This window comes from Eulemur rufifrons, chromosome 29 (assembly GCF_041146395.1).
Source record: "Eulemur rufifrons isolate Redbay chromosome 29, OSU_ERuf_1, whole genome shotgun sequence".
In the NCBI taxonomy this organism is placed as follows: Eukaryota; Metazoa; Chordata; class Mammalia; order Primates; family Lemuridae; genus Eulemur; species Eulemur rufifrons.
In genome coordinates, this window is record NC_091011.1 from 10267166 (window position 1) to 10555523 (window position 288358).

Sequence of the window (288358 nt, forward strand, 5' to 3'; positions counted from 1 at the left end):
AAGCAGATGTCAAGAAAAGGAATATGACTAAAAATAAATGAAAGTATTTCTCTTTTTAAAAAAAATCAATTTATCAAGAAGACAATGTTAAATATATAGGTGTTTAATAACAGAGTTTAAATACATGAAACAAAAACTGATGGAACTAAAGGATGAAATAGACAAATCTACAGTTGTAATTGGAAATTATAATATTCTTTTTTCAATAACTAACTGGTTGATATTTCTTCCTTTAAGATATGGAGCCTAATTCCCCTCCATTAGAGTGTGGACTGGACTTAGCAACTTGCTTTTCATGAATAGACTAGTGGAAGTGACAATTTGTGACTTCAGTCACTATGGTGTCTACCTTGATTGCTCTCTATCTCAAATGACTTGACCTGGGGAAGCCACATGTGTATCATGAGCAGCTTAATGGAGTGGCCGACATGGTGGAAAACCGAGCCCTCTTGCCAACAGCCGTGTCACTAAGCCATCTTGGAAGCAGGTCCTCCGGACCCGACCAAGCCTTAAGCTCACTGCAGCCCCACTAGATTGCAGCTGGACTTCAACCTCACGAATACCTGAGCCATAACCACACACATGGGCTGCTTCTGGATTCTTAACCCTCCTAAACTATGTGAAATGATAAATATTTGCCCTTTTAAGTTGCAGAGTTTTGGGGGTAATTTGTTATGTAGAAGTAGATAACTCAGATATTATCAATCAACATAACCAGTTGACATGTTTAGAACACCACGCTCAACAGCTGTTGAATACACATTTCTTTCAAATGCATGTGGAACATTCACTAAGATAGACCATTTCCTGGGCCCCAAAACAAGTCTCTATAAATTACAAAGTAATAAAATCAATAAAATATGTTCTCTTATCAAATGACATTAAACTAGAAGTCAATAGTATAATGACAATGAGAAAGTTCGTGAATGCTTGGAAATTAGGCAGTACAGTTCTAAATAGTCTTTGGCTCAATGACAAAAATCACAATGGAAATAGTAAAATATTTAGAACTGAACTATAATGAAAGCACACTGTATCAAAATTGGTAGAATACAGTTAAAGCAGTGCTTAGAGTGAAATTTATAGCTTGAAATGTTTAAATGAGAAAGGAAAAATGTTTAAATTGGTGGTATAAGTTTACACCTTAAAAAGTTTGAGAAAAAGCAAGTTAAACCTAAAGTTAGTAAGAGAAGAAAAATAACAAAAAATAGAAATTAACGAAATAGAAAACAAATAGTGGAAAAAATCAAGAGAAACAACTTTTTATCTGGATAAGATGGAATAGACCTGTTTCTCCCTGCTCCTCCCTGTGAAATACAACCATAAACCCTGGAAGTGATGCAAGAGGCAGCCACTGGATAACTCTGAAAAGTATCGACAGTAAAAGAAAGGAGAACTGGTACTCAGCCCCAGGACTGAAAGAACAACACAATGACAGGGCATCTTACGACCCCCAGCAAGAGAAGGCAACACCTACCTGGCATTTCCCAACCCCTAACATATCTTAAAAGAGCAGCTGAGGTAGGTTTCTTCCTCCTCTGGATTTAACAGGAGTCTCCCCAGCAATTCAAGGGAGTCAGGCACCATCCGGAAAACAGACTGTTTGGGAGCCCTCTAACAGAGAGGGGCAAGGAGGTTTGGACAGCTTCTCTGCCTGGCCTGCACTACCCTCTCCATAAACAGACACTGAGACAGCATTAATAAAGCACCTCCTTGCCCACAAGCCTAGGACTCCCCTGCCCCACTGAGAGACACTGGGGTACGTGACCACTGGCAATTGGTACACCACTGCAACTAGCAACTGGACAAAAATGAAAATTGCCAATAATATAAATAAAAGAGGACCTATCACTATGGATCTTGCAGTTAGAATAATAAGCAACTCAGTCCAGAATGCCTCCTTGCAGTTTGCGGTGGGGACAGCAAATCAGGATCTTCTCTGTTCCCCTCCAGCACGCAGCCTTGGGTGAAATTAGCCTTCATCTACCGTCTCTCTCTCTCTCTCTCTCTCTCATTCTCTCGCGCTCTCCTTTTTCTCTCCATATGTATACACATATAAGATACAGCCAAAGTAATTGTCAGAGGGAAATTTATAGCATTGAATGTTTATATAATAAAAAAAATTCTAAACTCTGTAGTCTAAACTTCTACATCAAGAAACTAAAATATAAAAACCAAATAAATGCAAAGCAAAGAGAGATAAGAATACAATGACAATGCAAGCATAAATCACTAAAGTTAAAAACAACAATAAAAAAATGAAAACAAAATTTCTTTGATATAAAGAGCAGTAAGATATTTTTACAACCTAAAAAAATGTCTAAAAAGACTAACAAAAGATAGAGAAGATACAACTCTACAGACATAACTTCAACAACTTAAAGGAACTAGATCAGTACCTTGAAATCACGAAATACTAAAACTCGCCCAATATTAAATAGAAAACCCAAATTTACTATCATTATTTTAGAAATGGAATTAATAGTTTAAAACCTTCCAAAATATAAATCTCCAGGTTAAGTTTCACTAGTGAATTCTAATGAACAGAGAAGAAATTAAACACATTTTCTTTTAGGAAAAAAAGACAATATATCCCATTTTATTCTGTGAGGCCAGGCTAGTCTATATAACAAACCAGAAAATTACACAATGCATATATGTATTAAAATATCACGCCATACTTCATAAATGTATATAATTATTATGTGCCAATTAAAAACAAAACAAAACTAAAAAAAGGGAAACAATAGACCCATATCCCTCATGAGTATATATACAAAAATTCTAAATAAATTCTTATTTAATCAAAAGAGCAATATGTAGTTTTAAAAATCCACCAGGACCAAGGAGGTTAATCCTAGAAATGGAAGGTTAACTCAATATTCAAAAACAAACCAATGTTATTTACTATATTAAGACCTGAAAGAAAAAACATATATATGATCATATTAAGTGATGCAGGAAAAAAGTATTTGACAAAATTCAACATCTAATCATGATAAAAAATTTTCAGCAAACTAGAAAGAGTAGGGAACTTTCTCAACCTAATAAAAGGCATCAATAAAAATTCCACAGCTAGCATCATACTTAACAGTATAAGACTGAATGCTTTATCACTAAGATGAAGAACAAAGCAAGGCTGTCCTTTCTCATAGTTCTTATTAAACACTGTACTAGAAGTCCTAGCTAGTGCAATAATGCAAGAAAAAGAAATGAGTCAGAATGATTAGAAAGGAATATACAAAATTGTTCATATTTGCAGATAATATGATTGTCTACATAGGATATTCCAAAGAATCTACCAAAAAAAAACAATATGTAGAATAAATACATGATTGTAGCAAGGGCACAAGATACAATGTCAATGCAAAAAAAAAAAAAAAAAAGAATGTAATCATATTTCCTTGAATCAGCAGTGAAAAATTGAATTTTTTTAACTTTAAAAATAAGTCATTCAGAATAGCTCCAAAATATGAAATACTTAGGTATACATGAAATATATACAAGCTCTTCATGTTTAACAACTACAAAACTTGATGAAATAAATTTAAAAATGCCTAAATAAATGGAAATACCATGTTCATAGATTGGAAGACTCAATACAGTAAAGATGTTTTTTTTTTTTTTTTTGAGACAGAGTCTCACTCTGTTGCCCGGGCTAGAGTGAGTGCCGTGGCGTCAGCCTAGCTCACAGCAACCTCAAACTCCTGGGCTTAAGCGATCCTACTGCCTCAGCCTCCCGAGTAGCTGGGACTACAGGCATGCGCCACCATGCCCGGCTAATTTTTTGTATATATATATTTTAGTTGTCCATATAATTTCTTTCTATTTTTAGTAGAGACGGGGTCTCGCTCTTGCTCAGGCTGGTCTCGAACTCCTGACCTCCAGCGATCCACCCGTCTCGGCCTCCCAGAGTGCTGGGATTACAGGCGTGAGCCACCGCGCCCGGCCAGTAAAGATGTTAATTCTCCCCCAAATCTATCCATAGACTTTACCCAATTTCAATTAAAATCTCAACAGAAAATTTGTGGGTATAAATGTATTCTAAAATTTATATGGAAAGGCAAAAATACTAAAATAATTTTTAAAAGGAAGAATAAACTTAGAGGAATCACACTAGCCAATTTTATTTTATTTTTTTTATTTCTGCATATTATGGGAGTACAAATGTTTAGGTTATGTATATTGTCCTTGTCCCCCCAGTCAGAGCTTGAAGCATGTCCATCCCCCAGACAGTGCACATCGCACTCATTATGTATGTATACACCCATCACCTCCTCCCCCCTCCCATCTTCCCAACACCTGATTAATGTTATTCCTATATGTACACTTAAGTGTTGATCACTGAAACTAATCTGATGGTGAGTACATGTGGTGCTTATTTTTCCATACTTGGGATACTTCACTTAGTAGTATGGGTTTCAGCTCTATCCAGGAAAATATAAGAGGTGCTATATCACCATTGTTTCTTATAGCTGAGTAGTACTCCATGGTATACATATACCACATTTTATTAATCCACAACCCAATCAAAAAGTGGGCAAAGGACATGAACCGAAACTTTTCAAAAGAAGACAGAACAATGGCCACAAACATGAAAAAATGCTTAACATCTGTAATCATCAGGGAAATGCAAATTAAAACCACAGTGAGATATCACATAACTCCAGTGAGAATGGCCTTTATCAAAAAGCCCCAAAACAATAAATGTTGGCATGGATGCGGAGAGATACGAACGCTCATACACTGCTGGTGGGACTGCAAACTAGTGCAACCTCTGTGGAAAGCAATATGGAGATACCTTAAAGAGATACAAGTGGACCTACCATTCGATCCAGCAATCCCATTACTGGGCATCTACCCAAAAGAACAAAAGACATTCTATAAAAAAGACATCTGCACTCACATGTTTACAGCAGCACAATTCACAATTTCAAAGATGTGGAAACAACTCAAGTGCCCATGAATACATGAGTGGATTAATAAAATGTGGTATATGTATACCATGGAGTACTACTCAGCTATAAGAAACAATGGTGATATGACACCTCTTGTATTTTCCTGGATAGAGCTGGAACCCATTCTACTAAGTGAAGTATCCCAAGAATGGAAAAATAAGCATCACATGTATTCACCATCAAATTGGTTTCACTGATCAACACCTAAGTGCACATATAGGAATGACATTAATCAGGTGTTGGGCAGATGGGAGGGGGGAGGAGGTGATGGGTGTATACATACATAATGAGTGTGATATGCACCATCTGGGGGATGAACACGCTTCAAGCTCTGACTCGGGGATGGGGGGCAAGGACAATATACGTAACCTAAACTTTTGTACTCCCATAATATGCTGAAATAAAAAAAAAGAAACTAACAAAAAAAATGGATTGGTGGTTTCTTATATAGTTAAACATACACTCACCATACAACCCAGCAATCACATTCCTAGATACTTACCTTAGAAAACAGAAACTTGCCTTCACACAAAATCCTACCCTCAAATGTTTATAGCAGTTTTTTTTTCCCATAATTGCCAAACACTAGAACCAACCCAAATGTTCTTCAGTGGGTGAACGGATCAACCAACTATGGTATATTTACAAAACAGAACACTACTCAGCAACAAAAGGGAATGAATTACTGATATACGTATCAACTTGATGAATCTCAAAGGCATTATGCTGAGGAAAAAAAAAAAGCCAGTCTCCAAAGTTACCACATGATTCCATTTGTACGACAGTCTTAGAAGTCAAAGCTATAGTGAGAGAACAGATCAGTAGATGACAGGATTTGGGAAAGGGGTAAGGATGTGATTTAAAAGGGTTACCATAAGAGAGGTTTTGGGGGGTGATGGACCATTTTGTACCTTGATTGTGGTGATAATTACCACATGCACTAATTTCATAGGGCTGCTATAACCAATTACCACACACTTGGTGGCTTGAAACAACAGAAATTGATTCTCTCACAGTTCTGGAGGATGTGAGTCTGAAATCCAGGTGTTGGTGAGGCTGTGCTTCTTTTGAAAGTTCTAGGGAAAGATCCATCCTTACTCTTTCCTGGCTCTCAGGGACCGTTGGCAATCTAGGGCATTCCTCGCTTATAGCTGCAATGCCCCAACTTATGCTTTCATCTTCACATGGACTTCTTCCTGCTGTGCGTCTGTGTGTCTCCAAAACTCTCTCTCCTGGATTTAGGGCCTACCATAATCTAGTATCACTTCATCTTAACTAATTAGATCTGCAAAGACCCCAGTCAAAATAAGGCCACATTCACAGGTACTGGGGGTTAGGACTTCAAGGTGTCTTGTTGGGGGCACCATTTAATCCACTACAGTCCACCCTCAGACCCCCCACCAAAACTGACATGTGTCCTATATGTAAAATACATTCATCTCATTCCAACATCCCCAGATCCTGTGATAGCATCAACTCTACGTCTAAAGTCTCATCTAAAGACCACCACCTCAAAAGTCCCAAATCTTATCATATTATTGTCTAAATAGCCCATATGCATGACATTCTGAGTATGATCCCTCCTGGGGCAAAATCCCTCTCCATCTGTGGGCCTCTTAAACTATAAAACATGTTATCTCCTTCTCCAAAATACAATAGTGGGACAGGCATAGCATAGACATTCCCATTCCAAAAGGGAGAAATTGGAAGGAATAAAGTATTCATATGTTCTGAGAAAATTCAACGCCTAGCAGGAAAAATTCTATTAGGTTTCAAGGCCTAAGAATAATACTCTGTTGCTCAATGCTCCACCCTCTGGGCCTGCAGAAGCAAAATCAAAACAAAACAAAAGCAAAAACAGAAAAACAAAACTTCCTACAAAGAAAACTTCAGTCCCAGATGGCTTCACTGGTGAATTGCACCAAGCACATAAAGAAGAAATAACAATTCTACACATCTGTTCAAGAAAAACACATTACAAGGAAACTACAGATCAATATTGCTCATGAACACAGATGCAAAAATTCTTTTAAAAATTTTTTAGAATTTTTCCTAAGAAAATTCTTAAAAACTAAGTTCAGCAACATGTAAAAAGAATAATACAATAATACATCCTGATCAAGGTGTATGGGGGTCAGTGTATCTCAGAAATGTAAGGTAGGTTTAACACTTGAAAAATCGATCTATGTAATTCACCTAATTAATAACCTAAGAAAACAAAACTATATGATCATTTTAATCTGTTCAGTAAAAGCATTTGACACAGCCCAATATCCATTTCTGATAAAAAGCTCTCTCTGCAAAACAGAAAGAGAAAAGAACTTTCTTATTCTGCAAAATGTTATCTATGGAAAATCTACAGCTAACATCATGCTTTATGGTGAAAGACTGAATGTTTTCCTCCAAGATCCAAAACAAAACAAAGATGTCTACCATTCCTATCAAGCATTGTACTAGAAGTCCTAGCGAGTGTACCAAGGTGTCCAGATTGGAAAAAAAGAAGTAAAACTGTCTTTATTCCCAGGTGACATAATCCACAATAAAACCATAAGAACTAATGAGTTTTGCATGTTTTCAAGCTACAAAATCAATACCCCACAATCAATTGTGCTCTTATATACGAGCAATGCAAACTTAGAAATTTAAATCTTCAAAAACACCATTCAAAATGGCACTCAAAACTATGAAATACTTAAGAACATGTCGACAAAAACATTGCTGAGAGAAATTAAAGCAGCCCTGAATACATAGGCATGTCATGCTCATGAGTTTGAACACTCAATACTGTTAAGAGGTCAAGTCTCTCCAGATTGATTTCTAGAATCAGTGTGATCTCAATCAAAATTCCAGTAACATATTCTGTAGAAGTTGAAAAATTAATTCTAAAACTCATATGGAAATTTGCGGACTTAAAAGAGCTAAAAAACCACCTTGAAAAATATGAACAAATTTGGAGAAATAGCACTACCTGATTTTAAGAAAAGCTACAGTAATGAAAACTAAGATATTGCTGTAAACATAGATAAATACGGATGATACAATAAATAGATAAGAACAGGGTAAAACAGAATAGACTAGAATAGAATCCCAAAAGCATGATTCATAAAAGAAAAAAATGATAAATTGCACTTCACCAAAATTAAAATATTTGCTCTTCAAAAGACCCTGTAAAGAATTGAAATGACTAGCCACAGACTGGAAAAAAAACATTTGCAATTCACATATCTAATAAAGAAGGACTTGTGTCCAAGATGTATAAAGAATGCTCAAAATTCAGTGAGAAAACAAATGGCTCAGTTTTTAAAATGGACAAAAATTTTAACAGATACTTCACCAAAAATGATATACAGATGAAAAATTGAAACATGACAGCTGCTCAACATCCTTTGTCATTAGGCCAATGACAAATTAAAACCAAGATGAGATACCCCTACTCACTTAGCAGAATGCACAAAATTAAGAAGGACTGTCCATACCAAGTACTGGCAAGAGTGTGGAAGAACTGGAACTTTCATATACTGCTGGTGGGAATATAAAATGGTACAATACACTTTGGCCATTTTTTAAAACATCAAGCATATATATCAAATAAATCATATATGTATGTATGTGTGTGTGTACATATGTATATAAATGTGTGTGCATGTTCCAGACATTCCACCAGTAATACCAAGAGAACTGAAAGCACACATCCATACAAAGACTTCTACACAAATGTTCATAACAGCTTTAATTTTTAAACAGCATTTAATAGCCAAAAGAAAAACTAGAAATAATGCAAATGTCCATTAACAGATGAAAGGATAAACAACCCATGATATATTCTTATAATAGAATTCAACTCAGCGAAAAAGAGTGAGCTATTTATGCATGCCACAGCAGGGATGAGTCTCAAAATAATTATGCTGAGTAAAAGAAATCAGGTGAAAAAGAGTACATGCCATATGATCCCATTTATATAAAATTCTAGAAAATACAAACTAATCTAGAGCAACAGAAAAGAGATCAGCGCTGCCAGGGGATAAGAATGGAAGGAAGGAGGGTTGAGGATTACAAAGGGTCAAAAAGTTTTTGAGAATGATGGAAATGTTCATTATATGGTAGTGATTTCAAGAGTGTATACATATGTCAAACCAATCAAATTGCACACTTCAAATCTATATAGTCTATTGTATGTTAATCATACCTCAATAAAAAAGAAAACTCTATCTATCCAGTCATCAAATGGGGCAGGCACCACACAATCTGTGGATTATGGTGTAGGAAATCCAGCACAGGGTTAAGGAGGGATTGCCTGCATCTCCAGTGAACTAACAACACCCCCAGGACCCTTCTAGCCATGAGAGGAGAGCTAGTGTGTATCTCCCCCTTCCCACCCGGCCTTGCAAAGCTGTACAAAGAGCTGGAAGTAACACCATAGCTTCCCCTAGGGGAGGGCACAAGTTTGATATTGATGCCAGGGACAAAAAAGTTAAACAAAAAGTAGTCCCCAAAATTTTTCTAGCTCCCTTGTAAGACCCCATTAGTCATAGAAAGACCCTATTATACTCATGGCCAGTTTGAAGACTATATTGTATACCTATAGGTAGAATCAATTGTAAGAATGTTGACATTTGAACTCAAAAGACAAGGCATCTGGGAGGTGCGTAGGCTGTGTGCTAGGACCCATTTGAGAATAAAACTTCTAATTTAAGATTTGTTCAGGTGGCTACGTGAATAAAAGAATGAACTTTGACTTCCCATACACCGGACAGCACTGTGTCTAAGAGTCCATCTTTCATCAGTGCTGTGGGACAGGTACTAGTGCCTCCACTTGGAACTAGAATTGAGGTGCACAACCTGCTTACTGTCAGAGAACTGAGCAAGCAGGTAAGAATAAACTCATGGCTATTGTGATCAAAGTCCCCAGTCTCTCTTATTGTTTCGGAATTTCCAACCTTGAAGAAAAGTTCAATGTGTGACAGAGGCAGGAATTGCCTGTGTGAACAACCAGGAGACAGAGAAGTAGCTCTTGTGTAAATTACTGACTACCTCGGCAAGGGTGTTGGAGCCCACTTGGCAGGCAGCACTATCATGAGAAAAACTGCCATGGACAGAGACCTCATTGTGCAGAAAATAAACCTCCCTTCCACAGGGTGGGGTCCCAGGATGTCCTATCTTCTGATCGGAACATGTCCAAGCTCTTTCTCCAGAAGCCATGAAAATCCATCTTCAACTTGTCCAACAAGAGAGCACTAACTCTGAGTATGCCCAGCTCTGGGCTATGGATTCCCAATGCTGGGAGGTACCACCTTCCCAGTTCACTTCATCAACTTACCTTCTCATCTGTTGCAAACCTCAGAATTCTGCCCCCAAAGCATGCATGCAATGCCAACACTGTCCCTTCTCAGCTCCCCGAATCCCTCCAGGCACACAGAGTGACTCTCCTTGGATGCACACAGTTCCCCCTGCCTGCCTCCCTCGTCTGGACTCTCCTACATCATTTAAGACTCAAAAATGCCACCACCTCTCTGAAGCTTTTTCTGATCACATGGGCAGGTGTGCCATCCCTCCGCTGGTTTACCCCTCTGTTTTCACCACAGTCACACTGCCCACCACTATTTGGTTTCTGGTGTGTCTCTCCAGCTAGCATACAAAGATGCTCAGTGACCATTTGTGGACTAAGTGAACAGAGGAGCTCTTAGCAGTGTTATCTGTGGGTGACAGTCATTTTCAGCATTGTTAGCCACAGGAAAGTTGGCAGCTGATGGTCTCCAATGCATCCCCAAGCCCAGTATACATAACTCTGGGAGGCTCACCCAGCAGGCAATCTGGTGGAGGGAAAATTAGGTTTCCTGTCTCCACCCATACCTGGCCCAGGGGAAAACACTGAAGGTTGAGGCTGAGTGTCACAGAGTCCTGGAAACTGGATTGCGACCATCACTTGCCTCTAGGAGTTTGGCCCTTTCTGCTCTGAGTCCAGTGGTGGTCAGGAAGCCTGACAGTCACACCCCTGGACAGTGGGGACTTGGGGAGACAGTGCTTGCTCTCAGCAGTGCCTAAGGAGACCCTAGGTGGTTTGACCAGCCAGGGCCTGAGCAGAAGAGAAGCGATGAGGCCGGCAGCAGGCAGTGGCAAGGTGCCCCTCAGCAACAAGAGTGGCCCAAAGAAAGGAGTGGTTTAAGTCACCTGGTTAAGATAAGCAGGAATCACTAATTATAATCAGGTTACCTGGACTTTGTTAGTGAAAAAAGATATATTCACTCTCCTGGTCGTTATTCTGATGATTATGTCCTACTTTACAATTATTAGCAATATGTATGCCAAGTATCTGGGGGGGCATCTTTGTCACTACGTAGTAGTTTATGTTAATAACAAACACCAGATTAATTGAAAGTTTGACAAAACTAACTAGCATGCCACTAAATTAAGTTCTGTTCAATCCAAATCCTTCCTGCAATAATTACATGGGGGGGGTGGTTTCCCGTAGTTTTGTCAAAAACGGCTAAATAATAAACTACAATTCTCCCCACGTTACTGTCTCAGATTTACTCCGCTGTTTAAAGATTTCATGATAAAGGTGATGACAGTCTATATAAAACATTGTCACTGGAATAACCTTTGAAAGTTGCAGTGTAACTCTTAGTTTTTGCATGTGTACCGGTTCCATAAGGTCGGGGCTGGACGCCTGGCGCTTTGGCGCCCCCTAGTCATTCCGCACTAACAAGCCTCCGTTTCTCAAACTGCAACGCAAGGAAAGGTAATGAATGTCATGTAATGCAAAGTCAAGTTAATTTAAGAAGAGAATCAAGAGCAAAGATTTAAAAGAAAAAAAAATCCTTTCCAAAAAGACATTCTTTCTGAGCTTCCCCTGCCCACGAGCCAGATGATAAAACTGGGTAAAAAGTGCTCCACCAGTCATCAGTCCCAGCTCCAAGTGTAACATTGTACTAAACAGAACTGCAGACCGGCGGCCTTAAAAATAATTTTTGATACAGAACCCCATTCTAATTTCAGAGTCAAGGTCTCTGTGGTTATTTAAGGAACAAATGTAACCCTGAGGGATTCGTTTTGTTTCCTCTAATCTTCCAGTGAAATCAGAGACCCTGTTCTTGGGTGTCAAACCAGCTACAGCACTGCTACAAGGAAGTGATACGGGAGAAAGGAAACAGCAAGCAATAATTAATGGCACAGCTTATTGCAAACAGGCCCGAGCACTGTGGGGGAGGAGCTAATAAGAAAATGAAGGCATTGGACCTTTGCCCCAGGGCCCTCCATTCTTCTTGTCTTTGGTCTTTTTTCCTTGGTAGAGGCCAGACTTTATTTATTTGTTTACTTACTTATATGTGTATACATATGGAGAGAAAAAGGAGAGCACGAGAGAATGAGAGAGAGCCGGTAGATGAAGGCTAATTTCACCCAAGGCTGCGTGCTGGAGGGGAACGGAGAAGATACTGATTTGCTGTCCCCACCGCAAACTGCAAAGGGCTCCTCCAAACACCTGTCCACTTCCTAAAGCAAGTATTCAAATTCAACAGCGTCCAGGAAAGTCTCCTCCGGCGGTCACTTCAGCCGTCCCCACTGCTTCCCCACAGGCTCTTTGTAAAAGAGTCTTGAAAAGTTTAATTCTCAGTCCAATCCTGGACCACTAGCGTCCTCTGTTGGTCACTGGAGGGAAGGGGCGCGCAGACAAAATTGAAGAGACTCGAGTACCCGAGAAGGCCGACAGCGACCTCAAGGGCGCAATTGCACCACTGGACTTTAACTCCACTACAAAGTGTGTCGACTGAGCACATTAGCCAGAATCTCAGTCTCCGCGTCAGCGCATCAGAGAGAATTTAGTACAGGGATCCAAAGTCGCCTTCAAAACATGATAGTGAAAATTACCAATTTTAAGTACTATTTGGTTATTACTATGCTTCAGCAGTGCCCATTTTATTGTCTTTATTATTCTTTTGTCGTGGATGTAAACTCTATTTGAAAAGATATCAAGGACAATACCTAAAACAAGAAGAACCGTTATGGTTTAAAGTATTTGAAAAGCCCGTTCTTAAGGGCGCGTTCGCTGCTGGCCCACCCTTAACTGGGGACCCGCGGAGCTGCAAATGTGAGTCTCCGCCGCTTTGAGAAGCAAACGTGAAAAGGGGTGACGGTCCCGTGAGCGTCTGCAGATGCCTATTTGTGGGTCCCTGGGGGTGCGAACAGCGCAGCGGGTGTAAATTAAACCTTGCCGCTTCCTGAGACCCCAGTGCGAATCAGATATTCTCACTCAGAAAGGTCCCAGGACTTCCTCTACCCGAGGAATTACATTTTAGAAAGTTTTGCAAAGTACCTAAGAATGAGGAGCCATGCCAGTTTCCCTGACACCAGCTTGCCACAGGGCGACCTCACCCGGGGCATGGAGGTGGGAGGGCGGAGGTGTCAAGGAGGTTTACGGCGCCAAGTTGGCCTGGAGGGACTGGGATGGCCTGGGGCGCTGAGGCGGCCCGGGGCGCCACAATGGCCAGACGGGCTGTTGTTCCCAGGGGCCGCCTGGTGGCCCAGGCGCCGAGCGTGCGCACCGGGAGCAGGTGCCCCGCGGGCAGCTAGCTGCAGAGCGCAAGGCGCGGGCCCCCGCAGCCGTGCCTGCGCCGACCCACTACCCTCCCCCCTCCTGGGCGCGCCGTTCCGGGGCGTGTCCTGGGCCACCCGGGCTTCTATATAGCGGCCGGCGCGCCCGGGCCGCCCAGATGCAAGCGCGGCAGCTAAGCGCTAAGGAGCCGCCACTGCCTGCCTGGATCCCGCAACCTCGCGCCGACTACTGTCGCCCCATCCCTGCACGCCCCAGCCGACCCAGCAGCGGGCCCCCGTGGCGGGCGCCATGCAGCGGGCGCGCTCCGCGCTCTGGGCCGCGGCGTTGACCGTGCTGGTGCTGCTCCGCGAGCCGCCCGTGGCGCAGGCTGGCGCGGGTGCAGCGGGCACTGGCCCCGTGGTGCGCTGTGAGCCGTGCGACGCGCGTGCGCTGGCCCAGTGCGTGCCTCCGCCCGCCGCGCCCGCGTGCGCCGAGCTGGTGCGCGAGCCGGGCTGCGGCTGCTGCTTGACGTGCGCGCTGCGCGAGGGCCAGCCGTGCGGCGTCTACACCGAGCGCTGCGGCGCCGGCCTCCGCTGCCAGCCGCCTCCTGGCGATCCGCGCCCACTGCAGGCGCTGCTGGACGGCCGCGGGCTCTGCGCCAACGCCAGTGCCATGGGCCGCCTGCGCGCTTACCTGCTGCCAGCGCCGCCCGCGCCAGGTGAGCCGCATACAGCACCCGGCACTGACGCGAGGGGCAGGGGGCAGGGGGGAGGGGGCGAGAGGGTGGGGGGCTGCTGCGGGAGCCTACTATGTTTTTGTTGCCCCGACGGTTGTACATGGGGAACTTGGGGCCCCAAAAGGTGAAGACTCTCGCCAGAGGAACCCTGCACAGCCGGGCTTCTACTTGCTCGGTTCTCTGAGTGTGTGTAAATTGCAAAGCGCTTTCCGTGAAAACTGGTTAAAGGTTTCGGGGACGGGCGGGGAAGCGGTATCGAGGTTAGCTGTCAATGGAAAGATCCTGGACACGGGAGATTCTCGCAGCCCGGCGCGGGTGCGCGGATGTGGACTGTGTAGTCCAACTTTGGAACGTGGCTTCCGATTCCACAAACTAAGAGAGAGCGCAACAATCCCGGGGTTGCTTGGCGCGGCAATCCCAGGGATGCAGAGAGGTGACCAGGGGCAGATTTGGACCTGGGAAGCTGGGCAGGCACGCTGTAGGAAATGGTACCTGTCTTTAGAAATACTAACATTTGCACAGCCTTTGATTTACAAAGCAATGTCATGTCCTGGTGTGTCCAAAAACAAAGTGGATTCAGTATTTGGTATTTTTTGTGCTTGGAAAACCTGAAGCTCAGAAAGAAGTAATTTCTCAAGGTCACCTAGAGGCAGAAATAGAGTGTAGATTTAAACCCTGTGTGCCACTTTCAGTACCATCCCATTTGTACCCCCCACGCCACCCCGCACCTCTTCGGACTTCAAACAAATGCCCAGGCGTGTAGGGGTTCAGGGAGTGTGGACCGAGTCAGTTTCAAAGAGAGGGAAGGGAGTTGGAATCAGTCCTAGGACTGTTTAGCTTCTTAATCTGAAATGGGAGGAATGAGGAGCAGTAAAAGAGAACCCCAGAAGAAGAAAAATGCAAACATTTGGCAGAGTTACCCCTTCTGGCTCAGCCACTATCAGGCAGGTGCAACTCTGGTAAGGGCATCACATTGCTCCCTTAAAAAAGAAGTTTAAATGGATTTGGCAGCTGTTCCTCTTTCAAGCGTGCTTAGCCAGCCTCGCTGAGTGATATGAGAAAAGTTCCTGCCCTGCACAGCTGAAGGCTGGGAGAATTTTCCCCACTCTGGTCCCCACCCCCACAACCATCAGTTTGGACAGATGTCACTGAGCAAGCCGCCGTCCAGGGCTAGCAGGATGGACAGTCCCTTTATAATTTATGTAGCTGCAGAGTTCCACACCCGGGTAAAACAATTTCCTCACTAGGCAAGGCTGACTTTATTCTGAGAAACATCAGATTAGTGGAAAGGCAAGATTCCAATTGCCTGAAACATACAGTGGCTCTAGTTGGCTGTTACAGTTGCTAGAGGCATTTGTCTCTCCAGGCAAAGTTATGTTGTTTGCTAAGTGTGTATGTTACTGTGCTAGTACATTTTAGGGTATTCAAAAGGTAATATTGGAAAATACTTATAAACATTATCATTCTTAGGCTTTAATAATCATTATGATTACCACTGTAGTAGCTCTATAGTATAGATTGATGTGAGTTATTATAAGATTATGAAAAGACTTAAGTGACTTCTAAAATCCATTTGGGAAAAAATAGGTAAATTTATATAACAGTCAAAAGTCACAATTATCTGTTGCTTAAAAAGAACTGTTTTCTCTTCATGCCCTAGTCTGCAATCCAGTCATTAAAAAGAAACTAAGGAAGTTTAAGAAATTACTCAGGGTTCTCGGAAAAGAAATGTAAATATGTTTATTTACATATTCTTCCCATCTCCCTTGTCTCATACTTCCTTGAAAAAGAAATAAAGCCAGATTAAAGGAAACTGAAACCAAATCCTATCAATTAGGGACCTATTTTGTCAGGCCCTGGGATAGACCCTGGGAATTTGTGCTCCCCAAGGCACAAAACCCCCATAGGGAACTTTATGGCTGGACCCCGTGGGCATTTGACAGGTGAGGAAACTGAGCCAGAGAGGAGAGGGATTTCCAAGGCCCCCTGAGCAAGCCTTCTGCTGAGTGCCTCCAGGACAGAGAAGAGCATCTACAGCCAAATCACTTCAACCCTCTGGTAGCTTTCTAGAATAGACTCAGAACCAGATGGGTGACCTGAACCCCCTGCTAGGGGTTGACATGAAGACCGTGCTTGTTGCAGTGAAGGAATTCCATGACGGTCACTTTCAGACGTAAGCCGAAGCCCTTGGGAGGTCTGAGTTGGGCAGTGCAAAGGCCCTGGGAGCATCTTCTCTAAATGTGGCCTTTGATTCCCACAGAGGTCCTACCATCATCCTGGAAAAGGAATGGAGTGAGAATCCTGGCTACACGTCAAGCCACAAATTTAGTCATGTACTTAAAATCCCAACTAAGCTGTAAACATTCCAGCATCCATTTCAAGTATCAGGCTCTCTTCAGGTGGCACTTTTGATCTTAAAAGGGGGATCTGCTGGAGGGGCTTTCTTCTCCCCCCACCCAGGGAATGAAAAAGCTTTGGCACTTAGAAGCCTGAGCCCTGAGTGGAACTTGGGTGCTCCTGTGCTGACTGGGGGTGAGGAGGACTCACCCAGGATGGTGCCCCCAGAAAGCACAGGGTCTTTGTGGACCCTGAGTTTTAGAGATGTAACGAGAGACCCAGAAGACAAGCCACCAACACACCAACTTGATTCTGGGTCCCTGAGGCAAAACGCTTTGCAGATTGGAATTCAGTTTCCACATCTGAGCCTGAACCCACCTCACATAGAGCCTGTTTACCTGGTAGCATTGAGGATCATCTTGTGCTGGCCAATCTTGAGCAGATGGCAGAATTCCCAGCAGGGCTTGTTAAAACCGAGACTGCCGCTGCCACTGCAGCCTTGCTGGGGTGGAGGATGTGCATTTCTTTCAATTTCCCAGGGCTGCCGCTGCTCCCACGGGTGGGAGGACCACACTTGGAGTCTCCTGCAAGATTTCTGAGCCAGCACCTCCCGTGGCTCAGGTCTGCCCCCTGCCAGTGGAAGATGAACCATCTAGGGAGCAGAACTTGATGAGCACTTTCCTGCTTTCTTTAGTTGCAACTACGTAGGAAAAACATGTGTCAGATTGACTTTTAAGCAGATGATTTCTTGAGGTAAAGCACCTGCCACATAGCAAGCGGCATCACGACTATCACTTCGTCAAAGTTTAAAAAAAAAACGTATTTGGATTCGTTGACTAACAGTGCTGTTTAGATGTGACCTGGTTGCAATATTAAGATTTTGAAAAGGCTTTTGTTAGGTGTTGATAACTTTCATGTCTTTGTCTCCCTGGCGCTTGTCAAGGAAACACCAGTGAGTCGGAGGAGGACCGCAGCGCCGGCAGCACGGAGACCCAGGCCGGCCCCGGCACGCACCGGGTGTCTGATTCCAAGTTCCACCCGCTCCACGCCAAGATGGACGTCATCAAGAAAGGGCATGCCAAGGACAGCCAGCGCTACAAAGTCGACTACGAGTCTCAGAGCACAGACACCCAGAACTTCTCCTCCGAGACCAAGCGGGAGACGGAATACGTGAGAGCTTTTCGTCTTATCAAAGCAGGAGGGTGGGACCCGCCAGCTGGGCACTCAGAGCCTCTCAAGGACAATCTTTACACAACGGGGTCCCAGTAGTTCTGGCTGACTGTCCCCTCTGTGCCTCACCTCTTTCCCTTCCCCTCCTTTTGTTTTCTATCTCAGAGAATCTTAGGGGGACCAAGCTGAGTACCATTTGCGAAAGCATGTGGGGTGTCCAAAAGACCTCTGTAGATAAAGTAAAATGTCCTCATGGAGATGGTTGCATTCTATTCACTTGTTCTTCTAAGTTTATTGCCCTACTGTTGGCCCTGTACCAGCTCCTGTGCCTTACTCTGGGGAGAGCCAAAGACAGACAGGGAGCAGTGGTTAGCATCCTCGTGGGATTTTCTTCCTAAATCAGGAAAAAGACACTCGAGGCGCATATTACAGGTCCCACTGCAGTAGCCGTGTGGCAGCATGGGGTGTTTGAAAGCATGCATTCCAGAGCAATGGCCGTGACTCTGCTGTTCCCAAACTTCCTGCTCCCCAGGGTCCCTGCCGCAGAGAAATGGAGGACACGCTGAATCACCTGAAGTTCCTCAACGTGCTGAGTCCCAGGGGTGTCCACATTCCCAACTGCGACAAGAAGGGATTTTATAAGAAAAAGCAGGTGAGTGTGGTCCCTGGTGCATCTTCTTTCTCTCCCACTCTCCACGGACACAAAGGAGAAACCAACCTTGCTGCCCCCCCAGGGCCCTTCTGGCCGTAGCTCTGACTCTGAGCCCACGCGGCACCGGTGCCTGGGACTTGGCACCAGTCTCAGGAGATGGGACCAAGGGCTGCTTGGACGTGTTGCTCCAAGTGATGCTAGATGGGTCCAGATTCCCAACCCTAGTGCCTTTCTCCCTCCCGTTCCCACTCCCGCCCTCGCAGTGTCTCACCCACAGCACAGATGACATGCTGCTGCCCATGGAGCTCTCTATAAACTGCAAGGGACACATGGCTACTTTGTTAGTACTGCATCATGGAACGACATTTCAAATAACTATGGTAGCAAATTTCTGAGAAGTGTGATAAAGGGTCATATGACAAAACGCTTACCCCGAGATCCTACATTGATCCCCTTCCACACTGAGGCCTTCCTGACAGTGACAAGCAGGAAAGGAACAAACAAGTGTGAGACACAGTTACGTTAAGCCATCATCCGCATGCTCTTTGGATTATGCATTGTGTGACAGCAGTGTTTCAGTGGGCTTTCTAATTGCGCGATTCATACCATGGTGTCTATAGAATTAGCCTGAGAAGGAAGACCTAAGTAAGCAGTGCTGGCCCCAGGGTGGCCCCATTCCAGGGTTTGTAGTGGTGGTCACAGTCGGAGAGGCCGAGTCTTCCTCCACAGCTGTTGTTCTCTTGGCCACTTAGTCACACCATCATTCTCCATCAGTCATTCATTCAGCAAATTTGTGCTGAGAAGGTGCCACGTGTCCCAGGGCAGATGGAACATTCTCATTTTCTCATTTGGCAGGTAAGGCTGCAGGCTCAACAGGGCCTGCAGAGTCTGGTAGCCACCTTAGACTTTTATGGGGATACAAAATTGCCCCCACTCCGGCTTTCTTGGCAAAGTTACCCCTGCACACACATACACACAGATGCACACGCTGCCACCTAGGCGTATGTGGCTCTTAAGCAGTCTTGGCTGAAGTTTCCGTTGTGCTTTCTCAGCATATCAGAGCCGTGCCGAGAAAACCATCTTACCATCGTGGGCCCTGGTGACCGAACTGACACTGGGCTGGGGGATGCTCGTTCACTTCTCGGTCTTCTGTTTCCATCCCACAGTGCCGCCCTTCCAAAGGCAGAAAGCGGGGCTTCTGCTGGTGCGTGGATAAGTACGGCCAGCCCCTCCCGGGCTTCGACGCCAAGGGGAAGGAGGATGTGCACTGCTACAGCATGCAGAGCAAGTAGACGCCTGCCATGTGATGTAAGCCCTCGGGAGGGGACTGTGTCGGGTTCCAGGGGCCTCAGTGTCACTGGCCCCGGGGGCTCATGGACTGAGGATTGCTCAGAGCTGGGCGTGGCCACTGGCCCTTCCCCAGCCCTGCTGACCAGGAGCTGCAGCCCAGGCCCAGAGAGAGAAAAGCAAACAGGACAGACCCTTCAGAAGGGTGTAGGGAGGGGGAGGCCCCACCAACCCAACCAAACAGGCGCAGGGAAAGAGGCTGGGCCAGCATGGTCTCAGAGACACTCTGCTTTAGCTCAAAGAACTTACAAGACCTGAGCTTTCATACACACACCAAGTGAAGATTTTCACAGTTGAGCTTTTCCCATGTAACTCTGGTCGTTCACTTATTTGCACAGGAAACTGTTTCAATCCACAAGAGCTTCTTAAAGACACGTGTTTCTTAAAGATGTGGATATGAGACAGCTGAAACAGCTCAGCTGGGAGAGCATTAGTCAGAATATGTGGCTATTTTTGTTTTCTGTAAAAGATATTATGAATATTCTGTTAGTCTGTGGCTAATATTATGTTAATAAAGTTTATTTAAATCTAATACAAAAATGAAATTTTAAACCATCATTTTGAAGATTGTTATCACATTCAGTATTCTTTTTTCCTTTAATAAATGAAGGAATTACTGGGGGAAAAGGGATGAATATATTTCGTCTTCTCAAGACAAATTTAGTAAGCAGAAGAAATTTTCATTTTTAACTATAAGAGTTTTTTTTCCCCTTGCAGAAAAAAATAATTCTAATTTTAGGGTAACTCTTTCTGACAGCGAACACTGTGGGCATCTTATGGTGTTCTTTCCTTTGTTAAGAAATGGGGGGTCGAGATGCCAGCCCACCAGCTACAGGCCCAAGACCATTTATTTACCTGGGGACTGTGCCTGAGTATCTCAGGGAAAGATTTGAGCCTTTTTGATTTTGGGGAGATAATTTCAATCTATTTTTCTTTCTGTTTTAGTTAATGTGGAGCTCAAATGCACCTTATTTTGCACAAAAGACTGCCAAGGACATGATCAGCAGCTGGCTACAGCCTCGATTTATATTTCTTTCTGTGGTGAACTGATTGTTTTAAAACCAAAGTTTAGAAAGAGGTTTTTGAAATGCCTATGGTTCCTTTAAATGGTAAACTTGAGCATCTTTCTTCCCACTTTCCTGTAGTCAGTGAAAAGCAGTTTGAATTCTCTTGTTGCTTCCTGTAAAAATACTCGTAAACTCGAGCACAACACCCAGATGTCCTCCCCTCCTGGAGTTCTCACTGTTCACCAGAGTGGCTGACCCTCTGACTTCACGACTTAGGCAGCTGTGTTGCCTGTGTAGAGTACACGCTTCACCCCCACTCTCTGTGAAGTGAGCACAGGTCTTCTCAACAGTAGGAAAACCCTCAAACTCCAGTCATCTGGGTATCCCTCCTAGAGCTCACAGCCGTCTGTGGTGCCCTCTTTGAGGCAAGAGCCTGGGTCCCTCGACCAAGAAGATCATTCATATCATCAAGTGACCTGTACTGCTTGGGGACTGTTGGAGAGACTAAGATGGAGTCTTACTTGTAAAAAGAAAAAAAAAAAAAAAGACCAAGAATGTTCTAGGCACTCTGGGAACCTATAAAGGCAGGTATTTCTGCCCCTCCTTTGTCAGGCAGCTTCCTGAAGACGTGGCCTAGGGGAAGGCCCAGGGTGGCTTTGCTGTGGCCCCACAGGGAGGAGGGATGGGGACAGTGAGAGTCAACCTCCATGTTCAGAGGCATTGCAAAAAATGGCACTATCCTTTAGATGACTGCGGAAAATAGTGTTTTGTAGTTCAACGCTCATGACAAAGTTCATTTTTGAGGATAAGCTTTTTAAAGGAAGAGGTTTATTTTCATCTCTCACCTTTTGTCCTCCTTGGCTTAATGTAAAAAAGAATAATAATATCTAAACAGGAAAGTTGAATGGCTTACTGGGGAGCCCATTGAGAACATGGGAAACACATAAAGAATCACCTGCGTTTGTTGAACCTGGAGTCATTCTCATACTTTTCTTTATAATTCACACATATATGCAGAGAAGATACATTCTTAATTCATTGTTAACATTGTATACAACATAGCCCAATATAATAGGATCTATGCTAGATATTCCTAGATGAAATGTTAGACATGCTAGATGTTGTAACTACGGCCACATCCGAGGAAAGGAGCTGGTGCCCAGGGGCCGGGCTGCTCTCCCAGAGGCCAAACCCAAGGAGGTCTGGAGAAGTTGGGCGTGAGAGGACCCTGCCCTGTCCCGCTGCGGCCCTCGATGGGTGTGGACACGTGCTTCACAGACCTCTCGTTGTGAACACAAAGGGGTCTCAAGACATTCTGCCTACCTATTAGCTTTTCTTTATTTTTTTAATTAAGTTTTTGAAAAAAAAAGTATTTTTGAAAAGTTTGTCTTGCAGTGTATTTATAAATAGTAAATAAAGTTTTTACCATTAAAAAAAAAATCTCTTTCCCCTTATTATTGACAGCCTCTGGGTTTGTGTCACTAATGAAATAACCCTGAAAGGGCAAAATATTTCAGCTGTAGTGGAAAACTCCATGAACACCATCTCTAGCAAAAGAACCCAAGCGAGATAGTTTCCGTGGCCTTCGGAGGCATCGTGGAGCCATTGCGTCACATCTGTGAGATGGTCCAGCCCTAGGAGGCTGCACTGTTGGCTCCATCCCTATGATGGGTGATGGTGTGTGGGCAGGTTTGGGCAAGTCAGCAAATGCATCTCCGTGACCATCTTGTTCCTTGTCTTTTTTGGGTTGTGTCCCACATTGTCCCATCCAACGCTGCTCAGAGGAGCCTTCCCCAGCGAGCAGGGCAAGGGTCAGAACAGACAGCCCTTCTGCCCCATGCCCTCCTGCCGCTCTCTGCTAGGAGAAGGGAAGGGGACCCCAGGAGATGCTCTCTGCAGCCTTGGAACAATGGTCACTTGTCAGAGCCACTCCAGGTAAAATACTGAGCCTGTGGTTTCAGGGCATCAAAGGATAAGCTGCATGTAAGGAATTCCCTCCTGTTTAAAGCCATATCTGATCCATTGCTGAAATGTCTAAAATGGTACCCTTATCACAGTATTGCGTGTGATGAGCAGTAAGGCTGATCATGTGAGAAACCAGGAAAAATGAGAAGGCAGACCCCCGTGGGGTGCTGTGCCTACAAGCCTTGAGGATGGAGGGAGACAATGGGCAGACTGAGCTCCCTGGGAGGAGCAGGTGCAAATGGGCCATGGAGCGTGCTGGGGCAGGATCCGGGAGTGCCTAGGAAGCCAGGCTGTGTGTCTGGAAATCCAGGACTGGAGCTTGAAGGCCTGTGGGAGCTGCTGAAGGGCTGTGAGCTACACAATGATGCTTGCTTTATAAACCCACTGGGTTTGTCTTCCTGCAAGCCACCAACTCATGTACCCTTCCTGGTCCTCATCCCTTAGCCTCTAACTTCTGCCACTTGCCACACCTTTTGATGATTAATTCTATGTGTCAACTTGACTGGGGCATGGGGTGCTCAGATTAAACATTGTTCCTGAGTGTGTCAATGAGGATGTGTCCAGATGAGATCAGCATTTGAATCAGTAGACTCAATAAAGTAGATTGCTCTCCTGGATGGGACGTGGTTGGACATCATCTAATCCGTTGAGGGTCTGAATAGAACAAAAGGCAGAGGAAGAAGGAATCCATGCTTTTTTTTCCATCTCATCCTCTCTGGCCCTCAAATTGGGACTTACACCATCAGCTCCCCAATTCTGAGGTCTTTGGACTCAGAACCAGCTTCCTTGGTTCTCTAGCTTACAAATTGCAGATGGTGGATCTTCTCAGCCTCCATAATTATATGAGCCAACTTTTCATAATAAATCTTTTTTGATAGGTAATTACATAGATGATAGATAGATAGGCTGACTATAAATGGGTAGATATAAGCTAATGGTTCTCTTTCTCTGGAGAACCCTGACTAATACAATACCTTTGATCACCTCTTCCTTCTAAACGCTCTCCTGCTACCTTCAGTACATGCCTTAAGGTTGCATCCCCTGGTTTTCTCGCCTCTCCACTTTGTCTACCTCGCTCCCTTGGCCTCCCAGCTAGACTCTTTGGGCTCCTTCTTATCCTCTGCCTTCTCTCTCAGCCAACTTCTGCCCTCTCAGGCTTTCCTCCACCATCCCCTAAAGTCACGTGTGCCCAAACAACCCACCTGCCCCCTGCCACACACACACACACACACACACACACACACACACAGAAAGAAATGAACAAGCAAGGGTGCTCGACTCTCTGGGAGTCAACGCAATGCAGATGTATGACAATGGCTTCCTGAGATTCAGCTGTTAAACTGACACACTTTAGGAAAAATAACAATCACCAGTGTTGATGAGAGTGTTGTAATGAGATTCCAGGTTTTCTGCTGTGGGAAAGGCAGCCTGTCCAAAGGGATGTTTCTGATGTAAACAAACTCCTGAACCAGCCATCCCACTGCAGAAGCAAATCCTAAAGGAATCGTCTGACATGTGCACAGAGAGTTAACTACAAGTTAAACTGAAACTCATTCTTACAAAGAATTCTTACGCCACCACTGACATGTTTTTGAAAAAGAGTTAATTAATATGGAAAAATGTTTCTGGTGGGCTAAAAGAAAAGCAGATGTAATTATATTGTGTACACACACAATTACACATAAAACTAAAAGGAAATACACCAAAATATTAACCCTGGTTATTTGATTATAGATAATGTTTTTAATTTACTTCTACTCCATTACAATCTCAACAATTTCTATAGTGAATATAATTTTCTTTCTTTTCATTCAGAAATATATGCTGCATTTTTGATGTCCCTGCCTCCAGCTCCTGTCTGAGCAATGAGTCTACATTTCCATTACCCACTGAGCATCCTCTCCAAGGCATGGGGCATCTCCTACAGCCCTGACATCCCAGTCCAGCTACCTCCCCAAACTTTGGAAATGGTCTTGACTCCCATCCTTGTCCCACATTCAACCAGTATCATTTATCTACTTTTTATGTTCTAGAAGGGCACACAGCAGTGAACAAAATACAAAAAATATCACTGCCCTTGTAGAGAAAGAGAAGAAATAAGATTAGTGTGGCATTTGAGTGTTAGATAGTAAGTGCCATGGAGAAAAAAATAAAGAGAAAAATGAAGTGTTAAAGTGTTATTGCTGCTTTCTTTTCTTTCTTTCTTTTTCTTTCTTCTTATTAGAGAAGCTAGCTAACCAAGGCCTCATTGAGAAGGTGGCATTTTTCTTTGTTTTCAATTGACACACATTGTACACATTGATGGGGTAGAGTGTGATGTTTTGATACATTTATACATTGTGTGATGATCAAATCAGGGTAATTAACATATCCATCACTTCAAACATTTATCGTTTCTTTGTAATGAGAGCATGTAAAATCCTCTTTTCCAGTTATTTTGAAATATACATTATTGAGGAGCCTTCATGACCTAATCATCCCTTAAGTGCCCCACCTCTTAATATCATCATCACATTGGCCATTAATTTTCATCACCTGAATTTTGTAGGGGACAATTCAAACCATAGCAGTATGAAATATCTAATAGTTGAAATAAAGAGCAAAATAGATGGACTAAATAACAAAATAGATAATGGCTACAGCTAAAGGACAATTTAATAAAAGGGGGAAAACAAGTTGAAGAACTCTCTTAGAAGGAAACAGAAAGAATAAAGATTAGAAAATATGAAAGAACAGTTGAGAGAAATGAAGGACAGAAGCATATATTCCACATTCAGATAAATGAAGTCCTAGGAAATATTTAAATACATAAGAGTAAATTTTTTCAGAATTAAAAAGGACATTATATTGAAAAGCCCCATAGAATGTAAAAAGGAATATAGTTTCAAAGACATTGCCAGGTGAATTATGGTGAAATCTTAAAATATCAAAGCATCAAGAGAGAAAGAACAAATCACAGGTAAAAAAAAAAAAAAAAAAAAAACACAAGTATCCAGTTGACACCACATTTTTAAAGAGCAAATCTGGAAGCAGGAAGATGAGTGAATAACTTAGAGACTAGAGTTTTAAACCCAGCTAAACTGCCTTTAAAAGTGAGGAAATCATAAAATATTCTCAGGCATTGAATATTCATGAGGTTTGCCACACAAGAAAAGCACATTAAAAACATTTCAAAGGAAGAGATTCTATAAGAAAGGTAAAAAATCTTGGAAATGTGAAAGACATATAAAGTGAAAAGGAATAAGTACCATGGAGCATTAAACTCCTAGAGGGTATAATAAAGAGCTTATCTAGTAAAAAGGAAGTAATGAAAAATATAGAAATATAGAAAAACTAGGATAAATGGATACTGCTAAACATCCTATAATGCACAGGACAACCCCCCACCCAAAGAATTATCCATCCAAATTGTCAATAGTGCCAAAATGGAGAAACCTTGATGTAAGTAGATGTTAAAAATTGCCAACTAAAAGATAGATTCAATTCCTAAAAATCAGTATGTATTTTATAACAACAGACATATTAAACAAAAACTATATAAAACAAAGCTAGTAACTGTTAATATCAGGCAAAATTATATTTTAAGACAAACAACATTTTCTTAGAGATAGAAAAAAATCACTACAAAATAATAGGAAGGTAAATTAACCAGGAGTATTTAGCAATTCTAAACATGTGTGCACCCGATAAAATATCTTCAAACTGTTTTAAATGGAAATTAAGATAATTATAGGAAGAAGTTTAAATTTTTACACTCTTTTCATTATTGATAGTAAAACAGACAAAAAAAATCAGTAGGGATTTAGAAGATTGGAACCTCAAAACCAACAAGCTTAACCCAATGAATACATGTAGAGCAGTTAAAGAACATATCTCCCTCTCAAGAATGTGTGGAGCATTTTAAAAATCAATCCTGTGTTAAATTATAAAGGAAACCTCCAAAATTGAAAGAACAGATGCCATACAAACAATATTTTATGATCACAATATGAATAAATTTAAAATTAATTAAAGTAATAATTTTTAAAAATTCCCACATTTGTGGAAATTTGAAAATCACACAGAAATATATTTCAAAGTTAAAGAGGAAATCAACACTGAAATTAAAAACTATCCAGAAATTTAAAACTACCTTGAAATCAAAACTCTCTAGATAACACTAACTGATGTCATGAAAGCAAACAAGAGCTGAAGTTCAAAGAAAACACATGCCTAAAACACCTACATCAGCTAAGAGAACATGTCTACAACAGCTAAGTGATCACCTAAAGAAGTTAGAGTCAATAGAAAGAATATAATGAGAAGAGGTGATAAAAATAAGAGTAAAAAGCAATGACAGAGGAAAAGCAAAAGATGCAATAGAGAAAATCAATACAGCCAAAAGTTGTTTGTTTGAAAAAATCTAACAAAATAGACAAACATCTGGAAAAACTGTCAAGAGCAAAAGAAAGGTTACAATTAATACCATTGCCAGTGGGGGGAGGGGCATAACAGATGGAGTAGAAGAAAGTAAAAGACTACAAGAAAATGTTAGCAAAACCATATAATGACAAATACGAAAATGTAAGATGTAAAATTTCTTAGAAAATATAATTTTCAAAAAAAATTAAAAACCTGAATATTTCTGTAACTGTGACATATTTAAAAGAATAATTTAAAATATTCTCACAAAGAAAGCCCCAAATTATTTGACAAGTCCTACCAGATGCTGGAGAAACAGATCATCCCATTTAATAAAAACTTTTAAGAAGCTATAAAAAGAAAGAAAATTCCTTGAGTCATTCTACAAAACCAGTATAACCTCAAAGCCAAAATCAATCAAAGGCAAAAAGGCAAATACGTGCCTATTTTTCTCATCAATGTAAAAATCCCAAGGAAATTGTTAATAAAGCAAACCCTACAGTCCCTATAAAAGGTGTTATACCATTACCAACTTAATTTACTCAAGACATGCGAAATAATTTTATATTAGAAAATCTATTAATATAATTAATCACATCAATAAAGAGAGAAATTATATTTAATGGAAACAGTAAAAACAGTTTACAAAATACAACACAATAAAAATTGTTAATAAATTAAAAATGTAAGAGAATGCTCATTGTCTGGTAATGTATATGTATTAAAAAATAGAACCCAGCAAGTACATAATTCTAAATGGGGAAACATTAGAAGCAGTTTCTTTAAAATCATAAACCAGTCAAGGATAGTCACTCTTACCCTTTCTATTCAGCATGATATGAGAGAACTGAGTTTGTACATTAAGACAAAAAAAAAGAGAGACTCAGCAATTGGAAATCACTGTCATCTACAGATCATATGATCATTTAAGTTTAATTTGATTGTGGTCTGAGAGTAGATAGTGTATGATTTCTATTCTTTTAAATTTGTGAAGGTGTGTTTTATGGCTCAGAACATGTTCTATCTTGGTGGATGTTCCCTGTGAGCTTGAGAAGAATGTGTATTCTGCTGTTGGATGAAGTAGTGTAAAGATGTCCATTAGATCCACTTGATTGACAGTGCTGTTGAGTTCAGCCATGTCTTTACAGATATTCTGCCTGCTCCATCTGTCCATTTCTGATAGAGGGTGTTGAAGTCTCCAATCATGATAGGAGATTCACCTACTTCTTGCAGTTCTATTTTAGCCTGATGTACTTCAGTGTTCTGTTGTTAGACACATGCACATTAAGGACTGTTGTGTCTCTTTGGATAATTGACCCCTGTTTCATTATGTAATTCCCCCTGTTATTGCTGATAATTTTCTTTGTTCTAAAATTTGCTTTGTCTGTAATTAATATAGTTAGTTAATCTTGCTTTTTTGATTAGTATTAACATGGTATATATATATATATATATGTGTGTGTATATATATATATATATATCTCTCTTTACTTTTAACCTGAGTCTTTAGATTTAAGGTAGGATTCTTGCAAACAACATATAGTTTGGTCTTGGTTTTCTTCTTTTTTTTTTTTTTTTTTTTTTTTTTTTTTGTTGAGACAGAGTCTCACTTTGTTGCCCAGGCTAGAGTGAGTGCCGTGGCGTCAGCTTAGCTCACAGCAACCTCAAACTCCTGGGCTTAAGCGATCCTACTGCCTCAGCCTCCCGAGTAGCTGGGACTACAGGCATGCGCCACTATGCCCGGCTAATTTTTTCTATATAGATTTTTAGGTGTCCATATAATGTCTTTCTATTTTTAGTAGAGACGGGGTCTCGCTCAGGCTGGTCTCGAACTCCTGACCTTGAGCAATCCACCCGCCTCGGCCTCCCAGAGTGCTAGGATTACAGGCGTGAGCCACCGGTCTTGGTTTTCTTTTTAGCACTCTGCTAACCTCTGTCTTTCAGTTGGTGCATTAGAACATTTACATGTAAAGTGATAACTGATATATTTTGTTAAAATCAGCCATGTTGATAAATGTTTTCCATTCATTGTATTATTTTTTGTTTTTCTCCCCTTTTTCTGCCTTCCCTGGTTTCAACTGAGTATTTTATATAACTTAATTTCCTGTCCTCTCTTACATATCAATTATACTTATTTTGTAAATTTTTAACTGATGGTCATGATTAATTTTATTTGTCAATTTGACTGCACCCACAGTGACAAATGTGTGGTCAAACATTATTTCGGATGTTTCTGTTAGGGTGTTTTTAGATAAAGTTAACATTTAAATTTGTGGCCTTTGAGCAAGACAGATGGTCCTCCATCCCATGGGTGGGCATGATCCAGTCACTTGAATGTTGGATAGAACAGAAGACTGACCTCCTTTAAGCAAGAAGGAATTCTTTCTACCAGCAAACTGCCTTCATACTTGAACTACAGCACTGGCTCCCTCCTGGCTCTCCTGCTTACTAACCTGCCCTGAATGTTTAGACTTCTCAGACTCCATAATTGCTTAAAATAAATCTCTATATACACATCCCATTGGTTCTGTTTATCTGGAGAATCCCGACTGATACAGATTTTGGTACCAGGCATGGTTCTAGAGGAACTGAATCATAAAGATGTGTTTTCCTAATTGGTTCTGTGGTTTCTGGAATTGGCTATCTAATTTGATTAGATTTAAAGACACTAATAGCTCCATTTCCAGTAATAAAGAGAACACCGATTGTCCCTGGCAGGATGTGGCAATAGAGGTGCATAAAATATCACCCCTGGAGGCTCCTAATCAAGCACTTGTAAGAAGCAAGGATCTGGGTGACCATGTACATGATACCTTCAAACTAAAGAGCATAAAGACATTGGCTGGTTGCTGATAACTAAGCAGGATACAATGGGGAAAGAAAAGGATGAGCTCATGGATCCAAATTCCCGGCTCCAGCACCACATAAATAGCCTGAAAGCTTCCATGTATACCCTGAAGGAGTTCCTTGTCTCCTGTAGCTGCAGGACCAAGACTGCTACAAACCAAACTCAGAGTCTCTTCTGTGGGTGCCTAACTCACAATGCAAATTGACTTCCCAGCCTCCACTTTAGCAGTGTTTGTTGTTGAAGTGAGTCAGGCCCATCTATTGCAAAAAGGAAAGAATTGGGAGAGAACAGGAACCTGAAAGTTGGAGTGGGGATGTGCCAGAAGACTCTCCTGAAGCCAGAGATGTTGGGGTCCTAAGTTCTGCTGAGTTTTCTTTGCCAGTAGAGGCTGTGGCTCCACCCATCTGAGGGATTAACGCTGTGTTGCCAGAGAAAACGGCAACGGCCACCCCTGAGGCGGCTGCCATGCAAGACGATGATGCTGCTTCTCCTCAGGACTCCCCACCTCTCTTTGCTTCTAGACCTAGAACTAGACCCAAGTCCCGGAAGCACCTGAAGGTGAGGCAAAGCGTGTAATCCAAGGGAGGAGGGCTGTGCTACAAAAGAACTACTTGAGTTCTGACTTACACAGACAGAAATTCAGGGAATATGTGTGGGAATAGATATTAGGTGTGTGGAATAATGGTGAAAGGAATATAAAGTTGGATTAGGCCAAATTTTTTTATATGGGCTCACTCACCAGAGATTCTGCATTTGATGTTGCAGCTCTGGGAGTCAGAAAGAGCTCCAAGTTTGGTTGGGTGACAGAAATATGGACCAAAAGGTGGCCCATAGTAAATGAACTTGAACTGCAAGATCTGCCTTGATTTACTGCAGAGAAAGGAATTCAAAGGCTTAGGGAGACTGAAATGTTAGAGGGGATTTATCATTGAAGACCTACTCTCCCACTGTGGGTGGGTCCAAATGACATACGTTTTCCCCACGACATGAGAAATAAACTTGTGAGCGGGAGCCCTGGCATCCCTCAGGAGGTTGTGCATGCTCCTCTCTGCAGGCCAGACCTCACAGTGGGAATTGCAACCACAGAATTGAGAAACCTAAATGCATTTGGAGTAACTGGATCCCAGGGTGGCAGGGGACAAGTGGCACTCAACCGCCAGAGGTGAGATGGGCATGGTTACCATAGGGGACAGCAGAGGCAAAACAGCAATGTCAATAGTCTGACTCCTGTGTACCTGTGGCATTGGCTAGTTAATCATGGTGTTCCCATTCCTAGAAGTGAAATAGATAGGAAATCTACTAAATTCTTACTTGATCTGTAGAAGCAAAAAGTTCTAGGTCAAGTGAACAAGTCTAACCTGAATCATAAAAACAGAGTCATGGCCTTTCAATCAATTGTTCAGACTTGAGCCAGGTTACAGACCTAGAACCACTTGAATGAAGGGGAGGCCAAGTGCTTGAAGAAGGACCCTAATACACTACCAAATATTTATACTGTTAAATGTTTCTGCTAGTTTTCTCCAAAGAGACCAGAGCCTTTCACCAGGGCAGCTGTGCACTGGGGAAAAGAAATAATCAGACACTTCTGGAGCTACCTGGCTCTGGTTTTGACCTGACATTGATTTTAGGAAACCTGAAACATCTCTGTAGTTCGCTAGTCAGAGTAGGGGCTTATGGAGGTCAGGCAATCAGTGGAGTATTAGCTCATGTCCATCTCACAGTGGGCCCAGTATCCCCAGACCCATCCTGGGTTCCTTTCCCCAGGTCCAGCATGCGTGATTGGAGTAGACATGCTGAGCCACTGGCGCAATCCCCACATTGGTTCCCTGACCTCTGGAGTGAAGATTACTGTGCTGGGAAAGGGCAAGTGGAAGCCACTAGAACTGCCTCTACCTAGGAAAATAGTAAATCACAAGCAATATTGCATTCCCAGAGGGATTGCCGAGATTAGTGCCACCATAAAGGGCTTGAAAGGTGGTGATTCCCACCACATCCCCCCTCGACTCTGCCATTTGTCTGGTACAGAAGACAGCTGGATCCTAGGGAATGACAGTAGATTGATCATAAGCTTAACCAGGTGGTGACTCCAGTTGCAGCTCCTGTACCAGATGTGGTTTCCTTGCTTGAGCAAATTCACACATCTCCTGGTACCTGGTCTGCAGCTATGGATCTGTCCTTGTCCCAGATCAATCTGGCTGCTGCACTTGAAATGACGACTCTGAACATTGAGTTCACAGATCAGTCCTGGAGGCCTGGCAGATGGCAGCCTGGCAGCTCTGCGGGTGGGGGGTTAAGGGGGTGACTCAAGATGGGGATCCTAAGCCTCCAGGGAAAAGCCAGACTGGCGGGGGAGACCACCACCCAGCTACGCTGGGGTTCGTGCTATGAGAGGGGCAGCCACAAACACCGGGTCTCCTGGGAGGCTGCAGGGAGGTGGGTGGTGAGCAGAGTCTCAGGCTTTCCCCAGGGCAGAGCAGGGGGCATCGGGGAGACCATGGGGCTGGAGGCAGCTAAGAGGCCCAGGCAGGATCCCTGGGGGTGGATGAGGTGTGTGGGCAGGGGAGAGTCATGGGGTGGAGAGAAGGAGCAGTCAGAGGGTGGACGAGTGTCAGGAGGGCCAGGGACGGGCAAGCCACATGGGTCGCAGTTTTAAGGAAGAAGAACTCCGAGGAGCAGAGAACACAGCTGTGATCAGGGCTCAGTCCTGGAAAGAGAAGTGACAGAGGACGCTGGGAGCCCTACAGAGGATGAGGCTGAGAGGAACGGAGGGTGAGAGAGGAAAGGTTAGGCTGCAAAACCAAGGAAGCGTTTTCTGTCTTGCATTTAGAAGGGAAGAAACCCTGGGCCTACTTAGGAGCTGAAAGGAAGGGGCAAACCAAGCTGGGAGGAAGAGGCAGAGGACCCTGGGGAGGAAGGGACTAAGTGAGAGGTGGGATGGGGACGCCCAGCCTGGCCTCGGCAAAGGAGGAGGTCCGGATGCCGCTGGGAAGTGGGAACCCTGGGGCAGTCTGGGAAAGGGCTCTGCGGACCTAAAACACCATTGGGTACCGCAGAAGCACAAAGCTGCGTGAGGAGGGTGAGGGTGAAGGACAGAGGGATTTCAGAAACCGAGAGGAGGTATTTCAATAAATGTCCACAGCAGGAACAATATTTCCATGTGGAATATTTATTCCAAATACGTTTACATCACGGACACGTGGTTAGCAATACATCCAGCGCACGCTGTCACACGCAGCGGCATCACCACAGGCAGCTTCCGTTACATAAGCAACACTTTCACTTTCCCTGCAAATTTACACCAAATGTGGATCGTGGAATATACGAGTTAACTGTTCTCCTTTAAACTGCTTGAAAACTCACTGCCTAATATTTGATTTTGCATTTTCTAAGCAGTATTTTTCCAAGCTCTTTAAAAACAGAAGCATGAGCTTTGGAAAAGCTGGAAGACGCATATATACACACAATGTGATAAGAAGTATTTCATGATATACAAATTAACAGTACAAGTTACTGTGTAGAAAAAAAATAAACTTACAGTGAATAAATAAACTAACAACTTTATATATCAAGTAATATGTGGAGTATAAAAAGTAGTTTCTATATATACATATACATATATAAAAACGTGTGTATGTTCTAGAGTATAAATTACACAATATACTTAAATATTTCCTGTGAAGGAACATCACTGCATCTGCTTTCAGTTTTGTAAATTAAAATACTGGTAGCAGTTGGGGTCCCCTCTGACCTCCAGGGACCCTGGGATCTTCTTCCCGCTCCAAGGGTAGACGCACCAGCAGAGTCCTGCCTCTCCGTCCATGGACGTCTCGCACTGCAAAGATAGGACCACGGTCAAGAGCAGCAGGTGAGGAGCTGATGGGGAAAGCGGAGCTATGGCTGGCTTGTCCCAGTGCAGCCGAGGGCTGCAAAGTCAAGCCAAGGGGACAGGCCGTGCCAGCAGCTACCCATGGTGCAGGCAAATCCAACACCCTCCTGGTTCTCATTGTAAAACGGAGACAGCGGCCAAGTGGCACACGTGATAATGACTTCACCTACATACTAAATGGTACAGTGTGTGCACAGCTGTCTGCTTCATGCCCCTGATGGCCGAGGAGCCCAGGCCCAGAGAGAACATGTCCCATGTGTGACCCACTATTCCTTGTCTGTTATAAAGCACGGCCTAATGCTCAGTTTCCCCCAGTGAAATCCACAGAACTTATACTTCACTGAGTCCTAAAGTGCTCCTCAAAATCAAGTCTTGGTTTGTTTGATCTCATCTATTATTTGGCAAGCCACAAAAATGCTATTGTGTTTTATTACAGAGCTCTTTTTTCTTTATGGGGGGCAAAAAGTAAGAGATGTCCAAACAGATACTTGCTTTCTTAAGTTTGTTCCCTTCCCCTCTTGTTAATACGTGAGGAAACAAAGATCCTAAGTGTTGGGAGGCCCCTGAATGTCCTCCCCCTCTGTGGCTTGCTGAGTGACGGAGCTGACACTTAGCCTCAGGGTTCCTGCTCCACTGTGGTTTTCCTGCTCTGGCTGTGAAATATTGCCTTGTTCACTAGGCTATCTTGGGCTACCTGTTCCTGGTTCCCAGAGGGTGGATCTTGCTTAATATGACTAGTTTTGATGTATATTTGGGACTGGACATTCTTTGCCATGAAAGACCACAGCTTTGCAGGGATGGAGGGCAGAGTCACTATCCCCATGAGGATGCACGCTGGCGAGGCCACCTACCTGTCTGCTGTGATAAAATCCATTCTTGTTGCAGTTTGGCAGATAAAATTTGTAGATTTCTTCTGCTTTCTGTTGTGCCTTGGCTAACCTCTCCAGCACTTTGTAGAGTTCTCTCTTGCAGGGCTCCTAAGAGAATGATTGGACATTAAAACAAATGACAAGAGAAAGGGAATTATCAGCCTAGATTACCATGGATTGAAGGCGTGTTTTCTGGGCTGAGGACAGGAGGAAGAGTGGCCCCAGAACCTGGCCATGGGTCCAGGAATCATGTATTATGTGATGTGCCTTCTCGGGGCCTCATTTTCCCACCTGTGGTTAGTCTCTGTCTTGAGTTGCTAAGATAAAGGATGGGAACAGCATTCTCTCCCTCACTTAACATTCTCCACACACCTCCACAGAGACATCCCCTCGCAAGAGCCTGGCTGACACAGCAAACTCTTCCCAACTCCTCCTGCCACCTGCCAAATATTTTTGAAAGCAGCCTTCAGGTTGAAAGGAGAGTGGGCAAAGCTCTCTGAATGGAGAATTTAGCAGAAGAGCTTTCTAGATTTTGAACAACTTTCCTTTACAATCTGTAAGGTTATTTTACATAAAGCAAATCGAGTGAGGATCAAGGCATTCGTCTGGATAATTTGAAATAAGAATTAACTTCACTCCATTTGTCATCATTTCCAGATGAAATTTTGAAGTGTGAAGAAAATAGTTTCATCCTCCGCTTTTCTGGGTGTGCGTATTTTTTTCTTTTTTTCCCTCAAATGAACACAAATCATTCCAACTTTGATTCTCTGTCGCCATCAAGTGGTAGAATTAAAAACAGACGTGAATTAAGATACGATGGGGAGTTCATGTTCATTGGGTTCAGAGCTTCCGTTTGGGAAGAGGAAAAAGTCCCAGAGATGGATATTGGTGATGGTTTCAGAATACTGTGACTGTATTTTATGCCACATAAACCTATGCTTTAAAATGGTTAAACCAGTAAATTTTATGTTATGTATATTTTACCACAGTTTTTAAAAGGAGGCAAATGATACAGCAGGCGGTGGAGGGAGTAGCTGGGACCTTGTGCTAAGCTCCGGAATAACATAACTCAGCGCTCTGGCACCCTTATTTTACAGATGAGCTAGAGACAGGAGGTGACCTGTCTAAAGGCACACAGCAGGACTTGCATTGTCTTTGCATCCAGTGGGCTTGTCTCCTGAAAGTCCTTGTGTCAACAGCTTGACAAAGCTAAGCTGAGAAATGACTATTAGGTTTTAGGAAAAAAGGTGTTTTTTCCTAGGGTGTAAGGACCAAGAAGGAGTGGACCAGGCCCACGTGTCATAGCCAATTCGAGTTAGAGCCTCCAACAGCAGAGTTCCCACTGCCCACTCTGGGGCCTCACCTTCCATTTCTGGATGTCGGCAACGTCGCGAGCCCTCATGCTCTCATAGGTACTAATGGCGTTCCAGAGGATGGGCCGGTCCTCGCTGGAAGGGGCCATCAGATGGAAATTCTCCAGGAGCTGCTCTTCTGTCATCTCTGTGCTCTCAGGGGACACATTCTCTGGGGCTGCAGGGCTCTTTGCCTCTGGAAAGGAAATGCCACAGACCCATGAGCCCTCCCAAAGCAACGCACTTGGACCCCATGCGGTCACTTCCTTCCCTCCAAACCAAGCTGGGACGTAAGGATGGCCACGATCATCAGCCCAATTTCTGTTGACTTTCTGTTTAAAGGACCTTCTCATGGTTTCTGGGAAGAGTGATGACCCAACAGCAATATCAATTGTGTTCTGGACAATAGTGATTTTCAGGGTCGGGCAAGGGTGCTGTGTGTCTTCGCTTCTAAAGTAGCAAGAGAGGGGTGTAAGGTAGACATTCCCCGAGGCTGGAAAAACCCTAAAGTAGCCAAGGATTAAGGTTCAGTGCCTAACCCCCACCAGTGGGGCACCTTGGAACTTCGGCTTCTCCATCTTTAAAGTGGGAATTTTCCTAATACCCCGTGAACAAGTGGCAGGGTTCATCCAGAAGAGGGGTCTAGAGTGCAGCTTTCCTGACCCAAGGCAGCAGCCTCTCCTCTGCTGGGGGCCCTGCCTTCCTACATACTAAGTGACTTCCCTGCAATCCCCTCCCCGCCAAGAGCAGGAGGGGGTCCCCACACATCTTGCAGGTAGAGTGCAAAGGTGCATGGACAGACTCGTACAGAAGTGGCTCCAAGGGACCCCCTGGGGAAATCCGTCTCCTCTGAGGGTCAGTGAGACAGCTCCATCCCATTTACTCTGAGGGGCAGAGAACGCGCAGGAAAACCGTTCCCTCCTTGGAAGGGTCACTCGCTCCCACACAGATTCCTGTCAGGCTGTGGAAGCCCTGAGTCCTCTAAGAATCACAAAGGACGTGCAACTAGCCCAGATGAGGAGACAGGGGGCTGGAGTAGAGAAAGAGGCATTTCCTCCGCTTCCCACTACAAACAAATGGCAGCTTAAATTCAGGAAAGAACCTGATTGTCAAGTTCTTAGGGGCAACATACACATCAAACATTGTTTTTCTATGGCAATGAATGGAAGTGAAGCTTTTAGCCTAAACTTTCACATTATGTTCTGTAAACATCTGGGAAGCACATACCGTATCCACAGGATGTATATTACAAAGGACGTTCCAGACACCTGCTGGGGAGGCCAGCGGGAGAGATTCCCATCTTAGGCCTTCCTGGATACTCCAGCCATTGGGGCAGGGAGGAGGGCAGGGCCTGCAGGGTGGCACCCCCACAGCTGGGGCAGCCCCACCACATCTCTGCACTCTTACTGTCGGGATCCCTAGAGATCGCTGGGCTATGGGCCATGGGAGCTCTCTCCCCAACTCTCCGCTAATCCGCATGTGCCCTTGGGCCTCTCCCTTCCTCTCCTAGGGTACCTCCTGCCAAGACCATGCAATGACATCAGCTCCTTTCCCCACTGCAGGCTCTGCTTGCAAGCTTGGACAAGCCCCCGCAGGGCCTCAGACCCATTCATCTGTCCCAGGGCGGGGCAACATGGGGGTGGGGGACAGTAGTACCTGTGGTCTCGGTGCTGGGCGCGGAGGCATCGGGCTCTGGCACGCAAGCGCCCTGGCCGCGGGTGAGGGCGTGCAGGGGACGCGATTCCCCAGGCAGCGCACGGCAGCTGAGTCCCCGGGCGCAGCGCGCAGTGGCCACGCCGCACGCAGCGCCCAGCTGCAGGGCGCACGTCGGGCAGCAGCCGCAGCCAGCCGGCCGGGCAACCTCAGGGCATGAGGCAGGCACTGGCGGGCAGAGCGCGAGCTTCTCGGCGGAGCAGGGCGCGCAGCGCCACGGCTGGGGAGCGCCAGCCGCCACGCCAACCTGGACGGCCAGCAGGAGCAGAAGCCGCCAGGCGCCCGCAGCAGGAACCACGAGCATCTCCGTGAGAGGCTGGGAGGCAGGACCTGATGCTCTCCGGGCAGGTGGCGGCAGACAGTGGCTGATACTTTCTGGGCAAGTAGCGGTGGCCGATGCTCCCTGGGCCGGTGGCGGTAGCGCAGTGGCTGATGCTTGCTGGGTAGGTGGCAGTGGCTGATGTTCTCTGGGCACAGCGCGCCCCTTATGAAGGGCGCGGGCCGCGCCACTTGGACCAGGAGGTTAATGATTGGCAGCTCGGCGTGCTGGGAGCTTGGTGTTCAAAATAAGTTTGTTTTGCTCCTACGCCCAAGGCCGTGCGCAAAAGGTAGGTGGAAGGAAGGTAAACGATTCAGCTTTGACTGTTTGTTTTGTTGTTACGGGGGTTCGGGCTCAGAGCTAAAGTCCAGTTCTAACAAGTGCACAACCTGGTGGGGAATGGCCTTTGTTTTGGTTCAAGGGGCATCACGGGCCTGGCCAGCCAGTGCTTTTCAACATACCCAGGAAACCCCTGAGAGGTCAACTGGGCAACACCTGCCCAGCCACCAGCTCTCAAATGGGGAAACCAAGGCCCAGGGTGAGGGAGGGTGGGACCAGGTTGGAATCCAGATCTCTGCAACCTCTGGTGGGTTCTGGGTGACAAAGTTCAGAACTGCTTCTCCTTCTGCAGGAAGAAGGCCCCCAACCCACAAGGAAATCCACAGTTCATCCCAGTGCTCTGCCAAGCTCCCCAGTCTAGCTCCAGCTCCAACAGAAGGATCTCCAAGGAGGAGAAGGGCTCAGAGCCTTAAGTAATAGAGCCAAGGCTGCAGCAGTAGAGCCAGGACCCCAAGGTGCTGCTGACTTTCTGGCTTAGGCCAGGTATTTATCAGCAGTCAAATACAAAGATTTTCTCTTTAGTCAAAATTCCTATTTTTTGGATATTCTCTTGGTCATAGGAAGAAAGTCAGTATGAATGAAAGAAAATAAAAAATGGGCCCATCTCTAGGAGCTGCAGGCTCTCCTCGGCACCCCCTGCAGCTGTGATCAGGGACCGTGCCACGTGCCAGGCCTGTCCCTTGGCCTCTCCTGTGTCCCTCATTTCCTCGCCGGCCTGCTGCCATCTTTGCCTCCTGCTCCAGGTACAGGTTCAGAGCTCCCCCCACGTCCCAGCCTGAGCCTCCTGTTTGCCCCGCAGGTCCTGTAGGAGCAGTGTTTCTCAGACCCGGGGACTTGGAGACGGCGTGTCCAGCCCCTCGCTTTACAGAGGAGGATACTGAGGCTGGAGAAGGAAGGACATTGCCAGGTCGAAGTCGCAGAGGCTGTGATGGCACATCCTGGACAGGAGCTCACACTCCTGACGCCTGTCACCTAGTCCTGCTCACCAGAAGTGAGCCCTGAGCAAATGCCTTTCTCTGTAATTTGGCTAAAACGCTTTGAACAACACAGGCGTTGCAGAAACTCCACCTGAGTCTATTCCTACATTCACGGAAATGGTCACTGGTGCTCCCTCCAGGGTAGCTGTAAGGGCAGGTGAAAACAGTGACAGCCCTAGGATTCTGAAGCTGGGACAGGGGAGTCTGTGCTAACAACGCCCCCCTCGGCTATTTGTCTTACAGATAATAGATGGATGTGAGAGATCATTTTACACTTGTGTGAAAAGATACATGTGCCAATCTCTATTCTGAAGCCATATTGCAAGCACCCGAAATGTCCATTGCTAGGTGCCAGGCACATAAATCCTGGGCCATCCTTTCACTGGAAAACAGGCTGCTGTTAACAACTCTGATTTTCTGGTAGGAAAATATTTCCAAGATGAATAAAGTTGTTCAAATTAAATAAAATCTTCAAGTACAAATAAGAAGATAAAGGATATGCTATTGTTAGTATACAATAGAAGTAATATGAATATATATATATAACTGCTTCTAAATTTACTGAATGTCTTGAGAATACATAGGAAACTGATAGCAATGTCTGCTTGTGGGTACTGGTGAAATTATGCAACTGAGGGACAGCTGGTTTAACCCTCTGGATCAGTAGCATGCACTGACAATATGTGTTACACTATCTAAAGAATAACCAAATTATAATTAATTTACTACTTCCTTTTCTTGCCACTGTCCTGGTTCTGTGGCCTTGGAGAAGTGACTTGGATTTGCCAGGCTGGCTTTGGTCAACCCGTAACGTCTCTAAATAGTAATGGCTCCAGCATCTCCTCTGCGACCATCACAGTCAGGTCCATGAAAGTAATCGTAGTTGGAAGTTACGATTGTGTTTGTCATTATTTTTTACAAAGTTTAGTGTCCGATTAAGGAACCGACCAATGATTCTGAATTTTTTAACATTATTCTTGGCGTAGGTCCCTAAACAATTTCATTTCCATAAGAAGAATGTGTGTTCTGAATTTCCTCTCTGACTTCCTTGATTCGCAGTGTGTCCACACTAGAAATGTTTTCTTAACAAAACACACGAAAGAGGCAGTCCTTCGGTAAACACTTGGGGCCCACCTGCTATGTGCCAGGCAGTGTGCCTGGCCCTGGACAGTTCACCCAGTTGTGCACTTGCCCAGCACCCATGCCGCCTTCCCTCCCCGAAGTCTCACTTGCTCTGCACGTAGTGGAAATTCTTTCCCTCAGGGATCGATTTCCCAAATGTTTCCACTGCTTGCCTCATAGCAACAGCAAACGAAACAGCCTCCAAACCGAGACAGAACTCTCCTATTCCTGACCTTCTGTCAACACAAATGGAGCCAGGCCCCTTCCTCCAGCCCCGTCTGTCCTGTGTGGGGGTGGGCGGCCCTGCCCCGTCAGGTCAGAGTCACAGCCCAAGTGGCTGCTTGTACACGTGGCCATTTCTGGGTGCATCCAGGAATCCCCAGGCCCCACTGCCCCTGCCCCGAGTCACAGCCTGGCCTGGTTTCTGTGCTCCCAGTGGCCCGACTCCCAGGGCTGGCTGGGACTAGGGGGAGGCGGTGGGGGGAGCATCCCCCAGGGCCAGGAAGTGCAGACTGAGCCCTCAGAGAGGCTCCTGGACTCTGCATTTCAGCGCCTGAGCTCACCTAGCCTTAATCCTGGCCCTGTGACTCCTGACTCCTACTCATCTTCCAGCTTTAATGTCCCCCTTCCCCAATGAGTTAAAAAAAAGAAAGCAGCTCCCCTTCCACACCCCCAAGATGTCGATCTTGCTGTTGGTGGTGCCTGGACTTCTGTCGCCCTGTTATCCTCATCTATCAAGTCCATGGCCTCTTCCGTCCATCCCAGAAGCTCTTTCTCCCAGGACTCTATTCCGCGATATGTGCCACCCTCGTTCGGCTGCCCCTAGGAATGAATTGCTCTTCCTTCCAGCTTCCCCTCATGGTGCATCTGTCTTCCTGTCCACACTCTCCCTCACCCAACGGTGACCACTTGGAGCAGAGGGGAGCTACGCTGACCCCCCTCCGCCCCCGATCTTGCAGGAGGATGGTCTGGCAAGGGCTCACCCTCGGGATAAGTGCAGTGGGATGACAGCGTCTCTCTAGCCATGTACGGGCACTTCTGAGAGAATGTGCTGGCCAGGGCAGATCTTGGAGGGTAAGTGGGACTCCCCTAAGCTGCAAGGGATGGGGACGCAGTGTGAGTGAACAGAGAGAGCAGCGGGGGGTGGGCAGAGAGCCAGGAAGAGTGTGGTGTGCCAGGGAACAGCCAGCAGCTCTTCCTGCTGGGGGCTGGAATAGCCGGCCGGGAGCGGCAGGGAGCAGCTACAAAGTGGCCTGGGCGTTCTGGGAAGGGGTCTGGACCCTTGGTAAGGCAGCAGGCTGCCACCATGGGGCGTGAGCAGGCTGAGAAAGCAGACATCCTCACACCACGGAGGGAGCAGGCCTGGGGACCCCTCATTCCCACATCCCTTCCTAGCGCCGCCCAGACTCCCAGACAGAAACTGCCAATCAGCCATGGAGGAGAAGGAGCCCCACCCTCAAAGGTGGAGGGGGAACAATAGGCAAATACGTTAACAACTCACTGCTGCCTGTGATAAACGCAGGAAGGAAAGAAAAGGGCTCCGGAAGGGGATGTGGAGGGATGCTTCAGATGGGCTGGCCCCCGTGGTGCAGAGCACCACATGGCTGCAGCGGGGACAGGTGAGGGAGCCCAGGGGGCTTAGGGGAGGCCCACGCATTGGCCCGAGGGCCCACAGACTCGCTGGGGTTAACTGCACGATCCTGTGTTTCCATGTGGTCTTTGGGACGTCATCAGCATCTCTAAGGGGCCTTTGACCACCACAGATTGAGGGCCATTCTGGGGCGAGGCTGTATCTTACTGTGTTGTTCCTCCCTCCCTTCAACCCTGTCTCCACCCCTTGGGACCACAGGAGATGTCCTCTCCTCTGCCCGATCCCAGGTAGACTCCGGTGGCCCTGTGCATTCCCAGAGCGTGGTAACATACTAGTTATAGTCATGCTGAAGAGCCAAGCTACTTGCGAGTCTGCCTGTGCGTGTGTGTGTGTGTGTGTGTGTGTATGTGTGTGTGTGTGTGTGCGTGTGGTGTCCCACCAGGCTGCATGCACAGGGGACCAGCACACACGGCCCCATCTGATGAGCGACTGTGAATCCCAGAGCCAGGGCACCTGGACCCAGGGCAGGAGAGCAGGAGTGGGCGGGAGGGTGGCCAGGGTCTCGTAACATTTACCGCACTGTAGGCACCTGGTGCCGAACCAGGCACACCTGTAGGTCTCAGCCTCACCTGGGGGCGAAGCCCTCACTGTACCTGAGTCAAAGCCTGTACCCTTCCTTCCAGACCACACAGGCATTTGGTGTAGGGTAGGGCCAAAAATGTGTGTTTAGGGGCCATGGAGGGTGTATTTGGGGGGGGCAGGGTTGAACAGTGGTTTTGGGGGTACATATGAGAAGCTTTCAGTGCCAGATATGGAACTTGTATTAAGTCAACTGGGCAAAAAGAGCATTAAGCGAGGGACCAGGAGACATTCACCAGCTACCCCATTGTAAATTCTCTGTGCTGCACAGGAGAGGAAACCACTGTCAGGGGCTCCGAAAAGGGGAGGGCACACAGCGTGGCGATCCCACTGTGTAACTCCAGGGGGCGCCTGTGAACAGGGCGCACCCAGCCTCTGCCAATAATTTGGTGGCACTTTATAACCCAGCTGCCTTTTAGTGTGGGCACTGCAGTGAAAAATGTTGGCTGTTGCACTGGAAGAACTCAACTCTGAGAGTTTGTTTTAGCCCGTGACAGGGAGGTCATGGAAGCTGGGACACAGCAGGAGCACGGTGGCTCTGAAGCAAGACTCCCTGTGTTCGCACCTTGGATTTCCACTATGATGCATAATCCTTCTGGGCCTTGGTTTCCTCACCTGTAAGATGGGGTGATGGAGTGCCTGGCACAAGAAAGCACTCGAACAAACAGGAGCTGTTGTCATCCTGAGCCACACCATGGGCTTGTTCTGCTGCCAGGGGCAGCTGGGGGCCCCGGGATGATGCAACCCCACGAAACCTTCCGTCACCCACTGTTTCCAATTCTGCCTTCATGCAGGTGCTACCTGCCCACCAGCAGCCAGAAAATTGGGCAATCCATGCTCTGAAAAATAATGCAAGAGTCAAGGGCAAAGTCGGAGTTTCAAAGGGAAGAAACGCTGCAACCCAGGGAGGCCCCAGAAGGGAAGTTGTTTTTAACCTGGGGGGAAAAACAAAAAGATGTTCTGCCTCTGTTCCATGATCAACACAGGGATGATGTAAATCCATGCAAAGGCCCGGCCTGCTGCCCTTATGTCCTGAGCAGATGAAGGGCGCCGCTCAGCAAACTGAAGACAAGGCTGGAAAAAATAGCTCCCACCTACACTTCCCGATAATCAAAGTGGAAAAGTCACCCAGCTCTTGTCACGTCAACAGAGCCCAGATTCTAAACACAGGGGGAGCACAATTGTGCCCGGGCCAGAGCCCAAGGGGCCCTGTTAGAAGACCAGGGTTTTAATCTCAGTATTGGCCTTTAAAGCCAGGCCACCTCGATGCATTCACCTTCAGGGGTGCATTGGGGGTTGGATTAAAGGAGGTAGGTAGTAAGTGTCAGACACAGGCGAGGTGCTCAAACATATTCCATTGTCGTTTCTCTGAGGGCTGCTTGGGCCATGGACCCCTCCCAACTGCTCACGTCTGTGTACAGTGTGGTGGTGTAGACACCTGTGTACAGGTGGTGTAGACAGTGTCAAGTCAGCTGGGAACTGGGTAGAAATGCCAGTCCTCAGGCTGTGCCCCAGCCCCAGACTCTGGCATCTAGGGGTGCACCTGGCACCCTGTAATTTAACAAGCCTCCCTGGGGAGTCTGATGCAGGCTCAAACTGAGGCCAGGAGCTCACGAAGCCTGCCTGGGCCCACACTTGTCCCAGAGCACCCCCATAAGATGTGAGGAATGCAGCGTTCAGGGGTCGGGGGTAACAGGTACATTTGAAGGTAGAAATGAAGAGGCAGAGCGAGTGTTGCTGCAGCCCGGTGGCGAGGGGGCCTGGGTGGCGGAGGAGCCACCCGGAGACCGGAGCTCCCTGCTGCTCTCCCCCAGGAGGACGTGCGCATCTCATCCCCACGGGAGCCTTCACTGCCCTTACATAACCTGAGGCGACCCGATAGAAGACAGTGCCTACCTGGGCCCCTGCTCAGGCTTCGGGAAAGCCAGGAGGACTCGACCACAGCAGGCACGGTGCTGTTTGCTTAAGTCTGAATGCACTAGATGGGGGAAAGTGTCCATGACTTTGGTGAGGTGAAAACTGCTATACCAGCTTGGCCCCGTGAACTCACCCCATGACTTCCAGCCTCGCCAGCTCTCACACTTGCACTTGGGGTTACTCTCAGCAAGAGACCTCGATGTACCTGTGAGGCCATCAGTCCAACGCAAACACCAGGGCTGCCCCCCCCACCCCCGTCTAGAACAGGCTGCGGCAGAGGACCAGCAAGATCTCTCTCACCCCAGGAGGGGGCCGACAATTTACTCTCCGTGGGCCCCGGGCCCTTGCTGCACTCCCTGCACACGCTGACTTAGAACAAGGGCTGGAAATCACAGCGTGGCTGGAGGCACCGCAGGCGAGCTCTGCAGGATGACGTGGCCAGGCAGCAGTGACCGTGAGACAAGAAGAGGGGGAGTCTCATTCCCTGAGGCACAGTGTGCATGTCACACAAGGTGCCTTCAACTCCACAGGGTGTGCACGTCACACTGGGGGGCCAGCGTCACAGTTTGCACACCGTCTGTTTATCGGGAGCATACTATGTTACTGTGGGGGGACTTGCATTGTGGTTTTGTTTCCAACTTTTCTCCATTACAAATATTGTTGCAGTCAATTTCATTTTCTCTTCCTTTGTGATACTTCCTCAGGATAAAATTTCAAGGACTCAGGTTGACACTTTCTAAGGCTCTAGATTTGCAGGATAACCTCCTTTCCATACCAATTTGCATTGCCAACTACAATGTATGAGAGTACAAGTTTCACCCAAACGTCACCAGTATTGTATGTTGACATTTTCGTGTTTGCAAATGCAGTAATTTTAAAGCAAGATTGTGTTAGGGTATTTTGCACTTATTTGATTATTAATGAAGTTTATAGGGTTTTTTCTCCCCTCTTTACAAAGAGTACCAGCCACTGGCCATTTATTTATATCCTGGGGTCAAAAGCAACCTGGAGCACATTGGTTGTATAGAAAACATGTCATTCGTTGTGATGGAGTTGGAAGACACTCGAGCATTTGATGGACACGGGGGCAGAGAGGAGACAGGGTGGAGAGTCACGATTGTGACAGTGGGTAGAAGCTGCAGGGGTAGAAGGTGCTGTCCATTGTCAGTTTACCATGCGCTATCCTGAGGATTTTCTGCACATTATCACAAGACCTTGTGAGGGGCTCTTGTTGTCCAGGGCTGTGTGTCTCCTCCAAGGCCCGTGCCAGGAAAACGACAAGAGCCGGACTCCGCGCCCAGTCCTGCTGCCACTGCCCTGAGCACTATTCGCAACTGTACCGTGGTTTGACGTGGCTGACTGGCAGACACGCACAAGCAGGCAACTTGCACTTGGATCCCACGTGCATTCAGAGTCTGTGTGTCCTGAACAGGGAGGCTTTGGGATTCTGTGCTGCAGAGCTTCTCTGGGGTCCGCTGAGGGGAATGTGCCAGGCTCTAGGCTGGGACCCAGGAGGCTGAGGGTACATTCGTGCAACCCAAGCCACAAGCCGGGCCTGGAGCCCCCCAGGGCCCCTGCGCACCGTGTGGGCCACCCTGCCCTGCCCCCCACGCTTCTCCCTGGGCTGCTGCCCAGCGATAGTACTGAGGGCACCTGACCGGCGATGCCGCGTGCCAGGCTAACATGACTCAGGAAAAACACTTCGGTTTCCCAATTACGTTGTTCACAAACACAAACAAAAGAGCCTTACGCTGCGCCCAAACCAGTGTGCCTAAGTGCCCAGAGGTTGGAGGATCTCAGGGACCTAAAGGTCAGGGCAATTCTGTGAGTCTGGAGGTCTGGGGAACCCAGAGGTTTAGGAGGTCAGTGGAATTCTGGGTAACAATAAGGTTAGGGGGACCCTAAGGGTCAGGAGATTGGAGAAACCCGGGGATCGGGAGGTCAGGGCACCCTGGAGGTGGCCTGGTGTATTGAGAAACATCGTGCTGGATGTTGGGGTCCAGGATGGGTCCTTGGCAGCAGTGTGACCTTGGGCAAGTTACCTGACATCTCTGTGCCTCAGTTTCCTCACTGGCAAATCGAGTAGTACCTGCCACATTAGATTTTTCTATATCAGTCCTTGTGGTAGAAAATAAACCATGAGAGGTTGGGGTTCCTCACCTGGGAAACAGGGAAGGTCGTGGTAGTTATCTGAGTTGCCGTTTTCTTCCCTGGACTTGGCCCTGTGCCCAGGAGGGCCTTCAGGGAAAGTCTTTGCAGTTTCTTTGTCCCTACGAGACTGCGCAGCCCCACCCCGTGGCTCTCCGAGCTTATCTGTTTCCCTCTCCTGCCCTCGGGCCCCCTCTAGCCACAGCAAACTGCTGTCCTCAGACTCCCCACCACACTCCCCGATTTTAAAGTCTGACCCTTAATTCCATCTACAAAGTCCCTTTGCCCATGCAACAGAGCAGAGTGACAGGTTCAGGGGACTAGGGCATGGTCATCTCTGCCAGCTACTATTCAGGGGCCAAGTGGTTCATCTGACAAACACTTGCCATGTGTGTCTGTCTCATCCTTGCCTTGGACTGTTTAGGCCTTATGACCGGGGCTAAGGCTCATGCTGTCGAAAGTAACTCAGGAGGACTCCAGTCTAAGAACGGATCACACTCTGTTTTCAGTTGTACCCTGGTGACAAGGCTGGGGAAAGAGACACCTGAGCAGGAACCAGGAACCAGGGACCAGCAGCCGCCACCGCCTGACTCATGCCAGGACCTTGGACAAGCTCCACCCTCTGCTGCCCTCAGTTTCCTCCTCTGGAAAATGAACGTGCTCAGGGAGCTCTACTTTTAAAATTTATTACTTACTCATCTCATGTTCTTTTTAGAAAAATGTGAAACAATTAAGTGATGTTAAAATTTACCCATCATCCTGCCACCTAGATATCATCAACGTTCCCATTTCCATGTGTCTCTTTTTGGATATTTGTATGCGTGTGTGCATGTATAATTTTTAAAATGGGATCACACTATACTGTCTATTCTATAGCCTTTTCTCATTCAATGTACTACAAACATCTTGTCTATAGTGCATTTATGCATGTGTGCCTACATATGTATGCATATGTAAACATGCACATACATGTCTTTACACACATATTATTGGCTGCAAAGTGTTCCTTTCCTTAGGTTTACCCTAATTGATTTCATCAGTGTCCTTTTCCTGGCTGTGCACACTGCATCTATTTGGGCTCTTAAAGATAACACTCCATGGATACCAGTTATAGACAATAAGGACTCAAGTCTGATTGTCTCCTGACGTGTTTGTGTAGGTGGGGTGGCTGGCTCAAGGTCATCCATACTTTTAAGTTTGGGGAAATTAATACTGCCTTGCACTCCAGAAAGGCTGTGCTCCGAGAGCCCCGGCAGAGGGTAGGAGATGCCTCCTTCCCAGCCCCCTTTCAGCACTTAAACCTAGGTGGATCACCCAACTTTGTGCTGCTCTGTGCCACCCGGGACAGGCCAGAGTGAGCCCCCTGGAGGCTGCCTGCTCTCTGACAACCCCGCTTCAGCGCTCTCTGAAGCCTCAGGAAGATCCCAGGGTTCAGGGAACTCAACCTCTGTTGCCACCGATTGTGTACTCAGGTGAGCGCCCGGGGTGGGCCCGGGCTCTGCACCCCACACACAGGCTGGGGCGAGCGCCCCTGATCTCTGCAGCCGCACTTCCCTCATTAGGGTCCCATGTGTGCAGATGTTTCAGAGCTGGAAAACCCGCACAAAGCGCCTCGTTTTACAGGGAAAGGAGAGAGCCAGTGACAAAATTCATTCGCCAAAATCACCTTGAAACTTAGCGGCAAAGTTCATAAAAATAATAAAAAGAGTAGCAAGGGTAAAGAGCACTTATTTTGGAGTCAGACTGTCCTGGGTTCTTGTTTCGGTTCTGCTAACTGCCATTAAGTGAACTGGAGCAATTTGCCCCACCTCTCTGGGCTAGGTCTTCCCCCCATTGAAATGGGCGTGCTAAACGCTTTGCTTGCGGGCTGTTAGGAAGGGGAGGTTATGTCTGACCCTGTCACAGACTTTTCTGGTTGTTCTAGCCTCCTTATTGCTTTCTTTTTAGTTCCACCCACAGGAACAGCCTAGGGCGCGGCTGGAGATTACTATGAGCGTAGGGGAGCAGTATGAGTGCGGATCAGCACAGGTTACGTTCCCTTGCTCCGTGGTGCCTGTTCCCCTTCCTTAATGCCGGGGTTGCCACGTAGACCAGCAGCAACGCAGCTCCGGGCGTTGTTAGCAACCCCGGTCTTGCTCCTCACCCAGACCCGCTCAGTCAGGACGGGGCTGCCCGGTGCTCTGGGCTCTAACAAGCCCCCCAAGGGGTTCTGAGAAGCTTGGGTTTGAGAACTATTGAATGAAGGACCCGCCAGGAGTCTTCAGAAACAGAACAAACTCCAGAGCTTAACAGCTCTGGGCCCTCTCAGCTTTCAGGACATGAAAATGTGCTTGGTCTCAGCTGCCTCGGGCACTGCGGGCTGCCTTGCGGTGATAATCTCCATTCCTTTAGGATGTCGTGATAACACACGTACAGTATTTGGTAAATAATGAGTACACCACCGGGGGCTCGTTCTTGGGGAGCCCACAAGGGCCCCAGCCAGCCTTGCCTCCCGCAGGCTCAGGTGCAAGCAAGAGAAACCAGCCAGCTGGAGGCTTGGAGTGCGAGGGGAACCCGCCCCCACGCAGCCACGTGGTCATCAAGCGGACTCCAGCACAGGTGGGCTCCTGCAGGCCTGCCTGGGCCCACGTGGGGGCCCACAGGTATTTCTTGGCGCTGAGGCCAGCGGGTGGGCGCTGCAACTGCCTGTGCGGAGGAGGCTGGTCTCAGGCCGAAAGCAGGATGGAGCTGGGGGCGCAGGTAGGACGGGAGGGTACAGCCGGGGAGTGGGATGGATCCAGAGGGATCAAGCAGGAAAGAGGAGGGGGGCAGGCGGTGGCGCAGGTGGGAAGGGGAAGGACTCTCAAGGCGGCCTGAGCAGGAGTGAGCTGCTACAAAGCTGTGGCTAGGCCCTGGCTGCACCCTGGGGACCTCAGCGTCCTCACCCGGAGCTCCCACTTGACACCCCCATTGTTGGGTGCAGGAGCCCCTCTGCCCAGAGCTTCCTTTCCCCTCTTCCGGGCCACACCCTGAGCCCCGCATCTCCCCAGCCTGTGCCTGAAGGCCCCAGGCGTGGTGCCCCAGGCTCTCAGCCTGTGTCAAGCAGGGCCTAATGTCTTGTGGTGAGACACGGGGCATCCTCCTCCTCCCCTGGCCTGTCCAACGAGGCTTCTGGAATCTTGATAAGAGCCACAGCCCTTAGGGAAGCCAGGAGGCCTGGGGACCAGCAGCCACAGGATGCAGTGATGCGAAATGAAATGCAGTCCTGCAGATTGAGGTGATCCACGTGAAGTTAAAACCTATCATTAGTACCCTGTTTGCGCACAGCTAAGGAGCACCTGCTGGGGGCCCTTAATTACTTCCCGCAACCAGACAGCCTGGGGCTTCCCCAGAGTCTCCACGTGCCTGGGCTGCTTCCTCAGGGAAGTAGGGGTTCTGGTTCTCTTTTTATTTTTCATTTACAAATAGATAACACATTCCTATGTTTCAAAAGCGACAAGACATAGAAAGATACCCAGTGACCCTGCCATCCTCCACCCAGCCCTTCCCCCACCATAAGTGAAAGTTATTTTTAGCTGCTTCTAGAACTTATCTAGATTCTTACCTTTCCTTGCTTTGTACAAAAACACTCTACCCGAAATATAGTGATCTTTCCTTACCAGTATATAAAAAAGCGCTTGCATTCTTTTTACAGATATATAGGATTCTTTTGAACATGAATCAAAAATCCAGAAGTATGAAAACTTTAGATAAGGCAGTGAGGAAATTGGAACATCCTCTGTGGAGGGCAGTTTGTTAGCACCCAAATGTGTGTGTCCCATTGGACCAGCAACTCCCCTTCCAGAGAGTTACTCTATAGAAGGATACACTCGCAGAAAGACGTGTGTACAAGGTTGTTCACGGCACTTTGTAGCAGAAGATTGAAAACAACCCAAATCATTATCATTGAGGACCAATTAAACAAATTATACATTTAAGAGATTCCTATACATCTGTAAAAAGAATGCAAGTGCTTTTTTATATACTGGCAAGAAAAGATCACAATTTTTTGGGTAGAATGCTTTTGTACAAATTAATTGATAAAACCTGATGGTACTTTAGTTCCATTATAATCTGCATGTTTATTACTAAATGAGGTTGAGCACGTGTATGGTGAAGGGCCAGTTTCTATGAACTGTTAAAGAACTTTTTGGATTTAGCTATTAGTTTGTTGGTGATTTTTCCTATATAATAGGAAGATTAGCCCCTTATTTATCTTTTATAGAAATTGTGGTTTGTCTTTTTTCATTAGTGTATCATTTTTTATTGCAAAAGTTTTTAAAAGTTTAAATTCAGTCTAATTTTTTTCTCTTATGGTTTCTATGTTGCGAGTTACAGAAAAGCTTTACTTATGACAAGTTTACAGAATAATCCACCCATATTTCTTTCCAACACTGTTATGGTTTGCTTTTTATATGTAAGTCTTTAAACCATTTGGAATTCATCTTGGTGAACAATGTAATACAAGAACCCAACTTTGTTTCAGATTTTTAAGTTTTTTCTGTGTTTTTCCTGCTAATTTGTGGACTTATAAAGAGTTTAATCTTAGATCTCTTATAATTTATTTTAGTGCAAGGCATGAGGTATAGGGACTTGGCTTTACTAATGTTATTTTTTTTCCAAATGGCCAATCAACCAGAAGAACATGCAATGAAAGAGAAAAAGAAAACACTCTCTTCCCTAGTTATTTGAAATGCATCTTTTGTCACATAATATTCTCACACACATGTCTGGATCATCTGTTCTGAGTATATATTTTTATAAAACAATACTAAATTGTTTTATCTGTAAACTTTCAATGTATTACAATAGTATTTTACCAGAAAACATATCAAATTATCAATATATAATTACTGATTCTTAGTTTGCATCTATAAATAGTTAAACGTGGTGCTTGTAAATTAAAAAATGTATTACCTGAGATTTCATTGTGATAAAAGTCCCAGTCTTTTTCCTTACCCCCATTTCATTAATTTACTCTGAGATCTTGATCTCTATTTAAAGTAGAATTTAAAGTTTCCTTTACAAGTGCTAGTTATCTTCCAAGTAACAAGGTAATCTTCCATGGGATTTGGATCTTTGGGATTTCTTTTTCCCCTTGATTTAGCATGGGCTAAAAAAGGTGAATTGGTCTCAGTTACTCCTTTGTTTCTGTTTTTCCCTATTTTTAAATAGAATTTCATTCTGTGAATGTCAATGGTATATTATCTGGTGCAACGATAATCTTAACAGCTATGCATTTTAGTTATTTTACACTATACTTTTGGCTTTGGTCTTGTTTAATGTATTTTGCCATGAATTCAGCCTTTTCCAATATAAATATTGAAGTCTAAATTTTTCTCATTTGTACTTCCCTGGTATTATCTTTGGCCATAATTCGACTTTGAAACTTTCCAAAGCACTTTGTCTTAGATGCGTCTTATTGTATGCAAGGCACGGTTGGATTTTGCCTTCACATCCAACCTGAGTCTTTCAGTAGGTGAGTCTGTTCTCTTGGCTTTAGTGATGCGACAGATGTGTTTGGCTTTCAGTTCTTTTACTTTACCAAAGGAGACATATAGATGCCAAATAAGTACATCAAAAGATGTTCAACTTCATTATTCATCACAGAAATGCAAATTCAAACCACTATGCAAATAAGATACCACTACTCGCCTATTAGAATACTTAAAAAAGAAAAACAAACGGATAGTGCCAAATGGCGGCGAGAATGTGGAGCCGCTGGCCCCCGACGTTGCTGGTGGGGTTGAAGAGTGGCACAGGCACGTTGGACACAGCTTGGCGATTTCTGGTGCTGACTCATGCTCTGAAGTAAATTCTGTCCTTCAGGGTATTTGAAACTGACATGAATCCATTTCTGAGGGTTTTGCTAAAGAAAACAATGTACCAAACAAAAATACCCCAAGAGCCACACAGCAGCAGCTCTGCTAAAGGGTCATGATGAACAGAAGCAGGAGGTGCTCCCTCCTCGCCCTCTGGCCAAGCCTGGGAGATCTTGGCCTGTGAAGCCAGATCTCCGCCGACAGCTGGTCCAGCGGGAAGACGTGAGCCTTGATTTCAGCAACTCCAGGCCACATCTCACTGAGGCTGCCTCCCTGCTTCAGGCCAGTCAGCCATCTGGTTTTGAATTTCCCCTCAGTGCCTAGACCGCCATCATACTAACTGCATAAGGTGCTATAAGAAATCAGTGAGAACAGGATTTGAAAGTTCCAGCACACTCCACTGAACAACTGCTTCCAGAAAGAACCCTCATGAGACCACATTTTTCAAACCTTTTCTACCCTGGCCTCATTCTAAGGCCTTGGTGAAAAGTTAAACACATAACTCTGTTCTTGTACTATCTCATTATACAACATTAAAATATTTTATTGTACATGTTTTGTTCAAAAGTCAGTGACACAGAAAACCAACAGTGACATGGAGAGATGCACGTGTATTATTCCATTTATGGAAATATGAAGCCCAGTTTTCTTTGTGTGGGTTGTATGTGCCACATTTGCTCATAAGGAAAAGTGCCAGAAGGATGGGTATCCACTTGCTAGCTAGTTACCTACAGGGAGTAGGACTAGAAAAAGGTGACACCGGACCATTTAGTGTAACTTTATTTCTCTATTGTTTGACGTCAACAAGGAGAATTCAGTTAGAAACTGAGAGCCATACTTGAGTGCCCGGCCCCTTCCCTTGCATGGAAAGCTGAGAGTGGGGGATGGGGAAGGGTCCCTCCTAGAGTTGACACAGAAATCATGACAGAGCTCTGGCTTTGAAAAGTTCAGGACTTATCTTCTGGAACAATGTAGGATTCTTTCCATTTTATGCCCAGCCATCTGTGCCCTGAAGATGTGAGCAGAGTCCCTTGGGCCTCACATGGGGAGGGGCAACCACAGGACAAGGACCCTGCCTTCCCCTTAAGCGTAGTTGTCACTACAGCCCCCGAGGTGGCCCTCGGTGACCCTCGCCTGCTGGTAGTCATGCCTTTGTGGGGTTCCCCTCCCACACTGAGGAAGGCTGACTGGTGCACCCATAGGTTTTGCAGAAATGAAGGGGTGTGACTTCCAGAGCCAGGTCATTGAGTACATTTTGGCCTCCAGGCTGGGTCCTCTTGGACCAGTCTCTCTGGAGGAGGCCAGTCTCGTGTCTGGAGGACACTCAGGCAGCCCATGGAGAGGCCAGGCAGGGAGGGACTGAGGCTTCCTGCCGACCGCCAGCATCACGTTACGGGGTGTGGAGTAGTGAGCCAGCTTGGGCACAGACCCTTCAACCCCAGTCAAGCCTTCAGATGACTGAAACCCACGCTCAATCACAGCCTCAAGGGAGACCCCCCCCCAAGTCAGAACTGCTCAGAAAAGCTGCTCCCAAATTCCTGACCCATAGGCGCAGATTACAAATGTTTGTTTTAAGCCCTGAAGTTTTGATATAGTTTGTTACACAGCAAATAATAACTAATATGCTTTCCCCACTGCTTTAGATTAATATTACTAATTGGCCTCATGTTTAAAGCAAGATACTCATATATTTCTTTGTTCTAAGAGAAATTTAGCACGTTATTACTTAAACATCATTAAAATGCTTTCTAGCTGTGCTTCCCCCAAAATTAATTACCAGGTAATCCTCTCTGTGTATGTACAAGAATATAGTAAAGTAGTGTCCTTGTACTTACTGATGGCATAGTCATCACCTAAGCAAAAGCCAGTCCTGAGCAGATGGACTCTAAGACACAGTCTTCAGACTTTAACCTTTGGAGGGGCCTGTTCTAAGGATGCTTATGTGCAGCCCTGAGATTCAGCTGTGTAAGTTCTGGGTTCTTGTTGATTGTTGATTCTGTCCAGGCAAAGGACATGCAATTGTTAACCACACAGTATTGGCAGGCATCAAAGAATATCAAAATCATTCCATTTTCAACATTTTATTCTCTTTTAGAAAAGTTCCACTTCTTCCTACACCCTGAGTGACCATGGCTTCCTTAACAGTTTTGAGATGTCATTTCCTGCAGCCGACATTATAACTGGAAACTTTTATTTCCACTACCAAAAGATAAATGCAGGAAATTTTTCCATTAGCGTGGGATTAAACATAGAATGAAAAATCTGGCATTACCTTGAAAGTTGCCTCAATTGGTAGTAAATCTCCTGGAGGCACTGCAATGCAGTTGGCAGCGTGAATGTGTGTCTGGGACGCTGAGAGGTCGTTACAAAACATGGGTGGATTGCTTAACCCGCTGTCAGGTCATTTTGTCATGGACTGTTTTCAGGGGACACTGTGGAGACACATACCTTATGGCCAACACAAACTTGTTTGCCAAGTGTAGTTCGTCAGTATCTGAACAAAGGGTGTAAGTACAGGAGTATGATCGGCTTAATCAAGGCTTTATGTTGGAAGGAGAAATTGGCTGAGATGACATCATAGCAGTCTGTCACGGGGCTCGGGATTGGGATATTAACTTGTTTTCCAAACAGAACCCACACCACCTACTGCCAGCCTGCTTCACCTGTTCATGCACAGAAAACTACCATGTTCTCCAACAGTTTTGCCTTTTTATGTTGTAAGTTTACATGTTAAGATGATTGTATTGACAAAGTCTTGGCAGTTTTCTTTTCCTTGGGGAGGGTGGGAGAGGGTTTTCCTGAACATCATCTGTGCTTTAATCCTATCCTTGAAAGACACGTCACCGACTGATGCTCACATGAAAAGACAGGCACAAAGGCTGCGGTCTAGTCCCGCACCGGGTTCCCATCTCGGAGCCTGCGGTCACCAGCTCTCGGTGCTGCATGCTCCCCTCTCCAGGTGACAGCTCTAGCCTCCTCCTTGGGCAGCTGCAGTTACGTGCGAACGTGCATGGGGGTGCTGGGGGCGTAGCGCCCGCCTCGAGGCTCATGTGGCCTTCTAGGAGCCAGACCTCTGTGTGTTTACTTTGCAGGCTCCAGGCTCGAGCTCCTCTGAGGATGACAGCCCCCCTCTGCTGACCAAGAGGGCCCCCTTGAGAAAGTCCCTAAAACACAGCACCCCCGAGGAGACGGCCCCTGGCTGGAGCCCACGGCCATCAGGAGGTGCCTCCCACCTCAGTGGGTCCCCAGTGCTTGCGTATTCCTCTCAGGACCTTGTGTCCCATCTGGCGGGGGTCAGTCCCCTGGCCACCTTCAGAAAGAGGAGGCTGTCAACCATCCGGGCCTCTGGCGGGCAGCCAGGGCCTGACTCCGACCTCTCAGCTTCTGGTGAAGAACCGCTGGCGTCGGCCTCGTTAGTCCAGGAGGAGCAGCAGCGACAGCAGCAGCAACAGCGGCAGCCGCAGCGGCAGCAGCAGCAGAAAGGAGAGTCCCTCCCCACAGACAGCTGGCGACTCTCACACTCGGGATTGCCCGGGATTCCAAACGCAGCCAGGAGGAAGAGACGAGACCCAAAGAAGCAGGCAGCTGAGGTAGGCAACGGTCCCTGTCCCTGTCCCCTGGGAGCTCGGGGTCCCTGTTGATGATCGGGAGGGCGAGCTCTGCGGGCTGCGGTGCTCCCACAGCCCTGGGCGTCCAGGGCCAGCACACCCCCACTGCTCACGTGAGGTCACACGGGCCGGACTGCGGTTGTCCAGCCTTTCTGACGCCCGCTGCCCTGTCCCAGGCCGGCTCTGTGGCTGTGGCTGTGTTGCCGCCATGGAGGACGAGCTTCCTGCCTGGCTCTGTGCTCCTTGTCCTTGCCCTTCCCCTCACAGGGGTTCAGGTGCCGACTCTCTTCAGCTTTGAGGGTTCAGCAGAGGTGTTGGGGTGGCAGGAACCGTCTGACTTGTCATCCCGTCACAGAAATAGTAGGAAACAACCTCATCTAGTGGAACTCTTCCTCCCTCTGCTAAGTCTCTCGGCTTCCTCCTGCACTTTGGGGAGAGGGGCCACTGTTCCCGGAGCAGTCCTGGGTTTCCGAGGGCCTGGCTGAGGTGGCCCCAGCCCCGTCCCCAGCACGGGCCTCAGGACAGAGATGTCCCACCTGCACCACAGCCAGGTTTCTAGGCCCTCTGCACGGCCCGAGACCCAGCAGGGCCCTGGCTGTGCGAGACCCGCTTTGTCTCTCCGAGGCCGGTCTCTTCCTCTGCCCACTGGAGACGCTGCTCTCCTTGCAAAGCCGTCAGGACCGGATGAGAACAGGATTGCGGGTTGGAGGGCTCCCACCCCCGGGGCGGCGGGCAGTCAGGACGCCCACCCCTTCCTGGGGGAGCCTCTGCTTCCTCCCCGCCTTTGCTGGTCATCCTCTCGCCCTGTTCTAGCAGCTTCCTGGGAAGGATGCCATTCTGGAGACTTCCGCCATTTCCCTCACGCTGGACTAGCAGGCAGGGATCCTCCCCTCGGGATCGGAAGGCCCCGCGTGCCCCATCTCCGGCTGTTGGGGGGGTCCCGGTGACGCTGAGTGTAGTAATGACCGTGTCTTGGGTGGACAGTTGTGTTTGTCCACCATGGGTCTTCCGTGGCCCGTCTGCCTTTGGGAGACTTGCTGGTACCTTTTCCTTTGTACCCGCCGGCTGCGTGTTCTCGGCTCTTTGTAATCCTCAGCATTTGGATGTTGCCCATCAGCACTGATTCTCTGATGGTTTCTTTTCTATTTCCTGTCTCTCCTTTTAGTCTACCTTTCAGGAGAGTAGTTCCTGCAGCCGTTTGCCCGGGCTTGCTGCCAGTCCTCACTCACCTGCTGCGGGGTTGATCGTGGAGTGGATCTTTCCAGCACTCCCTTCCATGCACTGCCGTGTCCCGTGGCCGTGCCTGGCTTCCCCCTCCTAGTTAGCAGTGGGGCATCGCGGGGCTGGGTGGCAGGTGGTAGAAAGTTCTGAGTTCCTGGCTGGGACCTGTCTGCCACCGAGGGCTGTGTCAAGTGTCAGCTGCTGCTTCATGGCAGGACACCTACCGCCTCTTGCTGGTCAGTGTCCTCAAGGGTTAGTTTTCCCACTTGCTGCCAGGGAGGCAGGACTGGCTGGAATATTCTGGAAGCTGAGGATGAGACCATGGGTAGAGATTGTCACAGAATCCCTCCCTGGAGCAGCCCACCTGCCCTCAGCTGAGCCTCATCCTCACATGGCCCCGCCACAGTATCAGAGATGACTGCATTTTCCTCATTTACCGTGACAAACTGTGCATGCCTGAGAGTCAGGATGGGGTGCACCCACCCCCCCCCCCCCGCATGGCCTTCTGAGAGCCGAGGCCCTGGGCCAGCCTCCCTGGAGGTCAACCTCAGATGGACATGGACATGCATGCCGGCCACCAGGAGGGCAGCTGCCTCTTCAGGCAGGGAGGGACTCTGGGAACTCACTCCTCTTACCAGATGGTCACTGGATCCTGCAGACCCCAGCTTGGCCCTCTTAGCCCAGCCGACAGCAGAGCCTAGCGCTCCCCACTGCTCAGCTCTACCCCAGGAGGAGTCAGTGTGCTTCCTGGTGGCTCCCAGCCAGCTGCGGCTCAGCTCTCATGGCTCTCGGCTGGCCCCTCGAGCCTTCTCCCATTCGTCATTCTCACTCCTGTGGATTTGCTCTTTTTTTTGCACTTCCAGGGCATTGGGAGGATGCTAGCCATGGGCCTGCCACCGTGGGCAGATGGACCCCAGCCACACCCCCCAGCTAAGCCACCCCCGACCCCTGGGCTCTGGTTTCTGCTGAGCGTCCTTCCTGTGATAGTGTTTGGCATCAGGAGTTGACCTGTGCCCATCTTCCCCACGCTGTCTCGGGGTGGGGGGGTCCCTTACTCTTTCCCTGTTCCTGCTGCCCTGGGTAGCCTCCAGGAAGAGGGGCCACTAGAGAGCACAGTGTGAAACCCCACCTAGATGGCCTTGCAGATATTCCATCTGAGGGGCTTGCTCCATGTGGGCCCCTCCCTGGCACCCCTTGTCCTTGTCCCCTCCTTTATTGGACACAGACCTCATCTGGGCCTTAACCCATCCACTTACACACTCGTCTGTGTCCACACTGAGGCTGGGGACTGTGGGTGGTCGCCGGATTCCATTCTGGAGTCACGGTGCCAGGCACAAGATGTCTCTGGAGCACATGGAAGAGGAATCGTGTAGGGCTGGCTGGGCGAGGGTCTGCAGATGGAGGGGGCACCTCTTTTCCTAAGCACATTTTGCAGTGGAAGAGCTTGTCCCCGGTAAAGATGGTGACCCTATAGGGTAATGCCTTTCCTTGAAACAGATGGAGCGAGTGAGACAGTGGGAGATCCGCCTGCTTCAGAACATAGAGGAAGCTGTCCAGCACGAGCTCACCGTCGACGACTGAGCGCCTGGCATCAGGACAGAGCAGCCAGGGAGCTCAGGCCCTGGCCTGACTTAACTGTCCACACCGTGCCCTCCTCGCCTGGATCTGGATCTCATTGTCCCTCCTGGGCGGCGAGTGAGGAATGAGTTAGAGGAGGTCTTGTTACTCAGACTGTAGATGTGGTTCTGGAAGGCACCAAGAGGGGGCAGAGTTGGCACCTTCAGGAAGACAAGGTTCTGCATGTTGTATAACTTGAGAGAAAGGACACTGAGCCCGGCGTCCTCTACTGCCTGGCTCTCACCCCGGGGACAACGCTGCCTCTCTGAGCCTGGGCTTCGTCCTCATCTGAACCAGGAGGAAAACCCATCCCGGGAGACATGAAGGGTGCGGAGCTGATGTCTGAGTGAGGGCGGCAGCTCAGCCCCTCAGGAAGGGCTGGGTCAGCTCCCTGTGCATCTCCAGGGACCAGACGACCTCCCCACTGGATGGTGGCTTCCCAACCATGCGGTCGTGGTGGTCTCATCTGAGCACCAACAGTGACAGAGGTATTTCCTGTGCTCGTATGTGGAGGAGGGAACAGGTTCCCACGGGTGAGGGGAATGCTCACAGTCCACACCTGGAGAGCACCCACTTCCTTCCCCAACAGGCTGTGGAAGCAAACAGACTCTGGGATCCCATGGCGTTTGCAGGTGAAGACCAGGACGCTCAGGGGGGCCCAGAGCCCAGCCCGCCTGCACTGCATGGATCCGCAAGGCACCACACCTGCTCTTGGGGTCGGTCGGGGTTGGGAGCACTGTCGTGGGGGGCCTAGATTGCCCCCAAGGAAAGCTCTAAAACGGTGGTCCTCACCTGGAGGGCGTTCTGGAAATCTGCTAATGCTGGTTGTGTTTGTTTAGTGGGTGGGGCTAAAGGAATTTAACCTGTCCTGCAGTTGCATGGGACAGTCTCCTTCCTCCTCCTCCTCCTCCCCCTCCTCCTCCCCCTCCTCCTCCTCCTCCTCCTCCTCCTCCTCCTCCTCCTGGCTGCTCTCGCTGCTTCACATAAGGGTCCCACCCAAGTGATCAGTGATGCAAAGGTGCTAATACACACCATAAAGCAGCAGCCACAGGCACCCAGGGGGCTTCAGTTTCACGCAGAATCAGCATCAAATCCCCCAGGTGCAGACATCTCAGGGACAACTCTTTGTGTGGACACGTTATGGTTACTAACTACAGAGCTAGATTTCATTCTTGTAAATACTTGCATCCTCCACTTTCTCTAAAAATGTTTGCCTTTTTTTTTTTTTTTTTTTTTTTTTAATAAAAATGAGAATGCTTCCACGTCCAGTCGTAGACTGCCTCCCTGCCCTCCCCTCAGGGCTGACTCTTCTCAGGGATACGGATACAAGGTTTATGGCTGGAGTGGAATCAGAAGGGGCAACTCCTAAATGAAGTCTCAGACTGGATTTAAAAGTAGTACATAATGGATTCTAAGGGCATGTGAGGTTTAGGATGTTCTGTTGTAAGAGACAGGTGAAAAGTTTCACTGTCAGTCTTTAGGGTGGGTAGAAAGTATTGCAGACTGAGAGTTAGGTTCTCCCTGGAAGCACACATACTTCTTTGGAGGTTTCCAGCTGAGGGGACGCAATGAGATCTCTCACAAGAGGGATTAGGTGCAGGCTGGTGGCTGCAAATGGGCTAGTAATTTCAAATTTCAACTGATGTTCTATATAAATGGTAAGAGTTTATTTACTGTGAAATGTGTTAAACGTGTGTAAGTTGTATGAGCTAGTTCCTCTTGTATAAGCTGATAAATTTTAGTTCACTTTTATGATAATTGACTATCAGTTTATAAAATTATCAGATTTATAAAATAAGTTCATTAATTTTTCAAATGAAAGTGTACATTAATAGAAGTAGAAAAACTGTCTATAATTGCATAACAGAGACAAATACTTCAGAGTAATTCCTTCTCTTTATTATTACAAATAAACTGTTCTCATGAAAACTATTCCCAAAGTCTGTGTCCAATGCAAAGCGATTCAGGCACGTAGTCACGTGAATTCTACCACTGTCTCCTTTTTCAAAGAATGAAATTCAAATTCAGAATGAGTCCAGGGAGGAAGAAAAATAACGTAGGGACTTTGGGGAAGTGTGTTCTTGAAAGGCCGGGAAATACCAGCACTCAGAGGAAACTTTGTATGTGTAAGATGATTTCCTAGGTATCTGTTGTGTCTTCTATGCATTAACAAAATTATGCCTCTACGCAATTGGTGTATATGCAGTTATCCATAGGCCCTCTAGTTAAAGTGTAAAACTCGATTCTCTTGGATATTTCACAAATAAGACAGTGCAGATGCTGAGTATGTTCCATCCATGAGAAGAAGATGCCTACGAAAACAGGCTAGAGTTGGAACAAGTTCTGCCACCCCAGTGCCTGGACCTGCCTGTGGAAGGGAGTCCCCATTTGGCCTTGGACACCTTCTGAATCCTCAGACTGAGGCACATGGGAAAACGAGTGCTGCCAGCTCAGGTTAGACAAAGGACAAATATTTCTAAATTAACATCTTTGAGGAAAACAATTGCCCTGGGGAATGATGCCAGTGATGCTGCCTTAGAGGTAAGCATGGGTGTAACTTACACCATTACTAGGATGCAAAGGATTTCCTTAATTCTAGCTGGGTATGCAAACCCATATATTTTGCAGAAAATGCAGGATAATTTTATTTTTATTTTTTTTTGAGACAGTCTTGCTCTGTTGCCTGGGCTGGAGTGCCATGGTGTCAGCCTAGCTTACGGCAACCTCAAACTCCTGGGCTCAAGCAATTCTCCTGCCTCAGAGCTGGAACTACAGGCACACGCCACCACACGTGGCTAATTTTTTCTATTTTTAGTAGAGACGGGGTCTCACTCATGCTGGTCTTGAACTCCTGACCTCAAGCAATCCTCTCACCCCGGACCCCCAGAGTGCTAGGATTACAGGCGTGAGCCACCGAGCCCGGCTGAAAATGCAGTTTTTAACACAGGAAAAGAAATGCATTCTTTTTCCTGGCACAGTTTCTATTCAACTTAAAATGCCTATGAACTCTGAGAAGTTATTTCCTCTAATCTTTGTTGAAATCATACCTTTTTTCCCTAAAATGAGCAGCATATTTACACACAATGCCTGAGCACCTCTGCCACCGTGTCAGCAAGTGTAGTTCAGAGACTGATTTGTGGGCACTGCCAGAATTCCATCGCATGACGTGCCTATGTTATGTGTTTAAATTTTCTCACTGACGGGCTTCTAGTTTGCATATTAGTTTCTACTGCTGTGTTGGTTTCTGTTGCATTTTAGTTTTCTATGGCTACATAACAAATGACCACAACTTAGTGCTCACAACAATATCCATTTATTATCTCAGTTCTGGCAGGTCAGCTGGGTCTCTGCCTGGTATCTTTCCAGGTGCCTTTTTACCTGGAGGAGCTGGGCAGGACTTGACCTTCAGGCTCCTTCAGGTTGGCACAATCCAGCTCCTGTGGTCGTAGGCCTGAGGCCGTGTCCCCTTGCTGGCTATCAGCTGGGGGGATGCTCTGTTCTGAGATCCTAAAGGCCCCTGCATGTCATGGAGCTGCCTCAATCTTCAAGCCACCTGGCTGGACAAAACCTTTTCAGGCCTCCAATCCCTCCGACTGCCTGCTTTTGTCACTAGCCGGCAGTTCTCTGCTTTAAGGGCTCACGTGATGGTCAGTGTGCCGGATCACATGACCCATCTCACTGTCCGGAGTGATGTCTCGTCCCATCCACAGGCTCTGCAGGTCGGGGGCATGGAATCTTGCAGGTGGCATCTTTAGAATTCTGTCTACCACAGTCCCCAGTTTTTCATCATTATAAATAACACAGTGATACCCGCATACAAAAAACTTTGTACTCCTGTCTACCAATTTTGTTAGATGGAATCCTAGAGGTTTTACCGTGTTAAAAGATGTTAACACCTTACAGTCTTTGTTTTCTTACTGAGTGAGGTACGAATTCCTGTGAGCAGCGCACAGACAGGTGTGATCTCACCGTGGCTTTGCTAGTATTATGCCACTATCTTTTAAAAACATTTGACAAAGTGAAAGGTGACAGTGGTACATCATTGTTTTTAACTTGCATTTTTTTATTACTCTGTTGAACATGTTGTCTAGTTGTATTTCTTTGATAATTCTGTATATGCTTTCTGATTTCTATTGGGATATTTTTATAATGATTTTTTTTAACTGCACTAGGAATTGATTTTATTTGAAATTAAAAAGGCAATAAGAGGCCGGGCGCGGTGGCTCACGCCTGTAATCCTAGCACTCTGGGAGGCCGAGGCGGGTGGATCGCTGGAGGTCAGGAGTTCGAGACCAGCCTGAGCAAGAGCAAGACCCCGTCTCTACTAAAAATAGAAAGAAATTATATGGACAACTAAAAATATATATAGAAAAAATGAGCCGGGCATAGTGGTGCATGCCTGTAGTCCCAGCTACTCGGGAGGCTGAGGCAGTAGGATCGCTTAAGCCCAGGAGTTTGAGGTTGCTGTGAGCTAGGCTGACGCCACGGCACTCACTCTAGCCCGGGCAACAGAGCGAGACTCTGTCTCAAAAAAATAAAAATAAAAAAATAAAAAAAAAAGGCAATAAGAGAAAAACTATATATCACATAGGTGACAGTTCTGTGTGTGCTTGGTTAGGCCATGATTCCCGGTTGTTTCTCCAAACACCAGTGTAGATGGAGCTGTGAAGGTATGTTTTAGATGTGACTAACATTTGTCATCAGTAGACTTTGAAGCAGATTTCTAGCCATAATCTGTGTGGGCCTCATCCAATCAGTTGAAGACCTTCAAAAAAGACTGCGGTCCCTGGAGGAAGAAGGAATGCTACCTCCAGATGGCCTCCGGACTCAAGCTGCAACATCAGCTCTGCCTTGGGGCTCGGGGGTGCTGGCCTGGCCTGCCCTGTAGATCTCAGACTCGCCAGCCCCACGATCACGAGAGCCAATTCCTTAAAATAAATTCTCCTTTTCTGCCTCTCGCTTTCACTGTATCCCTCCCTCCGCCCCAGCACACACCCCGCTATGGGTGGTTTCTATGCAGAACCTAAGACAACGGGCAACAGAGAAACATCCTGCCCGGCAGACTTCTCAGTGGCAAGAAGGGAAGCCATCCTTCATCGTTCAACTAAACTTGAAGGGGCTATTTGTTAACTTTGGAAAGAAAACTTGCCAAATGATAATGGTGTGTATTATCAAATAGTTTTATCTTTTAAGATGGGAAATGAAATAATTTACAGATGAACATAAGATGAATTTATCACTGACTCCTGGGCTAAAGAAATCTCTAAAAGACAAAAGAAACAATATTATCCTGGCAGGATACTATGAAATACCAGAAGGGTTAATAAAACGGAGAGTCTACATTAAATTTTAAGTGTTATCTGAATAAATGTCAATTGTGAGATTCAAAAGAGTACAGGACTAAAATATTAGGTAAGAATAGTGTGTACTGGGTGGGGTGATAGTTCAGGCGTGGTTTATCCTAAACGGGATCATGTAGTATTTAATACTTTGGACAATATTAATAAAATTTCCTCCCAAAGCTACGTGAAACAGGCAAGAGTGTCTTTAAAACATCACATAACCGTTTATTTTTCAATTGAAATGGCCACAGAATTTAGTCAAGCAATTTTTTTCCTTTATTTTTGTTAAATAAGATTCCAGAAAGTATAGTGCAAACACTCAGTAGAAAAGTTGCAATTAAGAAATGTACATTCACATTTAACATGTCAGTCCATTCACTTTTTTTTAAAATAAAAATAGGACAAATTATTCAATTACTTGTCTCAATTTAACAATCTTGAAAAAGACTGGAAGGTACTCTACAGTGTTCAGTTGACATAAAAAGAGACCCGTATTGATCATACAAATCTAGCATGAGAAGTTACCCAGTGAGAGTGAGTTATTGTCATTCTGAACGTAGTCATCGTGTTTCTCACTTCTACAGAAGCATCCTCGTTGAGTTTGATTGTGTGAGAAAATGACACCCTCGCCCACGTCACTCTCCATTCCACTGAGGGACACAACCCTATCTAGCCGAACCCCGAAGGACATAGGAGCATATACAACCTTTCTCAGCAAGTCAAGAAAATCCAAAAGTGGGCTTTGGGCTTGCCTTAAATCAGAATGGAATCTACCGCTAGGAGATGGTCATACTGATGACATCATTTTCATTTGTGCAGGGGGTGTGCAATCAGTATAAATGAGGATGGTGGAGGAAGAGGAGTTTGGGTGGAGGGAGAGGGTGCATAATAAGTGCGTGAGCTACACAAAGCTCAGGCTCCACAGGACTCGCCGTGGCTTACGGATATGCTCTGCGGGTGGATGACCCAAGGGCAGGCCTGTGCCTGTCCCTTTGTGCATGCTGCGTGATTTCAAATTCAAACTAACTTCACACAATCAGGAATTTCAGGGCATGCAATTCCAGAGTGCAAACGGCTTGCATATGTGCAGTTTCGACAGGGGTGAAGGCAAAACCACAGGCCCTCCCGCACGGGGTGTGTGCTCCTGGTGGTCAGCGGGATCCACTCCCCCTGGATGCGAGAGGCAGCTGTGGGCTTCTTCGGGATCCCCACAACGTGGGAAGGGTCCCCTGAGACTTGTGCTTCGTGTGCCCGGGGCCCGGAGTTGAGTGGGAGTTGCTGGTGGGAGGTGAGAAACGAGTTCTGGCTGCTGTCGGGCCAACTTCCCTCGCGGGCTGTGGGAAGCAGGTGCCCACGGCAAGGACACTCTGAGCACGTGTTCTTGCACGGTCCCGCACAAGTTTATTAAGCCCAGGAGACTGGATAGATCTCTTGGGAGTTAGTCTAGGAGATCACCTCTGTTTAAACATTAATTCTCAGTAAGCAGCCGAAAGCTTTTTGAAGCCATGCTAGCCAAAAGTCTGAGCTGCCCCAGTACCATCAGAAACCAACGCCCAGGACACAGGGCACATGTGCTCCGGTGGTTGCCACATCTCTCACCATTGCAGTGAACAATTATTACGGTCCCTTTCTTGCCTTCTGAACACTGTGGCTCTTTGAACATCCTCTAGTCTCTGGGAAGCTGTCCTGACCCACCTATACCCCACCAGTAGCACATGATGACAACACTGAATGGCTCTACAGTGGAGGAAGATGAGCAGAAACAGCAAACTCAACCAACGGCCTCCCACGGCTCAGGGAACTCCTGACCAGCAGCGGGGAGCCTGGCCTGGCTCTGCGTAAGTGGACAAACGATGTGCAGTTTGGGGATGTCTGGGGGGGCCACAGTTTCTCCCTATTTGATATTAGGCCTTACAGGAAGAGACAACAACTGTTCTCGTTCAATGAGAAATCCTGTATCTTTTTAGACACAATGATAGGTTGTGCTCCAACATAGTTTTAGAACATAAAATCTGATATGACAAAGTTGGGATTTTTTAAGCCTAACATTTTATTTCCTTGCTGGGGGGTCAACTGGGGAGGAGGACAGCTTAGCCAAGAGGAATTGCATTGCTCTAGTTAGGAACGTGAGGCCAAGGCCTGCCAGCGCCAGCGCGGACCGGGCACATGCTGCAAGGATGGGCGGTCGGAGCAAGCCTTCCCGAGGGGGCCCAGCACAGGCTGCGCTCAGAACCCGCCTGCCGAGGTGTCCCCTCCACTACAGTGGGCACTTGTGTGCAGACAAGCTAGAGTTCTCCATCAAAACCAACACAATTTTTGCAGATTTCAGTTAGCAAAGAGGAACTAAATGTGATGGGAAACACAAGGGTTTGGACTGGACAGAGCAGGAGTTGAATCCTGGTCCTGCCTCTCAGAGCTGTGTGACTTTACTCAAGTCCCTAACCTCTCTGGGCCTCAGATTCTTCATGACAGCATGAGGATTATAATAATACCTCCCTCCACGGGCTGCTTGAAGGAGAGAGTGAAATGAAGCACACAGAGGTGCCCAGTTTCTGTGAAGCCAGACTTAGGTACTAGTCATGAGTGTTTCCTTAATTTGTGGCCACACCCAAAGGCCCCCTGGAGACTATTTCAAATGGACAGGAGAGCTACGACTGCCCTTCCCTGTGGTTATTAGGGCAGAATACGTTGAATCTAGTGTCGTGTAGAAGGAAACACTCATTTCACAAAGGATGAAGAAAAGGTCCCTAAAGTGACTGGCGCCTGCCAGGTATGGAGGACACAGCGCTGGGCAGATGGCTGCCCTGTGGCCAGTTTTCTGATTTACAACATGTTTTTTCCAGCCAATTGCGAAGGACAACCCAAGAAGGGCACCTGTCTGCTGTGGCTCTTTCCCCTGCATGGCTGGGAGACTGAAGCCAACGGATTCTCAGCTGGGAGCCCCAGCCTGCAAACCAGCTCCCAGCAACCGGGAGTAGGACAGAGGCGCCTGTGGGCTGAGGTTCGCTTGCACTCCCACTCGGCTCCTCCTTCCGAATTCCTGCAGCCAGCTACCCCAAAGCAAACAACCAAACAAAGGAAAATGGAACCAGTTTAGTGCCTCAATATCCCTGGACATTAGTGCTGATACTGTAGACATTAGAATTGCTGATATAAAAAAAAAAAAAAAAAGAGCAGTGCATTATAGACGGAGGCTCAGAGACCAAGCGAACGCCGTAAGGGGGTCACAGGCTGCCTTGGCCTCCCAGATGCTGCCCTCCTGCCCAGACCTCCTCCTCCTCCAATAATGAGGATTTTCTAAGGAAAACCAAGTCAGGGCACTCAGGGATGGTTTCCCCAAAAGCCCTGCACGAAGCTCATCTGTCTGTATTCAAACTTAATTTCGTTCCTTATACTAATCCATCTGAATCCCAGGAACAAACAATTAATTTTCATTTGGCTTATGCTATGCAACACGCAGACGTGCACAACACACATGATAGGCACACATGTGCACACACGTGTTCACACATGCAACACAACACACATACACGGCACGCACACACACACTGATTTGAATGAAGCATGGCCTCTAGTGGAGTAACTATTTTTTTAAGATAGTGAACAGATTTGATGCGGAACAGAATGCATTAAATTTTCAGGGAAATTTAAAACTAAAAATGTATGAGTCATTAGATGATTGCATGTCATTTAGGGAAGCCCAGCCCCAAAATGTGGCACTGAGTCTGTGGTGCTTATGGAATGGACCATGGAAGTGACACATTTCCTCACATCCTGTTACAGGATTTGCCTCCAGTAGCATGTGAACGACAAGAGAACAGCATGGGAAGTCCCCCGGACACTTTCCAGAGTGTCCCCACGGGTTCCCCGAGGTGAGGGAGGACCAGGGGGCCCCTGAACACCCACACCCGTGTCTCTCCAGGGTCGTGACTCTGCGAGGGAGGAACATCCACACTGAGGGAACAGGTGCCGTGGCAGGGGCCCTGCCCTACGATGCTGGCACCCAGCCCCGTCCAGGCCACCTCAGGGGCCCTCGGCCTTCCCGGCCCTGGGACCCCACACCCAGCCGCTGTGTCCCCCTCTCCCACGTGAGGCCGGCCCTGCAGCTCCTCGCTGTCGGCTCACACAGAACCACAGACACCTGCGGCTTCCAGGAGGATCCACCTGTGCCACATTCACCCCCGCCCCAACCGCAGGGCCTGACCACCCCGGTGCACCCAAATCCACCTGTGGGAAATGGCAATTAGGAGAGCCCTCCTTCCACTGAGCCAGACTGAGCCTTCCAGAACGCCTCCTCTGGCTCCATCCCCCACCCGGCCCTGCACTGGTCCCCACCTGGCACAGCGGGGGCCGGGGCCACAGGAGGCTGAAGGGACTTGAGTCCCCTCACCACCCACTATGCCGACTGTGGACACCTGCCTGTGGCGTCTCCTCTCTGGTGCCCAAGAGCATGGAATGATTCGTGTGCCAATGGTTATTGTGGGTATCTGAGTTCCTCGAGTAAGACCTTTCTCTCTGTCATTCTCCAAGCTCAATTTAAAGGTCTGAGCGACCAAGCAGAACCTCCCCACACCCAGGCCAGCCTGGCATGGGGTCCCCGATCCTGGACACATGTCTAGAGGGCTCTTGTCCACCAGGATGGCACCAGAAGCGTGGAGGGTGAATGAGGACAACCTTCAGCACGCCGCCATTTCCCTACAATGGTGTACCATGGGTAAGCCGTGTCGTCCTTTGAATGTTGCCACCACAAACGTGCAGCTCACCACCCTCGGTAGAGCGAGACCGGTACTGAGATTTGTTGATCCGAACAGATCTTGGATGGGAAGGTGTCATTGCCTCCTTCCTCCCTCACCTGAGCCAGGGTGGAGTGACAATGACCTGAGGAGGGTTTGACGCGGCTCTGCCTGCTCACCAGGCCTGGGGTGCTGAGCCCGGCCCAGCCCTGACGGCCCACGGGAACCGAGGTGCCAGAGCTGGGTCTTCAGGAAGGGGCGGGGCTTCGGGCGTGGCAGCCCCGCAGAGCCAGGGAACTGGGCACACTCGCGTGCATAGCTTGTCTCTGCATCACCAATCTGCTCTGGACCAGACTCGTCTCCACAGGATAGACTGAGAGTTATTGCTTCTATGACAGGTGTTCCAGAAGCCCCGGTGGCTTTGGAGTCTGAGAAACACGGGCTGGCAACTTAGGGTTCTGGGTCTGTGGAGGGTGTCTGCCTGCAGGACACAGACACCCGCAGGGGTGGGCAGGGCCCACGGAGACCTTTGGAAGCATCTGGGCTGTGCTCTATCTACGGCGGCAGGCAGGGGAGGCATGCGGGGGCGGGGAAGGGAACACACAGCGTCGTTCGAGCAGGCTGGGGCGGGCGTGGGGCTTTTCTTCATTTTTGGTACGAGTAGACAGGCGGCACCTGTAACGGGTGCACTATTTACAGAGCCTCTGAAAGAATTTCGAGGGAATCCTACCCAAATGGCTCTAACATTTGTACATGAATATTGTACACGATTAAAAATAAATAAGGCAATATAATACAGTTTTATCACAAATAAAAAGGAAGTTGTTTTTCACCAAACCCCAAGGAACATTATGGCTAAACACAGTTCCTGAACTCCCAGGAAGTAGGTGGGGTTTGGAGTTGCTGATGATGGAGATGTTTGCCCCGTGAAGTGGAGACCTCGCCAAGGCTGCCGTGGGGTCCATTTCAGAAAAGTCGTGCGCCCAGGGGAGGAAGTGTGGTCCCCGGCATGGCTTCCTCCTGCTGCTGCGTGACTGCCTTGCCTTGCGTGGTATCACGGATGCACACGTGTGATCTGTGGACCCCAGGCTGGACGCCGTGTGGCAGCCGGCTCTTTGCTCAGTCTCACAGGCCAGACCAAGGTGTCACCAGGCTGGGCTCTGCTCCTCCTGCAGGCTCTGGGCTTGCTCAGGCTGTTGCCGGATTCAGCTACTTGTAATTGTGGGAGTGACGTCCCCACTTCCTTGCTGGCTGGGGCTGGGGTTGTCAGGTGGCCTCAGGCATTGGCTGTGGCCAGTAACGATGGTGCCATCCCTGTCATGCTTCAAATCTTTCCCGGCTCTTCTGCCTCCCTCGTTCACTTCCAAGGGGCCATCTGGCTGCACTGAGCCCACTCGGGTAGTCCAAGATCCTCTCCCATCCTAAGTTCACTAACCTTAATTCTGCCTGCAAAGTCCCCTTTGCCAAGTGACAGAGCGTAGCCACAGGGCCTAGGTCTAGGGTGTGGACACCTCTGGGGGCCACTCCTCTCTCTACCCCCTACCTGGACAGCTGGGGTGGGCGGCAGCACTGGCCGAGCCAGCGAGGCTCTCCACCCTCTGCACACCCTGTGGGGAGCGGCTGGCAGCTGGGCGCCAGCCAGTGCTCAGCTCATGGAGAGCTCAGATGGACCCTGGACCTCGTGATGAGCCTGTCTGTCCTTAGGCACCCTTGCAGGCAGCCTGGAGATTCTGCACAACCATAGGCTCCTGTGGACACCCCAACAGTGGCCAGAAGCCCCCTCTAGCATCTCCTTCTGCCCTAGGGCTTCTTGGGAGCCCAGCCTGCACCAGTGATGCCAGAATACCAGGGTGCCTTAGTGGACAGTGACATGCAGACCACACAAGGAAAACAAAAGCTGCCCATTCTCCACCCCTAAACTCTCCAGGGGAGCCAGGGGGTAGCCTGCCCTGGCCTGTGAGCTCCCTGTTGCAGCCAAGAAAGGCATGGGTCAAAATCACTCTCGGAAGGTGCAGGAGACCATCCAGCCCCCTTGTGCATCACAGAAGTCACAGCCCAGCCCAGACAGAGAGAGGAGAGTAGACGGGGTGTGCCTCCCACAGCCCCATCAGGCCACCTGTGGTCCACACCCTGCACGAAGCCTCTTCCACCCTCCCCTGCCAGAAGCTGTCCACCCTGTCCACCTCTGTCCTGAGTCCTGCCTCTGCTGGAGCCACCACCACCAACCCTGAGTCCCTCTGGAACAGGCATCCAGCCAGCCCCAACCCGGCTGCCCTGCAAAGCCTGCAGGCCTGGCCTCCCCAGCTACGGCTGAGGCCCCTGCTGCCCCTGCAGGGCCACATGGCTGAGCCAGGGTCGCCCTCCCCATGAGAGAGGCCAAGTCTAACATGCCACGGTGAGAGTGGCCAAAGGACATCACCTGCCCACCCTGATGGGGGTCAGTCCAGAGCAGGCCCCACACAGGCCTACGCTCCAGGGAAGGAAGTCTGGGCTGTTCTCTGCTCCTATTCTGAAAAGTCAGGACCCCCAGAAAGGGAGTAGAGCCCTTGTGGAGCAATGAAGAGAGGGACCCCCCAAGCCAGTTGGCTTCAAGCAGAGACAGGCTCAGGCCTCCCCTGCAGTCCACAAAAACCTCTCTGAGCACGTTTCCGAGCAGCGGGTCCCCAGAACCTTTCCTCCCATCTCCAGCCGCCTTCCTCCCTGTGACAGAGATCCAGGTTCTCCACGTGCCAGGACTTGCCTGGCTATTTCTGTCCCATCCCACCAGCTCTCCCAGACCCCTGAGCCCCTCATCCTCATCTCCATCATGATCATCTAGATGTGCAGGCAGGAGGTTCCCAGATCTCGACACGATCACTTGCAGTCACATTCCCTGCAAGCTGGAGCAGGGACACCTGGACTCATGACCGCAAGCCAACTCTGGCTCTGCCGGAGAAACATCTGCCATCAAGGAAGCCTGCTCATGGGCTAAGGGCCACTCCTTTTCAACATACATGCAGCCTGGCACTGTTGCAAATGTACAGGACCCACGACACCACAGAGAAAAGGAAGAAATGACAACTGTCCCTCTTCTCCTTTGAACAAACACAGCAGTGACGTGCAACACAGGGAACGTCCGGGTTTCGCAGGAGCCAGATCCCAGGTGGTGCAGCTGGGGAACACACAGGCAAAACAAGAAGCGGACGCTGGCCGGGATTATGGAGACGGGGCTGGGGCCCCATGAAACTTCCAGGAGACCTACCTCCGGCTTTGAGCAAACAGCCACTCTGAGGAAAAGCAGTGGCCACCACTATCCATGCAGTGAGAGGCAACGTCTCCATTCTCCCCAAACCGTCCAGCCCGAGCGCGAACAGTCCGTGCCGTGTGGTGCTGTGAACAGCCCCAGCCCGGTGAGGCCTGACTTCCCACGCCGGCTCCCGAAGCCGCTGCCCAGGGCTGGGGAGGCACAGAGCTGTCTCAGGGAACACTCTCGGCAGGCTCCTCGGCCACTCTGCCAGCCAGACCTCCACAGCTGTCGCTACAGCCCGGCGGATGTTCTGAATTCCTGACATTGATGCCAACCTGGCCAAACCCGCAAAGGCCTGCTGGGAAGAGACGGCGCTCCCTCTCCCTCGGAGGGGGAGGACAGAGTGGACACATCTCCTGCGAGGCCTGGATGTGTGTGCAGACAGGTGTCCCCCCCTCACCAAGTCACTGCTGTGCTGCTTCCGCCGGGTTGCTGGCCCTCGGGCCACAGGCCACGCCTGGACGATGCTCCTCCTCCAGCCGGGCCGCTGCCTGCCTGCTCTGCTGGTCTGGCTCGTCCTGGCTGGAGCCGCAGTGGCCTGTGTTGCCCCAGAGCATTCTCGCCCTGCGTGCACCCCCAGGGCCCAGCGTGGGCTCCGTTAAGCCTCCTTCCCAGCTGCCGTTGGGGGCAGGTACTGGCTGGTGGGGTGCGGGGGGAGCCCGGCCCTGACTGGGAGCCCAGCCGTGGGGCACACAGGGGGGTGTCTGGCCTGAAGGCCAGCTCTCCCATAAGGACACATTTTTCGCTCCAAGCCTAGGGGCCTAGTCTGGGAGCCGTTTCCATCAGTCCTGCCTTCCAAAAAGTATGTCAACATCTCGCCCTTGCCCTTGACACTGACTTTGCCTCTGCACACGAAGTGGTAGGAGCACCTTCTCAGCAGGCGGTGGACTTCCTCAGTCACCTGTTGGCACAAAGAAGCATGTGTTATGGGCAACAGGGGAGGTCCTCTGGGGATGGGAACCCCACTGTGTGTCTGGGAAAAGCCAGAACATTCCAACCTGCATCTGTCGCTGCCTACCCTGCCCGACCCTGACGGTGCCTGTACATGGCTTCCCCAGCTCAGCCTGCCAGCCAGGGCCCCTACTCCTGCTGCAATCACTTGGGTCACTCCACAAGGACAAGCACACGACCCTGCAAAACAGCCCAGGGGACTGAGAGGAGCCTAAGGGGCCAGCCCCAGGGAGTCCCGCTGCCGTGTCCTGGACAACAGGCAGAGGTGACAATCACTGAGCAGCACCCCTGGGCTGGGAGGGGTGGCCCAGGAAGCAGCTAGACGGGGTGCACAGGTGGGCAGGGCCAACAGGCACCTGGCACCAGGGCGGGTGTGAGCCCCGTGGTGCACGCCATGCCAGAGGCTGCGTGAGATGCAGTGCCAGATGCCGGGAACAGAAAGGAGCAGGACTCGCCGCTGGGCCCAGGGCTCTGGGCGTTTCAGCAACCTGGCACAGTTCCAGGCCAGGGCACACAGAAGGCGGGAGGTCAGGTAGCAGGTACCACCTGGGCTGGAAGGGGACAGTGGAGAGCAAGGCCAGGCTTCCAACCCCCACTGGGCGCAGTGGTATGGAGGGCGGGAAGGCAAAGGCGCAGCTGCCTCTGGGCCCCTGGGGGCCCCAGCACACAGAGGGCGCTGGGCAAACTACCTGGAGAAAACAGACACTACTCAACCCTGTCTCTCAGGTTCCTAGCCAGTATCTAGCTCAAAAAATTTCTGCTTCGAAAAGTTAGAGAAAAGAGAAAGGATAAGAAAACACCTTCTACCAGACACAGTCAGTCCTGTGAACAGAAGATGCACTGTTGGTGTCTGAGCTTTATGCTGGAGGAGTGATCCTGAAGTCACCTCTCCCTCCCCATCTCCTGGCTGCTCCCCGACTCCCACACGTGGTGCAAACTCTGTTGTCTTTAGTTAAAACAACTCACTCCATCCCAAGCCCACCTTCTCAGGGCCCAGCCCAGCAGAGCTGGGGAGGGTGGCCTCTGGCAGTGTGACAGGGGTGCCGGGAAGTCAAGCAGAGGAGGGAAGACCTGCTTGACAGACAGACCCTGCTTGTGCCAGGGTAACATCCTGGGCAGGTGGGGTACACCTGGCAGGCTGGGGGAGGCCAGGGGCAAACGCCCCATGCATGGGGCAGGGGTATGACAGGGCAGTGGCAGGCTTAGGTCTGATTTCAGAAACTTAAAAATGCAACGTGGCCAGGCTGTAGCCAGGAGGGGGTCCCACGAAGTCCTCCCCTGGGGCATGTCTGGCTTTGGGGAAGCCTCAGCAGAGTGCAGGCACGTGGTCACGGTAAGGAAAATACAGTGCAAAGTTCTACAGATGGACGGCGGTGGCAGCTGAATGTACTTAATGCCGCTTAACTATGCAATTAAAAATAGTGAAGATGGTAAGTTTTTGGGTATTTTACCAAGATAAAAGAAACTTAAACTTAAAAAAAAAAAAAAAGAATGCAGAAGTGCAGAGATGCCTTCATGGAAGTCCCTGACTGTGTTCTAAGCAGGAGAAAAGAGCTTTATGAAGACTTTCTACCTGTCCCTTAAACTGTCCCCACAGATTAGCCACCGTCATGCACCAGGGGACCAGCCTTCCCTCGAAGGCCCCCTGGGGCCTGCAGGTCCCACGCAGGCAGCCACAGGGCTGGGCGGCCCTCACAGGCCCCATCTGACCCACGGGGGCTCCATCCCGGTGGGCATCAGGACTAGGTCAAGTTTCAGGTTCGTTCTAAGGGAAATCCCGAAAGCCAGACCACACTCCTCCACACTGAGGAAAAGCAGACGCTGCGGCCTTCCAGACCTTTCTGGGGCTCTTGGAAGATATTATGGCCACCAGGTCTCATCCCACCTGAGCTGCCCAGAAGGTCCTCGGATGAGGTGAGCACCGGCAGCAGCCTCCCTTCAAACAGGGAAGAAAGCTCTTCCCTTCTATGGAAGCCAGGTGGGGCGGGGGCTAGAGCCCTGGGACGTGTGGAGGGAACGGGGGCAGCCAGGCCGTGGGGTGTGACCGCACGCCCCTGTGACTCAGTGCTCTGGAGTCTGCGCCTGGTCACTCGGTGCAGCCCCAAGGCCACACAGCAAATCAGCCAGCACAATCCAGCTGCCCAGCCCAGAAACGCCCTCGAGAGCAGACAGACTGAGACACGCAGCTGGTTCAGCCCTGCCGCTTACTGGCTGCAGACCCGGGGTTCGACCCTTGGCCTCGTGTGCCTCAGTTCCCCCATCTGCAGAATGGGCACCTGTGCCCTGGGGAGTTCTGGGTGAACTGACCTGGATTCTGCCCTGGACCCCGGTGCTGTCCATCCGACTGGCCACGTTGACTGTGTTTCCCCAGATGTCGTACTGGGGCCTGCGAGCCCCGATCACTCCGGCCACCACGGGGCCCACATTGATGCCTGGAAAACAGCGACGGCGTGGCCTGTTGTCAGCTGGAAACGTGTAACTCACCCTGCCAGGGCCACCCAGTGCGCTTGATGACCTTTCAGGGTCCTTTTGGGGTCACCTAGTGCCAGGCGCCTCCCTAAAGCCCCCCACACAGCTCCACAGAGAGGCGCTGTGAGCCTCGCCTGCGTGTGGCTCCCCCCGGGGGGCGGGGGTGGCACCCTAGTGACGCTGCCTGCTGCACCGGGGAGCAGCGCTGGTCATCGAAAATGATTCCTAATCCTGAGGAAAAGTCCCATTTCCTGGAACATTGGCCCCTGTGCTATGTACGTCCTGCCACAGAGGCCACTAAGAAATCTGACCTTTTGGTCTCTATGACCCCAAGTGCCTCCTCTTTTCCAGAAAAATAGCTGCTCCTGACCTTTCTCAGGCTGCACCCTGTGGCTATTTTAGGGTGTGGGTCCCAGAACTGAGCACAATGGTTCAGGATGCTCTGACAGGAGAGGATGGGGGACCCCTTCTCTTTTTGTAGCTCAGGATCCAGCTGGCCTTTGGGCAGCTGCAGACCAGATGGACGGCGTCACAGTGACCCCAGGGGCACCTGCGTTTGAATCACCCCTTGTGTGACCTTCAGCAATGTGCTCATCCTCTCTGGGTCTGGGCTTCCTCCCCTGTAAATGGGCACACGCTAAGCTGTGACACCCTGGCCTGTCCTTGGTGGGACGTCTAGGGGGGTCCAGCATGCCATCAGCTCTGTTAGTACAGCCCACTGTGGCCACTTCCTGCAACTGGGGCTTTCTGGCCCAGGCTGAGGCCACATCCTATCTTCCTTTTCTGTGTTCGTGGACTGATTTTTCTGAGCTTGTCCTGGTTAATTCTCCTGAAGTCCTGGATGTGGCATAACAGTGTGAGCTGGGGCAGGTGGGCATGGGAAACCTAAAGAGGAACCCCAAAAGGCCACTTCCTGGATGGCTGGTGGGACTTGGGGAGCCCCTCTGCTAACCCTAGACACCCCCACCTACAAGCAGGAGATGGGGCCAACATCACCATGCTGGGTACAAGGGTCACCACATGACCAACCACTGAGCCACAGCCACAGGGCCCCACTGCCGGACGGCGGGGGATGGGCTTTCCCTGATCCCCTCACACCTGTTTCCCGACTGATCAGCGCCCAGGGCCCAGCCCTCAGCCACACACCGAGCCTGAAACACAGCTTGCTTCCCAGGACATCAGAACTCCGCCACCCTTCCCACTCAAACACAGCTCCAAGGCTGGACTTCAAGGCCACTAGCTGTTTGAATTCTAAAACAACCATAAAATGCTATTTTAACTGTATCCTGGACTAGTGGGAATTTTTCTGGTAGAATGTCTACATCTCAGAAAAAATGAATTTAGGATTTAAAAAACCCAACAAACCATAGTTTTGTAAAAGCTAGAAAGGAGCTTGGACATCCAATGGCTTTCCCTCCGCAGGCACCGGAAGGAGCCCAGAAGACAAGGGCCTGCCCGAGTCCGCACAAGCAGGCTCGCACCACGGCCTCCTTCTGGGCCTCCCGCGCGGCCTCACTCCGCGCTGCCAGGGCCGGCCGAGGGGAAAAGCGCATTTTCCTGCAGCTAAGTGTGGACTCGCAGGAGCGTCTGAAAGTCTCCAGGACAATCGAGATTTCTAATGTGTTTCATGAGCTTGGGGCAGTGAATCTTCAAAGTCCTAAGTCACTTTCTGAAGCATCCCACTTCCACAAGCAGCTTCAGGGGCAACTCTGCTCCTGTGTCCCCATGTTCTCCTGGTTGGCACCTTCCTTCCTTCAAGACCAAGGCACCCACCAGCTGATCCTGCCCCTAGGAAGGCACAGAAAGGGTGTTCCACACTGATTGACGGGATAGGCTTAGAGCCTCGTACCAACTCGCAGGACGAAGTCGTTGTAAGACTGGTAGTTGATCTCATCCAGGACATCAAACATCTCAATGGCAAAGTCCGCCAGTGTGCTTAGGTGGGAGGAGATGGACTTCTTGGCCTAGGTGTGAACAGACACGGATCATGACATTTGGGGTCTCCAGGCAGATGGGGGGCAGGCACCCCTGCAGCAGCTGTGGGATTGGGGACTTGATTCCCTTAACAACACAGCGGCCCCGTGGGCTGCAGGTACTCTTGGCGCCTGGCTGGGGCACCTCATTCCATTCTACAGGCACGAGACTGAGGTATTGCCCAAACCCTGGCTCCTGAGGGGCAGGGACAGGACTCACCTGAGACTGTCTGCGAGGGGTGGGGGTTAAGGGGGCAGCCCAGTGAGCAGGAGACCAGGTATCCAAACTCCTGCCTGGACAATGTTGTCACTGCCCCTTGCAAATGAGCAAAGCAAGGACAGAGATGCATGTCAGATCTTGAGATCGAGACTGCATCTTTTTATGTGTGACACACAGTCCTTTTGTAAAATAGTGACAGTTGTAAGGTTTCTAATTTTTATTTTTTAAGGAAATTTTATTAGTCCCCAAAGTCAGGAAACTAATGCTTTTTTTAAATTAACAGATTTTATTTTTTAGGACAATTTTAGGTTTACAGGTCAACTGAGCAGATAGCAAGGAGAGGTCCCATGCAGCCCCTCTTCCCCCACGTGTAGTTTCCCTATTGTTATTATCTTGCATTACTGTGATACATTTGCTACAACTGATGAACCAATATTGACATATTATTAACCAAAGTCCATGGTTTACATTAGCATTCACTCTTGGTGCCATCCATTCGATAGGTTTTGACAAATGTATAGCGATACGTATCCACTATGACAGTGCTACACGAAGTTTCATGGCCCTAAAACTTTCTGTGCTCCTTCCCCCCAGTAGCCACTAATCATTTTACTGTCTCTATAGTTTTGCCTTTTCCAGATTTCATGTAGTTGAAATCATACATTAAGCAGCCTTTTCAGACTGGCTTCTTTTATGTAGTGAAGTGTATTTAAGGTCCCTCCATGTCTTCTCAGGACTTGATAGCTCAATTCCTTTTATCACCTAATAATATTCCATTTTATGGATACACCAGAATGTGTTTATCCATTCATCTATTGAAGAATATCTAGTTCACTTCCAGGTTTTGATGACTATAAATAAAGCTGCTATTAATATTCACAAGAAGACTTCTTCATGGACGTAATTTTCATCACATTTGGGTAAATACCAAGAAGCACAATTGCTGGGTCATATAGCAACACTACATTTAGCTTTGTAACAAAGTCAAACCGTCTTCCACAGTGACTGTGCCCTTTTGCATTCCCACCAGCAATGAATGAGAGCTCCTGCTGCTCCACATCCTCACCCGCATGTATCTCGTCAGTGTTTTGGATTTTAGCCATTCTGGTAGGTATCTAGTGGTATCTGATTGCTTTAACTTGCATCTCCCTAATGACCTGTGATGCTGAGCATCCCTTCACAGGCTTATTTGTCACCTGTATATTTTCTTTGGGGAGGTGCCAGTTCAGACTGTGTGCACACTTTTTAACTACTTTTTTTCTTATTGTTTAATTTTAAGGGTTCTTTGTATATTTTAGATAAAAGTCCTTTATCAGTGGGTGATTTGCAAAAAGATTTTCTCCTAGCCTGGGGCTTGGTTTTTCATCCTCTTAACAATATCCTTCATAGAGTAGAAAATTTTAATTTTAATAAAGTCCAACGTACCATTTTTTTCATGGATCATATTCTTGGTGTTGTATTTTAAAAAATCATTGCCAAACTCAAGGCCATCTAGATTTTTCTCCTTTGTTATCTTCTAAATGTTCAACAGTTTTGCCTTATACATTTAGGATTATCTATTTGGAGTAAATTTTTGTGGGTATAAGGTATGCATCTATATTCTTTTTCTTGCATATGGATGTCCAGTTGTTCCAGAACTATTTGTTGAAGAGACCCTCTCTTTGCCATTGTGTTGCCTTTGCTCCTATGTCAGAGATCAGTTAACTCTATTTGTGTGGGTCTGTTTCTGGGTTCTCTATTCTGTTCCATTCTATTTGTCTATTGTTTTGATAATGCCACATTGTCTTGATCACTGTAGCTTTATAGTAAGCCTTGAATTGGGTAGCGTCAGTCTTCCAACTTTGTTCTTCCTCGTCAATACTATGTTGGCTGTTCTGGGTCTTTTTTCTTTCCCTATAAACTTAGGATTGGTTTGTCAATATTACAAAACATCTTGGTGGGGTTTGGCTGGACTTGTATGAAATCTACTGATCAAATTAGGAAGAACTGACATTTTAACAATATTGACTCTTCCTATGCAGGAACATTGACTCTCCATTTATTTAGATTTTTTATTTCTTTCATCAGAGTTTTGTTGTTTTCCTCATATAGTTCCTGTATATATTTTGTTAGATTTATACCTGGTATTTCATTTTTAGGGTCTAATATAAATGGTATTGCATTTGTAATTTCAAATTCCAATTGTTCATTGCTGGTATATAGGAAAGTGATTAACTTTTATATATTAACTTTGTGTCCTATAACCTTAGTTCCAGGAGTTTTTTTTTTTTATTATTGTGTTGTTGTTTTTGAGTCTTTCAGATTTTCTCCATATACAGTCATATCATATACAAACAGATTCCTTCCCAATCTGTATGCCTTTTATTTTCTTGTCTTGTCTTATTGCCTTAGCTAGCACTTCCGGTATGATATTGAATAGAAGTGGCAAGAGAGGATATTCTTGCCATGCTTCTGATCTTAGGGAGAAAGGATCTAGTTTCTCCCCATAGGTATGATGTTAAGCTGTAGTTTTTGCGCAGATGTCATTTATCAAACTGAGAAAGTTTCCTTTCATTCCTAGTTTACTTAGAGTTTTTATCAGGGATGGGCGTTAGATTTAGTTAAATGATTTTTCTGTATCGACTGATATAATCACATATTAATTTTTCTTTATTCTGTTAATATGAATTTAATAAATTCATTTTAGAATGTTAAACCAGCCTTGCATATCTGGAATAATTCCACCTTGGTTTTCATCTATAATTCTTTTCATTCATTATTTAATTCAATATGCTAATGTTTGTTGAGGATTTATGTATCTATAGTCATGAGAAATGTTGGTCTGTAATTTTCTTTTTTTATAATGTCTTTGTCTAGTTTTGTTTATTTGGGGAATGCTAGCCTCTGCTTCTGTCTTCAGGAAGAGATTGTAGAGAACTGGTATAATTTATTCCCTAAATATTTGGCAGAATTCATCAGTGAATACATCTGGGCCTGAAGCTTTCTGTTTTGGAAGGTTATTATTGATTCAATGTCTTTAATAGATATAGGTCTATTCAGGATGTTTATTTTTATTTATTCACTGTTCTGCTTTGGGAAAGGAGAGTACAGGGCTGGAGGCTGGAGAAGACAGGGGGCCAGAGGGGAGGGCATTGTTGGGGAGGGGCTGGGGCTGGAGGAAGCCCCTGTGACCTGCCTTCTGTGCTGACTTTCCCTAGGAGATTGTGTCTGGAGAGAGTCAGCCACTGACAAAACAGCCTGTGAGCTGCTCCCCTAATCCAACTCAGAGGGAAAACAGACCCTAGCGTAGGGACCTGCCTGGGGTCTCAGAGCAGTCTGGGGCAGGGCTGGGACCCGGTCTACGAGCAGGCAGCCCAGTCCTGGATGACACTCACCTTGGCCCCCGAGGTGGGCGCCAGCCCCACCGCGGCCATGTAGGTGCTCCCGATGGTTTTGATCTTCTCTAGGTCCTTGTAAAAGTCTTTGTCCATGAGCTTTGTTTAAAACACAAAACGGTTAAACATTACATAACATTTGAGAAAAGTCACCACAGCTGTCAGCCACCAGGAAAACAGCATGGCTGACGAATGCAGTCTGGAAAGCAAAATGTCTGCTTTGTTTTGGGCATCACACAAATTCTGGGGCTAATTGGAAAGAACAGGTGAGGAGGGACAGCACAGGACATGCCCCTGTTCCCCACAGCTGAACTCACGGTCACTGGGAGAATCAGGTCCCCGGTGACAGGAGCTGGTGAGGCTGGTGCAGTGCCCAGCTGGCTGTGGAAGAGCTTGGGGAACCCCCCCCCCCCATCTGCAGAAGATGTGCTCTTTCCTACCCACTGCAGATGTCTGAGCCCTGATGTTTACAAGGCAGAGGACAGGTGCTCTGCCCCGCCTGGTGGCCCTGGTCCCCTAAGCTGGAGTCGAGACCCCCTTCTTTACTGTCATGGTGGATCTGGATCCCGAAGGAGACAGAATGCCTGTGCTTCCTGCTCATCCCATCTACAGAGAACGTGACATATTGCTGAGTGTGCAGGATTTAATCAGGTGAAGGGACACCTGTGTTGCCCCCCAAGGAGGATGCGCGCCCGGCCTGGGCAGGGCCATGACAGTGAAGCACAGCCCTCACCTTGTCGAAGTCAGCGATGATCTCGTTGAGCAGCCGCAGACACTCCACCCCCATGTTGTTGCCGTCCAGCTCGATGTAGAAGTCATTGAAGTTGGGGATGGAGGCGAACATGACGCCCACCTGGGAGTAGGACTGGTAGTAGAGGTCCTAGAAGGTCAAAGGACAGGTCAGCCCAGCGAGCGCCCGGGGAACAGCCAGAGTGGTGCTGGCTACTGGTGACCGGGCGGGCGCTCACCATGTTCCGGGGGTTGGACATGAGGAAGTGCTGGGCGACGTGGGCAGGCAGGAGGTTGAAGAGGATCCTCCTGTTGTCCAGCTTCACCCTCTCCATGTCCTCGCGCTCCTCTTCTGCCTGGGGGTGGAGAGCCATGGTCAGCCCCACCCATCCACGCTGCCCTCACACCCACCCATGCGCCCAGTGTGCCCTGCCCTACACCCGTGCTCCTGTCCCTCCTCCCCACCTGACGGCAGGACTATGTCCGTGTTACCAGGCCAGGAGGACCCACGAGTGTCTACGCAAGTCACCACCCATCTGCTGGAACATGCAAAGAACAATTGCCTCACCCCACTTCCAGGGTCTTCCCTGTCCTAGCCACCTCTTGGGGACCAGAAGCCACCACAGCTCTTTCTGAGGCATGTGCCCACCACAGGCTGCACCAGTTCCCAGGCAGCCCCCGATGTGACCCCATCCTAGAATCTCTGGAGGCTCCTTGTTTCCTCTGGGACCTCTCTGGCCTCCACCAGAGAGCATGTCCCTCTGAGCACTGAGACGAGGAGAGAGCTGTGCGGGCAGGGCCGACCCTGGCGCTTCTCAGTCAGCCACAGGACCCTGCAGAGACTGGTTAAACCAACAGTGACGGCCCTACTCCGGCCCTTTGCAAGGGCGCAAAGGTGCCATTGGTGGTGATGTTAACAGTATTTTGGTGAAAACTGTGTAACTGAATATGCTTCAATTAAAAACAAAATCTATTCCACAGAGGTTGCACTAATTTGCAGTCCCACCAGCAGTGTAAGAGTGCTCCTGTCTCTCTACATCCTCGCCAGCATTTGTTGCTTTGGGATTTTTTGAGAAAGGCCAATCTCACTGGGGTTGGGTGATATCTCACTGTGGTTTTGATTTGCATTTCTCTAATGATTAGAGATGTTGAGCTTTTTTTAATATGTTTGCTGGCCTTTAGTCTATCTTCTTTTGAAAAGTTTATGGCAGCACAATTCACTATTGCAAGGATGTGGAAACAACCCAAGTGTCTGTCAATCCATGAGTGGATTAATAAAATATGGTATATGTATACAATGGAATACTACTCAATTATAAAAAACGACAGTGATCTATCACCTCTTATATTTTCCTGGATAGAGCTTGAGCCCATCCTCCAAAGTGAGGTATCACAAGAATGGAAGAATAGGCACCACATGTACTTGCCATCAAATTGGCACTAACTGATCAACACTAAGGTGCTCACATGGTACTAATATTCTTTAGGTGTTGGGGGTTACGGGTGGGTAAACTCACAACTAATGGACGCGGTGAGCATTGTAGGGGGCAAAGGGCACACCTCAAATCATGGTTTGGGTGTGACAAAGTCATAACATGTAACCAAAAGGTTTGTATCCCCATAATATCCTGAAATAAAAAAAATAAAAATAAATAAAAACAAAATCTAGGCTTATCACATTGCGATTAAAAGATTTGGTTCTAATTCTGCTTATTTCAACATCTGGATTAATGGGCTATTGGAGTAGCTGTCCTTCCTAATCATCACATACCTCTTAATCCATCCACAGATGCCAAGGTTTTTGTTGAAATTTGACTGATAAATATCTGTTTTCCCTGTGCCGGTTATTTTTATGAACCAAGCAGAAGTTGTATAGTTACATTTTTTTAACAAATAAGATAAAAATCCACTGAAATTCTAAATTTATAAAATTTTCCAATCAGGAAACCTGTGGGCAACACACTTTATTCCTGTCAACAAAGTCACACAGTAGAGACACATCCAATTTCCACTTTCCAAATGTTCTCTTCTAGTGTCTTTCCAAGACATTCCCTTCTCACACATGGTTATGTTTCAGTAATTATTGACCAGGGCACATCTATTGATAGTTATGTGGCATCTCAGAGGAGGTCACAATTTGGGGGCACTTGTCATTTGGAAAAGAGAACAAAACAACAAATAGCATAGCCTGACAACTCCCTGGTACGATGACATGTGCTGTAAGAGACTCTCACGCACACAAAATCCCAACAGAGGTTTCAGTCTAACTACACCAGCAACCCCGACCCAGCGCCTGGAGTCAACATGTTCACTACAGGGGAACAGCGTTCAAGGGTGGCCCCGTCCTCGCTCTGTCTTGGAAGCGACGTCCCCACTTCCCTCCTGCAAGTGACACGGGGCATCTGGCCAAAGTTGGATCACCGTTGCCAGATCATTCCTCAGTACCAGGAAAGCACGTTTCTGAATTTTCAGGTGCAGTCACTATAAATAGGCTTTCTGAGGCCCTCCCCCAAGGCCCCGCTGAACCACTGGCGTCTTTCTGGGGTGCACACACCCCTCCTTTAGGGGCACCCCGCTCTATTAACACCTCCTTTTGCGGAAGCGTAGAGAGGGAAAGGAACTTCCCCCAGCACATGGAGAGCTAAGACAAGTCTTCAGCCCGTAGGTTAGAGGAACTTAGTCCCTAACTCTGGGGCTGAATCACATGTGCCTCCTTTGATAACTGGTATTTGCTCAAGGCACAGACCAGAGCATGAAGGTCAAAGACGACACACATCTCTGCACGGTGTTGCTATCCCAGGGCTGACGAGTCTTAGGTCAGGGTGGCCCTGGTTACGGCAGGCCAGGCAGGGCACACATCTCCAGAACTGCCTGAAATTCGGGGGGTGGGGAGCAGTGGGACACTCCGCCCTCAGGGGCCCTTCCGTGCTGCGGGACAGAGAAAGCTCTGGTGTCCACCAGCCTGGCCCCCGGAGGACGACAGTCTAGACTGCGCAGGACATGCAGTGGGAAGAGGAATCACCCTTTGCTGACGAAGCTACCGACGTCCTGGGGATGTCTGCGGTTGCAGCACAGCGTAGCCCACGCTCGGCATGCGACTCAGGGAGTGACTCCACAGGGCCAAACCCTGGGAGTACGTCCCACTTTCCCCTGCCTTCCCTCCATGCAGTTAGGCCTCTAATGTGCCCCCACCCCATGCCAGCCTCCCACCCTCCTGTGCTCCCGAGGAGGTGCACGAGCACCACACATTCTCCACCCTGGCCCTGGCTCTGCCCCTGCTGCTTTGCAGCCTTTCCCTCAAATACGAGCCTTTCAGGAAGCGGTCTTGGAGGTCATCTGACCTCCAAGGTAATTAATGAATCCAGTCTACATCATCTCCTCAAGCACTTACCCACTTTTCCTTGAACACCTCACAGAGACGGGAAACTCACTACTGTACCCGTCTGTCTCATCCAACCTCACACTCTTCAAGCTGCTGGAAAATGCATGTTGAATGACAGTCTCCTTCCCTGGATCTTTCATCCAGAGTCCCTGGCTCTGTCTTCAGTCTGCTGCAGAGACCAGCCGTGTGGGGACAGGAGGGCAGGAACCCCTTATCCTGCATCCTCCCCTCAGCTGCTTTGGTTGTTCCTCTTCCCTAGAACTATTTGCAAATCCCTCTCTGGGTGTCCAGGCTGAGCCCAGCAGGCTGGGTGGTGGCCAAGGCCTCTCCCAGGCAGGATACTGGCTCGAGTCAGGGCTTTAGCCAAACACATGGCTTCCAGCCAGCTAGGACCCCTAGGCCCCTCTCTATGAGCAGGCGCTAAGCCGGCTGCCCCTGCCCTGTGCTCCGAAAGGACTCTGCAAACAGAATTCCCTCTCGGTTTTATTTTGTCCAGTTTGTTCCATCAAGCCAGCTGCTATGCTGAGCCTGGATCTTGAGCCTGATGGCTCACTCTGGGGCCAGCTCCCAGCTCTGTGTCCTTCTTAAACCGTAGGACCATGGCCACGTGAGGAAATAACCGGTGAGAGAGGAAGGCGAGGCATGGAGACAGGTCTTGGTTCTCAGCCCCAGACTCCAGCTTTGCACAGCCTCCTTGGGGATGATGTATCACAAACACATGCCTGCTGCTCACTCACCACTGCTCCAGCTGACGCGCAACGCTATACTGGCATCGTCTACACCACAGGGCCTGTGTGATGCAGGTGCTCCTAATCTGGACACCTGGGTCCCCCCAGCCAACCGCTCAGTGTCCTTGCTCCCCTGCACCCAGCTCAGCACTTCTGACCCATGAAGTCCCGCTGACACGGCCACTGGCCACCCCGTGAAACCAACCCCCTCGGCCAGGCCCCGCTGCCTGCTGTTCCCGGGATGCGCCACATCCCCTTGGCACAGAAGGGATGCAAACGCCCCACGGCCCTACAGATGCAAATGCATTTCAGTTAAGGCTTGATTCTAAGAAACGTGTTTTAGCTTATGAAGCTACAATAGGTGAAATCTTAATTTTAAATTTGAACAATTCAATGAATTAAAAATGTTTTCCCTGATTTTCTTAGAAAATAAGGGAGTGAATCTTCAGAGGCTGCAATTAGGATGTGCGGATGTGCTAGGAGCAGGCACGTGTTCTATACTGCGCTAGGAAGTCCACGAGTGTGAGTGTGTGGGTGTGTCTGTGTGTGTGTATTACATCCTTCTTTCCAAAACACAAAAAGGCAGAACACAGCCTGTCTGTTGTCAGGAACAGACACGTCGCTCCTGAGCAGCTTCGGAGCAGACAGCCTCACCATGCCAAACTGCTGGCACTTCTTCATTTCTCAGGATGGACGGACGCAGTGAGTTAAAGGCACAGCTGTGCTTGGGGTTTCAGACAGCAAGCAAGATAGGGTGCCATTTTAAAGGTAACGAGAACTTGTGATAGAGGTGACACTACGATGCTGCAATGGGCATGGCCGATCCTATCCCAGGAGATCTGCTCTCACTGACCATTGAGGCCCACTCTCCTGTACACAGAGAGAAACCGAGGCTGGGAGGACAATGTCCAGCGCGCATAACCAGAGCCCACCCTCTCTGCCGAAAGCTCCCTGGATGGAGTGAAGGCCCCGTGAGATTCCTCCTCCCTAGATTTGAATTTCTGTTTACACCAATACGAATTTAGGGGGTAGGATCTGCTAGAAATTCATCAAGCTCAGTTTCAGTTTCTGAAGTGTCAAAAGGAAAACATCAGACAGCTAAACCTAAGAATTATTAGATTTACCCTTTTCAGAAAAGTCAGCATTTCCTGCCAGAGTGAAAGGCCTGGTGCAGTGCCACCTCCTCCAGGAAGTCCTCCTCAGTAACTTGGTCAGATGGGTCACTCCTTTGCAGGACACACAGCACCTGCCTAGGGCCCTCACGGCATTCTATCTCCTGTCCTCTTTATTCCTTCTAGAGTCTTCTCTCTTGTCCTCCCTTGACCAGCAGCAGCCCATGGGCACATCTGTGCTGACTCAGCCCCGAAAGGCAGCAGAGCCTAGGGAGAAGGCCTCAGAGTTAAGGGGGAGGCCACCGTGGGCTTGCTCACTCAGTGTGGGGGGACCGTCCCACTGTGGGGTGCTTCTGAGGGTGAAAGGGCCTGGGGGAGGCTGAGAGCTTGGCTCTGAGTGGATGAGCCAAACATGAGGTCCCTTGTGTCTGTAACCACTGACCAAGCCAGAGTGGCCCAGGTCTCTCCACATGGCCACTAACTGTGCTAAAAACATGCATCTTTGTGATGATAAACGTAACAGAAACTGTTGTAGAAAATCTGGATTTTTCATTGCACATACACCCAGCCATGCCCCAGGATGGAGAGATGCCCGGGGGATGTGGGGAGGACCTGCTGATTCAGATGGTCTCCAGCACCTCGAAGCAGAAGGCTCCACCATTTTCCCATCACAAAACTTGGGGCTACCAACGTTTTGCTCTCATTTTGAACCGGTGAGGTGGGAAAGTGAGGTGCTATGTTCCATACTCAAGAGGAAAACACGGAGGTGTCTCTTTTGGCAGGACTGAGCTCTGCAGGGTGGCCACAGATGAGCAAAACTGCTGTGAGCCAGTTAGGGCCTGCAGGTGCACTCCATGTGCTCAGGCACAACACGGCAGTTGAGAGACACCGTAGACAAGTTCCTTCTCACCGCACAGTCACACTGCCATCGTGCTGCTCTTAACAAAAGGCCCACGTCGTGGGCAGACAGCATCTTTGGAGCTCTCACTCCACATTAAATTTATGCTGGATCCTTCTCCTAACTCAGATCTAACCTTCAGAGAAGCCTTCCACCCATGCATTCATGTGAAATCTTGACTACTGTGGAGTGAGGTAGATTCCTGGCTGTGTCTGCAGCACCCTGCCTAGGGACAGCTCTCACAGGAATGCCATTCCACTCCCAACGGTCCTCAGTTGGCAGGAGCAGGCTCCTCAGGGGTGGGCTGCATGGCATCAAGGAGAATGTGCCCACCTACAGGTCAGCAGATTTTGGTTCTGACCTTTGGCTATTGACTTTGGCCCTCACCTGTTACATGGGGATAATAACCACTTACTGGGGTCAAAGACATTTAAATGACCATGTGAAGTCCACTTCTGGAAACGACGGCATACTAGGGATTGAATTTGCCCTCCTAGAAACAATAAAAAAGCCAGACAGAATGTATAAAGCAACGACTCTCCAGATATCAGACACGAGACAATGAAAGACAGTGACCCTGAGAGACGGGAGCAAGTGAGGGGCCTGCAATGGCCAGCATACTGTCTGGAGTTCCAGGCCACACCTGGAGGGAGCACCATGGAGCCGGCGGAGGATGGGAGACTAGGGAGCCCAAGGTGGCTCTAGTTCACAGGGCAAACGCCAGAGGGGAGAGAGGGTTCCGGAGACCTACAGGAGGTCCCCTTCAAGTCTCTAGTTCACTACTGATCTGCATAGGCCAGGGAAAGAATCATCCAAAATGATCACAGGGAACAAACTCCAAAGCTCACATGAGGCTAAGAATAGTTCCTGCCTCCACTGGCAAGAATGGAAAACCTTAGCATTCACCAGGTATCAGGGAAAGTACTGAAAAGGGTCTCGTCTCAGTAGTGGGCAAAATTGTTCCTGGAATAAATGCTCCTCTGGCTCTTTCTAACAAAGGTTAAGAGCAAGACCCCAAAGGACCAAAGTGTTGCCAAGTAACTTATCTAGGTCCCAGAAAAAGGATCAAGAATAATTTTAGGAATACAAGAATATCGAACACACAGAAAGTAAAATTTAAAATGTCCAACATCCCATTAAAAATTAATATATGCAAAGAAGCAGAAAAGCATAACTCATAATGAGAAGAGAAATAAGTAAACCAATATTGACTTGGATACAGTTGATAGAATTAGTTAGACAATGGCAGTAAAACAGTTATGTAAAAGTACCCTGTATAATCAAAAAGCTATAGGAAAGTAAGAGAGAACGAAAATATAAAAAAGACCCAAATCTAACTTCCAGAAAACTACAAAATCTGAGATAAAAAATACATTGAATGAGATTAACAAGCGATTAGACATTTCAGTAGAAAAGATTAGCAAACTTGAAGAATAGTAATCAAAACTGTCAAAAATGAAACACAGAAAAAGAGAGCAACAAAAAGTGAAGAGAGCATTAATGAGGCATGGGACAACTTCAAGAGGCCTAATACATGTGTAGCTGGTGTTTCTGAAGAAAGAGAGAGAGAAACAGAGGAGTGATGGATAGAAAAATATTGGAAGAAATAATGGCTAACATTTTTCCAAATTTTACGGAGACTATAAATTCATAGATCCAAGAAGGGCAAAAACCCCCAAGCTCAAGAAGCATGAAAAAAAGCTACATCAAGACACAACATAATCAAGTATTTAAAATCAGTGATAAAGACAAAATCTTAAAAATCTAGATTTAAAAAAATTACATGTAGAGAAACAGAGATAAAGATGACAGCAGCCTTCTCATTAGAAATAATGTCAGATGGAATATGGTTAAATAACATCATCAAAGTACAGTCAGCCCTCCGTATCCATTGCTTCTGAATCTATGGATTCAACCAACGGTGCTTTGGAAATATTCAGAATAAAAATGCATGGCTGCCTCTGTAGGAACATGTACAGACTTCTCTCTTATCATTATTTCCTAAACAATATAGTAACGACTCTTATATCATATTTACATTGTATCAGGTATTATAAGTAATGTAGAGATTATTCAAAGTATATGGAAGATGTACATATGTTATATGCAAATACTACACTATTTTCTACCAGGAACTTGATCATCTAAGGATTCTGGTATCCATGGGAGGTCCTGCAAACAATCTCCCATGAATACTGAGGAATGACTGTACTAAAATGAAAAAAGACTATCAACCTAGAATCCTATACCCAGAAAAAACATTTTTCAACCATGAAGGCAAAATAGAGGTTTTTCAGACATACTGAGGCTGAAAGAGTAAATCACGAACAGACCTGAAAGACACGTTAAAGCAAGTCCTTCAGGCAGAAGGAAGATGATACCAGATGGAAACCTGGACCTACATAAAAGAATGGAAAGCACCCAAAATCATAACTATGTAAATAAATTTAAAAGTTCTTATTAAACAGCTTTATAATATAATTAAATGTTTATGATAGAAAAAATAGCAATATATTTGGGGGGTTATAACATATGTACAAATAAAGTCTATACATTTGCAAAAACCTTGGATGGGAGAAATGGGTATTACCTTAGTCCATTTAGGCTTCTGTAACAAATTACCACAGACTGGATGGCTTAAAAAACAAAGACTTATTTATCACATTCTGGAGGCTGGGAAGTCCAAGATCAGAGTGCCAACCTAGCTGAGGTCTGATGAGGACCTACTTCTTGGCTGACTTCACATTGTATCCTCATGTAGGAGAAAGAGGGCAAAAGAGAGCTCTCTGGGCCCTTTTTTTAAAATAAGGGCACTCATCCCATAAATGAGGTCTCCACCCTCATGTCCTAATTTCCTCCCAAAGGCCCCAAACTCCTGATGCCCTAAAATTAGAGGTTAGGATTTCAACATATGAACTTAGGGAGGACACAACTATTCAGTCAACTTCAGACCTATTCTGTTGTGAGGTTCTCATACTACGAATGAGGTAGTATAATATCACTTGAAGATAGACCATGGTAAGTATGCATTAAAATCATACAATAAAGAGTATTATCTATTAAGAAAAAAAATAAAGTGGAATCATAAAAATAACCCAAAAATAGGCAGAAAAAGAAAACAAAGAACAGATGGGACAAGTAGGTATCACACAGAAAGATGGTAAAGTAAAATCTAACCGCATCAATGATTACATTGTAAATGGCCTGAACAGCTCCATTAAAAGGCAGAGATTTATAAATTGATCAAAAAATAAGAATTGATTATATATTGCTTACAAGCTATCCACTTTGAATTAAAAAACACAAATAGGCTAAAAGTAAAATGATGAAAAAGATATACTGAGAAATCTGGGGGAGAGGAAGGAAGACGGCTAACTACAGACATTGGCTGCTAGATTATCTCAGAAAGAAGGAAAAGATTTAGATGAAAAAAAAAAAATAGATCGGTGTAATTCTGAGGTAAAAGTGCCAGAACCTATCAGAGATTCCCTGGGAAGAAGTTGAAGAGCAGAACAAGCAAGATATCAGCAGAGATCAACCCAGCAGAGGCTTGGAGCACAGTGGAAAGGGTAGGTGGAAAGGTTTCTTTCTCCCTCCCTCAAATCTCTGGCAGTCAGCAGGCTCCTGAGATGCTGGAGAGCATTTCTACCCTCAAGAGCCCAAAAGCTTGCCACCAGTGAAGTGGGAGCTTTTTGAGGACAAAGCACCAGGCTTCCAGCCCCCCCTGGGGTGCTTCCCACCACCATAGACCTGAGCCAAGAAGGCAGGCACCATATTGCTTCCCATCCACCGTGCACCTTTGTCCTCCCCAGGGAGCTTCCAGCCCTCAGTTTTCACCTCGCTCATTCCCACACAAACATTTCCAAATTCCAGCCCAGACTGTGGGAGCCAGAGGGGCCGGTGGGTCCCAGGGGATCTGTGTAGTCTCAGAGCTTGGACATTCCAGGAGGGCTACATTCCAGGAAGAGGGACAGAGATGACCAGAGTGCTAGTTCTCCATTCAGATGTCTTTCCTCCCCTGCCCACTGCTGCCAAGAGAGATGATCAAGCTAAGACTCTTAGAAGTGGCTGCTTCTCTGTTTATGTACCGCCCACTACACCGAGGCTTTGACAGAGAGTGGGGCTCATACCTTTCCTGTTAAAGACCTGTAGTGGAATAAGGGTTGCTTGGACTGTGAGCTGCCTGCTCACTGGCTCTCCCTGGTGCTGCTCACCTGGCTGTTCCATCAGTGCAGGACACTCCAAAATGGAGAGATGTCAAACCTGCTTGAGCACCCCATGGGCAACTTGGGACCAGCACACTTCTCACAGCACTGTCAGGAATTGAACTTGGGGAACCCAGGGACAGGCCTGAAGGCCAGATCCTGTACTCCCAGTACTTGATTGTGTTGCTCAAGGGCACTAACCCTCACAGGAAAGCTTCACTTTCAGCCCATGGCAGGATCCTGGACAGGGAAGCTCCCAGCCTGCAGCGCCATGACTGGTGAGCTCAGCTAGTTTGAACTCCTGCCTGCAACCAGATACCAGAAGGAGACTTTAGGGCAGGGGAGGAGGGACAAGAGTGAAACTCAGTACTGACAGCCAGACTATAAATCTCAGATGGTTCCTCCCCCATGAACAGACATTCTGGCTTGGTGGAGTTGTTCAGCTCCTCCCTGGTGGCTTTCCCTAGTGGCCTAGGAGCAAACTCTCAACCCCTGCCAAGACAGCTCTTGTGCCTGCCTTTGTGGAGCATGAAGGCAGGCACACCTGACACAGCCCTGACCAGCCTCACTCCTCCAACTGATTCTGCTATAGTAGATAATAAGGAGTCACCTGGAAGGTTCTAGGGCCCTGCCCACTATCTGGGGCATTTGAGTGCCTCTCCTGAAGGGATAGAAATGATCACAGGTCCCAAAAAGAAACACTGCAGCTGGCTCTTTCCTGCAAGTGCAACTGACTAGCAGGGAGGACACATTATACAGCCCTTTACAGCATTTACTGACTCAGTTATACAGGGTGTGGCTGGGCTCTTACCCACAAGCACCACTTACTGTCTCAGGGATTAAACTGGGTGTGCCAATACAAATTACACTGTTAAGGAGACCACAAAGAGAAAGGATTTCAAAAACCTCCATCCTCCCTCATCAAAGAGAGACAGGGAATCTGCCCACACACATAGCTCACCACTGATACAGCCTAGAAATAACTAGCAACTAAGAAAAAAACCACACTAAACATATCTATAACCAAAGTGTTCATCCAGAACCTAGACCCCCATCAAAGCACCCATAAGCAAAGCCAAAGGTTCTTACCCAACATATGCTACAGGCACACCAGTAAGAGTGAGAGGAAACAAAATCCCCATCTAAACAAAAGAAAAGTAAAAACAAGAAACAGTGACAGCTGCTCCAGATGAGAAAGAATCAGCACAAGAACTCCAGAAGTATGAAAAATCAGAGTGAAAGGTCACCCCCAAAGGGGCATACCAGCTCTCTAGCAACAGATCCCAACCAAAACAAAAATCCTGAAATAACAGACTAAAGAATTCTAAATATGGATTGATAGGAAGCTCAACAAAATCCAAGAGAAAATGGAAAACCAACTCAAAGAAACCAGAAAAAAAATTCAGAAAATAAATGAAAAATTTATTAAAGAGATAGTCATATTAAAAAAAATAGAACTTATGGAAATAAAAAATTCATTTAAGGAACTACAAAACATAGTGAAAAGCTTTAAGAATAGACTACACCAGGCAGAAGAAAGAATATAAAAACTTGAAGACAACTCTTTTAAATTAACACAATCAGTCAAAAATAAAAAAGAATCAAAAAGAATGAACAAACCCCCAAAGAAACATGGCATTATATAAAATGGCCAAACAGGAGATTCATAGACATCCCTGAGGGTGAAGAAGAAAACACACAAGGGCTGGAAAACCTATTTGAGGGAATAACTGAGGAAAACTTGCCAGGTTTTGCTAGAGATATAGATGGCCAGATACAAGAAGCTCAGTGAACACCCAGGAGATTCACTGCAAAAGGGAATCAACAAGACACATAGTCATCAGACTGGCAAAAGTCAACACAAAGGAGGAACTCCTATGGGCCATGAGGCAAAAACATCAAGTAACTTACAAAGAAAAACCCATCAGACTAACTGCAGACTTCTTAGTGGAGACCTTACAAGCCAGAAGAGATTGGGACCCCATCTTCAGTCTTCTTAAACAGAACAACTGCTAGCTTAGAATTCTGTACCTGAAAAACAAAGTTTCATATAGGAATGAGAAATAAAGACTTTCCCCCACACAAACACTGAGGGAAACTGTCATGACCAGAACTGTCCTGCAGGAAATACTCATAAATGAATTATACATGGATCAGCACAATAGACACCTAATGGTGTAAAATCATCCCAAATCTAAAGCTCACAGCTCATATAAAACATCACAAGAGGGAAAACAAAGCAATTGGGTACTATCCAACATGATGAACAGAATAGTATCCCACATATCAATTCTATCACTCAAAGTTAACTAATTGAATGCCCCACTCAAGAGACATAGGCTGACTGAATGGATGAAAAAATACAACTCAAGTATCTCTTGTATCCAGGAAACACATCTAATCCACAAGGACTCACCCAGACTTATGGTGAAGGTATAAAAAAAAATATTCTACACAAACCTAAACCAAAAGAGAGCAGCTATAGCAATTCTCATGTCAGATAAAATTGACTTTAAATCAACAATGGTAAAGAAAGACAAAGATGATCTTTACATAATGGTAAAGGGTGTGATTCAACAAGAAGACACAAAGATACTAAATATACATGCACCTAACAAAGGAGCTCCCAGATTCATAAAGGAAATTGTACTATATCTAACCAAAGAGATAAATAGCAGCATTGTAATTGCCAGGGGCTTCAACACCCCACTGACAGACTGAACAGATTATTGAAGCTGCAAATAAATTAAAACGACACTGGACTTAAATAGGACTCTAAAACAAATGGACCTAACAGAAATTTACAGAATATTTTACTCTAAAACAACCGAATATACATTCTTCTCACTTGAACATGGGATATTCTCCAAGATTGATCATATCTTAGGCCACAAAACATGTCTCAACAAATTCAAAAAAACAGAAATCATATCATGTATCTTCACTATAGTGGAATAAAACTAGAAATAAAATCGAAGAGAAACACTCAAATCTATACAAAGTCATGGGTATTAAACAACTTGTGCTGAACAATTATTGAGTCAATAATGACATTAAGATGGAAATCAAAAGATTCCTTGAACTAAACAATGAAAGAGACACAGCTATCAAAATCTATGGGATTCAGAAAAAGCAGTCCTAATGGGGAAAATTCATAGCCTTAAATGCCTATATAAAAAAGACAGAAAGATCACAAATTAACAACTTAATGACACATCTCAAGAAAGTAGAAAAGGAAGACCAAACAAACTCAAAGCCAGCATAAGAAAAGAAATAACAAAGGTTAGAGAAGAATTAAATGAAATGGAAATATATATATATATATATATGTGTAAAGGATCAAGGAAACAAAAAGTTAGTTCTTTGAAAAGATAAACAAAATCGATAGACCTCTTGCTAGATTGACCAGTAAGAGAAGAGAAATGACCCAAATAAGCTCAATCAGAAATGAAAAAGGAGATATTACAACTGATATCATTTGTTGTACCACAAATACCACTGATACCACAAAATATCATTTGTGATTACTATGAAAATCTCTACACATATAAACTAGAAAATGTTGAGGAAATGGACAAATTCCTGGAAACACACAACCTCCCAAGACTCAATCAGGAATAAATAAAACTCCTGAACAGACCAATAATGAGCGGCGAGACTGAAGCAATAATCAAAAATCTTCTAACAAATAAAAAAGCCCTGGACCAGATGGATTCACAAATGAATTTTACCAGACCTATGAAGAAGATCTGGTACTGATACTATAGAACTTATTCCATAATGTAGAGAAGGAAGAAATTCTCCCCACTTCATTCTCTGAAACCAGTATCACCTTGATAAAAAGCCAGGAAAGGACACAACAAAAAAAGAAAACTACAGAACAATATCCCTTATGAATATAGATGCAAAAATCCTCAATAAAATACTAGCAACTTGAATTCAACAACACATCATAAAAGTAATCCACCATGTCCAAGTGGGCTTCATCCCAGGGATGCAAGGATGGTTCAACATACACAAATCAAGAAATGTGATTGACCACATAAACAGAAGCAAAAACGGAGACCATATGATCATCTCAATAGATGCAGAAACAGCTTTCAACAAAATCTAGCACCCTTTCATGACAAAAACACTTGACAAACTAGGCATAGAAGAAACATATCTCAAACTTGTAAAAGTCATATATGAAAAACCCATAGCCAACATCACACTGAATGGGGAAAAGTTGAAAGTATTCTCACTAAGAACTGGAGCAAGATAAGGGTGCCCACTGTCACCATTCCTATTGAACATAGTACTGGAAGTCCTAGCCAGAGCAATCAGACAAGAGAAAGAAATAAAGTGTATCCAAATCAGGAAAGAAGAGTTTGCCAAAGTATTGCTTTTCACTGATGATATGATCTTGTATCTGGAAAATCCCAAAGACTCCATCAAGAGACTCCTCGAATTGACATATAAATTCAGCAATGTCTCAGGTTTCAAAATCAATGAACACAGATCAGTAGCATTTCTCTATACTAATAACAGTCAAGCAGAGACTCAAACAAAAGACCAATACCATTCACAATAGCTACAAAGAAAATAAAATACTTAGGAATATACTTAACCAAGGATCTGAAAGACCTCTACAAGAACTATGAAACACTGAGGAAAGAAATTTCAGATAACACAAATGGAAAATCATATCATACTTAGGGATTAGTAGAATCAACATTGTTAAAATATCCATACTGCCCAAAGTGATTTACAGATTCAATGTAACCCCATTAAAATACCAATGTCATATTTCACAAATCAAAAAAAAATTAATTCTACTCTTCACGTAGAACCAAAAAAAGAGTCCGAATAGCCAAAGCAATCTTAAGCAAAAAGAAATCTGGAGGCATCACATAACCAGAATTCAAACTGTATTCCAAGGCCACAGTAACTAAAACAACATAGTATTGGTATAAAAATAGAGACATAGACCAATGGAACAGAACAGAGAACCCAAATATTTCATTTAGGTAAAATGTTTTCATTTACCTACAACCAACTGATCTTTGACAAAGTAGACAAAAACACACTGGGGAAAAGAAGCCCTATTCAATAAATGGTGCTGAGAAAACTGGATAGCCATGCGTAGAATGAAACACAACCCCTCTCACCACTTCCAAAAATTAATTCCAGATGGATAAAAGACTTAAATGTAAGGCATGAAACCATAAAAATTCTAGAAGAAAACATACAAAAAGCTTTTCTAGATACTGACCTAGGCAATGAATTTATGACTAAGATCCCAAAGACAATTATTGCAATCACAAAAATAAATATATAGTACTTGATTAAAAGGCTTCTGCACAGCAATGGAAATAATCAACCGAACAAATAGACAACCTACAGAATGGGAGAAAATATTTGTAAACTATACATCCGATAAATGGCTAATGTCCAGAATCTACAAAGAACTCAAACAAACAAAAAAAAAAACAAACAAACAAACAACCACAAAAAGGGGGCAAAACACATGAACAGAGGCTTTTCAAAAGAAGACAGACAAATGGCTAAAAACCATACCAAAAAATGCTCAACATCACTAATCATCAGGGAAATGCAAATTAAAACCACAATGAGATAAACCTTATCCCTGTTAGAATGGATTTTATCAAAAAGTTCAAAGATAATTGATGCTGACATGGATGCAGAGAGAAAGAAATGCTTATACACTGTTGGTGGGAGTGCAAATTAGTACAACCTCTATGGAAAACAGTATGGAGAATTATCAAAGATCTAAATGTAGACATACCATTTGATCCAGCAATCTCACTATTGGTTATCTACCCAAAAGAAAAGAAATCATTTTATCAAAAAGACACCTGCACTCAAATGTTTATTGCAGCTCAATTCACAATTGCAAAGATGTGGAATCAACTCAAGTGCCCATCAATTCATGAGTGGATTAACAAAATGTGGTACCATGGAGTACTACTTCAGCCACAAAAAGAAATGAATTAATGCCTTTTGCATCAATTTGGATGGAACTGAAGACCATTATCCTAAGTGAAGTATCTCGAGAATGGAAAAACAAACACCACATTTACTCTCTAATACATTGCAACTAATAGATGGGCACATATGGGCACAGAAAGAACTAAAAGTTGTTGGAAATCAAGAAGGCAGAGGGGAGGGGTCAAAACTTACCTAACAGGTACAATGAACACTATTCAGGTGATGAGCACACTTAGAGCTCTGACTAAAGCATTATAAAAGTTATCCATGTAATAAAAACATTTGAATTTGTACCCCCTTTATATTTTGAAATAGGATAAAAAAGGAAATCTGGATTACTTATATTAATATCAGACGAAGTACACTGCAGAGCCAAGTATATTACCTGGGGAGAAAAGGGTCTTTCTATAATGATAAAGGGTGATAATGGGGCCCGTTTATTAAGAGGACATAATCCTAAACATTTATGTACCTCAAAACAGATCATCAAAATACATGATGCAAAACTGATAGAACTGCAAAAAGTTCTTCTAGCCACAATGACAGTTAGAGATTCCAACACCCCTTTCAAAAATTGATGGAATAACTATGCACACACACAAAAAAAATCAGTAAGGGATTACAACACTTAACACTATCAACCAACTTTACTTAACTGACATTTATAAAACATACTATCTGGCAGCAGCAGAATACACATTCCATTCAAGGGCACGTGGAATATGGACAATATGGTAACTTTCAATAAATTTAAAAGAATTCAAATCATACAAAGTATGTTCTTTAACCACAATATAATTAATTAGATGTCAATAACACAAAGATTTAAGAAATCCTCAACTAAAGGATATACTTCTTAATAACTTTTGTTTCAAAGAAGAAATCAAAAGGAAAATTAGAAAGTACTGTGAACCAAATGAAAATGAAACCACGTATATTATAATATCAACAACTGTGGAATCCAGGTAAGGCAATACTTAAAGAAAAATTTATAACACAAGCACTTATATCAGAAAAGAAAAAAGGTCTTTCTCAAATCACCTTAAGAACCAGGAAAGTAAAAGTAAACTAAAGCAGAAGAAATTAAATAATACAAATCAGGTACTATAAATATTAAAGGAATAATAAGGAAATGTTTTATCCAATTTTGTGTCAATAAAACTGACAACTTTCAGGGAAGGAGACAAATTTCCAAAGCTACCTCAAAGAGAAATAGAAAGCTTGAATAGCCTTATATCTTTAAAGAAATTAAATTTTATTTAAAAATTTCCTCACATACACACCCAAAAAATCCGGGTCCAGAGGGCTTCATTTTATCAAACATTTAAGGAAGAAATAACACCAATTCTGCACAAACCCTTGTAGAAAATTAAAGAGGACAGAATACTTCCCCACTCATTCTGTGAGGTCAGCATTACTCTGACACCAAAACCAGACAAAGAAATTATAAGAAAACCACAGAACATCCTTCATGAACAAAGATAGAAATATCTTAACAAAATTTTTAGCAGACTGAACCCAACAATATATAAAATTGGTAATATGTCATAACTAAGTAAGGTTTATCCCAGGATGGAAGAAGTATTCATTTGATTTTCAAATGTTAAACCAGTGTAATTTACCATATTAAAAGATTTTTTTCCTTTTGACTAACATTTAATTTCTTGCTCTTGGGACCCAGATTTGGTAAGTCTTTGTGGGTTAAGTATTTTTTTTTATTTTAAAATATTTAATCAACAAATAAAAACTGCATATATCCAAAGTATACAACGTGATGGTTTTATATCTATACATACACACACACATCACATAATGATCGCAACAATAAAATTACTAATACTTAACACATCCATCATCACCCATAGTTACCATCTGTGTGTGTGTGTATGTATGTGTGTGTGTGTGTGTAGTGAAGACACAAAGTCTACTATTTTCTCAAATTTCCAGTAAACAGTACAGTGTTATAAACAGATTTTTTTAAACAACAACAAAACTCGGGTAGGACAAAGACAATATAAGTAACCTAAACATTTGTACCCCTGTAATATGCTGAAATTAAAAACAAAAAATCTCAGCAAACACACATACTTGCCCACCTAGCACTCCACCAACTTCCCTTGGCTAATTCCTACTCATTCTTCACGACTCGGGGGGGTCAGGTGTTATTTTTACATGATATCACCTGTCCTCCCGCCTGGGTCAGGTCCCAGCTAGGTTTACATGGCGTTTCCTTCGCTGTACTGCAATTATCTGTGGCTGATATGCTTTATTCCTTTAACAGCCTATGAGCACCTGAACACAGGGGCTATACCACACCCATGTGAATGTTCCCAGCACAGGGCTAGGTATACTTCAGGTGCTCAATAAATGCCTGTTGGACAGAAGCAGGTGGTAACACTACATGAGTAAATACAGAATGCACGTCCCCAGTGGGTAAAGGATGTGTTTCCAATGGGTGCGGGGATGTCAAGGGATGGGTGCCAAGAAAAGGTCATGCCAACCCAGACGAGAGAAAATGCCTCCCTCAGGGAGTATCTCCCAGCTAGAGGAGTCATGGCCAAGGCCCCACTCTGCCCTCTGAGAGTAGGGAGCCAACTGGGCACCCTAGTAAATAACCCGGAAACCTCGATCTTGTTGGCCCGGGCTGTTCCAGTCTTCCTAGTTCATCCTAAATGGGACGTGGGTTTCTGCACCAGTGTTTGGCCCCTTGGGGGCTTCCATAGCAGTGTGTTTACCCCCGTGAAAGCTACTGGTGAGGACGTGCTCACCCAAAGCCCAGACGGGAAACCTACCACCAGTAACAGAGCAAAATGACGACTAACATGGGCAGTATTTCAGTGTCCATGAAGCATGACTGCAGCTTCTAAGAGGTGAACTCCCCGACAACCCCATGAGACAAGTGTTACTGTCATGGACGTGGAGAAACACACACTTGAGAAGATAAGATGGAAGAAAGGGGCGGAACCAGGTCTCCAACTCAGCTGCTACTGCCAGGTCTGTGTCATGATAGAACCTCTGGCAACCCACTCTCCATGTTAATAATGGCAACCGCAAAATGGGAGTTACCCTCGAATTAAGCATTGACTGGTAGAGAAATAAGTTGTTTTAACTGCATTGATACTAAGTAGCATAAACATTGAAATTCTATTTGCCATGGCAATTACCTACTGAGTTCAAAGAAAAAAATAACACTGGAACAAAAGCGTCCCAACAGTTAACGATGACGAGGCAGAGGATGTCGTCACAAGGGAAAAGCCTGTCTGTTTACGCAGGTTTCTGTGACCAACCTGCTCTATGTAAATAATTCACCCACCTAGTCTTTGGCCTGGCAATTTTGCAATAGTTTGAGGCACTCTTTGCACAACACGTCTAAATATCCAATGGGCAAACAGACAAGGTCTAGAAGGTTCCACGTTTTGCTGGGGTTACAGGTAAGTGGGTGACATTTCTTGTTAGGCCTCTGTGGAAAAATACATCTGTGTGTTCCATTTAGGCAACCCTTCCCCCATGACACACATGCATGAGAACCCACAGTCTTACCTGGGCTGCTTTGAGGCCGGGGAATGTGTTCTCACCCTGAAATTGTGAGCAAGCTCGATACAGAGTGGGCATTGCTGGGGGGTGTCACTGGATGGAGAATCCCATGGCAGGGTCTGATATTGCATTTAATAACATTTAAAAGGACACCGAAGCCAAGAAAAGGTCATGCCAACCCAGACGAGAGAAAATGCCTCCCTCAGGGAGTATCTCCCAGCTAGAGGAGTCATGGCCAAGGCCCCACTCTGCCCTCTGAGAGTAGGGAGCCAACTGGGCACCCTAGTAAATAACCCGGAAACCTCGATCTTGTTGGCCCAGGCTGTTCCAGTCTTCCTAGTTCATCCTAAATCCATTCTTCTCGAGCTCTGAGTAGGTATTCGCAACTGTAAGGTCTTAATCCAGAGGGCCAGCTGATGGTTGGGTCTGCAGATCTTCCCAGACCAGCCAGCTGGATTACCCAGGAGAGCCAGCCGTGGTGGACAAAGACCACCTTCACTGGCATAGGCCGTCATAAAGAGGCTCTCCTCCCATTACCTGGCATGGCTCTGGCAAACAGCAGCTGGACAGATCACCTTTCCAGGAACCGGTGAGTGCTGCATCTGCAGTCTACTCCCCCTCTGCTCTGTCCCAGGGAAGCCAACCCGAGGGCTGCGCCAACAGGCTCCCTGGCTTCCTGCTTCCAATCGGGCTCAGCCAATGGGGAGCGCTGCCAGGAGCCAGAACTTGGGGACAGTGGGCTGGCCATATCCCTGGGCCGAAGGTCGTGAATCCTCTTGGGTGACCCTCCCTGTGCCCTGGTTCCAGGGCCCCTTCCCACCAGGTTGCCCCAGTGCCACACCAGCCTGGCGCTGCCCGTGCCCACCCCCCTCTTTCCAACAGTCCACGCATCATTAAGGGCTCTCGACCTCAGCCAACTGGAGTGTGCCATCCACTCTCAGCCTAGACTTGGCGATACTCGCACGGTTCCCTCGGAGAGCAACTCTACCTCCACCACCACCCCTTAACCACACAGGACCCCTTCCTAGGTGCCCGCCTGGGGCCCTGACCATGCAAGATGTTCTCCATGTGGCCCTGTGGATGACCACAGGGCCCCCACCTGCCGCTCAGCTTCCTTCACACTCCCTTCCACTATCAGACCACCGTCAGTGACAGGATGGGGATCAGGTCCTGTCCTTCAGACTTTGAGGACGTGTCACTCTCTACTGCCCACAGGCAGGGAACCTAGAAGGAGCACTAGCCCCTGTGACTGGGCTCTGGTTCCTCACAGGGTGTCTGTGATGGCTCTCTCTGTCTGCCATGCTCCTTGTCCCTTTCCCTCCGTCCCACCCCTCATCCTTCCATAGTCGAATCTCAAGCATCCTACGAGGTCTGCGGAAACACCTGCTCTTCCCACGTCAGGCCCTCTCGTGTGAGGACTCATCCCCCGCCTGCCCCCGCACCACAGCCTGAGTCCCTCCAGGGGGACAAGTTAGATTCAGATGTGTTTCCCCCAGGCGTGCCCCTCCCAGCCCCCGACCCAGTCTGCAGCGGGAATCCAGGACCTGCCCTGTCCAGAGAGCCCTGCAGCAATGGGCCACCACTCAGAATCACGACGTCCCCAGGAGAGGAGGCCAAGGACTTGGGATCTCAGTGGCCCCCACTGTCCCAGAACCGGAATCTGGGTGTGGAGTGAAGACAGCTCTGGACCACAGGACCCTCAGGAATCTAGGGGTCTCCCCCACCTGCAAGGTTAGTGCGGGACTCTGTCTGGCAGCACACAGGAGCGTCTTCTGCCCAGAGCAGGCCCCAACTTACACACAGGCTGAAGAATAAACGAAATGGGAAGATCCGGAGACAGAAACAAGACTGGCAGCTGCCTAGGGCTGGGGGCTGGGGAGAAATGGGGAGTGGTAGCTAATGGGGACGGGGTTTCTTTCGAGGGAGATAAAAATGTTTTAAAATTGATCACAGTGATGGTTGCAGGACTCGAAGGAGTGAATCGTGTGCTGTAAGAAGTATATCTCAATAAAGCTGTTACAAACAAAAAGAATAAAGAAACAGTGGTTTTCACCTAGCATTTGTGAGCCTATGTATCTAGATGTACATATATACATAGTGTGTGTATATGTGTGCTTGTGTATATATTCTTTCTTTTGTTTACCCAAAGCAACAAAATAATTCTCCGCCATCTTAAATATGCATCCTGCCCTGCTGTGCGGACAAGATCCACTTAGTTGCTTCTGTCTTTTCCAGGTTACTAAAACTAGAAGGAAACAACTGTCTCCATTGGTTTTTTTGTCTGAGTGACAATTTGCCTCCAGATGCTCCTCACACCCTTCCTGCCTCTCCTTCCCAGAAAGAGATCCTCCCAGACGGCTCCCCATGGAGTGGCCTCAGGGACCGTCACAGGGCAGTGGGCTGTCAGGTGAAGGACCACGTGACCTCGCCGAGTGCCTACTGTGCACCAGGCCTGTGGCCAAGCATGTGGGGAAGAGAATTCCAGTTATTCCTGCTACATCTGGATTAGGGCTCATTTTTCTGCTGGACAGGAAGGAAAGCTAGGTTAGTCACTGTCCTGAGTCACACAGACCCTACGTGGAGTTGCTGGAATTCGGGACAAGGACTACCTGATGCCAGGCCCAACCCATGTCACTTCTGCTGCTGCAGACCAGGGTCTCAGTCACTGGACCTCATGGCATTGCCACCCAGCCAGCCTCGGGAATGAGGCCAACAAACTGACAGGCTCCCCAACTCCAGTAGGCCTGTTCGAGCCTGGTCCTGCTTCCAGAAGGCACCTGGGCACCCTTGGAATTCCTTCCTCCATGGTGAGTCCTCGCTGGTCCTGGCCACAGGTCCTTTCCCACCACCCTTGGGGCTGCACCTGCCTGTGTCTGAGCCCCCACTCTGGGCTTCAGTCCTGGCTTCAGAGTGGAGGCCCCGGGATGAGAGTGTTTGCCTGGCCTCAGACACTGCTCTGACCAGGAATTCGGAGCCTACCCGGAGGTCACACAGACAGGGGCTGGATCCCAAAGTGGCCACTCACAAACTGGCTGCCCAACCCTGGCATGCAGCCCCTGTCTTCTTGTCTGTAATCCCCCCGGGCAGTGCTGCTTGGAGGACTGAATACCATTAAATAGCCCCAACAGCAAAGAGAGCTACTCTTATTGTGTCACAATAAGATGACTGGCTCTTGCTAAAGTTGATATTCATTAGCCTCATTTCCTGTTTTTAGGTGAAGAAACCTTGGGGGAGCAATTTTCCCAGAGGGAAACAGTCTGCAAGTTCCACAGATGGGACGTGAACCCAGGCAGCCCAGTCCGGAATGCTCAACTGCCTCATCTCCGAGAGGCCTGGGGAGCAGGTGCATGTGAGGGGTGGGGACACACAGAGATACACTCACACCTGCACCCACATGCTGTGCTGGCCCCAGCCGTGGAGTGGACACAAGTATGCCCACCCGTCTCTGCATGTGGCTCCCCGGCAGACACTCAGGGTCAATATCTGGCAGTCACCACCTGGCTCACACCCAAACAGAAAGCCACCCACAGACTCCAGGGAAGTATGACACACACCCTGGAACCTGGCACCCGGATGGCGAGGCCTGAGGCTGGCTCACACAATAGAGTCTCCAGAGTGGTCCCCACATCTCTTGCATCAGAATTTCCTGGGTCCTTGTTAAAAATACAGATTCCCAGCCCCACCGGCAGACCTACTAAATCAGGGTGGGTGGTGTGAGGTTCAGTATTTTCTCAGGTTTCCCAGTGATCCTGATGAGACCTGCTCTTGCTGTCCAGTGGGGGCTGAGCCCCTGGGTACCAGCAACTGCACACGCTGCCCAAGGACGGGGAACTCGCTGCCTCACCAAACCACCACACTGACCATCAGGCAGGCTCTGCCACATGCACCCTACGGCCTTCTGAGCTGCTTCCGCGGGTGCCGCTCCCACTCGTCATGCCCCTCCTACATACTCCTCCACCCCCACCTCCCCCACCCCCACCCCCGAAGGTGCCCAGCCCTTCCGCACTGCCAGGTGTCTCAGCCCACAACCCTCGCCTGACACTTGCTGAGGCTTCTTTGCAAGCTCCCCCCCCAACCCCCACAGAAAGCAGGAAGGGCTCATCTTGCCTGCGCCGCCCAGAGGTAGTCCAGCCGCAGCCTGACATCCACCTGCCTGGCATGCAGGGCCAGCGCGCAGGAGAACAGCAGGATGGCCACGATCGGCTCGTAGCTGCGCCCAGAGATGGCACCGCCCCTGGTGGGAGATGAGGAAGAAAACCCAAGTCAGTGTTGAGCTTCCAAGGCAAGACTCTGCCATCAGGCCAAGAATCATTCGGAGAGTGACCATCAGGTGGTAACACCCACAAACAGCTCACTGGGCTGACCCAGGCCTAGAGCCACTTCTCACTGGGAGATCTGAGGTCTTGCTAGAATTGGGGCTAAAGAGACAAAACAGAGAAGCCACCGAGCTAAACATTTTGTATATAATTAGTCCTTATTAAAAGTTTTCTAATCAGCAGACTATAATAGGTAGCTGTATACACAGAATTTAGCAACACCTCCACTCAGGGCTTTGTCTGCTGGAAGCTGCGTACTTACCCAGATCTGGTGTATCCGCTGAGCTCCAGGACGAGGATGTAGGACGTGGTGAGCCCCAACAGCAGGATCATTTTTGGCAAGGAGGACACCCGCAGGAATATGGCTAGCGGGAGGGTGCCCACCAGGCAGCAGAGCAGGGCGTGGTGTGCAGACTCGCAGGGCAGGGCGGGCAGCGCTGTGCGCCGGCCCCCAGAGGAGAAGACCACCAGGGTACTGTTGGGCTTGGAGTTCCAGGCCCAGGGCAGGCAGCCCACCTGGGAACGAGGGGGCGCAGGAGCTCAGGGAGGCTGGGCCTCAGGATGCACAGTCGTCCCTCCTCTCACAGCTGCCCCCAGGCCTCCAACCTCCCACTGGCTCCCCACTGGCTACTGGGGCAGTTGAGAGGCCCCAGGAGGACCATGTCATGTCCCCAGTATGGCAGCTCCGTCCTGTTATTCCTCCCCACTCCTGTCCTCTGTGTCTGGGAAGGAGCAGGGTTGCCCGTACCAGGGAGAGGTCTCATTTCCCCTGCTAGATGAAGACTCTCATTCCCTCCTTCCCTGGGCACCCCTGGGCTGTTCCTGGCATCTCAGCCGATCGCCCCTGGCCTCCCGGGCTGGCTCTGCAAGGTGTGCCCTCTCCCGCCCGCCTCCCGCCGAGGGCTGGAGGTGCTCACCACACATCCTTGGGCTACCGAGTAGATTAAGACCACTATGAAAATACACAAGACAGTGCGAATCTGAATCGTCAGGCACCCTGGAAAACACTGAACAAGAAAAAGTTAATTTAAAAAATGTCCTCTGATTACAAAGCTGATTCACATGCACGGTAAATAATTCACACAACAGAATGAGAAGAGGGACCCCAAAGCTGCTAGATCCACACCCAATTTTCATCCTCCACACAGATTTCTTGGCTGTTTTCACATATTTGTTCTCCCAGGTGACAAAACTTGCCAAGGTTAAGAAAAACACCTGAAGCCTTTGAATTAAAAAGACCCCTCCCTCCCTACCTCCCTCCACCCGGCTCCATGACCATGAGCGGCACTGAAATGAACTGAATAATAGATTAACTTGACATTCCCAGTACATGGAATTCTTCCATCTCAGAAGTGCTATGAGTTGCCGTTCATTTGTGTTTTCTTTTATGTGCTATAAATAAATTAGTTTTATCATTTTAGGCACACAGGTTTTATATGATTCTTAATGTAATGGAAATTTTATTTTAAACCTATTAACTTTAAATCATCTTGAAATATTCAACAAACAATTTCATGGATAAAAGTAAGAAGTCCTTTTTACCCTCACAGTCCTAAAAGTAAGAATATAAACTAAAATAAATACTCAAAGGGACCTCATAGAAAACAACTAACCCCGCAGGGCTATGACTGCAGGGTGCCCTCGGCAGGCTGTATGGGTTACTCTTTAATCCTCATTCCCACTCTGCAAAGACCACCGAGCCCAGCAGCACGTATTCTATGGATGAAGACAGAGAGGTGTGTCCCAGCTCACTCAGCTGGTGGTTACAGACCGGGTCCCAGTTCTGGGTTCCCTGAGTTCCAGTGCCGTATTCCACCTAAAGACTGGTCTCCGCTGATCTACTTAGAAAGGAGAGACGCTCTACAGCAGAGCGAGGCCCAAACACTTTATTGACTTTGGCTTACCGCACTTCCCTCCCTGTCTGATCTTCGCCCCTGGGCAAGACCCAGGTTCTAATCATTGATCCAGGCCTGCTATGGGCCCTTAAAGCCTGACCACTTAACTACGGGCCACCAAGCTACCATGCAACCTGAGCTTCCCTCGTGGGTGTTCTCTGACCCACCAAGGCATGAAGTCGGGTGTGCACAGCAGCGCTCCACCATCACACGGAAGTGGTACACACACGATTGGGCAGAAGTGGCCCAAATGCTCATGGTCCCCACTCCTCCTGCACTGCCTTCTCTCTCCCACCCTGCACCTATGGCTCCTGGGGAGTTCCCTACGATCCGCTGACAGGGGAAGACATGGTTTACAGATGGCTTTGCTCTGCCACCACCTGCAAGTGTCCAGTGGCAGCACTACAGCCCCTGTCTGGCATCTCCCTGAGGGACAGTGGTAACGGGCAGTCCTCCCAGCGCGCAGACCTTTGGGCAGTGCACCTGGGGGTGGCCTTTGCTTGGAAGGAGAAATGGCCAGATGTATGATTATGTACTGATTCATGAGCTGTGGCCCGTGGTTTGGCTGGATGGTCAAGGACTTGGAGAAACATGATTGGAAATTGGTGACAAGACGGTCTGGGGAAGAGGCAAGTGGATACACCTCTCTGAGTGGGCAAAATAAATGTGAGGATGTTTGTGTCGCATGTGTATGCTCACCAAAGGGAAACCTCAGCAGAGGAGGATTCTAACAATCAAATGGGTAAGATGTCCCATTCTGTGGATACCAGCCTCTTTCCCCAGCCACCCTGTCATCATCCAATGGGCGCAGAAGCCAAGTGGCCATGGTGGCAAGGATGGAGGTTTTGATGGGCTCAACAACATGGGCTTCCACTCCCCAAGGTGGGCCGGTCTATGGCCACTGTACCACATAGGCACAAGAGCCCACTGCATGGGCTCCATCATCCTGGCTTCGTGGAAAGGTAGAGTGGCCTTTTGAAGGTTCAGTGACAGCACCAGCTAGGTGGCAGCATCCTGCAGGGCTGTGGCAAGGCTCTCCAGGACTCAGCACATGCTCTAAATCAGCATCCAATACCGGCAGTGCTTGTGCTGCATGGTAGTGAGGGGCCATTAAAATGACCATGCAGGCTGAAACCATGCAGAGAGACTTTAATAATCAATGGGATAGATTATGATTGTCCTAGGACCCTTAGAAACTGTTGTCAAAATATCAAAAACTCTCTGTCAGTTATAAACATCTAGAAAAATTTTTACAAAACTCATAAAGCTATCATTTATTTAGCATACTTGGAATACTGTATAGTTCTAAAACGGTACGCAAGATTTCTTACTCTAATTCCTGAGCCAGTGACTCTGATGAGCTATCATGCCCATTACTATGGGACATTACATAACAAAAGGAATTCTGCAGAGTAATTAAGCTTACTAATCAGGTGACTTTGAGTTACTCAGAAAGGAGTACCTGGTGCATCTAATCTAATTACATGAGGGTTTTAAAAGCAAAGAGTTTTCTTTGCTGTGCAGAAGTTTTTTATTTGATGCAATCTTATTTGCCTATTTTTGCTTTCGTTGCTGTGCTTTTTGGGTCATATTCAAGAAATCATTGCCCAGACCAATGTCATTGAGCTTTTCTCCTATGACAGAGTTAATAGAGTGAAGAAATAACCCACAGATTAGGAGAAAACATCTGCAAACCATACATCTAATAAGGGGTTAATATCCAAAATATATAAGGAACACACACAACTCAATACCAATAAAACAAATACCCAATTAAAAAACAGGCAAAGAATCTTAATAGACATTTCTCAAAAGAAGACATAAAAACAGCCAACAGATATATGAAAAAATGCTCAACATCACTAATCATCAGAGAAATTCACATTAAAACTATAATGAGCTATCACCTCACACCTGTTCTAATAACTATTATCAAAGATTATGAAAGGTAAGTGTTGGGGAGGATATGGAGAAAAAGGAACCCTTGTACACTATTGGTGGGAATGTAAATTAGTACAGCCATTATGGAAAACAGTATGGAGGTTCCTCAAAAAATTAAAACTAGATCTATCATACACCATCCAGCAATCCCACTTCTAGGTATATATCCAGAGGAAACACAATCAGCATGGTGAAGAGACAACTGCATTCCATGTTTGCTGCAGCACCATTCACAATAGCCAAGAGATGAAAACAACCTACATACCATCAACAGATGAACAGATAAAGAAATGTACACATATGCTGTGGAATACTATTCAGCCCTGAAAAAGAAGGAAATCCTCTCATCTGTGACAACATGGATGAACCTGGAGGGCATCACATTAGGTGAAATAAACCAGGCACAGAAAGAAAAATACCGCACGATCTGACTCATTCATGTGTGGAGTCTAACAGAGTCCAACTCACAGAACTAAGAGCAGAATAGTGGTTACCAGAGGCTGGGGGAAGGTGCTGGGGATAGAGAGAAAGGGAACATTTTAGTCAAAGAGTACCAAGTTCCAGTTAGACACGAAGAATACGATCTAGTGACCTATCGCATAGCAGGGTGACTACAGTTAATGATAATGTATAAAATACTTCAAAATTGCTAAAAGAGTAGACTTTAAATGTTCCCACCACAAAAAATGATAAGTGTGTGAGGTGATGGATATGTTAATTAGCTTGATTTAATAATGCCACAATGTACACATATAGCATAACATTGCACTGTACCCCATAAATATATGTAATTATGATTTGCCAATAAAAAATAAAATTTAAAACAAAAAATAAATAAAATCAGTTTTCTCTGGCTGGCAGCAAAAGGGGAAGGCAGGGAAGTTAGAAGGCCCCCGCTGTGCTCGGAGCCACAGAAGGCCAGGGCGGGATCTGGTGGGTGGGTCCTGGACAGAACGGAGCCGTTTGGATCAAACCACCCTGGGCTCTCCGTCCTCCAGTTCTTCTGGATCCAGGAGCCAATAAATTCCCTTTCTTATTTCAGGCGGTTTGAATGGGCTATTCAGTTACTTGCAAAATGTTAACTGCGGCTCCACAGACTTTACGGAGGGCGGAGGCAGCTTTGGGAGGCTGGCTGCCCCGGACACACCCTGGGTGGGGGGCTGTGACCACCAGCCCCAGGGTATTTCAGATCCTCTTCATGCAATGCTCAATACTTGATCCTGTGAACATGTGATCAGATAAATTAAGAGTTAAACACCTCTCCAGAAATCCAACAGTGATGACCCCAAGGACCAGCACGGAGTTAGATCTGCTTTGCTGTGGCTCCTGGAGGAGCAGAACAGACAATGGTAGGGAGTGTTGTCTGTTATTTTGAAGACGGATGGGCCACTTTTTAATAGTTCATTTGGGTAATGCTTATCGGTTCTTTTTCATAAACAAAACGAAAAATGAACATCCACAGACAAAAGGAGCATGAAAATAGCTTGTAGAAATATAGAAAAAAAATAGCTGCTCTGATATGAACAATGGAAAATTCCCCAAGAATGTGACCTACGTTGAATCAAACACAAACCCAGGAGGTTGCTGGTTGCTGGTTGTTACCAACACCCTCAAAGCACAATGTCGAGGCAGGTACAAATGACAGCAATGCTGATTCAAAAAGCGACTGCAGCCACAGCAAGTGAGCATCTCGGAGTACCAGCGCCTATAGGACCAGGCTGCTCCCTCCATGAGCTGAGTTTAAGAAAAGGACCCCACAAGTGGGAGGAGCCCACAAATACAACTGGGGCGCCATCTTTGAGCAAAACACAACAGTGCCGAGGGGAGGGTGCAGTGACAACCAGTAGTGTAGACAGTCTCACTGTGGAGGTGATGCTTGGAGGATGACGCCTTCACGGTGCACAGCTATCGGCTGTAGGAGCTGCAATGGTTTAGACAAATGCAACATGGAGCAGTATGTTTCCATCTACCCCTTCCACACCTGCGTCCGTCTCCACTCAGCCCTGACCACGCTGCGTAAGGCATCAAGGACGAAAAACACACGTCTGGGGTGTGCTGGGTGGCCGGGGGACAGGCGAGTCAATGCTTATCACAGCCTGGTGAAAGGAAGGGAGGGAGCAGGCCCTCCCTAGTTTTTTGGTCAAATTAAGAAACAAATTTCATATGACTGCCCCTTCCACCACAGCTGAGGCAGGACTCCCAGCCCTGACTCAGGACCATGGATTTCATTCATTTCCAGTCCGTGCCTTTGTAAAAACACGGCTGTTCACACCTCACAAAAATTGATTTCACAACCTGCCAGGGAGTTGCAATTTGAAGTTTCAACAGTAGTGACTTAATTTATGCTAAATAAATAAACGCAATCCCACACAGACACAGACTCGGGAGCCGCTGGGGGACTGAGGCAGAAGAGGATGTCACATGAGGACAGCAGGGAAGAAAAAGCAGGTGCCATTTCCTGGCCATCTGCACTCTCAGGGGCTAAAAGAAAGCCCTTTGGTTTGTCTCTGGGGGTCACTCACTCCCCTATGTGCTTCCAGCCCCTCACCCCCATCTTTAAGGACATCTGTGCAGGTTTTCTAACTTTCTGTTCTTCAAAGCCATCGAGTTTAACTCGAATATCATAACCGGTGCAAATCCTGCCACCCTGCTTTCAGAACCCCATGCCCTGGCACCAGGCCCAGAACGGGACATGAGTTTGGGGCGCACTTCCCTTTACCCCAGCCAGCCGAGGCGGAACCAGCCCCCCTGAGCCCCATACCCTCTGCCTTCCCTTAGCGCTCCAGGAAGACGAGATTCAGAACAGCTCAGTGAGCTGTAAGGCAGAGGCAAGGAAGGACTGGAGCACAGGGCTCAAGGGCAAGTCCGTCAGTACCGGGCCAGTGAGGAGCAGCCTGTCCAAAGCATACTCCAGCTGCCTTGAGGACCATGCCATGCCCAGGTCCCCAGGATCCAGCCAAGTGCCTCCGAACCTGCCTGATGCCAGGTGACCTTGGCCTGCCCTGTCCACAGCACCCTCGGCCCCATCTGGGGTCTGGCCAGTGTGCACTCCCCCGGCTCCCTACTCTCCCATCCCTTCCCCTTCCCCTCTAGGCCCAGCCATCCAAACTTCAGCCCGGTCAGCCCTGCGGTCTGCCCACCGCGCCTCCACCAGGGCTGGCTTGGCTACAGAGGCCACACCCTGCCCCAGCTGGGTCCTTGCATCCGGCCAGTCCAGCTCTGCCCCTTTCAACTCCCAGCAGGACCCTCAAGCTGGCTCTCTCAACCTCTGCAGATGACAAAGACAGACCCTGAAAGCCCTCCCCACTTCCAGGACTTACAGGATTGGAACCCCCCCGCTGATTCCTGGGATGGGCTCCACCCACCACCCCTTTCTCTCCTCAGCCTTTTCCCTCTTATTAGATTTCAGGACACCCCAACTGAGCACATGGTACAGCAGGTCCCGCGCCACGGACTTTACACACATCAGCTCACTGAATCCTCGTGTCAGCCAGTGAGGTGGGGACCATCGTCACCCCCAATTCACAGAGGGCAACACTGAGGCCTGGAGAGCTGGAGCCCAAGGCCCAGAGCTGGCACATCCCCGAGGCACCAGGCAGCCAAGTGGGTGGGCAAAGGTCCCAGGTGGCCATGGAGCTGCCACACCCGCCCTGGACACCCTGATTGTGGACATTGCTGACATCAGGGAGGAAAACCTTTCTGTCCTGTTGATGCCACTGGCTTTCTTGGGATGTGTTCTGGCAACTGGATCTAATCCTACCCATGTGACCAACCACGCCCACTCACATCTCCTTGGCCGCGCTGGCCTTCCGCTGGACGGCCATGACCTCCCGCCTGCTGGCGTCCCCTACAGCTCCCCAGCCTCCATCCTGCTGTCCGTCCCACAGTGGCTGGCACAGGCCTCTGCCGGGGCCCTAGTCGCCCCCGTGGGCGATGCTCAGAGCCCAGTGCAGAGCCAACAAACACACGCCTAAGCACGTGTTGTGTTGCTGCGGTCAAACCCTGACCCAGTGCACACCGCTGTGAGCTGAGCCGCCTCCTGTACTAGCTGAGAAGTCCGGCACCTGGGCTCCCGTAGGCTTCCTGCACATCGGCCACAAGTGCCACTCTTGGCAGCTCCCCGCCATGTCTGACCCCTGCCGCTTTTGAGCCTGGCGCTTCCAAAACACATACTTAGTAAAAAAAAAAAAAAAAAAAAAAACACTCCACAGCTGCTCACAGGAGAGGACAGGAAGGGGGAGTGGACATTCAGAAAGAAAGGACCTAGGGGAGCCCAGGGCAGAGCTCACCAAGAGAACAAAATAACGGAGTCAGGGAGATGCTACATGGGCTAACGTAGGCTGACTTATTTTTAATATAATCACCCAGGAATTATGCTGGCCAAATTTCCAGCCATGAGGGCAGCTGCCTTAACAACAGAGAGGGGATAATTCTAGGCAGGCAGGCACTGTGGCCTACTCTCCCAGGACACATGTTTTGTGGAGCCAGGAGGTTCTTAAAATTTGAGTATTATTTTTATGGACAAGTCGGTGCAGAGTTTGCTTCCTGGTCACATGAGCATGTCTTCTGATGGAGTCATAGAAAGTGCTGTAAATCTACTCCTGAGAACCAATATTCCCAGGAGGGGACCTGCTGGGCAGGGTCTTCCAGGCTGGTACGTTCCTCAAGTCCTGCTTCGTTCCTTTCCCCCAATGGTTTCTTACACTTTCTGCACAATTTATGCTATGTGCACACCATGGAGGGGGTATGCACACTGGTTCCCACCACTGGGGACAAAGTGATAGGCATGAAAAATTATCATCCATCTGTCACGTTCTCACTTGAAATGATACGAAATTATTTGAAGTGGGAAATTTCAAAGTTCACCACACCAAAGGTCACTCGATCTACAGAACTCAAAGAACTGGGAGTGCAATCTTAATAGTTAGTATTTTTTTTAAATTGAAAAACTTAAGACATTACCTATGAATAATGACAAAGTTAAATGAATAAACATAAACTTCATCTTTTCAAAAAGTTGCTGTTTTCAATAATTATGCAAAAATAACACTGTGTCTGCCAGAAGTGACGCCTGGGGCAGGCTGGGGAAATGGAGCATTTGGAAATGAAGGCTGAGAATGTGACAAAGAACGCCAGACTAGGAAAAACAGAGTCCTCTGCAGTGAACCATGGGTGGTACAAGGCTGCAAAGCTCAAGCCTTTGCTCCAAAAGTCCATGAGAGAAGAGCAGATAAAGCATCACCTAGAGAAATGTCACCCCCCAAGTCTATGACATGAACACACAAAGAGCTATCCCATTTGTGGACTCTCTATTCCAGGAGAACTGGATCAGTACCTTGTGTTCATTTAGTTACTCAGCACTGCTCACCAGCCCAGTGTGCCTGTCAGGCATGCTCCCAAAAGACTGCATGGTGCCCAGTGCACAACTGGGACTTAATGAGCAGCTGCTACATCAGCAGATGCTTCCTGCCATGGAGGGTGAGGACACAGAACTACCTTCTCTGTCCCACCTGTCCTGCTGAGAGAGTAGGCAGAGCCCAGTCACATAGTTGGACCAGGTGATGCGTAAGTACAAGACACACACCACCCAAGTACCTGGAACAGGTGATGAGCATGTGCAGGACACAGGACACCCACATACCTGGACCCGGGTGATGTGTAGGTACAGGACACAGGCCACCAGGAAGCAAATGGAGAACACTAGCAGAAGCAGGACGGCCACACTCCTGCAGGACCGAAGACATTAGGGTCACTGCTAGGCAAGTACCAGGAGAGGCGGACCTAAGAGGTACCTGGAAGTCAGCACCCCCCCAACCCCCTGAGCCCCCAGGAGGAAGCAGTGTCATTAAGCCAGCTGCCTGCACTCAGGTCCCTGGGGACTTGCCCACAGTTGGTTCTCTTCTAGGGGAGGGCATCTATGGCTCCTGGGTGAGGGGACCATTCCTGAGCCCACTCCACCCATTTCCACTACCCCCACCCCCAAGATCTAGCCTGGGCTGAGAGTCACAGGACTTTTCTGGAAGCCGTTTTCCTCATGACGGAAAGACAGTTGCCCAGATTTTGCTGAATCGTTCTCTTGCTGGGCTTTGCCTGGGAAGGGCATTTTTAGGAAAGGGTTAATCCCCAAATAGGGCCATCGGGCAGTGGCTGTGCTCCCAGCATCCGGGCTGGGTGGGATGCAGAGCACCCCAGATTGAGGTTCCTCCTCCTCAGCAGGTGTGGATGGCTTCCAGGTGCTTTCTGGAAACTCAAAGGAGATATTATTCCCATAGGCAGGTTTTATTAAGAAACGGGAATGTCTGGAAGAAAAATAGTGAGTGGAGACTGTGGTGTCTTTCTGGCCAAAAAACAAAAGCCACCAAACTCACATGGATTCACATGATATTTAAATGTTATTAAAATCTGTATGTTTTTCTTCGTCTTCAGAGGCTGGCTTTTTCTTATTTTAATGTTTCTGAAAACGATGTGGACCTAGAAACCAATGAGCCGGTTTGGTACACTGTTTGTTTTCACCCTGAAAAGTGATTATCAAGGCAATGATGCATGTCACATGACTGGAGAAACTGAAAATATACGATGTCTTAGAATTGAGTCAATTCAGAATTAAGAATGGAGAGTGACCAGCCCACACTGTATGCCATCAAGGCTTGCTCAATGGACACCTGCTGGGTGGCTAATGTCTTCCTTAAATGGCAGGCACACTGGGGTACTAACTGTGGTAGGTGCACCCTGAACATAAAAAAGGAAACACAGTCACCAACCCCAGAAACCTGGACTTCTTGGTGACCTCCCCATCTCCCTGATGAAAATACGTACTGTGGGATTATTAGAAGGTAGACAAGGCCAAATAAGGCAGCCAGGATGAGGGCAAGGACAACAGCGCTGGTGAAATACTCGTCCTGAAGCTGGTGGTACTGTGAGAGAGAGGTCACTCCGTCAGTGGCTTCCTCGAGACGGATAGTGCCTTGACAAATGGCACCAGGGAAGTTTAAAACCAGAGCCACTTACCTTTTGCTCCCGTTCGACATGCTTGTACTTCAGGGTAAAGAAGTTCAGGTCCGCCATCTCCAGCTCTGTCTGGCGGGCTTCTAGGAGGCGGCTGATGTACCTGTTGACACGAGTGCCTGGCGTGGTGTAGACAACGTTGGTAGAGAAGGACGAGCGGTTTCTGAGCTTTTCCGAGGCTGTTCTCAACGCCCTCCGCTGCCGCCATCATGGAAATAAAGGAATATCATCAATTTCACTTACTGAAGAAAAGCACTTGTACTTTCTCTCCAGCCTGTGACCTCACCCACCGCAGGCTGAGGGCAGGCTCTGGGATCTCGGGTACAATCACGCTCTGCCCCTGCTGGCCGTGGGGCCACAGGGGAGTTATCTCAGCAGTCAGTGTTGGGGTTCCCACATCTGCAACAGGGGTTACACGGCACCGGTGTGATGGCGCCACAGCGAGGGTTACAGGATCCAACTCGTGTGTGGTGGTGAGAACAGCGCCCAGTACAGACCAGACACCTGCACTCACAAAAAAGCCAACACATGCAGAAAAAGACACCTTGGAGTTACAAGAGCAGGAGTCCAACCATCTCCTCCTAAGAGGGCAAAATGGTGCCAAGAGAAGTGACTCTGCCAATCTTTCACTCTGGCCAGGGCTAATGGGAATGGATAGTGAGCCTCTCCCCACAGCTTCTGTATGTCACATGAGGGGTACAAGAAAGCACCCATTTGCCAAAAGGAAAATAGAGTCTAACGTAAAAGCACCTGCCACGATCTGATTATCAGTGCTTCATAAGTAGGGCCTCTGGTACTTAACACATTTGAGGAAAAAAATAAGAATATTAATAAGAGGCTATCCATTTGGTTCCAAAAAATATGGAGTAAACATATTTATCTTTTTTATTCCTACTGAATGGTAAAAACACTGACAATACATATAAAATAAACACAAGAAGACTATGAAAGGTGGAAAGAACAGCGGGGGCCTCTAACCACCTTGGGAACTCAAAAAAACTGTGTGTGTGTGTGTGTGTATGTGTGTGTGTGCATGAGCTGTAGGGTTTCCTTTTGCTTTACTTATCCCAGAGTAGGAACTGGAGAAGCTAGCAACCCCAAAATGCCATTGGATGCAGACAGAATTTCTTAAAGCCTGAAGAAAAGCCTGTTCTTTCTAGTAAAAGGACCAAGAATGGGGCAACCAAGCAAAACAAAACTTTCAGACAATAACCACCCTATTGTAGATAAAGACTATGAAAAAAAAATCTGTGGCCCCAGCCCCACCCAACCAGCACAGGCCACGTGTGAACTCTTGACTTTCACCCTCATTAGGCTGTGAGGAGGCAAAACCAAGCCCCCACTGAGGTAGTGCTAGAAAAAGCAGAATAGGGAGTCAAGATTTTTATCTCTATTAGGTAGTAATAATCCCCCACTTGTGTTGTCAGTGGAGGCCTAATGAGGAATATGAATTTCCTTATCTGTTCAAGAGTAACAAGATACTCCTGGCCCCAGGTGTCATGGGGCATGAATAGGGAACCTGGAATTTCACCTCAACCACCCCACAGGTGAAAAGTCTGAGGAGATGCACTAAACAGATTCAATGAGATCTGAAGTCTTATTACATAATACTCAAAATGTCTAGGTTACAATAAAAATAAATCACTCATCATACTAAGCCCCAGAAAAATCTCAACTTGAATAAGAAAGACAATCAACAAATACTAACATCAAGATGATACAGTTGTTAAAGCTATCTGATAAGAATTTTAAAGTAGCCATCATAAAAATGCGTCAATAAGTAATCATGAACACACTTTAAACAAATTATAGACAGTCTCAGAAAAGAAAGATAATGTATAAGGAAAAACCAGATAGAAATTGTAGAACTGAAACAGATTATACAATAACCAAAATAAAAAACCTGATGGATGGGCTCTACTGCAGACTGTAGCGCACAGATGAAAGAGTTCTTGAACTTAAAGACAGGGTAAAAGATATTGATTCGAACAATAAAAAAAAATAGACTTTTATAAAACAAAGCCCCTGGAATTGTGGGATACAAATAAAAGATTTAACATTCATTCATGTCATTGGAGTCCCAGAAGGAAAAGAAAAAGCATGAGACTGAACACATAGTAAAAGAAATAACAGCAGAAAATTTCCCAAGTTTGGCAAAATATATGAATCTACAGATTGAAGCAAGTGAGCAAATTTCAAGCAGGATAAAATCAAAGAAATATAGGCCAAGACACATCACAATCAAACTTCTGAGAACAAAAGACAAAGAAAAAATCTTGAAAGCAGTATGAGAAAAATGATGCTTGATTTTGAAAAGAAAAAAGAAACAACTAGAATGACAGCAAATTTTTCTTCAGAAACCATGGAGGCAAGAAGTGCGAAAGTATTTTTCAAGTGCTCAAAGAAAAGAACTGTCAATGCAGAATTCTATATTCAGAAAAAATATACTTTAGAAATGAAAGAGAAACAAGAATATTTTAGATAAGTAGAGAGAATTTGTAATCAACCTAAAAGAATACCAAAAAGTTCTTGAAATAAAAAAAGGAAATGGTTAGAGAAGGAATGTTCAAACATAAGAAAGGAAAAGAAGAACAGAAAGAATAAAAATATGAGTAAATGAGTAATAGACTTTCTTCTTTCTCTTATGTTTTCTACATGATATTTGCTGGTTTAACCAAAAATTATAAATTTAGCTGATGCAGTTCTAAAGGTATAAAGAGGAAATATTTAAAACATTTATACTATAAATGAGGAAGGATAAAGGGACTTAAAGGGAGGTAAGTTTTCCACATTAAAACTATTAGAATGTTGATATTGGTAGACTGTAATGTTATACAAAAATAATATCTATCTAAAGCAGGCACTAAAAATCTTATATAAAAAGATACACTCAAAACAACTATATGTAAATCAAAATGGAATTCTAAAAAATGTTCACGTAAAGCACAACAACATAGGAAAAAGAAAACAAAGAAATGAAAACAGAAAGAACATAAAACAAAAAATAAATAAATAAAATGGCAGACTTATCAATAACATATCAATATATTGATAACTACATTAAGTGTAAATGGTCTAAATATACCAATTAAAAGACAGAGGCTGGCAGAAATGATTTAACAAATATAATCCAACTATATGCTATCTATTTAATAGAAGAAACTGACATCAAATGTAACAATATAGGTAGGTTAAAACTAACAGAATAGAAATGACATACCATGCAAACATTAATCTAAAGAAAGTATGAGTGGCTGTACTGATACCAGAAAAAGTAGATATCAGAGCAAAAAAATTATTACCAGGGACAGAGAGGAATATTACATAATGATTAAAGGGCCAATGCAAAAGAAGACATGGAAATCCTAAATGTGTCTGCATCAAACAATAGAGCTTTAAATTATAAGAAGCCAAAACTGACAGAATTTAAGAAGAAATAGACAAATTCTCAATTGTAGTTGAGATGTCAACATCCTTCTCTCAACAATAAATAGAACAACTAGCTAGAAAAGAAGCAAAGATATAGATGAATATAACACCACCATCAACAAGATCTAATTGACATTTATAGAATACTTCATGCAACAACAGCATAATATACATTCTTTCCAAGTGCCCAAGAGTATGTAGTAAGACAGACCATATCCTTGGCCATACAACGAAACTCAAAAAATTCAAAATAATTGAAATTATATACATTATGTGTTCTCAGACCAAAATGGAACCAAATTGAAATCATTAACAGTAGGATAGCAGGAATATCTCCAAGCACTTCTAAATAAGCCATTGGTCAATGATGAAGTCTTAAGGGAAATTAAAAAAAAACAAAACTGACCTGAATGAAAATGAAAATGAAATATAACATATCAAAATCTGGAGGATGTAGCTAAAACAGTGCTGAAAGGAAAATTAATAGTACTAAATACTTACATAAGAAAAAAGGAAAAGTCTCAAATCAATAATCTAAGTGCCATGTTAGCAAGCTACAAAAATAAATGCAAAATAAACTCAAAGCTAGAAAGAACTCAAAGTAGAAAGGAAATTATAAAGATAAGAGAAGAATTTGATGAAATGAAAAAAGAAAAAAGAGAGAAAAATCAATGAAACAAAAAGCTGATTCTTTAAAAATATCAATAAAGTTGACAAATCTCTAGCATGACTGACAAAGAATAAGAGTGAAAAGACACTAACAAATTCATAAATGAAATGCAATTTTACTACATAATCTGCAGACATCAAAGGAATAATAACAGAATACTATAAACAACTCTATGCACATAAATGTGACAACTTAGATCAAATGAACTACTCCTTGAAACACAAGAACTACCAAACTCACCTAACACAAAGAGTATATTGAATAACCCTATAATTACTAAAGATATTGACTTCATAATTTTAAAACTCCTATAAACTCCATGTCCAGATGGTTTCACTGAAGAATTTTAGCAAATGTTTAAAGAATTGATACCAATTCTACCCGATCTCTTCCAGGAAATAGAAAAGGAAGTAACACTTCCCAACTCACTTTATAAAGTCAGTACAACCCAGATACCAAGACTGGACAAAGACAGTACAAAAAAGTAAAACTACAGGCCAATATTCCTCATGAATATAGATGCAAAAATTCTTAACAAAATATTAGCAAATAAAATTCAGCAATATATAAATACACTATGACCAATTCTAGGGATGCAAGGCTGGTCAAATATTTGTACATTGGTTTAATCCACTAGATGAACTGGTTAAAGAAGAAAAGTCAATTGATACAAAAAAGTCATTTGACAAAATTTCATACCCATTCATGATAAAAATTATCAGAAAACTAACAATTGAGGAGAATTTCCCCAACCTGATAAAGAACATCTATAAAATACCTATGGCTAACATCATACTTAATGGTAAAAGATGGAATACTTTCCCTCTATAATCTGGAGCAAGTCAAGGATGTCTGCTCTCACCACTTCTATTCAACATAGTACTTCAGACCCCAGCAAGTGCAGTAAGGCAAGAAAAGGAAATAAAAGGCATACAGATTGGAAAGGAAAATATAAAACTATCCCTATTTCAGATGATATGATTGTATACATACAAAATCCCAAGGAATATACAAAGAAAAAAAAAAATACCTCCTAGAACAAATAAGTGAGTTCCACAAGGTCACAGGACACAAGACAAACATAAAAAATTAATGGTATTTTTTTATACTAGCAATAAAACAGGAAGACCTATATTAAAATACAATACCATTTATAATCACTGAGAAAAATGAAATAAAAGGTATAAATCTAGCAAAACATGACAAGGACTTGTATGTTGAAAACCACAAAATGCTAATCAAAGAAATCAAAGGAGATCTACATAAATGGAGAGGTATATCATGTTCATGGATTGGAAGACTCGACATGGTAAAGACATTAATTCTACCCATATATGGGTTTAATATAATTCTTATCAAAATCCTAGCAGTATTTCTTTGTGGATAAACAAGCTTATCTAACATTAAATGGAAAGGAAAAGGGACTAGAGCTCATTTTTCTTAAAAAGGATAAAATAGGAGCCATTCTACTTGATCTTAAGACTTATTACATAACTGCATTAATCAAGACAGTATGATGTTGGCAGAAGAACTTATTAATAGATCAATTGAACATAATGGGAAACTCAGGAAATAGCCTCACCCAAGTATGGCCAACTGATTTTTGACAAAAGTGCAAAAGCAATTCAATGGAAGAAGGATAGGTTTTCAACAACTGGTGCTGGAGCAATTGTATATCCACAAGGACAAAAAAGTAAACCTTAATCATACACCTTATAACAAATTAACTCAAAATACATTTAACTATTAAACATAAAATTATAAAACTCAGGAGAAAATATATGTGAAAATATTTGGGACTTGGGCTACTTAAAAGGTTCTTAAATGTGATACAAAAAAATTGATTCATAAAAAAAATCAATAAACTGGATGTCTTCAAAATTGAAAAAATATGTTCCATGAAAGACCCTGTTAAGATGATGAAAAGACAAGGTTCAGACTGGGAGATAATATTTGCAAACCACATATCTGACAAAATAATTATATCTAGAATATATCAAGAACTCTTGAAAGTGAACAGTAAAAAAATCAAAAAATCCAATTAGAAAGCAGGCAAAAGACACAAAGGAACATTTCACCAAAGAGCAAGAGAATATATGAATGAAAAACTAGCACATGAAAAGATGGTCAGCATCCTTACCATCAGTGAAATGCAAAATAAAGTCACAAAGAGGTATCACTACAGACTTGCTAGAACTTTTAAAAAATTTTTTTAAACAGATTAACACCACATGCTGGTGAGCATGTGGAAGAACTGGATCCCTCACACATTGCTGATGGGAATGTAAAATCATACAGCCACTCTGGAAGCAGTTCAGCAGTTTCTCTAAAAAGCAAAACATGACCCATCAATCATATACCAGGGTATTTTTCCCAGAAAAATTAAAATTTACATGTACACAAAAAATCTGTACAACAATGTTTAGAGCAGCTTTACTTGTAATAATTAAAAACTGGAAACAAACAAACAAAAAAAAGTCCTTCAACAAGTGAATGTAACAAACACTGATACATCCACAAAGGACTACTCAGCAATAAATAAGTAGGAACTGTTAACACACACAACTTGGATGGATCTCAAGGACATAAATGCTTAGTGAAGAAAAAGCCACTTCCAAAGATCATATACTGTATGATTCCATTTATATGTTGGCTCAGAACTGGGCCATCAGCAGGTTAGTGGAGGGATGGATTGCAGGTAAAAACTCCCACACTCAAGGAGGAAACTCTGTCCTGAGACCACAATATCCTTCCCTAGGCTGGAGATAACGAGGAAGCCATGCACAGAAACCCCACCGAGCGCAAATCTCTGCTGTGCTCAGTAGCTTTCCCGTTGCCCATTCAGGCTCCAGCCCAGATGATCAGCTCCTGACTTGAGTTCCCCCACCCTGGTCACTGGGCATCTGCCTGAGATTGGGCTTGCTCAGAAGACCAGCAGTCAGTGTCAACTGTTCCCTGGTCAGACACATTTCGGGGGCTCAGGTGAAGAGCTGATGAACATAGGTCCACCCTGAGGTCAGGGCTGATGGACATGGGTCCTCCTTTGGGTCAGAACTGATGAACACATGGCCAGCCTCAGATGAGGGCTGATGGACTCAGATTCTCCCTCAGGTCAGGGGTTAATGGACAATGGTCCACTCCCAGGTCACAGCTGTTCGACACTAGTCCATCCTTAGATCAGCCACACCTCCAGATCCTGTCCTGTCCCCTTCCTGTATCCTCTGCCTGTCAGCTCCCCTGCTGTGTCCTGGGTTACTGCTTCTCCTCCACAATCATAAATCACAGCCCTGGTCTTTAACTGGGAGCCACAACAATGGCCAACACATTGGGCAGGTGACAGAGAGGAGGGTTGGCTGTCTCTCAGTGAGTAGATGATGAACACATATCTAAAAATGTACCCGGAGCAGCCCAAGGTCACAAGGATGGCCTATAAGGTGAAGCTCTTATAATATCAAAGAAACACTGGAGGATCCGGTAATATCATTTATTACATTAACAGTCAGAAGGAAAAACCACTGGGCTGAGCATTTAATACATACTCAAAATGCTTTTCTAAAATTCAACATCCACTTCTCATTGAAAGAAAAAATGCAAACACTAACCCACATGGGCTACATTCTTGAAATAATTAGGCATATACTATTACTCCTAACCCAAAGCATCAAAATTAGTGGTAAAAACCCTATTTTTTTAAACTGGTAAAGCCAAAACAAAAAAGAATGCCTGCCTCTATTACAATCATTTAGTATATTAATAGGATGGAAAAGAGGAAGCAAAATTATCATTATGTGAAATACATATTATTATAGATCAAGAAAATCCAAGAGAATTAAGCAAAAATTTATTGTAATCAGTTTTAGTAAGTATAAACCAAACAAGCTGACGTTTTTTCTTCACAAATTCAGATAGATATGGTGGAAATGATGCTTTTAAAAAATTCCTAGCCATGTTTAAAGAAAAAGCTCAGGAGACGGGGCAGGAGAGATCCTAGGTGGATCAGAAACAGAGAAAGAAAGACACAGCATCAAGCACACTGGTGATAGTTTAAACCATGCTAACATGCAATGTTGGCACAGGGGAGGATGCCAGGGCTCATATGCACCCTTGGTGGGAGGGAGCACAGCCAATGCTTGGGAGAGAACAATTTGGCAACAGCTGTCCCAAATTAAAATAAATATACCATTTCACCCAGCAATTTCACTACAAAGAAATACCCCCAGGCAATCCTTGTAACACTTGCTAAAATGTTTGTAAAAAAGGATGTTCACAGCACCAGTGGACATGAAAACCACTAGAAATGAAGTTCCCTTCTACCAACAAGCCAGTGGCCTTCGCATGGTGTGCCTGCAGCTGGAGGCCATCCAGCCACTCAGAAATGACTGGAATTTGTCTGTGCCTCTAGGATTGCTAAGGCACTGAGGGAAAAGAGTGTGTGGGACATGATAAATTCCACTGGCATTCACCTTCTGGTGCACACGTACATTGATTTCTGGAAGGAAACACAAAATGGTAGAGATTCTGGAGGACTTAATTTTTGTATCATGTGCGGATGTTACTTTTCATTTTTTTTTTATAAAGAAGCTTAGATATCTAAGTATGAAGAAGAGAAGGACAAAAACAGCATTCAAAAAAAGAGAGAGAATTGGGGGGCACCTGGGTGTATCTATTATAATCAAGGGACAAATGTGCTGTTGGGTATTAGGAAACTAGAATAGAAAAGTGTCACTACACTGGCTTGGGCAGGCAATGGCACATCCCCAACCTGATGGGCCCAGTCAGCGAGGAGCATCACAGCTTCTAACCGGCTGCGCACACACAAACACACCACACACACACACACACACACACGTGCGCAGACATCAGATGTACTGGACTTCACTTTACAAAACAATCAGAGATGTAAATGCACTTTCATGAACAAAAATGTTGTGCATGACTTGCTTTGTTTAAAAAAAAATAGAAATTACCTAAATATCAATGGAGATTGATTAAGTAAATGGTCTCTATTTAGGCTGGAAATCTACACAATGATTAAAACACATTTTTTGACAAATATTTAATAATATAAGGAAATGTTCATGATATATTGGCAAGTGAAAAAATAAGTAATCAAACTGCTTCTATATCGTCCAATCAAGTTTATTACAGATTGTAAAGATACACACTTAAGAAACTGGAAGGAACAAAATGTTAATGATAGCTTTGTGAGGATTAAAGATAAATGTTTTTCATTTTCTCCTTTGTGCATTTTTGTATTTATCCATGTTTTCCACAATAAATTACTTTTAAAATCAGAAAGAGTATTGAAAGAAGAAACTTGACAGGTGTAAATGCATTGGGGGCAAGGGGTTGATAGTAGGAGCTTATCCTTGGGGTACCATGAGAGCAGCTGTCAGGTGAGACCTGAAGCCAGGGTGGCTGCAGGGTCAGAGACCAACATCCCCCCACCCCCCGGGGACGTGCAGCTCACTGGGGAGGGGTGTATCCAACTCACCCAGAGGCATCAGATGTGTGGAGCATGACAAAGTTTTTCTGCCTAACCAAACTTTGGTCAGGCACCTGAACCTTCTCCCAGCCCAACTATGTGCTTCCTTGTAAAATCCAGCTTTAGCCAGAACCCTGCTAAGTCAGTTTAGCAAGAAACCCCTCATGATACCCGCTCACCGGTTCCTGATCCTCCAGGTGATGTCTGCTCACCCTGGCCTGTCTTCAGCAAGAATCCTGCTAGGCAGGTTTAGCCAGAACCCCTCTTACTCATCCTGTTTCCTTTTAGCAATTTTCCATCCATGACACCTCCTGTTCTTTGGCTCTAAATCCCTCCTTTCCGGTGCTGAATTCGGAGTTGAGCCCAATCTCTCTCCCCCACCGCAAGCCCCTATTGCCCTGATCCCTATACCCAGCGCAATGGATCTGACTAAGGTCTGTCTTACTGTGTTTTGGGTGCCATTGAATAATTTTCTTGAATGGCCCCCTCCCTTCTCGCCTCCCCCCTTCACAGCCCCGCTCCACCCGCGCCGCCGGACTGTGCCCTTGCGCGACACCGCCACCCAGCGGCCGACGCCGCGGACCGGAAGAACCCGGACTCGGAGCGAGAGGGCGGTGTGAGGCTCTGGGACTCAGGACAGGTTTGCTGGCAAAGCTGCGCCAAGGTCCCAGAGGGCCGAGTGCGCGCTCCCACCCGCCTCCCTGGGCTCCGTCAAGGGCTGAGGCTGGCCAGGCTGGGTCTGGAGGCGGGGCGGGCAGGAGCGGAGGAAAGGGCGGCAGGGGTGAGCCGCTGCGGGTGGGGACTGCTCTGTGCACACAGGTTGCACCTGTCCCAGACACACGCCCTGCTTGGCACCACCACAGGTGTCCCACAGAGGCCACTCCCATCACTGCTCTCAGTCACCGTCTGATGCCTCCCAGGGTGGAGACAATATTCTTTCCAGTTCGGACTTGTTTGCACTAATCACGAGGCAGCAGCGAGGAGCCCAGTCTGGAGGGCAGATGGCGAGGAAGGGGTGACATCTGAATAGCACAGGCCCAGGCTCCCTGGCTTACTCCCCACTCCACCCCTAGCCCCGCCCTCGCAGCACCTTCCCCGAAGCTGGGGGGAGGGTCAGAGGTGGAGACAAGATGTTTTGGCCAGTCTGGAGGTGCTGGCTGGGCTGCTGGCTGGAAGGGGTGGGGGCTGCAGGGGAAGAAGAGCTGCCTGCAGAGAGCTCCTGCACAGACAGGGAGGCAGGAAGCACCCTGGGGGACGGTTGGACAGGCAGACAGATGAGGCCCAAGCTTGGAGGCTGGGGACAGAGATGACAGGTGGGTGGGGCCAGGCTTAGCATGATGCCCACCCAAGGCAGAAGGGCCCAGCACCAGAGTGCAGCCCACCTGGAAGGGGCTGTAGGGGCCAGGGAGAGGCAGGGCTCAGGGCAAGACCATAAGGAGCAGGGATGAAAGCCCAGAGTGCAGGAGTCATGGCGGAGTGTTCAGAGAGAAGGAACACAATTGCGGAGGCCTCAGAGCCAGGACTTCGCCAGGGGAAGTGGATGTGCCGGACCCTAAGCCCAAGTCAGTCCAGGGTCTGGGCAGACAGATAACATGTCTGGAGTGGTCTGAGCTGGAGCCCGGGCTCCCGCACCCTGAGCACACAGGTGAGACCATGGGTGTGCGCCTGCTGCCAGGAAGACAGTGGGGACAGAGGGCAGAGGATGATACTGGGCACACCACCACTCAGAGAGTGTCCCTAGGGGAGGCAGGAGGGTGCAAAACCAGGCATCCACATCTTTGGCCAACATGGTGGACACAGAAGCCAGGCTTCGGCAGCCTGGGAATGAATGGAAATGAGGAATGTGAGCAGCAACTCCAGCGGCTGGGGTGAAAGGAGAGTGAGGGACCCTGCACACAAGCAGGTCTGCCCAGGCTGGGGTGCGATGGCACAGGTGGCTGAGGCTGATGGACCAGGAAGGCTGGGCTGCAGGCTCCCTGTAGATTCCTGGGGACACCAGCAGCAGGGTGGGGGCTGCAGTTGGTCTGAGAAAGTGGACCCCGGAAGCCCAGGTTTGCAGCCATTTCCAAACTGGGAGCATGCAGCTGGTGCCCGCCTGACATCTGAGCGTGCCACCGCCCCATAGATGCTGCTCTGTCCCAGGAGAGGGAGGAAGCACCTGTCTTGGTTTGTCAAACAGAGTTTGAATATGTGAGAGGCTGACGTGCTCTGCCTAGGAAAACGCCGGGATTCCTAAGTCTTATTAAACCCATGCCCCTCAGCAATTGAAGAAAGAATAATTTGCGCTGCCCCAAACCCCCAACTCAGCTGCTCTGAGTAAGTCTTAGGTGGAGAGAAGCCCTGATTTCCAATATTACCTTTTGCTTCAGGGCCCACAACAGCTCTGCACTCTCCTGCCTTTTTAAGAAATTTTGATTTTTGATGATTTTTAGTTCAACATGGATTCCTCTGGATTAAATTTGGCTTTTTAAAACATTGCTTGAAAATATTATTTATCTTGATGACTGAATCTTGGGCATGCACTTAAACTGTGCACCTAGCTCACCTCACCCTTGTCCCTGCCCTGTGGAGTTTGGTGGGGGGCCCAGATGCTGTGAGAAGAAGATAGCAATTAAATCTCTTTTTGTGCTTCAGTAATATGGCCAACAAGATAGCTTAAAAATCCTCCCATTAGATGGACACGTTTGAAGCTCTGACTCGGGGTGGCGGGGGACAAGGGCAACATACATAACCTAAACTTTTGTACCCCCACAATATGCTGAAATAAAAAAATATATATTTAAAAAAATCCTCCCATTACTAAATCTGACTGAAAAAAATTAAAATACACACATTTTCAAATGTACAAATGAACTGGCAAGAAAGTAAGGGAAATGATCAGGGAACAGAAACAATCGGGCAGGGGGAGTCCAGACAGGGCAGGGATGTGGGAGCCAGGGCTGCTCTGAGGGCAGCTGCACTCTCAGCTTCTGCAGTGTTGCATTTTTAATGGGGTCCTCACAGAACACCTGAGTGAAAAGCAAGGCTGGACTTGAGATCAGAGCCTCTGCGAGAATCCCCGGCCCTGAGAGGCTCCATCCTCAGCAAGGACGACCAGGGGAAGCACCTTGCCACGGCAGACGAGGCGGCTTAGCTATCTCGGACCGGGCGCTGAATGGAGGGGGAAGACACACACACACACACACACACACACCAGCTCAGCGGGGGCTATAATTCTAGCTATTGGGGACATCTAAAAACACAAACCAAGCATTTGATTCAAAGTAGCCCCCAGATCCTGGCAGACATAAAGGCCCATCTTCTTTGATAGCATACACTGCGCACACAGCGTATTACAGAATTTTCAGATAAAGTTCTGTCGAATGTGAGCTCATGGTCAAAACCACTCACACAGAAAATCCTTGATGTGATAAGCCGCCATGAGCCAGAATCAGCACATTTTTGCCTTTTCTTGGGAAGCCTCTAAAACTGCAGTAACTAAGTTTTTTTTAAAAGACATAAGACCCATAAAGGCAGAGAAAACAACAGTGGAGAAAGCAGTAACACAGGTTTAGAAAACAGAAAATCGGTCACATGCAACAATGCAGACCCAAGAAGGTAAGAACCACGCTGGTGACGGAGAAAGCCAGGCATGTTCAAAAGGCTCAGGTGTCGGTGGCAACAGCTTCTCAGGTCAGAAACTGTCTAAGAGGCAGCTCACCCTGCGCTCCTGGGACACGGCCCTCACTGACCCAGAGAAGATTGGTGGTGGGGGCGGGGGGGGGGGGAGGGAGGGCGGAGGGGGCGGGTACGGGGCTCTCTGGCCCAGGGTTAGGACATGAGGCCCCCACCCCACCCTCAGCAGAAGATTAGATGACTCACAGGTGACCCTGCCTGACCCGAGAGGAAAGACACCCTGCAGTGAAGCCCGAAGAGGAAAACCTCCCCCGAGACTCCGAGACTCGGCACTTCCAGTCGACTCTGACTCGCCCAAGAACCAACAGAAGGGCCATTGACACCTACGGAAGATGTAGTCACAATTGAAGCTGCTCCGGGGAAATGGAGATGTTTCTGGGACAACAAAACATGACAATAATAATAAATCTCAGCAAGACAAAATGGGAAAAAATATAGCCCTTAAGTGGGAATAGGGTGTCATAAAAAGAAATATTCAGGAAACAAAAGAAGTTCACAGAAAATTTTTTTCAGTATAGCTATAGAAATTAAAATCTCAATAATAAGTGTTGGATGATAAAGGTGAAGAAATTGTCCAGTGGAGTGGGTGGAGAGAGAGGAGAATGAGACCGGTTCAGAAGGTCCAAAACCCAAATAGGAGTTTCAGAAAAAAAGAACAGGGAAAACGGAGGAAAGAAATAATCACCAGAATAACCCCTGACCATTCCCAGAGGCGGATCCTCCGGGTCCAGGGGGTCGCTGCCCCGAAGCATGAAAGTAGACCTAGATCAAGGCTCATCGTAGCACCAGTTCAGAACACTGGGCACTGTGAACGGGTTCTCAAACTCCCGAGACCGAGGACACACACAAGTGTCCCACCAAGGGCCTGGAACTGAAACGGCTCTGAGCTTCTCCCCAGCAACTCTGGAAGCTGGAACACAGTGAGGCAAAACAAAGATAACGGCCAACCTCAGTGGACCAAACGTTTGTCCCCAAAATCCATGTGTTGAAGCCTCAGCCCCCAACTTGAAGGTCCCTAAGGTGGGGCCTCAGGGGGTGATTAGACTTAGATGAGGTCACGATGGATTAGCGCCCTCACAAGGAGAGGGAAGACCCCAGAGCCCCCTCCCCCTGTCGTGTGAGGACACAGGGAAAGACGTCACTACAAACCAAGGAGAGGCCTCAGGAGAAACCCACCCTACCCATACCTTGATCACGGACTTCTTGCTCTGGGCCTGTGAGAAACACCTGTCTGTGGCTGAAGCCACCTGGGCTGTGGTATTCCGTCACCCAGCCCCAGCGGACGAACAGGCCTAGAAACCGAGACCCTGACACACCAGCAGGCTGCAAGGCTCACTGGTATGCAGGGCTGTAAAGATGGCTTCACACACGCCAGGCCCCCAGCTCTCACCTCCTCTGTTCCCTCCACAGCCAGCTGCGGGCCGGATCCATGCAAACGAGGGAGTGAACCCGAGAGAGGAGCTCGTGTGACATGAGAAGGAGAGATGGGCGGCCAGCGGGGCTCCCGCAAGTGGAAGGGGCCATCCTGAGACGGCACTGAGCTACAGATCAAACTGTCATCTGACCAGAATGAATATCCTGACAGCGATTTTGACAGCAGGTGGGATTTCAGCTTGAACATACAGATGGATCCATAGGTGAGGGACAAATGCAGAGACTACCAAGAAGCCAAAGAGTACAAGATGACACAAAGATTTGTGCAGGAAAGAAAAAGTAGCTCAGCCATGTTTACAAGATTATAAGCATGTGAACCGCTAGTCCTGAACCGCTAACCCAAATTGCATGGGACCGTATCGGGAGGGCAGGACAGAGATCACACCCGTCAGCTTGGGCACAGTGGCTTCTCAGGCTGCTCCGTACCTTGTCATCATCCTCACAGGTCATGACATTGGAGAAGGGGATCTCGGCCTTGAACATCTTCCGGCAGTGCATGAGCTGCACCAGCAGGTAGCAGACGGTCTTGAACTTCATCCTCTTTGCCGGTTTTATATCTGAGAGAATCAGGCCTGGAAATATCTGTCCAAACACACAACAGGCAAGGAGAGATGCTGTGAAGGAGACACATGGCCTTCCAGGCTGGAAACATGACACTGACAGCAACAGTCACCCCAGGGTGCTGGGAGTCATCTGCTCAATGCCTACTCCACACCAGGCATTGGGGGACATGCCAGGAATACAGCAGTGAACAGAACCTCAAACCATTTCCAAAACACTCCATTCTCAAACCATACCAAAGGCCTAGAGAAAATAAAGCAACACATTGAGTCCTGGGCCACAGTGGAGACAGGGTTTGAGGCCCAGGTCAGGAAAGACCACCCAGGCTTGGAACCAGTGTCACTTCACGGTTTCTGTTCTCCCGTCCAGTTCCCAGCACACCCCATTCTACAGAAAGGCCTGGGAGGCCTGCACGCTGGCCAGCACCCACGGCCTGGGCTCTCACCTGCCAGATGCAATGAGCGTCACCCAGGCACCCCCTGGGGCCTTCTCAAGATCCAACGAGGTGACAGAAAAGTGGGAACCTAAGAACTCTGGGGATAAGGGAACGGTAACCATTCTTGCCGGTGTGCCTGTCCTCTCAGTGAGCTGAAAGCTCCGGCCCGACAGGACAGCAGTTCTCACCCCACCTGTTCTCCAAGAACGCAGTGCCCCCCTGGCTCACCTGCAGCCGGCCCCTCCCGGGCCTCCCGCCCACCTCTCACCTTCACCGGCCCCTAGCCCCTTATCTCCTCTATGCTTCAAAACAACAAAACGCCCTTCTGCGTTGGGGCATTCTCACTCTTCCCTTCTCACCATGCAAACTTCTCTAAAGAGGGAGCTGCCCGCTGTCCTGACCTCTCCACCTCTGTATGCCCTCAAACCACAGGACCTCAGAGCTATTGTCTGTGTCAGTGTGACCGAGCCTGGAGGCCAGCATTCACTCAGTCACACTAAGGCTTACTCCCATACACTGTTTCTTTAGAAAGAACCAGCACAGGAAATAGCCTTGTCCCCTCACCTGGGCCCTGCACCCTTACCTGAACCCAGCACTCTCACCTGAACCCTGTACCCTCACCTGAACCTGCACCCTCACCTGGGCATCCTCACCTGGGCACCCTCACCTGAACCCTGCACCCTCACCTGGGCATCCTCACCTGGGCATCCTCACCTGGGCACCCTCACCTGAACCCTGCACCCTCACCTGAACCCTGCACCCTCACCTGGGCACCCTCACCTGAGACTGCACCCTCACCTGGGCACCCTCACCTGAGACTGCACCCTCACCTGGGCACCCTCACCTGGGCACCCTCACCCGGGCCCTGCACTCTCACCTGAGACTACAACCTCACTTGGGCACCCTCATCCGGGCCCTGCACTCTCACCTGGGCCCTGAACCCTCACCTGAACCCTGTACCCTCACCTGCACCTGCACCCTCACCTGGGCACCCTCACCTGAACCCTGCACCCTCACCTGAACCCTGCACCCTCACCTGGGCACCCTCACCTGGGCACCCTCACCCGGGCCCTGCACTCTCACCTGAGACTGCAACCTCACTTGGGCACCCTCATCTGGGCCCTGCACTCTCACCTGGGCCCTGAACACTCACCTGAACCCTGTACTCTCACCTGAGACTGCAACCTCACCTGAGCCCAGCACCTTCACCTGCTTGACTCCTAGAAGCAGCTTGGTCACTCCTGATCATGTCTAAATCGCTTTTCTCTGGGCAGGGTGACCTCAAGTGCCCCACATAAGATGATCACAGCCCACCTGTGTGCCCAGCACCTCTCAGTTCACGAAGTTCCCCATCCCTGACCCCCCTGCAGGGTTTCATGCCCACTTTGCAAGGGAGGCAGTGAAGGCTTGGGGGTGAGGGGGAGGACACAGGATGGCCCAGCCCTCAGGTGACCCCAGATCTCTGACTAGGAGGTCATGCTCCCTCCCCCTCCTCACCTGGTCTCCTCTCCACACCTGTAAGAGGCAAGGCCCAGGAAAACGTTAGCAGGACACCCCTCTCTGCCTTAGCAAGTTCACACCAGAGCAGCAGTGATTAGAGAAGTAGGAGCAGCTACATCTTCAAAGCTTTGCCCAGGCCCAGCAGTTAAGGCCCAATCAATACAGGTGGTTCTGGGGCCTACCTTTCTGCGATGGGATGGCACAATAAAAAAGGTTTCGATATTATGAGTTTTCAGGAAACTGTTCCTCTCATGTCCATAACCTGGTTCTACCTCGTAGTCCCCATTCAAGCATGCCAGGGTCGTCTTTGTGATATGAACCTTCCTACAAAAAAAGCAGGCAGAGAGGCGGGCTGAGTGGCAACGTGCTGCTGCCCAGAGTCCCAGAGTCCGCAGGGGCACAGGCAGAGGCTGCTGCCCCAGCCCAGGGCAGGCTCCGCCAGGAGACTCACATTCCAGGCAAGTCTGCCCTGCCAGGAGGGGGCCCTGGGCAGACGGGGCGGGGCAGAGCAGGACGGAAAGTGCCCAGGGGAGAAGCAGAGAAAGAAGCTGAGGAAGGGAGAATACCGGGCCAGGGGAGGACACAGGAACCAAAGGAGAGAAACACAAACATCAGAAGGTTGCATTAGGGAAGGTGAGAAAGGAAGAAGTGGCAGTGAGGTGAGGAAGAGGAGAAATGGGAGCCCCTGCCCAGACAGCTGGAGTCTGCTCTGTCAGCAGAAGCAGTGGGCAGACCCCGCCAGGCAGCCAGAGTCAGGGCTGGCTCCCGGGCCAGCCGAGGTGTCCACACAGGAGGTGAGGGCGGGGCAGGGAGGTGAGAAACGCACGTGGGGCCAAGGTGCTCACGCCTCCCCAGGCCGGTCTCTGGCGAGGGCAGGAGAACCCCTGAGTTAATGTCACGCAGCAGAAAATGCAAACACGAGGAGCAGACAGCACACCCCACAGCCCCCGCTGCCTAGCAGAGCACGCGGGTTTGTGAGATGAGAAGCAAACTCCCCATTGTTCAAACCCGCTCCCCGCAAACCCAAATCTTCCCTTCACCGCACTATCTTCTGATTCCTTACAGGGGATTCAAAATCGAACTCTAAGGTGGCTGAAGGTGAAAGCAGGAAGCTGGCTCCAGTGATGGACGGACTGAGAGGCAGAGCTCCCAAACTCACTGGGACCGGAGAGGGCGAGGACAGGGCTGGGGTGGCTCAGTTATGATCCTCAGAGGAGGGCGCGGACGGGAGCTGGAGGGACAGTGAGGGACTGCCAGGCCAGGAAGAGAAGAAGCCATGAGGGGCCCAGAGGGGGACACAGGCAGGTTCTCCAGCTCCAGCCTGCGCCACATGCTGGGTGCTGCCCCGTCCACAAGTGCCATTTCTTGCCATCAATCCAGAGCCCAGTCCCCACTAGGATGCTCCTTGGGTGCCCCAATCAGAGGCTCCTGTTGGCCCCAGGTAGGCAGGATGATCACTCGGAGCAAGCCTCAGCCCTTGCCACTGGCTGCCTCCTCCTGGGAGGCCCTGGGCATGCCTGAGACACTGTCACCCCCCATCAGCCTGGCCCTGAACTGCAAAGGTCACCCAGGCTGTCTGGAAGCTTCCAAGCACCAGTGGTCTCTAAAAAGGCAAGTATGTGTCCATTCCTATATTCAGTTGGTGCCTCATTCATTCCTTCAGCAATGGAGATGGACGGCTGTGTAGCCCGGCCTCCTAGAGCTGACAAGGAGAGGAAGACGTCAGCTCTCGTTGAGGTCCTTGCTCTACGGCGGGCCCTGAGCATGCCGAGGGGCAGCCAGCACTCTGGAGAGGTTGCCAGCTCTGGGCAGCTGCTGCAAAATCCCACAAAAGGGAGAATACAGCACTCTGGTCAGCAGAGGTGTGTGCTGGAATCGTTCTTGAAGACGCAGCTGAGCCTGCCACAGTGCGTGGCCACTGACAGCCCCTGGCCTTTTTAAGCAAGCTCAAAGACCTTGTTGTCTGTGACCCAGACGTCCACGAGCTCCCGGCCTGAGCCCACTCCTGGATGGCTGTGTGGAGCTCAGGGACAGAGGGCTCTAAAGTCACAGCACTTTCCATCTGTACATTTGAGACAATGAAGCCAAAGACAGTGAAACAGAGAAGCAATGATAAGCTGTGGGGAAGGACAGCACCATGCCACCAGCAACAATCCCCACGTGCACCTGCATCTGGGCTTCCAGTCCAACTCCGGCTTTCTGCAGACGTACACCGGGCCCGGAGGGGCAAAACGCCCAGCCCAGGGCAGCAGCGGGGCTGGGCAGGACCCCCACCATGGGATGCACTTGGCAGATGCAGCTGGGACAAGCAGGCCCCTCTGGGGTCCTGGCACCGAGGGTCAAACTGGAATCCTGGGCCTCTGTGTCCAGAGTGAGGACTCAGGCCAAGGACACACAGCCACTGTGCACCTCCCCCTTCAACCCTGTCCCTGACTTACCCAGGTAGGCCAGCGGCTTCCATAACGTTGGCCAGGGTCACATCATTGGACCACACATCATACTGCCACTTGCGCAGGCCCAGGACGCCACAGAGGACCCTGCCCGTGTGCAGGCCCACACGCATGTTCAGGTCCACTTCGGTGGCCTCGGCCACGGACCTGCAACACAGGCACAGAGCATGGGGGTGGAGCCTGCCTGGCATCCTACCTGGTGGGCTGCCATGTCTGCACGCCTAGGCCGTGAGCACCAGGGGAGCTGGGCTTGTCCCTGCTGCACGCTGCCTGAGCGTGAGGCTTCTCGGCCTGTTGGTGGATGGCGGCACCTTCCTGTGCCACCCATGAGCTGATGGCCCCAGGCAGGCAGGGTGGCTCCCGGCCATGCTCCTGGCCAGCTCACAGAGCGTCCACATCAGCCCATGAGTCCCCTTCCCACCCAGGGCAGTCTCTAAAGGGAAATGAGTCCAGGACCCCCAAATCCCACATGGGTCTGGTCACCACTGTCTTTGGAGGGTGGCATCAGGATGGTCTGGGTTCACAAAGGTCTCTGTGCAGCCACTGCCCCATTGAGGGCCCACACCTGCCTGCTGGCCACAGGGAGGTGACAACCCGGCAGGAACAGGGGACAAGATCTGCAGCCTACGCACGTGCTCTGCCTCCCCATCTGCTCCCTGACACACACTCGGCCTTGGGCCTCAGTGCAAATGTCCCGTTCTCGGGGTCAGGTACTAGAGCCTGGTCCAGATGTGAGGCCGGTTACGTGAGGGCTTTGACCAGGAGCTGGGGTAGGGATGACAGAGCACGGGGAGGGGCCCCAAGCAGGGGAACCGAAGGCTGAGCAAGTGCTGAAAGAATTGAGAACCTCGGGGAATCCCAGACCAGCCTGGCTGCCTTTGGAGGCACCGATACCCGTGTGAGCCTGTTCCTCGTGTGTAAGCCTGGTCTGGCTCTGACGATCTCTGACATCATTTAATCTCTATTCCAGCGCACCCCAGTGCTTAAGGGAGTAGGCCAACCTCCTGTTCTTTCTGTCTCATCAAGTGTGAAAATACTGGGACTCTGTCACCATGAGGTGGTGACAACAGACAGCTGGCTCAGACCTCGCTGCTGACACACATCCAAGTCGGAGTCCCGGGAGTCCTAGTACATGTCCAGCTTCAGTAGACTCAGGAGTGTGCGTGCCACAGATTTACAGAAAAAGCTATTGGAACTTAAACTATTGATATACCTTTAATACCTACTTAGTTTTACACATTTTAATGTGTTTTTTTTTTTAATTTTAATTTTTTTCCTGTCACTTGCCAATCTCCAATTAGAGGCACTGAAACAAAACACTGAAGTTAAATTTTTTTTCAAAATTTACGAAATGAAATGAATATGAAAAAATATAAATACTAAAACTTGCGAATGGTATTTTTGTGAACTTTCAACGTTTCTACCTCTGTAGTCATGGACTTCTGAGACCCTTGTCCACCTCCGTCCCCAGATCCCCTCAAGCCCACCGCAGCAGACCTTCAGCTCCCAGCGAGCGGCACCGCGGCCACCTCCAACCAAAGCCACGCAGACACACGACATCCGCCACCCGGCACTTTCTACCAATACTCTCCATCTTCTATCTTTCCCAACAGATTCTGCCTCAAATATCTCAATGCTGGTGTCATCAGACTGGCAGTTAACAAGACAATTACTTCTAAATAAATTATGCATCCAGAACTGCTCTCAAGGCGACGCCTCCTGGGATGCCCAAGCTGGCTTTGCCCAAATCCAACCGAACCTTCAACTTCATCTCCAAGGAACATGATTTCCACAGCCCTTTTTGTCTTTATTTGTCCTATTTTTTCCTGATTTGTGCTCTGAGGTTCACTTACTTATCTCCAGTATGTTTTATGCAGGGGTAAGTCTGACACCATCTGCAGCCCTGACCCAGGCCCTCTGTGCTGGACCCCAACAGGGAGGGAACGAGGAAGTGGCCCAGCCTGTGGCAGAGGGGCCACTGTCAACCCCATGGCATAAATAAACTCTGCAAGGCTGAAACCTAATCGTGGCTACACGGAAGGACGGGTGAGGATACATTTGTTCATTTGTTCCAGGAGCATCTACTGAGCTCACTCACTCCAGCCATTACTCTAGGCACTGCAGGCACAGCCACGCACGTAACAGAGGAAAAAGCAGAGAAAGGACACTACAGAAGCCAACTTGCTATCACCTATGCAGAATTTCCAGAACAACAACATACCTGCCCACAGCAGCCTCCAACCCAACGCAGCAAGAAGGGTAGAGCAAACAGCTCCGATCCCCATGTGCTCAAACTCATAACCTCAACTTGGGCTCCTCATTTCCCCTCCTGGGCCTCAGTTTCCCCATCTGTAAAAATGCAGATTCTCAACCTGGAATATATAAGATTCAGAAGCTCTGTGCACACAGGCATTGCTTCCCCTGCAGAAAACCCATCCCTAAATTTTTCAACAGGTCTGGCTCTGAAAACTAGAATCCAGTAACTAGAGGAGGTAATCCCCAAGTTACTCTCTGCTGAGAAACTGAGGCATGCTCTGTGGCTCAGACACACACCAGCTCGTTAAAAAGCAAGGTGCTGTGGGAACAGCCCAGCTGCCAGGTGGACAAGGCCCCGGGCATCCCTTCTCACAGGACCTCCAGAGCTCCAGCCAGGGAAACAGGGTCTACCGGAGACCACAGGACATGCAAGCTGGACTTGCCAGCCCAAAGGGGAGTCAGAGAAGGAAAAGCGCAGGCCATTCACTTCTAACTTAGTTCAATAAGGTAAACCAAAAATACGCAGACCAAGAGCAAGGCCACATCTGCATTAAATCTATTTATCAAAATGGCACCTCGCATGCTTGGTGGTCATGGGGAAGAATGCGATTCCTGTTTAGATCTGACTCGCGGTTTGCCTACGGGCCAACCCCCACGAAGTAGACAGCACCACTACAGGTACACAGAACCGTGTGGCTTCACAGGGGGTCCTGCAGCATCAGCACTGATGAATCAGTGCCTGCGGTGGCTGCTAGAACCGACTCTATGCAGGCCCATTTAATCTGAGACCCTACTAAATCCTCACAATTCAGAGATGCAAACACTATTTCTCCATTTTACAGCAAAGAAAATTTAGGTTCCAAGGAAACAAACGTCACCTCAAGGATGAATGCCAGGAACCCAGTAGGCCTGTCGGCCTCGCTGGGGGTCAGAAGCCCCAGCCACCCAGGAAGAGCAGTGGCTGGGGACCAGCTGGCTGACACTGGGAAATGCCACTGCGGTCGGCCAGCACTGCTGAGCAGGAGCAGATTCCTGGGGTGACTTAGTACTGAAGGCCTGTCTGGGAGGGAAAGAGCTGGCGGTGCCTCTCAGCCGGGAGGAGTCTCAGCAGAAAAGAGCGGGTGGGCACAGATCGCACATGGAACATCTCACTGGTCGGGGAGAGGGGCTCAGACCTGGGAGTCCCCCCAAGGCAGACACCGGGGAGGGGCTCAGGCCTCATCTGGCATCACTGGCAGTGTCCGCAGGGCTCTGCTTTGCTCATGTGTCCCCAACGGGCAGGTGCCAGGACTGAGCTTGCTGCCCAAGGCGCTGGCGGGATCCCTCCTGATGCCCGTCTTGCGGTCACGCTGTCTGCAGGAGCATGGCGTGGGTAGCCCTCAATACAGTGGTGCAGTGCGGCCTCACCCCATCTCCACAGCCTGTTTGTTGGGGTACTGTGCATCCTGTCACCCGGAAGCTCCTTCATCACATCTCTCTTCACACAGTTCTTGAACTATTACTTTGCTGCTCCAGCTATGAAACTATACACCAATCCCTGTTAAACCGTCTCATTGCAGCACACCCGTCTCCCCATACTTTGAGATGTGCAAACTTCGATCTACACTTCATACATCGGCTCAACCTGCCAGCTCCTCACCTTCCCTAACTTGACGAAAGCCTCTACGCCTTCATCCCAGCCTCTGATAAGGATGACGACAGGACACGATGCACCAAGACATGGGCAGACCAGCCACACGGGTGCACGATCACCCCGTGAAGACTCACCTGCCCATCCCAGCCCTCTCGCTCCATGCAGAGAGCACCTGAGACCCATCACCTGCCCGGAGGAAGAACAAGCACAGACTTACTTCCTTCTAAAATGGAATTCAGCTGGATTGGAGCCAACCTGTTCTGAACAGCTCATCCAGCTAAGCTATAAAGGTAATACTTTTCTTGCACAACTCATGAATATCTGACAGTATGTGGGGTTCCTGTGGACAAAGAAATACAATCACACACAAACTGTAAAGGAGGCAACCATGGAATCGTCCTTCAGAGCTCAGGCGGGACTTGCCGGGCCCAGCAGCTCCTGATGCTGGCTCCTCCTCTGCAGCCGCGGACGGACCCACCAGGGCAAAGCAGGCTATCCAGGGCGGAAGGTGGCTCGGCCTCCACTCCTCAACCTGGGGATGCCATGGGCTGCTCCTCCCATCCCCCAGGGCACTTACGTGATGGTGTCGATCATGTCGAGCCCCATCTCCACGCAGCAGTGGGCGTGGTCGGTCTTGGGCTGGGTGAGGCCTGACACGCAGTAGTAGCAGTCCCCAAGGATCTTGATGCGGCGACAGTGGTTTTCCTTCAGGGGAGAGCAAAGCACATGGTAAGAGACGGTGCCACAGTGGCCCAGGGCACCTCTGCCTCCTTCACCATCTCCAGATATTGGTGACCACTGAGCATGGGTACAATGCAGCCCAGGCCACACCCTTCAGTGATCAGCACAGCCCCGAGGGCTGGGACCAGGCTCACACTGATGTCCCCTCCCTCCTCTCACCTTACTCAGGGCCTCTTTCCCCTTGGGGTGTCCGTCCCTCCCACCCTCTTCACTCAGCCAGCCAGCCCTGTAGATCAATCCTTCAAGGTGCAACTGGAAAGCCACCACCATGGGGAATCTTCCCCAACCCCCTGAACTCCATTCCACAGCACCTCCCCTGGTGGCCCATGCACACTGTCATGGACAGCCCTTCTGGAACATGCTAGATCCCTCCCCGGCCCCCCGCAGCCCCTTGTCCCCAGGAAGGGCAGGCCTCACTCATCTGGGGCTCCTGACCTCCCCACCCACGGGCCACACCAGGGACTGTGCATTCGCTCATTTACACAGTGGTATGGATAAGAAGAGCCACACCTGCCTCTCGGGTCCCAGTGAGCACGGGGAGAGTTAAGCAACTACATACATTATTCTGATCTATAAATGTCAGCTGGGATTATTATTGTGACTGTTGTTTTTAAGGAAAGCATTAAAACAGCAGTTCCAAAATATTTCCATTTTAGTACCCCTTTACATCTTGAAATAACTGAGGACCTCACAAAAAATTTATGTGTAGATGGCTGACATTTACCAATAAGAAGCAACAACTAAGAAACTTTTTTAAACGTACGAATGCATTTAAAAATAATAGTATCCATTGCGTGTTAACATAAATAACATTTTTTGGAAAAATATGGCATTTTCCCAAACAAAAGACAGTGAGTGAAAAGCGTGGTGTCGTGGTCCACTTCTGGAAGCCTCTTCAGTTCTGTCTCCAGGGCAGACAGCGGATTCCTGGCCCCCTCCCGCACCCGTCCCTTAGGCAGCCCTGCTCTCGTGGCTGCCTGTGAAGAGGACAGCCTCACACGGGCATGACACTGAGGGATGAAGGACCTCACGGACCCCCGATGGTGTCCTAAGGCCGGGGAACTCCTCGGCCCACTGTGAGAACACATCTATGGCTTCTGCTTAGTTTTACCCTTTGGTTTCTTACAAATTAGCTGACTCCTGCAGGTTCTCTTGAATGCTGTGAGTTATCACAGCACGTTTGGGATGAGAATTCTCAGCGCCCACGACCCCTGTGCTCACTCATGCTCCACACTTCAGGGGAAACCCAGGGCCGGTGTGGAGTGGGTCAGGGCAGCAGGGGGCTGTGCTGGCCGCTGGGAGCCCCAGGCCCCACGCTAGGCAGGGGGGTCAGCCTAGCAGCTGAATGGATGAGGTCCCCTCAGGCCTGTCTATGGGAGTATCTTCTCAGAGTTAAGCAGACAGATGAACCGTCTGCTGTCCCGATATGCCCTCTGGACCCTGAGAGATGTCCCTGGCCAGCGCTGAGCCTCTGAGAAGAGGGTGCTGTCAGGCATGCAGATGGCTCCACGTGTAGCTCCTTCCACCCCTGGACTCCCTCAGCACGCCAAGGCCCTGGACACACAGACAAGGGGAGGAGGTGAGTGGAGGCTTCAACCTGCCAGAGAGACAGAGAACAGCCTTGGAAAGCCCAGTGTCCAAGTCCACTCTGTCAGGACCCTGCAGCCTCCTCCCCTGACAGGGAGCTGGTTGCAGAGTGGCTGGCAAGAGTCTGTTCTGGCCACCTAAGGTCCCCTCCACCTCTGTGTAACCATGGCAGCCACTTAACCCTTAGGACACTGGCCTCCATCCATGGGAGAGGTTTCTCCCACAGCAGCCCCCAACCCCAGCAGGCTGTGCTCGGGCTGACACAGCCTGTCACGGGGGCTTGGGAGCAGGTGCTTGTGTCCACTCGGCCTGAGGGCAGGCTGCCGTCTCCTGTGTATCCTACGGGGTCTGACTATGCCTGCTTGGAGGCTGGTTGTGGTGACCCCACAACCATCTGAGTGAGGGTCTTAGCTCAGTGGCCAGCACCGTGGTTACTGTCACCGCAGCAATGCCAGGGCCTGGGACCACGGTCAGTGCTCACGGAAAGGGCAGCATCTTGTCCCAGAGAAGATACGGCTGGGAGGCCAGTGCCTGACACGGTGCCAGCCCCTCGCCTGGAAGATCTACAGCCACTTCCAGAGCTCTAAGATGCCCAAGCCCCTCTAGGGCCAGCTCTGAAGAAGTGCAGTCCAGGGAGGCCAGAGGACGATGCAGGGACCCCACACTGTTCCCCATTCTGAGAAAGCTGGTAAGTCCCAGGACCTGGGAGCACCCCCAGCAGAAGGAGAAGGTGGGAAGGGAAGGCCTGAATTAATCCAGTTTTTGCCCCTAAGTGACTGCATTCAAAACCCAAACTGGCCAAGTGCTATTAACTTTGTAAGACTGAGTGTTTGGCTATCAGTGGAAAATGAAACAGGAAATTTTAGAAAACTCCCTTTCTATGCAGTAGAGTGTGGATGGCTACTCTGACCGCACAAATGGAACCTGCTGCGTCCACTGAGTTGAAGGTAGGTAGAATGATCATTTCCATTCCTTTCATAATTCATTCTCCCACAATTCCTTTCATGGAGCCCCAGGACATGCCAGCCACCGTGTTAAGCACCAAATATACAAAAGTGAAAATGAAGAGAGAAGGTCTTTGTTTTCACAGAGCCTCCTGCTACAGGGGGAGGGACACAAAGGGCAAAAGAGTTGATGCCCAAGAACTGCGCAGACACCTGTCCGTCAGCAGGGACAGCTGGAAGTCCCTCCAGCCTCATTAAGGACTGGGAGGAGGCCCTCTCAGTTTCACATGTGCATGTGCTCCTGGTATCAAAAAGGAACAAAGAGGAACAGAGGAGGGTCAAAGCCACCCCCAGCACAAACGTTTAACCACATGGTGGAGGCGACAGTGGGGCAGGGTGGGGCCGCTCGGCGTATCTCTGCTTAGATTTTTCACCATGGAACTGAACCACGCAAATATCCTATGTACCTAAAAAGAAGGATTAAACTAAAAATAGCAAGGCCTCAAAGATCAAAGCCCAAATGAAATACACCTAGCTGGTACCACATTGGCAACATGGCCACACAGAGAAGAATTGCGATGTGAAACCACATATTTGACTGTCTATCCAGTAGGATATAACCCCCAAACAAAAATAACCATAAAGAAATCTTAAATTACATTCAGTAGTCTTATTGTTGATAATAATATTCACAATGTTATTTTGAACCTACTATATACAGAAGGATGAAACCAATAATATCACTGTCATTAGGACTTTCAGCATCATGGAAAAGATACAAATATAAAGATCAAAGGAGTGAAGTTAAGTGAATTGGAAACATCAATATAAACTCACAATTTATTTTTCTTTTTCTAAAAACTTCCCCTATCTCTGTGCCCTGAAAAGTCCCAGGACCAAAGGCAACCCAGATTATGGGCCTGAAAACCCGTTTCCCATGGAAAGAAACCAGGGCTTCTGGAAACTGTTGACTCTCGAAATGCCCAGAGGTACTGGGCCTGGTCAGAGGGAACAGGAGCCACCTGACGGGCCCCCCTTGCCAAAATGGGAAATCTGAGCACCAAAAATAAAAAAAGATGGCAATGGGCACATCAATGTATTTAAAAGCCCATGAGTTGACAACGAGGTGCTAATTCATTATTTTGAAAGTTGACAAATACATGGAAATAATCCAGCACTTTTTATGTGTGTGGATAACCAAATAGCTGATGAGTAAATGCTCTTTAAAAAAAAAAAATATGAGCAGAAGAAATGATAGAATTAAAAACCACCACCTGCAAACCCAAATGACACACAAAATCTCAACAATGCTTCCAAGGCAACTGCTATAAAACCACGGGGGGCAACGCTGACGGGAAACCAGTGACCAGTGGGTCAACCACCAAGTCACCGTCAACCTCAACTGGCAAGAGGAGAAGCAGCCAGCGCCCGCCCACTGGGGAGGGGCAGTGGGAAGTGCCCAGCCATCCAGGGGAGGGTTTTAAAATGCGAACACACCCGAGAACCAACAAGTTCTCCTGAAGGCCCACCAGTTCTCAGGAAATGAAGAGGGGCAGGAGGAGCACATAATGCAATACCCTTCCCCCCATGAAGGATCAAAAAAGGAAGGACACTGTTAAAAATTAAAAAGGAAATCCCAGGGCTAGCTAATTCCTAGAGACAATAAGCAACTACCCTGAGAACTTCGCCTTTCATTTGCAAACCAGCCCATGCCCAGCCCATCCCCCAGCCACCTTTTATCTCAGCCCAACTCTCACAGCCCTGCCCTCAATCACCCCAGGGCTAGAAGCTACAGCCCACCCCTCCAGCCCAGATGCTAAAGCTGAGGAGTTTGTGGATAAAGTGAGGTGGTGTCTAGGATTTAAGGGGGCCAGAGGATAGAGACCAACAAGACTGGCCATACATTAACAATTGTTGAAGCTACCCGTGGTGCAAATTCACTTCAGGTCTCCAGTGTGGCCAGTTTGGGAGGGGGGCTCTCAGAACTAGGGTGCCGGGACAGGAAGGGATGTGCAGACCCTCTGATGTCCTTCTCACATTTTACGGACAGGGAAACTGAGGCATGAGAAGCAAGGATGGCCCAGTCCGTGTGGCTGCCTGGTGATCCCTGGCCTCTGAATCAAGCCCTGTGAAAGGCTCACAGGACAAAGACTGGGAGGGGCACAGAAAGGACAGATGCGAACACACAGGTCCACGAGCCTGGAACCTGACAAGGACAGCGCCGTCTCCCAGGCCAGCTTCCGTGAGTCCCTTTGGGAAATGTCCTGGGTAAACACAAATTAACTGAAAAATAATGACATCTTTCATCAATTAAAGGTTGAACAAAATGGCCAGGTAGCACCACAAAGCCACACATGTTCGTCTTGTCATCTGTGACCAGAGGCCCAACACTGTGTCAGGCTGCAGGCGGAGTCCTAAACTTGGCACTACATTTGTCTCATTTTCCCTTAAAGCAAATTATGTGAGTGCAGGCAATCCTAGCTTAAACACTGATTAAATTCTTGCTCAAGTACTCCTCTGTGTTGGGTCCTCCTCTGTGTTGGACCAGAAAGTCTCCTGGTGTGTTCATGTTTGGGGATAGACTTCAGGAGGCCATCAGCACACTCAGCACATCCCACAGGATTACTCAGATCCAGGGCGGCCTCAAGCCCAGTGCAGGGAGAGGGAATGTTTTATGGGATTGTCCAACCTTGTTGCACCGCACCACCTACTCTTGCACCAAGCTCTGTGGGTGCCCCCACCTGCACCATCTTAAATCTGAATACATCTTCTGACATGTGCCAGGCCACAGTCACACGGGGCCTGAGAACTTACAACAGTGTGAGATGCTCTCACTGGGAAAAAGACAAAGGCCCCTGCAAGGGTTCTCGGAGTTATGGCTAGAACTAAGGAGCTGTGTTCAGGTGGCCCAGGAGAAGCCAAGCTAGGACCGTTTCATCTCTGCAGATGGCACACTGTGAACTCACCACGCTGCCCCACAGTCTTCTGGAACGGGCTGAAGGAACTGTGTGCTTAGTACAACCAATTCATGTTCCCATTAAGAGAACTGACATCCAGAGAAGGGGCCCTGTCCCTCCACAGGTGGAGGTGGGGTAAGACTAAGCCTCAGGACAGGTGTTTCTCCATCAGTTCAAAGAGGTATGACCAGTTTCCCAAAAATACATGGATATCAATGCAAATACAAATCTAACAAGTATCCAATAAATGGGGAAAAGGTCACAAATATTGTTCACATCTGTGACCATAAACCATGGCTAAGGAGGTAAATAACCATCAGCTACTGTTGAGACTAACGCAAACAAGCTCTGTGTTTGTTTAACTATCTGCAGGGACGTTCATAAAAAAAGATGTGTTTGGACTGCAGCTGTGTGTAATTTTCCAAGCCTGCACTTCACAGGGCCACCTGCATCTCCAATGCCAGGGACTCAGACACAAGACGAGCACATCTGAAGGGACCACCTGCATCTCTAACACCAGGTGCTCAGACACAAGATGAGCACATCTGAAGACACACATCCCATGTGCTCCTCAAAAAAGGACTCATGCAGACTGGAGTAAAACACACACCTAAAAAAATACACAATACCATCAATGCTCAAAGGAAAAAACAAACAAGTAATATAGAAGAATGAGAAGCGAAGTGGCTCATTCCAATTTTGAGCTTCCTAGCAATTACCTCAACAAGGGGGAAAAGATCCAAATTAAACTTTTAAAGATAAAAACTATAATGTCTGAGATGGAAACTATACTGGACAGTATTAATGGCAGGTTAAACACTGCAGAAGAAAATAGATACTATCCAAAATGAAATAGAAAGGAAAAGAATCCAAAATGTTTTAAGAAAGATCATCAGTGAGCTGTAGGACAAGGGCACGAGTACTAATATGCGTGGAATTGGTGTCCCTTAAGGAAGAGAGTAAAGTGGCATAAAAAGTATTTGAAAAATGGTGACCCAGTGTTTTTTATTCTTCCAAATTTGATGTAACTATAAACTACAGATACAAGAATCACAATAAACTGCAAGTATAGGGAACATAAAGAAAACTACACCAAGGCACATCAAAATCAAATTTCTTGGCCGGGCGCGGTGGCTCACGCCTGTAATCCTAGCACTCTGGGAGGCCGAGGCGGGTCAGGAGTTCGAGACCAGCCTGAGCGAGACCCCGTCTCTACTAAAAATAGAAAGACATTATAAGGACAACTAAAAATCTATATAGAAAAAATTAGCCGGGCATAGTGGCGCATGCCTGTAGTCCCAGCTACTTGGGAGGCTGAGGCAGTAGGATCGCTTAAGCCGAGGAGTCTGAGGTTGCTGTGAGCTAAGCTGACGCCACGGCACTCACTCTAGCCTGGGCAACAAAGTGAGACTCTGTCTCAACAAAAAAAAAAAATAAAAAAAATAAATAAATAAATAAAAATAAAAAATCAAATTTCTTAAAACCAGTGATGAAGAGAAAGTCTTAAAGGTAGAGAGAAAAAAGACCAGAATTAATGGTAGACTCCTCATTGGAGACGATATGAGAGAAGGCAATGAAACATCATTAAAGTTCTGAAGAAAACAAAACTGTCAACCTAGAATTCCATACACAGTGAAAATAAATTCAAAAAAATTAAAGCAAAATATAGAGTTTTTTGGAAATACAAAAACTGAAAGAATTCATCACCAGCAGACCAGCTACAAGAAATGTTAAAGAAAATTCTTTAGGTAGAAAAATAAAACATAGAAATACTGACCACATAAATGAGTGAAGAGCAATGGAAATGGTTACTACGTGAGTAAATAGATAAGATTTTTTTAATTCAAATCTCTTTAAAAGATAATTGTGTAAATAAATGTAAAATAAAATTTATACCACAAGAAAAAACAAAATGTATGGTAGCAATTTCATCAAGTCTAAGAAGGAAGCAAAGGGAGTATGCCATTGTAAGCTTTTTACACTGTAAGTAATAAATCATGTGTCGGTAGACTGCTATAAGTTAAAGTATCTACTATATATCCTAACACAAATACAAAAATAACAAAACAAACAGTTATACTAATAAGCCAACAAAGGCAGTTATGACAGAATCATAAAACATAATAAATATATGTAGAAAGATGAAAAAAAGGAACAAAGGAAACAAAAAACAGATGGGATAAACCAAAAGCAAACAGCAAGAAGACAGACTTAAACCTAACCACATCAATAATCCACGTAGCCTAAACACCCCAATTAAAAGCAAAGATTGTCATACTGGTTAAAAAATAAAAGCAAAATCCAATTAGATATCACTTAACTCCAGTGAGAATGGCCTTTATCAAAAATTCCCATAACAATAAATGGCGTGGATGTGGAGAGACAGGAACACTCATACACTGCTGGTGGGACTGAAAACTAGTGCAACCTCTGTGGAAAGCAATATGGAGATATCTTAAACAGATTCAAGTAGACCTACCATTCGATCCAGCAATCCCATTATTGGGCATATACCCAAAAGAACAAAAGACATTCTATAAAAGAGACATCTGCACCCGAATGTTTATAGCAGCACAATTCACAATTGCAAAGATGTGGAAACAACCCAAGTGCCCATCAATACATGAGTGGATTAATAAAATGTGGTGTATGTATACCATGGAGTATTACTCAGTTACAAGAAATAATGGTGATGTAGAATCTCTTATGTTCTCCTGGATAGAGTTGGAATCCATTCTACTACGTGAAGTATCCCAAGAATGGAAAAATAAGCACCACATGTACTCACCATCAAATTGGTTTCACTGATCATCACCTAAGAGCACATTTGAGAATAACACTAATCGGGTGTTGGGCAGATGTTGGGTGGGGAGGGGATGGGTGTATACCTACATAATGAGTGCAATGTGCATTTTCTGGGGAATGGACACACTTGAAGCTCTGACTCGGGGTGGGGGGGTAGGGGGGCATGAGCAATATACATAACCTAAACTTTTGTACCCCCATAATATGCTGAAATAAAATAAATAAATCCAATTAGAAACAAATTTTAAATAAAATGACACAAACAGACTAAAAATAAAAAAATAGAAAAAGATGTACAATTTGCCCTCCATATCTGCAGGTACTACATCCATGGATTCAACCAACCATGGATTGAAAATGTAATTATGCCCACGATGGCTACATCTGTACTAAACATGTGCAGACATTTTATCTTGTCATTATTCCATAAACAATATAGTATAGCAACTATTTACATAGAATTTACACTGCATTAGGTATTATAGGTAATATAGAGATTATTTCAAGTATATGGGGCTGGGCATGGTGGCTCGTACCGGTAATCTCAACACTTTTGGAGGGCGAGGCAGGAGGCTCAGCTGAGCTCAGGGGTTTGAGACCAGCCTGAGCAACATTGCGAGATTCTGTCTCTACAAAAAAAATAGAAAAATTATCTGGGTGTGGTGATGCACACATGTAGTCCCAGCTACTCAGGAGACTGAGGCAGGAGGATCCCTTGAGCCCAGGAATTTGAGGCTGCAGTGAGCGATGATGACATCACTGCACTGTAGCCAGGACAACAGAGAGAGACCCTGTCTCAAAAAAAATAAATAAATAAGAAAAGAAAAAAATTAAAAAATAAAGTATATGAAAGAATGTGCATAGGTTATATGCAAATACTACACCATTTTATATAAGAGACTTGAGCATCCACAGATTTGGGGGATCCATGAGGCATCCTGGAACCAATCTCCTACAGATGGCAAGGGATGGTTGTATTTTCTAACAATTATCAAACGAGAGTTGGAATGGCTATATTAATATCAGGAAAATGAGATAATTCAAAAAATATTCCCAGGATAAAAAGGGTCATCTCTTAATAATAAGAGTCAATTCATCAAGAGGACATAACAAACCTAAATGTTTAAGAATCTATTAACAGAAATTAAAAATACATGAAACAAAAATTGATGGAACTGAAATAAAAAATCTACAATTATGTTGGAAATTTCAATCTCTCTCTTTCAATAGTTGAGAACAAGTAGTCAGATAATCAGTAAACATACAGAAGACATGAATAACTCTATCAACCAACTGACCTAACTGGAGCACACTATTAACAAAAGCATTCTACAAAATCAGAGTACATATTATTTCCAAGTGTACATGGGTCATTTCACCAAAGAAGACCATACTATGGGACATAAATTTAAGAGGATTAAATCATAAAAAGTATGTTCTCTGACCACAGAATTAAATGAGAAGTCAAAAATAGAAATATCCTTGAAAAATCCCTAAATAACATCTCTAAATAACCCATGGGTCTAAAAAAAATCAAAAAGAAAATTAGAAAGTATTTTGCACTGAATAAAAAAGAATATATCAGAAATTTGGGGATGCTGTTAAAGCAGTACTTCAGAGAAAGTGAATAGCACTAAATGCTTACATAAAAGACAAAAAAAAATCTCTAATGGTCTCATCTTCCACCTTAAGAAACTACAAAAAGAAGAGCAAATGAAACCCAAAATAAACAGAAGAAACACAGTAACAAAGATCTGAAAAGAAATTAATGAAATAGAAAAGTAGAGAAATCAATGAAACCAAAACAAGTTCTTTAAGAAAATCAATAAAACTGGTAAATTTCCAGCCAGAATGAAAGAAAAAAAGAGAAGGTACGTTACCAAAATCAGGAATAAGAGAGTTGACATCACTACAGATTCTACACGATCTCTTTTAGAACATTGAACAAAAGGAAATACTCCCAAACTCATCTAGGAGATCAGCATTACCCTGACACTGTGTAAAGACAAAATAAGAAAAACCACAGACTAATATTTTTAATAAACATAAATGTAAAAAATTCTAAACAAAATTCTAGCAAATCAAAGCCAACAATAAATAAGGAGGATAATGCAATGCAGATGCTCCTCAACTTACAATGGAGTTACGTCCCAATAAATCCAACATAAGTTGAAAATGCTGTAAGCTGAAAATGTGTGGCTGACTGGGAGTTGTGGCTTGTTGGATCAGAGAGAAGTACAATTTGTACTGACTGTATTACTTGCGCACCATCATAAAGTCAAAAAATCAAGTCAAACTATAAGTCAGGGGACATCTATATGTCCAAGTAGGAATGCAGGATGTGCATTCCTATGTTCCAGGAATGCAAGAATGTATTAACATTCTACCATCAATCAATGTTATTCATCATATTAGCAGACTAAAAAAGAAAAAAACATATGATCATCCCAACAGAAGCAAAAAAAAAAAAAATAGACAAAATTCAACATCCATTTCTGATTTTAAAAAACTTAGCAAACTAGGAATAAAAGACAATTCACTCAACTTGATAAAAAGCATCCTCAAAAAACCTACAGCTAATGTACCTAATGATGACAGATAGAATGCTTTCCCTCTAAGATGGAGAATGTGACAAGAATGCCTGCCACTGGAGGTTCTAGCCAGTGAAATAAGGCCAAAAAAAGTAAATAAAAGGCATTCAAATCAGAAAGGAAAAAGCAAAACTGCCTTCATTTGCAAACAACATGATCATTTATGCCAAAAATTCAGTGGGAAATCTACAAGAATGTACTAGAAATAAATGAGTTTAGCAGTTTCAGAACATTAAATCAATATAAAAACTCAATTGTGTTTTGCTATACTAGTAATAAACAACCAGAAATTAAAAAGCTAAAAATCAACATTTACAATCCTACCAAAAGTAAGAACTTCTTAGGGATAAAGCTGATAAAAAATATGAAATACCTATATGCTGTAGACTATACAACATTCCAGAGAGAAATTAAACAAGATCTAAGTAAATGGAGAGATATACTATGTTTATGGATCTGAAGACTATATTTTTAAGATGCCAATTCTCCCCAGATGGATAACACAGGATTCAGCACAACCCTAAACAAAATTCTAGCAGCTTTTGTTGTAGAAACTGATGAGTTGATTGTAAAATTCACATAAAAAAAGCAAAGGACCTAGGATAGCCAAAATTACTTTGAAAAAGAACAACAAAGTTAGCGGAACCACGAGACCTGATTCCAGACCTATTACAAGGCTATAGGACCAAGGTGCATGCTTTTGATATCAAGATAGACACATAGATTGATGGAACAGAATTTAAAAATCCAAAAATAGATCTACCTATACAGGGACAAGTGATTTTTCTAAAATTTTGGAATGGGCAATTCAGTGGAAAAAGGATAATCTTCTCAGCAAATGATGCTGGAACAATTAGCTAACCAGTTGCCAAAAAGAAAAGAAAAGAAAAAGAAAAATTGATCCATCCCTTGCAACATAGACAAAATTTAACTTAAAATGTATTATAAACCTAATTGTCAAATGATGTAAAACCATAAAACTTCTAGAAGAAAACAAAGGAGAAAATCTTTATGAATTTTTTAGGTAAATATTTTTATTTTATTTTCTTTATGTATTTTTAAATCTTGCAACCATACTAGGAGATTCAGGGACATGCAGGCTTGGCTTGGACAGGTGGTAAATGAAAAAACTGATTGTGATTATTTGTGTATTATTCTCATGTGGGTTTTCCTTGTGACAATTTGTATTTGTAAAGCTCTGGAAAATCCACACATACACAGAATATCTAAGTACTATGTTGTGTTTTCATCTCATTGACCATGAATCTGATAATTGCATATAATGCTTCAACTTTTTGTGGATAATGTTCGGTTTCAAATTTGAATGTAGAGCTCAAAAAATGGGGAATAACTGAATTAATACTCAATTTATTCGTGATATTGTACGTGCTCTATGAAACAAGGATAAAAGGAAAACTTCTGTTCCCCTGCTGGACTGTGAGGCAGACTAAGTCACAAATGTGTCCTCCTTAGCTATGCATATCCAGCGAACATCAGAGTTCTCTGCACATGGCAGAATAAGAGAACATGGAATCCAGGAGACTGGGTCAAGACGGCTGACTAGATGCAGCTACTGTGCACCTCCTTCATGCACAGGCACCAAAATAGCAAGTAGGTATTCACACTTTGAACAGATCATCTAAAAGAACACTGACATTCAACAGAGAATTGACAGGTAGCACCAAAAGCAAATAAGAGGAAGGAAATGAGGAAGCCTGCTCAGCCAGGACTGACTGGGAGCCAGGAGAAGCTCCCGGATACAGGGAAAGGATAAGAGGGAGACCCCCAGGGCTCCACACTACCACCACGGTCTTTTACAATCCTAGCTACAGGAGAACACTCCAACCACGTGGGCCTCCAGACTGACACAGGGAGCTGCCTAGAGATTGCACAGAGGCATTGGTCCAGAGAGGGAACTCAAGTGGTGCTCCACAAGCATCCAAGCCCTGAGCAGCTGCAGCTTGTCACCATTCTGAGAGCCAAGCCCTCAAAGGACTGCATCCCGCCGGGGGTCGATGCTGCCACTGCCACTATAGGGCCCAGGAAGGAAGGGGAGGCCAGGCACTCCCACGCACCCTGAAGACAAATCCCAGTGCTGTTGATGTGGGCTACTGCGAGACCAATGCATGAGCAAACTACCCTCCCCACAGCTACCTACCAATGCTGCTCCAGCTGAAAGGAGCCCTGCCCTACCCATGGGAGGCCCACAGCACAACTGTAGCTACTGACACCTAAGCATGGAGCCTGTGGCTTGAGGACCACTCTGCCCCTGCCTATCATGGCCAGCACCTAAACAAACTATCAAGGGGTCTGAGGACAAGTCTTCTGGCCAGTCCCCTCCCCCCCCCAGTATCTGAGGATGCCATCTGGAATCATCACAGTCCACCACTGCTGGCACCTGAACACTCCTCCAAGGGCCTGAGGTAAGTCCAAACCAAACATGCATATACTACCGCAGCTGGCACCCACTCGCACACACCCCCAGTGGGCCAGAAGACTGGCCCACCCAAATGTTGTAGCCACCACCAACACCGGCACAGACAGCTTGGGTTCTAGTGGGATGCTCCACCACTGCTACTGCCATTACCCACATTATACCAGCTGCCCAGGGTCCTGAGAACTCCCCCACGTTCCTGGCCCACTGCTGCCACTATCCATATATGAACAAGACACCTGAATGCTGAATAATTTGGCCCTCCTGGACCTACTAACACTGGTGCCAGTGCAGGCCACCCTGGGGCCCAAGAACAGGCATGCTCATCCCATCACTGCCAACAATGGGACCTGAAGACTGGCCAGAAAGCATGTAGTCCCCAGAAAAACAGCCTCGACTAGTAACCACACCCTAAGGCACTGAGGAAATCACAAACACCACTGATACTATTCATAGGCAAAAAAAATCATACAGAGATCACACAACTGCATGCACCCAAAATTAAAGCCAAAGTGCCCTACCTAACCTACAACATATACACATCTTCACAAAAAATCTTCCCCTGTGAAAACAATTTCAAAAAATTGGAAGAAGCTAATGTTATACTAGATGTGCAGATATCAATGTAATAACACAGGAAACATGAAAAGGCAAGGAAATATGACACCACCAAAGGAAGATGATAATTGTCTAGCAACAGATCAAAATCAAAGATTCACAAAATCCCAGATAAAGAATTCAAAATACTGATTTTAAAGAAGCTCAGTGAGATACAAGAGACTTCTCAAAAACAATACAGAGAAATCAAAAATACAATTCAGGGCATAAATGAGAAACTTACTAAATACAGAGATATTTTTAAAAGAACCAAATGGAAATTCTGGAACTGAAGAAATCATTGAATGAAATACAAAATACATTTAAAGGCTTCAACAATAGACTAGACCAAGCAGAAGAAAGAATCTCAAAACTTGAAGATAGGTCTTTTGAAATAATCCAGTTAGACAAAAATTTTTTAAAAAAAATAACATAAAAAGAATGAGCAAAGCCTTTGTGACATTTGAGACAAGAAAAAGCAACAAAATATTCAAATTATTGGTTTCCCTGAGGGCAAAAAGAGAACAAAAGAGTTATAAAAAAACTACTTAATGAAATATTAGATGAAAATTTCCTAAGTCTAAACTAGAGACTTAGACATTCACATACAGGAGGCCCAAAGATCCTCAAATAGATATAATACAAAAGGGTCTTCTCCAAGGCAAATTATAGTCCAACTGTCTAAAGTCAAAGCAAAAGAGAGGATATGAAAAACAGTAAGAAAAAAAAACATCTAGTCACCTATAAGGGATCCCCAATCAGACTAAGAGTGGATTTCTCAGCATAAATCTTACAAGATGGGAGAGAATGGAATGACACAAAGGACTGAAATAAACAAACAAAAAAATACCATCTAAGGGTACTATACCCAGAAAAACTGTCCTTCATAAATGAAGGAGAAAGTCTTTCCCAGAACAGCAAACTCTGAGGGAATCCATTACCACTAGACTGGCCCTACAAGAAATGCTCAAGGGAGTCCTAAAAACTTGGAAGCAAAAGGATGAAATTTACCATCATAAAAACACACAAAAGTACAAAAATTGCCAAAAGTAAACACGCCAATTAGGATGAGAAAGAGAAAGAATTCATATGGTACCACTACAGTATACCACCAAAACACAATACAAACAATAAGAGAAAAGAAAAGGAACAAAGAATATATAAAACGACCAGGAAGCAATTAACAATATGACAGTAACCTCACATATCAATAATCAATAATAACCTTGAATGTAACCTTGAGTGTAAATGGATTAAATTCTCTATTTAAAAGATATAGATTGAATGAAAGGATAAATATGATCCAACTATATGCTTTCTACAAGAAATTCACCTTACCTATAAATACACATACAGACTGAAAGCAAAGGGATGGAAAAAGATATTCCATGCAAATGGAAACCAAAAGTGAGTCGGAGTTGCTAGATTTATATTAGATAAAACAGACTTTAAGTCAAAAAAAACAATAAACAAAAGACAAGATCACTATATAATAATGAAATCAATCCAGCAAGAGTATACATCAATTCTAAATATATATGTACCCAACACTAGAGTACCCAGATTCATAAAGCAAATATTACTAAATCTAAAGGGAGAGATATATTCCAATACAACAATAGTTGGGATCACCAAAGCTCCATTCTAGCATTAGAAAGATTGTCTAGACAGAATTTTTTTTAAAAAATTGGATTTAAACTTCACATTAGGCCAAATGGTCCTAAAAGACATTTATAGAACATTCTATCCAACAACTGCAGAATATACATTCTTCTCATCAGCACATGGAACATTTTCTAGGCCAGACCATACATTAGGCCACAAAACAAAACTCAACAAATTTTAAAAAACCAAAATCATACCAGTATCCTCTCAGACTACAATGGAATATAATTAGAAATCAACACGAAGAAGAACTTTGGAAACTATACAAATGCATGGAAATTAAACAACATGCTCCTGAATGACCAATGGCTGAGGGAATAAATTAAGATGGAAATCAAAAAATTTCTTAAAACAAATGAAAATGGAAACACAACATATACCAAAACCTGTGGGATACAGTAAAAGCAGTAACTAAGAGGCAAATTTATAGCAATAAACTCCTACATCAAAAAAGTAGAAAGGCCGGGCGCGGTGGCTCACGCCTGTAATCCTAGCACTCTGGGAGGCCGAGGCGGGTGGATTGCTCAAGGTCAGGAGTTCGAGACCAGCCTGAGCGAGACCCCGTCTCTACTAAAAATAGAAAGACATTATATGGACACCTAAAAATCTATACAGAAAAAAAAAAATTAGCCAGGCATAGTGGCGCATGCCTGTAGTCCCAGCTACTCGGGAGGCTGAGGCAGTAGGATCGCTTGAGCCCAGGAGTTTGAGGTTGCTGTGAGCTAAGCTGACGCCACGGCACTCACTCTAGCCTGGGCAACAAAGTGAGACTCTGTCTCAACAAAAAAAAAAAAAAAAAAAAAAAAAAACAGTAGAAAGATTTCAAATAACAACCCAACAACGCACCCAGAAGGAAAAAATAATAACGATCAGAGCAGAACTAAACAAAATACAGAATTAAAAAAAATTACACAAGATCAAAAACAAAAAATTTGTTCTTTGAAGAGATAAAAAATGATAAACCTCTAGCTAGACTAACAAAGAAGAGAGAAGACCCACACAAACAAAATCAGAAATGAAAAAGGAGACATTACAACTGATATCAGAGAAATACAAAAGAACATCAGACAATTATAAACAACCATATAGTAACAAACTGAGAAACCTAGAGGAAATGGATAAACACCTGGAAACATACAGTCTACCAAGATTGAATCAGGAAAAAACAGAAAATCTGAACAGAGCAATGACAAGAAGTGACATTGAATCAGTAATTAAAAAATCTCCCAACAAAGAAAGGCCCAGGACTGGATGGATTCACGCTGAGTTCTACAAGACTTAGAAAGAACTAATAACAATCCTCCTGAAGCTATTACAAAAAATTCAAGAGCAGTAAACTCAACCTAACTCATTCTATGAGGCCAGCATTATCAGGATACAAAAAGCTTATAAGCACACAGCAAAAAAAGAAAACTACAGGCCAATATCCCTGATGAACATAGACACAAAAATTCTCCACAAAATACTAGCAAAACAAATCCAACAGTACATCAAAGCAATTAAATCATAACCAAGTGAGATTTATACCAGGATTCAAGGAAGGTTCATCACACGCATATCAATAAACATCACACAACACAGCAAAAGAATAAAGGACAAAAACCATGTGATCACCTCAATAGAAACAGAAAAAGCATTTGATAAAATTCAACATTCTTCATGATAGAAACTTTCAACAAAGTAGGCATAAAAGGAGGAACCTATCTCAAAATAATAAAGGTCATATTTGATAAGCATACACTAATGAAAGAAATTGAGGACACAAACAAATGGAAAGACATCCCATGCTCATTGATGGGAAGAATTAATATTGTTAAAATGACCTTACTGCCCAAAGCAATATATAGATTCAATGCAATCCCTATCAAAATACCAATGTCATTTTTCACAGAATTAGAAAAAGTAATCCTAAAATTTATATGGAATCAAAAAAGACACCAAATAGCCAAAGCAATCCTAAGCAAAAAGAACAAAGCTGGAGGCATCACACTACCTGACTTCAAAATATGTTACAAGGCTACAGTAAACAAAATACCATGGTACGGGTATAAAAACAGATATATAGACCAATGGAACAGAACAGAGAGTTGAGAAATAGAAATAGAAGCATATAAAACCAATTGATTTTTGATAAAGGCATCAAGAACATGCACTGGGGAAAAGACAAACTCTTCAATAAATGATACTGGGAAAATTGGATATCCATATGCAGAAGAATGAAACTGGACTCCTATCTCTCACCATATACAAAAATAAACTCAAGATGAATTAAAGATTTAAACATAAGATCCAAAACTATAAAAATACTAGAACAAAAGTAGAGAAAACGCTTCAAGACATCAGTCTTGGGAAAGATTTAATGGCTAAGACAACTATAACAAAAATAGACAAATGGGACTATATTAAAGTAAAAAGCTTCTGCACAGCAAAGGAGCAATCAACAGAGTGAAGAGGCAACCTGTTGAATGAAAGGAAATATTGCAACCGATTCATCTGACAAGGGACTAATATCCAGAATATACAAGGAACTCAAACCACTTAACAATAAAAAAAATCCCATTAAAAAGTGGGCTATAGACATGAATACACATTTCTCAAAAAAGACATACAAATAGCCAATAGGTGTACGGGGAAATGCTCAGCATCACCAAGCATCAGGGAAATGCAAATCAAAACCACAATCAGATATCATCTTATCCCAGTTAGAATGGCCATTCTTAAAAAGTCCAAAAATAGCAGATGCTGGCAAGGACACACAGAAAAGGGAACTCTTATACACTGTTGGTGGGAATGTAAATTGGTAAAACCACTATAGAAAACAGTACGGAGACTTCTAAGAAAACTAAAAATAGGATTACCATACAATCCAGCACTACAGGGTATTTATCTAAAGAAAAAGAAATCAGGGATACCTGCACTCAGATGTTTAGTGAAGAACTATTCACAACAGCAATGATACGGAATCAACCTAAGTGCCCATGGATGGACAAATTGATAAAGGAAATATGGTGTATATATACACAATGGAATACTAGTGAGCAATAAAGAACAATGAAATCATGTCATTTGCAGCAACATGGATGGAACTGGAGGTCATTCTGTTAAGTGAAAGAAGCCAGGCACAGAAAGACAGATGCTGCATGTTCTCACTCATCTGTGGGAAAAAAGAATGAGAAGGACCAGAGGCTGGGAAGGGTATGTGGGGGAGGGGGGTTAAAGAAGGGGGTTAAAGGGAGGTTGGTTAGTGGGTATAAACATACAGTTAGGCATAACAAATAAGCCCCAATATTCAATAGCAGAATGATGTGACTATAGTTAGCAACAATGTATATTTCAAAGTAGCTAGAAGAGAGGGCTTGAAATGTTACCAACATAGAAATGATAAACAAGTTGATGGACACCTTATAAATGCCTTCAGCTGATCATTGCACATTCTATGCATGTAACAAATACTCACATGTATCCTATAAATATGTGAAACATTTTGTACCAATAAAAAATGGGAAAAAAGGAAAATAGAAAATGTTTTATTACCCAAAAAATGGAATCCAATTGAATTATAATGGTAGTAAGACAGCAGTTATTTGACAATTCTCTAAAACAGACATAGCTGATAAATGGACAATTACTAGCATCAAATGTTATCTGACTATAAATTAAGAACATGATGAAATTAAAGAAAAAATAGCTTATTATATCTTTATGTTGGAAGATCTTAACTTTTTCACACTGAATTTTCAAATACCTGCATAATTTCAACATCACTGACCCCACTGATCGATCATAGCTTTTCTCGTAACAATAACAATCATGCATCAAGTATCAACCCTGTCCTAGGCACTATGCTAGATGTTTTATACTTGTTGTTATTTTACTTTCTGTTATTTTACTTCTCACTGTGCTACCCATCAAAAATAGTCACCTTTAATCCTATTTTTAAATGAGGAGACTGAAATGCAGAGAGATGTTGGATGACTGCCCACATTGTGTGATGGACTGAAAATGACCCCTTGAAAGATACTCATGATCAAATCCCTGGATCTGTGAATGTTACAAACAAAAAAGCAACAACAAAAAACAACCAAAGATCTTCGCAGATGTGATTGAGGATCTTGAGATGGGTACACCATCCTGAATTGTCATAATAATATCTGGATGGGCCCTAAATACAATGACATGTATCCTTATAAAAAGGAGGCAGAAGGAAATTTTACACACATATAGAGAAAGGGGGAGGGAGAGAGAGAGAGAGAGAGAGAACAGAGGAAGAGGAGGGGCAGCAGGAGGAGAAGGAGGCAGCAATGTGAAGACGGAGACTGGAGCGGTGTGGCCACAAGCCAAGGAATTCCAGTAGTCAACAGAAGATGTAAGAGGGAAGGGACAGATCTTCCCCTGGAACCTCTGGATGGAGTATGGTCCTGCCAACATCTTGATTTTGGCCAAGTGATACTGATCTCAGACTTTGGGCCTCTAAAACTGTGAGAAAACAAATTTCTGTTTTCTCAAGTTACCAGATTTGTGGTAATTCACCACAGCAGCCTTGGGAAACCAACACACAGTTTAGCATTTTGGGCAAAGATTTTTTAAATACAACACAAAAATTATAAGACATAAAAGAAAAAAACTAATAAATTGGACTTCATAAAAACTAAAATCTTCTGTTCTTCAAACAGTACTATTAAAAGAATAAAAAACAAAGCCAAAGTATGAGAGAAAATATTTACAAATCATATATCCTATGAAGGACTTGTATGTAGAACATATAAAAAAATTCTCAAAACTTCACAATAAAAAAATAATCAACCCAATTAAAAAAAAAGGTGGTCAAAAGATTTGAATAGACACTTCACCAAAGAAGATACATGGATAGCCAATAAGCAATGAAAAGATGCCCAGTCACATTAGTCATTAGGGAAAAGTAAACTAAAACCACAATAAAATACTACCACACACCTATTAGAATGGCTAAAATTAAAAAGACTGCCCACACCAAGTGCTGACAAGGATGTGGAACAACTGGAACTCATGCACTGCTGAGGTGAATGTGAAATGTTACAACCACTTTGGAAGTCATTATCAGATTCTTAAAAAGTTAAGCAAATATCTACCATATTTTCTAGCCATTCCACTCCCAGGTATTTACCTGAGAGAATGAAAGCATACATCTGTACAAAGACTTATACATGAATACTCACAGCAGCTTTATTTATGATAACCAAAACCTAGAAATAACCCAAACATCCATCAAGAGGTGAATGGATAGCCAGGCTTTAGTACAGCCACACAATGGGATACTTCTAAGCAATAAAAAGGAGTGAAATACTGACACATGCAACAAGATGGATGAATCTCAAAACAGTGATGCTCAGTGAAAGAAGCCAGACAATATAGAGTACACCCTGCATCATTCCAATATGATTCTAGAAAATTCAAACTTATCTATAGTGAAAGAAAACAGGTTAGCAGTTGCCTAGACACAAGGGACAGAGGGATGAACAGTGGGAGGAGAGAGGGATTGCAATCGGTCTGACAAACATTTGGAGTGAAAGATATTTTCCTAGGAAAACTCAGACTCACTTTGTATTCACAATGTCTTCCATGAAATGCACACATTTGAGAACTTTTTTCAATAAGCAATTTTCTTGAAGTCACCAAAACGTGGCTCCCAGGCTGTCCTGCCTCCCAGGGTGAGGAGGTGCTCTCCCATGCTCCCCTAGGCCCCTAAGGACTGCCTACTCCCCACCTGGCAGGACGCTCTGCAAGGGTCCCAGGACAGGGAGGGAAACACTTTCCCTGCTGTGTGACACAGGGCACATTTCCATTCTGCTCGGTGTGAACTGTGCAGGACCCTAGAGGAGCTGCACTGGGGCAGGAGCACCAAGGTGGAATGTGGAAACCACGGTCTTCAGGCAGGGAAGGCGAGAGGCTCCGCTGATGGGAAGGCTGGAGTGTGAGAAGACCCATGGGGTCAAGGCGAGGGACACGAAGGGAGCCCCCACCCCAAGGCCCAGTTGTTTTCACATAAGCACATGCTTTAGAGAGGAGCTCTCAGACGCTGGTCTGCAAAACTCCAAGGCAGTTAGTAAAAAAAGGGAATGTCCGCTGCATGCGGAGGTGTGGCTGGCTCGCTTGTCTCGGCATCCAAACACACATGACAAGCCAAGGCTATACGCACAGCCTAGGCCCGGCCTTCCGCGAGACTTAGCTGCCAGATGTGGCCAGTCTCGGGAAAGTCTCTAAAAACCCCAGCACGCAGCCTGCTGAGGGCGAGAGTGGCCACTGCCCATGCCTGGCATCATGAGGCACCACCAGGCAGGCCACCAGCAGACCAGGGCGGCAGGCCCAGAACAGGGCCTGCTCCAGCAGCGCCCGCAGCCGAGGCTGCCTCAGAACAGAGGGGGCTGAGCCTCCAGCTCTGTCTGCCACAGGGCAGCATGGTGGCACACAGGGCAGGCCCAGACCTACGCGCGGCCTGCACAACAGAGCCCTGTGCACGGAAGTCCTTGCTCAAAGGCACGCTGGCCACGCTTGTGCAAGCACTCTGCTATCTGGTAAATGCAAGTCCCAGGTCCAAGGAAAGGAATCAGTGAACAGTAAGGCTAAAAACAACTGGTGACTTATAATCTTGACAGAAGAATTGCTTAGCAAACAGTCTAGTTCATATTCCAAATATAGGGAATCCACCTGGCATATCGTTATTCCAGAAGCAATTCTATTATAATTTAATTCGAACAAAGAAAAATGCTGCACTTACTGTGGCTAATTCGTCGAACTTGCCAAAAAGCTCATTGAGGAGTTTCACCAGCTCCTGGGCCGTGCACTGGGACGCCAAGCCCGTGAAGCCCACGATGTCTGCAAACAGGATGCTGCAAGAGAAAGGAGTGCCAGGCCGCCCTCCTCACAGCCACTTAGGAAACAACCCCTAGAGCTGCGTGGACATTTGTACCTACAAATCACGTTAGCATAAATCACCCCATTTATTCCTCAATGCAGGCTGGAAATGAAGGCTTCTTGTTCCCATTTTACAGGTGAGAAGATGGAGGCTCAAAAAAGCCACAGGACACCCTCTTGGCCACAGGCGGAGTAAATACTGGGGCCATTCAGAGTTCGCCATCCCCCATGCTGATCCTTGACACCACACAGGGATATCCCACCTGGTCTCCGCTAGAACTGCCTGCCCTTCCTGGGGAGCCACAGCACTGGGATGCAGCCAGCAGCACAGAGCAGAAGTGATTTGCTTTTAAATGCATGGCCCCTCCATACCCTATGTCTCCCCTCTGCCAGCTGGAAGCAGGTGACCATGAGCCCCTGGCTGTGGTGTCAAAGCTTCACAATGGAAGGGGACAGTGTCCCTGACTTACTGGGCAATGGCACTGCCCCCTTAGTCTGCGATGAGGGCAGGAAACACATTCTCTTGTGCTGAAGCCTCTAAATACTGGGTGTCTATTTTTTACAGAACTGGGGTCAACCTAAACAACACAATGTTCACCCACAGAACAGAACTATTTTTTCTGGAGATAATAAGACTTTAAAAACATTTTTTCTATTGTTTTCTCTTCTTATAAAATTAAAAGATGCTCTTTGCGGAGTATTAGAGAAATGAAGAAAAATCATGATTTTGTCTGGAAAAATTCTGTATCTTTAAGATATCTCTTAACAAGGTCCTGGCCGGGAGCGGTGGCTCACGCCTGTAATCCTAGCACTCTGGGAGGCCGAGGCGGGTGGATCGCTCAAGGTCAGGAGTTCGAGACCAGCCTGAGCAATGAGCGAGACCTCGTCTCTACTAAAAATAGAAAGAAATTATCTGGCCAACTAAAATATATATAGAAAAAAAAATTAGCCGGGCATGGTGGCGCATGCCTGTAGTCCCAGCTACTCGGGAGGCTGAGGCAGTAGGATTGCTTAAGCCCAGGCGTTTGAGGTTGCTGTGAGCTAGGCTGACGCCACGGCACTCACTCTAGCCCGGGCAACAAAGCGACACTCTGTCTCAAAAAAAAAAAAAAAAAAAACAAAACAAAACAAGGTCCCAACCATTTATTCACCTTTTACCAAAGTGTTCTTGGCTTTTCCCTAACTTTGGTACTTCCTGAACCCAGGCCACCCCTCAGCACCCCTCTATGAACGTCATAAATGCCAAGTAAAGGTAAACAACTATTCTCATCAACAACAGGTGTTGCCAAAGAGGGAACAGCCAGGAGGGGCAGGAGGGAGATGGGCTTAGAGCTTGGACTCCAGGGAAGCTGTCCAGCTCTGCCGGTGACAGCAATAGGACCACAGCAACTTACCTAAGTGTTCTGCATGTCTGTCCTTTCCTCAGTAAAATGAGAGCAAGACTAGAGTTCAGGTCATACCTTGCATCTAATAAGAGCTCAATAATTGTTTATAATCATTTATAATAATTTTAAGAATTCATTCATTTATTCATTTGTTCATTCAACAATTATTTATTGAGGGCCATATGTGCTGGCCTTATTCTCGGTGCTTGGAATTTAGCAGTGAACAAACGATTCAAATACCCCTGCCCTCAGAAAGATTCCATTCTATTCAGAGAAGGGGGAGACATGCAGAGTATGTCAAAAGTGACACATGTAACTATAAAGAAATTGAAGCAGAGAAGATGGTATGGAGTTGTATGCACTGCAAACTAGGATTGAAGGAGGGGAGGAAGGGAAGGAGGCACACAGACACCGAAAGAAGAAGGTTCCAGGCAGAGGATACAGCAGGTGCTGCTCCTGTAACTTCTGCTGGATACAGAATTCTTATCTTTTTATTTTATCCTTTGAATATGCCATTCCACTGCCTTCTGGTCACCCTGAGTTCTGACGAAAAATCGGCTGGTCATCTTGTCGAAGATCCCTTGTAGATGATAAGTCATTTTTCTCCAGGTGCTTTCAAAATTGTCTCCTTGTCTTTAACTTTGGACAGTTTAATCATGATGTGTGTTGGTATGGGTCTCTTTGAGTTTATCCACCTTGGGGTATGGCAGCCTTCTTAGATGTGTAGGTTAATGTTTTCCAAAATATTTGAGACATTTTTAGCCATTATTGCTTCATGTATTCTTTCTGCCCATTTCTCTCTTTCTCTCCTCTGGGACTCTCACTATACGTGTATTGATGTGCCTGATGGTGCCCTGCAGGTCTCTGAGGGTCTCTTCATTTTCCTCATGCTTTATTTCATTTTGGTCTTCAGACTGGATAATCTCAATTGACCTCGCTTCAATTTCACTGATTCTTTTTTCTACCTGCTCAAATCTGCTGTTGAACCCCTCTAGTGAATTTTTCATTTCAATTATTGTATTTTTCAAATTTGGAATTTCTACTTGGGTTTTTAAAAATAATTTGTCTCTCTATTGGTGTTTTCTATTTGGTGAGAAACCATTCTCAGAGTTTCCTTTAGTTATTTAAAGGCAGTTTGTCCCTTGAATACATTTAAAATAGCTGACAAAGTTTTTTGTCTAAGAAGCCCAATGTCTAGGTTTCCTCAGGGCCAGTTTCTATTGACTGCCTTTTTTTTTTTCCCCTGTGTGTGGGCCAACCATGCTTGTTTTCTTGTATATCTCATACATTTTTGTTGAGAACTGAATAATATAGTGTTCAGATTTCCCCTGTAGCACCCTGCCCCAACATCAGGGATTGCTGTTGTTGCTGTTTATTTTTTATGTTGCTTATTTAGTGACTTTTCTGAACTAATTCTACATGAGCATGGTCTTTGAAATCCCTAGAATTGTTCCCAGAGTCTTTCAGAGCACCCTATGGATGTCTCATTCCCCAGTTCTTCCTTTAAGTTTTTTTGTTATCTTGCTGTTTGCCTCAACTGTTATCACTGCCTAAGGCAGCTGTGATATTAAATAATCGCCACTGACTGTTTTGGACAAGTGTGCCGAGCAAAGGCTGTTCACACTTGCATTGAGTTAGGTCAAATAAAGACAATTCTTATGAGTGTGGTTTTCCATGGAACTTCCAGACAGGTCCAATAATGACAACTCTCTGAGAATGGGGCTTTCAAAGAGCACGAACCCCAGTCCGAACCCCTCCAGTGGCTGCCAGTTTGCCGTTTTTCACTGCGATTGTGATTGTTGGTTTTCAAAGTCACCACGAAGCTGAGGAGATGAGAGGATGAGAACAGGATAAGCTAAAACACCTCAGAGCTTGCTGTTCTTCCTGGGATTTGGTTGTTTTTCTTAAATAAACACTCCTAGATTGTTGCAAGTCTTTGGTTCATTTCCAGAGTTCTGACATTGATTCTGACAATTTTTGTCAGCATTCTTGTTGCTTTCACAGACGAGAGGATTTTCAGATGTACTTACTCTGCCGTTTCTGCGGACATCTGCCTGCTAGGAACTGTGAATGGTGCACTGAGCATGGACTTTAATTCCCGAGTGATTCAGAATCACTGGAGGATTCCAGTGAGGACAGTAATGAGATCAATGAGGTGTTCACATCTGGGAAATAGACATCTACGACAGCTGCTAGAGGACGGCCACAGAGGCAAGGGTGGAGCTGGCACCGTCGCCATAAAGGAGGCTCAGTTCCTCACGTACCCAGGCTGCCGCACCTGCACCCAGCGGCATGAGCCCACCTGTTACTGTGGGACCAAAGAGCCCACCAGGGGGTGCAGATGGAAATTTTCAAGCAGGGAAGAAAAGTGGTGACTCTCCATATCTGTATTTCTTGCTCCCCAGCAGGAAAAGAGCTGAGAGAAAGGCACTGAGTTGTCCTTGCACCTTACCCAACTCTAGCTGCAGCCCCAGAAGATCCCTGACTTTAAAAAAAAATTAAATTGTGGTAAGAACACATAACATGAAATCTAATGTCTTAAAAAAATTAAGGGTACATACTGTTGACTACAGGTGAAGTATTTTACAGCAGATATCCACAGCTTATTCATGTTTCTTGAATAAAACTTTATGGCCATTGACTAGTAACTCTCCATTTCATCATCCCCCCAGGCCCTGGTAACCAGCAAGCCACTCTGGTTCTATGAACTATTTTAAATACTTCATACAAGTGGATTTATGCTGTACTTGTCTTCCTGGGACTGCTTTATTTCACTTAGTATAATGTACTCAAGTTTCATCTATATTGTCGCATATTGCAGAATCTCCTTTTAAAGGCTGAAAAGCATTCCATTTTATATACATACCACATTTTCTTTTTGTAACAGTTTTATTGAGATATCATTGACATAAAAATTGCGTGTGAGAGGATGTGTGTGTATATGTGCGTGGGTATATCTGGTGTACAGCTTTATGTTTTGCTAAACATATACATGGTGAAATGATTACCACAATCAAGCTAATTAAAGTACCCATCACCTTTAGACACTTACAGTTGTGTGTGTTAAGAAGGTAAAATTTAAGACCTATCCTCTTAGCAAATTTCAAGTATACAATATGGTTAAACATCATGACCGTGCTGTATATTAGGTTTGCAGAATTTATACATCCTACATAACGAAAACTTTGTAGTCCTTCACCAATGTCAGCTCACTTTTTTCTCTCCCAGCCCCTGGAAACCACTATCTTACTTTGTTTCTATGAGTTTGACTATTTTGGTTCCACCTGTAAGTGAGATCATGCAGATCTTTCAGTGCCTTACTCATTTAGCTTATAATATCCTCCAGCTCCAGCCATGCTATTGAAAACGGCAACATTTTTGTTACTAATATATACATATATTTTAATTAACACATAATTTTATGTATTTATGGGGTGGAGTATGGTATTTCAATATATGTATACAATGTGTAGTTATCAAATCAGGGTAATTAGGGCACCCATCACCTCGAATTTTTATTTATTTGTGTTAGTAACATTCAAAATTCTCTCTTCTAGCTATTTGAAAAAACACAGTTATTGTTTACTATAATCACTCTACAGTGCTATAGAACAATAGACCTTATTCCTCCTATCTAGCTGTAACTTTGTATCCATTAAGCAACCCAACCCCTCCCTACCCCTCCGAATTTTCCCATCCTCTAGTAACCACCATTCTAATCTCTACTTCTACAAGATTAACTATTTCAGCTTCCATGTGAGGGGTGACATTTATCTTTCTGTGCCTGGATTATTTCACTTAACATAATGTCCTCATGTTGACATGAATGGCAGGACTTTTTTATGGCTGAATAGTATTCCATTCTGTATATATACCACATTTTCTACCCTTTCCTCTGTTGATGGACACTGGGGTTGATTCCATATTTTGGCTCTTATGAACAGTGCTGCTATAAGCAGGCAGTGTAGATAGCTCTTCAAGATACTGATTTCCTTTCCTTTGGATATATATCCAATAGAGGGATTGCTGGATCATATAGCAGCTCTGTTTTTAGCTTTTTGAGGACTTTCCAGACTATTTTCCATAATGGCTGTACTAATTTACAGTCTTAACAGCATATAAGAGTTCTCTTTTCTCCACATCCTCACCAGCATTAGGTCTTTGTCTTTTTGATAATGACCATCCTAACTGGGGTGAGATGATATCTCTTTGTAGTTTTGATTTGCATTTCCCTGATGAAGTTGAACCTTTTTTCATATATTTTTTGGCCATCTGTATGTCTTATTTTGAAAAATGTCTATTCAGATTCTTTGCCCATTTTTTCATTAGATTACTTGGGAGGTTGCTGTTGAGTTCCTTGTATATTCTGGATATTAATCCCTTGTCAGATGTATAGTTTGCAAATGTTCTCTTCCACTCTTCTGTTGTCACTTCACTCTGTTAATTGTTTCTTTTGCTGTGCAGAAGCTTTTTATAACAGTATGATATAATCACATCTCTAGTTATCTTGCTGCCTATGACTTTGATCACTTAACGATAAAATATTTGCCCAGACCAATATCCTAAGGCATTTCCTTCATGTTTCCCTCTAGTAATTTCTTAGTTTCAGGTTTTAAATTTAAGTCTTTAATCCATTTTGAGTTGATTTTTGTTTATGGTAAGAGATAGGAGTCTAGTTTCATTCTTCTGCATATGTATATCCAGTTTATCCAGCACCATTTATTAAAGAGACTGTGCCTTTTCCCCAATGAATGTTTGTGGCATATCTGTCAAAAATCAGTTGGCTGAAAATACACAAATTTATTTCTGGGTTCCCTATTCTGTTCCGTTGTTCTATGTGTATGTTTTTATGACAATATCATACAGTTTGGGTTACTATAGCTTTGTAGTACATTTGGAAATCAAGTAGTGTGATGCCTCCAGCTTTGTTCTTTTTGCTCAAGATCGTTTTGGCTATTCAGGGTATTTTCTAGTTTCATATGAATTGTTGGATTGTTTTTTTCTAACTCTGTGAAGAATGTCATTGATATTTTGATAGGGACGGTATTAAATATGGAGATCACTTTAGGTAGTATGGTCATTTTTACAATATTTACTCTTCCAGTCCATGAACATGAAATGTCTTTCCATAATTTTGTGTCCTCTTCAATTTGTTTCATCATTATTTTATAGTTTTCATTGTAGAGATCTTTTACATCTTTGGTTAAATGTATTTCTAAGTACTTTATTTTTTGTAGATATTGTAAATGGGATTATTTTCTAGATTTGTTTTTCACTAGTTCACTATTGGTATATAGAAATGCTATTGATTTTGTATATTGATTTTGTATTCTGCAACTGTATTGAATTTTTTTATCAATTCTAAAACTTTTTGGTGGAGTATTTAGGTTTTTCTATAGATAAGATGATGTCATCTGCAAACAGGGATAATTTTATTTCCTCCTTTTTAAATCTGGATGCCTTTTATTTCTTTATCTTGCCTTATTGTTATGGCTAGAACTTCCAGTACTATGTCAAATAACAGTGGTAAAAGAGGGAATCTTTGTCTTGTTCCAGTTCTTACAGGGAAAGTTTTCAACCTTCCCCATTCATTGTGACATTGGCTGTGGGTTTGTCACACATAGATTTTATTTTATTTAGGTACATTACTTGTAGTCCTAATTTGTTTAGTTTTTATCATGAAAGGATATTGAATTTTATCAAATATTTTTTCTGCATCTATTGAGATGATCATATAATTTTTTGGTCCTTCATTCTGTTGATATATCACATTTATTGATTTGTGTATGTTGAACTATCCTTGCAACCCTGGGATAAATCCCACTTGAACATGGTATATAATCTTTTTGATATGATGTTAGATTCAGTTTGCTAGTATTTTATAGAGGATTTTTGTGTCTATGTTGATCAAGGAGATTGGCCTATAGTTTTCTTTTCTTCTTGTGTCCTTGTCTGGTTTTGGTATCAGGGTAATGCTGGCCTCATAGAATGAGTTTGGAAGAATTCCTTCCTCTACAATTTTCTGGAATAGTTTGAGAAGAACTGGTCTTAGTTCTTCTTTAAAAGTTTGGTAGAATTCAGCAGTGAAGCCATGCAGTCCTGGGCTTTTCTTTTTTGGGAGGCTTTTTATTACTGATTTAATATTTTTGCTCATTACTGGTCTGTGTAAGTTTTCCATTTCTTCCTGGTTCAATCTTGGTAGATTACATGTGTCCAGGAATATGTCCATTTCCTCTAGGTTTTACAATCTGTTGGTCTATGTTGTTCATAATAGTTATCTAATTGATCCTTTGTATTTCTGTGCTGTAAGTTGTAATGTCTCCTTTTTCTTTTCTGATTTTATTTATCTGTACCTTCTGTTGTTTCTTAGTCTAACTAATACTTTGTTGATTTTGTTTATCTTGTTAAAAAAAAACTTTTTGTTTCATTGATCCATTATATTGTTTTTTAGTCTCTATTTTGTTTAGTTCTGTTCTGGTCTTTATTATTTTTTCCCTTCTACTAATTTTGGTTTTGGTTTGTTCTTACTTTTCCAGTTCCTTGAGGTGCATTGTTAGGTTGTTTATTTGAAATCTTTCTACTGTTTTGATGCAGACATTTATTACTATAAAATTCCCTCTCAGTACTACTTTCACTGTATCTCACAGGTTTTGGTATGTGGTGTTTCCATTTTTTTTAATAGAAATGAGGACTTGCTATGCTGCCAAGGCTGAAATGAAGTGACTATTCACAGGTACAATCAAAGCACACTGCAGTCTTGAACTCTTGGGCTCAAGTGATTCTCTCTCCTTATCATCCATACTAGCTAGGACTACAGGTGCACACCAGCACACCCAGACTGATCCCTTTATTATAATAAAGTGATCTTCTTTGTCCCTCTTTACAGTTTTTAATTTAACATTTATTTTATCTGATATGATTTTATCTACTCCTGCTTCTATTTGTTTTCCAGTAGAGTGCATTATCTTCTTCAAACCCTTCACTTTCAGTCTGTGTGTCTTTACCATGAAGTGAGCTTCTTGTAGGCAGCATATAGTTGGGACTTGTTTTACTATCCATTCAACCATACTGTCTTGTAAATCAGAAATTTAATCTGTTTGCATTCAAAGTTAACAGCGATATGTGAGGACTTACTCCTATCACTTTGTCATTTGTTTTCAATTGTTTTGTATTTCCTTTGTTTCTTTCTTTTTCTTTTATTGTTTATCTTTGCAGTTTGGTGGTTTTCTGTCATGACAGGGTGTGATTTCTTTCTCCTTCTCATTTGTATATCTGGTCTACCAGTGAGTTTTATACTTTCCCATGTTTGCTTGATGGTATTGTCCTTTCACTTCCAGATGTAGGGCTTCCTTAAGCATTTCTTTTAAGGCCAGTGTAGCAGTGATGAACTCCCCTAGTTTTTGCTTGTCTGGGAAAGACTATTTCTCTTTCATTTCTGAAGGATAGGTTGGCTGGGTATGGTATTCTTGAATGATAGTTTTTACTTTCAGCACTTTGACTATATCATCCCATTCAATCCTGGCCTGTAACATTCCTGCTGAGAAATCCACTATTAATTTAATGGGGATTCCTATATAGATGACTTGACACATTTCTCTTGCTGTTTTTAGAATTCTCCCTTTGACTTTTGGCAGTTTGACTATAATGTGCCTTAAAAAAAGAGAACCTTTTTGAATTGAAATTATTTGGGAACATTTGAGCTTCCTGGATCTTGATGTGTAGATATCTCCCCCAAAGTATGGAAAATTTTCAACTACTATTTCATTAAATAGGTTTTCTATGTCTTTTCCCATCTCTTCTCCTTCTGAAAATGGCACAATGTGAAAATTTGTTCACATAATAGTATTCCATAGTCCTGTAGGATTTTTTCATTTCTTCATTCTTTTTCTCTTTTTCTGACTGGGTTATTTCAAAAAACATGTTTTCAAGTTCATAAATTCCTTCTTTTGTTTGATCTAGTCTATTACTAACACTCTTGATTGTATTTTTTATTTCATTCACTGAATTCTCTACCTCCAAGATTTCTGTTTGGTTCTTTTTTATGATATCTATCACTTTGTTGAATTTCTCATTCAGATCATGAATTGTCTTCCTGATTTTGTTAAATTGTCTATCTACAATCTCTTGTTTCTTGCTGAGTTTCCTTCAGGTTATTTTGAATTCCTTCGCAAGCAATTCATAAATTTCTCTTTCTTTGGGGTCAGCTACAGGATAATTATTGGGTTTCTTTGATAGTGTCATATTTCCTTTCTTCTTCATGTTTCTTATATCCCTACATTGATATCTGTGCATCTGATGGAGCAGTTGCCTCCTCAAATTTTTTACAGTGACTTTCATTGGGAAAGACTTCTACCTGCAGCTGCAGTTGTGTCCTAGGGTGTCAGCCAGGTAGGGTATGTTAGCCGTGTTCTGGGTGGATGCATTAGTTTAGTCTCTGTGTGGTTTTTTCAGCTATGGTCAACTCTTCTGGAGTTGAGCTGTTGGGTGGGTCCCTGCTCTGGGGAAATGCAGGGCTAGTTGACCTGTGCCTCGGTTGGAGCACTCCTTACTTGGGGCAGGGTGCAGGGATGATCCATGCTCTGGGAACCTGTGAGGCTGTTTGGAGGCTGTCACTACTCAGGTGCTGCTCCTTTCTTCTAAGACTGAATAATATTCTAATACATACATATACTATATTTTCTCTATTCATCTGTTGAGGACATTTAGGTTGTTTCCACATCTTACCTATTGCAAATATTAGCACAATGAACATGGGAGTACACATAAATATTCAACATACTGATTTCATTTCCTTTGGTTACATACTCAGAAGTGGGATTGCTGGATGATATGATAGTCCTGTTTTTAATTTTTTGAGAACTCTCCATACTGATTTCCATATTGGCTGTACTAATTTATACTCCTACCAACAAGGTTCCCTTTCCTCCAGTACTAACCAACACTTGTCTCTTGTCTTTTTAATAATAGCTATTCTGACAGGTGTAAAGTGATATCTCACTGTAATTCTAATTTGCCTTGCCCTAATGATTAAAGATGGTGAGTATCTTTTCAAACATCCATTGGCAATCTGAATTTCTTTTTTGAGAAGTGTCTATTTAAGTCCTTTGCCCATTTTTTAAATCAAGATATTTATATTTTTGGTATTGAGTTGTATATCTTCCTTAAATATTTTGGATTTTAACCCCTTATCAGATACATGGCTTAAAAATATTTTGCCCCATCCTATAGGTTTATTTTTCTTTAGTTGATTATTTCTTTTACTGAGCAGAAGCTTTTTAGTTTGATGATATCCCACATGTTTATTTTTACTTCTCTTGCTTACATTTTTGGTGTTATATCTATGAAATGATTTCTAAGACCAAGGTCATGGAGCTATCCGCCTATGTTTTTTCATCTAGGAGTTTTACAGTTTCATGTCTTACATTTAAAGTTTTAATCCATTTTGAGGTGATTTTTGTTTATGGTATCAGATAAATGTCCAATTTTATTCTTCACAAGGATATCCATTTTTTCCAACAACATATATTGAAGAGATTATCCTTTACCCATTGTATACACTTGGTAGCACCCTTTTTAAAGACTAACTGACCATATATGTGTATGTGTGTGGATTTATTTCTTGGCTCTTTATTCTGCTCTATCAGTCTATGTGCCAGCACCATATTGTTCTCATTACTTTAGCTTTGCAGTATAATTTGAAGGCAAGAAGTGTGGTGCCTGCAGCTTTGTTATTCTTGCTCAAGACTGCTTTGGCTATCCAGGGTCTTATGTGTTTCCAAATAAATTTTAGAATTGTTTTTTCTATTTCTTTATTTTAAAATGTCATTGGAGTTTTGATAGGTAGATTGATTCTGTAGATCACTCCAAGTAGTATGGACATCTTGATAATATTATGTCTTCCAATCCATGAACATGGGATATCTTTCCATTTATTTGTGTCTTGTTTAATTTCTTTTTGAAACTTCACTAAATTCATTTATTAGTTATAATAGTTTTTAAGGAGTCTTTAGAGTTTTCTATATATAATATCATATAATCTGCAAAGAAAACAATTTTACTTCTTCCTTTCCACATTGAATGCCTTTTTTGTTTTTCTTATTCTTACCTAATTGCTCTAGCTAGGACTTCCAGTACTATGCTGAATTGAAGTGGTGAGAGTGAACATCCTCATCGTGTTCCTGATCTTAGAGGAAAAGCTTTCAGTTTTTCATCACTGAGTGTGATGGTAGCTGTGAAATTTTCATATATACCCTTTATTTTGTTGAACTACTTTCCCTCTATCCTAGTTTCTTAAGAGTATTCATCATGAAAGGGTGTTAAATTTTGTCAAATATTATTTTTGCAGCTATTGAGATGATCACGTGATTTTTATTTTTTATTCTCGTAATATGTTGTATCACATTAGTTGATTTTCATATGTTGAACCATACTTGCATCCCAAGGATAAATCCCACTTGTCATGGTGTATGATTCATTTAATGTCCTCTTGGATGCAGTTGCTAGTATCTTATTGAGGATATTTGCATTGACATTTATCAGGGATATTGGCCTATAATTTTCTTTTCTTGTAGTGTTCTTGTCTGGCTTTGGTAACAGAATAATGCTGAATTCATAGTTTAAAGTGTTTCTTCCTCTTCAATTTTTTGAGAAGAATTACCATTAATTCTTCTTTAAATATTTGGTATAATTTACCAGTGACGCCATCTGGGCCTGAGCTTTTAATGATTGGGAGGTTTTGATAACTGATTCAATCTCTATACTATTTATACATCTGTTCAAACTTTTTGTTTCTTAATGACTTAGTCTTGGCATGTTGTATGCTTCTAGGTATTTGTTTGAATTTTTCTATGTTATCCAGTTTATATAATTGTTCACAGTAATCTCTTATGATCATTTTTATTTCTGTGGCATCAGTTGTAGTATCTATTTTTTCATTTCCAACTTTATTGGAGTCTTAGACTAGCTAAGGATTTGTCAATTTTGTTGATCTTTTCCTAAAGCAACTCCTAGTTTTGTAGATTGTTTCTATTGCTTTTCTATTTTCTATTTAATTTATTTCTGTTCTAATCTTTGTTATTTCCTTCCTTCTGCCAACTTTGTTTTTTGTTTGTTTGTTTTGTTTTTGTTTTTTGGGGGGTGGTTTCTGCTAAAGACTGGAAAACCTGCTAGACAAATTCCAAAAGAGCTGTAACACTCTTCAGCCAACTTTGGACTTAATTTTTAATTTTCTTTTTAGCTCCCTGAGGTGTAAAGTTAGATTATTGATTGGAAATCTTTCTTCTTTTTTAATGTAGTCATTTGTCACTATGAACTTCCTCCTATTACTGCTTTGGCTGCATCCCATAAGTTTTGGAATGCTGTGTTTTCATTTTCATTTGTCTGGAGGTAATTTCTAATTTCCTCTTTGATTCCTTCTTTTACTTAATAATTTTTCAAGGGCATGTTTTTTAATTTCCACACATTCATATATTTTCCAGTATTCTTTCTGCTATTGACTTTTAGTTTCATTCCACTGTGGTCAGCAAAGATATCTGGTATGATTTCACTCTTCCTATCTAACATGTTGTCTATCCTGGATAAAGAGTCATGTGCACTTGAGAAGAATGTGTATTCTGCTATTGAGTGAATTGTCCTATATGTCTATTAGGTCAATTTGGTCTACATTGTCATTAAAATTTTCTGCTTTCTTTTTGACATTCTTTCTGTTCTGTCCAATATTCAAAGTGGACTAGTGAAGGCTCCTACTATAATATTATTGTCTTCCTGTATATTTCTCCTTTCAAGTATATCAATCCTCACTTTATACATTTAGGTTCTTTTATGTTGGATGCATTTAAATTAACTATTGTTATATCTTCCTGGTGGATTCACCTTCTTATCATTATATTAAAAAATGTCTTTCTTGTCTCTTCTGACAGTTTTTGACTTAAAATCTATTTTTTCCAATATAAGAATAGCCACCCTTGCTCTCTTTTGAGTATCATTTGCATGAATAATCTTTTTCCATCCCTTCACTATGTGTGTCCTTAAATCTAAAGTGAGCTTCTTGTACACAGCATATAATTAGGCTTCTTATTATTGTTGTTGTTGCTTTCTAACCCATTCAGACACTCTATGCCTTTTGATTGGAGAGAGAAATCCAATCTCAGGCTTACCATTACCATTCTGTTAGTTGCTTTCTATGACTCTTGAAGTTCTTTTGTCTGCTTGTTCCTCTCTTTCTGAATTCTTTGTGTTATGTTGATTTTTTAAATTGATATGCTTTTATTCCTTTCTTTCTTTTGTGTAACTTCAATAGGTATTTTTTTCTTCATGGTTACCTTGGTGCATACAAAAAATATAACCATCTATTTTGAGCTGATGACAAATTAACTTCAATCACAAACAAAACCTCTATACTTTAACTTCTACCCCATGATTTATTTTATGTTGTCACCATTTACATCTATTCATATGTGTATCTTTTAACATATTTTCATTCAGAAGGAGAGAGGTCAGATGGCGGATGAGAACACCTCCAGCCAGAGTGTCTCTGCAAGAAGGAAAGATCTGAAATGAAAGTGAAAAAAAAAAAAAAAAAAAAAAACAGGCAGACAAACATAGATTAGATGAGGATTGGAAGGAAGGGTGCCTGAAACTACAGGAGACTCCACGGAAAGAGGTACAGAGCAGAACTGGAAGGAGAAAGGCATCAGCAGGGACTAAATCCCGAGAGGCTTGGAGACCAGTGACAAGGGTGGGTGGAGTGGTTAAATTTCCCCTCCCTTGCATCTTGGACTGCTGGTGGGCTCCTGAGCTGCTGGGGAGACCTGCCCACACCAGCCCAGAGAACACTGGGCCTCTTGTGGGCAGGGCACCAGACTACAAGATCCCTGAGGAAACCTCCCACTCACAGCCCCCAGCCTATTGGCAGGCACCATACTGCTTCATTCTCCGCTTCCCCTCATCTACCAGCAGCTGCCAAGAGAGACAACTTAGCCATCACCCAGAGGCATCCGCAGGGAAGGGGACCTTTCCTTTTGGGGCCCTGTAGTGGACTGAAGGGCACTCAGACTGTGAACTCCCTACCCACCAGCCCTCCCTGGTGCTGCTTGCCTGGCGACTCCAGCAGAGTGGGGCAAATCCCAAGGCAGAGAGACAATTATCCAGCTTGGGCCCTATTTGGGTGACTTCAGACCAGCACTCTTCTTCCTGGCAGGGTCAGGGATTGATCTCCGGGGCCCAGGGGGACAAGCTGCAGACCAGATTCTGTACACCCAGGTCTCGATTGCATTGCCCAGGGGCACAGAAGGGATATTTGTGAACAAGTCTACTGAGGTGTGTGTGCCTTCAAGGGAAGAGCAGAGTGGGTCCTAGCTACAGCATGCTTGAGGGGCAACCCTCCTCCCCTTAGAGGGCCAAGCTCCCAGCTCAGGCCATGATCCGAGGCAGGGAACCTCCCAGGTCACATCACAGTCAGGGGAGCTCCACTGGCTTGAGGCCCTGCCTGCCCGCAGAGGCCCAAGAGAAACTTCAGAATAAGGGAGGGTGGAAAGGAGAGAGGCCTCCTCTAGACTGCAGATCTTAGCATCAACCCCACATTCAGACTTTTTGGCTGAGTCGGACCATTTCAGCTCCTCCCTAGTAGCTTTGCCCAGAAGCAGAGAACAGAACTTTGACCAATACTAACAGCATTTGTGGGGCTTGAGGGCAGGTTCACCCAATCCAGCTCCACCCAGCCTCACTCCCCCACCTGCCCCCACTGAGGTGAAGAGTAAAGACACACCTGGAAGTCCCAGGCATCACCCACCACCTGAAGCACTAAAGTGCCTCTCCAGAGGAACAAGAGGTGGTTACAGGACCCAAAACAACCCTGCTCCTCCCAGCAAGCGCCACCTATTGACAGGGAGGTCATTCTGCACACTCTTTTACTGCATCTACTGACTCATCAGACAGGGTGTGATCAAATCTCACCCACAAGCACCATCTACTGGCTCAGAGACTAAACTAGCCATGTCATTATCTAAACAAAAATCCAAAGGTTAAGAAGGAACAGCTGCTCCAGATGGGAAGGAATCAGCAAAAGAACTCTGGAAGTATGAAGAATGAAACTGAAAGGATACCCTCTAGCAATGGATATCAACCAAATTTAGAACACTGAAATGACAAAAGAAGAATTTCAAACATGGATTGTAAAAAAACTCGATACGTAAGAGAAAATGGATACCCAACACGAAGAAACCACAAAAAAAATCCAGGACTTGAAAGAAAAATTCACTCAAGAAACTAAAATACTAAAGAAAAATCAAACAGAACTTTCAGACATGAAGAATTTATTCAAGGAATTAGAAAACACAGTGGAAAGCCTCAAGAATAGGGTAGATCAAACAGAAGAAAGAATCTCAGGGATTGAAGATAGCACCTTACATTTAAACAAATCAGGCACAGAAATAGAGCAGAAAAGAGAAAATGTGGGATTACGTGAAAAGGCCTAATATGAGAATTATAGGCATCCCTGAGGATGAAGAAGAAAATACACAAGGGTTGGATAAGCTATTTGAGGATATAATGGAGAAAAATTATCATGGCCTTGCTAAAAATCTAGATATCCAGGTACAAGAAGCTCAAAGGACTCCTGGAAGTTGCAAACAGGAAGACATCATGACACACAGTCATCAGACTGACCAAAATAACCACCAAGAGGCCCTCCTAAAAGCTGTAAGGTGAAAGAAGCAGGTAACCTACAAACGAAAACCCATCAGACTAACTGCAGACTTCTCAACTGACACCTTACAAGCCAGAAGACACTGGGGCCCCATTCTCACTCTTCTCAAACAGAATAATGTGCAGCCTAGAATCCTGTACCCTGCAAAACTAAATTTCTTATACAAAGGAGAAATAATGAATACTGGAATTGATAAACAAATTCAGCAAAGTCTCAGTTACAAAATCAACATACACAAATCAGTAGCATTCCTATATGCCAACAACAGTCAACCTGAGAACCAAATCAAAGACTCAATACCCTTCACAATAGCAAGAAAGAAAATAAAATACCTAGGAATATATTTAACTAAGGAGGTAAAGACCTCTACAGGGAGAACCACAAAACAATGAGGAAGGAAATAGCAGAGGACATAAACAGTTGGAAAACCATACCATGCTCATGGGTCATCAGAATCAACACTGTTAAAATGTCTATGCTACCCAAAGTGATCTACAGATTCAATGCAATCCCTATTAAAATACCAACATCATTTTCCACAGATCTAGAAAAAATAATTCTATGTTTTGTATGGAACCAGAGAAGACCCTGTATAGCAAAATCAGTCTTAAGCAAAAATAACAAATTGGGAGGCATCAATTTACCAGACTTCAAGCTATAGTACAAGGCTATAGTAACTAAAACTGCATGGCACTGGCACAAGAACAGAGACATAGACCAATGGAACAGAACTGAGAACTCAGATATAAAACCATCCTTATATAGCCATCTAATCTTTGACAAAGCAGACAAAAACATATGCTGGGGTAAAGAATCCTTACTCAATAAATGGTGCTGGGAAAATTGGATAGCCACATGTAGAAGACTGAAACAGGATCCACACCTCTCGCTTCTCACAAAAATCAACTCACAGTGGATAACAGACTTTAAACCTAAGGTGTAAAACTATTAGCATTCTAGAAGAAAATGAGGGAAAAACTCTTATAGACATTGGCCTAAGCAAAGAATTTATGAACAAGACCCCAAAGGCAATCACAGCAACAACAAAAATAAATAAATGTGACCTGATCAAATTAAAAAGCTTCTACACAGCCAAGGAAACTATCACGAGAGCAAACAGACAACCTACAGAATGGGAGAAAATATTCGCATGTTACATATCTGATAAAGGGCTGATAACTAGAATCTGTATAGAACTCAGGAAAATCAGCAAGAAAAAATCAAACAACTCCATTAAAATGTGGGCAAAGGACATGAACAGAAACTTTTCAAAAGAAGACAGAGTAATAGCCAACAAACATATGAAAAAATGCTCAACATCTCTAATCACCAGGGAAATGCAAATCAAAACCACAATGAGATATCACTTATTCCCAGTGAGAATGGCCTTTTGCACAAAATCCCAAAACAATAAACGTTGGTGTGGATATGGAGAGATAGGAACACTCATACACTGCTGCTGAGACTGCAAACTAGTACAACCTCTGTGGAAAGTAATTTGGAGATAATCTCAATGAGCTACAAATAGAACTACCATTTGATCCAGCAATCCCACTACTAGGCATCTACCCAAAGGAAAACAAGACATTCTATAAAAAAAGACATCTGCACTCAAATGTTTATGGCAGCACAATTCACAATTGTAAAGATGTGGAATCAACCCAAGAGCCCATTAATGCATGAGTGGATTAATAAAATGTGATATATGTATACCATGGAGTTCTACTCAGCCACAAAAATCAATGGTGATATAGCCCCTCTTGTATTATCCTGGATAGAGCTAAGGCACATTCTACTAAATGAAGTACCACAAGAATGGAAAAACAAGCACCACATATACTCACCATCAAATTGGTATTAACTGATCAACAGTTATGTGCACATATAGCAGTAACGTTGGGTGCTGAGTAGGTGGGATGAGGGAGGAGAGGATAGGTATATTCACACCTAATGAGTGTGGTGTTCACCGTCTGGGGGATGGACAGGCTTGAAGCTCTAACTTGGGTGGGGCAAAGGCATTATATGTAACCTAAACGTTTGTATCCCTGTAATATGCTGAAATTAAAAAAATATATTTAAAAAAATAAAAAAGATATTTTCATTCAGTTATTTTCAGTACTTTTAACTTTTATGGTAGAATAAAAATTGATTTACCCACTACAATTAGAGTAATACAGTATTTTGTATTTGTCTACATATTTCTTTTTTCCCATGAGTTTCGTACTTTCTTATGTTATAATGTTGCTATTTAACATCCTTTTGCTTTAACATAAGAACTCCCTTAAGCATTTCTTATAAGGCAGGTTTAGTGGTCTTAACACCCTCAGCTTTTGAATGTCTGGGAAGGACTTTATCTTTCCTTCATTTTTGAAGAAGAGTTTTGTGAGGCATAGTATCCTTGGTCGGCAGTTTTTCTTTCAGCACTTTGAATATATCATCCCAGTTCCTTCTGCCCTGCAAAGTTCCTGCTGAAAAATCCACTGTTATCTTATGCATGTTCTATTGTATATGATAAGTCCCTTTTTTCTTTCTGCTTTCAATATTCTCCCTTCGTCCTTGACTTTTAAGGATTTTATTATAATGTGGCTAGGTGTGCATTTCTTTATGTTTATCATATTTGGTATCATTTGGGTTTCTTGTATCTAGATGTCCATTGCCTTCACCACATTTGGGAAATTTTTTGTATATATATATATACATATATATATATATATATGTATATATATACACATATATGTATCTTTTTGGTCCTTTTTCTCACTCTTCTTCTGTTACTCCCATAACATATATTAATATATTGGTCCAGTGATGATTTCCCCTAATTCCCTTAAGCTTTCTTCACTCTTTTATGCTCTCTTCTTCTTGCTCTCTGACTAAATTATTTCCATTGACCTGTCTTCCAGTTCATTGATCCTTTATTCTGCCTGATCTAGTCTTCTGCTAAATGCCTCTAGTGAATTTTTCGGTTCAGTGATTATGGGCTTCAGCTCCATGATTTCTCTCTGGCACTTTTTATACTTTCTATTTCTTTGTTGAAGTTCTTACTTTGTTTATGCATTATTGTTTTGATCTTAGTGAACATCCTTATGAGAGCTATTTTTAGTTCTCTATGAGGCAAATCTGTTTCATTAGGGTTGGTTTTTTGGAGATTTATCTTATTCCTTTGTTTGAAACTTTATTGTCTGATTCTTCACTTTCCTTGACTCTCTATGTTCATGTCTGGGTATTAGACAAAGTATGCACCTCTCTCAGTCTTTATGGACTGGCCTTTTACAGGAGGAGATTTCCACCACTCAGCCAGAGATTCTGGTGGCCTGTACTAAATCTTTCTCTCTCCAAGGAAAAGGAGGTAGCTGTGGTTTTCATTTGTTCACTCTGTGCTTAGCAAGGTGGGTGGAGGGAGGCTATGGTGTCTATTAGCCCAAGCCACTGCCTCCATTCTCCCCTGGGTAGCCAGCCTGTGCCAGACCTGTCAGAGATCCAGGACTGGAGAGACAGATGCTTGTTCTTTAGGCAGTCCCACAGAAGCTCGGGAAGTAGTCATACTGATCAACTCTCTCCTTCCTAGGGGGAAGCTTAGAGCTGGGATTTTCCATCTGCTCACTCTGTGAGCTCTAGCCACCAGAAGGTCCTTGACTTTTGATGCCCACCCACCCCCCTGCAGTGTGGAGTACCTCTGGCTCCCCTTCAAGTACTCCCTGGATTATTCTGGTGGTCTGCTCTTCTTGGCAGGGGATTGAGTCACTGTATCATGTCCTTACCCAGTAACAACAAAAAGTCAAGACAGATGTCAGTGTCAGTCAATGTTGGGTCCTGTCCCGGCCTGCCACTCACTGGCCAGGCAGTTCTGCACACACGCTTCACTTCAGTGAACCTAAATTTCCTCACCTATGAAATGGAGGTGATAATACCAATACCTCACAGGAGTGTGATGATATTAAAGAGAACCAAGCATTTAGCTGAGAGGTTCTGAGTAGAACTTCTGGAATGATTCTGGGCTCAAGTGCTGGCTCTTCAAGTACTTTCCACCCACCTGGGCCTTCACCCCAAACTGCGTCAGCATCCTCCCCTACTGAACATGAACAACACTGGTCCTTACTCAACAGCCTGACAGTGGGGACTGAATGAGTTCACAGGTACACTCAGAACAGCGCCTGGTGACCTCTCAGCCAGGCAGTGATTAGCCATCCTGGCTCGGCACACAAGGGTGACTCGGACTTTGATGGATCCACCAACCTTGACTCATTTCCTCAGAACAAGTCAGTACTAGGCTCTGAGGCACCCAGTCTGTGGTGCTCAACACAAGAAAGAATGAGAGTTTTTCTTAACTTCTGTGTCTTCAGGGGCCCAATGGGCAGCCACCAACACCCAGAAGAGCCAGAAAAGAACAGCAGAAAAGGCAAGTGCTTTAGGTCCCTCAAACACCATCTCCTACCTGAGTGATATTTATGTAAAAGGTTAATCCCAAACAGACAACACTCAACTACTCTAAGCACTTTATACTTCAATAAAAAGCATTTTAAAAAGGAATGTACAACTTAATGAAATAAATACTTTTAACAGAATCTTTAAAGAAAACAAGCAAACCTCAAAGTGTCTCTAGCAAGTCGGTTCACTCTGAGGGTTCAGTTTCCTCACCTATAAAATGGGAACAGCAACCCCGCCCTCCTAGAGCTACCATGAGATGACCAGTGTGAGAAAGAGGAGTATGCCTGTCCCAGACTCTGGCACCAACTACAATAATGCCCAGCTATTTTTTTGACATGGCAAATTCCCACCCCAAAATGTCACTGCCCAAACTTGGTTTTAGGGACAAAGCTTTGACCCTCTTCCATCAACACAGGATGTGTAAGTGTACTGAAATAAGGAACAGGAAAGATAACTGTGACATGCATCACCCAAGGATCCTTACATATGGGACCTGCTTCCCTACTGGGCAGTTGCCCACCTGAGCCTCTTGACCACACCTGCCCTCTCCTCTCCTCACAGTTGGGACCCTTTGTCCACACCCCTCACCTCCCACCTCTGCCATCACCTTCCCACCTGTACCCACCTTCCTACATCCACCATCACCTCCCCACCTCCATCCATCACATTCCCACCTCCACCATCACCTCTCCACCTCCATCCATCACCTCTCCACCTCCATCCATCACCTTCCCACCTCCACCATCACCTCCCCACTTCCATCCATCACTTTCTCACTTCCACCATCACCTTCCTACCTGCCCCACTCCTTCCCCACCTTCACCATCACCTCCCCACCTCCTCCCATCACCTCCACGCCTCAGCTCCCCAGGCCCACTACTGTGCTGGGTCAGCACCAGCCTTACCTCACATTGTCATGCCTCTGGATGTAAATCTTGTGGAAAATCCTCTCGGGGGGCTTCAGGAAGTCCTCTTTCATCTCCATGGCAACATTCCGTGGCAGGAGGCTCATGAGGAGCCGCTCCTGGACAGGAGAGAAGGGCCCATGTCGGATGGTGGGGCCTGCTCTTGCTCACCACATCCTCCCCAGCGAGGCTGGTGAGGAAGAGCTGCCCTCAACAAGGAGCTACAGAACTGCCTCCTCATGCACAGCCAACATGAGTCCAGTCCTGCAGACCCCACATAGCCCCCAGAGCCTCAGTGGGCTCACACGCAGGCCTGGACTGCCACTGAACAAGTAACTTGCCCCAGGAGCACTGTCCAAGCCCTGGCACGGCCCCTCAAACACCTGGCCATGCCTGCAGTATCACTCACGCCACTCCCTGGGCCGGCCCACCCAGGCACTCTCGGCCTCAGTGTGCAGCACAGCCACAGCTGAGAAAACACCACCAGCTCCAACCCCGGTCCCCACCTGGCCTCTCTCCCCACCCCCACTGCTCCAAACCCCCAAAAGAGCTTTCCCAATGGGCTTACAAAAACTAACTGACCTCCCAGGGCACACAGAGGGTTCCCTTGCTCTTACACAGACAAGTGGGCCAGAGGACTATGTGGCATTTTTCCTTGATTTTTGTCTTCTTATTTCTCCCTTACATGTGTAGGTCAAGCATTTTCTTTTCTCCCCCAAGAGAAAAGAATAAACATTTGGGGTTTTCAAAATGAGCCGTGCCACCCTGGAGAATCCCTTCCCTTTCCCAGGCCTCAGTTTCCTCATCTGGATTGCAGGCATGAGTAGAACTGGACTCTCATCTTCCAGGTGGACCCTTCCTGAACTAGACACTGGCTGGTATACTGCTATGTCTGAGAATCCATGTTCCAGAAGCGTGATGGGAGGGTCCCCCACTTATCCCTCTGTCCCCTCCCCCCATGCACCACTTCCTTCTCTACTTTGGAAAGGAAACAAAAGAGCAGAGTTTAAATCCCAAGTGGAACTGGGTAAAACATCCTACTGCTACTGATAAGGGAGCACCTGGGTTGGAGAAAGCAGGGGAAGCTCTATGTCTCTCACTGTCCCTCTCCGCGCTCTAAGCCCCTCACCCACAACCTGTCGGGGGGACACCAGCAGCTCACCCTCAGCAGGAGCCACGTGGACACCTGGTCCTGAGACACAACCTCTTCCTGCCTGACTCCCAGCCCAGCCCAGGACTGCTGGTGCAGCTCTTGAGTCTGGGAGCCCATGGGCCCACCCTGCAGTGCCTGAGAGCACAGCCCTGACTCAAGAGCAGCCAACATCCCATGTGACTTTCCCTGGAGAAGCACAGTTGCCCAGATGCCTTCGTGCTCGGAGTCGATCAGCCATGATGAAACAGCCACACAGATCCAGGAAGCCCAGCGGACCTCTGGGAAGTGGCCGTGAGAGGCTCACCCACGTTACAGACAGCACTTCATGTGCACCATTCATTTTATGGGAGAACCTATTAAACACACTCGAGCAGTCTCCCCAGGTAAGTTATGTCCACATAAACTTTGGAAGAGGAAGGCCAGGCCCAGCCCTGCCTGATGCCAGGTGCAGCTGAGTTCGCTCATCCAGGTGAGGCCTGCCTGGATCCTGGCCCCAGAGTGTGCTGCCTGGTAGTGTGTCCTGAGCAAGGCCTCACTGCAGCCCCCATCACAGCCCCCACTACAGCCCCCAGGAGGTACCCATGCAGCTCCACTGCAGCCCCCATGTGGCCCCCACGCTGCTCCCAGCTGGGTGGACCCAGTGCAGAGGAAAGGATGCTGCAAGAGGCCGGTCTGTGACCACTGTCGACATTAGGTTACACAGGGAGAGGACACAGGAACGTCCATGCCATGCTGTGCAGGGACAGCCTCAGAGATAGAAAGGCCCCACCGCACAAGGCATGGGAGCTGGTGCACATCTCATGCCTGGCCAAGAGGCTATGAGGCCTGTTCCTAAACTGAGGGGTCTCTGGGGATGAGGCCCGAGACGCAGCCCACAGAAAGGGGCTGTCTGCAGGCAGCCAGCCGAGCTGGAGTGGAGGGGACTCAGGCCAGGTGCCAGCTCCGGCCACACACTGAAAACCAGGATCAGTGTCAGGAATGTGGGTGCGTCAGGAAGCTCCAGAGACCATCGCTGCCCCATGCTCAAAGGCGCTGGCCAGGCGGGAAAGCAGAAGCAGCTGCACAAACACAGAAGGCCACCCCGGAAGGGCCCTAGGGAAACGCAGTGAAGGTGCTGCACGTTCTCTGGGCAGCCCCAAAGTCACGGGGAGCCAACGAACCGGGTGCTGGGACTTGGGATTCAGCAGGCAGCACCTCGGCCGGCACCAGGACAGACCCCTGTGGAGGAGACCCGCACGGGGGTCTCAGGGTAAGGAGAGCCTTGGTGTCCAGCTGCCGGCTGCCTGGCACCAAAGCTTGGCTCTGCCACTTTGGGGCTGTGAGTTAAGTTGTGTCAAAGTCACTGCGGGGGATGATAATATCTGGAGAGTAAACAGGACCGACAGGTCCAGCCCTCGGCCTCACGCTGAACCACAGTGGTCACCGCAGGGCCATCCCTCCCACCAGCACCGCAATCCCAACCCGTCACATGCCGCTTGCTTCCCCTCACATCTTTTACATCTCTGACCCACACCTACAAAAATGTTAAAATCCCCCCAAAGCCAAATCAAGCAGGTAAGACCCTGTCCTTCCTCAGCACTATCTCCCGTCTTCCTTTACAGTCAATATTCTCAAAAGGCCCCTCCCCAGCGGCCCCTGAAACGGCTGTCACTGTGGGGTCCGGCCTGAGGATGGGTCTCAGGGTTCCTTGGTCTTTCCATCACCTCAACTGCCCTGCACGATTTGGAATTGGAACGGAGAACCTGAGTCGGTAACAGGCCGAGGGACTGAACTGAAAAATGCAGAAGAATATCCACCTCCAGGGACCTCCGAGAATGATGCGGGAGCAGCCAGGGCCACAAGTGCTACTCCCAGAGGGAGGAAGACAAAGGCTGGGCAGACCCCGGCACACACACTCCCCCCGGCACACGGCCCCCAGCACGAGGGACTGGACGGCTCCACGTGGACTGCTGAGCCGTGGTGAGAGGCAGCTGCAGCAGAGTCACCTGGCTGTCACCTGGCTGTCCCCAGTAACCCTGTTCCACCACGGGCACCACAAGAGAGCCCCTTATTTTCATCAGTGTTCTTGGCTACCTGGAATAAAGACCCCATTTTCCACCTGTGCGGTTAGATGTGGCCAAGGAGACATAAGAAAGGTTATGTGGAAGCTTCTGGAATATTTCTGACAGCTTGTTCCTGTTCCCCTTCTCCCCTGCTGTTGCTGGGAATCCAGTCATAATAGCCAAATCCCTATCAGCTTGGTTCATGGGGGTGAAAGCCACACCGCAGGGACACAGGGAGCCAGATGGAGCCTGGATTGCAGAGAGTGCCGTGGATCAGACCGGCCACACCACCATACGGTGCCCACCCCGGCATGTGTATACAAGAGAAAAAGACCTGTCTAGCTTGTTTAAGCCACTGCCACACACAGATCCTAAGAACGGACAGTATTTCCAACCAAGGGCTCAGCATTAGCCCTGTCTATTAAACTAGTGATAGCGCCAAACGCCAACACACATTAATAACCAAAGACTAAAGTACATAACCTTTCCTACACGGCGCAAAACGGCCATCTGATAAGATTGAGCACTCATTTCTGATTAAAAACCAGAAAAACCGAAGACAAAGTAGCTTATTCATATTATAAAGATACTACCTGAAATTCACATTCAATCTGAAACCTAACCCTAAAGCCCCAAGCATCAATAAACATTAGTAGGAAGAATAGACAATGGCCTTGATAAGTTCTAACCAACAAAATAAGATAAAAAGCCAGAAATCAAAATTATAAAAATAATTACAAATGTGGATCATACAAAGTATCCCAGTATCCTATGAGACTACATAAAAACCTCATTACATTTATCTTCACTATCAAAACATGACTCAAAATGAAAGCACCATTCTTAATAAAAATCAGATATTTAAATGACAGTTGTGATGACTCTGCCTCTGGGAAGATAGAGGAGTATTTTTCCCTATTCCTCCCACTAAGTGCAACTAAAACATCTCAAGACTGAAAGGCAGAGGAAAGACGGCGGAGATCTCGAGACTGAGGAATGACATGAGGGTGAGTTCTCGCACTTTCTTTTTACCTCATATATCCCAGATGAGTGCTGGAGAAGTGGGCCACTCAGAAACACCAATAGGCGCAGACCAAAAGAAGGACCAACAAAAGCCACCCACTCTATCCAAAGGACCAGGGTGGGGCAGGCTTACAAGAAGAAAACTTTTAGGCAATAACTACCCTTCTCCAGGCCAAAGACACTGAAAAGTCCATGCCCCAACCCTGCTCACACCAGCAAAAGCTGAGTAGAGAGGCCAGGCCTCCACTGTTCCCAGGCTGTGAAGAGTCTCCAACCAACCCACCCACTGTCAGAGGGAGCCAGGCCTTTCATCTTCACCTGCTGGTAATGAACAGTCCCCAACTCTGTGGGGTCAGTGCAGACCACAGGGCTCTCCTGATCCTCCCCCCAGCTAGGTGCTATTAGTGGGATCCTTGGGGAGCTGGGGCTCTCACTCCTGCGCAGCAGTAAAAAAGACCCCCCATGCTTGTGAGTGTCAATGGAGGCCCAGCGTGGAGCCTGGACGTCTACCCCCACCTGGCAGTAAAGACACAGCAGACCCCTTCCCTGCCAGAGTGATGTCACAGAAAACAATCTAAAACAAAAGGTCCAAATAAGACATAGAGTCTCATACATAATATCCGAAACGTCCAGGTTCCAATGGAACATCACTCATCATACCAAGAACTAAAACAAGCTCAAGGAATTAACAAAACAACCACACACGCCAACACCAAAAAGACAGAGATGCTAGAATAACAGACTTTAAAGCACCCATCATAAGAATAATTCAATAATGAAGTACAAACATACTTAAAAAATATGGATGTAAAAATCTCTTATAAAGATATTAGCAATTCAATGGTTCAGTAAGAGAACTCTACACCCTGACCAAATGGGGTTTAATTCAGGATACAATTCTAGTTCAAAACTGAAATATCAATCAATGCCATACACCACAGGAACAGGGTAAAGAACAAAAGTCACATAGCAATTGATATAGAAAAAGAATTTCATGAAATTCAACATTCATTTATGAAAACTTTCAAAAAAATAAACATAGAAGGGAACTGCCTCATCTAAGAACATACAGAAAAAGCCTGCACTTAACACATACTTACTGGTGGAACATCGAATGCTTTCACCAGGGACAAAGCAAGGACATCAGTTCTCATTACTCACATTCAACATCACACTGGAAGGTCTTATCATTGCAATAAGTGAAGAAAAGAGAAAGCATACAGACTGGAAAGGAAGAAATGGAAGTAATAGGATGGTCCACACAGAAAATACAAAGGATGTTACAGAAGCAAACACAAAACAAAAGAAAATAATACCAAAAACTCCTAGAACAAATAATTGAGTTCAAAAGGTTGCAGGATATAAGATCAGCATGCAAAAATCAATTGTATTTCTATATACTAACAATAAACATGTGGCTAGTGATATTTACAATACAATACCATTTACAGCCACTCAAAAAATGAAATGCATAGGTACAAATCTAACAAAACATGTAGAGTACTTGTATGCTGAAAACTACAAAATGCTGATTAAAGATATCTGAGTAGATCTAAATAAATGGGGAGACATACCATGTTTATGGATTGGAATACTCAACAGAGTAAAGATGTCAATCCTCTCCAAATTGATATACAGGTTTAATACAAATACTATCAAAAGCCCAGCAAACTCTTTAGTACATGTAGGCAAGATTATTCTAAAACTTATATGGAAAGGAAAAGGAATAGTAATAGCTAACATCATTTTTAAAAAGAACAATAAGGTGGCAGGAATCAGTCTACCCAATTTCAGGACTTACAGCAGCAACAGTCAAGATGGTGTGGTGTTGGTTGTTGGATAAACACACAGGACAATAGTACAGAATCTAGAATCCAGAAACAGACCACACAAATATGCCCAACTGACATCTGACAAAGCTTCAAAAGTAATTCCACAGAGGAAGGCTAGCCTTTTCAACAAATGCTAGAGCAACTGGACATCCACAGGCAAAAAATAAATAAATCTTTTGGTTTCCATTTGCATGGAATATCTTTTTCCATTCCTTCACAGATCATGCAGACAGAAAATCAACAAACATCAGATTTAAACTGTGCCATAGAACAAATGGACCTAACAGACATTTACAAAACATTTCACCCAACAGATGCAGGATGCATATTCTTTTCATTAGCACATGGAACATTCTCCAGGATTGACCATATGTTAGGACACAAAATAAGTTTCAAAAAAATTTTTAAAAAATCATACCAAATATCTTATCTGACCATATGGAATAAAACTAGACACCAATAATAAGAGGAACATTTGAAACTACACAAATACATGAAAATTAAGCAACATGCTCCTGAACAACCAATGAATAAAGAAAGAAATGAAGAAGGAAATTTAAAAATTCCTTGAAACAAATAAAAATTGAAACACAATATGCCAAAACCTATGGGACATAGTAAAAGCAGTAGTAAGAGGTAAGTTTATGCCAATAAATTCCTACATCAAAAAAGTAGAAAGATTTCAAACAAACATCCTAATAATGTACCTTAAGGGACTAGAAAAGCAAGAATAAGCCAAGCCTAAAATGAGCAGAAAAAAGAAATATTTAATAATAAAGATCAGAGCATAAGCAAACAAAATTGAGACAAAAAATATGAAAGAGCAATGAAACAAAAAGCTGGTTTTTTGAAAAGGTAAAATCAACAAACCATTAGCTAAACTAAGAAAAAAAGAGAAGACCCAAATAAACAAATTAGAAACAAAAAAGGAGACATCACAGTGGGTAACACAGAAATATTATACAAAGGGTCATTAGAGAATACCATGAACAACTATGCAGCAATAAACTTGAAAATCTAGAGACAATGGATAAATTTCTGGACACATACAACCTACCAAAATCGAACCAGGAAGAAACAGAAAACCTGAAGAGACCAATAACAAGGAACAAGACTGAATTAGTAATAAAAAGTCTCCCAGCAAAGAAAAGTCCAGGACTGGATGGATTCACTGCTTAATTCTACCAAACCCTGGAAATGGAAAATGGTGCAGTCCCTTTGGAAAACACTGTGGTGGTTCCTCAAAACATTAAACATAGAATTACCACATGACCCAGCAATTCCACTCCTAGGTATTTATCCAAGAGAAATGAAAACATGTCTCCACACAAAAACTAGCACACAATTTTTCATAGAAGCATTATTTATTGTAGCCAAAAAGTGGAAATAAACCCAAATATTTATCAACTGTGAACAGATAAACAAAATATCGTCCATTCATAGAGTGGAATACTATTTGGCCATCAAAAGGAATGAAGTAGTGATACATGCTACAGTCTGGATGCACCTGGAAATCATTATGCTAAGTGGAAGGAGCCAGTCGCAAAAGGCCACATAGCATGTGATTGCATTTGTAGGAAATGTCCAGAATAGGTAAATCCACAGACACAGAAAGTAGATCAGTGGGTGCCTAGGTCTGGGTGGAGGGCAGGTGGGGTTAAAATGGGGAGTGACTCCCAAAGGATACAAGGTTTCCTTGGGGATAATAACATATTCTAAAATAGATTATTATATAATAATTGCATATAATAATTTTAATTTTATTTCTCATATATATTAAATAAGATTAATATATAACAAGATTAAGGTTAAGATTATATAAATATGTTAAATAAAATTTGTATATGAGATTAAAATTATTGTATAATTTTATATGATAATAATTCCATAAATATAGGAAAAAGCCTTTCATTGTTTTGAACTTTCAGTTAAACTTTATGTTATATAAACTCAATAAAGCTGTTTATAAAATGAAAAACAAGTAACAACTGTCCAGGCTTGAAGGGTGCTGCGCATGGACCAGCCCTGTTTAAAAATCCATCCTATCACTTAAGTGGAAGCCTTCTTTCTCTTGACAAATTTCCTCACACGATGAGAACTCGAAATTGTTCCATTTACCTTGTTAGGATAACAAATTGAGTGTGTGCTTTAAATAGCTGCATGTTATTTTTGGAATTCTGATTTAATAATGGCATCTCAGGAACAGCCAGGGCCCTTGGAGCGGCCAGCTCCGCACTACGGAAAAGGAAGCCGAACTCTGGGGTACCAGGCTCCCAGGGTCAGGTGTGGGGAAGGCAGGGAGGAAGCCCCAGGGGCGAAGGTGACCTTTGTGAGCCTCACACCCCTTCCCTGTGCTCTCCAGCTTGACAGGCACAGACCTCAGGCTAGACCTCAGTGGGGGCCATGAATACCTGAGGCTCCAGGGGGTCTTCACCATCCAGGGGAGCTGCACTTCCAGCCCACATGCCTACTGTCTCCAAGCTGAAGGAAGACAGAGATCATGCTTAGAGACCTGGCTGTCCCTTCCCCAAAATAACAACTGTGATCCCCACACACAATCTGCTGCCTGAATGTCTCCTACAGTTCCCACCTCTCTGCCTCTGCCTGGCAAACTCCTACACATCCCTCAAAGCCCTGATCACTCCCACTTCTCCCTGCTGCCACAATCTGTGTGTGCCAGGTGCCTGTTTAGGTGGCCTGTGCATCAGTAGACAGGAGGCTCTTTAGACACCCCCTTGTGGGATTCAGTGGTAGAGCAGTGGTTTCAGGGCGTCTCGGCAGTGTCTGGGTGACTGAGGACCACACCATGGGAGCATCCCTGGTAATCTGGGTGACGTGGCCCAGCTGGCTGGCTGCAGGTGAGGTGCGTATTCCCAGTGGCCCCAGAAAGCTCGGCTGGGCTGGTGGGAGGGGCGACACTGGAGGCAAAGGAGCCCGCGGGGCTCGCCTGCCCTCCCCTCCTCCCGGAGCCCTGGCGCCCGTCACCTCCGGGAGCATCTCCATAGCCAGAGAGGCCCAGTGCCCTCGGCTCTGTCCCCGAGCCTGCGAGTGTCCTCGCCAGTGTCCTCCACCCCCTGTGCCGGCCGGGTTCGGATCCCTTCCCCTCTCCTCACACCAACTCCAGGCTGGACGCGTCCGGAGGGCGAGGCCCCCTCTCCACCTGTCCTCACCCCGACCTCTCCCCACAGGCTCGCTGGCGAGGTCACAGCCTGCGTGTGAGGTGCACATGCGGACAGGCCGGGGGGGGAGCGCTGGACCCAGGAACCTACCGGGTCAATTCCCCCCCACGGGGTCTGCTCACTCCCTGCTTAGTGATGGGGACCCTCTGCTTGCACCTCCACAGCCTCCGCTCTGGATGCTAACGTCAGCTCCAGGAGAAACCAGAAAGAGGTTGGAAAAGCCAAACAAGAATGGCTTCTAAAGTTCTGAAAGTGTGAGAAAGGGCATCCCCCTGCCCGGGGTTGGGGAGGGGGCGGGGGGAGATGGCAGTCCCTGAGCAGAGGGGCAGGCTGAGGGCAAAGCGCCCAGGTCATGACCCCACCACCCCCTAGGATCCACAACCAGCCGCACTGGGGCTGCTGGACCCGAGCCCCAGAGCCCATCAGGGAACCAGGCAGGGACAGGAGGGGCGTCCCCAGCCCAGGCCTGCTTCTCTACCAACTGCCCCGGAGCCCACCCTGGACTCACAGACAGCGCATCCTTGTTTTTAAATCATGCACTTGACTTTTTCTTGAAATAGAATATCCTATGTTGTTTCGTGGATGCTATGGACAGAAGCAAAAGCCCCCAAAATTCATAGGCTGAAGCTCTAACCCCCAAAGTGACTGTATTTGAAGATAAGGCCTTCAGGGAAGTATTTAAATTAAAATGAAGTCATGGGGTGGGCCCTAGTCCCAAATGGCTGGTGTCCTCACAGAAAGAGGAAATTTGGACACACAGAGAGACACTGGGTGTGCACACACAGAGGGGTGACCATGCGAGGACTCAGGGAGAGGACAGCCACCTGCACGCCACGGAGAGAGGCCTCAGGAGAACCCGCCCCTGCGGACACCCTGATCTTAGACTCTGCGGCCTCCAGAACTCTGAGGAAATAAATTTCTATTGTTGAGGCTTCCTGGATCGCCGCACCTTGTTACGGCAGCCCAAGCTGACCAGGACAGAGCCGGGTCCCAATAACTCTGGAGCCACCACCTGCCCCGGCTGCCTCGCTCCAGACCTGTGTTCCTGAGAAAGGCAATTCCTATTTGTTTAAGCCACCATTTGCCAAGTCTGCTACTCGCTGCCAAACCTGGCCCTGACTGACATGCTGTCACAAGGGGCCACTTTACCCCAGCGGAGCTCTGCTGGCTCTGCCTCCCTTCCACGGCTGCGGCTGCCCCTGGCCCAGGCCCTGCTCCTCAGGTTCCTCCTGGAAAGCCTGGTGGGAAAGCGCAGGAGCTCCCTGCCGCTGTGTTTGCCAAGTCCCTGATCATCTCCAGCTCCTGCGCCCCTCCCTGGGTCACTTCACAGCACTCTACTGAACACAGCTGGGCCTGGCTCCCAGTGCTCAGAGAGCCGGGGCTGCAGACACTGGACTCGCTGCTCTAGACCTGGCCACTCCCTCGCGGACATGCGACCCATGGCGCAACGGACCAGTCCTCACCAGTATGGAGGTGGCCCCAGTGGGTTCAGGGGACCATTCCTCCCAGCCACTCCTGGACTCTGTGCCTTGACATTGGTGGCTCCCAAGCCTGTGCCGTTCCACCAGGGAGGGGAACCAAGATGACCAGCACATGCAGGGACCACACACTGGCCACGTCCAGCTGCCACGCAGACTTTAGACAGACGAGAAAGAAGACGGACCAGGAAAATGGCTGGAGTCCCCACAAACCTCCTCACAGCTCCCTAGGACATGCTGCAGAGTCCCTGACCCAGAGACCAAGGCGCCAACCAGCTTTGGCACCTTCCCTGCCAATGGCATAGCACTCGACACAGAATGTCAGGGAGGAGACGTTGGGATCCACGTGGCTTCTACAGACAAAATTCTGAAGCATGAGCTGTAGAAACCAGGTGGCCCAAGACAATGGAGAAGGGGACACTCCTGGACAGCTGAAGACCCAGTGGGCTGTGCCAGCCACAGGGCCAGGGGATCCACAGCGTGGAGGCAGAAAGCAGCATCCAGGCGGGAGGGGGTGTTCCACTGCCCCTTTCAGCCACTCCCCAGGAAGGACACCAGCTATAAGGCAGGAAGGACACTGGGCAGGGGCAATGGAGCAGGTCCTCTCCACTGCCCAGCACCTGACGAACAAGTCGGGAGCCAAGAGCATTCTTGGGCCAATGGGGCTGCCCACAAATGCCCCTGGGCCTCAGTTCCACTTGCAGGGGTGCCCTGGCAACAGCAGGACTGATATGTCACCCCTGACCAGGCAGCACACCGTGCCCCTGCTCCAGAACCCAGTGCACTGAACAGCAACAGAGCGAGGGGGCTGAGCACCCAGCCCACGCCCTCCCCAGTCACTCCAGCAACAAGCAGCAAAGGGCCTGGGGCCAAACCACTTATGGAAAGGGGACGCCCGTCCACAGGACTTGCCTGCCGTGGATTGGGGAGTCCAGCTCAGGCCTCCATAACAAGCCAGCTCAACCGGGGCTCACCCTGCTGTGGCAGGTCAGACTGGAATGACATTTTCCTTTAAATTCTGTATAACTCATCTGTGAGCCCCTCTGGGCCTGCTGTTTACTTTTTAGTAAGCTTGTAAATTACCGAGTCCATATTTTTAATGATTACAGGATTTTTCAGGCTTTTTCTTCGAGCATCATCTTTGGTAACTAATACTTTCTGGGAATTTGTCCATTTTGTCTCTTTTCAAATATGCTGGCATAAAATTATTCCTAACATCTTCCCATTATCTATTTTTAATCCCTCTTTATCCGCAGCCGGCCCCTTCTTGTCCCCCGTGCTCCCTGTCTGTGCCTGCTCTTTCTTTTTGATCAGTCTCTCTACGGCTTTTCTATTCCAAAGAACCAACTTTGGACATTTTTGTTCAGAAACAGAAAGAGCACTGTTAAAAGAACCTTCCACACCCTACTGGAGCACTTTATCTCGGGTATTTGTAAACCTAAACCGTCTGAGTGCTTTTCAGCCGAGGAGGGCTGTGACCATGACGGGGGAAGAAGCCAGGATGGCCCTGCTGGGGGATCTGGAGCTTTGACCGGGGCTCCGCCACCGGCTACGCTGTTATTCACTCCACTGTCCCTCCCAAGTTATTTAAATTCTGAGAGTCCCAGTTCTCAAATTTACAAAACAGAATAAGGTCGTCATATTCTGAACAATGATACAGATGACTGAAATTCATTTTAAAGAGATCTAACAACTCCGGAAGAGCATCTTTGTACGGGGACTTTCTATGCTGTCCAGACCCTACAGCCACAGGGAGGGGGCTGGCCAAGGACTGCGCCTTTGCTCTATTCCACAGGGTTACTGGCACTAAACAGTAAGGGAGGGGAGGGCGAAGGCTCTTAGTGGCTGTGTCAGTTGTCACCTTCCTCATGGGCTGCTGCATAAGTTAGCAGTAAATAGGCACAGAACACCCAGGGGTGCGTCCTGGCTGGGAAAGGCCAACATCAGTATCATAACCCAGGACTCTGAGCAGTGCCCGCCAAGGCTTATGGTGAAGCACGCCCTACCACTGGTGTCAAAATGTACTTTATCAAACAGGGCAACAGTGATTTCGGCATTGGGGAAAGAGGCAACCAATGTGTACAGCAGAAAAGAGCCCGAGAGCCTGCGGCCTCCACCTAGAGTACCGTCCAGGAGCCTCAGAGCAATGGCCCTGCTGCCACAGCCATTTCCATCTGTCCCACCAACTCCCATCCCAGGACAACACTGGGTTCAGCTGCGACAAAACAGGGGGTTTTAATGCTGGGACTCTGCATTCCAGGATGGGGGTCCCCTGCTCTGTCCTCCGCAGGCCCAGACGGCAGTGGTGGCCACAAAGCGCAGGCCTGTCTGGTAGGCACATCCCTGAGAGAAGGTGCTCTCTGGGTCTCTCGAGCAAAACTGCTGTGTGAACTGAGCACAACCCTCTCCCTGCTCAGAAAGCTCCAGCCATGGAATCTCTGGGTCACACATTCATCCTCAGGGGTAAGAAAACCCCGCCCAACTCCTCCCAGAGTGTCTGCTCCCCCGCCTCCAGCTCTCCCCTGGACATTCTGCCCCACGGTGTGTCCGTGATGCCTCTCTCCTGCCAGTGTCAGGGCTCCCCTCCAACATGGTCCAGTGCACATGCCTGCCACTGTGTGCAGAGCCACCTCCGAGCACAGACACGTGGGAGCCAGCCCTGCCCACCTCTCCACCAGTCAGGGCCATCTCCTTCCAGCCGAGGCCAGGACACCTGCACTGATGTCCCCCAGAGGACCGTGCACAGGGGCACCTGGTTCAGAGTCTCTGCCCAGGCTCCTCCCCTCAACTCCACCTTGCTCCCCTCTGGACTATGCCCTGCATCCCCCCACCTCCTGATCATGACACCCAAATCGCCTCCCAGGACTGGGGTGCATCCCCCAGAATCCCTCGCAGGACTGGAGTACATCACCCCAGATACCCTCCCAGGACTGCGGTGCATCCCCTCAGGTCTCCTCCAAGAGCCAAGACGCATCCCCCAGATCCCTTCTCGGAACCGTGGCACAACCCCAGATCTCCTCCCATCGCCCACTGTGCTGCCTTAGCGGTCTAGGTGGCTGGCAAAGACTCTGGAAGCAGGTCCTTATGGAAGTGTGTCATTAACAGAATTGAAACATGAAATGTAGGTGATCCCAACTAGCTGTATGGCAGAGGGTCCCTCACCTGTAACTCAAGAGGCTGCAGTTTCATACTGACACATGGGAGGCCTAGGCAGAGCTGCCACAGCCACCATAGTCCCCAGGCACACACTGGTGGACCCAGTGCCTACGATGCCTAAGAGCTGGCAGGGCCCCGTTGGGGCCCCAGTGTTCCCTTCCACCATCCCAGAGAGCCAAGGCTCCCTGCAGGGAAGTCAGCCAGTAGGAGGCAGGGAGCAGGAGGGCAGCTGTGGTGTGATACAACCTCAAAGGCTCAAGGGAGTGGACAGAAAAAATGCAGTGAAAACGGGGACTGCCGGGGTCTCAGGATCAACTCGGGGAACTCCTGAAAGTCATGTCCTCGCTCAGTGCTAGGGTATCAAAAATTAGCTCAGCTTTAAAGCAACACAGGAAATCACAAAGGCAAGTGACTCTTCCATTTGAAAATATAAAAGATTGAACTTTTATACAAAGAAAAGCAAAGCTAGGGAAACAGACATGGAGAAACAAAGGGATCCGTTTCTGTTGGAGCGTCAGTCTCTGTTACTCGGCAAGCTGCACAGCCAACTGCCAGGACAGGCGGACAGAACCGGGCGGGGACGTAAACCAACACGGAAGGGAAGCACGCGTGAAGGAGTCAACATGGGACCCAGTAAACATAACAGGGCAGGTTAAACAGGAGGCGCCGAGTCCCACCAGAGAGAAAGAGAGAGAGAGAGAGAGAGAGAGAAAGAGAGAGAGAGAGGGAGGAAAGGGAGGAGACAGAGATAGAAGAGGGTGAGGGGAGAAGGAGAGAGACACCAGACACTGGAGGCAGCTCACCAGAACCCCCACTGTCACTAGCCCCACCCAGGGGCTTCTGCACTCACAGGGACGGGCAGGCCTGGCAATCTGTGCGCCAACAGCCTCCCCCCCGCCACTGAGAGTGGGTGTAATCAGACATGACTTACAAAGGAACACAACTTTGAAAATACCCTAGGAACTCAGGAGAGAAATGACTTCATATTTACACTCCTGAAAATGTGACTTCACACTGAGAGGAATAAACATGCGCATGAAGAAAAAAACTTTTTTAGAACATGGTGTGTAAATGTCAGGTGCTGAGAACACTAGCAGGACATGCGTTAAGGGGAAGAATAAGCAGCTGCTTTAAATCACATTTGTAACATGAGTGGGTACTTCTGTGCAAAATGTTAAGGCAAAACACAGAAAATAAAATTACAGACACACAAAAATGACAATTATGTGGGGGGAAACTATGTGTAAAGGCTAAACCTTAAAAATAAACGGCATTCAGCTGGGTTAACTGGATTGGGTGACATTTATCATTTTGAAAATTTCCTGCTTAAGAACATCAGCTCTGCAGTTAGAACTTGGATGCATCTCTGAGCCTCCCTGAGTCTGCATTTCCTCATCCACAGAGCTGAGAAAATAATCCCTTGCTCACAGAGCTGCTATAAAACCAAGTGAAACGATGCACGTTAAGCTGCAAAGTCTAGACAAGAAAATATTAGGAGCCAAGACCATCCATGCGAGAGGCAGCAAAAGTCAGAGAAAAAATGAAAATAGACAAACATAGAGGAAGTGGGAAAGGAAGATGTGGAAAAGGAGATGGGAAAAGAAAAGGATGATTCAGAAATACATACAAGCACAGCCCACAAAAAGGTCTTTGCTTTCACCAATACAGAGGGTGTATTTAAGGGGAAAATAGGGCTTCCAGAGATTCACTTCTGGGATCCTGTGGAGGTAACAAAAGTAAGGTCAAACACCTCTCAGAAAGCACAAAGCGGATATCTCTGCCAGTGTTCATGGCGCTGGTCTAAGAGAAAATGCTCGGGACACGGTCTCAGAAGATGCACGATTTATGCACACAAACACTCATACACACTTATGTACAACACACAAGTCAACAAGCATGCACACATATACATGTATCCCCACATGCACTCAGACAGACACATTCAGGCACACACATGCACAAACATATAGGTGTGCCCACACAGACAAGCACATCCACCTGCATGCAAAACCAAACAAACATGCAACCACGTAGACTTACGGACATGTATATGCATGCATGCATATACCTGTGCACACACATCCACACAGACACACATGTGCATGCATGTAGAGACAGAGGCAAATGTGTACATAACCACACATGCATGTCCACCAGTATGCACATATACATATACACACAGACATGTACCACCTCCCACATATCCAGCCACACAGGCATGTCCTCCCACACATTCATACACATGGCAACAGACACATGATCTAAACATACATATGTGATCTATTTCTCAACTATCCTAATTTTATGGTAAATACTAGGACTCATTACAATATCTACACATGAAAAGAAATGTGTTTTAAAATGTATAGTCCCTATAACAGTATCTTGTATTTACAATAAAAGAATAAATACGGTTGAGAAACAGATCCTATCTGTCCCACCACCAGCACAACCTCGGCAGTCTGGTGCCACAGAGGCCTGTGGGCCCCAAGGCTGGGAGAGAGTCTGGATCCTTCCAGTTAAGGTGCCTGGAATGCGCCAAGCCACACCCAGAGCTCCTGGCTCATCATTCCTAGGCCCACATGGTGGGCATAGGCCCTGGGCAGCAGACAAGGACACGAGCCACAGAGGGTGCTGGGAACCCAGGCGTGGCTCCCTCCACGCCACTGTGCTTTCTTGCGTGGCTGCTTCATCCTGAGAACGTGGGTGATGGTCACACTGCTCCTCCAGCCTTGGCGAGGAACGCAAGGAGGATGCTCACGGCCATGCTACAGACGCCACCGTCACAACCGCTGTAACTCCTCTACATCTCTCAGGCACAGGGACATCTCCGCACCCCAGAAATGCCAGCGTGCTGTAGGACCAGCACGCTGAGCTGAGTTTGGGGCTAGTGGGAGCCCCAGGCCAGTGGGTCAGGGCCAGCTGCATGGTCACATTCACCCAAGGCACAGCCAGGACCTACCTGGTCCTCCCAAGGCAGCTGAACTTACTCCAGCTGCATCTGGAAGACAACGCACCCAAACGCCACACCCAGAACGGCTCTATCCCGGCGCCACCCCATCTCTCGAGAGCCGCTCAGCCCCCACCAGGCAGCAAGCCCAGGGTGCCCACCCATTTGATTCCTGTAAACCTCAAGGCGTCTCCTCCACAGCCCCAGACACCAGCCCGTACCACTGGGAAGTGTGCCCGTGTCAGACTGGCCCAGGCCACTGACCTGCTTCTCGTTCTCATCCTCCAGCCTCAGCCGGTCCTCGATGCAGCTCCGGGCCTGCAGGAACGCCTTCCTCTGTGAGCGCTCGGTCAGGATCCGCACGAAGACCCCATACATGTTCACGCCAACGAACAGCAAGGCGTTGGCACCGAGCTGCAGGGAGAGAAGGAGGCAGCGTGTGAGGCATGATGTGCCCACATGCATGAAAGGGCCCGAGCTGTCCCGAAAGCACAGCGGACGCTCCCCAACAGCCATGGCCGCCGGGGCTCCGCGTGCACCACAGGCCCTCCGCACACGGCTGGCTTCACACTAGGCAGGGCAGCGAGTTCACCCTCATCCTGTCTGGGCAGGCAGCATGTGCGACAGCATGTCAGGGAATCGAAGGGTGTCCAGGCCTAGTGTCACAGCTGACTTGTGTCCTCCAAAATTCATACTTGGCCAGCACTCTGGGAGGCCGAGGCAGGCGGATCGCTGGAGCTCAGGAGTTCGAGACCAGCCTGAGCAAGAGCGAGACCCCGTCTCTACTAAAAATAGAAAGAAATTATCTGGCCAACTAAAAATATATAGAGAAAAAAAAAATTAGCCGGGCATGGTGGCACATGCCTGCAGTCCCAGCTACTCGGGAGGCTGAGGCAATAGGATTGCTTAATTAAGCCCAGGAGTTTGAGGTTACTGTGAGCTAGGCTGATGCCACGGCACTCACTCTAGCCTGGGCACCAGATCGAGACTCTGTCTCAAAAAAAAAAAAAAAAATTCATACTTGGAAGTCCTAACCCCCAGGACCCATAACGTGACTGTATTTGGACACAGGGTCTTTAAAGAGGTAATTAAGTTAAAATGAAGCCATTAGAGTTGCCAATAATCCAATCTGACTGGTGTCTTTATACAAAGGGAGATAGGACCCAGACACACACAGAGGGACAATCATGTGAGGACCAGGGAGAAGACAGCCATCTGCAAGGCCAGGAGAGAGGCCTCAGGAGCAGCCCTGCCAGCACCTTGATCTCAGCTCCCAGACTCTAGACGAAGGGAGAATAAGTGTCTGCTGTTTAAGTTGCCCAGTCCCTGGCACGTGGTTATGGCAGCCCCAGGAAGCCAATACCCCTAGAAAGTACCAGTGTGAAGAGCAGTCATTCCCTTCCCCCAAAGGCTACATGGGGAATGCTCTAGACTCAGTGAAATCAGGATGTCATTTTGGGTAGGAAGTGAGCACCAGCACAAGAGGGGGAGACGTGGTGTCCAGACACGGGTGCTCCTCAGTTCTGCCCCCACTTTGGCGCATGAGACACGAGGAAGGGGCCGGGCTGAGGAGCCGGTGCCAGCTGTGGGCCCAGACTCGAGGCTCAGGTCTAGGCTCAGACCCGGGCGCAGGCCAGACACAGCGCTGCTCTCTGCAGCCACTGCCCACGCCCCCAGCCGGCCTCCTCGCTGGTCTGTCCCTTCATCTCGCAGACCACTGAGCGCAGGGCCTGGACAGAGGGGCCTCTTGTGAACCACACAGGACTGCAGCACGTCCCGCCAGGGGCCCTGCAGTGGGGCTGTGGTTCCTAAGCGTCGTATGAAACAGCTTTCCCTCGGTCAGCTGCAACACTAGAGAATTTCTATGTCTGATTAAGCCCAGGCATCTCTACCTCTGCCTCGGGGAGCAGAAACCTGCAGGTTCCAGCTGTCACTGCTCCACACGGATTAAACATGAATGTATGCCGCACGCTATTAAACAGAGAACAGGGAACAAAAACAAACACCGCGGCAGGCGGAGCAGCTGATCACTGACAAGAGTCCAGTAGCTGGACCGTGGGACGGGAGACACAGATATGTCGCTAGGATGGGGGCGAGGACAGGCACCAGGAGGGGAGCCCCCAGGCAGCTCGTGGAGGGAGACCTGGCAGCACCTGGCCCCCAAATGGATGCTGGGGTCAAAGAACAGGCGCGAGAGCTTGGACCAGCCGGGTTCAGGGGCCACAGAGAGCAAGGTCCACAGGGAGATGACAGACTTGGGCACCTTCAGACTCGAGGTGTAGGAGATGGGCTCAAAGATGTGTCCATCAACAGGCTGAAAAACAAACCTATGGCCAATGGTCATGTGCAACCTAGAACATCACAGTCAATCTCTAGGAGGTGACAGGGAGGGAGGATGAGGGACAGCAATCTGCAGGGCCCCAGTGGACAGCCATCCTCTGCCTCCTATGGGGGACCTGACCCTTGCCCAACACAGTGTCCCACAGGCAAGGCAGACACGCCCACCTGACTGTGTGGGGCCAGTGACATTAAACACCACATGCTGGCAAGGGCAGTGAGCCGTCCTTGTTGGATGGTACCACAGTGACCACAGCCTCTGGGCTCGCTGTCACTTGTGAGGGGGCTAGAGAAGATGGCAAGACATCCAATAGGATGGCCCCCCTGGGACCCTTAAATCTCCACTATGACCCTGAACCTGTCCATATGACCCGAACATTGCCATATACCTTTCCCCCAGTGCTTTCTAAGGAGCTGTCTCGTGGAGTGGATACAATTTAGATCCAGCTTTTTCCATGAACATGACACAGAGCACATTATGATGTGTCCAGTGCTCAGAATCACTGGACACCTGGATGTGTGTGTGGAAAAGGTCAGGGCAGGAGGAGGAAGCTGGTGCCACTGCACAAGGGGTGGGGGCGCTAGAGCCACCAGAGCTGAGCTGGTGCAGCCCAAGGAGGGGTTTCACGCACCATCTGACAACATCACGGAGCAGGCTTCTCGCTGTGGGAGGGGAGGGGTGGTCACTGGGCTGATGCCACCCAGCCCTTAAAACAAAAAAGTTAATTAAGAACAAAAGCTCCCTTTGAGATTGTCCACATAGCTTCCTCTCTCCCGTGGCTTCCTCTTGGAACACAATGGGCTTAGATTACAAGCATATGGCAAGGTGTCCATGGGCGGGGCAGGGGGTGGGGACACAAAACAGCTGCTGGGGCAGCTCCTCAAGATGCCTGCCCCTCCCGTGTGCATCAGAGCGCTCGCATGGGGTGGCAGGCCGTGGGGGCTGCGAGGAGGGGCGCTGGGCCCTCGTCTCTGCACTGCATAGAGGTGCCTGAGAGCTCCCCCAGCCCCAGAGACTCCACTCACAGAGAAGCACTGCCCGACTCTTCCCAGCTCACCTCCCATTTCTGGGAGTGACAAATCTGTCCTCGCTAGAATGGGGCCATCACCAACTGCTGCTAGGAGATCTGAGGGGCATCCTCACCAACAAAACGGACTCTCTCATGAAAAGCTTCAGACTCCCAAGGGCTCCTGGAAGAGAAAGTCTCCACCAGCCAAAGCCTGTCTCTGTGAGCCAGGGCTGCCTCCCCTCAGGAAAACCCACTGAGGGGCTGCTGAGAAGGGACTGTTGGGGAAGGACGTTTAGGGAGGACTGTGCCCCTCCCCTACCATGAGCCCAGGGCTCGCCCACCCAGGCTACGTGGCCCCCCATCTTCCCAGACCCGGCATCTTCACCCGCCATCTGCATCTGCTGATGCAAACACACCACCCAGGCTTTGGGATTCTCAATTCTCCCAGGAAGCTCTCTGAACTCATGGCCAAAGGGGCACTTGGATCAAAAAAAATGCCTGGCCCAGTACCAGATAGTGGTGACGTGGCTTAGCACATGTCACAACGACAAGGGAGGTGGGCTCAGGGTCACCACAAGCTCCCCAGAGACCATTGCTCTAGGGACTGCAGGACCCTGGGGGAGAGGGGGCCTCACTCCCACCCCACCCTACTGGCCAGCCACCCTGGAGCAGCGGATCCCATTCTGGCCCTCCTCAGAAGCAGCCTGGTCCAGGCCAGCCACATGCTACCACTGCACCCTCCCGCCACGTTAGCCCAGGGCCCCTTACAACCAGGCAGGCCCTGCAAGGGCCTGGGCTGCTGGCCTTGCAGTCTGGACGCTCTCTCTGGCCCTCGTCCTAGACAAGGGCTGTGCTGGGCTGTGAGAGAGGAAGGGAGCCCAGGTGTCCTCCCCAGAGCCAGACCCTGCCCTGCCCTGCCCCTACCTTCTACCTGCACTACCTCTCTGTGCCTCACTCTCTCCCTCTGACTGACGGGCAGGTGGGTGACAACTGTCATACCTACGGAATGAGCTTACCATAAAGACCTAAGAAACAACCCCCAAAAGGGCACCTGGAAACACCCTGGAGAAGCCTTCATGGGACTGACCAGCCCAGCCAGGTGGAGCCTCCCAGGGAACCAGGGCTCAGGTAGGCTGAGCACCAGCATGTTCCCGGGACGCAGCCAGAGGAAGCAGGACCTGTCTGCAGGCCCTGGGGCGTCTCTACTCACTCATGCACCACCTGAAAACATCACCTGGAAACCTCGCCGGAGCAGGCTTCTCACTGTGGGAGGGGAGGGTGGTCACTGGGCTAATGCCACTTGTGGTCACTGGACCAGCATCCTCAGGGAGCCCTGAGACCTGCCCCCACCGAGCTGTCCCACAGTTTTTGCAGAAACTGTTTTTCCAACCTGACACCATCATCCCACACCCCCAGGTACTTACCCCTCCTCCCCTGGGCCATGTCCGGGGACAGCTGCCACTGCCCAAGCCAGAATCTGCAAGTCCCCTGGCCTCTCTCCTCCCCTCCATCCCCACTGCCCTGCACCACCCACAACAGGGCTGTAGCAAGAGTCCTCCTTAGGCAGATCCTGCCATAAACCCAAGTTCCACCTCCCAAGCTCACTGGAGACTGCCAAGCCCTGGGCTCACCTCTGACCTGCCCATTATGCCTCCTCCCCTGTGTGCAGGGCATGCAGCACACATATGTGCATGCAGGGCATGCAGCACACATATGTGCATGCTGGGCATGCAGCACACATATGTGCATGCAGGCGCACACACAGGAGCACATGCCCAGCCATGCTAAGGCACACAGCCCTGAGCAAAGCATGCTCTCAGGCATGTTCCCCTCACAGCAGCCTCAGCCAGGAGGACTTTCCCTCCTTTCCCAGAGCAGCCTCCTGACTCCTGGCCTGGGCTAGGTGGTCTCCTCACCCTATGATACCCCAAGATCACCTTATTGGTTACAAAAACCTCTCTGTTGTACTCACTCCCGTTTTCAACCTGCTGCCACCCGGGCTGCCCCAGCACAAGGCGCTGAGCCTGGGCAGCATTCAAACTTCCCATGGGGATGGAAGAACCGCTATGGGGCTGCGCTCCAAACCCGCCCCTTCTGAGAAGAGGGCACGAGGGTGTGGGTGCAGTGACCTACTGCGGGGGACGCTCTCTTACATTAACCACAGGCCAATGAAGGAGCTCACCCCACACAACGGCTCCCCGCTCAGCACTGTGTATATTCTCGTTGCTAAGTCCAGGGACTGCGGTCAGGCCACATCATTTCCCGAGCCTCTGGTCTATGGGGTGGCCCCTCTGCCCTCCTCCCCGACTGAGCCCTCAGTGGACACGGTTCAGTCCTGCCTGGGTGCTGGACAGTGGCCGGGTGCTGCTTGGGACGTCATTCTCTCTAAACTGTGTCTGCTGCTTCAACACCACACACAAGAGTGTTCTTAAATTAACATAATTGCTCGTTAGCTTTTGTTAATAAAGGTGCTTCAGAATCAGCCTTGTTTGAAAGAGGACCTGCAGAACGCTGATAATTGCTGGAGCTGGTGACGGGTACTCAAGGAATCCCTGTGCTGCTCTCTCTACTTTTGTGTATGTTTTAAGTTTTTCATAATAAAAATAAAATAAAAACAAGTTTTTGAAAAATGTGTCGGGCTCTCCTTGAGTTCCTGTGGTCAGGTTTCTAACGCGTGAAGCTATGGTCACGGCCCCCAGGCACAGATTCCCATGGGGACCTGGTAAATAGTCAGCCCTGGGGCTTCCTGGGTAGCCCCTGGCACCTCGATTCTAAGGGGCAACCCCAAAGCCTGCCCCTTCACAGTGCCCCTCTCCCAGCACACCCAGCTCCTCCCAGGTGGTACACACCCACGTCTTCAGATTAGGAGTGACAGAGGAAACAGCACTCACAGAGGCTAACACGCAGACACCAGCAGGAATGAGGAAGGAAGACAGATGTAAGCCCCCAGGCGGCTGAGCACCCTGGGGACAGCTCCCATCAAAGCCCAGCCACTCCACACATGCCTAACACATCCCTGCCCAGAGGATCAACGAATGACACGGTGACCATCTGAGCCTCCCTGAGAGGGGACTGGGGCTCCAGCACACCCACCAGGACCTCGGAAAGCCCCACTTCCGTTTGCCCACAGCCATCCACAGCACCTGCAATGTCCTTGCACCTCTGCTCCCTTTAGACGCCCGGACACCAGCACAAGCCCCATGGCGGCTACACCATCGGCTGAACTTTGGGCACTGCCCGTGTCTAACCCGGGAACAAACCACAGCCCAGGTGCTTGGCATCAGGGATGTGCCCACTCCAAGGGCCCCTGACAGTGGCAAGGCCCCATCCTGCACCCACGGGACACAGTCAGTGCTCGGGAAACATGTGTGATGTCTGCAAGTGCCTATTTTTAAAAATTAAATATCAGAGATATTTCAAAATCTTTAGGCTAAACCAATGTGTCCTCAAGTGTGCTCCTTTAGTTAATCATTCACATCCCAGGGCAGGTATCATTTGAGAAAACAGCTGTCATGGGAAACAAGTTCAACAAACGAGTATTTCAGATCCCTTTTTGAGGCCACAATTGTTTCAGGAAGGCAAGGAGTTCTAGTAACAAGAGGACACTTGTCTCACAGGGGAGTGTAGACAAAGGCACTGGCCATTTCCAAGAGCGTCACCCCCGAGTGTGGCTCCAGCACAGGCTCACTGCACCAGCAGGCACACAACACACGTCTGAGGTGACCACCTGGAATGCTCACTGCCACATGCTCCCTACAGGCGCAGAACGTTCCAGAGCAGGCTGCCCCCACTCCCCAGTACATGCCTGCGACTGCCTGGGGTCTCCTGAACTTTCCATTGTCGTCCAAGCAGACTTTCCCTGGCTCAGATGCACATTTGCTGTGGTAACATTGCTTCCAGGGACGGATACTGAGCTGAGAAAACCCACAGGAGCCCCCACAGGCTGAGAGACAAGTCCACCTGGTGGTGCAGCCAGGTGACACTTCATGTGGAGAGGCTAGATGCTGGCCACAGGCTGGGAGCTCTGGGCCCAGCAGGTAGGGGGGAGGGGGAGGCAGCCCCCAAAGAATGCAGAATGCAGTGTTACACAGGCTCACGGGGACAGCACAGGCCCAGCCGCCAGGGAAAGGTGTTGGAAGGACCATGTGCAGAGAGGAGAGGTCAGATGAGTCATCAGGACTGGTGGGCGAGGGCCAGCCAGAGGGGGCGGCCAGGCATTCTGTCCTCTGCGTGGCCCTGCTGTGCGATGGCCATCCTTTCTGTCTAGGGTGTATGTCCAACATCCCACACTTGGGCATGTGGTGCCTCAGGCCCCACAGAAGCTGCTGTGTGCACAACCATATCCCCCATCGGAAGCATTGGTGCTTCCAGGGGGCAGGGACACTGGAGTCAGTGTGTGACACATGAGCACAAGACATGATAGCAATCAGATGAACCACATCATTAAGAAAAGGGCACTCAGGTGGCCAAGCACTGGGGAGCCAGGCCAGCTGACCACCGTGCATCTGCGTCTTCTCAAGCCACTGTCAGAGAAGGAAACACTGTACTCTGATAAAAGAGCTGCTGTGTATTTTTAGAGCCAAAACAAAAAGTTGCATTCACATTCGCAGTGTGCTACCAGTGTGGACTTCCTCCTCTGCCAGGCTCGAAGGCTGGAGTTGGGGGCTCCCAGCACTTCTGCAGACCCCATCACGCTGCTGGCAGTGTCCAGCCTGCTTCCAAGGTCCTCTGAATGTTACCAACGCCCTTGCACATATGCACACACACAAGCATGCGTGCATGCACACATAAACATGCATGCATGCACACATCCACACACAGCATGTACATATGGTCACACACATCCGCATGCTTATGTGCACACATATGTGCACACATGAGTGAGCACAGAGGCACCACCTGGACAGCTGTGTCCAGGCTCTGTGCAGCCACACCCGAGCCCTGGGAAGCAGACAGCTCTTCTCTCCTCAGCTCCACGCTTTCTCCCCAACCCCCACCGAAGGCAGAGGAAGCGCTGAAACTCAACGATCAGAGCCACTCCTGCCATCCTTCTAATCTAGGGAGATGGGATTGTTCGCGGGTCTGTGCTGCCTTCAGCACAGAGCCAGAGCTGGATGCTGGGTGGGCTTCCACTCTCCTTGCCCAGGGAATCCCCACGCCCCACGCCTCCTTCCTGGGGCTGGTGGCTCCACACGGCAGGAGGAAACACACACTGGTAGGAGAGTGGGGTGGGGCCCCCTTAGCACAATAATGCAGAAGACCCCCATGCTACACTGAGAAAGGGGCCCAGACAGGCCTGAAAAAGACACAGGGAGCTGAAGGGTTAAAGAGGACAGAGGAGGAAGGCTGGGAGGGAGGAGGACAGGAGGAATGGGGCGGTGGAGGAGCTGTCCATGCCCCAAGTGCCTGCCTTGGCCTGCCCTGGAGAGGGGCACAGCTGAGGAGTCAGCAGCCCCACTGCTTTCCCTGCCAAGGGCTCTGGGGTCCTGGCCTGGTCACTGCCCCCACAGCTCCCTAGTTCCATGTGGATGTGCCCACCTTCCCACCAGCCCTCACCCCTGCAGCCTGTTCTCACTTCACAGGCCAGACTCTGAGCTTGCCCAAGGTCACAGAGCTGGAGGTGCAGGTGATGGGCCTCAGCCGGGGTCTCTGCCATGGCACTGCTGAGACACAGGGCACAGACTGCCCTTCCCTCAGAGACCAGGGTGGCACATCTACCTGAAAAAAGGCACATACTAATAAAAATGTGGTAAGTGTGTGTAAGCACCTGTGAGTGTACATTAGTTTACAAGTATGTATGTGGGCATCCTTACGTGTGCATTAGTGTGTGAGTACATGAATCTTTGTAAGCAGGTGAGTGTGCACGGGTGAGTGCACTGAGTGAGCATGTGCATGTGTGAGCTAGTGTGTAAGTATAAAATTGAGTGTGAGAGTGCATGTGGCAGTGTGTGGGTACGTGCATCTGAGTGTGTACGAGTGTGTGAGTGAGTGTGCACTGGTGTATGAATGTGTGTTTATGTACATGCATGTGTGAGCATGTGTATGAGAATGAGTGTGAACATATACATGTGGGAGCATTTAGGTGTGTGCATGCAGCTATGTATGGGTGTGTGTGTTTATGTGTGAGTGTATATGTGTGTGTGTTCATGCATGAACATGTGTGCACGTGTGTGAGCATGTGGATATAACTCACATCCTCAAATGAGCTAAAACAGTGCCCTGGAGAGTGGAGAAGATCTCTTCCCATTACCTTGCTCAGCCCATCGGTGTACACAAAGGAGTCTGTGGCGAAGGGAACAGGTCTCCCCCACCAAGTGGTCACACAGAAGGGGCTGGGTGGCCAGCCTGCTTCTCCCGCCCAAATCCCTGCCCCTGCCACGTCAGCCCCCACGCTGCTTGGGACTTGAAAACCAGGCTGCAAAGGGTCCAGCCTGGCATGATGGCCACAAGGACACCAGCCTCGGTCACATGACCATCTCTGGCTGGGGCTGCTCTGCACGGTGCTCCCACTATTACAGTTGGCAGAGAACACTCAGGCTGAACAAAGCACATGCTACCTGAGTCCTAGGGAGCCTCTTCCAACATTTGATCAAGCCCAGCGCCTTGCTTTGACTGTTCAGGTTCACTGAATAAGAGACCAGCTAGTGGGTCACTGGCTCCATACAGCTAGTGACAGTAAAAGGCAGCTCCCGCGTCACTGAGCCCAGAACAGTACAGGGAGGATAGGGAGCACCTCTCAGGTACAACCCACATGCAGCAGCTGAAGGACATATCTGTTCCACAAAACCACAGGAGGGAGCTACTGTCCCCATTGACAGTGGGGGAAACTGAGGCATGGGGATCATCTCATGCCCAAGGTCACACAGCTACACCAGAGCCCTGAGGTGCCGGGAGACCCACCCACCCACAGGCTCCCATTTGAGCTGGGAAATGGTCCAAGGATGTTTCTGGGTTCAGCGTCTGAGCCACTCCACTGCACCCCATCAACCCAAGGAGCTAAGCCCTGGCCCTCCAGATCTCAGAGATGTGACAGGAGGGGGACATCGGCCTAAAACCACCATGGGCTCCTGGAAAGGGCACACTTACAGCTTTGACAGCTGGTGGGGACAATGCAAAGCAGACACAGGAGCCTGCTGAGTGGTCACCTCTGGTCTCCTCCCGCCTCCTCAGGCTCATCCCTCCCTCCCTCCTTGGGACCTTGCTCCGCACTGTGCTCAATGTGGCTTTGCCCCTCTCTCTACTCCAGCAGCCCCTGTGGCTGGTCCCGGGGTCTTGGCTGAGCATCCATTCCTCAGGGGAGCCGCCTCCAGCCATTCTGTCTGGTTTGTCCCCTAGGCACACCTTCAAAGGTCACACGAATGTCCCACCTGGCACCAGATGCAGTCCCAGTTACTGACAAGGGTCTCCCCCCACAGACTGTAACCTCCTGGAGGATGGAGTCTTGTTCCCTCTGTATCCCCAGCTCAGGCCCGGCACCCAACCGCTGTTGGATCATGGAACTATCCCAGAGAAGCAGGCACAGCCCCAGGCAGCTGCAGACTCCACAATGGCCTCTGCTCCAGCTTGGCGCAGGAGCTGCGCTGCCCCACCCTCAGCCCACTGTCCATCAGTGGGACTGGACTCCAGCACAGGCACAGTCTGGGGCTCTTCTGCAGCGCAAGTCCTACCGGGCACATCCAGGGGGACAGAGAAAAGCCCCTGGGCCCACAGGACCACCTTGTAGGTGGAGCAGGTGGGAGCTCTGGCTCAATGCCCAGACGATTTTCCCTCACCCTTGACTAGGCCCATTTCCTGCTCGCCCTTATCCTGGCTGCCCTGACATGGGCAATTCTGGAAGCTTTTAGAGTCCACTGCCCTTGAGGAAGCGTAAGACAGGAGGCGTAAGGGAAATGGACCAGGACTGTGGAGAGGAAACACACACCCCTAGGAGAGAAACTAGGGGAGTGGGTTCCAGGGGAATCGGTGTCCCCTGCAGGATACTCCCTGGACACGGGCCTGGCGCTGGAGGGAGCAGAGAGGCTGGAGAGGTAAATGTAGCAGGACCAAAGCCAGCAGCGGGGAGCCCGGCAGTGTGGGGGTAGTGACCAGGGCAGTCACAAGACTGGCCTCGGGAAGTGTCCAGCCAAGGACAAGGAGACCACCTGTGGGGTGTCACTCCTCACCAAAGCAGGGGACAGGGAAGCCCACTCCACATCCAGCTCAGCCCCTGCACTAGGAAAGCACTCACCTATCACCCTCCCTGACCCTGACCCTGACCCTGACCCTGTAAGTGCTCCTCTCAGCCAAGACAGATGGATGCACAGGCAGGTGAGTATTCCAGGACCAGGCTGGGGACCAGTGGGCAGAAGGGGACCAGTGGGAGGGTCTGGAGGAGGGGCCAGTGGGGAAGGAGGGGCCAGTTAGAGGGGGTGGGGCCCATCCAGGGGAGGGGCCAGCAGGGGAAGAGGGGCCCACGAAGGAGGTGGAACCAGCGTGGAACCAGCGGAGGGAGGGGCCTGGCTGGGGGCTTGGCGGTTGCGAGGGCAGGGCGTGGGGACAGACTCCCCCAGTGAAGCAAGCATTGAGTCGGGAGGAGGCGGTGTGTTGGGCAGTGGGCACAGCACGTGCAAAGGCCTGCGGCTTGGCGTCGCCAGAGCACACCTAGGCCACAGGCTCTGTCATGAACAACCAGGTTGCCCAGGGCCCTGCGCTCTGCGATTCTGCGGGCTGGTTTAGGCTGTTTCACCTCCGAGCAACTCACGGTTCTGCACAAGAGCTCAGGCAGAACTGGAGCTACACAGGGGAATTTCGGCTGACTCCCATTTATTTCTCGGCGATAATCGTGATTTCTGTTACCCTGCCAATGGCTAGGAATTGGGCAGAAACTGAAATATATTTCATTTACAGTGATAAGCAACTAAATTGAAAACACATTCTGCTCGCTGCAATGGACCCTTACTACTTCAAAAATAAAATAAGAACACAATAATCCTAACACTGGTCAAAAAGCGGGCATTTCCAGGCTGTGTGGAGCAAGGTAACACAGGGAGGATGCTCGGAGCTGGCAGAGGCTGTGTCTGCCTCCTGCACGCAGCTGCAGCCTCCTCCTCCCAGGCATGTAAGGGGACAGGGCAGGAGGGGGACCCCTGTGGGTGGGGTGGGGACCCTGAGCCAACAGCCAGCCCTGCCCCTGCCCGGGGCGCCCTTATCCTGAGATTCCCTCCTCCTCCACAAGCACTTCGGGCAATGACCTCCTCCTGCACACTCTCCTGCCTTTACTTCCCCGCCAACTCCCCCGCTTCAGTGTCCCTGAGCATGCCAACATCAGGGAGCTCAAAACCTCCTCCCCAGGCTGCCCCCTCTGGGGCTCTGTAAATCTGTGAGTGGCATCCATCAGCAGGGACATAGCCCAGACATCTGGCACCTCCCTTTCTCCCCTCTTCCCCATCCCCCACGTCTGGGCACTCATCCTGCCCCACGCCATGCTCTCCAGCCGACCCTGGCAGGCCTTCCCCCTTCTGACTCTGAGCAGGCTGTGGAAGCTCTTGAAAAGGATGCTTTCGGTTCTGACTGTCACTCAGCTAAGTAAAAATGAATTGTTGTATTTTGTTTAGCTACAACCAGTGGCCCAAAAGCAAGGGGCAGGGAGAGGGAGAGAATTCAGTTCTGGCCAACATTTATTAATGGCACAGATTTATGGTACCTCCTCAGTGCTGGGGCCAGCTGAATACAAGGCTGTTTCCCCCAAAGACCTATCTGCTCAGGGACATCAGTCTTATACATCCTCTGGGGGAGGAGCTGAGCATAGCTACTGAATTCCACCTGTGCTGACAGCCATGCACCCAGCTTTCTGAGTTCTCTTCTCTGCCTCCCAGAGTCCTAGGTTGGCCTGGGTTCTACAGAGGAGGAATAGGATGCCCCAAACCACACTCGCTGCATCCTCAGAGCCCTGTGCACCAAAAGTGGCACAGGAATGCTGTAGGAGACCCCAGGGCCTTCCTGCAGAGGAACACAGGCTCTAGAAAAAGAACACAGGGACTGGCTCCACAGCAAGGAGCAGGGACCTGATCCCAGGCCTCAGTCTGAAGTGCAGGCTTTCCCCAGGCCTCCTCAGGGCTATATCCTTGACAAGGAGGCACTGAAAGGTTGGAATCTGAGGGGAGGAGCTCCTTTGCCCAGCAAGTTAGCCCGACTCTGGAGCCAACTGGCACCTGGTGTTTTCATTCGGCTCAGAACCAGGAGACCACCTTGGGGACCTCAGATCCTGAAGCAGCATCCTGCTGTTCCCAGCCCCTGCACAGATTCCCTCATTCATTCAGTTCATCTTTCAGCCTCTTTGGGGCATCCCCCCATGCCCAGCATGGCTGCTACCTGCCCAGAATTCGGTAGTGAGGACGAATCACTGTCAGCAGGTGACTGCACTGCAGAGTGGCAGGGGTCTGCACGGAGGCGGGTGGTAATGCAGTGAACAGCAGCAGAAACACCAAGGCTTCATAACTGTGCATGGCACCTTCTTCATTCATCTCAAGTACCAAGTTGCAGAGCTCATTAAGGAGCGATTTCACAGGCTCCTGGAATTCTCTAATTGGGAGACACAACCTCTGGGGGATCACAGACCTCTCCCGTATGTTTCCCTGCATTGATCACCATGTATCTATCAATATCACTACCACCTGTACAGACACTAGATTTGAACACCAACATTCTAAAGAGCCCAAATGATTTACAAGTGGCAGAAGATTTCCAATATGCGCTTTTCTGAAAACTTTTCACCTTCACTACAACCCTACAGGGGGTCGATATGCCGTAAAAAGCTGGGGAACCAGAAGCTCAGTGAGTGAAGGGCGTGTATGGCCCAGGGAGTCACAGCTAGTAGCAGGGAAACCCCGATGTCTGCTCCCTAACAATCACTGCTCCCAGCATGGGCTTCCTTCCCCGCTAGATTCACAGTAAGAAGGGCTCATCTTATCCCAGGGGAGAGGCAGAGCTCTCTGTGTCCAGAGGCACCTTTACAGACTCTCACCTCACTCTCTTTTAAATCTTTAATTCTATAAAAGGAATGACTAGAGGCTATATGGGAAAATTCTTTATTTAAAAAGGAAAAGACAATAATACAGCCCTTTATTGCACCAGCTGACTCCCTGGTGTACACAGAGAGAATGCAGTGTGGTAAGATCCCTGGGCTTCCCAGGGGAACACGCTCAGCCCCTCCCCATTCTCCCACTGCCCTGGCATCTGGCAGGAGTGGGGAAGTCATCTTTCGGACATCGGTCTGGCTGTGGGGGCCAGCATGAGGCCCAGGCTAAACACAGACAGCTGGGGGACTTAGGGGTGAGGAGGTATGGGGTGTCCCCTGAGAAGGGTCAGGCGAGGCCCATGTGCTGCCCACAGGAGGCAGTGGAAGAGCCTGCTGGAGAACCCTGGCCCTCCTCCCCTCCCTGGGGCACGCAGTTCTCTGCCATTTCCCTTTTCCCCGCCTTTACCGGCGCCTCTTTGTCTCTAGCCTTCATCTCTGCTTCTCTTCCTCTTTTCCCCACCTCCCAATCCCCTCCTTGCCAGTTTGACTCCATGTACTCCCCCCTTCCCTCCCATCCCCTGCCTACGGATTTGAGCACATGGTGGTCTCTCTCTGGCCCTAAAACACAAGTCCCATGATGTGTCTGTCCCTGTGCCAGGCTGTGCATCCCATGGCCCCCGCTGACCATGTGCTGCCCGTGGCATCACAGTCTGGGGACACCTCCCTAGGTTCTTGGGTGTTGATCCCATTGGTCCCCCAAGCCAGGCTATGACTCCCTCACCATCACCACCACCCCCCCACCCCACTCCACCCCACGTTATTCTTCCTTAATCTCTCTCTGTTTCCCTCTGTCCAGCTTCCCCGGTAACTCCTTTTCTCTCCCCCACCTGCTCCCACCACTGCCTCCTTTCCTTATATGGGTTCCCCCAGCCCAGCCCATTCACACCACCCTCCTGGCAAATTGCAGCTAGAGGCAGAAACAAAACCCTCCTCAGGGCCATCTAATATCTCCCCACATACCCGCCTCTGGCAGTGTGAAGGGCGTTGGGCAAGGGTAAGCTGCTAGAGCCCCAAAGGGCAAAGACCCCCAGGTCCACTTCCACCTCTGGCAGATGGAGGAGCAAGGACCCGGGAAAAGCCTGAGGAAGGCAAACGGTGTCTTCCTTGCAACCATCTCGCCCACCTGACTGGGGGAAGACAGTGACAAAGTTCGGGCACTGCGGAGCCAGGGTCAGGGCGACCGCGGAGCGAGGGCGGCAGGGACTAGACTGTTTTTGACCTTGGCAAACCCTGCCTCTTCTGGGTTGGAGCCGGGTCCGCGATGGGGCGGCCAGGGAGATGGAAGGGGCCAAAGTCCTTTCCTACCGCCCACATACTCCCCTCAGGTCCGCAGGACTGGGAGGCGAGCCTCGCAGGCGCTCCGAGCGCGCCAGAGAGGAGCCCCGGGCTGTGCGCACAGCTGGCCATGGAGCCCGACCCAGAGCCCGCTCTCCTCGCCCACTTTCAGTCCCTCTGCGGGGATAGGTGCAGCAAAAGAGCGGCAGACCCCTCGGGTCCCCGCTTGGCGGCTCACCAACTGCCTGACCTTGTACCAATCCTTTCCCTCTCTCCACGCCCGTCTCCCGTCTCCACACTCCACGCCCAGGGGCGCTTTGTGGAAGGTAACTCCGAAGAGAGTCCGGGCCCGAGGGTGCCAGCCCCAACTGCGTCCCCAACTCACTGAAGTGACCTTGAACACCACCACCCCCAGTCGGGGCCTCAGTTTCCCTTCCCGCCCAATATGAAGAAGAGCGCCTGACTCCGAGCATTCCCAGTCCCGCCGGGGCAGGTGTGTCCAAGACCAGAGAGGGGGGCGCGCCGCAACACTTACCGTCCTCCAGAGACGTGGGCGCTTGGCGGGGACCAAGGTGGCTGTAACCAGCAAGTGTGAGGCAGCCACCACGAGCCCGAAGCCGATGGCCAGCAGGCTGCGCACGGGCAGCAGGGCATAGGACACGAAGGTGACCAAAAGGAGCTGCCAAACACCCTGTTCCGCGGTCGCCGGTCCCCCGGCCGCCCCGGCGGGGCCCCGGGCGGGGCCGCCCAGCGCAAAGGGGCAGCAGAGCAAGGCGAAGGTGAGGCTGAAGAACAGCGCCAGCTGGCCGACCTGCTGCAGCTGGGGCACCTGCAGGGACCGGACATTGGTGACCACGAGCAGCGCCAAGAAGAGGACGCAGTGCACGGGGTGCGAGCCCTTGGCCAGGCCGGGCGCCGGCCCCGGCGCGCCCAGCAGCTCGGCCAGTGCTAGCGCGCCCGCCAGCAGGCTGAGCACCGCCAGCGCCTTCAGCGTGGCCGCCTGCTCCAGCCGCAGCGTGTAGCCGCGGAACAGCGCCTCCAGCTCGGGGCAAGCGAACTCCTCGTTGCACGCCCGGAGCCCGCGCCGGCCGCCTGGCCCGGCCGCCCGCTCGGCGCCCCCAGGCTCGCCCGCGCCGCCTCCGCCGCCGCCTCCGCCGCGCGGCGCCCCCGCCATCTCAGCGCCATGCAGCGGCCACGGCCGCGGGCGCGCCCCTCGCCGGCCCGGGGCGCCGGGGCGCGGGCGGCGGCGCCGGGGCGGGCGGGCGGCGGGCGGCGAGGCGCCGGGGCGCGGGGCGGGCGGAGTTGGGGCGCCGGCTGCCCCGCGCGCGCGCGCGCGCGCGCCCGGAGCGCGTCCCCTCCCGCCCGCCGCGCCTGCGCACTGGGTTCCGCCCGCGCCCCGGCCGCGGTCCTCCGCTGCGACCGCGCTGCGACAGTCTGGCCCCGGGAGCCGCCGACCTGGGTGCAAATAGCCTGTGCCCCAACTCCGTGTCCAGCGTTCCCGCCCGCCAGAGGGGCCGTGTGACCTCGAGTGCCTGCCTTGCCCCTCCAAGGCTCAGTTTCCCCAACCGCACAGTGGAACCCACCCCCTTAGCCTCTCCTAGGGAATTAAAAATGCTGAATCCTGCGAAATTCCCCGGGTTTTTCTTGGGGGGGGTGGGGAGTGTAAATCCTGCCAAATATATGCCTTATCCCCCTCCCCCCGCCAATAAAACCAGGTCACTCAATTTGAGAGGAGCCTGCGCTGGACTTTGGTCCCAGACCAGGGCCCTGGGAGGCGGAGAAGGGACACCTGGTGACTCCAGGGGCCAGACGGAAGGTGGGGATTTGCAGCGTCTGTCCCCTTCGCACGCACACAGGACCCTTCATGTGGCCAGTCTTCCCTGAGCTCCTGCAAACCACATGCACAGGTGCGGGGTGCGGAAGCTGTGCTGGGGGGCTGGAAGCTGTGCTGGGGGCTGGAGGGATGAAGTCGGAGAAGCACGGCCCCCAGGGGTAGGCCCAAGGGGTCCTTTGTAGGTGCTGAACTGAACCAGGGTAAGGTCCTGGCAGTGCCGTGTCGGGAGAAGAAGGTGTGAGGCCGTAGGTGCAAGGAGGAGGCAAGAGATGAAAGAAGGGGCGCTGCTGTTTGCCCTAAAGAGAAGCTGGACGCCCAAGTGATAGCAGGACAAATGGCAGGGAAGGTCCTGCTGGCACGTGGCAGTTACAGCGGGTTCCCACCACTTACATTCTTGTGCTTGTGCTTCAAGTACATTGTCTCTTTTGGTGCTCAAGGTGGCCCTGTGGGGTTCCTGCCTCTATTCCCCTTTCTAGTGAGGATCCCCGTTGATCAGAGAGCCTGGAAAGGAGTAAGGACTGCAGGAGCCCCTGCCCTCCATTAACCGGGCTGCTTCTCATGCGTGGGTGTGGATGGACCAGGAACTGGGGATCCCATGAAATCATGGAGACCAGGAGACCAGGCCCCTACAGAAGTCCCCACTTCCAGAAACCTGGGTTTAATTGACCTGCCCAGGCAGTGGTCTATTTTAAAAGTATCCCAGGGATTCCAGTGGCTCTCAAGGATCCCAACACTGCCCAGGTGTTGTTATATGGGCACAAGGATTACAATTTGAGGCCTTTCCATTTTCTCTGGAATCAGGATTCAGTTAAACCTCATGACATTGCCATTTTTGTAAAACATCCAAAGTGATCACACATTAACTCTTTCATATGCTTCAACCTGATAACTGTATGTAGATGATGGTACGTCATATCTTTGCATATATATGGTAGGGACACTTTCCCATCCCTTGTCCCCAACAGCTCACACCAAAGGCCCTCAGCAAACACTTGATGACCCTCCTCCTGGAATGGCCTCCCCAGCAGAGCATCTTCTCTGTGAAGGCTTCTTGGTTCCCTCTGGCACAGCTAATTGCTTTCTCCCCAGCCCCCAATCTCCCAAGAAAGTTCATACGCACCAGTCTGTAGCCTCATTTGCTATCCATTTGTCTTCCTCCTCCCTCCCCTCTTTGAGCTGAAGCCCCTGGAGAGCAGCACTGACACTAAGAAGGTGGCCTAGCCCAATCCATGTTTGTCACTGACTTGGTAAAGCACCATCTTCCCTCCCCAGGTCCTCTGCTTGTCCCCAAATAGTAGAAAAGTCTGCAAGATTTTTCAAATATTAAGTGTGAAGTGTAGATCTTCTTGTTAAATGGTGTGGTGTGTTTTTATATCTCAATGATTTTATGAAAGCAAAGCTGAATAACGTCCAAAAATGATCAAGCTATGTGAAAATGAAAGAAGTATGATAAAGTTGTCTAGTGCAAAGTTCACAAATAAATAGTAAATCCTTGCACCTATTCTGAATATCGACTCTTCGTTCACTCAAAAAAATTTATTGACAGGATTGGCACTAATTGCTTTCAAAGCATTTCAAAAGTAAGGATTTATGCTGGGGTTTGGATGGAAAGAGATTCGCCCATGGGTACATACTGCCACATGTGCTCATTCTAATAAAGTTCCCAGGACTACATGTTGTGGTGTGATTTACACACCATTCTCCTATCTGTCATTTCATTGACACCCCATGGCATTTCGGAAGCAGATTTTCTCACCCTTGTTTTGTTGATGAAGAAGCAGAGACCTACAGACTCTCCAGAGTTGGCCCCAAGTCACAGGGAGGATGTGCCAGTCTGGTGGGAGATTGAAGCTCCTGACTCCACCCATGTTGTTAAACCCTGGGTGGGCAAGTCTGTGGTGGTTATTGTCAGTGGTAGGGACTTGTACTGCAAATATGTTAATGTTCTCTCCCCATTTGTCAGGTTGGAAGGAGAAGGCCTTCAAATGGAAAGTTTGCACCAGGGATAGCAGGGAACTTATCTGAGATACAACAAGTGTTTGCACCTCATGCTCTCAGTGGATTTCATAGGTTGACTTGTGTGCCCCCCCCATAAATTCACATGCTGAAGTCTACCCACCACCTCAGAATATGACCGTATCTTAAAATAGGATCATTACAAGTAAAATTCTTTAAGACGAGGCTATATTGGATTAGTGTCAGCCTCTCATCCAATATGACTGGTGTACTTATAAAAGGGGAAATTTGGACACAAACACGCACACAGGGAAATCACCACATGAAGCTTGGACTGATGCTGCCACAAGCTGAGGAACTGCCAGAAGCTGGGAGAGAGGCCTGGAACAGATACTTCACTGGAGCCATCAGAGAAGCCAGCCCTGCCAAAACCTAGGTCTCGGACTGCCAGCCTCCAGAACTGTGAGGTAATAAATGTCTATTGTTTAAGCCATGCAGGTCCTTTGTTATGGCAGCCCCAGTAAACTCAGACACCTAGTGTGTGGTCTGTCCTGCAAAACGTTCCATGTTGCAGTGGGTAAATATTAAACAGCAGCCAGGGGTCCATGAGAATCACAGGGAGAAATTCTGCTCTTCTGGGGAGCACGTGCCTGCCCGATCAGAGGTCAGCCATGTCGTGTCTGCATATCGGGGAGAATGGGCATCCAGTTACCTCCTTACAGCCACAGGTACGCTTTTCTCTCAATAAAAGCAAATTCATAGGACAATTTGGGCCCACTTGTTCACATGGCGGGGGCTCATGATCGTGTCCCCCTTTGGTACGGGAGGCTGGTGTTGTGCTTCATGCTGCAGTAATGACACTGGGTTTCCCTGTGGATATTCATCATTTACAAATCTCTCTTGTCTGTCTTTGCATTGGCAGGGGCCTGGCCTTTGGAGAAACTAACCCAACTGCCCAGATTATGGCGGTGGTGCAGGGTGGGCACAGCCTGGAGCCTCAACCCATCTGACCCAGGTCTAGCTCACGGCCACAACAGGAGGGAAGGAGACCATAGTGTCATGGGGACCATAGCGTCATGGCTAAAAGAGTGTAGACCCCTGAGTTGGGTTGTTGGGCTAATGTCTCAGCACCACCCCTCCCAGCTGTGTGACTTTGAGCAAGTTACTCAACCTCTCTGCACTTCATCTCTTCTGTGCACTGGGGATTTAGTGCCTAGCTCCCATGGTTACTGTGGGAAGAGAGGCCCACGTGCATACAAAGCCTGCACTTCATACACAAAAAGTAAAGACAATTTTTCCTCTAACAATTCAGTGTTTTGTATACACAGAAACAAGTGAGTGTCATTCAAATTCTTTGAGCTAAGTGTACCAGTTCAGGCATTCTGGACAGCGACCGTAATAGCCAGGGGAGTCGCCTAACCCAGCTTCTGTCCTGGGAGAGCACATTGATTTCCACTAACCCCAGCCAGACATTTGGCTTCTGGATGAGTGTGTATCATACTCCACTCCCACTTCATATTTTGGGACAAAATTTCCCTTGTGAATCTGTGGGAGACAGTAACCTCTACATTGATTAGCTTCCAGCCACTTGTGAAAATGAGGTTGGTCAGGAAAGAGGTTGTTGATTCGTGTCTATAGGATACTCAGTAAAGTTAATTTTGTCAAAGCAATTTGTGGGTAATCAAATGATCCACATGACTGTCTCAAAATGGTGAAACACTCAAAATCGCTGACGTGATGGAGTCAGGCCTTAGGCTGCAGCCTCCTTCCCATCCACCCCGTTTGCAGGGGCAGCTCCTAATACCTGGCTCAGCTGGTGCGGGACACGGCGTGTGTCCCTGCCCTTCTCTGGGTATTTCCTCATATCCTTGTTTGCTTGGAGTATATGGGGAACACAAAGGTCTTTAAGTCCCTGTGGATGGCGATTAGGAGCCATAGCATGTATCTGTTTAGGACTCCTCCAGTCAAAAAGTGACAGAAATCTCCAACTCAAACTACATTAATCCAAAACTATGAGAACACATTGGCTCTGGTAGCAGAAGGCCCGGGGATGGCAGAATCACATCTACACTCAGCATTGAGTGGTGCAGCTGAGTCAGACCCACAGCCTCTAGAGAAGGCTGCTAGGTGGTGGCTCCTGATACCTGTCTGTGTTACTCTGCCTGGCCTGGCCAGACCACGTGACCATGGTGGGAGGTGCTGGTCGCCCTTTCCTCCACTCCTGGAACCGCCCAGGCAGCTGGAACCCAGGGGGAGGGGCGTCGAGCTGAAGGCAGGAGCTGCAGCTGGACAAAGGGGCTGGCTGGATGGAAAGTAAGCCGACAGCCAGCCTGCTTACAAAGGCCGTAGGATCTCATCTCACTAATTTGGCAGCTTCAAGCATCACTGTTTCTGCACAGTGTGATGTTCCCTTGCATCACGGGAAGAAGACTGAATGGGAAGACTGACTGAGGCTTCAGAGCCGCTCCGCCATTCACCTCTCAATGACTGTGGGCAACGATCACAGGTCCTGGAAGATACGGCATTCTCAATGCCGTGCCACGGCCTCAGGCTGGCCTAGGGGATGCCAGGAATCATAAACATGACTATATGTCTCAGCTTGCAGGGAGAACCAGCTGGCGGGAGGAGGTTTGCATATGGTCCTTGTCACTTAGAATTGGGTATTGAGCAGAGCAGCCAGGGCCTGACCTATCAGGACCTCTGGTCAGGCGGGAGAGGCAGATGCTAACCTAGTAATCCTAAGTATGTGACCTTAGTGTGCCCAGTGCTTCTAGAGAAAAGAACACAAGGGTGTGGCTCAGGCGCTTTCCAGGGTGCAGGAAAGACTCCTGTCAGCATCTGCCCCTCTCACTGTTCTCTGGGATGGCTGGATGAGAAGGCTACTGCTGAGGTCCGGACGGGGTTAGGGGTGGGCAATGAGGGGCAGGTGGGTAGGGGACCGGGGACCTGGGACCAGGGGTGGGTGCTGCAAATAGAGGGAACGCAGAAGATCGATTTAGAGGTAACAGTGCATGAGGGGCTGCAAGTTCTCAAGGCCTTACTGGGTTCTGCGGACAGTGCCCCGGCCCCAGAAGGAAGAGCTAGAGGCAGCAGCAGGGAGACCTGTGTTCCCAGAGGCAGGATGTGCTGCTCAGACACTGTGGGCTGGGCTATTCTCCCCTCCCACACAGAACTGCAGTCCCTGGGAGGTTTCTATGTCAGCCTGGTGGGAAAACAAGTGGCCTCACAAGCACTGGACATCAGCCATGGGTCCCCATCCTGCTGCCTTACAGCATGACCTCTGCCCTGAAGTCAGCAGAACATCCTGGTACCACCTGTTGTGGGAATGGCCCAACATCGGCAGGGATGGGTGGGGCTTGCATGTATTTGATGGCCTCTTGTTCCTGGTCTTCTCCCCCATACCACCTCCCCTCATTCCTTGATCCCCCAAGACATTTCGGAGCAAATCTCTTCTGCACAGCAAATTTCATTAAGGACGGGGGATGGGGGGCACACTGCCGCTCAGGGGAGATATTTTTAAACTGAACATAAGTCATGGATGTCCTAAGACTTCATTTGCCAGGACTCCTCTGGCCCCAGTGTACCACATCCCTGCAGGCCCTCAAGGCCCTCCAAGACCCTTCCCCTTCCCCCCTCCCATTTTCAGACCCACTAATGCCTCGGCTTCTTGGACATCCAGCAAAAACTTTAACATCCTGATACTATCCTTATTCAGGGACCTGTGGCCTGTCTGTTCCACCCTGTCCAAGCTCTTAGATGGAAACAGCAGGCCATTCCAACCCACCCACACCCACCCGGGTTTTCCTAAGGAAGAGCCATCTTCCCTGATGTACATCACACACCACTCAAGAGCCCAGAGCAAGTGCATCCTGTTCCTGTTCTTTTTTAATTGCAATTTCTTTCTACTGAATTCAAAGGAAATTAGATTCACTGCTGGCATGCTGGGAACCCCAAATTTCCACTTCCATATTTTCCAAGAATGAAGGCAGGCTCTCCTGTCTGGTGGTGGGTGGGGTATATGGCACATGCTCTGTCCTTGCTAAGCTCCCTGGGGCTCTGCAGCACCTCCTGGGCTGAAGGACATTACTTTCAAGGGGGAATTTGCTGGTTCCTAATTCCTGAGGTCCTCCCCAGGCTATGTGTTACGTGGCTTTCCATCAGGGAGGTCGGCCCGAAGTGCTGTTTCCCTGGACACGTTTTTACTTGTCCCCAACTGTCTTAGAGATCACTGCTGCCTTCATAAACAGTACCTAGTCTTTGCCATATGTCCTCGTGTCAGTGTGTTTTCAATGGACAGCAATCCTTGGCCAGTGCGGCTGGGATGCCGGAAGGTGCCCGGGGATGGTGGCATTGGGAGGGAAGAAGCAGCTGTCTCCAGGATCCTTCCCTGCTGAGTGTCACTCAGGAGCATTTGTACGACAAAGCTGCGACTCTTCTGCTTCCTTCCAGCACCTTCTGGTTCATTTTAAGCCCTGTCCACACAGTTCACACAGGAACGACATTTTTTTGTAATATCTGGAGTGTGCTGGACAGGGGGAATACATCAGCCAGGGCTCCACAGACAGTCTGAACCAATAGGATGTGCGTATGTGTATATATACACATGCATATGTACATATATATATTTATGGTGAAAGAGATTTATTTTAAGGAATTGGCTCATGTAATTATGGAGCCTGGCAAGTCCAAAATCTGCAGAGCAGGCTGGCAGCCTGGAGACCCAGGGAAGAGCCCATGTTACATTTCAAGTCCAGTGACCATCTGCCGGAGAATTCCTTCTTCCTTGGGGGAGGGTCAGTCTTTTTGTTCTATTCAACTGATTAGATGAGGCCCACCCACATTAGGGAGGGCAATCTGCTTTACTCAAAGTCCACGGATTTGAATGTTTATAACCACAGAAACAATCAGTATAATGTTTGGCCACAAATCTGGGCATTGTGACCTAGTCAAGTTGACATATAAAATTAACCATCACAGGGAGTTTGGTTAAAGTCACCGGAACTGGAGACATTGTTGACAAAGCAACTCTATTTTCCCAAATCAGAATCAGGCCATGTAGACTGCCAGTGGGTGAATTGTTTGAAATTAGAAATGTCCTCCCAAATCCAAGACTTGAAGGCTTGTGAGTGTTTTGAGTGTTTCTGTGAGGGTGGGAACGAGGACAGAATCTTCCAGAACAGAGTCTCATCATAGACATGGCCCAGTGGAGGGCTACCGCTTGGCAGAAATTGCAGAGAGGTGAAGACTCTGGGGGAAAAGACTGGAACAAAGGGTAAGAAACCACAGATGTCTGAGCCTGACTCCCTCTCACCAGCATCCTTGCTTTTGAAGGAACAGGGCTGGGGCTTTCCTGGTCATGGAATGATCTGCTGAGCACGGTGTGTTCCGGAAACACGCACATCCCCACCAAACTCTGCTCGGCTCGCCCTGGCACCTCTTCCCGGCCCACAAGCTGAACTTCAATGTGTGCACATCAAGCAGGGGCTGCTGCAGCCGGGCTGTGCCCAGTTCTGAAGACTCAGAGGTAGAGAAGCCCCTATCCTGCCCTCCCGGAGCTCACAGACCATCGGGGGCAAAGGCAGGAGATCAGGCAGTGTCTGGGCAGGAAACCCTGACGCTGGAGACAACACAGGCTCTCAGGGCTGGGAGAAGGGGACCATTCCCACGTGGAGACGTCCGAGAAGTCCGTGGGCAGGATGAGGTGCCTGCGTGCATCCTGAGGAAGAACACGGTTCCCTGGCTGAGTGAGGACAGCAGAAAGGAATTCTCTAAATCCCCCAGTGACTTTCGGGGTCAACAGTGCTCTTGGTAACATACACAGTGGTTGTGGCTCCTTCTCCCAGGTGGATCATCTACAATGGGGACAAAAGGAATGGGGAGTGCTCAGGTGGTTCCCCAAAGCTGGCCGCCGGGACTCGGTTATTTATAGTGACACTGGGGACTTAAGCTGATGAGCGTTAAATGGATTTGTGTAAGCCATCCTGGGGGCTGAAGATGGGGAGGAGGCTGGGAGAGCCAAACAGACAGGCTCACCCTGAAATGTACTGGGAAAATATTTGAAATAAGGTCTGGCTTGGGAGAGCAGAGCGTGGCGGAAAGTCGGCTCTGACAGCTGCGTCTGAAAGGCCGGAGGAGCTTCAGCCTGAGGATTTGCACTAAAAATAGAATCACTGGCTTGTGGGTAGAGAATTTGACCCAATTAGAGATTACCAGTTTCAGGAATTACTGGAAAAGAAATCTCATTAAATAGGTTAAATATAGGAGCCAGAAGCTTAAAAGGCCATTTGGGATTAAAAGGAAAACGAAAGCCTCAGAAAGATTTTCAAATAAATTTTGCATCACCTATAAGGGAAGGGGGCTTAGACTATAAATGCAGCTGAGAGATGAGCCCACAGAGCCCCACATTCTAGAGAGAGGCACAGAGGTTTGTCCAGAGCCGCACTGCTGCCCCTAGACCTGTGCCCAGCGTGCTCCCCACTGGCCGCTGTTGGGGTTCTAGCTAAACCTGCCCTTCTCATGCTAAAGAGCCAGGAAAGAGGCAGCAGCTCGGACCACACATAAGGTTCGTGACAACACCCATGTCAGCACGTGGTGAATACAAGCCGGGACCCCACCCAACCATTCTGGATTCTCTGAATCTCCACGCACCGCCTTACCCCAGCCAGGAGCTCAGCAGCCACTCTCCACGCCTCCCTCTCCTCCCCACGCCCAATCTGTCACCAAGTCCTATGGATCCGTCCCTAAAATAGCTTCTTTATGTGCATCTCCACCCCATGCCCACTGCTGCCTTCGTTCAGGTCCTCACCAATTCCTGCCAGCACCGCTAGAACTGCCACCCAGCTGCCCTCTGCCTCCAGCCGCCCACTCTCCCACCACTCAGTCACCAGCACATTTTTCCTGAAGTGTGGAGAGGGTCTCATTCACTTCCAGCTCTAAAAAAAGCAATATCTTCCCAGTGCCTCAAAGCATCCCCTAGAGTGTGTTTTTTACAGCACACAAGTCCTGAGAAAAACCCTAAAAAAAGAAACGCTGTGGTTGAATGCATCTGAGAGACGCTACAGGCAGGAAACCCACTCATCTGAATACCTAATGACATTCCAAGTATCATGAGAATGCTACGGCAGCCCTGGCGTGCCTGTCACTCAACCCCTACTTGCGACTCTTGACCTGTCCTTTGCCTTCTCTTTCTGCACCTTGCAGTTCGCCTGGGCTCTCGCCAAATCACTCTTTCTTCGTGCAGAGTTTATGGGGAAAACCAACTGTTTTTCCTGTGTATATTCACAGTCAGCACAGAACACTTCTGGTCACCAAAATGTGTGGGTTTTTCCCACACCGGTGAATTCTCTGACACCTCCTGGGTGTCCTACAGTTCGACTCAGCTCTGACACTATTCACCTGGCGTCAGCATCAGGCCCCACAGGTGAGAGTCTCAGTTCCGCAGATTTGCCCCCTTCCAGACACCAATAGCAAGTAGCAGGTCCCCAGGGCACCCACAACTTCTGTTGGACTTGGCTACAAACCAGAGGTTCTTAAACTCCCTTCTCCAGTTCTGTCATTTGCTAACGCAGCTCACAGAACCCAGGAAAACAGTTTATCTGCTAGTTACCAGTTTATTACAAAGGATGCATTAAAGGATACAAATGAACAGCCAGAAGAAGAGATACATAGAGTGATTTCAGAAGGGTCCTGAGCACAGGGACTGCTGTCCCTGTAAAGTTTTGGGGTGCACCACCTGCCAAGCACCCAGATGTGTTCTTGTTCCCCATCCCATAAGCCCTCCAAGCCCCATCCCTTTGAGTTTTCATGAAGGTTTCATTACGCAGGCATGATTGATTATATCATTGGCCATTGGTGATCAACTTAACCTTCCACCCGTCTCCCCTCCCCAGAGGCCAAGGGAAGGGACTGAAAGTTCCAACCCTCCAACCACAGGTTGGTTCCCTGGCAACCAGCCCCCATCCTGAGGCTGTGCAGGAGCCCCCAGCCACCACTCATCTCCTCAGCACACAAAGACACTGATTACTTTGGAGATTTAATGTACCAGGAAATGTGGACAGAGACAAAATATATGTTTCTTATTATTTCACACATAGTTTTACCCACTGCATTAGCCCAAAACGTTTCAGCTGCCACTCTAAGGAGTAGAAGCCCAGAGCATTGGGGTTGGTTTGTGCAAGTCTTTGCTGAATCCTGACAAATTTCCTCCCATCAAACTCTGTATTTTCTTCCATCATCCTCTTTCTGGTGCTTCACATAAGCAGGGGGTAAGTGCTTAGTTATGACTCATTAATTAATGTTCACAGAGAGAAGCAGTGAGAGTCAAATTGCCACTGAAGTCATCATGCAAGAGAGAATTAAAACTCCAAGGAGATGCCACTACACACCGAGGAGAGCGGCTCAAATCGGACGTGCTGGTGAGGATACGGCAACGTCAGACCACACTGCCTGTTAGCCAGTGTGGAAGAGACGTGGCCCATGAACCCCAGGCTCACCCCTGCACACCAGCCCTGTGCCACACGCCTGAGCCCTTGAGCACACCGGGCAGGCCTCAGAGGCACTACTGGGTGCTGCACCTTGGTTTTGGAGTTACTTGGGGATGTGGGGTTCACTTTGCAAAACTCTGCCAAGTTCAATGTCTGCCAAGCTCAGGGCTCAGTGTCTGCCTGTGCCCACTCCATGGGTTTGTAATCTGCTCTTGATCTCCTTGTGCTCCACCTGCCCAGGTGAGACCTCTGTCAGTGCCCCGAGTCACTAGGCCTCAACATTTTCATCTGTAAAGAGGAGGGCAACTCTGAAAATGGAGTGATTATTCGACCTTTGCGGAAGTGCTGAAAGACTGGGTGTTGGGGGGAGCCAGGTCGCCACAGCCAAGGCCTGCAGAGGAGGGGGTGGGCCGCTGAGGGGTGGAGGAGGAGAAAGGAGAGGGTCACCCTACGGGGAGGGGGCTGTCTTCCACTTCTCCTTTCTTCCTTCCTGGTGGCTGAGAGAAAGTGACAACAGGAGCCACCACCCTGGACCCAGGGATGAAATTCACATGATGTGGGTGGAGAGCTCGTCCTGGACCACTCACTCCCATTTGGGTGATCATGTATGAGCGAAAAAACTTCTATTTTATACAAAAAAGGCAAGAGGACTGTTCTAGAATGAAAGAAACATGCTGATCAATTGCAATACAAGAACCTTGATTGGATCCTTGTTTAGAAAACAAACCCATGAAAGAAGCCCTGGGGAACAGTGAGGGAAATGTGGATGGGGCCCAGGTCTCCGGTGATACTAGGGAATGACTAAGTGCTAGTTGGCCTAATTTTCTAAAGAGTCATAATGATTCTGTAGTGACCAACTAGGGTCTTTATTCTTATGAAACACATATGCTGAGGTGTTTAGGCGTGAAGTTTCATCATGTCTCTAACTTTCATGGACACAGTTCAGTCAAGGAAAACTCTTCCTGCTTTTCTGTACGTTTGAAAGTTCATATATCAAAAGTTAGGAGAGGCAAAGGTGGGGGTGGGAGGAGAAATGACAGAACCTGCCCAGAAAATCAGATCAGAAGTGCCCTTGGCTGTATCAGTAGAAGGCTAAATGCTCTCTGTGGGAAAGCGTGTGAAATTTAGGCCCCAGATCGCCAGAGATTAAGGTAAACTAAACCCGAGTTCATACTCAGAGATCATCAAACACATAAGGAAACAAAGTCCTGACAATGACAGTCGACAGTAAAATCAAACAATAGATTTAGATCCTCAGGGACTAGAGACATCGTATTCATCAAATACAGAGTATAAACTGATGGTGAATAACATTCTGAAGGAACTAAAGGTGTCATTACAAAAGTGAACAAGCAACAGAAACCAAAGCAAAAAGATCCCAGGGGCAGCCGAAGAGAAAGACGTGTTACCTACACAAAAACAACAGGTGGACTGAGAACAAACATTTCAGATAGCAACAAAGAAAAGTGGAAAAAAGGGAATTATAATTTTCATTTTTTTAGGTTGACTGAAAGTTGTTTTTATTTTTTTATTTTAATATATTACCAGGGTATAAATGTTTAGGTTATGTATATTGCATTTGCCCAACGTGAGTCCAAGCTTCAAGCGTGTCCATCCCCCAGACGGTGCACACCGCACCCATTACGTGTGTATATACCCATCTGCTCCTCCTCCCTGCCACCTGCCTGACACCCGATGAATGTTATTACCATATATGCACTTAAGTGTTGATCAGTCAATACCCGTTTGATGGTGAGTACATGTGATGCTTGTTTTTCCATTCTGGTGATACTTCACTTAATAGAACCAGCTCCAGCTCTATCCAGGATAACACAAGAGGGGCTACATCACCATTGTTTTTTGTGGCTGAGTAGAACTCCATGGTATACATATACCACATTTTATTAATCCTCTCATGTATTGATGGGCACTTGGGTTGTTTCCATATCTTTGAAATTGTGAATTGTGCTGCTATAAACATTCTAGTGCAGATGTATTTTTTATAGAATCTCTTATTTTCCTTTGGGTAGATGCCTAGTAGTGGGATTGCTGGATCAAACTGTATTTCTATTTTTAGCTCTTTGAGTTATTTCCAAATTACTTGCCACAGAGGTTGTACTAGTTTGCAGTCCCACTAGCAGTGTTCCTATCTCTCCTCATCCACGCCAATATTTATTGTTTGGGGACTTTTTGATAAAGGCTATTCTCACTGGGTATAAGTGATATCTCATTGTGGTTTTGATTTGCATTTCCCTGATGATCAGAGATGTTGAGCATTTTTTCATGTTTTTTGGCCACTAGTCTGTCTTCTTTTGAAAAGTTTCTGTTCATATCCTTTGCCCACTTTTTGATAGGGTTGTTTGAGTTTTTCTTGCTGCTTTTCCTTAATTCTATATAGATTCTAGTTATTAGCCCTTTATCAGATGTGTAATGCAAATATTTTCTCCCATTCTGTAGCTTGTCTGTTTGTTCTCGTGATAGATTCTTTGGCTGTGCGGAAGCTTTTTAATTTCATCAGGTCCCATTTATTTATTTGTGTTGTAGCTGTGATTGCCTTTGGGGTCTTGTTCATAAATTCTTTGCCTAGACCAGTGTCTATAAGAGTGTTTCCAATATTTTCTTCTAAAATTCTTATAGTTTCATGCCTTAGGTTTAAGTCTGTTATCCACTGTGAGTTGATTTTTGTGAGAGGCGAGAGGTGCAGATCCTATTTCAGTCTTCTACAAGTGGCTATCCAATTTTCCCAGCACCATTTATTGAATAAGGATTCTTTACCCCAGGGTATGTTTTTGTCTGTTTTGTCAAAGATTAGATGGCTACATAAGGATGGTTTTATATCTGGGTTCTCAGTTCTGTTCCATTGGTCTATGTCTCTGTTCTTGTGCCAGTGCCATGCTGTTGTAGTTACTACAGCCTTGTAGGTCTGGTAAATTGATGTCTCCCAATTTGTTCTTTTTGCTTAAGATTGCTTTTACTATATGGGTCTTCTCTGGTTCCATACAAAGTGTAGAATTATTTTTTCTAGATCTGTGGAAAATGATGTTGGTGTTTTAATAGGGATTGCATTGAATCTGTAGATCCCTTTGGGTAGCATAGGCACTTTAACAATGTTGATTCTGCCGACCCATGGGCATGGTGTGGTTTTCCACCTGTTCTTGTCCTCTGCTATTTCCTTCCTCAGTGTTTCATGGTTCTCCCTGTAGAGGTCTTTACCTCCTTAGTTAAGTATATTCCTGAGTATTTTGTTATCGTTGTTGCTATTGTGAAGGATATTGAGTATTTGATTTGGTTCTCAGTTTGACTGTTGTTGGTATATAGGAATGCTACTGATTTCTGTACATTGATTTTGTAACCTGAGACTTTGCTGAATTTGTTTATCAGTTCCAGTAATCTCATGGCAGAATCTTTGGGGTCTTCTAGATATAAGATCATATCATCAGCAAAGAGCAATTGTTTGACCTCTTCTGCCCCCATTTGGATGCCCTTGATTTCCTCCTCTTGTCTGATTGCTCTGGCTAAGACTTCCAGCACTATGTTGAATAGATGTGGTGATAGAGGGTATACTTATCTGATTCCAGTTCTAAGTGGAAATGCTTTCAATTTTTTCCCATTCAGTATGATGCTGGCTGTGGGTTTGTTTTACATGGTTTGTATCATTTTTAGGTAAGTCCTGTCTATGCCTGTTTTGTTAAGCATTCTTATCATAAAAGGGTGCTGAATTTTGTCTAATGCTTTTTTCTGTGTCTATTGAGAGGATCATATGGTCTTTGTTTTTGCTTCTATTTATATGGTGAATTACATTTATAAATTTGCATATGTTGAACCATCCCTGCATCCCTGGGATGAAGCCCACATGGCCATGATGGATTATTTTTTTGATAAGCACCTGAATGTGGTTTGCTAGGATTTTATTGAGAATCACATATCAGGGTGATGTTGGCTTTATAAAACATACTAGGGAGGATTCCTTCCTTCACAATGCTGAGGAATAATTTCTGCAGTATAGGCACCAGTTCTTTTTAGGTCTGATAAAATTCAGGTGTGAAATCATCTGGTCTGGGACTTTTCTTTTTAGGAACGTGTTTTATTGCTGCTTTAATTTTGGTACTTGATATTGGTCGGTTCAGGAATTCTATTTCTTCCTGATTGAGCCTAGGGAGGCTGTGTGTTTCTAAGAATTTGTACATTTCCTCCAATTTTAAAGTTCATGTGCATGTAGGTTTTTATAGTATTCATAGATGATATTTTGTATTTCTGTGGCAGTAGTTGTAACTTCTCCTTTTTCATTCCTGTTTGAGCTTATTAGAGTCCTTTCTTTTCTGCTTCTCATTAATATAGCCAGAGGCATGTCAATTTTATTTAGTTTTTCAAAGAACCAACTTTTTGTTTTATTAATCTTCTGTATGGTTTTTATTATCAATTTCATTTAGTTCTTCTCTGATCTTTGTTATTTCTTTTCTTCTGCTGAGTTTGTGGTCAGTTTGCTGATTCTTTTCCAGTTCTTTGAAATGATTCATTAGATTGTTTATTTGTAAACTTTCTGTCTTTTGGATGTAGGCATTTATGGATATAACTTTTCCTCTCAGCACTACGTTAGCTGTGTCCCACAGATTTTAATAACTTGTTTCTCCTTTATCATTTGGTTCAAGGAATCTTTTGATTTCTATCTTAATTGCTTCCTTAACACAATAATCATTCAGCAGAAGGTTGTTTAGTTTCCATGACTTTGTGTAGAGATGAGAGTTTCTGTTGGAGTTGACTTCTATTTTTATTCCACTGTGATATGAGAGGATACATGGTATTATTTCTATTTTTTTTAATTTCTTGAGACATCCTTTGTGGCCTAGTATATGGTCAATCTTAGAGAGTGTCCCATGAGCTGATGAGAAAAATGTATATTCAGTGGTTTTGGGGTAGAATGTTCTGTAAATGTCAGTCAGGCCCATTTGTTCTAACGTTCTGTTTAGGTCCATGGTTTCTTTGTGTACTTTCTGTTTGGAGTATCTGTCCTGTTCTGTCAGAGGGGTGTTGAAGTCTCTGGCTATAACAGTGTTGCCGTTTATCATTTTGTTTAGATCAAGTAGGATTTGCTTTATGAATCTGGGTGCACATGAGTTAGGTGCATAAATATTTAGAATTGTTATGTCTTCTTCTTGACTCGTACCCTTCACCGTTATATAGTGACCATCTTTGTCTTTCATTACTTTTGTTGATTTGAAGACTAAATTATCTGAAATCGGAATTGCTATGCCAGCTTTTTTTTTGCTTCCATTTGCATGGAATATTGTTTTCCATCCCTTCACCTTGAGTCTGAATGCGTCCTTGTGGGCTAGATGTGTTTCCTGAAGACAGCAGATACTTGGCTAGTGTATATTTATACATTTGGCCAGCCTATGTCTCTTTAATGGGCAGTTCAAGCCATTCACATTTATTGAAAGAAGTGATAAGTGGGGTAGATTTCTGTTCATCTTGTAGAGTTGAACTTTGTTTTCTCTTTTGAGCACTTGTGGTATCTAGCCTTTGACCTTTAGCTTTTGGTTGATTTTACATTGATGAGTGTTTATTGTGCTGATCAGTGTGTAACACTGTTCTAAGTACCTCTGGGTGGGCAGCTCTTGTCTTGATGAATTCCCTCAGTCCTTGCTTGTCTGAGAAGGTCTTTATTTCTCCCTACTATATGGAGAATTGCACCAAAATAACCACAGTAATAACACTTCTTTCTAAAGAAGTGCTCCAGGAGGAAAATAAAATGAATCCATTGTTAGAGTGGGGACCTCATGAGGAACTCACAACTTGTTGGAGAGAGAATTCTCACACAGAGTTTCAGATAGAATGAAGTACAAGGTGTATTTATTTTCCTGAGAAAGAAAGAGAGAGAGAGGAGAGAGAGAGAGAGAGAGGAGACCATGGCACTGAACAAAAGGCAGAGGGTAGTACCGGGCAGCTGAGCTAAAGTTGCTCAGAGTTTTAAAGGGTAAAAATGGCTTTTTTCTCTGCTTCAGCAGACTGATGACAGAAGTGGCAGCAAAGCTGTTGCAGGTGTCCTTTATTTTTCTCTGTGAGTCTATCTTTACCTGAGTCCTTGGAATCTGTTTTTTTGGCAGGAACTGAGGCAGAGAGTTGGAGTGGGGAGCAGAGCTTGCACCTTTACTGTCCATTTAGGGCCAGTCAAGGAGATGAAAACTAAACTCTTAGAAATAACAAGTTAGGCCACAGGTGTTTTAATTAAACAAAGAGTAGTTGTGTTGGGAGTTTTTTTCTTGAAAGAGGCAATTATGTGCTGTGAGTTTATTTCTCTTACTTTCAGTTAGTTTATTTTCCTCTGTCAAATAGATGATTATTACAGTAAGACCATATTTCACCCGGAAAAATGATCTGCATCATAGATGGTGGATTAAATCATCATATCATGAATTAAAAGACAAATATTGAGGCTATAAACAAAGTTAAGCAATATGTTATTTACAAGAGCTCTAAAGGTAGTAGCACAGAAAGGTTGCAAGTCAAGAAACAGGAAAGCAATGCAAACACTGGGCAAAGAATGCCATCTGGCAATGTTAACATCAGGCAAGATAAACTTTAATCTAAAAAGGTGTTATTAAGGATAGAGAAGGTCAAAACATAATGACCAAAGCTGCAATTCATCAGGAGGAGATAATAATTCTGAACTTGCATACAAAAAGTAGATTCCAAGGAAATAAATTAAGAATTGGTAAAACTACTACGAGAAATTGACAAACATCATCAGAGTGGTTGATTTCAATCCACCTCTCTCAATTAGTGAATGAAGTTAATAAAAATTAGTGAAGATAAAAGAGACTTCAATACTGTAAACAAACTTGTTTTATTTATTATGCATCTAGAGCTATGTTGTCCATAATGAGAGAATACCCATTTTTCTAGGCACATATGCAAGATTTACAGGGATTCAATACTAAGTCACAAAGCAGACCTCAAAAATCTAAAAGATTTTCAGACACAGAGCAGCTGTCCACCCACAGTAAAATTAAAATATATGTAACTTTAAAAATGTTGCTAAAATGTTTCCATGTTTATAATTTAAAAATACATTTCTATAATAAATAAATAATGACTCAAATAAAGTAATAACAGAAATATTTTAAACACTGAGTAATAAAAAATACCAAATCACAAACCTTAAGAGATGCAATGGAAACAGTATTTAATAGGAAATTTAAAGCCTCAAATACTTAAATAGGGCGAATAAAGGCTGAAAATAAAAAAGCTAAGAATCCAGCTCAAGTGGTTACATAACTATAGAATAACTCAAAGTCACATGAGAACTGTGTTAGAAAAGAAGTCTAAAATTAATTAAATAGAAAACAAGTATACAATATTTGCAGCTTTATTGAGATATAATTGTCAAATAAAAATTGTACATATTTCAATTGTACAATGTGATGTTTTGATATGTATACACATCGTGAAATGACTGCCACAATCAAGCTAATTAATGTATCCATCACATCACATAGATGCCATTTATGTGTGTGTGGTGAAAACACTCACAATCTACTCTCCTAGCAAATTTCCAGTACACAATACGTTATTATTGACTGTAGTCACCATGATGTACATTAAATCCTCAGAACTTATTCCTCCTGCATAACTGAAACTTTGTACCCTTTGATCAACATCTTCCTATCCCACCCCCAGCCCTTCTCAACCACCATTCTACTCTCTGCTTTTGTAAATTCAACATTTTTGGATTCTACATATAAGTGAGATCATTCAGTATTTGTCTTTCAGTACTTGGCTTATTTCACTCAAAATAGTGTTCTCTGTGTTCATCCATGTTGTTGCAAATGGAAGTATTTCCTTCTTTTTTAAAGCTGAATAGTACTCCATTGCATATATATACCATATTTTCTTTATCTCTTCATCTATCCATGGACACTTAGGTTGATTCCAAATCTTGGCTATTGTGAATAAATGCTGCAATCAACATGGTGTACAGAGATCTCTTCAACATATTGATTTCCTTTGGATAAATACCCAGAATTGGAATTGCTTGGTCATATGGTAATTCTGTTTTTAGTTTCTTAGGGAACATCCACACTGTTTTCCATAATGGCTGTACCAATTTTTATTTCCATCAGCAGCATACAAGTGTTCCTTTTCCTCCACATCTTCACCAACACTTATCTTTTGACTTTTGCATAGGAGCCATCCTAACAAGTGTGAGGTGATATTTCATTATGGTTTTGATTTGCATTTCCATGATGATTAGTGATGTTGAGCATCTCTTTGTACAATCTCTTGGTCATTTGTATGTCTTCTTTTCAGAAATGCTTATTCAGGTCCTTTGCTCATTTGTAATCAGTTTGTTTTTGTTTTGATTTAGCTGTTGGGTTGTATGAGTTCCTTACATATTTTGGATAATGAACCCTTGTTGGATATATAGTTTGCACATATTTTCTCCCATCCACTGGGTTGTTTTGCTTTTGTTGATTGTTTCCTTTGCTATCTGGAAGCCTTTTGATTTGATGTAATCCCATTTGTTTAATTTGATTTTTAATGCCAGTGCTTTTGGTGTCAAATCCAAAACAATAATTGCTAAGACTAAAGTCAAGGAACTTTTTCCCTGTGTTTTCTTCTAGTAGTTTTACAATTTCACGTGTTCTGTTTAAGTCTTCAATCCATTTTGAGTTGATCTTTGGTGTATGGTACACGATAAAGGTTCAGTTTCATTCCTTTGGTTGTGGATATCCAGTTTTTTCAGCACCATTTATGAGAGAGATTGTCCTTTCCCCATTGTATATTGGCACTTGTGTTAAAAATTAGTTGACTGTATATTCACAGGTTTATTATGGCTCTCTATTCTGTTCCATTGGTTGATGTGTCTTTTTTTATGCTAGTACTATGCTGTTTTGGTTACTGTAGCTTTGTAGTATACTTTGAAGTCAAGTAATATTATGTCTCCAACTTTGTTCTTTTTGTTCAAAATTGCTTTTGCTATTCAGGGTCTTTTGTAGTTCCATACAAATTTTAGGATTTTTAAAATTTGTTCCCATTGGGGAATTTTGATAGGGATTACATTAAATCTGTAGATCACTTTGGGTAGTATGGACATTTTAGCAATATTAATTATTTTGATATATGAACATGAGCTATCTTTTCATATATTCATGTCATCTTTAATTTCTTTCATTGATGTCCTATAGTTTTCAGAGTACAGAAATTTTACCTCCTTGGTTAAATTTATTCCTAAGTATGCTATTGTCTTTGCAGCTATTATATGTGGCATTGTTCTCTTGATTTCTTTTTCTTTTATTTTATTTTCCTCTTATTTATTTATTTATTTCAGGATACTATGAGGGTACAAACATTTTGGTTACATTTTATGTCTTTGCCTCACCCAAGTGAAGTTTAGAGGCATGCCCTTCCCCTCTACAATGCACACCATGTCCATTAGTTGTGAGTTTACCCACCCCCCTCAAACCCCTAATCCCTGGAGAATATTACTACTGAGTGAGCACTGTAGTGTTAATCAGTTAGTACCACTTTGACGGCAAGTACATGTGGAGGCTATTCCTCCGATCTTGTGATACCTCACTGCGGATAATGGGTTCAAGTTCAATTCAGGAAAATATAAGACCACTGTTGTTTCTCATAATTGAGTAATATTTCATTGTATACATATACCAAATTTTAATAACCCACTCATGAATTCACGGGCACTTGGGGTGTTTCCACATCCTTGCAATAGTGAATTGTGCTGCCCTAAACATTCAGGTCCAGATGTCTTTATTATAGGATGTCTTTTGCTCTTGTGTAGATGCCTAATAGTGTTATTACTGGATCGAATGCCATTTCTATTTTTAACTCTTTGAGGTATCTCCAGATTCTTTTCCACAGAGGTTGCACCAATTAGCAGTCCCACCAGCAGTGTAAGAGTGTTCCTATCTCTCCACATCCTCGCCAGCATTTGTTGTTTTGGGATTTTTTGATAGAGGCCAATCTCACTGGAGTTAGGTGATATCTCTAATGATTAGAGATGTTGAGCATTTTTTTATATGTTTGCTGGCCATTATTCTGTCTTCTTTTGAAAAGTTTCTGTTCATATCCTTTGCCCATTTATTGATGGGGTTGTTTGATTTTTTCTTGTTGATTTTTTTAAGTTCTAGGTAAATTCTTGTTATCAGCCCTTTATCAGATGTGTAGAGAGCAAATATTTTCTCCCATTCTGTAGGCTGTCTATTCACTCTAATAATAGTTTCCTTGGCTGTACAAAAGCTTTTTAATTTGATCAGATCCCATTTATTTATTTTTGTTGCTGTGGTGATTGCTTTTGGAGTCTTCTTCCAAAATTCTTTGCCTAGGCTGAGGTCAGAAAGGGTCTTCCCCACATCTTCTTCTAGAATTCTTAAGGTTTCATGCCTTAGGTTTAAGTCTGTTATCTGTCTTGAATTGATTTTTGTGAAAGGTGAGAGGTGGTGATCCAGTTTCAATCTTCTGCATGTAGCTATCCAGTTTTCCCAGCACCATTTATTGAAAAGAGATTCTTTTCCCCAGTGTATATTTTTGTCTGCTTTGTCAAAGATTAGATTATCATATGATGATGGTTTCATTTCTGGATTCTCAGTCCTGTTCCAAAGGTCTATGTCTCTATTTTTGTGCCAGTACCATGCTGTTTTAGTTACTATAGCCTTGTAGTACAACTTGAAGTCTGGTAGACTGATATCTCCCAGTTTGTTTTTTTTTTTTTTAAATTTAAGATTGCTTTGGCTATACGAGGTCTTCTCTGGTTCCATACAAGCATAGAATTATTTTTTTTCTAGATCTGTAAAGAATGGTGATGGTACTTTGATAGGGATTGCATTAATTCTATAGATTGATTTCTTTTTCTGATAGGTCATTTTTAGTGTACAGAAACACTACCTATTTTTGTATGTTGACTTAGTATCCTGCAACTTTATTGAATTTGTTTATTAGTTCTAACAGTTTTTTGGTGGGGTTTTCTACACATAAAATCATGTATATATGCATTATATATGGTTATGTCTGCAAACAGCTATAACTTCACTTCTTTCTTTTCAATTCGGGTGGCTCTTGTTTCTTTTTCTTGACTAATTGCTCTGGGTAGGACTTCTAGTACTGTACTATGTTAAACAGAAGTGGCAAGAGTAGGTTGTTTTGTTCCTGATCTTAGAGAAAATCATTCAGTTTTTTACTATTGAGTATGATGCTGGCTGTGGGCTTGTTATATATGGCATTTATTATGGGTGTACATCCTTTCTATACCTAATTTGTTGAGAATTTTTATCGTGAAAGAATGTTGAATTTTGTCAAACACTTTTCTGCATGTATTGAGATGATCATTTAGTGATTCTAGGTGTGGATGTAAGGGCAGAGTCCCAAAGAGATTAGAAAAGACATTCCTGAGGAAGAACAAGGTGAAGTAACAAATTGAACAATGGAACAAAATAACCTAGAAATAAACCCACATGTATATGGAAAATTGATATGTGGCAAAGGTAGCATTATTAATTTTGGGAAAAATGATAAAATGTTTAATAAATAATGTTAGGAAATGTAAAATTTGGTTTTCTTTATACTGCACACAAAACACCAGACATCATAAAATAAAGACTCAAATGTGAAAGGTGATGCTCTAACCCTTTTAAAAGAAAATAGAGGAGAAGCCCTTTTTGACTTTGAGGCAGGGCGGGATTGCTTCAACAAGATACCAAAATCAAGATGCTCACTGAATAAATTTGATGACATTACAATTAATAATATCTGCTCATCAAAGACACCATCGAAATTAAAAGACAAGCCATAAGCCAAGAAAAGACACATGCCACTTACACAGCTGAGACTGGGTTGGAGTCCAACTCATATAAAAAATTCTTTTAAATCATTAAGATGAAGAATAACCCCTCTCTCCTAAAGGAGGAAAAGACAAGGACAAACACTTTAAGGGAGAGGAAATATGGTTGGCAAATAAACACATGTGAAAAGACTCTCAGTCTCATTAGTGGTAACAAATATGCAAATGGAGATTACAATGGAAACCACAAGATTGGCAAATACACAAGGGTTGAAGAGGAGTCAAAGGTAGGAGTGGGAAAGTAAATTGGTCCAATCTTTTTTGGGAAACAATTTTACATTATTTTGTAAATTTAAATATTTGCACGCTATATTACCTATGCAGGCTCTCCTGGGTTTTAAAACCCTAGATAAGGCCTTGCAATTGTATGCCGAAAGGCAACGACTTAAAAGTTCATAGTGACATTGTCTGTAATACAGAACACTGGAAACAACTCAAAAATCCAATCACAGAAGAAGCAAAAATTAATTTACTGCATAAGGACAGAGTGGAAATTCATGAAGCAATAAAAATCAATACAACGTAGATATATGCAACAGTACGGATGACTCAGAAAAATGATAACACTATTTTTATAAAACTTAGAATTAAGCAAATTGAAACCATATAGCTGCACACACATTAAAAATGATAGCTGCACACACATTAAAAAGATTTTTTTCTATAGGATCAGGAACCTAATGAACATACAATTCAGTATGGCAATGGCCTCTAGTTTAGAAGCAGGATGTTGGATTCGGAAAATACAACAACATTGGGAATGATTCGGTTCTTGAGTTGGGGCATTAGTTCAGAACTTCTTTACTTATGATGTTTTTATGCTCATGCTTGCTTTGTATTGATCAATGTTATGTAATGAAAACATTAAAAAATGGAGCTACAATACCTTCCTTGATGGAAAGTTCCTCAGAATGACTGCATTTGCTCCGCAGATACTGAGTGCCCAGGCCCACACTCCCTGCTATGTTCTGGGGGGATGGAGGTGAGACTGAGGCAGGACCTGGGCCTTGCCACTTAGGAAGCTCCTCGGGCGGTTCTGAGGACACTCAGCGGAGCCTGTGGAAGGTCACCAGTAACGGGCTGGGCTGGGGCTGGGTGAGATGATCTGCGATGTCAGACCCCAGGATTCTGTGATGCTCTGATTCAAAACCTGGGAAAATCCATCTTCTTAGAGAACTGACAGGTTGGCATGACCCTATTTTTACAGACAAAAAACTGAGCTGTAGAGAAGTTTAAGCTGTCATTCACAGATCGAACTTGTTCACTGTTAGCTCGATGCTTTTTCTGTGAAGGTCTCCAGAGAGAGCCTTAAACTATTTCTATATATGTGTATGTATGTATTATGTATGTGTGTGTTATTTATGTGTGGATTTATGTGATATATGTACATATGTGTGTGTTGTGTGTATATTATGTGTGCAGTGTATATGTGTGTGCATATATGTGCGTACATGATGTGTGTGTATATGTGTATTTATTATATATGTGTGTATTTTGCTGAATTATATAACCAAGAATATTATTCCAAATTCTTCACTATAAGTCAGTGCTTCTAAAACTTGAGCTTGCATCAGAATCACCTCAAGAGTTGGCAAAAACTTAGACTGCTGCCCCTAGCCCTGGAGTTTCTGTTTTAGTCAGTATGGAGTGGAGCCAGAAAATGTGCATTTTAAACAATTTCCCAGGAGATGTGATGCCGCTGGTCCAGGTACCCCACTGTAAGAATCCCTGCTGATTTGTTACAAACTTTCCACCTAAACAGCCTGTGTCTTATCCTTGCTCTGTTTACAAGATAAAAGGACTAAAATCTGATTGATTTAGTCAGGAAATCAAGTTGGGAAAATATTTTTAAATTGTTAAAATTTGCATTTCCCATTATCTGAGCAGGAATAGAAATTAGCTATTCTACTTGACAGACATAATCTGTTCTATATATAACTACGTAATTATAGAAGCCATAATTCTTCTTATTAAAATTTCCAGTGGTGTATGTGTTACTGTCACTGTGAGGTCAACTGGGATTAAACCATCCTGACCCAATCCACACACGCAACCCCCAACAAACAGAGAACTCACAATTTATGTCATTAAATTGATTTAAAAGCTGGAGAAAGGACTTTAATGTTTACTTAAATGCTTTACATAACTGCAAAGAGTCATATTGGTGATTTAAATGAGTTTTATGTTAAAAAGCTACATGACAAGTAGTTTCCATGGGAGAAGTGCTGGTTCTTCCTCCCTACAGTTTCTAGCTCATGTGTTTATATGGATGAAAATGTAGAGCTTCCCTGCATCAGAGTCTTAAAATTATTACTGACACAGATAGGCCCTTATGAACTAATGCTAAATGGAAAAAGCAGAAATCGGAATTGTGCATTCAGCATGATTCCACACACAGAAATACCCACTGGGCAGAAGATCTGGCTTCCTATGTACACACACGCTTTCTCCAGTGAATGTAAGTGCAGCTTCTGATACTTAGGGGCCTCACCATGTGCCACGCCTTGCTATAAATATTTCATGTATCTTAGCACATGCTGCCTTCACGGTATTCCTGGATGGAGGTAGATGCAGCTGGGGACACTGAGTCACAGAGCTGCAGGTGACTTGCGCAAGTGCCCTCAGCAGTAAGTGGGGACCCACATCCTTGCTGTTACTACTACAGGCCTCTTTTTAATTTGCAAAACTGTAAAGAGGTGAATATGAGAACGCTCTCCACTGCTGGGATGTAAAAGAGGCCCCAAGGTCATTCTGCTTGTGTCTGCGCCTTGGCACTGGAAGGACCTTTCTCAAGACAGATCACAGAGTCAGGGAAGGCCCCCTCAGCCCCTTGGCCCTGGGACTGGGGATCCTTCACAGCAGAACAGCACTGTGCAGGTGCTTGTCTGCCCGAGAGACCCACGCTCAGTCATTTCAGGGTGGAGTAGCTTTAGCTCTGCTTTGTGAGTCTGTAAGTTGAGCTCAGAGAAACAGGTGTGGCCAAGGCCACACAGGCAGTGATAGACCCGTCTTCTGATGCAGAATAGTCATTGACACACCCACCCTCTTATGTGGGTTCTGACTGGTTCACACAGGCATGCACACACACGAGCACACGTGTACACACAAGCACGCATGTATGCACAGGCACACACATGTACCTGTGGGCACGCGCAAGCACGCACATACATGCACACACGGGCATACACATGGGGACCCAGCAACACTAAGGAGGAGGATTCCTGTGAAGCCTTATCCCCTCCTGATGGGTCTCTCCTCTCAAAGGCAGCCCCCACTCCTGCAAGGCCCACTCCACCACACCTTGGCAGTCCCTACCAGGGCTCACATCTTTGCTGCAGTATCTACTGTCTCTGCGTTTGTTCTGCTCCCAGCTGGTATTGGGGGTCCTGGCCCCCCTGGGTTCTCAGAGGCAGGTCTTGTCCCCAGTGCCCTCCTGGGCTCACCTGCACCCTGTGGGGTGCACATGAAGGGCAGCTTCCCCGATGACGTGGTGCCCTGTGCAGCTTCTGCCTTCACCCCTGCGAGAGAGGCCATGCAGGTCCTCCCCCTCGCGGAGCAGGTGCGGGCTCCACCCCAGCCGTTTCTCCAGCAGCCGGGGCACCATCCCTTGGCCTCAGCTCAGGATGCTTCGGGGATGGGTGGGTTTAGGAGATGGCTGCTGCTGAGGGTCCTGTCCCTAAGATTATGTTGTGGGCACAAATGGAGAAGGGTGTTCCTGGTGCTTCCTGGGGCAGAAAGCAGCACGAGTTTGGGGGCTCCTGGTTGCATCCGCTTTCCCAGTTAGTTCCCAGATATTGGCGTGCAGCCTTTGGCGAGTCACATTGTGAGCTGGGCCTCAGTTTCTCCACCTGTAAATGGAAGGTTGATATTCTATTGTAGGATTCAAAGGAACTGCCCGTGTACGGCGCCTATCAGGGCATGTGCAGTCAGAGGCCTCCGCAAAGCAGAGCCCCTCCCGCCTGCTGGTGCCCCGGCTCCCTGAACGCTCTCCAGGGGCTTCGGTAACTGCGTTACGTGTCTTTTAAATGACTTTGTCTGGTTCCAAAATAGAAAACTAACACACATTGCAGAAAATGCAGAAAACATAAAAAACTGTAAGAACATAATCAGTGATATCCCCTTTTAATTTGAACTAATTTACTAGTGAGACAACATTTCTTTATTTCTTACCCTTTAAATTTTTCATTTTATGTGAGGTTGTTCACTGACTTCTCATGTCTTTTGCCCATTTTTCTATTGGTGTTTTTATAATAAATTTCAACAGCTCTTTATGTCTTTTAAGGATAGTAACATTTTGTTTGTTGTAAGTGTTGCAAATAATTTTCTGGTTTGTCATTTATCTTTTAGTTTTACTTTATCCTTACTTCTTAAAAAGATATAATTCACATATCATATAATAAAATTCACCATTTTAAAGTGTATAATTTAGTGGTTTTTAGTATATTCACAAGGTTGTACAATCACCAGTAATTCCATAATATTTTCAAAACTCCCAAAAGAAGCCCGGGTTCACAGTCATTCTCCATTCTCCCCAGCCCCCAGCTCCTGGTGATCACTGATCTACTTTCTGTCTGTATGGATTTGCCTATTCTGGACATTTCCTATAAATTGAATCATATATTATGCGGCCTTTTGTGTCTGGTTTCTGTTATTCAGCTTAAGATTTTTCAAAGTGCATCCAGATTGTAGCATGTGTCAATACTCCATTATTTTTTATGCCTGAATAATATTCCATTGTATGGATAAAACACATTTTATTTATTCATCCATAAGTTTATGGCATTTAGATTATTTCCACTTTCGACTATTATAAATAATGCTGCTATGAACATTTGCATACAACTTTCTGGGTGAACTTATGTTCTCAATTCTCTTGGGCATATACCTAAGAGTGGAATTGCTGGGTCTTCTAGTAACTCTGTGTTTACCATTTTCAGGAACGACCAATGTGTGTTCAAAAGTGGATTCATCATTTCACATTTCCACTGGCAGTGAATGAGGATTTCGAGTTTCCATATCCCCACCAGCACTTGTCATTATCTGTCTTTTTGAGTATAGCCACACAAGTGGGTGTGAAATGGTATCTCATTGTGGTTTTTATTTGAATTTCCCTAATCACTAATAATGAGCATTTCTTCATGCTCATTGGCCATTTGTATACATTCTTTGAAAAAATGTCTATTCAAACCCTTTTAAGTTGTTTTCTTTATTTGCTGAATTGTAAGAGTACTTTATATATTCTGCATACTGGACACTCATAAGATATATGATTTGCAAATAATTTCTCCCATTCTGTGGATTTTCTTTTTACTTTCTTAATAATGTCCTTTGAGGCACAAAAGTTTTAACTTTTGATGTAGTTCAAATGATCTGTTTTTATCTTTGGTTGCTTGTGCATTAGGTGGCGTAAATAAAAAACTGTTGCCTAATTCAAGGTCACAAAGATTTGCACCTATGTTTTTTTCTGAAAGCTTTTCAGTTTTAGCTATTACATTTAGGTATTTGATCCATTTTTAGTTAATTTTTGCATATGGTGGATACTCAGAATTCATTCTTTTTCATGTGGATATCCAGTTGTTCCAGCACCACTTGTTGAAAAGACTATTTTTCCCCATTGAATTGCCTTGATGCCCTTGTTTAAATCAGTTGACCATAGACATGTGGGTCTATTTCTGGACTCATAATTCTATCCCATTGATCTAGATATCTATCCTTATGAGTGCCATGCTGGTCTGATTATAATAGGTTTGTAGTAACTTTTTGAAATCTGGAAATGTAAGTCTTCCAAATTTGTTCTTTTTCAAAGTTGTTAGAACTATTTCGGTCCTTGCATTTCCATATAAATTTTCAGATAAATTTGTCAATTTTCTTCATTGGAATTTTGCTAAGGATTACATTGAATCTGTAGGTAATTTGGAGAGTATTGTCATCTAAACAATATTATGACTTCTAATTCATGAACACAGAATGCTTTCCCATTTATGTAAACTGAGTTTTTGTATATTGATCTTGTATCCCATAAACTTGCTCAACTTGTCATTAGCTCTATTAGATTTTTTATGTGCATATGGATTCCTTCCTTAAGATTTTCTATATACAAGATCATGTCATCTATAAATAGAGCTAGTTTTATTTCTTCCTTTATAATTTGGGTGCTTTTTATTTCTTTTTCTTGTTCAGTTGTCCTGTATAAAACTTCCTGTACAATGTTGAATAGAAGTGGTAAGAGCACACATCTTTGTTTTGATCCTGATCTTAAAAGAAAAAACATTCATTCTTTCACCATTACATGTGATGTTAGCTGTGGGTTTTTCATAGATGCCTTTTATCAAATTGAGGAAGTTTCCTTCTATTTCTAGTTTATTAAGTGTTTTTATCATGAAAGGGTGCTGTGTTTGGTTAAATGCTTTTTTGTGGCTATGAAATGATCATGTGGTTTTCGCCTGTGTTCTATTAATATGGTGTATCATGTTGTTTGATTTGTATATATTGAACAATTCTTGCATTCCTGTGATAAATCCCACTTGGTCATGGTATATATTCCTTTTTATATGCTGTTGAATTCAGTTTTCTGGTATTTTGCTAAGAATTTTGCATCTTGTTCATAAGGGATATTGATCTCTAGTTTTCTTTTCTTTGTCTAGTTTTGGTATCAGGGTAATATTGGCCTCATATAAACTCCTCTTATACTTTTGGAAAAGTTTGTGACTTAAGTGTCTTAATGTTTCTTTAAACATTTAATAGAATTCACTATGGAAGCCATCCAGTCCCAGGCTTTTCTTTGTTGGAAGTGTTTTGATTGCTAATTGAATTACTCGCTATGGATTTATTTAGATGTCCCTTTTCTTCTTGAATCAGTTTGTGCATTTCTAGGAATTTGTCCATTCAGCTTAACCAATCTGTTGGCCTACAATGGATCACAGTATTCCTTTATAATCCTTTTTATTTCTGTAAGATAGGTAGTATTTACTTTTATTCTTGATTTTGATAAATTGTGTCTTCTCTTCTTGGTCAGTCTAGCTAAAACTTTGTTAGTTTTGTTGGTCTTTTCAAAGGACCAAATTTTGGTTTTAGTGATTCTCTCTAAGTTTTTCTATTCTCTATTTCATTTATTTTCATTCTAATATTATTTCATTCTTTCTTCTTGCTTTGGGTCTAGTTTGCTCTTGTTTTCTACTTTCTTAAGGTGGAAGTTTAGGGCAATGGTAAATCTTATGTGTCAACTTGGCTAGGCCACAGTACCCAGATAGTTGGTCAAATATTTTAGATGTTTTTTGTGAAGGTATTTTTTAGATGAGATTAACACAAATGAAAAGACTTTGAGTGAAGCACATTACGCTCCATCAGGGGAGTGGGCTTCATCCAATCAGTTTGAAGGCCTTACGAGGAAAAAAAAAAAAGATGACCTCCCCCATGAAGAAGGAATTCTGCATCCAGACTGCCTTCGGACTCCAGCTCAACATCAACTCTTCCCCTGAAGACTTTGGACTCGGCCAGCCTCCATAATCATGTGAGCCAATTGGTTAAAATAAATCTCTCTATTTGTCTACTTTTCTCTCTGTGTATGTGTGTGCATATGTGTATACATATGTCTGTACACATGCACATACACATCCTGTTGGTTCTGTTCCCCTGGTGAATGCTGACTGATACAGTTAAGTAATGATTTAAGAGCTTTCCTTCTTTAATGTAGGCATTTATAGGAGTGAATTTCCTTCTAAGCAATGATTTCACAACATCCTCTAAGTGTTTTGTATGTTGGGTTTTCATTTTTATTTATATCAATGTATTTTGTAATTTCTCTGTGATTTTTCTTTCCTGTGACCCACTGTTTATCTAGGATTTTTTTTAATTTACACACATTTGTGAATTTCACAAATTTATTTCTCAGATTGATTTCTAATTTCATTCCATTGTGATCAGAGAACAGAATTTGATTTTAAGCCTTTAAAAATTACTGAGAATTGTTTTGTGGCCTAATATATGGTTTGGCCTAGAGGACTCTTCACATGCATTTGAGAAGAATGTAAATTTTGCTGTCCTTGGGTAGAGTGTTTGTCTTTACTTCTTAAGTAGCCACATATGCACTTTCCTTTCTAATTTCTGTTATTGTTTATATCATTACAAATCTTTACCCATGCTGAGACTATTTAAATATTTACTTCTATTAATTCAGCTTTTAACAATGACATTTGAAATGCAGGCATATTTTCTCAGTGGGACCCCAGAGAACCTACAAATACCCCCAAGAAAAGGAGTCCGCTTTGAACATCCACTAACCCAAGTCAAGGCCAGAAAAAGAAGTCAGTGTGGGAGCCACCCAGTCTCCAGTTAGTTGTCTGAATAGATTATTAATTTTTCTCTCTTAATGCGTCTTTGTAGGTGGTAATCTGAGGCAGCTATTTTGGAAGCTGCTCTGTCTCTCTACACTCTGAAAACTTGGGGTATAATGTATTTATTAGTTTCTAGGGCTGCCATAACAAAGTACCACAGTCTGGGTGGGTTAAAAACAGAATTGTATTGTCCTGAAGGCCAGAGGTCTGGGATCAAGGTGCCCACAGGGCTGGGTCCCTCTGAGGCTGGGAGAGTCTGTTCCAGGCCTCTCCAGCTTCTGGTGGTCCTGTGGCTGTGACAGCGCCACCCCAGGCTTCACATGCCGTTCTCCCCATGTGTCCTTGTGTCCAGATTTTCCCTTTTCATGTAGATACCAGTCATATTGGACTAGAGGCCCACCCTAATTAAGTATAGCTAGCTAAGTGTAACTTAACTAATTACATCTGCAATAACCCTAATTCCAAATAAGGTCACATGATGAGGACTTTAACATGTGCATTCGGGAGGGACACAATTTAGCCCATAACAGCTTAAATACTTTAGGGAAAATGTATAGATTCTAAGAATATGAATTGATTATTTTTTACTAATATATAATCTCATGTAACCACCACTCACATCAAGATGGTGAACATTCTCAGCACCCCAGATGGCTCCTTCATACCCCTCCAGCTAGTTCTTTCCCCAAAATAACTGCTATTTTAGAGAGACTTTATTTTAAAACCAAAGATCTATTTTTGCTTTCTGATATCTGCTTGAAACTGTCTCATTGGGGCCCCTGCTATCCCCAGTGGTCTGGCCTTTTCTAAGCAAAAGGTCCACTCCCAAGTCTGGCTGAAGCAGAGGAGACATCTGCTAACGGTTTTGAGTCTTCCCTGCTGGCACTGAGGCCCGGTTAAAGTACCAGCCTTCATCTGCTGAATGTCTGGGTTAATAGAAAAGCCAAATTAACTTACACAGTGCTCCAGGGCAAATGCTTCCTGTCACATGTCCTCCTGCACTCCGGCCAGCACCATGCTGCAAAATGACGGATGGTCCATCCGCAGCCATCATCAGCCGTGCCCCTTCTGATGATGCTCCCAGTAATCTGGTAACAGGGCCATTTCAAAAATGTGAAAGGACCCGCTCCCATTCATCCTGAGGACTTACATACTGGACATGCACTATCACTTTTACTGCCTTTTGTTGTTGTTTTCTGTTCGTTCTTGAATTTTATAGATCTTCATAGCTGGGTCATCTGAAACATAGAGCAAAATTCAACAGCTACAGTGGCAAGTTCCTCTAAATCTCCTGTTACCACTTCTGATAGAGTCCTCTGTGCCCCCCTGACGTGTCTAAAGACTCTTCCTCTGGTTATCTCAAAAGCTTCTCCAACTACGAAATTTAAATCCCCATGCTTCCCCTTAAAATCATACTGCGTTGTCATTTTTGTTTTGTTTTGTTTTGCTCTTAATTTGGTAAATTGTTCCTCCACCTACTCAGTCACTCAAGAAAAAATCCTGGGAATTGTGCTATTTTCTTCTTTTTTCCTAAATCCCATCATATACTTAACTAAACAACCCCATCTATGTGACCTCTGGGGCCCTCCCCTCCCTGCTGCCTAGGGCTGCTGTCAGCTGCCTGCTGAGAGGGCACCAGCCTTCGGCTTTTCTCTGTCTGTGGCCTCTCCCCTCTAATATCCATGCCACACTGTCATCAACTTTCATTTTCTAAAATGGAAATATGAGCATGTTGCTTTTATGCTTAACATGGTCCAGAGCCTCCTAATAATATAGACTAAAATGGACATTCGTGCTCAGGTTCCACCTGCCTTTTCAGCCTGACCTCCCCATTCCCCACGCCCTGCTCCTCACCCAAGCAAGCCTCAGCTCACAAACTCCCACCCTAGGGAGCCCTACCTGGAGGCCCCTTCCCTGGATATGTGGCCCATCTCTGGGCCCAGGTCATAGACACTCAAACTCTGCTCCCAGCGGAGCTCCAACTCAGTGGCCAAGAGTGGGGGCCATGGGGCTATGCCACCTTGTTTAAGACCCCTCCAACCCTTGTAGTCAAATGATGCTGTGCAAGTTGATTAACCTCTCTGGGCCTTGACTGCTTGCCTTAGTCCGTTTTGTGCTGCTACAACAGAATGCCTGAATTGGGTAGCTGATAAAGAACAGAGATTTATTTCTCACAACTCTGGAGGCTGGGGAGTCCAAGAAGGGGCCACAACTAGTGAGCACCTTCTTGCTGTGTCACAATGTGGCAGAAGGCATCACATGGTGAGAGAGAACAAGAGTTTGAACTCTCGGCCTCAAGCCCTTTTATAATCAGCATTAATCCATTTGAGTGTGGAGCCCTCCTGACCTAACACCTCCCATTGGGCCTCATCTCTCAACACTGCTGCATTGGGAATTTCAACTTATGCTTTTTGGGGGACATATTTAAACCAAAGCACAGCTTCATCTGTAAAATGGGGGTCATAATAGCCTACCTCAAAGGGCTGTTATGAGGGACGATGTTTTCCTATTGGTTGCTTAGAATAGCACTGGCAAATGGTCAGTGCTCAATAGCTAGTAGTTGTCCATACTCCCTGTTATATCTTTCTATTAAACTGTTAACCACAGTGGAGCATCCTTCATTTATATATCTGAATCTCCCATGAGGCTGTGAGTTCCCCAAGAACAAGAGCTGCTTCTACCATCCATCTGGGCTCAGGTCAGGCTCAGTGCCTGGTGCACAGTCACCAAGAAGTATTGATTCCATTATTCACTTTAGACGGCCAGGTGGTCTGTTTTTATTGCTTTGCATCTTGTGTGTTGTGGATAAGAATGAAATTATGTGTGTATGTGCATGCTTGGCCTGGCCCATCTTTCCTCAGGACACAGCCTTGGAGGTAACTGTGCAATTTGTTTCTGTACTGAATGATGCTTAAATCTGTTGGCTCCACAGGCTCTTGGACCCCTAGCTATACCAGGGAATCAGATGAAAGGTATTTGGGGTTCAGGAATTGCTGCTTTGAATCAGTGATCCACAAACTGCAGTCTTGATCTTTGTCGGAACCTCCTATAGGTTGTAACTACAGAAGAGAACTCTGCTTATTGATTGGGAAGCCTGGCCCCGGCCCCATTCTGACATTTGAGCTCCAAGACCCTGCTGGGACTGTCATTTAGATCCTGGGCTCCTCAGCTCCTTCACTGAAAAGCATGGTGGTAATCAAACCCATCTCACTGATGCAGAGCATTGCAGGGCTTTGTAAACATTACATAAGTACAATACCACATTAGAATTCTTAAAACAATGGAGAAAACACTTAAGACAGAGGTGGGGAACCTTTTCACATTAGAAGGCCTCATTAATTTGGCTGGAATCAAATAAGGCCACACTGAAGAAACTTCAGTTAGATAGACTTAAAAATGTACATTATTTTGTAAAAATCTAACTACATGTCCTTAATAATTTCAAAAAATGAAAATTATTTGTTAATTTTAAAGTTAGCATAGCTAACCTTTTAATGACATTTTTATGTTGCTTTTTGTTGGAAAGTATTTGAATATTTGGTTGCAGCATGGAGGTCTTCAGTTTCAGTTGATCCTCTAGATGGGTATCAGTCATTTGTGACCCTAAGGGCTTCTTGATTTGGGTTAGGTAGAAGAATGTAGATTCACAGCAATAAGTGGTTGAAAAGCAAGAAAGCATTTTTCAGGCATGTTGCCAAAGGTGTGGGTATTCTACTGCATTTTTCCGTATCCCAATTGGATTTTTCTTAGCATCAAACAATGACTTTAAAATGTCGTCTACTGAGAACTCAATCAATTCCATCTGTAGTTCTTTAGGTGCCTTGGTGATATCAACTAGGTGGGGGTGAAATGTTAATTTGAGTGTTTCATGATTCTCAAAGTCAGTGAAACTCATTGTATTCTCCAATTAATGGTCTATAAGAGCTGCGTATTCTTAAAATGATTTGCATATATCATCCTGCTCATCAATGACTTTTGCTAACTGGGGAAAATGTTCATCCAAAGTTTCCTTCTGAAGAAGAAGTGTTTTGAAAAAAGATAGCTTTTTTCTAATTGCTTAGATTTTTTGGCCACATATCAAATAGAGACTTCATTTTACCTTGCAAAGAAATATTCAAGTTCAAGTCGTTCTGATTTGACATGATATCACACAGAAATGCTAGAAATCTTTCAGTAATTCACATTACTGATTCTATTCTTCATAAAATTTAACTGTTTTCACAGAGATAAAATTTTGGCTAACACCTGTCCCTGAGATAGCCAATGCACTTTAGAATGATCTGACAAATCCACACTGGACACCTCGTCCTTTAACTTTAGTTGTGAAACTGACAATGCCGTGTTGCATTTGCTGGAATACAGATAACAATACTTATAACTTGTTGCAAAGTGTCAATTAAAATAGTAGCTTTAGCACAGAGATTTTGCTGATGCAAGATACAGTGAAAAGACATGAGAACATCTGCATCTGTTAGTATTTTTTTTTAAAAAATCTGTGCAATAAACCTTTCATGTTTTCCTGTCATGGAAGGTGCATCGTCTTGTACATACACTCATTAAATTTACCAAATTCAGTCCAACTTCATGACATTTATCTTGAAAGTTGTTGAAGATATCTATTCCTCCTGTTCTGTTTGCAAGACACCCCAAAGCAAGTAATTCTTCATAGCAAAGAAAATCTTATATTGACCCAAATGAAGTGTAAAACCTACGCCAAGTCAGTAGTATCAGTCAACTTATCCAAATCAAATCTCAAAAATGATTATAGAACTAAATCATGAGCCTAGCAGCCGTCAATTTAGCCCTTATGGCTTATTCATGTTCTATTTGTGCTGGTCAATGTGAGAGGATTATTTCATTGAAACTTATTTTATTCTTTGATATTTTAAAAATAAAATTCATTTTTATTCATTTTAAAAATGAATTTTATTCATTTTAAAAATAAAAATATAAAAGACAAAAATGTATTAATAAAAATGAAAGGATTTGTTCTGTAAAATTTGGGTTCTGTCAAAAGGCTGCACTTAAAGACCTAGAAGGCCACATGTGGTCTTAAGGCCGCAGGTTCCCCATTCCTGACTTAACACATAAAACATGGCCCTGAGCAAGTCTGATCATGACATAGCCTCTGGAAGTTACAATGATAAAGGGGTTTTGTCTCTAAAGCTGGCCCCCAATTTCTTTTGAATAGAGTCTAAAGTTTCCTGGATGAGTCAGAGAAGGCCAGCAGCAGGCCGTGAAGCTTTTCCTATCTCTGCATAAGCTCTGAAGCCTCCTTGTACGTTGTCGGCCAGTGCCGGCCCAATGGCTGCCATAGCTGACAGGGCTCCCTGGCCCCGAGGCTGCTAGGCTCTGGCCCACGGTGGCCAGAAGTTTTTCCCTGAACAAAATTCTTCCTCACCTGCAACACAGCCCCACCTTCTGGAACCACCGCCTAACCCCAGCCACTAGAGCTAGTTCTGCTTTAAGGAGTGAAGCAGAACAAGGTGACTTCTCTTGTACCTGGCAGACTTTCCAGTGTTGATCTGAGGCAGCTGGAGCCCAGGGAGGAGGCCCCCAGTGAGAGTGAGGAGAAGCCCCTGCATGTGTCCCAGGCCCCCCCAAAGTCCACCCTCTCTCCCAGGACAGTGAGGATCGGACTCCTTCTCTTCTCCACCCTGGCCCTCCTTTGGTGGAAATGTTTCCTTTGGCAGTGCCCCCTCAGAGAGCACCTGATGACAAGGGCCCGGTGTGTCTGCCCCACAGAGCTGAGCATGGTGTCCCCTCCTCATCCTCGCCAGGAGCAGAAGTCTGGTGTTCTAGTCCTAGCCAGGCCACATAATCAGGTGTGTGGGGGCTCATCTTTCTATTCAATACAAAAAATAGTGATTGTAGTGATTGTCCACGCCCATCATGACTCAGAACTGACCTTCTCCTGAAGGAACTTAGAGTCTGAAGACAGAAAGATGGGTAGCCTGTCTTTATGGTACACAGCTCAGCAGAAGTTTGCAAAAAGGATTGGGCTGAATCTGGCTTCCCTGAGGAGGTGATATTTGATTTGGATTTTGAAGAATGAGTAGGAGTTTTCTAGGTGAAAAGGGGCATTTTATTGAAGTGAATATGAATATTTTGCTCAGGAAAAAAATGAGAAATATATGATTAAGTTGAATATGATAGAAAAATATAATCTTTGGAGTCAGGAATTACTTTTTTGAATTCTCAGTTAATCTCTTTGGCATTCGTACTCCCAAGCTGTAGAACAAGGAAATGATACTTTTTCACAGGATGGATGTTTGAATGAATTAGTACCATATAAAATTTTAACTGTAAATTGCTTATAAAGCCATTAGTTTAATAATGTGTTATGAGACATTCTAGATTCCAGTTCCTCCCACTGCTAGCACCTCTTTCTCCTTTGGAAACAGGCTTCTGACCATCAGTTGATTAATTCATTGATTCATTGATTCATCAATTCCCTATTTCCTGATTTCTCCTGCATAAGCATTGGGGATGCAAATGTAAACGAGATTCAGTCCCTGGTCTCAGAGAGCTGCCAATCCAGCAAGGTCATGTAAACAGAGCACACCCAGGTGAGACAGAGTGGCTTTGCACCATGAACTCCCTAGCCAACAGGCACCCTGAGTCTTGTTCTGGGGCTAGTGGGGACCCTGTGAACTGTTGAGGCCCATGGGTCTACTTGGGACCCTGGGTGACTTTGGGACTCCGGGAGAGTTGAAATCTAAAAATTGGTCTAATCAATATTAAATTCAGTTTAGTAGTCATTATTGAGTATATGAGAAAAGAGCATTTCATGCAAAGACCAACAGCATTAACAAAGATACGGAGGCAGAAAATGACATTCACATTCACTTTCTCTCCCTCTCTCTTATGCACACACACACACACATACACTCTTAAATGACAAGTGTGGACTACCATGAATATAATGGAAATAACCTAGAAACCCCCCCCCGCCCCCGCTTTCTAAAGCAGGATTTGGTGCATTAACTTGTCTCCCTTCTTTATGATTACCTTCGTGAGAAAGGAGGAATGCATGCTAGTCTCCCATGGCAATACAAATGCCTTCTAATTGTAATATAAGACAGGGTGCTAGGCCCAAGATGGAGTTCCAGTGAATCAGTATCTGATCTGCCTCTTAGAGCTCTACAAGTGTTGGCAGCTCACTTGGGCCAGTACCTGGCCTTCCCACATCACTGGATTGCCATGAAAAGCAAATATGTTTCAGTCAAGATTCCGCAGTTGCAAGTTACAGAAAGCAACTCAAACTAAATTAGGTTTAAAAAGTGGGGGAGGGGAAGGGATTTTATCAGGCTTGAGGATATTTTGTAGAACCCAAGAGCAAACAAGGAGCCAAGGTCCAGAAGGAACCACCTGGCACATGGATGGCACTAGGGGCCACCCCAATTCAAGGGGGTGCTAAGCAAATAGCCTATGAGTGTCTATTACATTCCACCCCTTGACTGCACTTGTGAACACTCACAAGGATACCGACATCTAACAGGACACAACCACCCCACCTTTAACTGTAAATGGGTCCACTTTTCCTAGATGAGAATCAGTCCAAGGTCACATCCAGAGACAAAGCCATATGGCCACTGCTTTGTGCCTCTCCAGGGATGAACATCCCTCTTCTGGTTTAATTTTCATCCAGGAGAGGTATCACAATTCACCATCCTGAAACTTGTGGAATAAATAATAAAAATTTACCATTCAAGAAAAGTGTAATGGATACAAAAATCTCTCACTTACTAAAGAAGTAAAGAGGCCATAAAATAAATCTCAACAAATTTAAAAGAATTAAAATCATACTGTGTTCTCAGACCACAAGGGAATCAAACTGGACATGAATAACTGGAAGACAACAGGAATCACCCCAAACATGTGGAAACTAAACAGCATACTGCGAAAGTAATCATGGATCAAAGAAATATATTACGACATGGAACTGAATGAAAAAAATCAAACAAACAAACAAACAAACAAACAAAACGTATCCAACTCTGTGGGCCCCGGGAAAGCAGTGCCGAAAGAGAACTTTGTAGCACTACATGTTATGTTGACAAAGAGCAACGTCTCAAGTCAATCATCTAAGCTCTCACCTCAAGGAAAAGAGGAAGAAATAAATTCAAAGGAAGCAGAGAGAAGGAACTAATAAAGAAAACAGGAGAAATCAATGAAATTAAAAACGAGAAAATAATAGAGAAAATCAACGAAACAAAAATCTGGTTGTTTGATCAGTAAAATTAACAAACCTCTAGCAAGACTGATGGAGAAAGGAAGACACAAATTACCAAAGTCAGGGATGAAACAGAGGATATCACTACAGACCCTGGAGACCTCAGTGAGAAAATAATACATGCTACAAAATTCTGCACACATTAATTTGAAAATATAGATGAAATGGACCTCAAAAACCACAAACTACAAGAACTCACTCAATATGAAACAGGAAATTTGGATAGTCCTATAACACATTGATGAAATTGAGTTTGTAATCTAAAACTCCTCCCCCAAAAAAGACATTTCTAGGCCCCTATAGTTTCACTGAAAATTATTTCAGATATTTAAAGGGGAATTAACAAAAATTTTACACAATTTCTTCAAAAAAATAGGAGAGGAATGAACTCTTTTAATTCATTTTATGAGGTCAGAGTCACCATGATACCAAAACCAGACAAGGATAGCAACCTCTGCAAAAAAAAAAAACACAACTAAATAAACAAATAATAAACCCATATTCTTTGTGCATATAGAGGCAAAAATCCTTTAAAATGTTATCAAACAGAATTTGCCAATATATTTTAAAAAACATATATCCCATGACCAAGCAGAATTTAATCCAGATTTCCAAGGATAGTTCAATATTTTAAAAATCGATCAATATAATCACCATACTAATAGGCTAATGAAGAAAAATCACAAGATCATATAAATTAATGCAGGAAAAAAGCATTTGACAAGATTCAATATTCATTTCTGATAAAAACTAATAATAAGAGGAATAGAGGGGAACGTCCTCAAGTTTATAAAAACGATCTACAAAGCACCTGCAGCTAACATTTCACTTACTGCGAAATAATGAACGCTTTTCCCCTAAGGTCGGGGCCAGGGAAGGATGTCTGCTTTCACCACCTGCACTCAAAAAAGTGCTGGAGGTTCTACCTAGAGGAAAAGGGTAAAAAAAGGAAATAAAAGGAATGGAAATTGGAAAGGAAGAAATAAAACTGTCCCTATTTGTAGATGTCATAATTGTCTATATAAAAATCCCAAGGAATATACAAATTTTTAAAAACTAGAAATTAATACGTGATTTCAGTAACATGACAGGACACAATATCAACATGCAAAATCAACTGTATGTCTCTACATTAGCTATAACACATGGAAACAAATTAAAAATATGATACCATTTAAAATTGCTCAGAAATGGAATACATATGTATAAATGGAACAGAATGTGTACAGGACTTATATGTCGAAAACTACAAAATTCTGATGAAAGAAATGAAAGAAGATCTAAATAAGTTGAGAGACATGCAGGGTTTTGTATTGGAGAATTCAATATAGTAAAAATGTTACTCCTCCGCCAATCTGTATACAGGTCTAATGGAATCTATCAGAATCCTAGCAAGATGTTTTGTAAATATGGACAAGATTATTCTAAAATTTATCCGGAAAGGCAAAGGAACCAGAATAGATCAAACAATTTTGATAAAGAAGAACAAAGTGTGAAGAATCACTCGTCCTGATTTTAAGATGATGATTTATATAGCTACAGTATTGAAGATGGTGTTGTCTTGGCAGAGAGACAGACACATAGATCAATCAGTGGAACAGAATAGAGAGCCCGGAAATAGATCCACTCAAGTACAGCCAACTAATTATTGAGAAAGATGTAAAAGCAGTTCAATAGAAAGAGGATAGTATTTTCAACAAATGCTGCTAGAGTAATTGTATAACCACAGGCAAAAGTAAACCTTGACCTAAGTCTTACCGTTTACATTCTATAAAATTAACGCAGTACAGATCATTGATTTAAATACAAAATGTGAAACTATAAAAATTTTAGTAGAAAATCTGCAGGATCTGGTGTTTGTTGTGGAGCTCTTAAGGTTGACACCAAAACACAATCCATAACCCCCCAAAATATTGATAAATTGAACTTAATAAAAATTAAAAACTTTAGCTCTGCAAAAGATTCTGCCCATGGATTAAAAGACAAGCTATAAAGCACAAAAAAAAATTTGCAATCATATATCTGACAAAGACTAGTAATTAGAATATATAAAGAACTCTTAAAACTCAACAGCAGAAAACAGGCAAAAGTTATGAAGAGATAGGAAATCATGGAAGAGGATATTTGAAGGGTGAATAAACACATACAAGGGTGTTTGCTGTCTCTGGCCACTAGAAGAAATGCAAATCAAGACCACAATAAGATATCACTTCACACCTATCAGAATGATTAAAATAAAAAAATAGCAATGATACCAAATGTCAGCAAGGATGCAGAGAAACTGATCTCTCATGCTGAAGATGGGAATGTATGATAGTACTGCTGCTCTGAAAAATAGCTTTGTAATTTCTTTTAAAACTTAAAACATAATATTACCCAGAAATCACACTCTTGGGCATTTATCCAAGAGAAATGAAAACTTAAAGTCCACACAAAAGCCTATATATGAATGTCAGCTTTATTCGTAATAGCCCCAAAGTGGAAACAACCAAAATGGCCTTCAACAGGTAAACAGTAACATAAACTGTGGTCCATCCAGGTCCTGCAATATTACTCCGTAGTGAAAAAATGGTATACTAGTACACACGACAGCTTGACAAGACCTCAGGGACACTGTGCTGAGCGAAAAGGGGCAACCCCAAATGTCACATTCTGCATTATACCATTTCAAAGCAAAAAAATTTAGAAAGCCAACACTGCTCACCTTTAGAAGAAAACAGTAGATTACTGGTAATTGTAATGTGTAGATGAATCTCAGAAGATTATATTATGCAAAAGAAGCCAGGCATAAACAGCGCCTGCTGTATGCGTTCCTTTCTGAGAAGTTCAAGAACAATCACAACTAATGGGCGGTGATGCAAATCGAACAGCAGTCACTTGGTTTTGGAGAGATGAACTGGGAAGCAGCAAGAATGAGACATAAGAAATGAAAATGTTCTATAGGTCTTCCCCCATAGCACTGCAGGCGTACATAGGTAAAAGGAATCAGTAAGCTGTACCCTTAAGTGTGTGTGTGTCTGTGTCTGTGTGTCTGTGTGTGTTATACGAAAAATAAAAAGAAAGGAAAAAACCTTCTTGTCTTATGAATTTCCAAACTGCCAGGGCTGGGCTCTCCCTGAGGGGCGGCTCCTCCTTCCTGGCACCTGGGGCCTTTACCCACGTGCCTTTTCCTCTACCCTTGGTCCTGACCCCAGGCCATGGACAGGGCAGAGGAACGACTTTCTTCTCTACTCCCTTCTAGAATGTCCCCTTGCTCCTAGATGATGTTTCTGTGTTAACCATTTTTATTGCTATTTCCACATCAGAAGCTTATGCATGTTTGCCTGGAGCAGGAGCTCTCAGACGTGGTCCCAGCTCAGCAACCTCTGGGAACTTGTCAGAAATGCAGATTCCAGGCCTACACGCCAGACCTCTGAATCAGCATGGCTTGGGGTGGGGGGCCAGCACTCTGTGTTTTACAAGCCACCCCCTCCCCCGCCCCCGGCCACTGTGGGGGCCCCGGGAAGTTGGAAGGCCACCGACCTGGAATCACTGTGGCAGGAAGCCGGCTCTGAGATGGGTCGGCTGGGGAAGGCGCTCGGCTGCGGCCTCGGAGCTGGGGCCGGTAGCAGCTCTGAGCATTCCAGCAGTGACCCTTCTAGTCGCCAGGGTCACCCCACTTCCAGTGATCGGCCTGAACTTCATCTACAGGAAGGGGTGATGGGGAATTCGGCTGCTATACTTTGGGCACATGTTTAGATCTAGACATGGGCAGACCTTTGATGGCCTGTTTGTTCTCTCACTTCCTTTGGCCGAGCGATTCTATGCTTGAGCTGGTCTTTTCGCCATCATGTTTTACTGAAGACTGCTGGGAGAAGCCAGCAGACTCTGCTGCCGAGGTGGCCCGAGTCTGTCCTTGACCACCTGGTGGTAGAGGCTGACAAATTCTCATGCTGTCAGCGAGGCGTTTGCAGGTCTCCGCACCCCTCTTAAGGTCTACAACTGCAGCCCCATCCTGAGAACAGTTTCTGTCTTAGTTAAGAATTTTTTGGAAAATTCTGAACGAAACTTGCACAAACTTAGGAGCAAAAGTGTTGAGGCCAGAGGTTATTTAGAGAGTGAGGTTTCTCCGGAGGCGCTTCGCAACGCGCTGGGAATGGACCGTAACGGGCAAGAAAAGGCAGCAGCCGGAACCAGGGAGTGTTCTTTCTCCAACCTTTATCTGTCCTTCTCTTGGCACATGCATTTGACTCTTTTCTTTCCTCAACCCCTATTTTTCTCTGCTTTTCAGGGTCCATGAAAGGCTGAAAAGGACCACTCAGTCCAGGGTTAGGTTTCATTTCTGCAAGATCGCTGCCTGGCTGCTGTGGTCTCTCCGCCCCTGTCTCTGCCCCAGCACAAACAACCAGACTGTATTTTTGGCCAGGTATCCGCTCCCCACCCCCTGTTGTCCAACCAACCGTGGCCGGGATTGGGCTCACGAAGCAAAATCTCTGGGGGCCGATCTTTGAGGATCATGAGGCAACTCTCAGGGAAGAGGGGCAGGGCAGACAGCCCACCGTCTCCCGCGATGTTCTGCACAGATGTGTGCGTACGTGCATGGAGAATCTTATGGCTCGCAAGCGCAGTGTTTCATCCTCATTAGAAATGATAGAATCAATTATCTTCACTGGATCTCTGTGATGCCTAATTCATTTTGAAAGGGAAAAGAAAATTATTTAATTTTCAGGGGTTTCAGTGTGAAGGGTAAATTAAATAATGACATGGAACACATCATTTGCAGTAATTCTTTTGCCTTCACCCCTCTCCCAGAAACCACTTTTCTTTTCCAGTCATTAGAGATTATTTCAAATTATTTTGAGGGGAAAAATGCTGCTCTAACAACTATAAACGGCTTATATTGTCGCTCTCAACCTTTTAAAAGATGTTATATTTTGCAAAAATTAAATTGCATCAGACTCAGAATCTCTTGAAACTGAGCAGGCAGACTCCTCCAATTAAGCCTCCTTCCCGCATCTGCTGCAATATTTTGCCAATAAGTCATTCCAATCCAAATATAGTTCTGATTCTCGCAGCACTTTCTGTAGCAATTAAGTGTGTATTTTTTAACATCCCCATGTTGCATTTGGCATTCACTTCCCGCCGGCCTCCGTTCCGAGACCACCTGCAGTCTAATTCTGGCCTCCCCTGTACTCTCTGCAGGCTCTAACACGGTTGCCTGCCTGCCCTCGCCTCGCTTTGCAAATCTACAGTGAACAAAGAAAATCAGTGACTTCTGTTCTTTGCCACCTGGGAGATGAAGCAATAGACCCTCAGTGCCCCCTCTCAGCCAAGGAGGAGGGGAGTCTACCCCCTGCCTAGACCTCACTCCACGGCCTCACCCTAATATTCCCCTGCCTCCAGAACTCCACCTGGAAAATGACACCATGGTTAGTTACACCAGCGCTGTTCAGTGTCCTACAATTGCCATCCCAGTTCATCCTCACAGCATTACAGGAGATATTACCACTTGCAGGCACTGGTGCAGACCGGGCAGCGCCTGAAGCTGCCTCTGAGATGGGGCCTTGTGTGCAGGAAGCTTGCCGGGGAGGTCACCTGGAGAGAAGGAAGGCAAACAAGAGGGAGCAAGGGACCAGTGTGGGCCCTCCAGGGCCACGCAGCCCCACAGCCAAGACCTTTGCTTCCCATGGGGAGCTAGAACCCACATGGAGGTGGAGGTGTCTCACTTGGGGTGAGGCAGCATGTCCTCACACCCCCACATCAGCAAATCACTGGATGCAGCACAGCTTGGGGACTACAGCCACCACCCAAAAGAGGTGGACAGATGGATTGGGGGGCTGAGGGCCCCAGCAGGTGAGAGGAGAAGTGGTTTGACCCCAGGCTCTGCCCCTATACACCCCCAGTATCCCCTTCACTGCTACCTGCCCCCTCCTGCTACCCCCCTCCTGAGCCATCAGACCACATTCCCCACTCTGCAGATGAACCTGCACCTCCCTTTCTCCCTCTCCCATCACAATTCCTTGCCGAATCCTAGTGGGGTGCACTTCCCAGACGTCCCTGCCTCCCACCACGCTCACCTCCTGCTCTGCTGTCCTGGCCTTCCTTGCATGCTCAGCAACACTCCTCTAGACTAAGCAAATCACCAGCGCTGCTTTGCATCTCTGCCCGCCTGCCTGCTGCTCCATACCAGCTACCCCCAACTGCAGCTCAAAGCACAGATTAAGCACGGCTCAGGCTTTTTCCCAGAAAAATCGGGGGCCTCCCGCTGCCTAGACCCATGAGCAAAACCCAGCTCCCTGCAAAACCCAGTCTGCTGTCCAACTTCATCTGTCACTGTTGTCACTGTTCCTGAGCCCTGAGCGCTGGCCGCGTGGACCACCCACTGTTCTCAGACACATCCACCCCACAGCCCCACCTCCAAAGCCCCTGCCTCACAAGGAGTGCTTAGTATCCACCTGCTGCCTCTTCTCTAGCAGAGAGGTCACAAAACCACTGAGAGGCCCATTGCAGAGGCAGGTTGGACCTTGGAAGATATTGCAGTACATCCCAGGGTAGCTAGAATAGGAAAAAGAGAGACTGATGAGATAAAAAGCAATAGAAAAGTTATTCAGAAGTGAGAAGAGAGAAACACACTAAAAATTCATAGGGAAATGCAATAACTTGCCTTTCACTACCTTGCCATACTCATTCCACTGTAGTTAAATGTGTTAGGAAACCTAAGATCAAATGTGTAACAAGAAGTCAAGTGTTGACTAACATTCCTCACCTGCTGTAGGGGCCAAACCGTGTTGCCCCAAAGTTCACGTCCACCCAGTAGCTCAGAACACGACCCTCCCTGGAAATAGGATCTCTGTAGACGGTATCAGTTAAGCATCTCGAGATGAAATCACCCTGGATTTAGGGTGGGGCTAAAATCCACCTACTGGAGTCCAGCTACTGGCACAGGCACACAGGGAGGAGGAGACCATGGGACTGTGGAGGCAGAGGTTGGAGTGATGCTGCCACAGCCAAGGAACACCTGGAGCCACCAGGAGCTGGAAGGGGCAAGGAAGGGTCCTCTCCGAGGGCCTCCAGAGGAAGCACTGTCCCGCCCGTGCCTTGGTTTTGGACTTTGGCCTCCAGGTCTAGGAGAGAACAAATTTCTGTTGTTTTAAGCCACTAAGACTGTGGTAATTTTCTCTGGCAGCCCTAGCAAACTATTATAATACATCTGCAAATCAAGAATTGTCATAAAACAAATTACTCGTGTCCATGTTGCATGACCATTGACTCAAGATCAGTTAATCCCAAGTCTGGATGTGACAAAACATCTCTCAAGACGCAAGGCAGCCCCCACATCAAACGTCTCACCTTTAAAGGAGGCGTGGCAGGCACACAGAGGACAGAGGCACGGCAGGTGCCTTGGGACAACTTGCCGTGTCATCCAGCCTCCTCCAGGGTCAGAGACTTGGCCAGTGCAAGCCACGGAGACTGAAGCAGGTGTCGGCCACACTCTGCATTCCTTGTGCACCACATTGTGGGATGCATATTTGTGTTCCCTCTCCCCAAAATCCATGCGTGGAAGCCCCAACTGCTGATCTGATAGTTTTGAGACCTCTGGAAGGTGACTAGGTTTAGATGAGGTCATGAGGGCGAAACGTTCATGGGATTAGCGTTCTTCTAAGAGCAGACTTCAGAGCGCACTTTCTCCACCAGTGACGGCACCGAGAGAAAGTGGCTGTCTGCACGCTGGGAGGACAGCCCTCGTGAGGAACGGAACTTACCGACACCTTGATCTGAGACTTCCAGCCTCCAGAACCGTGAGAAATAAATATCTGTTGTTTAAGCCTCCCAGCCTGAGGCATTTTGTTTTGGTAGCGCAAACGGACTGACACAACACAGCTATCCTGGAGGTCCAACCAAGCCGCACCCTGGCAAGGCAGCTCCAGCCCATCAGCCAGGCCCCTGCAGGGAGCAGTGCAATGGGCGGGGCTGGTGGGTTTGGTCAGCACCCACGGCAAGCCTCGTACGTGGGTCTCCATCGCTCCGCTGTGGTCGGCAGTGTGGGGAGAAGGACACGCAGCCGGTTACACCTGGTCTGGAGCAGGTTCCACACCAGCTGTTGGCATTTACCTTGCACCGTGGATTTCCTAAAGCTTGTTTCTTTTAATTTTGTGATTATTTGTGAAATATTCCTGACTTCATCTGCTATAAAAACAGTTAACAGAGAAAAAAATTGAGATGATGGTGAGTATTGTATATTATCTTTTGGAGTATTAAGAATATGTGGATTACGTTCATGGTACTATGCTTATGAATGGACTTTTCAATTATATTCTCTACAGATTTTTCATATAAATTGTTCTTTGGGTTTTGTAATTTCTCTAAAGAAAAGTGTACATTTTTGGAAGATTATTCTGTATGTCCTCTTAGCAACAGATGGACTTTTACCAAGTTTAAATACAAAGTTTGCCCTAATCAGTTTTTAAAAAATCATTACTACAAATATAACCACTGCTCTCCTGTTCCCATTCATATCCCATTTCTCCTTCTCCTCCTCTTCCCCCCAAGATTAAATAAAAAATTGTTTTCTTTTCTAAAGGGGAAGAATATTGGAATTGTCTTCCATTTATCTGTTCCATTTCAAATAAATAATACACAAATAAAATCAAAGTCAATTTCCATCTTTAATTTTTAAAAATTTTCTTGAACTAGTAATAGAAGAAAGGCATTGCATGTTAAGCAATGAATAATAATGAATAATTCATTTCAAATGACCTAACACTTTATTTTATGTTGACACATTGGAGGCATTTTTATTAAAATCTGAGATAAGACAAGAATATTTGCTACCACTAATAAATTTTAAGTTTCCCGTGGGCATTCTAATCAATGCAATATAAAAAGGGGGAAAAAGTTCAAACACTGTAAAAAAGAAATAAAAAAGTTTGTAAATGATTTAACTGTTAACTTATAAAAAATGCTTGCTTTCAATTTATTTTGCTCTTCTTTTTGTATTTTCCTAATGTAAAAGATTAGATATTGATTTGAGACTTTTCTTACTTTTTAATATAAGCATTTAATAGTATAAATTTCCCTCCAAGAACTGGTCCAGCTGCATCCTACAAATTGTAATATATTTTAATTTTTGTTCAGTTTAAAATTTTTTCCTATTTCCCTTGAGACTATCGCTTTGACTAATTGATGATTTAGAGATATATTGTTTAATTTCCAAATGTTGGGAAACTTTCTTCTTTTCTTTCTGTTTTTGATATCTAGTTTAATTCCATTATATACAGAAAGGATTCTTTATGATTTCATTTCTCTTAAATTTGTTAAGTTTAATTTTGACCCAGGGTATGGTCTATTGTAGTGAATGTTTCATGTTCACTGGACAAGATGGTGTATTCTTCTTTATTGCGGTAGAGTGCTTTATATAGTAATTAGATGCAGTTAATTGATTGTGTTGTTCAATTCTTCTATATTCTTGCTGATTTTCTATCTGTTTTATAAGTTACTGAGAGAGGAATGTTGAAATCTCCAGCTGTAATTGTGGATTGTCTATTTCTCATTTTTCCTCCATGTATTTTTAACTTCTGTAATTTCTGAGTGCATGCACACTTAGGAATGCTATGTTTTCTTGGTAAATTTACTCTTTTTATCATTATGTAATGCCACTCTTTGTCCCCAGTAATAGTCTTTGCCCTGAAGTCTACTTTGTTTGAAAATAATATAGTCACTCCATTTTCCTGAGTTTCCAGAGTTTTCATAATATGTCCTTATCCAGACTTCCACTTTTGACCTAACTATATCATGGTATTCGAAATAAGTTTCTTCCAAAAATCAGGGACTTAGGTCACTTTTTTTAATCCATTCTGACATTCTCTGTCAATTTAATTAGTGTACTTAGGCCACTTATATTTAATCTAATTATTGCTAGGTTCTGATTTAGATCTACTGTTTTATTTCTTGTTTCATGTCTATTTCCTCTCTTTTTATTCCTCTGTTTCACCTTCCTTTTTATGTGGATTATTTGAACATTTTTAATAATCCATTTTAATTTATCTGTTGTGGTTTAGATCATAACTCTTCACAGAACTTTTATAGCGATCATTCTCAGGATTACAATATGTATACTTAACTTTTCCCAGTCCACTCAGAATTCATCTTTTACTACTTCAAGTGGAATATAAAATCTTTGTCATAGAGATCCTTTTATCCTCCCCCTCTATATTGTTTTCTTATAAATTACATCTATACACACTGACAATCCTACCAAGCAGTGTTATAATTTTTTCTATCCCTTGTCAACACATTTTAATGGATTCAAGAGAGGAATAGGCTATTATATTTACTCAGATATTGACAATTTTTGTAGCTCTTCCTTCACTCCTGATGTTCGATTTTACTCCAGTAACTTTTTTCTTCTGTCTGAATAAATTTGTTTAGCAATCATATTAGAACTGGTCTGCTGGCATTGAGTTCTCTTAGTTTCCCTTTATCTGAAAATGTCTTTATTTCACTGTCAATCCTAAAGGACATTCTCTCCCTGAATGTAGAATTATGAGTTGACAGTTCTTTTCTTTCAAAACCGTTTTTTCTCTTCCCTCTGCTCTCCAGGGTCTTGATGAGAATCTACATCATTTGAATCATTGCTGCAGCATTTTTTAAGAAGTTCTTTCAATATTTTTTTTTGTCTTTGGTGTTTTTATGGTATGTCTTTGTTAATTTTCTGTGGGTTTGTCTTGCTTGTGATTAGCTGAGCTTAAATCTGTAGGTTCAGGTCTTTTGCCAAATTTAGGATGTTTCCAGCTATTATATCTTTGAATATATTTTCTGCACCACTCTCTTACTTCTCCATTTCTGGGAACACTAAGACACACATGTTACACCTTTTAGTGCTGTCTCACAGGCCACTGAGGTTCTGGTACTGTTTTATTATTTTTTTCCCCTGTAGCATTAGAAAGTTTCACTCCTCTCTTATCTCCACTCTGCTATCTTTATTTTTAAATTTTAGTTATTCTATTTTTCAGGATTATAGTTGCCATTCAGTTCTCCTTCATATATTTTATAACTTTTCTGAGACTTTCTATCCCTCCATTTGTTTCAAGATTGTTTGCTGTTACTTCTTGAAGCATTTTTATGATAATGGCTTAAAGTCTTTGATAATGCCATCATCTGTGTCATTTAGGCATTGGTTTCTGTTGATTGTCTTTTCCTACACAAGTTGATATTTTTTCTAGTTATTGTGTGCAGAGTAATTTTTGTATCCTGAACATGTGGAATTAGGTTAGGTTCAGGCCACAATTTCCAACCTGCCTTCTGTGGGTGGCAGTCCCAGTATCAATTCTATTTTCAAACCCTTTGTATTACTGTTCAGATTCATCCCAACTATGTTCTACCCACTGGCCAGGCTGGGTCTTGAGCAGTGGTTTATCCCATATTTCAGGTCTCAAAATCTTCAGTGTATTACTTAGAGTCAGGTCCATGTATGCACAGCATTGGTGTAAACCCAAGAGTTCACAAAGTTTACAAACATCTTTATGTATCTCCTCCCTCTTTGTGATCTCCCTGGTACTTTCTGATTCCCTGTTGCTATCACTTTGGGACCTGGTGCTTTTGTTACTCTGCTCTGCCATGTACTTCTTGTGACATCCTGGGCCAACTGGTGGAAGGCCAAAGAAAAAAAGAGGCAAGAGGAGTTTGCCCTCCACTCTTGGGACACCAGATCCTCTAATTTTGGAGGGAGTTTCCTTTCCTTAGAGTTGTAAGACCCTGGGGACCCTGCTGCTTTTGCTGTTGTCCTTCCTATTGCTTCCACCACTAGGAGATTGCCTGGGGCTGAAGCATGGGAGAATAGAGAAGAGAAACAAGGTAGAAAGAGTTCACCCACTTTCTGAGTGTTCAGTCTCTTTTTCCATTCTTTGAGCCAGAGCTAGAGGGCTTCTCCTGGGGCTCTCCCCGCCCCTGTCAGCCCACTTCTGGTCTGTGGGCTGCCTTGAGTTCAGGCTGAGGATGCCAAGGAAGAAAAAGTACAGGAACCTACTTCTGGTTTAGTAGTACTTCAGAGTCTCACCTGATTCCCAGTTTATCTGCCATTACGAGCTTTGCAGGGTTCTCATCTCCTTACTCCATGCGCTCTGTCCAGGCATCACATCTGCATTCAGTGGGAGAGACAGCCAGGGTGTGCTTCCTCCACTTAACCTCAACTCGAACTCCACCCAGTTTTTGGTTTTATTTTTACATTTAAATCTTTACCCTTTTGAAGTGTGTTTTGATGTGGTAAGACTTTATAATATGGCCAGCTTGTTGTCCCAACACAATTGACTACACAGTCCATATTTTCCCACATGCTGTTCCTTGGATTTATTTCATATGTAAGTTTAGTGAATTCAAAGAAAATTACAATGAGTTTTTATTTAAGTTGTTGGCAAGGTAATCTGAAAGTTTCTTTGGAAAAATAAGTAATTGAGATAACCAAAGCTATTTTTCAGAAAGAGGAGTAATTGTATGTGGGGTGGGTTGCCTTTCATAATATATAAAAATATCATTTAACCAATGAATAGGTGAGCTGTTGGTGCAATCATAGACAGATCAATGAAGCAAAAGAGAAAAGAGAAGATGTAAATATATACCCACCTTCCTAAACACAGAAGAAAAGGTAGTATGGGGGGGGGGGCACTGGTAAGATTTTATTTATATGTTGGCAAAGACGTACTGAAATGACAAGGAACATGACATAAGAAGCCAAACATACATATACAATCAGTATTAAAGTACAAGGGTATGTATACACATGATTAATAATCTGCAAGTCATAGAATCAGGCTAGCAAAGAAAGAAATTGGGGCTGGGCCAGATCCCTTGGAAAACCACACCTACGTTGATTGTTCTCTGCTAAAGCCACCAGTTTGTTCTCCAAGCCCAAAATCTCTGCTAGAGGCTGAGCATAGATGAATGTGTCATTGCTCGAACAAGAGGAAATTCAAAATAAGATTGATAACCAGGGACAGGAAACTAATTTCTCCAGTCAAGCTGTCGAGAAGGGGTGGGGTGGGGCATGTTTAATAACGTGGAAAAGATAAGCACAGAGAATTAACAAGCCCGTGAATCGCTAATCAAAAATCAAAACACAGAAGTCCTCACTAGCATCAATTTTTTTATGGTGACTCCTTCTAGATTTGACTCTACTGAAAATTACCTCCAAGAAACTGCTGGCTGGCTGCATTCCGGGAATTTAATCACATTAAAATGTAATCTTGTATGTTCTTCCTTACTGATTAAAAAAGAAAGGAAGAAACCAGAGAACAAAGAAAACCTTTCAACATTGAGTGTAGTGGGCAAGTTATTTAGTGTTTATGGAATTCGGGTAGTTTTTCGGATGTAAGGAGCACTTAAATTTAAATGTATAGTATGGAATCCTAAAAACACTTGAGAATAAAATGAGATAACAAAATTAAGCTGTAAACATATAGAACTATGATATATCCTCAGTATTATGTTATTAATATCTCTAAGTCATGTGAGCCAATATGAACCACATCTCTAGGTCCACTTGGAGCAAAGGGAGGACCATGTTACTGTCAAATCACAGTTCCCCACATCCGGTGACCATGCTGAACGCAGGATCAGCCCCACAGCCTGCTGGCTGGACGGTCACCCGGCTTGGCTTGAATTCCTGCCCTGGGAGAACATCATCTCACCAGGGGCCTGATCCATCATAGAACAGCTCTGGTTTTTGGACAGCATTCCTGCAGTTTTGACAAAAATCTGCCTTCCTGTGGCTTCTGCCCTTGTGGTCCCAGTGGCGCCCCCAGATGCAGCTAGAACATCTGCCCTGTCTGCTTCCAACCGTGTGCTGTCGGAGGGCACTTTGCAGGCAGTATTCGTGGTACCTTGGACCCATCCTCACACGGCAGGGATTGCCAAACGCTCAGGATCTCAGGGCCTTTCAGATGGCCACTGTCTCTCTTAAAGGAAGAGGAGCAACACTGGCAGCAGCAGAATAGTGACAACATCTAACACCCAGTGGTGTGGTGAGGGCAGATCCTGTGCTGCATAGAGCCCCTGTGTTGCTACATGCAGGCCACTTAACGGTCTGCGAAGAGGAAGAGAAAAAATGGGAGAAGGAAGGAAATATATTAGTGCCTTTGACTTATTTACACCCCACCTCTTTCTCAAGTTTTGGTAAAATACAAAGTACATCTGATCTTTGCCCCTGGTTCCTGGCACAGAGCTTGAGAAACACTCTGAATTTCCTGAGTGGTAGGAATGTCTTGTCTTTGTGTCAACGAGATGACTCCTGGTGGCCTCTAGGTAGCTTCAAGACGGGGCTGGTGGCCAGAAAGACCAACCTCCTTACAAGAGGGTTAGAACTTTCACCCCCAGTCCACCTCCAGGGAGGCGGGGGGCTGGGAATCTGGTTTCAATCACATGGTCAGAGATTTAATCAAGCTTGCCTGTGCCATGAAGCATCAATAAAACTGAACACCGGGATCAAGGAGCTTCCTGGTTGGTGAACACGCCCGTGTGCCAGGAGGGTGGGGCCCCCCAACTCTGTGGGAACAGAAGCTCCTGCTCTCGGAACCCTCCTGAGCCCCGCCCGACAACCTCTCCATCTGGCTGTACATCCATATACTTTATAACAAAACGGTAACCGTAAACACAGTGCTTTCCAGCATTCTGTGAGTCACTACAGCAAAATACCACACTTGAGAGGGGCTGTAGGAACCCCTGAATGCAATCGGCCAGGGAGAAGTAGAGACCCCACTTGTGGCTGGCGTCTGAAGTGGGGGCAGCCTTGCTGGGGACTTTGCCCTTTAGCCTGTGAGGTCGGCGCTAACTCCAGGTGTTCAGCGTCGGATTTGGATTGAACTGTAGGATACCAGCTGGAGTGGGAGAATCGGTGTTGGAACACACAAGCAGCACATGCTTTTGAGCAAAAAGGCGTAGCAGTTGCTCAGGGGAGACAGTGTCTGCCTTGACAGCTGTTAAAGAGAACCAGAGCTGGGTGGTAGCTGAAGCGGCAAAAACAGATTCTGTTCGGAAACTATTGCAATAGGGGAAAAGAGACCTCACCACAGAACTGGGCTCAATTCCTAACACAGCGAGCACAAGTGGGAATTTATAGCCAAAGAGCAGTTTGGAAGGATCAGTGAGTGGAAAATTCCTAAGGGGAGACAGCAGGGTAGGGGGTTCTGGCTAAGCCGACCTAGCGGGACTTTTGCAGAAGACAGGCCAGGGTGATCGGACACCACATGGGGTGTGCAGGGGATGAGGAACCTGGTCGGATCCCAAGGCTGGGAAGGTTGTCTCTAAACTGGCCGATTAGGATTCTTGCTAAAACTGTACTCAGCAAGGACAGAAGGCCAAGGTCGAGGCCCAGTGGAGAAGAGGGCTCCGAGGGGCCTGGCTAACACTTGGTCAAGGAGAGTCTTTACCACAGCAAGGGCTTCTTGGGTGGACTTGGCATTGGGAGCACCAGATGATGTAGGACAGAGAATTACAAACATCTTTGTCCATGTGTGTCTGCCACGAGATAAATTTCTTGCACTCAATAGTCTATTCTAGACATTTGTAAAAACATGTAAAATTTGTGGGCTGGAGTGAGTGAGCATCTCTTGAGGTTCCCCAAGGGCAGGGCTAATTTAAGGGAAGGAGGGGGCATGAGACAGAACTCTAGTTCTGCCACTGTGGTCCACGGGTCCCCGATTCCACAGCCCATGCTCCTCGCCCCTGCTTTCTCCAGGCCGGGGACCCACAGAGCTAGAAGAAGCTGCCCCCAAATCGAGGGGGCTGGTAGCACTGATTAGAATAAACACTTCCAAGAGCATCTTGATTAGATAAGCCCCCAGCTGGCTTTTGCCACAGTCATTCACCTTAGGAAACAAAACACTCACTAAAAATAGTTCTCTCCTAGGACTCAAGAGGCAAAGAGCTTTTGGAGACAGGTTTTCTGGGGATTTAGTAATCACTGCTGTGCTCAACACAATTTGATGAAAATTCCCTGAGTTTCTCCTTCAGGCCAGCACCCTGTGAGGCCCTGGGATGGGGGCGGTCTGGTCCGACTTTGGTGGACACCCAACCTTCAGGGCGGCCCCAGTTTGTGGGGAGAGGAGGGGCAGGGAATTGCTGGACCGGGCAGGCTCCGGCCCCTTCCCGTCCAGGCCGGTGGCCAGGGCTGCGAGCACCCTTCTCCCTGCAGCCCCTCTGAATTTGAATAAAGGGACTCAGCCTGGAGTCAAAGGAGGGCTAGGGGCCAAGTGCAGACCTACTGCAGAGGGGGTGCCAGGCCATCTGTGGCAGGAAGTGTGCCCTCCGCCTCCGAGGCAGGGGCTTCCCTAACTCACCTCCTTCAGATGTTTGACATATATTTTCTGCATTTTGCTAGAAGAGAGCACAGCGTCCTCCCGGCTCCGTGGACAGCAGTGAGCAGGGCACCTGGCTTTGTGTAGACAGAGGAGCAGCACAGGGCAGGGAACCATTACAAGAGCAAAGTTCCAAGGTTCCCGTCCAGGACTATTTCATGAACCCTCAACGTGCTGCACAAGATGAGAAATTCTCATTCTCTGCTGCCGCTCTGAGCTCAAGACCCCCGCCCGGCCCCGGCCCCCCGCCCTCACCTGCTCAGATGCCCGGCAGGCCGCTCACCCCACCCCATGCCTCTGCGCATCCCTCATCCGGGGTCCTCTCTCCTGGGCTGTGTGATGGGCGGGGACACTCGAGGGGGGATCTTGAGCCTAGGAGCCAGCTTTCCCTGGGCACCACAGCCGAAGCTGCCCCTGCCTGCTCCCATGGCCCTGGGCCCAGCCGCAGCCACATGCCCCTCTGCTCTCTCTGTCCGTCTGTGGCTAGACGAGAAGCTCCATGCGAGCAGGGCAGCGGGGCTGTGTCTTCAGCACTAGGAGCACAGCCACCCCCTTGTGGGATGGATGGACCACTGTTCACTGAAGTTGACCAACACAAGCCCGTGCCCGGAACAAGCCCTCCAGCACGTGGGGATTCTCCCTTCATTCTCACCGGAGCCTCTTCCTACGGGGACTCATCGAACTGTACGTCCTCAGCTCTGACAGGGCACCTTTGAGGGCCTGGGGGCAGCATTCTGCAGTTCTGGTGCAGGGCATGGACGGAGGGGCTGACGACCTGCCACTCGGCTGCGCTCCTGGAGGGCTGGTGGCATCTTTGCCATTGTTCTCATCTTGGCTGCGTCACTTTCTCACTTACAAAAGGCAGGTGTCGGGCGGGCAGTTCCCCAAGACCCTCCCAGGCTCTGACAGTCTATGATTTTTAGTGCCAGGAGTGTTAGGGTGGGAAGGCTTAGTAGGTGTTCACGGTGTGGGTGGAGAAAGATTTTTCACACAGAGATGAAGATACATAAGTAAAATTTATTTCATCATTTAGGACAGCGAAAATGGGAGAGAGAGAGAGAAAAAAGGGGGTGGGGAAGAGAGCAGAGAGACGGCGGCATCCCAAAGAAAGAAAAGTGAGATGCCAGCAGCCAGGCCAAGTGTCTCCCTGATTTTAAGGAGGACAAAGAGAAGAAAAAAATAGCGATGGCTGTCAGTTGATAACAACAGTGGCAGCAGGTAGATAACAAAAACTGCAAGGACGTCAAAGTCCAAGACTTGGTTTCCTGCCTTTCCTTGGAGAAGGGATATCACAGGAAATGTGACTCTGTCCTCATGAGATCTGGTTGAGTCTGTAGCTAGTTCTTCTGCTGTTTACTCAGGAAATCTGTAAAAGCAGATTCTGAAAAAACAGTTTTGAAAGAGACAGATTTACATCTCTTTTTCATCCATTCAGCTTTCTTCAGAAGTTTTGTACAAAGCAGAACCCCTGCAGGGCACCTGTGTGAACTAAAATAACATCTTAAGGCTCACCACCCCCACCCCCCACCCCGCCCTGCCCCCACCAGCTGACTGAATGGACCCCCCTCTTGGCCCACGGGATATCCTAAAACTAAATTGCCTGCCACAGGGAGGAAGGTCAGACATGCCTCACCATGCCCCCTCCTGTCTTGGAGACCTCCTTTGTAACCCATTAAAAGGCCTAAGGGTATTCTAGACAAACCTGTAGGTCCTCAATTTACACAACAAATATGTCAGGGTGGCTTGTCTCTGATAAACAACTCCTTATCTTTAAAACATTCCAAGCCTTTAGACAAAGCTTCATGTCTTTAACCAATTGCAAGTCAAAGAATCTTTAAACCCACCTATAACCTGTAAGCACCCCCGCTGCCCCCCTTCCAGAGGGCCCACCTTTTGGGGCCAAAACAATGTATGCCTTCTACATTTTGATTTATGACTTTACCTGTAACCCCTGTCTCCCTGAAATGTAGAAAACCAAACTGAAACCGAGCCACAGCGAGTCCACTTGCTCAAGGCTTCTTGGGCGTGGCTCTGGGTCATGGTCCTCAAATTTGACTCAGAATAAATCTCTTTAAAATTATTTTACAGAGTTTGGCTTCTTTTCCATTGACACCTGTTAGTGAGAGAACTCATAGAATTGATCTTTAACTGTTACTGGGGAAATTGTAGGGTGAGGTATTTTCCTATGTGGGATTAGGTATTTTCCTACTGTTTTAGCAAGGCTGCCCCTTTCAATGAGCCCAGGTCCCTTCTTCTGGGATGAGGAATTGCATTTTAGGAGGAAAAAAGTCCAGGAGGCCAAGGCCTGGGGTCCCACGACCTTCCCCTGTTAGAGAAGGGCGTACTGATAAGACAAGGGCCGCCTCCCATGAAGTCCTCTTCTGTCCTCCTAGGAGGGGCACTCTCAGAAAAAGGCGCTGTGGGCGGTCTGTGTTGTGCCTGCAGCACCTGTCCAGGTCACCCCTGACCTAGGCTGTCCATCTGGCTTCTCTGGGGGAGGACAAAGAGCAGGTGTCCAGGGAGAGCATCCAGACCTCGTTCAAGGCCAAGGCTGCCAGCTGGAGCCTTGTGGACCAAACCTGGCCTGTGGAAGTGGCATCTAAAGGTTTTTTTAAGCCAATATTGAAAATTTGTGACTTTTCCCATGAAAAACCATATTCTGGTTGCTTCTGAAAAATCCTCATGAATCCTTCTTGCAGGGAGGCTCATTGACGAGTGAGGCTCACCTCCTGGGACAGCTGCCCCTGGCAGCTCCTTTCTTTGTGTTCCAAGCCTGGGTCTGGGGGGCCTTGAATATGCAGCCTCTGGGGAAAGGGAGCTAAATGGTTAACTTCTTGGGCTCTGGGCATATTTCCAATGTTGTCATTAGGAGGGAACTATTTCATTTAACAGTGGGTGGGCTTGAATGATCCAATTAAGCCCTAGACCTGGAGTGTGAGGCCTCCCACTGCTTCCTAGCCCCGGGCGCTGCAGCAACTGGGTGTGCCCCACTGCTGAGAGCTGTGCTCAGGCCTGCTCCCAGACCCCCAGCCTTGAGCTTGGACCACCAGATGCCAATGTTTCTGGAGATTTTACCTGGGCATTCACTAAAATGTTATCTACACCAGCAAATGCTGCAGTCAGACCCAGAGTGGCCACATGTGGGTAGTGGGTAGGATGGGGACAATAACTGTGTATGTCATTTATTCTTCCAAATATCTCTTCATTCTTTTTCGACACCAGCTACAGATAAACAATGTCTTCATAGAGCTCAGTTTCTGGGGTGAAGACACAAGTTGATACTTGCTGCCAGGTACAGGGCATAGCTGCTGCCCCACCGGGGGTGATAGACGGCCTGGCGGACTGGCCCTGGGAGCGGACAAGCGTCAGTAGGAAATGCACACATGCTCGGAATTTTAACAGTCCTTCTTTCACTACGCACCAATCAGAATGACCGAGTGTCTGGAGCACTGACAACATCAGGTGCTGGCGAGGCCGTGGAGCTGCAGGACGCTCGTTCACTGCTGGTGGGAATGCAAATGGTACAGCACTTTGGAGGACAGTTAGGTGGTTTCTTATAAAACTAAACATACTCTTCCCATATGATCCAACAATCATGTTCTTTGGTTTTTAACCAGAAAAGTTGAAAACTTATGTCCACACAAAAGCTTATACACCAATGTTTATGGAAGCTTTATTAATAGTTGGGAAAACTTAGAAACAACCAAGATGTCCCTGTGTCAGCACTAAAAAGAAGTAGCCATCAAGCCATGAAATGACAGGAGGAAACTTACATGCATGTCACTAGTGAAAGAAACCTGGCTCTGTGGTGCAGTGGGCAGCGCACTGGGCTTCTTCTAAGTGAAAGAAGCTGGCCTGGAAAGGCTGCGCGATCCCGACTATGTGGCATTCTGGAACAGGTTAGCTGTGAGCGAGTAGAAAGATCAGTGATCACCAGGGCTTGAGGGAAGGAGGGATGAATAGGTGAAGCACAAGGGATTTCTAGAGCAGTGAAACTGCTCTGTATGATCCTGCAACAGTGGATACATGTCAGACATTTGTCAAAACCAAAAGGATGCACGACATGAACCCTAATCTTAACTATGGACTCTGGGTGATAACGACATGTCAATATGGGTTCATCGATTTTAACAAATGTACCACGCTGGTGAGAGACGTTGAGAACAGGGGAGGCTGTGCATGTGTGGGGCCAGGGTGCACGTGGGGAATCTCTGTGCCTTCCTCTCAACTTTGCTGTGAACCTACAGCTGCTCTAAAAAAAATTAAGTCTTAAAAATATTAGGAGGTAGGCTCAATCCTATCAGAAATACTTGCTTTAAAATTTCATACAACTTGAAAAAAATCCACAGAGTCCCTATGGTACAATCCTTTCAGAGTTCTTCTAAGGCAATACGATCACATAAATGGAATTTGGAGATTTAAAAGAATGAACATCTGGGCATTATGTTATCCCAATGCTAATATTAAAAAACTGTGCATTTTAAAAAATACTTTTTTAAGATTGATAATATGCATTTGCAACTAAAAGAACTGGGAAAGAAAAGAGTGGGGGCACTAATAATGACGACAAGGACAATCCCCACAGCTCTGGCCGCAGCAGCACAGCAGCCGTGGTAACATCCAAGCAGGCCGAGCGCCAGTGAGGCCAGACCCAGCTCTAACTTTCCACTTGTTCCGGGATTTCTCCCCTGGAGAGGTGAATCCGGCTCCCACGTCCCAGAGAGTGGACAGAAGCCCAGGGAGCTGGGCTGGGCATCCAGGACTCAGGCCTGGGAAGGCAGGGATGAGTGGCCGCACTGGCTGTCCCAGGGCGCAGCTACTTGAGGACTCGCTGAGGGGCCAGGCTGGGAGCACCAGGAGGACTCCGACTCCCTCGCTGAGGCCAGGAGCTCCACACCCTCCTGTGAACTCCAGGATCAGCACCCGGCCTGTCCCCTCTCGGAAATGGGCTGGGAGGCGCCTGGTGTGGCAGAAAGAAAAGTGAGCCACACAGGGGCTGCTCTTAGGAAGTTTTACAAACTGCAGGAATCAACACATGTCAACACTCAGACCCAAGCCGAGGTGGCTGCCGGGCTGGAGCACATTCGCCAATGATGGCTACTGAGAAGGCAGCTCAAGTCATGTCGCTGGCGTAGGGGGTGCTCGCGAGGATCATCTGAAACAAGTTTGTGGGATTGTGGGGGGCGGCGCGGGGAGGCCAGGCCCTGCACCAGGAGTTTCAGCCTAGGTCAAGGGGGGCTGGACAAGAAGGGGAACTGGAGAGGAAGGGGAACTGACCAGGGAGGGGGACTGGACAAGAAGGCCCTGAACCAGGAAAGGAGTTGCGTCCTCACAGAGCCGGTACCTCCGTGTTGCCGGGACAGCACCAGGCAATGGCAGGGACAGAAAGTCACAGCAGCCTTTGTGCTTGGGCCGTTACTTGTGCCAGGCACCATGGTGCCCTTTGTCCACGGTTTGCCTCACTCCGTCCCCCTCCTGGCTCCTCCTCAAGGAGAATGATGATCCGGCTTCCTCCACCTGCCGTCTCCACGTGGACGGGAGCAGAGGGCCCAGAATGTCCTTGAGAAGGCTCAGCACACGTTGCTGTCCCCTTCTCACAAGGATGCTGCACTTCCGAGTCTCATAAAAGCTAGACTCACTGCTGTGCTTTATTTGAAAATCCTGTTCAACAGATTCCAAGGTGTTGCTCACACCCACGGGTAGATCTACCCTACACAAGGAGCCAGTGTCCCCACAGCCGGGGGCTCCCAGCCTCCTCCCTCCAAGTGGGAGGCTGAGGGGGGGGCTTTGCAGTCGCTGCTTACACACTTCCCAGGACACGCCTCTCCTGGGAAGGGGTACGTCCAGCCCTTGGGCTGGTCCCATTCGTGGCACACCCAGCAGGAATTCCACGCAATGTGGGGCACCTGGGCACTGTCCTCCAGTTTCGGGTCTGTGAAGGTTTCCCTTGCTTTGTTTTTCCTTGAGCATCTGTTTGGTTCCAAGTATGGGGATTCAGAAGCTGGTTCTGAGGCCCCCTCTTCTTGGCCACAGCTGTCACCATGTTCTTTTAAGGCCACTGGCCCTCATGTTTATGATGTGGACAGGTTGGTAAGAACGGGTTGGTTGGGTTGACAGAAGGTCATGCTCTGGGTCATAACCAGCAGCCACCTGGCCACTGGGGATCCTGGCCCCACACCTGGGCCTTGCTCCGAGTTTATGAGGCCTGGAAGTTTGTTTGTAATTCAGTGAGTCCCAGAGCTTGGGGTTTTGCTTTAAATACTCCCTAAATGACTGAGGTTTCCAAATATGCAAAATTAGCATTAAAATCTCCAGAGAGCAAAGTCTCCTTATAAGATCAGCAATTCTTTTGACTTCCTTAGAAAAGAGGCTGAAATATTTCCCCTGCTCACATTTTGTTACGTTGCCACTTTGCAGCACAGCTGGGCGTGGAGAGGCTGTGCCTGTGGAACAGTAAAAGGTCAAATGCTGTGACCTATGCAGCCAGGTGTGCGTTGCTGGGACCCAGGACAGCCACCTAGATCATCACATCCCTCCACGTACTGGGGACAGCGCGGCCCGGACTGCACACGCCATCACTCGAGCCTTGGCCAGGCTCCTCATCCCACTCGGTCCTCTTCCTCTCCTGCCAGATTTGCAGATGCTATTTCACTACATTCTTGCAGTGACGTTGGGAGACAGTCGTTGTTCTCCTCATTTTACTGACAAGGAAGCTAAGAATTCGGAGGATTCTGTGACCAGTCAACCCTCTACACTCATGCTTACTGCACACTGTGACCACAGCCCACACAACAGCCCGGCATGATTTGGGGGAATATAATTGAAAACAAAATCTCCCAAACCATAAAGCCTCTCCACATAGGTAGTAAAGAAAACTTTTATTACTGAATAAGCACGACACCATGAACAAAACCGGTTCTTAACTGAATATGCTAAGAGTTTGGGAACACAAACAGAATGCTCGCCCCTGTACAGCCATGCACAGACAGCCCGCTCCATCTGTGTTCTCCAGAAAAATTATACATAGTCCTCCAGGAAGGGGACGTGGTGGCACCATGTGTCACGCAGAATTCATACTAAATTCACCTGGTAATTTGGGTGGTAATCTGAGTTAGCTAATTGGTTTGATTTAAAAAAAAAAAAAAAAAAAAAAGAAGGAAAGAAAAAATCAAAACTAAAAAACTCCTATCTTTATGACAGTAGGTATTTTTGCAACTTGGAGCCAGTGCCCGCCAATGCTAGGCTCTTACTCTCGCACAGAAACTGGGAGACAGGGTGCCGCCTCCCTTGGATGCTTGGTTTCCAAAGAGATGGCCCCCACGCCCTTGAGAAGGACATTCCTGGGTTGTAAAGCTGGAGAGAAGGTGATTTAGCTTTTAAACAGATTTATCTGCGATTCAAAGGCAGAGAAAGAACCTATTACAAATTTTCCAAAGTAGCTGCTCTACTAAAAGGAAGGGGGACATCTCTTCCCTTATTTTTGTGAGGACTAAGCTTTTTATTTTAAGCTTGGATTTCCCCTCACCGCACCCAGCAGAGAGTAAGGCTTAGGCAGGACAGCGCGTCCAGCACCCACAGCCCCGGGCCCTGTCCCTGAGCTTCCTGGGCCCTCGGGAAGGCTGCTGATAGGCTGGTCACTCTGTTGACCTCTTCCCTCACTTCTAAAATGGTTCCTGGGAATGGACAATGGACTTGGTGGGTGAGGTGTGTACTGGCTTTAATGCAAGTGTTGAGGATTTACCTATTTCATTTTTTGTGTGTGTTTCTTTAAAAAACTTGAACTGTCCATCCTCAAAGATGCTTTAATTGCATGTTAAGACGTCCTAAAGGAGTGGACGAGTTTACAGATGATTGTTCACTATTTATATTTTCTTTAACAGTTAAAGGAAAACAAATAGAAGGATAAATGGGGAACGGAAAATTTTATCCATTCATTTCCTTAGTTTTCTCTTATAAAAATGTCAGTGAGTGCTTCTGGTATCATGTTTGTGGTAGTGATAAGGAGATACCGTTGTTAGCATTTGTTAATATGTGTCACATGCTTTATCATCATTATTAGTGTTCCTTTGCTCCACAATCCGAATAAAGCAGGTATTGTCTCCCTCACAAGAGTGAAAACTCAACTTTAGTAAACTCCCTGGGTAGAGATTCTAAACCGACCCTGCCTGACCCTGAACTCCAGGCTCTCATTGCTATAGGAAAATGTTTGAGTGCAGATATTTTCAACAATCAGTTTTTGTCCTTTTAACTTTAAATTTTTTTATATCGTAATTTAACATTCTTGTGTCAAAGATCTGTTTACCTTTTATTCCATGATTCCTGCCCTTGCTTCAAAGCTGAGGAACTTTAGTCTTCCATGAGACTATAATGCTATGGTTTCTGCTAGTTTTTAAAACCTTATTTTTGACATGGAATTCTTTGATGTATTAATAGCTCACTTTAATTTTAGCGTGTGACAGAAGGTGTGCATACCATTACGCTCCTCCCAAGACTGCAATCCACTTCTTCCAAGGACATCATCAGATAGACCCCCTCTTCCTTTCTGAGAAAGCTACTCCAGCAGGCTCCAGACACTGCTGTACGTCCATTCTGTTCCTTTGGTCTGTGTTTCTGTACTTTTGTGCATATGTTCTGTTATGGATCTTAACTAGACAGCACTATCCAAAGAATTTCAATTCCTTGATCATTTCCATTTTGTTTCAGAATCTCTGATAATCTTGTGCATATACTTTCCTTTTATCTTTAGGATTTTCCTCAAATATTTCTTTCACTCTGGAGTCTTTTTAGCACTTTGAAAGAGTTGGATTTGCATCAAGCCCACAGGTTAATCTGCGAGAGCCAGCTCAGTTTGCGGTATTCCACCTTCTTGCCCTGAGTGTGTCCCTCATCTCCCCCCCCCACCCCCGCCCCCACTGGCTTCCCTTCCCTCCTGACACACCCTCGTTGCTCCTACAGCACTCACGAACCTCATCCTCACCTGCATTGTATACTTCCTGTTTCTTTTCCCAACTGAATAGCTTTTCTCATGACTCTCTGACAGGTGTTCCTGGAGAAGTGAGTGTCTTTTATTTGATATATTTGCTGTGAAGCTAGTCTTTAAACTCTCTCACGGTTGGTTTTTGTAGAAACTGTGGGAAACACCTGCCCATTACCAGCTGCACAAAGGGTCTCTGACAGCAGGCTGCCGGCGCCCACCTGGGGCTGCTGGGGCACAAACAAGTGCCCAGAGCAACTCCGACAGTCCCTGCCTCTGTGGGAAGGGCCTTGGCTGCTGCCCGCGGGAGTGTGGCTGAGGCCTGGTGATGGGATGTCGGGTACGAGAGACCCTGAGTAGGGCTTTGCGGCTTCCCTTCCTCCCATGCAACATGTGCGGGTGGGGGGGCCTGCTGTCTGGTCGGCCGTCCCGAGCCGCGTCTGCCGTGGAGGTCAGGGATCTGAAACAGAGTCTGTCCCGTTGTTAAACCTCACGTTTATCTTAAAATAGTGAGTAGAAGAAAAAAAGAAAAAGCTATGACCCACTTCAGCTCCACAGATTCCTAAATTAGAGTGGCCTGGCATCCTGTATATACAGGGCACGTCCTGCATGTAATGGCTTTGCCCTGCATGCTGTCTTGCTTTGTCAGGATGCCCTAAATGTTCTGTATTTGGCTTTCTTTTTTCCAATAAATTATAAAAATTCAGCAGTTAGAGTTAATTTGCTGTCACAGTGATTGAGGCCTGAATCTCGGCACTGGCAACGCTAATGGAAATGCAGAGCTCCACGGTCAAGGTCAGGAGCAAGTCAGTGATGCCCAAGCTGTCAATAAAACCAAGCCCTGAAAGCTGCTGCTTCTCAAAGGCCACCATCCCAAGCCCCAGGGTCCCCAAAACCCTAGGTCAGCTTGGTCGTGATCTAGAAGCCTGAGGCCTGGAAACATAGCTCTCCTTCCCAGGCATATGGGAAGCGCTCGTGTTTTTGCATCTCATATCAAGTTCAATTTATTTCTAGGTCATGAGTTCATAAATCATTTCATCTGTTCCAACTTCAGACTTGTGAGTAACAGATGTGCCCGGCAGCTATGAGATTATCAAGCTCAATCTTTTTCGTTTGTTTTAGAGACAGGGTCTCACTCTGTCGCCTAGGCTGGAATGCAGTGGCATGACCATAGTTCTCCATAACCTTGAACTCCTGGGCTCAGGCAATCCTCCCGCCTCGGCCTCCCAAGTAGCTGGGACTACAGGCTACCAGCGTGTGCCACTGCACCCAGCCTTTTTTTTTTTTTTTTAAGAGACGGGATCTTGCTATGTTGCCCAGGCTGGTGTCAAACTCCTGGCCTCAAGAGATCCTCCAGCCTCAGCCTCCCAAAGTGCTGGGATTACAGGTGTGAGCCCCTATATTTTATATATGTATTTGAGACCCAAAATGCCAAAACACAAGTGCAAATTTTGTGATACATTTTTCTGAACAGTATACATTTACTAAAGAGAAAAAAAGTACTTTGAAATTCTTTGTTCATGATACAATTGTTCCTTCAATTTCAAAATGGTGGGAAGTCAGATATAAACTAGCGTAGGCTAACAGCTAAGAATAAGAGATGTTTGATTTCCTTAACTAGTACCAAAGAAAGTGATAAAATAACTTTTTTTGCTTTCAGGAATTCACATGAAGAAGATAAAATAATCGCAGAAATTGTGATGACTTCCACACTGTGTATCACCATCCGTCTTTCAGCTCAAATGACTGTCTTAACATACTGCTGCCAAAAGTATTTTCCGATTCCAACACTGCAAGCAAATTTTCAAGTGCCAGCACAAAATCTCCTGCAATGATAAAAAATGTAACCACTGCATTTACTATCACAGAGATTATCAAAGCTCTACCTACCTCACCTTTTTACGGCACAGTCCCAGAGGCAAGACGCAAGTAATTACAATGCCGAAAATATAGTTCCCTTTGCTCAGGCAATATTTTTCTCCTGTAAAAGCCTTGCTTCTAAGGCTCTCCCAAGTGAGATTTCTTGCAGGGGAGACATCAGGAACAATAGCAAATTTTTGCAGAGATTCTCTTATTGACTCAGTAGTTAATGAAAAAAAATTGTACTGCTATTTGTGGAGATGATACAAATACACATTTTGGTGGATGTTTGTGTAAAGGTGCAGCAGACAATGGTTACTCAGAGTGGAATAATGACCGAGTCTACAGCAGGGCTGGCTGTCCTGCACGTGCTCCGCACGATGCTGCTCAACAGCTTCTGGCGCTCTTTCTAGTGACATCAGAGTCCGTGTCTTGAAATCATTCTCTAACTTCAGCATTAATACTGTTTTAACTAAGCAATTAAAGGATTTCGGTGATTTTCTGGGTGTTCAGTGGTGTTCAATTCGCTCATATTCAAACCCCGTTGTCTCTAACAAATTCAGCTGAGAGAATCCCCAGTTTATTGGAAGCACTGAAATCGTACTTTAATTATAAAGAAAAGGCACCAAAATTTCTTGTTGACTTTATAAATAATTTACTGAGTGAAGCCTGCTTGCTCAGAGTTTTCAATACCCCCTTAGCAATAGGATTAAGCAAACTGACAGAAGAGCAAACAGTGTTATGGAAGCATTCCATTGCTTAAAGGAATGGTGAATACATTAAGGAAATGACTGAGGGAATATTTAGCCCTGTAAGTGTCAAGGCTGCTCTTCAAAGGGATGACATTAATTATGAGCAGAAAAGGAAATTCTGACTCAAAGTGGATAATTATGATGGCATCTGCCATGACTATCTTTGAAATGGATTTCACCCCTTTATGAATTCTTTTCTTTTACATGGATGTTTCTGATATTCTTCTAGCCTGAGAACAAGTGGAAACATCATGTGTTGTGTTGAGGGGAATGAAAATGATTGTGATTCTGTTATTGTTGATGGTGGTGGACAACATCTTAAAAAGTTGATGGACAAGAGATGCAACGGAATCCTACAAAATGCAAAAGCAAGCTACGCCATAGCAGATGGCATTATGCATCGCAACGAATCAAGTCCAAAGGGCGGTTTTCAGAGTTGCTGACGTTATGCCCATACGTGTTCAGTATACTGGTTCATGATGCTTATGTTGAGTGTGCTCTTATTAACGCATGCCCAGTGGGCAAAAGGATGAAATACAGTGGATGTCACCAAGGTAGAAGGTACGTTACAATAGAAATGGAAAAAGGGCTGTAACTGCAAGGAAATTTATAAGCAAATTCTACAAAACAAGAAACTGTGAAAGAGAACCGAATCATCAGGGAAATGTAAATAAAGAGAGGTATATAACTTGGATACTTATAATTTACTTCAGATAATCAATGAATAATTCTTCATATAAGTATATCTATATGGTATTTTTCTTTTATATCAATGAACATATGCATAGAAATAGCTTAAATGAACATCAGCACTTTTATGGTCTAAATCTAGCAGCCCTGCCCTGACAGAACTCGTCAACTTCACCGCTCCCCTTACACTGCATTTTCTAGAGACAAATATGGCCTTTATGTTGACCAAAAAAGTAGTAGCCTAAATCTGTCCTGGAGCACAACTGATAAGCAAATAAATTTTACTAACTTCCTAAAATGTGAGCAGAAATTATTCTTAAAGTCTTCATTTTAGGAAAAATTAATAAAAAGTTTGATAGACTGTTCCCCTGAGACATATATGCAGAGCATCTTAGATTGGTCTACTATAACAAAAATACTATAGCCTGGGTGGCTTAAACAGTACAAATTAATTTCTCACACTCTGGAGGCTGGGAAGTCCAAGATCAAGGTGCTGGTTGATTCGGTTTGTGTAGAGGGCTCTCTTCCTGGCTTACAAACAGCCACCTTCTCATTAATTCCTCTCATGGTGGAAAGAAGGTAAGAGAGCTCTCTGATGTCTCTTATGAAAACATGGATCTTATCCTGAAGGCTCCACCATCAGGGCCTCATCACCTCCCAAAGGCCCAACTTCCAAATACCATCACACTGGGGATTAGGGCTTCAACATATGAATTGAGGCAGGGCACAAACATCCAGTCCATAGCACAGAAGTTTTCCCTACTCTATTTTTTAAGCATTTCAAAAGAATTTTGAGAATATTACATACACACACACACACACACACACACACATATATATATATATATATATGAGGGCTGTCCAGAAATATCCAATCATGTAAACTGTTCTTATTATATTAATATACATATACATATGTAAAATTCAAAAGTTGAATGGTTCAACTGCTTTCTCCTAGCCTTTCCTACTGTGAGGGCCACTTGGCAGAGTCTGGAAAGCACTGAGAGGTGAGCAGAAGTCTGCTGTATGTTCCTGCCTTGAAGGTGATGTGATGGCTGGAGCCACACTGGCCATTCTGGCCATGAGGAACAGGCCAAGAGGATTGTTAAGAGGACTGCCCTAATACCACCGAACTGCTGAGCTGAGCTCCAGACGTGTTTTATTTGAGCCACTAGAGCCACTCTTCTATTACTTACATATGAAAATATTTTAGA

General features: G+C 46.2%; 4 protein-coding genes and 1 non-coding gene across 7 annotated transcripts; 2 read left to right on the top strand and 3 right to left on the bottom strand.

Moving 5' to 3' along the window:
• Positions 1–13749: 13749 nt before the first annotated feature.
• Positions 13750–22150, top strand: IGFBP3 (insulin like growth factor binding protein 3). Its single transcript, XM_069462623.1, has 5 exons — positions 13750–14206; positions 17505–17731; positions 18264–18383; positions 19550–19691; positions 20676–22150. The coding sequence occupies exons 1-4, from the start codon at positions 13798–13800 to the stop codon at positions 19673–19675; spliced, it is 882 nt and encodes a 293-aa protein (XP_069318724.1). The 5' UTR covers positions 13750–13797; the 3' UTR covers positions 19676–19691; positions 20676–22150.
• Positions 22151–33071: 10921 nt separating this feature from the next.
• On the bottom strand, positions 33072–38243 carry IGFBP1 (insulin like growth factor binding protein 1). 2 transcript variants are annotated; one of them, XM_069461260.1, is made up of 4 exons: positions 37730–38243; positions 36070–36254; positions 34689–34814; positions 33072–33783 (listed from the first exon to the last, which is right to left on the bottom strand). In XM_069461260.1, the coding sequence occupies exons 1-4, from the start codon at positions 38073–38075 to the stop codon at positions 33652–33654; spliced, it is 789 nt and encodes a 262-aa protein (XP_069317361.1). In that variant the 5' UTR covers positions 38076–38243; the 3' UTR covers positions 33072–33651. The 2 variants fall into 2 exon arrangements, with proteins under 2 accessions (XP_069317361.1, XP_069317360.1); XM_069461259.1 differs by having other exon boundaries at positions 37715–38243.
• A 6722-nt stretch (positions 38244–44965) lies between these two features.
• Positions 44966–60022, top strand: CCDC201 (coiled-coil domain containing 201). Of its 2 annotated transcripts, none has more exons than XM_069461793.1 (3): positions 44966–45187; positions 55756–56253; positions 58990–60022. In XM_069461793.1, exons 1-3 carry the CDS (start codon positions 45176–45178, stop codon positions 59071–59073), a joined length of 594 nt encoding a protein of 197 aa, XP_069317894.1. In that variant the 5' UTR covers positions 44966–45175; the 3' UTR covers positions 59074–60022. The 2 variants fall into 2 exon arrangements, with proteins under 2 accessions (XP_069317894.1, XP_069317893.1); XM_069461792.1 differs by lacking the exon at positions 44966–45187 and adding an exon at positions 55291–55380.
• Positions 60023–69965: 9943 nt separating this feature from the next.
• Positions 69966–219021, bottom strand: ADCY1 (adenylate cyclase 1). The gene is made up of 20 exons (XM_069462359.1): positions 218383–219021; positions 202434–202583; positions 185357–185475; positions 163798–163909; positions 141300–141427; positions 136822–136980; positions 134566–134707; positions 132313–132468; positions 117197–117391; positions 117005–117102; positions 115830–115914; positions 107270–107359; positions 106615–106868; positions 106144–106270; positions 82426–82542; positions 82191–82337; positions 81458–81556; positions 77740–77854; positions 75729–75853; positions 69966–73371 (listed from the first exon to the last, which is right to left on the bottom strand). Exons 1-20 carry the CDS (start codon positions 219019–219021, stop codon positions 73069–73071), a joined length of 3360 nt encoding a protein of 1119 aa, XP_069318460.1. The 3' UTR covers positions 69966–73068.
• On the bottom strand, positions 176452–176515 carry LOC138377713 (U7 small nuclear RNA). Its single transcript, XR_011231869.1, has one exon. It is a non-coding gene; the product is annotated as a U7 small nuclear RNA (small nuclear RNA).
• Positions 219022–288358: the final 69337 nt, after the last annotated feature.

What these genes read in the sequence shown, in the direction of transcription:
- CCDC201 (XM_069461792.1), top strand. Translation starts at nt 55,333, where the DNA reads ATGCACAGAAAACTACCATGTTCTCCAACAGTTTTGCCTTTTTATGTT. An exon ending in CAGTTTTGCCTTTTTATGTT is followed by an intron (nt 55,381 to 55,755) that starts GTAAGTTTACAT and finishes TTTACTTTGCAG; the next exon opens with GCTCCAGGCTCGAGCTCCTC. An exon ending in CAAAGAAGCAGGCAGCTGAG is followed by an intron (nt 56,254 to 58,989) that starts GTAGGCAACGGT and finishes TCCTTGAAACAG; the next exon opens with ATGGAGCGAGTGAGACAGTG.
- IGFBP3 (XM_069462623.1), top strand. Translation starts at nt 13,798, where the DNA reads ATGCAGCGGGCGCGCTCCGCGCTCTGGGCCGCGGCGTTGACCGTGCTG. An exon ending in GCCAGCGCCGCCCGCGCCAG is followed by an intron (nt 14,207 to 17,504) that starts GTGAGCCGCATA and finishes GCGCTTGTCAAG; the next exon opens with GAAACACCAGTGAGTCGGAG. An exon ending in CCAAGCGGGAGACGGAATAC is followed by an intron (nt 17,732 to 18,263) that starts GTGAGAGCTTTT and finishes CCTGCTCCCCAG; the next exon opens with GGTCCCTGCCGCAGAGAAAT.
- IGFBP1 (XM_069461259.1), bottom strand. Translation starts at nt 38,075, where the DNA reads ATGCTCGTGGTTCCTGCTGCGGGCGCCTGGCGGCTTCTGCTCCTGCTG. An exon ending in CCGACATCCAGAAATGGAAG is followed by an intron (nt 34,815 to 36,069) that starts GTGAGGCCCCAG and finishes TCATTCTCTTAG; the next exon opens with GAGCCCTGCAAGAGAGAACT. An exon ending in GATTTTATCACAGCAGACAG is followed by an intron (nt 33,784 to 34,688) that starts GTAGGTGGCCTC and finishes CTATCTTTGCAG; the next exon opens with TGCGAGACGTCCATGGACGG.
- ADCY1 (XM_069462359.1), bottom strand. Translation starts at nt 219,021, where the DNA reads ATGGCGGGGGCGCCGCGCGGCGGAGGCGGCGGCGGAGGCGGCGCGGGC. An exon ending in GAAGCCGCTGGCCTACCTGG is followed by an intron (nt 134,708 to 136,821) that starts GTAAGTCAGGGA and finishes CTTTTTTTGTAG; the next exon opens with GAAGGTTCATATCACAAAGA. An exon ending in ACTACCTCTGGGCGGCGCAG is followed by an intron (nt 82,543 to 106,143) that starts GCAAGATGAGCC and finishes CTCCACCCCCAG; the next exon opens with GCAGAAGAGGAGCGCGAGGA.